At 40.6% G+C, this 288,358-nt stretch overlaps 6 protein-coding genes and 2 non-coding genes across 26 annotated transcripts; 4 read left to right on the top strand and 4 right to left on the bottom strand.

Moving 5' to 3' along the window:
- Positions 1-4,939: 4,939 nt before the first annotated feature.
- Positions 4,940-37,089, top strand: LOC131230251 (U1 small nuclear ribonucleoprotein C). Of its 2 annotated transcripts, none has more exons than XM_058226080.1 (6): positions 4,940-5,126; positions 5,237-5,279; positions 18,444-18,485; positions 18,598-18,883; positions 35,452-35,812; positions 36,649-37,089. In XM_058226080.1, exons 1-5 carry the CDS (start codon positions 5,119-5,121, stop codon positions 35,790-35,792), a joined length of 720 nt encoding a protein of 239 aa, XP_058082063.1. In that variant the 5' UTR covers positions 4,940-5,118; the 3' UTR covers positions 35,793-35,812; positions 36,649-37,089. The 2 variants fall into 2 exon arrangements, with proteins under 2 accessions (XP_058082063.1, XP_058082062.1); XM_058226079.1 differs by having other exon boundaries at positions 4,941-5,126; positions 36,632-37,089.
- Positions 37,090-57,431: 20,342 nt separating this feature from the next.
- Positions 57,432-78,438, bottom strand: LOC131231199 (uncharacterized). Its single transcript, XM_058227314.1, has 2 exons — positions 78,139-78,438; positions 57,432-57,722 (listed from the first exon to the last, which is right to left on the bottom strand). The coding sequence occupies exons 1-2, from the start codon at positions 78,227-78,229 to the stop codon at positions 57,595-57,597; spliced, it is 219 nt and encodes a 72-aa protein (XP_058083297.1). The 5' UTR covers positions 78,230-78,438; the 3' UTR covers positions 57,432-57,594.
- Positions 78,439-117,503: 39,065 nt separating this feature from the next.
- Positions 117,504-196,009, top strand: LOC131231641 (uncharacterized). 10 transcript variants are annotated; one of them, XR_009164482.1, is made up of 11 exons: positions 117,506-117,662; positions 119,221-119,364; positions 136,212-136,403; positions 141,126-141,536; positions 144,497-144,617; positions 149,311-149,629; positions 180,502-180,574; positions 182,083-182,169; positions 182,252-182,331; positions 185,399-185,764; positions 195,659-195,786. XR_009164482.1 is itself a non-coding variant. In XM_058227899.1 (10 exons), coding segments are annotated over exons 1-10 (1,518 nt in total). In that variant the 5' UTR covers positions 117,511-117,572; the 3' UTR covers positions 195,660-195,800. The 10 variants fall into 10 exon arrangements, 7 of the variants coding, with proteins under 7 accessions (XP_058083881.1, XP_058083886.1, XP_058083885.1 ...); XR_009164483.1 differs by having other exon boundaries at positions 117,510-117,662; positions 182,083-182,173; XR_009164484.1 differs by lacking the exon at positions 182,083-182,169 and having other exon boundaries at positions 117,505-117,662.
- On the top strand, positions 161,660-164,420 carry LOC131231642 (uncharacterized). Of its 2 annotated transcripts, XM_058227906.1 has the most exons (3): positions 161,660-163,696; positions 163,796-164,147; positions 164,271-164,420. In XM_058227906.1, the coding sequence occupies exon 1, from the start codon at positions 162,256-162,258 to the stop codon at positions 163,480-163,482; it is 1,227 nt and encodes a 408-aa protein (XP_058083889.1). In that variant the 5' UTR covers positions 161,660-162,255; the 3' UTR covers positions 163,483-163,696; positions 163,796-164,147; positions 164,271-164,420. The 2 variants fall into 2 exon arrangements, with proteins under 2 accessions (XP_058083889.1, XP_058083888.1); XM_058227905.1 differs by having other exon boundaries at positions 161,660-164,147; positions 164,271-164,410.
- Positions 196,010-199,570: 3,561 nt separating the features above from the next.
- LOC131230327 (uncharacterized) lies at positions 199,571-224,455 on the bottom strand. Of its 7 annotated transcripts, none has more exons than XM_058226188.1 (9): positions 224,163-224,455; positions 215,411-215,869; positions 208,797-208,853; positions 205,261-207,650; positions 204,192-204,464; positions 203,947-204,027; positions 203,178-203,289; positions 200,016-200,082; positions 199,571-199,927 (listed from the first exon to the last, which is right to left on the bottom strand). In XM_058226188.1, exons 1-9 carry the CDS (start codon positions 224,263-224,265, stop codon positions 199,828-199,830), a joined length of 3,642 nt encoding a protein of 1,213 aa, XP_058082171.1. In that variant the 5' UTR covers positions 224,266-224,455; the 3' UTR covers positions 199,571-199,827. The 7 variants fall into 7 exon arrangements, 5 of the variants coding, with proteins under 5 accessions (XP_058082171.1, XP_058082172.1, XP_058082174.1 ...); XM_058226189.1 differs by having other exon boundaries at positions 204,192-204,461; XM_058226191.1 differs by lacking the exon at positions 215,411-215,869.
- A 743-nt stretch (positions 224,456-225,198) lies between these two features.
- Positions 225,199-225,270, top strand: TRNAP-AGG (transfer RNA proline (anticodon AGG)). The gene has a single exon. It is a non-coding gene; the product is annotated as a tRNA-Pro (tRNA).
- An 827-nt stretch (positions 225,271-226,097) lies between these two features.
- On the bottom strand, positions 226,098-226,169 carry TRNAP-UGG (transfer RNA proline (anticodon UGG)). The gene has a single exon. It is a non-coding gene; the product is annotated as a tRNA-Pro (tRNA).
- Positions 226,170-229,964: 3,795 nt separating this feature from the next.
- Positions 229,965-280,042, bottom strand: LOC131231131 (uncharacterized). 2 transcript variants are annotated; one of them, XM_058227223.1, is made up of 2 exons: positions 279,844-280,042; positions 229,965-233,889 (listed from the first exon to the last, which is right to left on the bottom strand). In XM_058227223.1, exon 2 carries the CDS (start codon positions 233,700-233,702, stop codon positions 230,544-230,546), a length of 3,159 nt encoding a protein of 1,052 aa, XP_058083206.1. In that variant the 5' UTR covers positions 233,703-233,889; positions 279,844-280,042; the 3' UTR covers positions 229,965-230,543. The 2 variants fall into 2 exon arrangements, with proteins under 2 accessions (XP_058083206.1, XP_058083205.1); XM_058227222.1 differs by having other exon boundaries at positions 229,965-233,704.
- Positions 280,043-288,358: the final 8,316 nt, after the last annotated feature.

The following is a 288,358-nucleotide window of genomic DNA, read 5'->3' as shown; positions in this document are numbered from 1 at the left end:
ACCGACTGTGACTGTTGTACTATGGGTTCCATCTCGGCTATTATTATTGTTGCGGTTATCCCCGTTGAGGGGCAAATAGCGTGCCTTCGGTAGAGGCGGCAATATTATCTTCTCCCATTGTATAGAGGTTAAGAACACTTTCGTCACCATTCTTATATCCAATAGGCATTCTTTTCATTATTGGCTGTACTGGGGAGGCTTGATGAGGCCATTAAGGGGAGATTGTTCCAACCTTTATTCTGGCTTCGACTTGTTTCTCGATGTGGATGAGTTGGGTAAAGTTGGCATACTTATATAAGACAATGTATCCAGAGATATACTCGCGTCTGCCGAGTGAACGATCATGAAGATTTGCTCATCATCGTTGATGTGTGTCTTCATTCTGGCAGCCATGGCCCGCCACCATGCAATGTAAGTTAACAATGAACATTCATCATCCCTTTGCCTTAAGCCAGCAAGATCCGCACTTCTAGGTGTTGAGTTGAGATTGTATGCGAAACGGTTAACAAATGCTCGAGAAAGTCATTCTCAAGTCTTGATTTGATGGTAGTCTAGTGATGTATATCAATCTAACGCGTCGCCTTTCAATGACTTATGAAATAGATAGATTAATGCTCCTTCATTGCCTGCCACAACATTAAGTTCTCCACATAACACTCTCATATGATCTTTAGGACACTATATATACCATCATATCTTTTAAATTTTGGTACCTTAAAGCCTGGAGGTACCTTTGCATCTGAAAACTGATAGAGGTCCTTAAACTTGGTGGGTGGAAGATCCACCCCCTGTTGCTTTTGCAGCTCCCTCTTCATCTCTTGCATTTGCTTTTGAATTTGTTCAATTTTAGATGGACCATATGGGAGGGATTTTTCCCATTGACATGTCAAAATTGGCCCCCTCTCTTAATAATTGGCCCTGTCGACGGCCCTATGACTCCTACTTAGAGGAGGTTAGACCCTATAATTACTCCCATTATAGGGAGTTTAATAAACTGCAACTGTGAAGGGAGACTGTGACTAGAAAGAAATTTTGACTGCATGATGATGTTGACATTGATTGAGATTCTTGGGTGTGGGATGTGGCTGGATTTGGCTCCCGCTTGTGAGAGGATACTGGAAGAAATACCTCAAGGTGGATGGTTGTTTTAGCTGAAGGTCTCTGTTAAAAGTGTATCAGAAGTCCTACGTGAATCCCAACGGTTGTGGTTGGACTATACCGGAGGTCGGGAGAAACGCAAGAGCTATCAGTTGTCATAACTGAGCTAGATCACCCTGAATGTTAACTACTGGAACTGGCACACTTTTGCTTTGTATGGATTATAGAAGCTGTTCTTGCATAGTATTCATGTTTTATGCCAACTCCTTGATACAGGTAGCTACCACCGATTCAGTCATATGTGACTGAGGAGTGGCCTTAGGTATTTCAAGGGCGGGGAAGGAAAGAGCCATGATTGTTATGGGTTAGGCTATGTAGGGAAAGTTTGCTTTGGGAGCAATGGTTTGAGATTTTTGTTGTTGTATTATTATTATTATTTTGGATGTGTTGAATGCTAGATGCTGATACGAATGTGAAAGAACCGTTAATCCTACAATAGTGAGATTATGTTTTTCAATCTGGGTAGTGACTGGTGTTACTCGCACATTCCCAGTAGAGTCACCATTATATGGACACTGGGATCCCGGGCCAGAATAGTTGAGGCCTGCTTTCTCCATAGGTTGCCTCTTTTCAAGGGCTTTGCAATGTGATTGATTATGTTTGACCAAAGTTACTGCTATCTAATTTATTCGTCTCTACAGACAGCTATACCCTATAAAAACATTAGGGTAGGGTTTCAAAGATTTTGTGCCCCGAGATGACTCTTTGATTTTGCGATCATAGATTCTAAGTAAGGAACTGAGGTTATAGAAGGGGAAAGTGTTATGCACCCACTCTGCCCATGCAGATGTACGGTTTATACTTCATAAGATCTGACTGTTCTTAAGGGTTATAATTCGGTTTTCGTATATGAATATATGCAATTTTTGTGACAAAATATGAAGTAATTGGTAGGTTTTCTGTTGGGGTAAGGTCCGATTAAATGGACAAGCCTCAGAGCATTCTTTCAAGCCAATTTAGCGCAAAATGTGTTGAATAATGAAATGAGTATTGCATTGTGTAAATGCTATAGCTAGATAAAGCTTGATTGAAAACAATTGGTTGAATGGATAGTAGTGTCGCAAGGGTTGGGATGAGAGGGTTGGATCAAAACTTGGTGGCTCAAGTGGATTTAGACATGCCTGAACTTAATTGGACCTGAGCTGGATTCTTTCCTCTAGCTCTTTCCCTCCTTGGCAGAAGGGGTGGAGTGGCTAAGCTAGGTTTAAGAGGACTTTTTAAGGATTTGTAAATGAGAGGGGATGCTTGAAATGTGAAGGTAAGTGGGATATTTATAGCTCTCCAACCTGATTTTCTACTAATTTATGTCAGTATTGAGGTTAAGAAGGGTTTTGATGGCTGAGATTTTAAGATTGTGAAGTGGCAATATATCATTTGTTGGTTTGAGTGCCATAAGGTATAATTATATCTCAAGAGAGGGGCATTGGAGTAATTGCCAACTTTTTGCACATGCATGAAATAGGCAAGGAGTACAACATCATACGAGTGGGTAATTAGCCAAGGTATGGTCAGTGCCATTTAGCGAGTGGCACACTGGGTGCTGCTCATCTTTTGTTTTTTTTGCTTCAGCTTCGGAAGGAGGTTCCTCCTGTACACGTGGACAATTTTGGTCCTCCGAGGCCGCTTTGATGTCTTTCCTCCCCCTTGAACTGGGCTTTGGAATGGGCTTGGGCTAAAATAGTTTATGGACTTAGTCTGATAGGGTGAGTTAACTAGCTGAGCTACTAGGGTTGACTCGATGGGTTGACTATATAAGCTAGGTTTTTCTTAAGGTTTGGATTTGGTATCAGGTTTAAGGTTCTTTTAAATTACTGCGACTCAGTTAAGTGGGTTATGGGGTTTTTATGGTTTAGATTAGACTTCGAGGTATGGATTAGTGTTTGGCTTAGGGTCAATGGTATGAATTAGAGTTTAGCTTAGGGTTAAGGATATGTATTAGGGTTTCTATTAATTAAGCTTGTTTGCCCAAGGTGGGGTGTCTGGAGACATGAAATACAAAAGAGCAAAACACGAATCCCAATTAATAGACAAAAGGCCAAAGATTAAAGTCCTATGATTTTTCAATATAAGGATGGGGGCATCTCCCTGGCTAGACAGATCAAATCAACGGTGTGGATCATAGAACCATAGACTACATTTGCATAAACCTGTCACTGCTTCCATTTTGCACCCAACTATGAGACGTGTGGTACAAGATGTCACTAGTTTGTATGTGGGTCCCATTCTTTATAGATCCTGATCGAGATCCAATGGGCCTCCTAATGAATCTCAAGCATCCATTCATGGCATGCAAATAGAATCAATAATCCACATTCAATGAATATAAGAGCAAAAGTTGAATGTTTAGAATCTTCGCACATGGAAAAATTAGGACAAACACGACTAGGGTGGACTCATGATGCGGCGGCCTCACCATGAAGTACATGTCTTACATCCACTCTCTCTGTCTTGACTGCTCATTTTAATTGATCATCCCCATAATGATGCAGATCCAAATCTCAAGTGGACCACAACATAGGAAACAATAGTGATAATAACCACGGTTAAAAACTTATAAGGGTGAACAAAATGTTTATTCGCCATCAACCTATTTTTGATGTCACAGACATAGATGAAGAGACCATACAAATACCAGCTCAATCCAAAACTTTTGTAGCTTAGAAGTTTTTAATAGTCAATCACACGCTGATACATAGCTCAAGTGGTAGATTGAGTGAAAGTTGAGGTCTTATCAATCTCTAGTGGGGGTGGCTAACAGTGAAGTGTGAACTGGCAATGGGGTGTACTAATAAGGTTAAAAAAAAAAGAAGTCAGATCATCACTCTTTCTTGTGGTGCTGCTCACAGAAGATTGGATTCTGCTTATTTTTGGGATTATGCTCTAAAATGAGGCAAGGCATATATGCCAAGGTAGCCCTGAGATTCACAAGCGGAAAATTGAAGTAATCCAAAACTAAAAAGTGAGCCGGAAAAAATAGGGAACATGAGGTCATGCATACTGTGATGATTGGGAAACACAAGAATATCAACTAATTCAAAACTTTTGTGGCCCATGAATATTTCAATTGTAATCATTCTCACTTCTCCGTATTTAGTGTCACGTGGCTTACTTGAGTTTTGAAATTGCCTCAACTTTTTTTTAGCTCATGCCATTAACGTGAGGGGGCGAGACGGATGAACGACGTGTGTCTCTCTCAAATATCATTGTGGGCGCCACATAGCTTATGACACCTCAACTTCGTGCGATACGCAAGCAATCAGCGTCGGACAATTGTTGGGCATGGCCATCTACACCACGTGTATGAGAAGGTCTATTCAAATGGTCATGAATCATGATCACCAAACAATGAGAGTACAAGGCCTACGCCTGTGTGCAGGATAGCTCGCGTACATGCCACCACACGTGGCAACATCCCTGAACAGTACAATGTCCAAACCATCCATCATGTGGGTTCGACCGTTTAGATCCCGCCCTAAAAATAAAGCTAGCCACTCATCAAGCGATCCACGATGCTAGAAACAGGCGAACGGTTTAGAAAACTTTGGTCGAGCTTTACATCTAAACCTTGGTCGAGCTTTACAGGCTCAGTCCACCACAAGGGTGATCGACTTCAACTTAGTGGGCCAGGAAATCTATGTAGCAGGAATCCTCTGATGGATAGATCCGATCACGCACATACGTGCCATGTTTGCACACGTGGTGGCGTGTACATGAGCTGCCTTGTACACGCGCGTGAGATACCCTCGGCCAGGAGTATAAGAGGTCCCCTGAGTCAGACTCGTCCGCGTCACAAGATCCTCTCAAAATAAAACGCCATTGCCACTCCTGCTTCCAACCCAGCGTCCCTCCCTCATCCCTCTAGGGTTTATACTCAGCATCAGTGTATCAGCTCTACTCGTTCCGAGGCCTCAGAAAAAGCACTGCTTTTTATATGACACTCACCCCAGAGGGATTTACACCATGCCTCGGTATATAAATCTCTCTCTCTCTCTCTCTCTCTCTCTCTCTATTCCCCCTCCCCCCCCCCCCCCACATATGGGAATATTGACGATTTATTTGTATTTTTTTCTGAATATAGGTACTATTGCGATTATTGCGACACTTATCTGACGCACGATTCTGTGAGTTTTTTTTTTGGGTGTGTTCGTCTAATGGCATTAACAGGAGCAGAGAAAAACAATCTGTAATTTTGGTACTTACAGTCTTAGTAGAATTTCATAAAATCGCGAAGTGGAGCTCTTTTATGATGTATTGGAAAGGCAGTGATTATTCGTATTTGGATGGGTATTTTTTCATGATTCCTTTTTTCGGAAATTCTAATAAGGATGGAAATTCCAAGAACCTTGAATTGTTTTTCTACGTGGCCTTGTTTCTTGTAGTTGCTGTTTTCTTTTTGCAGTATTTGTTTTTTAATATAATGGGATGGATAATATAACATGGTTACATTTCATTTGGAGGTTCATCATCATCGTCTCCACCGTAAAAAAGAAAAGAAAAGAATCATCATCATCTGAGCCTTATCCCAACTATTTGGGGTTGGCTAGACGATTCCTGTTCTTCCATTCCGCTCTGCTGAAAACCATATCCTCAGTTAAATAATAGGTTATCAAGTCTTTTCTTTCTACTTTCCCCATGTTTGGGCTACAAATTGGGTTCAAGTCAACCTGGACTCAATTGACCCAACCTGAGTTTGGGTTGGGCTGTCAAGGTCCTTGCATTTGGGTTGGAAAAAGGCCATCCCGATTTGAATTCAAGTTGGGTTCAGGTTGAGCAAATTCGAGTTGGGTTAGATCAGGTCGGGAATAATCACATGTGTCTGGGTTGGGTTGTATCAAGTATAGAGGACTTCAAGTTGGGCACCTTGGGTTGGAATATGGGTTGGGTTGCGAGTTGGGTCCTCTTGAGGTCGGCTTGGGCTCGAGTTCCCTCAACCTGAGCCAACCCGACCTCGTTTCACTTGATGCAATCGTGCCACATCCTATGCGTGCACGCTCCAGATGTGTGCACAAGAAAATGCGAAAATTTCCTTTTTTAGCTTGTTTTTAACTTCGTTTCTTTCATATTTCTATTTTAGGAAAATATCTCAACACCAGGAAATAAGTATTGGTAGATTTTCATGTCTAAAGATTTTCATGTTTTAATGATCCTGGCTTGCAAGGAATGCTATTTTTAGATTCCTTTAGATTATGCTAGAGATTTTTTCAAGGCTGAAACCTTGTAAACACTCATTATAAATATGGCATAGGCTCTATGGAATAAGTTAGTTGAATGATATTTTCTTTGAGCAAGTTCTCTTGTTTCTTGGGAGTAGAGGAACGCCGAGCTTGCTCATAGTTATTGCATCTTTTCTCGTGTTATTCAAACTTTCAATCTGGTACACTGAACTTCATTGCAATTAGTTTCTTCGTTGATCTAGTCACATTATTTTAGTATTAGAGCAATTTCTGCTCTTGGGATATTCTTTTCTCATCCACATCTTTCTACAAATTTTGTCCCAATATTCTATCCAAACCTACCCTTAATTACCTAAACCAGCATTTTATTTCAGCCCTTCACCACAGTCCATATTCAACCTCCATCTCACCTAAGCCATCATCCTGTTTCTATCTCAAATAGTACCAAATCCTGCCTGTTGTTCAACCAGTAAACAGACCATAATTGTTGAAACATCTCCCATTTGTTTTCCCCATAGAGTCCATAGTCATGCCAACAAAGACTTCCACGCAACCCCCTCTTGCTTCCCATGGATCACGCCATGCCAAGATAAAAACAATGCCTCTGTAGAGCTGGGCAGAACCCACATCATGCCGAAAGATATGAAAAAACTGGACCAAATTTCTTGAGCAACCTTACAATAAATGAATATTTGATTCATAGATTCTGCATCCCTCATGCATGTGAGGCATACATTAGGGATGGTCATTGCTCTTTTTTGAAGATTGTCCATCATATTAAAAAAAACCATTAAATCTATCCCTCCCAAAGCCTTCCAATCCAAAAAAAAATATCAAACCCAAACCATTTCCTTTTGGTTCTTTCGTAAACATAAAAAAGAAAATTAAAAAAGAAAATGACTCTACTCGAAGCAATTCTCACATATTTTTTGCATAGATCTATTGTCATGTGAGCACTAGAAGAGAGACTACTTATAATCATAGGATGATTATTGAACCTCAAGATGGGACTGTATCGACCTTGCAACAAGTGCTCGATTTGATCATGAAATGGTTGGACGATATGGAGTCTCATTTTACGATTAGAGACACTCTGGAAAGATGGGTTATTGTTCTTGAAGATGTAAGAAGGATAATGTACGAAGGAAAGTCCGTCACTCTCAACCCTTTGAGAGATGACGAACCCGAAGAGGCAAAATCGGCGTCCATAGTGTTGAGTATGGATCGATTTGTGGAGAGAAAAAAGTTGAGAACAAGGAGTCATGTATGCTCTGGTAGGATGCCCAATCTAAGACCATTTAAACTAGTGAAGTTTCTGTCCAACCACTTGAGATTCAGGACATTTTGTCCCAATTTCAGGATTTGGTCCTTGGCGAATTACCCAATGAGCTTCCACTCATCCGTGACTTTTAACATGTGATTGATTTGGTACTCGGAGCGCCATTACCAAATCGTCCATCATATCAGATGAACCCAACAGGACATGCAAAGCTTCGTTAATAGGTGGGGGAATTACTAGGCTAGGTTTCATTTGTAATAACCTTAGCCCGTGTGCCGTGTCGACATTGTTACCAAAGAAGGATGGTAATTGGTGGATGTGTGTTGATAGTTGCCCCATCAATAAGATAACGGTAAAGTGTCATTTTCCAATTCTATGCCTAGTGGCATGTTGAACTTGATGGCGAATGCTACAATCTTTTCGAAGATTGATTTGTGAAGCGGGTATCACCATAAAATAACTCGTCTCGGATATGAATGGAATGCTTTTAAAACAAAGAATGGATTGCATGAGTGGCTATTCATGCCTTTTGGCTTGACAAATGCACACAAGATAGTCATGTGGGTGGTGATGCAAATTCTATGGTTATAAATAGTCAAGTTTGCTGTTGGTACTTCAATGACATCCTGATTTATAGCCATTCATGAGAAGATCATTTGATACAACTTTGCCAGGTAATGAGAGTATTACGCCATGAGAAACTGCATTAATTTGAAGAAGTGTACCTTTATGAGTTATAACATGGCCTTCTTGGGGTTTGTCGTTTTAGCAGAAGGCTTGAGGGCTGATCTTGAAACAAAAAAAGGCTATTGTGGGCCAGCCCATTCTCTTGAATATTCATGTGGTTCGTATTTTCATGGACTAGCGGTGTTTTATCAAAGGTTCGTCCAAAACTTTAGTTCTTTTATGGCACCCATTAGGGGTCGTTTGGCAGCTTGTAAATGGAGGTAAATGGGAAATGGAATTGGAGCTAAATGACTTAGCATGTGTTTGGATGGGAGGAAATGAAATGCATTTAAAATCCAAATATTTTGTTTGGATAGGAGTAATGGGAGGATTTGGAATGCACTAGAAATTTTCAATATATGCACAATAGCACGCGATATCCCGAATCAGCTTTAATATCTCAAATTAGTGTGCATGTGTGATATTTAATAGATTGATTGTATTAAGCCCATTGGAATATATAATTTAGCCAACAAAAAAAAAAATCTTGAGCCCCGGGTGGCCACAACCAAGCAACTTGCCAATGCTTTTTAACCGTCCATTTAAATGGCCAACCTTTAGATGGTTTGGATCATTTTATTGGTACTATAGCCAATATTTGAATGGTTTTGTAGCATCACTAGCATGCCATGTGCATGGTGGACATGTGCGTAGTGCCACTTTTGTTTAGTTGCGCGACTCTCCAAGGGAGCTCAAAAAGGCATTTCACCCCATTTACTTCCAAATCCTCTCTTGTAGGGAGGATTTTATTTACAAGCCCATTTACTTCCATTTCATTTCATTTGCATGCATTTACTTCTATCCAAAGTCCAAACACACTTAAAATATCATTTACCTTCGTTTACTCCCAATTCCCTCAATTTACCTTCATTTACTTCTATCTAAACGGCCCTTTACTGAATGTATAAAAGCCGATCCATTTGGGTGGACCAAAGCAACAACAAAGGCATTTTCATCAATCAAGCAAAAGATGACAAAAGCTCTAGTTAGTGAGGTTGATTTTAGAAATCACGCAACATGGGCTTTCAATTTGGAGAAGGTATTCATGGTTGTTTGTGATGCATCCCACATAGGCATAAGAGGCATCCTTAGTCAGGAAGGACATTTGCTAGCCGTCTTTTACAAAAAACTCAATGAGGGGAGAAAAAAAATCTACATACAATGTGGAGTTTTATAATGTTGCATGGGCCTTAAAATATTGGCATCATTTCCTCATTTATTGGGAGGTTGTGTTGTGTTATGATTAGAAGGCATTTTGTTATTTATATTCCCAAAAGAAATTGAGCGCAAGGCACGCTAAGTGGAGTGCTTATATTCAAGAGGTAACATTTAACCTGAAGCATTAGGCCGGTGTAGAAAAATAAGGTAGTAGATGCTCTCAACTTCCATTCGTTGTCTACCTTACCAATCTCCATTGTTGGGTTTGAGAAACTTTAAAGAGACTATGCGGCAACTGATGATTTTGGAAAGTTATTTTGAATACTCTCTATCAGCTTAGGCGCCAAGTACCTATGATAAAACTTGCATTATAATTTTTTTTTTTTTTAATTTAAAAACACTCCTCACAAGAGCTTTTGATATGAGAGCTTTATTCAGGTGACCTTGGCGTTCACTATATAATTGACAAAACAACAACCTTAGTCAAGGACCGTTTCTATTGGCCGGGTTTAATTTAAAGAAAGATGTTGGGTTTATTGTTCGCCAGTGTCAAATGTGTCAGCTAGGCAACGGTAGCAAGCATAATACTAGTTTTTATACTCCAATGCTTGTGCCAAATGCTCCATGGGAAGGCATCATCATGGATTTGGTCTTGGGATTATGAAAGGTTTGTGGCTATGACTCTATTTACGTTGTGGTTAATAGGTTTTTTAAGATGGCCCATGTCATCCCTTATAAGAAGACATCGCATGCTCTACACATCAATGGTATTTTCTTCAAAGAGGTATGTCTACATGGTGTTCCCAAGACAATTGTATCTGACCATCATTCTTTTACATCCCAACCTCTTCTTGAAGTTTTTGACAACTGCCTCATTAAACACTCCTCTGACCATAGGACTACCACTCAAATCCACCTGAAGGCCAAAGACAGTTTTAGAACATCTCGACAAGTCTCTAAGATTATTTACTTGCCTCGAGGATGCCCCACAAAAGATAAGTGTTGTCTTGAAGATGTGTCATCACCTATTTGGATTTGTCTACCTCAAACCCTTTTAATAAGCCCAATGCTTGTTGCTTGGTCCAAACTCAGGCTCTCAACTAAGAGAAAAGGAGTAGAGATAGCGGATCACTTTTTGCCTTGAAGTTGGAAAAGTAGCTTAGAGGGGATCCATTCACCATAATGTAGAAATGCATTTCCTTAATCCACCCATCCACTTCTTTTTTTGAAGAGTGCTATAATTTTATTGAAAGCCACCGAGACAACAGTGAAAGCGGAAAAGAATACAACCCAATTACATAAAAAATATAGGCTAGATCTAACTATCTTTGACATCCTTAACCCTAGAAGCCCACTCTAACACATCTCTACGAGATTTCCAAAAAACCTCCTCTCACGTTCCTTTGCTATTATTGAAACACCTTTTGTTTCTTTCCTTCCAGATGGTCCATAACACTGCTAGCAAGATTATACGCCAAATGATTATATTATCCTTTCCGAGGACCGCATCATGCCATGCCCAAAAAGGAATATTTACTGGTGAAGGCATAACCCAAGAGAGTTTGAACAAAGCCACAAAAGCTGCCCAAACCTGCCTCGCAAATGGGCAAAGAAGGAAACTATGATTGATAGACTCTGCATCATTCATACATGAGACAAATATTGGGCAGAACCATCGATCGTTTCTGAAGATTATCTATGGTTAATAGTCTCTTTCTTCCTACCACTCCATCCACTTCTGACTGAATACCCCTGACAAACCCTTTCACTTTCTCAACCAATCTTCAATTAGGGTTTTCGAGACCCCCCATGTTCCACGACACCACTTCCATTCTCTAAGCAAGGAAATGGGGGAAAAGGGGTGCCTTATGGTGGAGAAGAGGAATAGAGAGTACCTTCTCTCCATGTCTAATCTATTGATTGTTTGGGGTGTCAACGGGCAGGGCCATGCTTTGTCCAAGCCCGGCTTGGGCATGTGACGGGCCAAATAGTCCAGCTCGAGCCTGGTCCGCTTTGTTATTACAAGCTCGGCTCGAGCTCGAGCCCAGGTGGCCTATAGATGGGATTTTCGTATATATTATACATACCCACCATCAACGATGCCATTTTCCATTCCCATCGAGCTTCTTCTTTCTCTTCTCTATCTTCTTCCCAAGAAACCCTAAGTAACAACATAAGGAAAGAAAGATGAGCAAACGTGTTGGAGGGAAAGGGCATGACATCTCATGCCATTGGTTGAGCCTGCACCATGGTTCCAAATGTCGGTATCGGTCGGTGTATTGGCCTGGTGGAAAAATGATACCATACGGCATCTTGTTTGGGTATCGGGCTGTATGCGCTCGTATTGGTCAAAATTTTCTCTAAAGCAAAAAATATGGAAAAATATCAGAAAAACATGAAAGAATGGTATATTGGACCATTCTTTCATAAGAATGTTGTCTTGATGGGTTGATCTACTGTAAGGTGTGGGATTCGTTTTTTTTGGTTATAAATTATTTATATATGTTAGAAATTGATATCATATAATATGATTATCTATGAACTATTGGTTAAATATCAAGAATTAACCATCAACTGTGAAGTATGAACCAAATCATAAAAAGGAAAGTGTAAAACACACATAAGAAGTAGTTAACTAAACACATAAATTTACAAATAAACTACCATTCAATAAAAAACAATGAAAAATACAATGATCATATTCAACTTTAATAAAGTAAAAAAAAAAAAAAGCAAACAATTTTTAATTATTTCTAGAAAATGCCCAAAATTTTTAGCAAAAATAAAAAATTAAAAAATGGAAAGAAAACACCAAATCAAGATGAAACCATTCAAAATTTGATCAATTTAGTGTTATAGCACCAAATGGACCAGATTCTACTAGACAAAAACAAAAAAGACACTTTAATGATTTATAGAAAATCCCCAAAAAATCTAGCAAAAATAGAAAAACCTCCAAATTGAGAGGAAATTGTGCAAATTTTGATCGATTGGGTGTTATAGCACTACATCGGGATTATTAAAAAAATTCTTTAATTATTTTCACAAAATTCCCAAAATTTTTAGCGCAAATAGATATTTTTTTCTTCGAAAAATCACCAAATCGAAATGAAATTGTGCAACATTTTATCGATTTGGTGTTATAGCACTAAATCGATCAGATTCTAACAAAAAAAAAACAAAAAAGTTGTTTTAATTATTTTCAAAAAATTCCAAAAAAATCCAAGATAAATAGGAAAAATAAAAAATCAACAAAACCACCAAATCGAGATGAAATCATGCAACATTTAATCGATTTAGTGTTATGGCACCAAATCGATCAATTCCAACAAAAAAGTTGTTTTAATTATTTTTAGAAAATCCCCAAAATCCAAAGTAAATAGGAAAAATGAAAATAAAAAAACCACCAAATCAAAATGAAATCATGCAACTTTCAGGTATGTAGGTGTTTGTGTATCTGTGTATGGAGACAACATGGTTTTCAGAGTTGTTCGAGCGAGTCGGGTGCAACTCGAACTATTTGACTTAGACTTGATGGGACTGATTCTGTTTAACACCATGAGTCACCCCTAGATTCAACCCCGACTTAGGCGAGTGAGGCCACACGGGCAATGTGAGAGAGAGAGAGAGAGAGAGAGAGAGAGAGAGAGAGAGAGAGAGAGAGAGAGTTAAAATCTTGATTCTTCAAATGAAGTCTTGACTCTTGATGTAATGTCTTCAAACTTGATTCTTGAGAAAGAAAATGACTAGAAACTAAGAATGAATGAAATTAGAAACTAGAAACTAAGAATGTATGAATGATACACTAAATACGCAAACACAAATGCACTATTACACTAATACTATTTACAAATTACAAATTACAATAAAACAAAATAATGTTGAATGTTGGGTGACTCTTTAATGTGTGTTCGTCGCTTGACTCTTGAGTCTCGAGAATGCCAATGAAAGAAATAGATCATACAAGTTAGACTTTAGAGTAGAGATTAGAAATAAATGCTAAGGAAAGATTGAGAGATGAGATGAGAGTTGAGAGAATAAGATTAGAGAATAAGAGAATAGATTAGAGAATTAGAGAATAGAGAAAGAAAGAGAGAGAGAGAGAGTGAATAAGAGAATAAAAGAGAATTAGAAATAGAATGAGAGATTGAAGAATGAAGATTGCTTCTTGTAAGTTGTGATCTTGTCTTCTTGAAGAATGAAGAATGAAAATGAAGATCTCTTAGGGGGGTGGGTTGTGCATGTAAAGGCAGCCTCAGCTGCTTCTTCCAGTTAGTTCTGTGTCTTTGTATTCTTTGCTCGCTTCATGCAAGCCTTTTAAATTTGTTCTCTCTTAAAAAAAGAAAAAAAGAAAAAAAAATGAAGATTGGTTCCTGTCTTCTTGCTTCTTGATCTTGTCTGCAAGTGAAATATGAAAGAGAGAATGAAAGTATGGGATTGAAGGGCTTTAGAATGCTTTAGAATGAGAGCAAGATAGTGTATGAGAGTTTTGGGGAATATATAATGCAAATAGACAAGAGGGGAGTGCCTTTTTATAGGTAAAAGAACCAGATTTTTTTTTTAAAATTTAAAATTACGCTCTAACAGTCAGATTTCTGACCGTTGGAGACTATTTGATCGCATGCATATGCATATGGCATATGCAACCATCATCGCATATGCTTAAGCAATTATGCGATCACATAAGACAATATTGATCCTATCTTAGGACTTATGTTAAGGTATGGTGCATTGCATGTGATTGTAACACATTCGGTATGGATGTATGGTATGCATTGCTAGGATACAGAATTGTGTACTCAGTCCCCATCAAGCTGGTGCATTGTGCATGTATGTCGTACATGTGAAGCTTGCTGATTAGAGTCCATAAGCGGATAGACAATGAAACTTTGGTGAAGACATCCATGTTGTGTACATGCATGCCACACCAATTTGATTGTGTTACACTCAGATTGTGTACTCTAACGAACATATGATTATAGAAGCATAGTCAGCATATTAGACATGGCATGATCAATAACTTATCTCCATAGTAGTGCCCACAGCCCCTTTTGCTAGGGAGTCTGCCCAATCATAGGCAGATTGGCCCATGGTTGGCCGACTCACCAAGTTGACTTGGGACTCGCCCAAGTCAACCCGTTTTTGAATCCCTATTGAGCCAAAACTAGTGTAGATTTAATGGGGGTTAAAATCCACACTCGGGATACTTTGCCCGAGTTTCAGAGTGACTCGGTGTCTCATCCACATGATAAAACTCGGGCAAGTCTTATCGATTCATGTGGGATTCTGTAGAAACAAGATGGGCCTAGTGCACTGTGTCAACGTGCGATTTGTTTAACACATTGATATGGTGGCAAATTGGCGGTCAATGTTGTCAATTTTTGGGTTTTTCAATCAATTTGCCCTCTAAGAGGCATGTTTGCTACTTGTCGATACGCCGTTACTTAAAAATTGCTTACATCGCATTTAGGTCAATCAATTGAAACCATACAATTTATGGTACCAATTTAGATGTACCATGAACAACAACTAATCATCATCATCGTCATGATCCAAGCTTTATACCAATTACAATCAACAAAGACTTGTCGATTGTAATCAACTCGTTGATAGTATTCAACCTATGTGATAGACTATTAGATAGTGCTTGATTGTAATCAACCTATGTAATAGTCATTACATTCCGCTTGTGGGAGTTTTGTGCTCTCATTGCTAGTCCCCAGCCTGGATAAAGGAGGAGGTGTGCGTCAAGTTGGCAGCTGGTGTCACACATATGCCATAACTTTCATTGTGAATCCAAACATTATGAACAAGAAGTTATGGTTATTTTCCTATCAGATTGGTGAGCATTTTTCGGACAGTCAGAAAGAAAAAGGTCAAAATTACGCACGGTCCTATTTCAACAAAAATTATCTATGAATCAGAGGCTAGATCATTCAGAAAATCTGATTTTTTGACTGTGACTCAGCGACAGTGGGTTTCACAGTTTAGTCGGTTTATCTTGAGTTATTGTATGCCACGAATGCCATCATTACCTACCTGCGTGTCAAGCATCATACACTGCCGGAGTATCAATTACTCTTCATTCTAGTTCTCTTAAAAAGGAGTCAAACAACTCTTAAACTTCTTATCCTGTCTCTCTCATTCTCACGTCTCTCTCTCTCTCTCTCTCTCTCTCTCTCTCTCTCTCTCTTTCTCTCTCTCGCTCGCTCTCTCTCTCATGCACATCGTAAGATTGCTTAACATATTATCTATAATTATACTAGTTGTATAAATTATAAAATTATTTAAATAGAAAAAAATGAGTTGACTAAGTTGCTACGTTGACCTGGCCAAGTCAAGTTTTGTGGGTCGGACAAGTCATGTTCGAGTTACAAGTTTACCAGCCTTGGATTGGCCAATGTGATTGAAAACGATGCTTGGTAAATCAGATAAACTGTTAGCTTCTTCTAATATAGGGGATAACCTCCATGGGAATCAACCGCCTCTAAACTAGTTAATGACTTTGCAGTAATCCCCTTCACTAAGATGAAGATTAACTGTGATTTCGATTCCTTGAAGAAGGGCAGCAGCTTCCGCAAAGCTAGAATCATCCGACCCCGATGTGCCTGAAAACTCAACAATACAATACCCATTGCTGTTTATGATGAGGTCACCTATCCCAGTTTGACCGGGACACTCTAGTCTAGAACACATCCGTCATAGTTAATTTGAACTAGTTATTTGGAGGATGCTGCCACCTCATACACAACTGGGACAAGACCACCTGCTGTTTAGGTGTTCCTTCCAATTGGACTGGAGGAGGGCAGGGGGAAATCCGGTCATCAGATTGTGATGCAATTCCCATGCAACTGATGCCTTCATAATCTTTTTAAAAATGGAACCTTCCAACTTGTGTTTTCCTTTGAAATTCTTCCATTTCTTTCAAAACACACCCACCAAAAAGTTGCCTTCTGCGGCATTTGCCATAATAATCTACCAATAGGACCCAACCCACCGAACTCCAACCTCTTCATAACTCCCCCATAGATTTAGGCATCACCCAACTGACTCCAAACTTAGACATGACCGCCACCCATAACTTACCCACACATTGACGATGAATAAGTTTTTCCATGAACCATGACATGGGCAAATATGTTCTTAATTACTGAACCATAGCTCCTACTTGTCAGAACCCAATCCTGAGTATACTCTGCAATGCCTCAGGTTAAATATCCTGAACTTCCTCCGATTGGTTTGCTATTCTCATTTTATACATGATTTTAAATGTTGAAGTTACTATATTTGCACAGAGCGAAATCGGCATTGGCCCAAATGGCAAGTGAGAATGTACGTTTGGAAGTTACTATATTTTCATTGAGTAGAATGGGCATTGGACCAACTGGCAAGTGCGCTTGCTTGTTTCTTCAAATTGAACAACTGAGCTCACTTGCCATTTTGGACTCTCCATTCTGCTCAATGTGGAATGGTGTTTCTTCACTTTCCAAACTACCATTTTCAATTTAAAGTGCGTTCCGTTTGAATACCGGGCGTTGCCCTTCTTGCACCTTTTCCTAACAACGCTTAAATGAAGGGATCCACCATTTACAACTGACCATTTATATAGAACACCTTTTTATGATCTTGTACTATTTATCTTTGTAAGTAGAAGGGTAAATTTATCAAAGCATGTGGGTGGGTTTTGCTAAGGAGTTTTGGGTTAGCTTTTTCACTTTGGTTGGGGGTATTGTGGATGATGCCAGGCTCGATGTGGAATTTCCTTCTGGCTTGGTACGGGGGAGGGGTAGGTAAGTGAGGGAAGTCCATCTGAAGGTTATCCTTGGTGGCCGGGAATTTGGTTCCTATGGAAGGAAAGAATGAAGTGCTGTTTTAGGAACTGCAGTGGGTGGGGTTCGGAGTGTTTCAATAGGGCAAAATTAAATGTAATGGGGTAGGCTCTAGCTTTAAACATTTTCGGAGAAAGTTTTTCTTTTCCTGATTCCTGGTCAGATCTGTAATTCTTTTGGCTTTGGCCTCCTGATTATTAATAAACATCACTGCATTTGGGTGTAAAGATAAACTTTCTTATGTTAGTTCTTGTCTCTCTTACCTTTGCTGTCTTCAATCCTTGCTGAAAATTAAATCTTTCTTAGACCATGGGACCAAACAGCAAGGCTGATGCGAAGTAGAGACAACTCCCCTGAGGAGAACGCTGAGCAGACTTAATACCTGACTACCTGAGGCTTGGGGTGATATACAGTTGAAACCTACAACTGCCTTCAGGGCCTTAGAAGAGACTTTCTCCTGATAGACTTTCTCCTGATATTCCCCTGTTCACCTCATCCGCCATACTAGCCTTAATCTTACCTTCATCCCCCTCCATAATCAGGATCGATCAGCCTATCTGTTCCACTAGGACTTCTGCTTCACCCCCAATCTAGGGTGGTGTTGCTGCATCTGCTACACTGTGATTATTGCTGCCCTGTCTTTGGATACTGGACAGCAGATGCATCGTTCATCGATTGCTCCCATGCATGGCTGAAACCATTGAAATTTTTGTTCGTTCCATGAACTGTAGCTTGACCCCAGGAGGTGTTTGAGCCAACCGATGAAAATTCACTGTGCTTGCGAGTTGAATCATCTCCATCTCTGAATCCTGCAGTACCTGTAGACTTGACTGGTCAACCAAATAATTGCAGTATGAATTCTTCTTTCCACAAGGAGTTTTATCAGCTTTTGAGAGTTCTGCTGTGACATCCCATCACCAATTGCATGATTGAATTGTATTGTTTAATTTGTCCCCAATTTGATTCATGCCACCAATTTGTTGTTGTTTGGGAGATTCATCATGAGCTATCCAATTCAAGTTTACATTGTACGATTTTCATAACGTTGGTTCTCACAGCTACCTATATTTCCTCTTTTCATATTGTATTGCTAACAATTTCCATCATTTGTTTTGTCAGCCTTCTGTTAGAAAGCAACACAATGCTGGCTACAAACACAAGGTATTAAATTAAATAATAAAGCAATTTTTTTGATAGAGCAGTCTTACGTGTTCCTGGTTTTTTTTTTTATATTCTGTTATATGGTTGGCTGATTCTCTGTACATAACTTCAGGCGAATGTGCGTACTTATTATCAGCAGTTCGAAGAGCAACAGACCCAAAGTTTGATCGATCAGAGGATCAAGGAGCATCTTGGGCAGACCGCAGCTTTCCAGCAGCAAGTTGGTGCAACTTTCCACCAGCATCTTGCTTCTTTCCAATCAAACCCCCAGAGACCCCGTCTTCCTGTTCTACCCCCACCCATTATGCCGGGTGGAGGATCTTCTCAGCCACCTGTCAATTCACCATTAATCCCTGGCATGAGGCCCCCAATTTTGCAGCGGCCCGTTGGCCCTCCAGGTTGGCCATAAATTTTGGATTTCTTTATTGCTTTTTGTGCTGATATTCTGCTTTCGTGATGACAATTCTGAGAAACACGTGTGTGCATTCACTGTTTTGTATACAGTCTTGGTTCTTTGAAGTTTAAACAGCACCAGGGTTCACATTCTTGCATGTTTGTAAGTTCTCATTGGTCAAAACCATCACAGCATTTAACTGCAATCTGCTGATGTCCTAAAATGTTTGTTTAATATTGAGTACACAACCTCAGGGTGCGTTTGGATTCTCCATCGAACTAAATTGAATTAATCCAATTCAATGTAGAAGAAATTACGAAAGTGGATGCGCACCATTTTGATTCATAACAATGATCAAAGCCCTAACTGCAATTCCTTGTTTCTAGTTGGACCTGAAACAATTTAATTTTCAACTTTGGGGGCTAGTCCCTATTACAAATAGAGTCGGCTAGCACCAGCTTGGCCATTTCCACTTTATTGATTTATTATTGCAATGCAATTCGAGCCGTAAAGTCTTGCTGGAAATGTAACGGGATACATGTAGTCCTTTATGTTGACAATAATGTTAAGTGCAATTAATTTTTCTTTAGAGGACTGTTGTAAACAGAAAAGCAGTTCTTAGTTCTGGAACCTTCTTCCCAAAGGGGTGCTACTTCTGCTTCCAAGTATCCTAGGATGTTTACCAACTACCAACACTATATTTCCAGTTTCCACTATGACCATCTGACTGAACTAATTTGTGCTAGACATAGTTCGTATTCATTTCTGTACCTATATTCCAAATTTGTAAAAGTAACGATCTCTTTCAAATTAAGTAATAAACCCATGTGTGTGTGTTTTGCTAACGTCCCTACCTTCACAGGGACGTTAGCCAAACCTTTCAAATGGCACATGGGATGACCTATTGTTGATTTGAACTGTCTATTCATTCATACTAGGGACAAGCCATGTTGCAAAAATCACGCCAATCGGATGATCCTTAACATCCAATGAATAGTATTGAAAATGGATGGTCAAGATTGAGTGGGAAAACAAAATAGGTCTAATCAAGATCTTGAAACATCGATTCGATAGATCCCACCTTGTGTTGCTTATGGTTCCAAGGCAGAACTTTCATTTGATGATTCTAACCACGTGATTTATGGCTTATAAACAATGGATGGTTGTAAAAAATTGGCTTCGTTCAAATAGTTAGGATCGTCCAATTGGCTTGATTCTTGCACCACTTCCAATGGTACTATTGAATGAACCACCCTGATTGGTGATTGGGCATCCCATGTAACACTCAAAAAGGTTTGGGGACATTAGCAACTTTAGCAAAACCCTAGGTATGTATTGTGTGTCGTGGTATGCCAAAATGGTTACGTAACAACTGTTACATAACAGTAACAGTGTGTATTGTGAGGAATCCGCTATTTTCTTTTGCTATTCAAACAATACAAAACGTCCAAACAATAGGAACCCTTTCCATTATTGGATGATCATTACACGTTTCTTTTCTTTCTTTCTTTCTTTCTTTTTTTTTTTTTCCCCCACAATCCAAACTTTCCATCAGTACCTCTCCAGCAATTATAAGAATCCTATATCACAGATTGTCGGCAACTGATCTTCTTTACTGCATTGTTTTAAGAAGAGCAATGAATGATTTTATTAGACGACTGCTTGACAGACTATCAAGACAAAAAAATACATCTGTAAGAGAAATTACAGATCCAAAAATAGAAAGAGCTACACTAATATCAACATGAAGAAGCTCAATAGCCCATTCGGATACATCTCTTTTTGCCTTCCACAAAACTTGTTCCTATGATTTTAACTTGTTGTTGAAACAACGTGATTGCATTCGGCCCATATGTTCCAAAGGCAAGCTAGAAGAATCAACCACCATAATATTAACCTATCTTTCACCAACTGGAGTCCATGCCATGCCCAAAGTAATTGTGGAACTGGCTGTGGCATTATCCATTTCACCTCGAATATACGCAGTATGTGATTCCAAAGCTGATTAGCGAAAGGGTAATGGAATAATAAATGGTCGACTGACTCCGCATTGCTCATGCAAAGAAGGCATATTTTCGGGAGAGACATTCCCCTCTTCTGAAGATTATTTATCGTTAGAATCGCTTCCTGCCAACCAACCACGGAGGATACCTTTGAGGGGGCCACATAGAAATGTTTTAAATATCAACGATATCAGCCGATATAACCCACGATATGTTTTGTATCCCTCCCGTGCGATACGAAACGCACAGGCAGTGTTGATATATTCCACAAGTTCGATACGGTGAGCATTTTCAATTTCGATTCATTTTTTATTTTTTATTGTTGAAATCATGTTAAATCAGTGTTTACAAATTCACTGGTTCTTCATGTTTTGCATGAAAAATCATGGAGTTGGAGCTTTGATTTCGATATCCATTGGTTCTTCATGTTCTCCATTTTTTTCTCAAAAGTTTCCATCAACCAGCTGTCAATTGAGACTAATTTTCAAGTATATAGGAGTATTTGATGAAATGATCATCATGTACACTTTAATTTTAAAATTCGAGTGTAAGTGGTCCGATTTTGGGAACATTGGGTAAAATTCGAAAAATTCCTAATTTTTCCCAAATTGCTTGCAATGTTGCACTCCAAACATGAAATCAAGCATGTATGAGGGTTGATATATTGATTTGTTAAGTCCTTGTCAATTTTTGGAAAATAAAAATATTTTTTTAATTAAAATTATTAAAATTTTTTTTTTATCAAAAATTTCCTTCAACCAGCTGTGAATTGAGACTAATTTCGAAGTATTTAGAAGTGCTTGATGAAATTATCATCACATACACTCTAAATGTTATGCATTCAATTTGAATATAGTTGCATTGGTTCAATAAAACAATGCATAGCTTAGGGCCCTATATAAAGGAAACCTATTATGTACACTTATTTTTGATATGTTATGATTTAAAAGTGTATGGTCTTTTTTAACAATCCTTGAAGTTTCATTGAAAAATTCAACTATTTTCGCAATGTTTCTCCATGTTTCCTAAAAAGTGTAGTAAATTACCCGATACAGACGATATATCCCGGACAATAACCGATATGTATTTGTATCCCAACGATGCGATACATAATGCGATACCGATATTTCGAACACTGCATAGAACTAAAAGGCGAATGAGATTAGGCTACCGGGGTCATTCCTTGAGGGATGTATCTCATTGTAAAAAGATTTTACTGAGAAAGAACTTGATGAGGATGCCAACCGTACCTGTTGAGTCGATCGATTCCAAAAAGAGAGAAGAGTGTTGGAGATGCACCAATAAGCTTGTGTACTCCTCTATCTTCAAATCTGAAAGGCCTCTTTTGTATGGGGGCACCATGGTCCCCTCCCACCATTGGAAGAGAAACATCTATCTACGGTGATGTTCTCCGAAGATAGAGATGCAAAGGGAAGTCCTCCACTAAAGGGCTACCTCCGCATCATATGTCGTCCCAAAACTGAATCTAGGAACCATTCCCAAGATCAAATGATGAGGCAGCTATGAAAAACAGGGAAGCCGAGGAGATGGCCTTCTAAATGCCAAATATGCGGTAGTACGATATCTTCTTGATCTCCCACCCCCTTTCTTCTAAACCATACTTTTGTGCTATTATCTCCCTCCAAAGCTTGCCTTCTTCAACTCTGAATCTCCATTGCCACTTACCAAGCAAAGTCACATTCATAGAATCGAGGTCTCGCAGACCCGCACAATCTTCGGTTAAGGGTAAGCATACCTCTTCCCATCTTAAGAATAGCGGAAATATAGAAATGATGGTAGAGGAAGCACTAAAGAGAACTAGTGGAGTTGCATTATTGGGAAAGAGAGTGGATTTTTTATTTAATTTTTTTTTTTTTTTTATATATTTAAAAGGAGGAAAGAGAATGGAAAGACACCACCTAAAGTAGAATCTTTCCTAGATTTTTGGTGGCAGAAATAGAAGACTCTAATTTGTCAAATCATGTTATTAAAATTCATATAAATAGCCTTTCTACAACCGCATGCCTTATTCCTTCCCCCATTACTACTCTCCTTGATAAATTTTAGAGACCATTTAAGCAACAAGCGATAGTGAGGAGGACTCTACCAATTAAAGAGACATGAAGGTCAAGGCCTTAGGGAGTTTGGTTTGTGGAGGGCTCTGACTAGTGGGGAGATCAAGGAATTAATTTAATGCAGGGGCATTTTCACACTGGGCTTGAGTGGGGTCGCCTGTTAGATGCAGGGACACACTCGGGGTGGGTGACCCATGCGATTTGGGGCCCACGGGGGAGGTCTTGTGTTCGAGACTCCTTACCAGGGGTGATTAATGCGCATTTCACACCGGGCTCGAGTGAGGTAGCTCGTGGGATGCGGGGACACACTCGGGGTGGGCGGCCCATGTGATTTGGGGCCCAAGAAGGAGGTTCGGCCGAGGTCCTAGCCCATGAGATGTGGGGCTTGGGCTATGAGCTAAAGGGATTAATTTGCCATACTCTAACAGTTCGAGCTTTTAGAGCAAGTGGTTAATTGTCCTGCATCATAATTCGTCTCATGTGATGCTACAATAGTCATACCCTAAGAGAAAGGGGAGAGGAATGAATGGTGTGGGAACCAGTGTGGTTAAAGGCCACTGTCCCTACCCCAAGTGTAACTGCCCCTAGAATGCCCAAAACACCTAGGTACCTGGGTTCCATGGATCCAAATATCTATAACATATTTTCTGATACGGGTGTATCGTATCCGTATTGGCTCGATACGATACACGATATTGCCTTGTATTGGTATCCGTTGGCTTGTATCGGCCAATACAGCCTGTATTGGGTCCGATATTATGTACCTATATCGGTCAGACTGATACAGGTATAAAAGGGTGAAACCGACCCTTTTCTTTCTACTTTTCGATCTTTCTCTCCCTCATTCGGCCCCTTTTTTTCCGCTTTTCGATCTCTCTCCCTCATTTCTCCTCCAATATTTGAAATACCTTGAATTCATCAATCCCAATTGATTTTCTACACCATTAACAACAACTTGGAGGATCAAAACATCGGATTTCAACTGATTTGAAGCATTGAAACAGTTTGTGACTGGTTTTGAAAAAAATCGGAAAATAGGTAAAAAAACAAATTCATTTTTTGCCGTCGATCCTTCTTCTAATCCATATTTATGTTTATTATACCCATAGATCTACCAAAAACTATGAGTTTTGAAGATCAATTTGAGCTTTTTTATTTTCGGGGCATTTATGCCTGATTTTTGTATATTTTTCAAAAATCGTTTTCTTTTTTTGAATCTGATCTCAGATCTGTACTCTCCAGCCCTTTCCGATCAGATATATTAGATCTGATGGAAAAAGTAGTTGTTTTAGGTTTTTTTTTTGTTGTTTTTTTTATCAGATCTGCTTAGTTTGGTAACCATTTTTCAATTATCATGTTTAGTTTTCTTTCTTTTTTTTTTTGGTTAATTTTTTTTTAATATGTTGAGACTTGAAATATAATGCATGTCTAGGGGGATGCAAATTTCTTGGTTGCTTCAATTTCAATTTCACATACTTAGTTTCTTTGTTGATACATATTGATTTTTAAGTCTTAGCTTTAAAACTAAATTTAACACGATAAAACGAAACTAATTTTAAAGTAGTTGATCACCTCGTTGACCTAGGTTTCTCGTGACCCAACCTGTTGTCATGGCCAACTCTGATGCGAACTCGTCGAACTATTTGGTTTGGTCTAGGTTGTGAAAGATAGGTCTGTACCCTTCTAGTGTAGTGACTAATCACAATACTTGTAGTCTTGTACACTTGAGTCACTACAAATATACAATTAAAGTTATGATTATATTTAATTTATCCATTTCTCACTTTCATATAAAAATACGTGTGATTTATGCATTGATTGATTTACGAACTACTAGGTACCTTAAAAGTCTAAAAATAAAGGGAATTTTACAAATAACTACCTAATTAATATGGAATTTACATTCTCATGCCTTTTTCAAACAGTTTTTAGAAAGCTACCTCATTAATGGATATAATTCTCATTCCACTACCTTCGGTCATGACCATCGTGCCGACAAATTGGTCAATGGCTCAGGTGGGACTTACCGTCATGTTTATGTAAAATTCATCCCAACCACCATGTGTGTCACTCCATATTAGGTCAAGGGCCCAAAAAGCAACTCGATTTGTGATCCAGGTACCATATGATTGGAAAGTATACACATCAATGCTCGCCCTCGAAATTATTTCCATTGGTATGGGCCAAGTGAATCGTAGATGGGTATATTTTTTGGATCACAGGTGTAAATTTGTGTGACATCCAATGGTTGGAGTGGATTTCATATACTTATCATGGTGGGCCATGTAAAATTCAAGGGTGGATGTCTCTCTTCCAATTGTTTCCTTTGGTGTGGCCCACCATAATCATAGGTCAACCTGATTTTTTGTATCTTGGCCTAATATGGGACCAAATATCTAATGGTCGGAGTGGATCTTCCATAAACATCATGGTGGGCCCGTCAAAATCTAGAGTGGTGTCCCATACGATCCCCCCCCCCCTTTAATAATCTCTCTGCACGATTGGAGAGGAACCTTGGGACTTGATTTTTGGCAGGGTCCACTTTGATGTGTATGCGAAATCCACTTCGATCACTAGATGTGTAATCCCATTTTCGGCGCAAATCCAAAAAATCAGACAAACTTGTGATTCCTGTGGGCCACACCAAAGAAAACAGTTGGGAGAGAGACATCCACCCTTGATTTTTACAGGGCTCGTCGTGATGATTATATGAAATTCACTCCAATCATTAGATGCCACAACAAAATTTAGGCCCGGGGCATAAAAAACAGGCCCATCCGTAATTCAGATGGGCTATACCTTGGGAAGGAGGGTGATTGGGGCCCACCCAAGCAACCGACCTAGTTGCTCACACGCCCACCCAAGTGTAGGGCTGAAAGTCGGGCGGGTTCAACCCGTGACCGACCTGATGTTGGGTTGGGCTCTGGCAGGATGTATCGGATTCAGTCTTGGGCTTGGGCTTGGGCTACTTATAAATTATAATTGAGTACGCATTGCCTGTGTTTAAGGCACAGGAAATTCCAATGCCGTTGGGTTTCATTGATCCACGTCATTTCCGATGACTCAAGCTAACAAGATACGCTAGAATTCTCTCTCCCAAGTATATTGTGTGCTACACAACACGACTTTTAAAGGAGTAGTTGTCCTATATTTTAGCTTATTTGTCTAGAAAAAATGAAGTTCTTTATGATAAATAACTATATATATAATTAATAAAATCATAGGTACAAAAAATAAGATGTGTATTGAAAATATAATAGACTAATGTAATAACGAAAATATTAGCATATATCCACCCAACCAACCTAACTGAGCTTGCTTGGGTTGGGCTTCGGTTGAGAATTCCCAACCTGAGGTTGGGTTGGGTTGGGTTGGGTTAGGGTTGAGGTATAGGAATCTTGGGTTGGGCTAGGGTTGAGCACTAACCCAACCCAACCCAACCTGCCCAACTTTCAGCCCTGCCCAAGTGGTTGTTAAAGAAATGTAACAGAAGGTAGTGGAATGATAATTACACTGATTAATGACGTAACTTTTTGAAAAAAGGTACCGCAATGTAAATTCCATATTAATTAAGTAGTTATTTGTAAAATCCCCTAAAGTAAATAAACAAAGTCAAAAACTCAACATTAGAGGTTGGACATACTCGTTATGATAATCCATACCACAAATTGGATGCTCTTTGGCAAATTGGGAGGAGAAATTTCCATTGGTTTCTTTGAGAGGGCTTCTGATAACAACTTCTAATCACTACCCTATCATGTTGGATGATGTGGTGAAGAATTGGGGCCCGAAACCTTTTAGGTTCGAGTTTGCGTGGCTGGAAGTGGAGGGCTTCTCAAATCAAATCAAGAAGTGGTGGAGGGAGGTCCTTTTAAGTGGAGGGCTATGCTGGTTTCAGATTGAGTCAGAAGTTAAAGCTTTTGAATGGCAAGATCCTGGCATGGAAAAGGGTGGTGTTGGGCAGTTAGGTATATGAGCTAGGGGACATTCTAATGAAGATTCAGTCCTTGGACTTCAAAGGCAAAAGATCTGGAGCTTTTGGAGGATGAAAAAAATCCTTATGCTTAGCACTTGCAATAGGTGCATCTGGCACCCCAAGTGCTCTGATTATGCTATAGTTCCCTGGGGGAACTATAACCGCCACTCTTACCGTTGCTTCCACCCCATTGCTGCTCCCACCAATCTCACGTCTCAATCCCTCAAATGTCAGCCTAGTCTCCTCGAGCCATGGCCTTTAGTCCTTGTCCCGAGTTGTTTGTTGAGAGTCATGCATAGCTTACTTATGGTCCATCCTCCCGCTTAGCGACACAATCTTTGGGACATATGCCACGTTCATGTCACCATCATTATCATGGGGTCCTCACCAACAGTGCCTAGATGGAGTCTAGGAATCTGTAACTCGTCCCTAATCTCCTTCTCTCATACATATTGTTGTTGTCTGTGTGCCTTACTGTCGTACAATACATCCTTATCTTGATTTTCACTTCCTTCAAAACACTTGGACAATCCTTCACATTCCTTTGTCCCTAGCCAAGTGCTCCCTCAACCTGGAAATCTCCTCATTCTCGAAGTATGCTCACAATAGTTGCAAATCGACCCATATATCGATTCCCCTCGATTGGTTGTCCATAGTTTCCCTTGATGTCCATTGCTCCTCTTATCGATATTTTATGCTACCTATATAGAAAGAAAACAATAATATTGTTAGGATCCATCAACCACCCAAACATAGATACATGCATATGTGATACCTCAATGGTCCATCCATCCATCCGCACATATACATGATCCATCCATGCATGCATTCATGCATACATACATACATCATCCATCCATACATATATACGTACGTACGTGTATACATCCATCCATCCATACATATATACATGCATGCATCCAACCATCCATCCATCTATACATATATACATCATACATAATATATGATACATTATCGAAACAAATTATTTTTTTTTTCCTAAATAGACCGATTTTTTCTTCCGTGTTTCCTAATTTAAATAATAAAAAAATGTCTTTATTTCAGAAAAATGAAATTTTGTAGCCAATAGATAGATCAGCTAACACTCATGCCTATATAGAATTTCCATATTAATTAATAGCGAAAAGCATGTATTTTTCAATTAAACATATTTTTCTTTTTATTTAAAAATAAATTTTTTCGAGAAAAGCATGAATAAATCAACCCAATGCACGTGGCTGCAGGTGATTACGTGCATCCGCAGGGAATAGTGTCACCTAAAAAATGAGGCAGTGACACCTTGTGTTGTCTATATATATCGAGAAAAGGAATAGTTATGGTCATTTGATTGATCCGTCCTCACTGATGAGCATATCAAATTTACATGCATCCATTATCAGTTTTAGGGGTAGATATGGCAGAAATCAGGATCCCCAATTTCCCCCATTTTCCCACTTAAATGTTGATTTATTCACCATATATCCCTGTTCATGCATAGGCGTGGATTTTCATGCCAATCCATCTGAATGTTTGAAAAAAAAAATACTTCTTTAGGATTTTTCTTCACCTTTTAGTTCCAGCCTGTTGCCATCCAGTTGAGATTCCTCCCCCAAATCCAAGCTTTGATTGTTGAAATCACCTAAGAAACAAATCCAATCTTTGATTTTCAGTTTTTTTTTTTTTTGGGGGGGGCCCCTCTTTTATGTTGGTGATATTGCTAGTATCATCAATACCAGGGAGTATTTATACTATGATGGGCCGAAAGTATCAGCAATACGATATTATCACCAAATATTGCCAATGTTATAAAAAATATTGGCCAATATCTATAATTTTTTGTTTTTACAATGGTTTTGGTACCTACTACTATCGCTGATAATTGGAACACCGGTGGTATGACACCAAAACACACACGCACACACACTCAAATGAGGTACCCTTATGGGTACCTCATGGAAAAATGCCATATTTACTGCAGGTGCATATGGGTGCACCCAGGTGCTAGGCACACATAGGTGCATGCAGATGAGGGGCAACAGGCCTAAAACAGCTAGGCTTGCGCTTGGGTCACCTTTGATGGCACAGTTCATTAGGTGACTCATATGTCGTTTGCACCCTTCTCGTTAAGTTGAGATAGAGTGACATTACTTTCTCTTCCTCTTCTTTTTGAAAGATGATGATCTTATAAAGGAGGGCCATAGCCGAAAGAAATACTAATCATACCAGGAAACAGGGGGAAAAGAAAGAGGGGGGAAAAAGAACAAGAGAAAACCTCGCCTAAGACTGTAGAGACTGGAGGCCCAAACCATCACATGCAATTTAAGCCTAATGTACACCTGCCCGCATTGATTCATAAAACAGTGAGAATTTCTGTCACAGAAACCAGATACCGGCTAACAAAGAAAGTTTCCAAATTTTCTTTCCTATCTTGCCCACTCCTCCCCCATGCCAAGCTAGGAGGAGATTATCAATTGAGCCTGGCATGGCCCATGCCACTCCAAACTAACAAATAAAAAAGCTATCTATAACTCCTTTAACAAAAGGGCAATGGATGAAGAGGTGATTGACTGACTCACTTTTCGTGCACATCAAATATAAAATTGTAATCATCATCATCCGCATGCGAAGATTTTTATTTTAAACTGTAACCACATGCGAAGATTGTTAACCATAAGCACTTTGTTCCTAGCTAAAAGCCAAGCCAAAGTTGCCACCCTATGAAGAGCTCCATAATGCCATACAAAGGCAGTATGATTTTTTTTTTTTTCCAGAAGGGTGACGACTTTATTAAGAAAGACGGCAACACTAGAAAAGAATACAACAAGAAAAGAGGAAAAAATAGCAGAAAACGAAAAGCCTGAGCACAACCCTTAAGGAGATGCAACATTAGCCCACTCAACAAGATATGAGTGAGCAGAGAGGAAAACACTCTTAGGGCTGCTGCACCCATCTCGGAAGCACCTATTATTTCTTTCAGACCAAGTAGTCCACAAAACTGCCAAAAGGAATAATCTCCAGTTCCCCTTATCCTGCGAGACCAGCCCAACTCTGTGCCATTGATCAAAAAGCTCAGCAATCGAATGTGGCATCACCCAGCTCACTTGACAAAGATCTAGGACACTACTCCATACACAACCCCCCCCCCCCCCCCCCCCCAATGCACATATTCAAGGAGGAGGGCCCCGTTTTCGATCTGGATCGACGACGACATTTTTGGAGGGCCTCACAGTTAGGGGTTGTGCTATGGAGAATTGGAGTGGACCCGATCATCATATAGATTCTACCATTGGATCTCATGATCGTGGCCCACTACCTTAGATGATCTAGGATTTTGAGTTTCGACTATTCTCGTTATTAGAAACATCATGAACGGCTTTGATTACGTAGATTGGTTTTTATTTTATTTACTTCAGCTTTAAGTATTAGTGTGCGCAAATGGCGCAAGGGTAAAATTGTCTTTTGGGGTTTAGGATTTTCTTATAAATAAGCAACCCCACGTAGGTATTTTCAATGAAGTTTATGAATAAAAATTCTGCGTTTTTCTTTTTCTCTATCTCTTAGGGTTGAAGAATTGAATTGGGTGCGAAACCCTCCCTCCCTTGAAGGGCTAACTATTGTAGTGCGAAGCCACAACCGTCCCAAATCATCCCCACTTCTTTACACCCCACATCCATCATCTTTTACATCCTTCCCATCTTCAAATTCACCCTTTCTCGTGCCCAAGTTCTCTTCTACAACAGATTTTCAGATTCTGGCCCGTTATAGGGGCTGAAACTTCGGCGGAGCACTTTGCACAAACCGTGCATCGAATCGATACGAAATTTGGCATGGAAGCAGTCCTACCTTGGCCGATCCTAGCCTAGGAGTCGCTTTCTGACTTTGTGGGCCCCACACATGTGTAGACGAGTGGTCACGCATGTGCGCCCAGGGCCAGTTGCTGTCCACGCATGTGGTTCATCTCAGGTTCTATCTTTCCTCTATTTTCCTCCTCCTTAGCCTTAAATCCAGGTCCTTAACCCTAAAGAATCCCGAATCCCAATTATCCCCAATTTTGCAAACCCTAAATTTTCCCCTGAATTGAAACATGGTGAATCTCTTGAATTGGGGAACAATCCTTTGCAAGAATGGATGAATCTTACACTCATTCGGGCTTGTTTGGTTTATAATTTTATTTGATCCAGCCCTAAACTTGTGTAGGCTTGGACCCCCATAGATTCTCCTTTTTGAATATTTGATCGTATGTAGGATGTGGAATTTTGTGATTGTTTAAAATTGGTATAATCTAAAGCTTGAACTATTGCACGTCATATTTAATTTCATGTCCTGCATCACATACCTTGCCAGAAAATGGACAACGAATAAAGAGATTGTCCACTGTTTCTTCATCTCCCTGACAAAATGAACACCCATTTACTATGCAAAGGCAGTTTGATGCACACGATTTCCCGATGAAGACCCAGAAATTGCTACATACAAAGATCTCACCGAGAATTGACAGACTTCAGTCTACACCATAGCATCTCTCTCGCCCAGTGAGGGGCTCACGAGACGAAGCACCTCTAGAAGCCTAACTCTTCATCCGTTAGATTCTTGCGACAAGGGGGGGCCCAAATCACCTCGGATCCTGAATGAGATATCATAATGTTCACCTTTGCGAGATTGAGGCTAATGAAGGGAAAACTTCCTGCAACGGTCTCTCACTTAGCCACAAATCCTCCTAGAACTGAATTCTTTCCCCATCGCCCAAAGAAAACCTCGTCTGCTCAAAAACTTTCGGCCTGACCACTCTCTTCCATAAGTGTGATGCCCTATATAGAGATTCTTGCACCCCACACTTGCTACTACCTCTCTCCACATCAGCCCCCTCTCCACTCCAAATCCCCAAATCCATTTTCCTAAGAGAGCGAAATGACCTCCAACTTCCTTAAACCCGTTCGCCCCTCATCAAATGCCTTACACACCTCCAACTTGTGCTTCTTTTTATGACATGACTTTGTTGTGGCCAAATGAAAGATTTGGCCGGGTTAGAATCATGCTAGGAAATGGCCAAGTTGATACTTGGTCATACATGTACGTAAGGAAGATCTAGTGATGAGATGTGTGTATGCATTTGTTAAGATTGGCCTCTGGGCCTACGAGCGATTAATAAAAAAAATAAATTGAAATGATAATAACGACATTTATTAAAAGAGAAGGCCAAATGCCAAATAATATGAAGAAAAGCAAAAGAAGATGGGGGGGAAAACGTAAAGACTTTACAACTCGAACCGACTGATTGGAAACTGATCAGCAGCTAAAATATTAGCTGCATGTGTCCATTCTATTACATTTTGTCTTGCCCTGTTGAAAACTTCCCCATGACTGCTCCTATGATTTTTTAAAGCATTGGCTGTATCTCTCCAAACAAATGCTCCACAGACCTGCCGATAGACATACATGCCAAACTCATTTCCTGACCTCGCTTTCGCCCCCTCGCCAAGCCAAGAAAAGCTGATCTATCGATCTAGGAAGAACCCATGAGGCTAGAAGAGGATAAGGAAGCCGCTCCAAACTTTGATGCAAAAGGGCAATGGATGAATAAATGATCAACCGACTCCTCATTGTTATAGCATAACAAATGGGCTCTTGGAAAAATGATAATCTGTTTAAATGGATGTTACTTTTTTAAGTGAATAATTCAGAAAGTTTGTGAACTATTTAAAACTTGAGAAGTAGATAAGTCCATTGGTTGGAAAATCTTTGGGCTTTGAGCCAATGTTTGCATAGGATTAGACAACTTGATCCTATGTGGTCAGACAAAGTCTAGAACATGTGTGTGGGGCATGTGATGTTTCATGCATTGTCCTTGTTTGGATTTGGTATGTTTTTTTTTTCTTGGGATGGTGACATGTCCAAATTGTCCCACACCTTGGATCCTTAATTATATGGGGTTAGCTTATATCTTGTGCATAGCTGGAGCATGGAAATTGGTCTATACTTGCATTATGAAAATCGAGGTTTGCTTGAATACATCCCAACATATTGCAATATGATGCATTGGTTTTGTGGCTGAATCTAGGTCATCTTCCAATGATCCAAACTGTTTATATGACGTCTCACTTCGTATGGTGGAAAGTCAACAAGTAAAAGCCCTCAATTGTTGATTATTTCAACCCTTCGATAATTTGGCTCTTTTTCTTTGAACATGGATGGGCACCATAACCTTGGTATAATCAAAAGCATTGAAGTATTCAATCCGAGAGTTTCTTCAAGCATTCTCCATTCAAGGGGAGCCCTATCACATAAACGGTTCGGGTCATTGAAAAAGATCAAAATCCAATGGCTAGAGCCCCAATGTATCATGTTACATTATGTCTGGATTTATTTGAGCAAACCTTTTGAAAATTATGGGACTTGAGGGTGGGTTGGCTATTATAGAACCACAATGGTACTGGTAGGAGATTTACAATTATGTGAGAGATGGGAGAATGTTGCCTTTTATTAAAAGAAGGCAAGAGGAACGGAATCCAAGTGAGAGGAGGAAACTCTTCTTAGGACATCTATGACAAATAGAGTTGCAGTGAGAGCTTTTGCTACAGGGAGGTAAACCTCTCTTTGCAAGCTCCTCTCCATCTCCGTCATCATCCATCCACTTGCTCCCAAGTTATGAATGAGCATCTGTAAGATCTGGAGGTGGAAGTTGTCCTCTTACCAATCCTGTGGTTGGGATTCTGTCACTTTTGTTGTGCTAGCCTCCATCGCCATGGTTGGTCCAACGATCAGATTTATGTTCTATCATGGTTTGTGCAGTCCAAAATTTTGAGAATGGAGAGTTATATCATACTCAGGCAGGGAATGGCGCTTGATATGCGGGCATCTGAATGTTAACATGTCACACATTAAATCAAATTAACTGACTAAATTGTCAAACGCCCTTTGCTAAGTCACAGTGCCAAAATTAGTTTCCTCAAACAATCCTAACCTCTGATTCATGGACACCAGTTTGCATTTATTTTTTTTGGTTGAACGGTGATAAATTTTTATTAAAGAGCAAAAGTGCCCAAGAAGAAGGCGACAAATGGCATCTTCAAGGCCCTTAATATTTGAGGCCCAATCTATTACATTGGATTTAGCCCTGCCAAAAGCATTGATGGCCCTCGTACTTCTATTGTAGAAGCATCTATTGCTCCACTCTCCCCACAAAGCCCAAATTCCGGCCAAGAAGGCTAATCTTCAAAGCTTCTTGGTCCTCCTCCCACTCTCACCCCCACCCCCACCCCCATGCCAAGCAAGAAAGAGACCTTCAATCGACCCCAGCATGGCCCAGCTCATACCGAAAATCGAAAGAAATCTCGATCATATCTCGAGCGTGGAGGGGAAATGAATGAAGAGATGGTCAGCCAACTCATTTTGCATGCACAAGATACAAACATTGACAGTTGCATATTCCTCTTCCGAAGATCGTCAATAGTGAAGACCTTTTTCTGGTCCACCAACCATGCCAGCGCCACAACTTTTGGAGGAGCCCCATAATGCCATGCAAAAGTGGTGTGAATGTTTTCGGACTGGGCGCCAGGGAGAAACCCATAGAACTAACCGGAAATCAGCCTGACTTTTCTATGGTCCAAACCAACATCCTTCTCTCCCGACGAGGGCCTAACTCCCAGAAGACAGTTCAACAAGTCAATGAACCCATACAAAAGAGCTGCGAATGTTTTCTGACTGGGCGCCAGGGAGAAACCCATAGAACTTACTGGAAATCAGCCTGACTTTTCTTATGGTCCAAACCAACATCCTTCTTTCCCAAAGAGGGCCTAACTCCCACACACACACACACACAAACTCAGCACCGGGATGCCATGACATTTGAATCTGGGGAGGCGTGCTAACCTCGGAAAAGTCTTCTCAAAGTGTTCTTCCACCTGCCCATCCATCTTCCCAGAAACGGATCCTGAAACCATCTCCTAGAGAGAAACCGGTGGCTTCCTTGAATTTTGTGCCCGAACTGACAACCACTTTCCAAAGAGCTGATGTCCAGCAACAGGAGGATTCCTTGGACCACCATCCACCCTCCTTCACACTGTAGTTGCGCGTGATCACCTCTAACATGCACGGCCATTTTCTGAGCAAAGCTTGATTCATTATATTTAGCTTCTTAATCCCCGCACCTCCTTCCCTCATCGGCTTCCCAACCTCAACCCGCTTTAGCAAATGGTACTTGTGCTTCTCTTAGGCACCCTGCCATAAGAAGTCTCGCCTTGGTATTTTTCATTTTCCAACCGTCCAATAAATGTCCGCCAATCCTGTTGACAGATTATCAAATAAGCATAATTTTTTGTTCATGATACATCTAAACTGGAAAACATAAATTGGACAGTTTAATTATAATTATATATTTATATGCCACGTATGCAATTTCAGAGTAATTTCCAAGTGCCTGCTTATCATTCATGCTGCCAGAGTATCAAAGTTTCTCTTTTGAAAATACCATGCATGTTTTAGCCTTGCAAAGTATTTACTACCAAAATGGCCTTGGCAGGATATGGGGCCACTCCAACTATGCCATCAATGATGGGGCCTCCTGGTGCCACTTCCATGCCGATGCAGATGAATGGTCTTCCTCGTCCTCCCATGATGAATCCCCTGACTCCAGCAAGTGGGGGCATGACAACCCCTACTTCCAACGGTGCTGGCTCTATGCCTGGGATGTATCAACCAAATCCTGCAACAGCAACGAGTGGGGGCTTTGATGCTTTTAACATTTCTGCGTCTTCGGGCTTACAAAGGGTAATGCCCTCTGCTGGTGCTTCTGCTTCTCCTTCAGCTGCTGCTGCTCAGGAGGGTTTTTCGTATGCTCAGTCTTCCGAGACTAATCACTAGTCCCGTCAAACTAAGCAAAGGTACACTTTCTCCTTCTCTGCCCTCTAAATCTTGGGGATTTGAGCAAACTGCTTTCATGATTATAATCAACATAATGGAGATTTGCTGAGCCCACATGTGCATCTATGTCAGCTGATGCACACACCATGCCAGCATGGCATGCAGGTGCTATATCTAAGCCATCCATCAGAAGGGTATGACTATAGATTTCCTGTCCCTGGAATCAGGTCGGTCCACTAGTCAGTCGGCTCACAATTAACTGAAGAATTGTATGGTTGTAAAAAAAAAAAAAACAGCTTTGTTTCCTAATACGTCCATGTTTTTCTAGCTCATTTATTGAGTGGGCTACCTTTATCTTTCAGCAGATATACATGGTGAGGTCCACACGATGGATGGCTTGGATATTGCACCTGTGTGCATGTTGGGCATTAGCTAACTTGTATGCGTGCATGGGCTTATTATGAATTCATTTTGAGGACTGCAAAGACTACTCATGCAAATGGGATTAAAATCCCACTATAGGCACAAGCGTTTGGGCTGTCGATCAGGTGGGCCCTGCTGTGACAATGCGCTGGCCCAAATTTCTGGCACGGCCGCTTATCCCTTACATTGGATGCAGAATGTCAGTCTAATTGCATTCTTTTCTGTACGTGTATGGTGAGCAGACTGACCCTGGTTTTGGGTCTGGCACGTAAATTGTGGGTGCCCGCTTGGTGAACGGTCTAGTTCTCACATAAGCGTGCCACTCATTCAAATCCTGCTTGGTAAGAAGCTTTTGTAGGCCTCTTTGTTTTCTGGCTGATTGTTTAAGATATGGACTGATGTTGCTGTTGATGCAGCGCTGTCATCTACTTAGGCATGCGTTTTCAAAGGTGGTCGAATTTGCGAATGTGGTGGTTGAAGCGTGTCAAATGATGTCGATGGACTGAAACCTAGAAGAGAATTTTCATGGTAGCCGCGCATATGTATTATCATCAAAGGATCTGTTCACCGTGGTTTTGGATCTCCTTGGAGTCTAAAATGAGGGTATTTTGTATTCCTGATTTCCGAATGGATTGGAGATTATCAGATCGGATTACTTTCAAGAAGCATGCTGGGTGTATGGATTTGACGGTTTGGATGGGTCCCAAAATGTGGATGGTCAACAAAAATGTGAACGGACCATTGTTGGATTACATGGGCCCACAAGGGGTCCAGTGGCTCATTTCCATCTTACGTAGAGAATGCTACAACACCCCAACGTTCGCCAAACATTGCGTCTTTATAATATAAGTAGTTAGAATTTTTAGTTTTGAAATTGCATTGGCGTCGAGTTTGCTTTCTTAATCTTTAGTTTCGGGCCTGCCTAAGTAGGTGTGTAATCAGTGTACAAGATCCAGGCCGTTCATTGGATGATGTTAGGACATCTGTTAGATCATGTTAGGACATATGCCCCAAAAATAGGTAGATCCAAAACTCAAGTGGGCTGCACGACAGGTAACAGTGAGGATTGAACATCCACCGTTGAAGCAATTGTGGGGCCACAGAAGTCTTGGATCGGGCTGATATTTTTTTGTGTTTTCAGTTCATCCCAGTAAGAACGACCTTATGAACGGTATCACCCACAAGTTTCAATTATAGTCTTTTTCCTGCCCACTTTTTACTATTGTGTGTGTGGCCCACTTGAGTTTTCGATCTGCCTTGTTTCGGAGCCCGTGTCCTAACATGATATGGCAAAATGGATGGATGGATGGATTTCTCGCCAAACATCGTGGTGGGCCTCACATTGTTCCTTGCAGGAAGGCTGGGCCTAAAAGTGGGCCAGTACCTGACTTGAGTGCTACAATTGGACAATCCTCCATCTTTGGATTAGTGGTCAGATGCATTATGAAGTAAGAAACATGTTAGATGACTGATGGGAGGGGATTTTAGGTCCCATCTCCAAATGAAATGGGGTCACTAGATGACCATTTGGACCATTGAAAGACAGGCCAACTTGTCCTGAATGATCGTCACATGGACTGATGATATACTAGACGCCTATTGTTGATGAATAGAATTTCCCTATTGTAGTAGGGATTTCTACCAGTGTGGCCCATGGTTTGGCAATCTAGGCCGTTGAGCTTGTGACCTCTATTATGGATGTAATATGTGCCCAACTGGTAAAATTGGACAACTCTAGCTTGCAGATAACGCTTGATACATCCAATCATCAATCCACATTGTCCGTTCATGCACAACATAGGCGGCAAGCCATGGTTAAAGATCATGTTGATTGGATGATCCTTTGAATGGACCCCATTTCGTTAAAACCACCTGATTGGACAAGCCATAGATTAGACGTTTACGGATCGAATCAAAGTAACTCGATTCGGTATTTACTCTTCCAGTACCCTGGTCGGTGCTGGAAGAGTTGTGGGCCCCACCGTGATGTATATGTTTTATCCATGCGGTACATTCATGTTGCTAGCTCATTCTAGGGCAAAAGCCCAAAAATGAGGCAGATCCATATCTCAAGTGGATCACGGCATAGGAAACAATGGTGATCGACCACCCACCATTAAAAATTCTGGGGACCACAAGTTTCGGATCAAGCTGATATTTGTGTTTTCCCTTCATACAGGTCTGTGTGACCTAATCAACAGGTTTGGATGGCAAATAAACATTACAGTGGGCCCTGGGAAGTTTGTAATGTGAGCATTCAATCACCACTTATTCCTGCAGTGTGGTCCACCTGAGATTTGGATCTGCCTCATTTTTGGCCTTATGCCCTAAAATGAGCTGGTAAAAGGGATGTACGGTGTGGATAAAACACATCATGGTGGGCCCACTAGGGCTGAAAGTATGGCAGGTTGGGTGGTCAGGTTGGCGCTCAACCCTGGGCCAACCCGAGGTTCCTATGCCTCAATCCTAACCCAACCCAACCTTGGGTTGGAAATTCTTAACCCAAGTGGGCTCGGCTGGACTGGTCAGGTGGATACATGCTAATAATCATTATTACATTAGTCTATTATATTTCAATATATGTCTTATTTTTGTACATGTGATTTTATTGATTATATATATGTAGTTATTTATCATAAAGAACTTCATTTTTATTTTTATTTTCTAAACAAACAAGCTATATAGACAAACTACTCCTTAAAAGTCATGTTGTGCAGTGTTATTGGTAAAAATGGACTGACTAAAGAGAAGAGGTCGGCTCAGACATCTCAGCGGGACATGAGGTCGGCCAGCGCCGGTCATGACCAATGAGCTCCTCAATGGCCAAGGAAGATATGTCAGCCAAAACTACCTTGGCCTCAGCAGCTCAACTCAGCCTCGACAGGCCAGCTCGGCCTCGGCGGCTCAGCTCGGCCCCGACAGCTCAGCTCGGCCTCGGCAACTCAACTCGGCCTTGATAGGTCTGCCCGCCCTCGGCAGCTCAACTCGGCCTCAATAGGCCATAGCTCGGAGCGATTTAGTCGTGCTTGGGTCGATTCGAGTTGTCCATGAACGAGTAATAGAACTCAGTTATGGTGAGCCCCGTCCAAGTAGTCCTCGGTCGTTTGACAGAGCTCGGCTGAGATGAGCTCGACTGAGATAAGCTCGGCTCTGGACATCTTTGCTCGACCATGAAGCCTCAACTAGATCAGTTAGGTACGAGATTCTCTCCCAGTAACACACGATAGGAGTAATCGCCCACGACGTGATTCTTGCATAACTGTCGGCATCCATCACTCCATAACATCTCGTGTAATATCTGAAATTGTGCCTGGAATTACGGACCACACTAACCTATCTTCACTATAAATAAAAGTCCCATTTACATTGGAAGGTATGTAAAATCTCATCCGAAACCTACTCACACTACTTTGACCTAGATTCCTAGCCCGACTTTGGCATCGGAGAGTCTCCTGCTCTAGCCAGGGTCTCCTTTGTCCTTCTCCTGTGCAGGCTTACAAGGCTCGACGCGAGTGCTTAGAGCTCGACAAGGGTGAACAAGATTTTTGCATCAACATTTTAGTGCCGTCTGTGAGAACCGATATGAAAGTCATTTTTGCTTTACCAAAAAACCACAATGGAGAAAGAGGAGGTCCGCTCGAACATCTCAGCGGGACATGAGGTCGGCTAGCCTCAGTCATGACCAATGAGTTCCTCAATGGTTAAGGAAGAGATGTCGATCAAAACCACCTCGGCCTCGGCACCTCAACTCAGCCTCAACAGGTCAACTCGGCCTCAACAGATCAGCCAGGCCTCAGTACCTCAACTCGGCCTCAACAGGTCAACTCGGCCTCTGCACCTCAGCTCGGCCTCAACCATACCTACGCGATACGATTCAAATCAGCGAGGCCCCATTGTTAAAGTTCAAGGCGGTAAACAAGCACTTATTAAGAGAAGAAAGGGAAGGAATAAATTTGTAGAGCTCGAATCGATGAAGGAGATCCAGAGTGATGAGCTTATACCAAAGGCAAAACTCCTTCAGTACTCTCGCCCTATCGACCTGGGCTCGGAGGAAGGGGGAGAGTTCGAGTAATCCCTTTTAATAAACTGCAGAGCAACATAAAGAAACAGTTCAGCTCGGCCTCAACAGTCAGCTTAGCCTCGACAACTCAGCTCGACCTCAACAGGCCCACTCTGCCTTGGCAGAGCAGCTTGGCCTCGGCAGCTCAGCTCTGTAGCTTAGCTCGGCCTCAGCAGCTCAGCTCAGCCTTGGCACCTCAGCTCAGATAGCAGGTTTCGGCAGGACCAACGCTTTGCTGATGTAGTACACAGGGCACTTCTTTCCTTCATATTCTCGGACTAGAGTCGAGCTCACGGCTGAGGTGGATACCGCTAAGTAGAGCAGTAATGGTTCCCCTTCTATTGGTTTCAACAGCAGCAGGGGCAACCCCAAGTATTGCTCGACCTCAGCAGTCAGTTCATCCTCAACAGGTCAGCTCAGCCTCAACAGGTATGCTCTGGGACTAGCGCTTTGCTGACGTAGTACACAAGGTATTGCTTTCCTTCGGATTCTCGGACTAGAGCCAAGCTGTAGCGCCCTGAAATTCGGGGGTCGAGCATAGACTCAACTCCCAAGTTCCAACGCATCACTTATGCAACATAGAAAATGATGATTTAATGTTGTCCGTATTAGTGCATTAAACATGAGTGAGATTAAGCTAAAATAGCATGTCATACTCCAAAGGCATTTAAATAACGCAAGCGGAAGACTGTGATATGTATATAGATCGTGTAAGTGAGTCTAAGTCTCTAGAGTATGAACGTCACTAAGTTAAGTAATTACAAGTGCATTTCCAAAATAAACAAAATAATGAAGTGTCGTGTCATCTATCCATGCCCCTGTAGCCTCGTCTACGCAAATTCAGGCCTACATAAACCCGCCTGCCAGCTGCATATAGGAGAACGCCTCCTCATTATCCACGAAGTCTGGCTCCGCCTCGTAAGTCGAGTCATCCTCTGAAACTACAATAAAGTCTGGTGGGTGTTTAAAACACCGTCCCAGAACGTGAGAGTGAGTGATCAACTCAGTGGAGCTATAAGGCAAAGGTTAACATGTTATCAATTCAATCAAGCAGTAATGATAAAACAGTATAACATTCAAGTCCTAAATACCCTTGTTAATGCAAGAATGGTATGCGATAATGATGTATGCCCTTACCTACACTCCCTCGGCGTCTTCATCTCACGGCGTGCATGACAACCTCCCGAAAGTGCTCTTCCTCGCCAAAGCACATGCAGTGCGGTGCATGCTCTTGTTAGCCAATACTTATTTAGATTGATTCATACAACAGTATTGGGAAGCCAAGGTATCTCCCTTGTATCATTTGCCCAAGGAATGATCCATTCTAGGGTCATCAGTCCTAGCTAGTCTCATACGATATTACGGTTCCAGGCCGCTACAAAGGGCTCGTCACCTCGATGCAGGCCTAGCTTATACTCTAATTATTACGGAAAGGCTCGTCGCCTTAACGCAGGCTCAGAGTATGCTCGAGGTCACTACGGAAAGGCTCATCGCCTCAACGCAGGCTCAGAGTATGCTTGAGGTCACTACGAGTGACTCGTCACCTAGTCGTAGGCCGATAACTCGAATACAGTGTCCCATACCACCGTATTCGACTCACGAGTGTAGGTTGCTCACTGGTCACTACGAGTGGGCTCGTCACCCCGGCGTAAGCCAACAGCTCGACCATGGTGTCCCATACCACCATATCCGGCTCATGAGTCTTATCGGATCGAGGTACCAGGGTTAATGGGGCTTCTCACTGGTAAGCTTGGTACCTTAGATTTAAGCAGTAGTGTCCATACATGGTGAACATACATTGGGTCAATCGGGTTACTTGACGAGCGCGTACATGAGTTAATCGACATGAAGTGCATAAGCACTCCGTGTGGCCTAACCACTGCCGACAACCAAAGTACGGCTCGGATTCATCGGCCACGTCTCGTGTGGCAAAGCAACCTCAGCCACTAAAACAGGACCGGTTACCGATTGCCTAGACTATATCATAGTCCCAACCACGCTCAATTCCAACAAGTAATCATTTGAGATAGTTAAAGTAGTAATGATCAAGTAATTCAAATCCTACAACCATTTGAGCATTGTATGAAATACAACATAAACATGAATTCACACATATGCATTCCATAAGTAAAACAGACAATATAATATAAATTGCATGGAGGAATCATACACATAGTTAAGATAGTTGAGAATCTTATCTCAACACCCCTATAAAGTACAATTTACCAACTACTTGCTCGTTCGGACATTTGTACAAACACTTAGGCTACATATTCTAACATACATGACGTATGTTGATTTCAACATACAATAAGGCAAATCCTTTCACCGAGGAGTTGTCTAATACACATCAATCATGTTCTTACATTCAATACACATGGTAGGCACAAATTATAAATCCATATTCATACAGTCATTTCAATAAACACTTAGACTACACACTATAACATACATGACGTATGTTGGCCATAACATGTATTAGGACAAGTCTTTTCGCCAAAGGATTGTCGCACGTATAACAACTCTATATCCACGACGGATAATCATGTCAAGCACGAATCCAAATTCTATACGCATGCAATCGTTTCAACTAATACATGGGATACACTATATTCAACATAGTTCATATATATCTGAAAAGCGAAGGAAACATTGCATTTAGCATGTGAAATGGCACCCAAATCAGTTATAAATCATTAACCAATATTAAAAGCCTTGAAAACCATAACCTAAACGTTTATAGTCCGCATCTTTCGCCAGTAAACAAGTATCGAACTTAGTTTGTATACCGAGTCTTTGTCTACGGCACAACAGTAACCTACAGTATGAACTAGGTTAGCTATTTCATCACTTACACTATTTGAAATCCTAAAAAAATTAGGGTTAGGCTTTTCTTACCTAAGAACGGCATCGGAATCGCTGGAATAGTGATACGGAAGTGACAATTAGGTACGTGGAGCGGTGGGATTGAATTCCAAGAACGATCTCCCACTTTCTCTCTCACTTTCTCTCTCTTTCCTTCTCTTTTTTTTCTCTCCTCTTCATAGGGTTTAGAAATTCGTATGGGAGAGAGAGAGGTGGGTTTAAGACCCTTATATAGGCTCAGAAGTGATGGGAATGGCCCCAGGGCCAAGGTATACTTAGGTTACAGCCAAATAGTGTCTGTTCCGATCCAACGGAGCACTTCTAGAGGCCCCTTTGCTGCATGCGGTCGGACTTAAGCTCCCTGACCATGGATCTAGGTCTGGCGAAGTTTTTGGTCCGATCGGGTTTGCAGATCGATCGTGGTGAACTAGTTTCAGTTCAACGGTCACCGGTGCTCGATCAGAGTCACAAGCACACTGACCTGTGTTGAAAATTTTTCCTGATCTGGGGGTGTAATTGGGTCATATTTTGACAGTCAAAATCCTTAGATTTGGCCTGCAAGTGAACCGACTCAATTCACGTAAGTTTCAGTTCATTTCCTAAAAATATTCACGTTTCTCACACCCTTCGCTTCGAGCTCAAGTTGTGCATTTCGGGGTACTATTAAGACTTGATTTTCGAGATGGTTGTCAAGTCCAACAAGGCGGTCATACCCATATAGGTTCGGGGTAATCGGACTTTTGACGTGTGGTCTAGGTCCGATACGGAGTTTCATGACGCTCCCGAGAGCAACTGGGTTTAGAGATTGATCATAGATTTTAGGGTAATGTAGCGTTAATGATTCTACAAGTTTTGGATCTTGCAAATCATATTTAAAGTGATTAGTGCTAATTTTCAGCTAATCTAGTTTTGCACTTAGTTAGCTTTATCTAATTTCTAAAGGATTCGGACCTGAGTGATTTCTGCCTGAGGTGGTACTCGGGTCTTTGTACGGATTTTTTCAAGACGTTACAATCTACCCCCCTTAAAGAAAATTTTCGTCCTCGAAATTAGTACATTTTCATATTCCTCGAGAATCTGAGGGTAGTTCTTAGGGACCTCGGCTTCAGTTTCCCAAGTAGCCTCTTCTTCCGTGTGATGTGTTCACAATACCTTCACAAGTAGGATAACCTTGTTACACAATACCTGCTCCTTCCTGTCCAGGATACGCGTTGGTCGTAGTACATATGTAGCGTCCTCACTCAACTTTACCTGCTCCCATTTGATAATGTGGGAAGGGTCAGGGACCTATTTCTTTAGCATGGATACATGAAATATATTGTGCACGCCCATGAGTGGTGTGGGCAAAGCCAGACAGTACGCTACCACCCCCACTCGATCCAGTATCTGGAATGGGCCAATGAATCAGCTTCCCCTTCTTCCCAAACTGAAGAACTCCCTTCATGGGGGAAACTTTCAGAAACACATGATCCCCAACCTCGAATTCTAGCAGTCGCCATCTCGTATCGGCGTAGCTCTTCTGTCTGCTCTGTGCTGCCAGAAGTCAACGCCTAATAATGTTGATCTTTTCTGAAGTCGCCTAAACTAACTCTAGGCCAATCAGGCTCTTCTCGCCAACCTCTGCAGGGACACCCATACAAGGCCTCATAGGGAGCCATGCCAATGCTCGCCTGGAAACTATTGTTATACGCGAACTCTGCATACGAGAGAGTTATCCCAACTATCCTTGAAATCAAGCACACAAGCTCGCAACATATCTTCCAAAATCTGATTCACCCGTTCCATCTACCCGTCAGTTTGTGGGTGGAACGCGGTACTGAACTTCAGTTTCACACTTAATGCTTCTTGGATGCGAGTCTAGAAGATAGATGTGAATCGCGTGTCTCGGTCCGACACGATCTCCAATGGAACTCCATGCAGACGCACAATCTCTCTGATGTACATTCTGACCAACTCGTCTGCTGAGTTCGAAACTTTAATCGGGAGGAAGTGAGCCGATTTCGTCAACCGATCCACGATCACCCATATGGAATCATAACCCTTCCTCGTCTTCGGTAGTCCCGAGATAAAGTCCATAGAGATGAAATCCCACTTCTATTCAGCTATGGGCATGGGCTGAAGCAGTCCAAGAGATCGGCAATGTTCAGTCTTGACTTGCTGGCACGTAAGACAACAGGACACATAATCTGCTATGTGGGCCTTCATGTTGTTCCACCAGTACGACCTCTTCGTATCTCGATACATCTTCCTACTGCCTGGATACATCGCCATTTTCGAATTATGTGCGGCCTCGAGAACCTCCTGTCTCAAGTCATGAAGATTTGGGATGCATAGGCGGCCATGGTAACGTAAGCCCCCATCTGTACCAATTCTCCAGTCGACGTCCTCATCGTCGCTAGCCTGCTCTCGAAGCTCAAACAATCGTCCATCATCCTTCTGGGCCTCAATGATCCTATCATCAATAAGTGGTCGCACACGAACGTGCGTGATGCTCTCGAACAGTTCCTCCACGGTGAGCTTCTGTTCAAAGTCTCGCATGAACTCTACCATACCCCATTCTGCCACCATCAATGAAGCCACAAACTCTATGGTCTTCTTGCGGCTTAACGCGTCAGCCATAAGGTTAGTCTTGCCCAGATGGTAGGAAACCTCGAACTTGAAGTCCCTTAAGGTTTCCATCCATCGCCGTTGCCTCATATTCAGGTCCCGCTGAGTGAATATATATCTGAGGCTCTTGTGGTCGCAAAAGAGCTCGAACTCCTCTTCGTAGAGGTAATGTCTCCAGAGCTTCAGTGCAAAGATGACAACTGTCAACTCTAGGTCGTGTGTAGGGTAGTTCTCCTCGTGTTTCCTCAACTATCTCGAGGTGTAAACAATCACCCTGTCCTTCTGCATAAGGACACAACCCAAACCAACGCGAGACGCGTCGGTGTATATAGTATATATAACCCCTTACTCTGGAAATACTAGCACAGGGGCGGACGTTAGCTTGTCCTTCAGCTCCTGAAAAGCTGTTTCCGCCTTCTCATTCCAGGCGAACTTCAAATCGTTCCGTGTCAACTGAGATAGCGGTCTGACAATCTTGGAGAAGTTCCTAATAAATCGACGGTAGTACCCTGCCAAACCAAGAAAGCTCCTCACCTCAGTAACCAAACCAGGCTGTTCCCAGTCCTGAACCGCAGTTACCTTAGCGAGGTCAACTGCTATCCCTTCCTTAGACACCACATGTCTCAGGAACTTGACTTCTTCCTTTTAGAAGTCGCACATCTTGTACTGTGCAAACAACTGGTTCTTCCTGAGAGTATCGAAGACTGCTCGCAGGTGCTCCTTATGCTCTTCCCGACTCTTAGAGTATATCAGAATGTCATCTATAAATACGATGGCGAATCGGAATAGAAATGGCCGGAACACCCTGTTCATCAGATCCATGAATACGGCCGGTGCGTTCGAAAGGCCGAACGACATCACGAGAAACTCATAGTGTCCAAAAATGGTCCTGAAGGTCATTTTCTACACGTCCTTTTCCTTGACGTGCAACTAATGATACCCTGACTGCAGATCAATCTTCGAGAAGTATCGTGCCCCTTTCAACTGGTCAAATAGATCGTCTATCCTGGGCAAAGGATACTTGTTCTTCACTGTCACCTAGTTCAACCTGCGATAATCAATACACAATCGCAGTGAACCATCTTTCTTCTTCACGAACAACACAGGCGCTCCTCAAGGGGACACACTCGGTCGTATGAAACCTACCTCTAACAAATCATCAATCTGCCTCCTCAGTTCCTCCATCTCGCATGGAGGTATGCGATACGTCGGTAGCGAAATGGGCATCGCACCGAGCGCCAGGTCGATAGTAAAGTCAATCTCGCGCTGAGGAGGTAATCCAGGTGTCTTTCTGAACACATCCTTAAAATCTCGAACTACAGGCATAACTTCAAGTGTTGGGCCATCCACATTCTTCAATAAGGAAGCATAACAACGCAAGCGACAGGGCATACTGACATGAACTGCAAAAGTAAAGGTCGTGCTCTCGGATCCATAGGCTGTCACCACCCTAGCCTCGCAATCAATCTCTGCTCGCATCTCAGTGGGCCAGTCCATACCAAGAATAACGTCGTAATGCCATAGTGGGGCAACGATTAGGTCGACACGAACTATCCTGCCCCATAAGTCTATCGAGCAATTCTTACACATCTTGGTAATGTCTGAAAAGGTCCCTATGGCAGCAAGAAGTCTCACCCCCTTCGTGGGACTAGTTTCTAACCGCAGTCGCTTGACTGCTGCGGGTGATACTATAGAGGTACTGGACCCAGTGTCCACCAACAAGAAGACCGGTATACCTTGCATATGCGATGTGACTTCGAAAGCCGGCGGTGCCATAACTGCTGTCTCGGATGCCTCAGTTGAAAGTGAGTGCACACGAACCTGCTGCTGACGGTTAGGCTGCAGTACCATAGACTGTTGAGGCGGCCTAAAATGAGGAGTAGGTGGCCTGAAAGATGAATGTACTGGTGCCGACCACAGAGGCGGTGCTGATATATCCTGAGGAAGCTGGCGGTTATTCCTCTGAGGTGGCAAAAATCTGTTGTCCCTCATCTTGCTGAAACAATACCTATCTGTATGACTTGCCTTCCCGCAGTATGTGCATTGCAAGCCTGTCCATCCCAACTGAGCCGGTGACGCTGCAAGCCTGGGAGGAGAGTTTGCCTGTGGCCTCTTGCCGAGAAATGGCTTGGCCAGGAAATCAGGTCGGGCCGTAGGGGCCATAGGTGCTCGCATACGGGACTGCCTGTCCCCATCCTGCTCAGCTCGCATAAACATGCTCACCAGCTCAGCATAGTTGGGTATGCTAGCGCAACACATATTCGAGCGGATCTCTGGTCGTAGTCCCTCAAAAAATCGTTGCATTCGCATCGGCTCATTGGCCAATATCAATGGAACGTACCTACCCAGCTCCATGAATTTGTTTTCATACTCTACCACTGTCATCCCTCCCTGTCGGAGGCGCAGGAACTCACTCTCCTTCTCGTGGCGATATGTGAGGGGATAGTACTTCTTGTGCAAGCGGGTCTCAAAGGCTGACTATGTCCACACATATTCGACCGCAACAGTGCAGAGAATACTGTCTCACCATAAGCTGGCCTCCTTTTCAAACATGAAGGTGACTAGCTCAACCTGCTCCGCCTCAGTACAGTGCAGCGGCTTCAGCATCTTAGAGACGCGGTCAAGCCAATATTCAGCCTCATCTTCTTCCTTCGCCTGCTTCTTCCTTAGCCTGCTCTTCTTCTATCTCATCTCCATCTTCCTCATCACTCTCTTCCTCTTCGCTCTCCGTCTCATCCTCACTCTCGTCAAGTCGAGCTTGACGCTGTCGTGGCCCAATCTCCATATTATTGAGAGTGGTGTCGTTGATGAAATGGATCGGCACAGGAAGTTCTGTGCCAAGTCTGTAGGTGAACTCGCGCGTAAGCTTGCATATGAGTCGGCCGAATGGAAGTGAAATGGCCTTCCTAGTAGAGCGTGCGATCAGAATATCTGTAGTAGTACATACGTAGGCACGCACAACTTCTCTCCCTGCCCAGCTCGGTATAGAAAGTCCACCATCAGGCGGGTGCACTCGCTGCGATTACTCCACCTGGGATACACGTTGTACGATGTGATGGAGCAAGCGGAAGTCGTCAGTCATATTGGTCGCTAGGAGGCTATTATTTGGATTCCAGTGAGCCAGTTGTCTACAAAGGAATCGCATGCAATGATCTCTTTCACGCACGGTCTTAAGGCTCTTGTCACTAGCATGGACCTCGCAAAGCGGCACTCCCATGACTCGGGCTATCAAGCCTCCATTGACTGTGAGATCGCGCCCTCCCACGAGAAATTTAAACTGCAAAGGCTCCAACGTTGGCTCCCTAATGTGCGCGTAGAAGGCTTAGACAGTGCTTACATTGGCCTTTGTCTTACCCTCAAATACGGGACCCCACCCGGCCCCGACCAGGAGGTCCATCAACAGATATTCTCCAAAGAGCTTCTCGTCCATGTGGGCTTCAAAAAGAACCCTATGGCCCTGGAATCTTCCATGAGACAGATCCGCCAGTAGGGCCCTCTCGAGGGGAGCCTGGGGATCGAGATCTCGCTTCGTCCTTATCTCACGATCGAAGCTTGTACTTGCTGTGGCGCTTCTCAGTCTCCTTGAATGAGTAGGGCGACTAGGCCCGGCTTCATCCACGAGAGCTCTCTTCTTCCCCATGAGAAAAAGAAGCGTGGAAATGGAGAAAATGGTCGTCACAAGCTTAAAAAGAGACATGGAAGTGGAATGATATGGGGAAATAGAATGGGTTGTTGGAATTGGAGATATATGAGACACAAATGGAAGGTTTATGCACTCAAATCGAAGGAAATGAGAGATAAGAGGTGGGTTTTGATGAAAACGGTAGAGGGGTGTATGTCTTGAAGGAAAATGAGAAAATGAGAGAATGAAGGGGAGATTTGAGAGAGGAGAAAGGGTTTTTGGATAGAAAGGAAAACTTGGAGGGGTGGGAAACGAAGAGGGGAAGCAAATGGAAGGAAAAAAACCCTTTTTACCTAATTTGGTGGGCCACACAGCACCCCACCAGCGTCGGCCCCATCGACCGTGCGGCCCGACAGGCCCGGTCCAGGGAATCGGCGAGGCCTCGCCGATCCGGCGATGCCATCGACGGTCCCCAGATACTCCGACGAGGGTTCACCCTTTGGGCAATGGCATCCCCTCCCCGGGATGCTAGAGTGATGCGGGGTCCACTTTGGATCCCCCCGGATTGCTCCGTTTGGCCCCCGACTTCATTTCGAGTCGTTTTGGGTTCCAGCTTGCCCATATTCGCGTATTTTCGGTTTGTTGAGTGTGAGACCAGTTAGATTTTCATCTAAACCCGTCGATTGACGGTCTAGAAGGGCGTCGGGATCATTTCACGTGATAGGGAAAGCCTACAGGTTCAATTTCTATGGTCGATTTCGGTCGATTTTGCCAATTGGCGAAACTGGGAAGCCTAAGCCTGTTTCTGCGTTTTGTCACTTCCTCCTAAGTCAGAATACATCAGTGTACGTCGTGTGACCATAACCCAGGTCCAGTTTAATCCAAATCATGCTCTGATACTAACTTGTAACGCCCTGAAATTCGGGGGTTGAGCTAGACTCAACTCTCGAGTTCCAACGCATCACTTATGCAACATAGAAAATGATGATTTAATGTTGTCTGTATTAATGCATTAAACATGAGTGGGATTAAGCTAAAACAACATGTCATACTCCAAAGGCATTTAAATAACGCAAGCGGAAGACTGTGATATGTATATAAATCGTATAAGTGAGTGTAAGTCTACAGAGTATGAACGTCACTAAGTTAAGTAATTACAAGTGTATTTTTAAAATAAACAAAATAATGAAGTGTCGTGTCATCTATCCATGCCCATGTAGCCTCGTCTACGTAAATCCAGGCCTACATAAACCCGCCTGCCAGTTGCATATAGGAGAACGCCTCCTCATCATCCGGGAAGTCTGGCTCCGCCTCGTAAGTCGAGTCATCCTCTGAAACTACAACAGAGTCTAGTGGGTGTTTAAAACACCGTCCCAGAACGTAGGAGTAAGTGATCAACTCAGTGGAGCTATAAGGCAAAGGTTAACATGTTATCAATTCAATCAAGCAGTAATGATAAAGTAGTACAACATTCAAGTCATAAATACTCTTGTTAATGCAAGAATGGTATGCAATAATGATGCATGCCCTCACCTACACTCCCTCAGCGTCTTCATCTCACAGCGCACATAGTAACCTCCCGAAAGTGTTCTTCCTCGCCAAAGCACATGCAGTGCGGTGCATGCTCATGTTAGCCAATACTTATTTAGATTGATTCATACAGCAGTGTTGGGAAGCCAAGGTACCTCCCTTGTATCATTTGCCCAAATAATGATCCATTCTAGGGTCATCAGTCCTAGCTAATCTCATACGATATTACGGTTTCAGGCCATTACAAAGGGCTCGTCACCTCGATGCAGGCCTAGCTTATACTCTAGTTACTACGGAAAGGCTCGTCGCCTCAACGTAGGCTCAGAGTATGCTCGCGGTCACTACGAGTGGCTCGTCAACTAGTCGTAGGCCGATAACTCGAATACAGTGTCCCATACCACCATATTCGGCTCACGAGCTTAGGTTGCTCACTGGTCACTACGGGTGGGCTCGTCACCCCGGCGTAGGCTGACAGCTCAACTACGTGTCTTATACCACCATGTCCAGCTCATGAGTCTTAGCGGATCGAGGTACCAGGGTTAACGGGGCTTCTCACTGGTAAGCTTGGTACCTTAAATTCAAGCAGTAGCGTCCATACATGGTGAACATATATTGGGTCAATTGGGTTACTTAACGAGCTCGAATGGTATGAGTGCACATCGAGTTAATCGACATCAAGTTAATCGACATGAAGTGCATAAGCACTCCGTGTGGCCTAACCACTGCCGACAACCAAAGTACGGCTCGAATTCATCGGTCACGTCTCGTGTGGCGAAGCAACCTTAGCCACCAAAACAGGATCGGTTACCAATTGCTTGGACTGTATCATAGTCCCAACCACGCTCAATTTCAACAAGTAATCATATGAGATAGTCAAAGCAGTAATGATCAAGTAATTTAAATCCTACAACCATTTAGGCATTGTATGAAATACAACATAAATATGAATTCACACATATGCATTCCATAAGTAAAACAGACAATATAATATAAGTTGCATGGAGGGAATCATACACATAGTTAAGGTAGTTGAGAATCTTATCTCAACACCCCTATAAAGTACAATTTACCAACTACTTGCTCGTTCAGACATTTGTACAAACACTTAGGCTACATATTCTAACATACATGACGTATGTTGATTTCAACATACAATAGGGCAAATCCTTTCACCGAGAAGTTGTCTAATACACATCAATCATGTTCTTACATTCAATACACATGGTAGGCACAAATCATAAATCCATATTCATACAGTCATTTCAACAAACACTTAGACTACACACTATAACATACATAACGTATGTTGGCCATAACATGTATTAGGACAAGTCTTTTCACCAAGGGGTTGTCGCACGTATAACAACCCTATATCCACGACGAATAATCATGTCAAGCATGAATCCAAATTCTATACACATGCAATCGTTTCAACTGACACATGGGATACACTATATTCAACATAGTTCATATATATCTGTAAAGCGAAGGTAACATTGCATTTAGCATGTGAAATGGCACCCAAATCAGTTATAAATCATTAACCGATATTGAAAACCTTGAAAACCATAACCTAAACGTTTATAGTCCCCACCTTTCGCCAGTAAACAAGTATCGAACTCAGTTTGTATACCGAGTCTTTGTCTGCGGCACAACGGTAACCTACAGTATGAAATAGGTTAGTTATTTCATCACTTACACTATTTGAAACCCTAAAACAGATTAGGGTTAGGCTTTTCTTATCTAAGAACGGCGTCGGAATCGCTGGAATAGCGATACAGAAGTGGCAGTTAGGTACGTGGAGAGGTAGGATTGAATTCCAAGAACGATCTCCCACTTTCTCTCTCATTTTCTCTCTCTTTCCTTCTCTTTTTTTTCTCTCTCCTCTTCCTAGGGTTTAGAAATTCGTATGGGAGAGAGAGAGGTGGGTTTAAGACCCTTATATAGGCTCAGAAGTGATAGGAATGGCCCCAGGGCCAAGGTATACTTAAGCTCCCTAACCATAGATCTAAGTTAGGCAAAGTTTTCGGTCCAATCGGATTTACAAATCGACCGTGGTGAACCATTTTCAGTTCAACGGTCACCGGTGCTCAATCAGGGTCACAAGCACACTGACCTGTGTTGAAAATTTTCCCTGATCCGAAGGTGTAATTGGGTCAGATTCTGATGGTCAGAATCCTTAGATTTGACCTGCAAGCAAACCGACTCAATTCTTTAGCATGGATACATGAAATACGCTGTCAATTTTTCAGGGTTTTGATTGGATGGTTAAGATCATCTGATCGGTGCACCCGTCAAACGTGTAAGACTTCATATTAGGTAGTGTGCACGGAAACGGATCCACCAGCCAATGGCTGATGGTCGGTGCTCTGTGGGCCCCACCATTATGTATGTGTTTCATCCATGCCGTCCATCTATTTTTCTAGATCATTTTATTATATTACACAAAAAATGAGGTGTATCCCAATCTCAATTGGAACACATTACAGGAAACAGTGTTGAATGAACGTAGACCATTAAAAAAATTTTGGAGGCCATGAAAGTATTGGATCAAGATGATATTTGTTTTTTCCCTTCATCTGGGTCTTTATTACCTAATCAACAGATTGGATGTCAAATAAACAGTACAGTGGGCCTTAGGAGCATTTAAATAATGGATATCCAATCATTATTGTTTTCCTGTGGTGTGATCCACCTAAGATTTATATCCCTCTAATTTTTGGAATAAAGCCCTAAAATGATCTTTAAAAATGGATGAACGGAATGGATGAAATACATACATCATGTTGGGGCCAACAAAGCACCGACCATCTGCCACGAGGCTGGTGTCAGGGGGAGTAGCCAATCCGTTTCCAGTGTGCACTATGACCGTCTCCTGACTGGAAAAGCAAGCACCTTTCCATTGCTTAGGCAAAAATGAAGCGGATTGAGTACTGAGTAAACTCTGTGGGATCCACATGATTTATATATTTTATCCGGTCTGTCCATCTATTTTACAAGATAATTTTAGGTCCTTAGCTCAAAAACGAAGCATAAACAACGCTAAAATGGACCACACCACAGGAAACCGTGTGAATTGAATTTATACAGTTGAAAAATTCTTGGGAGCCACATAAGTTTTGGATCAAGATTATATTTCTTTTTTCCCTTCATCCATGTTTATTTGATCTGATGAACAGTTTGGATGAAAAAAAAAACACATCCCTGTGGGGCCTAGAAAGGTTTCAACGGTGGAAATCATTATTTCCACTGTTTCCTGTTTTATGGTCCACTTGAGATTTGTATATGCTTCAATTTTGGTCTAACGCCAAAAATTAGATGGAAAAACGGATGGAAGGTATGGATAAGCTACATAAGTTCACAGTGGGCCCAACTGAGTTTACTCAGTACGATAAGAGCGTACGCAATCCGATTTCAGGCAAAAATGGACGGTTAGAAAATGCTCCAATGGTCCGGATTCAACATACACGTGGTCGACTTTATGAATTTACTAACCCTGATTTTTTGTTCCGTACAACGCGCATGGTGTCCACTTTAATTCACTCAGTGCGTGATGGTGGATCACTATTAGAAAGGGACGCGGTTTGGACCACACAGTGGGAATAATGATCGTCCACCACCGTTGAAACGTATCCAAAGCTCAAGTGGACCACACAGTCGGAATAACGATCGTCCACCACCGTTGAAACCTTAACTCACAGTGATGTTTCTCTGTCATCCAAACCTATTCATTAGGTCAGACGGACCTGGACGAAGGGAAAACACAAATATCGGCTCCATCCAAAACTTCCGTGGCCCCCAAAAAGTTTTCAACGGTAACCGCTCAATCTCCACTGCTTTCTATGTGGTCCACCGGTGATTTGCATATCTTCGATTTCGGGGTCATACCCTAAAATTAACTGGAAAAAAATGGATGGACGGTGTGGATAAAACACATACATCATGGTGAGGCCCACATAGCTTTCGCACCAGCTGGCTTGCTAGTGTTGGGTCAGCAGCCAAACCGTGTCCGAGGTTGTAATAATCTCCAAATTAGAATGCGGAACAATCAATAAGAAATTCTGATTCATGGCCATTTTGTTTGCCAAATCAAGACCGTTGGCTATTTTTCATCTCAACCGTCCAATTCAATCACCGCCAACTGGTGCATAATAACTCTTGGCAATTCATGAGGTCGGACACTGAGCAATCCTGGCCCGAAAAATAATATTTTGTCCACCAATCGAACTGATGATGAAAGCATGAGAAAAATGGATGGTCGGAAAACAAGTCCAATGGTCTAAATTCCCTTTGAAGAATTTACTACGCTTGAGTTTGAGTTTTGGTATATGGCCTGTTCCCCATGCCAAATAGCTAATGAATGGCCCAGATTAGTCACCCGTGTATCTTGATTCTTGGGCTTTTGGCAATTTTCCTTTCTCTATCTCAAGACACCCAAACGCACCCTCAAGAATGCGATGTGACCGGGTACGGTTACACCCTTTACAAATGGGATTTAAGCTTGGGATTAGCGGTCACATCACTCGGACAATATCATCTGCAATTCTAAGGTCCTGATGTATCTATTTTCTGCGAGCAGGACCATTGATATTGTGGGGTCCACTCGAAACCGTCTTGGACTGGACAATCTCCTTCACCCTATCCATATGGTTGTTGTTCTGAGACAACGTTGTGCTTTCTCCCTGGCTGTTCATTTGTTTGTTGGCTGCCGATTCAACGGTTAGATTTCGGTGGATATGGAACTCTGTACGGCAATACTACCTCGCAATCTAAGATAAACAGCCTGATATCCAAATCAATGCCCCCTGCATAAACAGGCACAGCCGCCTTCACAACGTAGTCCTCGGGTGGATCAATGAGTCGACCTGGACTGGGTCCAGTCCTGGCCTGACCAGTTCAAAATCCAGGCCAAAAACAGCCCGGTCAAAATAGATGGCTGGCGAGGGCTGTCTGCATGTGAAGAGCTAGAGCTTTAAACCCATGGGCAGTATTTGAAATATCATATCGCGTTATGTATCAAATACGCAACGGTTATCACATAGGATATATCATTTGCATCGAGTAATTTATCACACTTCTTAGGAAACACAAGAACATTGGGAAAATGGTTGAATTTTTCAATGAAACTTCATGGATTGTTAAAATAGGCCTTAATATACACTTTTCAATCATAATATTTCAAAAAAGAAGTGCACATAATAGGTTTCCCTTGTATAGGGTCCTAAGCTATGCGCTGTCTAACAACTATATTCAAATTGAATGCATTATATTTAGAGTGTATGTGATGATCATCTCATCAAATAGTCATGAACTAATGCAACTATATTTTAATTGATATTTTAATAATTTTAACTAAAATGATTTTTATTTTTCAAAAATTGACAAGGACTTAACCAACCAGTAGACCAGCCCTCACACATGCTTGATTTCATGTTTGGAGTGCAACATTGCAAACAATTTGGGAGAAATTAGATAAATTTTGAATTTTCCCAAATTTTCTCCAAATCAAACCATATACACTCAAATTTCAAAATTGGAGTGTATGTAATGTTCGTTTCATCAAATACTCTAAGATATTTCAAAATTAGTCTCAATTGATAGATGGTTAAAGGAAAATTTTGAAAAAAAAAAAAATTTACATGGAGAACATGAAGAACCAATGGATATCGAAATCAAAGCTCCAACTCCATGGTTTTTCATGCTTTTGCATGAAAAACCAATGGATTTATAACCATTTGATACTGATTTAGTATAAATTTTTATTTTTATTTTTTTAAAGATCGGAAATTGAAAATGCTCATTGGATCGAACATGTGGGACATATCGGCACTACCTATGTATTTCATATCGCACAGGTGGGATACAAGATGTATCGTGGGATATATCGACCGATATCGTCGATATTTAAAACATTGCCCATGCATGGTCTGTACATTCCGGTCAGAAAATTCATTTGCTCCGACAAATACAAGGATATTCAGAGGTAGAGAATTGAAAGTCCCCTTGCCCTACAGTACGAGCGTGTGGCACACACTTGAGATCCAGGCCATTCATAAGGCAGGTAGTCCCCGCGTGTAAGTTCAATGTCCTTTGGACAATTTTGTTCTAAACATCCATTTTTAAGTGTACAAAAATGTGACCCAATCAACCTGTTTTTCTTCACCAGGCTTTAACATAGTGGGACCTGCCTCAATTCTCTTCACATACCTATTCTCGGCAAGTTCTACTGGAGAATAGAACAGAGAAAATAAAATAAAATACATATAACGAAAATTAAAGACAGGATGCAAATTGCCTATAACTCTAGAATACAGGAATCCCTTGTAACCCTGACGTGATCCAATGAAATCTGCAAAGTGTTCATTTGGGATGTGTGGCTAGTACTGAAACGATAAGATTTCCCCACGTGTAATGACATTTTTACCCTTTTCACTGCAGGCCTCACGCTTGATACTCACACTTGGCGCTATTTCATTGGGTCGTGATTCCCCCTGATTACAGGCAATTCACACCCATGTACACACACAAAGCGGACTGAATCACCAATGTTATTATTTTAATACTCATTTCGAACAAGATTCCTGATACATAATACAATTATATATCAGTTGGGGTGCTATTTCTAAACAACTAAGATATCATTTGACAAGGGAAGAAAAATGACGATGAAAAGCTAACAGGTGGTACCGACGAGGCTAGGAGTTTGTCTCGGTTTCAGCATCATGCTTTTTTCTCCAAGGGTTGAGGGCCTCCTTCATAGCTTGAGCTTCAGGACTATTCTCCCAAGCTCGTTTCTCTGACTCCAGAACAGTTACCTTGTCATCTGCACAATACAAGACGCATGAGACATTGGCTTGTAAGTTGTAACTAAAAAGCCATGCCTAAGAGCTATATGATCCTTGACCTGAGGATATGCACATCATGTTCCAGTTTGAAGTTTGCAGAAGTGGGTGATGCATCGAGGTCACGCATAACACATGCACACATGTAGGTCCAATGGTGCAGTCCAGTTGCATTGAAGAGGGAGGCTAACTGAAGCATCTGATTGGACTCTGGAGCATACAAATCCAATTAGAAGGTCCAAAAAGGAGAACCACCTGGATTGTGGGACCAAAAAGTCCAATCAGAGGTCTTTTGAAGATTTATATGCAACCATATAGTTATTTTCAGGGTTTTGTACAAACCATACATACCTTTGGGCATTTGGTTGTATATACACCAGGTAGTTGAGTACTGCCTTTCCTAATACATCATTAATAAGGCTGTTCAACTTAAAAGAGAAATGTTCGCATCCAACCTTACCATCCACCCAGTGGATAACTTCCAACTTATCATGTGCATGCAACATGCAAACAGCCCAATAGGTTGGCCCCACCATGAGGATCACCTCATGTAAAAATCAGCCCAATCCATTCATCAAGCAGACCACATTTGTATTTGTTATTTATCAGTGGCTATACATTATTTTTTATAGTGCAGCCCACCTGATAAGTTGATGAGGCTGATTTTTGCACAAGCTTATCCTCATCATATGGCCAACCTATTGGACAGGGTGCATGTCACATACGCACATGATAGGTTGGAATTATCCATTGGGTGGACAGTAACTTGTCGCCCAACTGATTGTATGTGGGCATCTCTTCAACTTAAGTTAGGAAAGTTGGACCAAAAGGATTTAAGAAGGGACATAACATTTAGAAGGAATTTTATAGTAAAGAAGGCCTTCGAGGCCATGAGAAGATGATTATTTATTATTGAATTGATGCTCTCTCGCGATTTATTTTTTTTAATATTATTTTAACCTTTTTTTGTTGAGCAATTCATTATCTAGATATTAGTTCTAGAAAGAGTGATTCTTGTTTATTTGCTCCAGTATTGATACTAGAAGGCTATTGGATTAACCCAGAGTCCATTATTTGGGGTTTCTTTATCAATTTGTGGCATCTAAAGATGGGTCTTTTCTCCAAATGGTACATATCACATCCAAATCGAGTTCAATTTCATTAAACAGTCCACAATATGTTCCCAATGGTCAAAACATCTCAGCCCTATTTCAGGCCCTAATCTGCTGTCCCTAATTCCCACCCCTTTTGAACCCAACACAGACCCAAACATATCCCTAATTTCAGCTCCACTCAACCCAACTTCAACCCCAAACAGTCCACACACAACCAATGCCCATGCCCAAATCCTGTCCATAGCATGGTCCCTAAGCCACTACACAAGCCAGTCCCTTATTTCACCCTTGACCGAACCTACAATCTGTCTTAAAATCAACCCACAAACAGTCAATTTCCATCTATTTTCGAAACCCAACCCCCCCCACCCACCCCCCCCCCCCCCCAAAAAAAAATAAAATTCCTAACTCCTAGGGGGGCGTTTGGCGCATGGGATTGGAAGGACATAGGTGGGATTGGGATTTGTTATCCCGGGATTCGAACAGCTAGCTGTTTGGCAACAGGCTCAAGGTTGGGATTATAACACCTGTATCGGATGCCGTGCCGGGTTAAGGGATTTTCACAATCCCGCCTTGGATTGGGGAAGCCGTTCGGTCACTTCCACAGAACTGCAAAGCTCTGGAAGGGGGATGGAAGCAAATCCCACCAAATCTCATGTGCCGACCCTGCAACTCTCTCGTCTCAGGCCTACTCTTGCGCCTTTCTCATTACGTCTCTACGGATAGATGCATGGAAACCCTGGTTGGGATTAATAGCTACGGCGGGTAGGTCCATCATCTCTACTCGAAGAAGAGCGTAGTCGACCATAAAAATGGAATGAGAGGAAGAGGGAGTTCCACCCAAGTCGTCTTCCATATCAGGTCTGCTTTTCCCTTCTTCTTCTCTCTGCTTCCTATTTTCTTACGCTTTCTGTCTTTTGATCCTCTTCAGCCAACCCTGCAACTTTCAAGAGGGAAGAGGATGATCGGTGGCCTAAGTGTAGCCAGCTACAGGAACTGATTCAAGGAAATCATCAAAACTCAGTAAGGTAGAGAGTCCTCATTCCTCGTCTGTTGCATGCAAATGATATGCATTCTGAATATGGGTAAAATAGTGATTTTTACGATTTTTTTTGCCCTGATTGTGGGTATTAGCGATTTGGATTAAGAAGTGCATCAGAGGTACATATATGTAGAACACCTTATTATTTGTTTTCAAGGAAATCATCACCTTACTATAAATTAAGATAATGATTACAGTCAGGTATTGTAAATACTATTCGGCCTGCGAGTTGACATCCATTAGTCATTGTGACAGATTTGGGTGATCTTCTTCAACAGAGTGCCCTTCAAAAAATTCAATCTCGGATGTTGGGTAATTGATTAACACCTAAGATTGTAGTCCATACTCTGTTCTTATTTGATCAGCAAAGCTCCATTGGATTGATTTGTATTATCAAGAGTTACAATGAGGTAATTGACTAATCCATCCCTTTCTTGCCTACAGGTTAGAAGACCTCTTACAGAACGGACTTTAGGCCACAACATCAAGTGGACATTAAATGATCCCAAAAGGTAACTATTGTTTGTAAGCGTACTTTAGATCACTTGCACAGGTTTACATGAACTCTCAACTGGATTATTGATTGGTAATTATTTTGTAATACAACTCAGAATTGTTGATCCTAGCCCTGGTACTATACTGCGAGAAATCATGTGCAAAACATTTTCACAGTGGCCCATGCAATGTGCCATGACATAGGCACTCGGCTGGATTTTTATCTATCTCTTGTAATCTATTTTATGAATTTTTATCCATCTCTTGTAATATATTTTATGGATTAAGTCCATATCGGAAGATCCTCACCTAGGAAGCAGTGGTGATAATGAACCAAGTCCAAATAAGGCTATGTCATGATCCAAAAAATGAACCAGGTCTAGATCCCCAGTGGACCACAATCCAGGAAGCAGTGGTGATAATGACACTCATCGTTGAAACCTCTCTAAGGGCCACTGTGTTGTTTTTTTACCATCCAACCTATTGATAAGCCCATGTAGACCTGCATGAAGTGAAAACAAAAACATCAGCTTGATCCAAAGCTTCTGCAGCTCCCAAGAAGTTTTTAATGGTGGGCATTCAATCCCCACTTGTGGCCCACTTAAGCCTTTTTTATGCCTTGAAATAAAGTCATACTGTATAATGATCTGTATATCGGGATGAACGGCGTGGATCATACGTTTGCGTCACAGTGGCCCACACAGTGCTTTGCTTAGACGAATTACCGTTCGGGCGGGGGTAGGACGTAAGCCACTTCCAAACCGAACATCTTCAGTAGCCCACTACTCAAAAAAAAAAAAAAAAAAAAAAAAAAAAGGACTGAGATTTGTAATGCAGCAAATCTCACCGAGCAAACCCACTTTGTTATCCAAACATGTGTTTGGAGTGGATTATTACATAACCCATGGGGTCGAAGCAGCACCCAAACGTGACACCACCTTCAGTCCCAGGTTGGGTTTTAAGTCAATACCCCATCCAAACATTCCACCATTCAAGCCAACATTCATGGGATTGAAGACAATCTCTGACAGACCGTCATCATGAAAGGTTTTGAATCTCATCCCATCTAATCCCACCCAATCCCATGCGCCAAACGCCCCCTAAGATTCTTGCGCCCAGGTTTAGGGCCACCGCGTCTAGTGTTATTTTTGAAAATCAAGGGGCTTTTGTTGCAGGCAGGCAAATCCTAGACAACGCTTTAGTGGCCCATGAATGTATCGACTCTAGATATAGGAACAACAAAACGGGACTTGTTTGTAAATTGGATATAAAAAAAGGCATATGATAATGCGAATTGGGAATTCTTAGATTACATACTCGATTAGTTAGGTTTTGGTAAGAAGTGGAGGGGGTTGATTAGAGCATTTGTTGAATTTGTGTTTTTCTCTATTTTTGGTCAATGGGTCACCGAAAGAATTCTTTAAAGCTTCTAGAGGGCTGAGGCAGGGAGGTCTACTTTCGCCATACTTATTTGTGGCTGTGAAGGAGGCCCTTAGCGGTATGCTCGTTAAAAGTGTTGCGAATGAATTGTTTAGAGGATTTGATATCCCAGGGGTCAATAGACAGATTTCTCATCTTTAGTATGCGGATGGCACGCTTTTGTTTTGCAAAGCTAAGGAGGACTCAGTGGATAATCTTCGGAAAATTCTAGTTTGTTTTAAAGCTATCTCGGGGTTGAAGATTAATGTGGTCAAATTTGAATTGCTTGGAGTGAATGTGAATGGGGTCAATCTTCGACACTTCGCTAATATCCTCGGCTGTAAGATTGGAGCCTTCCCTTCCTTGTATCTGGGGTTGCCGTTATGCATCAGGAAACCTCCCAAGCATCTTTGGGATAGGGTGATCGAAAAGTTTGAAAGGAAGTTGGCGGCATGGAAGTGTCGTTATTTATCTGTGGGGGGTCAGCTAACCCTTTTTTTTTTTTTTTGAAAGGCAACCCTTTTAAAGACTGCATTCTCTAGTATGCCCATTTATTTCCTATCCTTGTTGCCCCAAGTCAGTGTTGGACAAGTTGGAGAAGATGAGAAGGAATTTCCTATGGGAAGGTGATAGAGCTAAAAGGAATTTTCATTTGCTAAGGTGGGAGGAGGTTTGCAAACCAATTAATGTATAGGTGGGGCTGGCATTAAGCCCCTGGGAGATATGAATGTGGCCGTTCTCGGGAAATGGATATGGCGTTTTGGGGTGGAGGAAGGCAGGCTTTGGAGACAAGTGATAGCGGGTAAACATAGTTTGCAATAGGGTCGATGGTTTGTGTAAGCCACATGATTTTACTCCTAACTTGTCGCATTCCCATTCCCAACGTTTCGATCCAACCTTTGATCTAGGCAACTTTGGTAGGAACTTGCGATGCATGGGTTTCAATTGTCTGAACCCAATAAAGCCTCAAGGACGCAAGGGATTCAGGTCCCTTGTGAATTTCCATATAAGGGGGTTATTTGGATGGGTGATACTCTTCCAGGTCATTGGGAATTGGGGAGGTCCTAAAAAACATACGGTATAACAAAAGGCCATTTCCAAGGTGCCCTAGTGAGCTATATATCTCTGCAAACACCCAATTGCCGAAGGTTATTGCTACATCACAAGAACCCGGTGGAATACTAGAGAGCAAAATCAAATGTATGTCCCATTGAAGATTAAATCCGAGGGGAGTTGGGGCATGAAAAGACTCCATGACAATCTACATTTGGACCAAGCTGTCAATGAAAAGCAACAGGCTCACATGAAGCTCCTCAGGGAGTAGATTGAAGTCTTCCTGTGCACATGCACCAATATGCCGACTTGATCTTAAGGTTTTTTTTTTCCACATGCTTAACTTTAATGGTGATGAGAAGCCTGTGAAGCGGTGACATTGCCTCTTTTTCCCAAAACTTGCTGCACAAACTGAAGAGGTCAAACTCATTGTTGTGACATTTATACATGAGGTTAACTATCCCACTTAGGTCTTCAGTATGTCCTTGTCAAGAAAAAGAGCGGACAAATTCATGTATATGTTGACTTCCGAGACCTCAATGAGGCATGTCCTAAGGCCTAAGGGTGACTTTTCCCTTTCTATCACAAAGTTGCTGGTTGACAACACCATTGGTTACAATACTATGCCCTGTAGGGATAGTATTTTGGATACTATCAAATCCGAATGGCCCTTGAAGATGAAAGAGGCTATGGTCTTCTACACTCTCGACATATTTTGCAACAACAGGATACCTTTCAGCCTCAGAGCGTTGTGTACAAATGAGTCATGCGGAACATCTTCCATGATATGTTGCACAAGAATGTTAAGTGCTACGTGGATAACGTGGTTGTTGCTATGAAGGCCAGGCTAACCCACCTTTAAAGACTAAGAGGGGGGTTTGGCGCATGGGATTGGGTGGGATGGGATTCAAAACCTTTCATGATGACGGTCTGTCAGGGATTGTCTTCAATTCCATGAATGTTGGCTTGAATGGTGGAATGTTCGGATGGGGTATTGGCTTAAAACTCAACCTGGGACTGAAGGTGGTGTCATGTTTGGGTGTTGCTCCGACCCCATGGGTTACGTAATGATCCACTCCAAACACATGTTTGGATAGCAAAGTGGGTCTGCTCGGTGGAATTTGTTGCATTACAAATCCCAGTCCTTTTTTTTAGTAGTGGGCTACTGAAGATATTTGGTTTGGAAGCGGCTTACGTCCTACCCCCGCCCGAACGGTAATCCGTCCAGGCAAAGCATTGTGTGGGCCACCGTGACGCAAACGTATTATCCACGCCGTCCATCCCGATATACAGATCATTATACGGTATGACTCCATTTCGAAGCATAAAAAAAGCTTAAGTGGGCCACAAGTGGGGATTGAATGCCCACCATTAAAAACTTCTTGGGAGCTGCAAAAGTTTCAGATCAAGCTAATGTTTTTGTTTTCACTTCATGCGGGTCTACATGGCCTTATCAATAGGTTGGATGGTAAAAAAAACAACACGATGGCCCTTAGAGAGGTTTCAACGATGGGTGTCATTATCACCACAGCTTCCTGGACTGTGGTCCACTAGGGATCTGGACCTGGTTCATTTTTTGGATCATGACATAGCCTTATCTGGACCTGGTTCATTATCACCACTGCTTCCTGGGTGAGGATCTTCTGATATGGACTTAATCCGTAAAATAGATTACAAGAGATAGCTAAAAATCCGTAAAATAGATTACAAGAGAGATAAAAATCCAGCTGAGTGCCTATGTCATGGCACACTGCATGGGCCACCGTGAAGATGTTTTGCACATGATTTCTCGAGGTATAGTACCAGGAACAGGATCAACAATTCTGAGCTGTATTACAAAATAATTACCAATCAGTAAAACAATTGAGAGTCCATGAAAACCTGTGCAAGTGATCTAAAGTACGCTTACAAACAGCAGTTATCTTTTGGGATCATTTAATGTCCACATGATGTTGTGGCCCAAAATCCATTCTGCAAGAGGTCCTCTAACCTATAGGCAAGAAAGGGATGGATTAGTCAGTTACCTCATTGTAACTCTTGATAATACAAATCAATCCAATGGAGCTTTGCTGATCAAATAAGAACAGAGTATGGACTACAATCTTACGTGTTAATCAATTACCCAATATCCGAGATCGAATTTTTTGAAGGGCACTCTGTTGAAGAAGATAACCCAAATCTGTCACAATGATGAATGGAAGTCAACCCGTGGCCGAATAGTATTTACAATACCTGGGACTGTAATCATTATCTCAATTTATAGTAAGGTGATGATTTACTTGAAAACAAATAATAAGGTGTTCTACATATATGTACCTCTGATGCACTTCTCAACCCAAATCGCTAATACCCACAATCAGGGCTAAAAAAAATCAAAAAAATTACTATTTTGCGCACATACAACCATATTCAGAACGCGCATCATCTGCATGCAACAAACAAGGAATGAGGACTCTCTACCTTATCGAGTTTTGATGATTTCCTTGAATCAGTTCCAGTAACTGGCTACACCTAGGCCACCGATCGTCCTCTTCCCACCTGAAAGCCGCAGGGTCGGCTGCAGAGGGTCAAAAGACAGAAATAGTAAGAAAACAGGAAGCAGAGAGAAGAAGGGAAAAACAGACCTCATATGGAAGACGACTTGGGCGGAACTCCCTCTTCTTCTCATTCCATTTTTAGTCGACTACGCTCTTCTTTGAGTAAAGGCGATGGACCTACCCGCCGTAGCTGTTAATCCCTACCAGGGTTTCCATGCATCTATCCATAGAAACGTAATGAGAAAGACGCAAGAGCAAGCTTGAGATGAGGGAGTTGCAGGGTCGGCGTATGGGATTTGGTGGGATTTGCTTCCATCCCCCTTCCAGAGCTTTGCAGTCCTGTGGAAGTGACCGAACGGCTTCCCAAATCCAAGGCGGGGATTGTGAAAATCCCTTAACCCGGCACGACATCTAATACAGGTATTGTAATCCCAGCCTTGAGCCCGTCGCCAAACAACTAGTTGTTCGAATCTCGGGATTACAAATCCCAGTCCCACCTACACCCTTCCAATCCCATGCGCCAAACGCACCCTTAGCCATGATCTTGTATGGGCTCCCAATTAGACTAATCGGCATGAAGTCTATCTGCCCCTTCCAATTTGAGGATGAGAGCAATAAAAGAGGCTCCTAACTCTAAAGAAAGGCGATTCCTTTCCCAAAATTCTGCAAGAAAGTCTATAACGTCCTTCTTGACATTATTCCATATTTTGTTAAAGAAAAGAATTGGTAATACATCTGGGTTGGCACTTTTTCCCCGCACATCAAGCCAATAATTGTTTTCACCTCTTTTTCCATGAACAGCTTCTCCAACTCAAATGCATCATTTATAGAAATCATGTAAAAGTCTAAGTTGTCCAAGTGTGGCCTAACCCATTGATATTCAGAAAGTAAAGAGTTATATAAGGAGACGATTGCATGACATATCTTTTCCTTTTCCGAAGTAAGAACTCCATCAACCAAACGAGACTATAACCTGTTAACTCAAGCCCGCACGCTAGCGATGCAATGGAAGAAACGAGTATTTTCAACTCTTGCTTTTAGCCAAACCGCCCTCAATCTCTGACGCCACTTAATTTCCTCCTCCTTCGTCCGATTTGCTAATGCAAGCGAGAGGACCTCCCATTTCTCTCTTTGGGAGAAAGTCTGCCACCCTCTTCTAACAAATCTAGCCCGTGAATCTGTTCAACCTCAAAGAAGGACCACCACTCCGCCACAATCTGCTCAAACCCTTCAAATTTCCAACCAAGTAGCCTCAAACCTGAAGGGTTTGGGGCCCCAATTTTCTTCAGCAACTTCAAGGACAATAGGACAATGATCCAACGCAACTCTAGGGAGACCCAGATGATTAACAAGGGGAAATCTGTCAATCCAGTCCGCAGAAACCAATAATCTATCTAGGCGAGACGTCGAGGGATTCTCCCAGCCCTTAAACCACGTGAATTTCCCCCCTTCAATTTGCCCCACGTGAATAACCATCGACCTCAAAGAAGGACCACCACTCTGCCACAATCTGCTCAAACCCTTCAATTTCCAACCGAGCTGCCTCAAACCTGAAGGGTTTGGGGCCCCAATTTTATTTATCAACTTCAAGGACAATAGGACAATGATCCGATGCAACTCTAGGGAGACCCAATGATTAACGAGGGAAAATCTGTCAATCCAGTCCGCGGAAACCAATAATCTATCCAGGCGAGACATCGACCCCACCCCCCCACCCCCTTCTTTTCTTATCGTGCCTTCCAACCCACTAAAAAATCTTGCCACCGTGGTCACCCATGCCCCATTCAACTTTTCGTAGGAGAAACGGATGACGTTGAAGTCCCCGCCAATATACCAGGGAAACAACCACTTTTGTCTGGTGCAATCAAGTTCAGCCCAGAAAAGATCCCTCATACTTTTTCTATAGGGGCCATACATAGCGGAAAAAAACCCACTGGGATCCTGATGAAGGATCATGCAAGAGAACAAATAAAGAAAAAGAACCAGAGAAGACATCTAACTTTTGTCAAACATCAGATTTCCAAGCTATCAGAATACCCCCCCGCTGTCCCCAAGGCATTGAAAGACCCAATCAGCATTCCCGATACCCCAGATAGAGCTTAACATACCTCTGTCCACTGATTGCATTTTGGTTTCTTGCATTGAGATATGGAAATAAAATGAACAACCAGCTAAAGACTCTTAATATGGAAATAAAATAGCACTAAATCGTGAGGGAAATTCCCAGAATTGATGCAGCCATATATATTGGATTCTAGCCATTGTTGACCTGTGTATTCTGTCCAGATTTAGACACCATTACTGTATTGGCAGCATATGGCTATAAATCCCACCAAAAATAACATTCGGCTGAGATTTTCTGCTGTAAGTAGAAAATCTAATCTTGAGAATGGATCACTTGGGAAGAATTTAGTGGCACGTGCGTCCTTGGTTCCCTTCAAAACAGATATGATCGTCTATGATCAGGATACATCATATGGCCAGACATGGTTAGCCTTAGTGCACAACATGGCATACATGAGCCTTCTACGTCACTCGCATAGGGTATCTTGGACATGGCCCCATGATCGGCCTCAACCTGGGGCCAACAGTTTGTTACGCTTGGCATACTTGTCAGTTGGAGTTCCAACTGATTTGGCATCCTACATCTTTATGTCTTAGTAATCTACAGCTATGGGTGCAAAGAGTTGGACCCTGTTACATGACTTGGGCAGAGCTTTTGGTGAGAGAACACGCATGTGTTCTAGGTTGGTGCATGGGTTGCATGCATTGGAAGTCTCGAGCAGTGTATTAAATATCGACGATATCAGCTGATATACCCCACGATATATTTTGTATACCACCTGTGCAATACAAAACGCATATATAGTGCCGATATATCCCACCTATTCAATCCAGTGAGCATTTTCGATTTTCGATCCATTTTTTTTAATTTAAACAAGGTATTCCATAACGGTAATGTGGCCATAACAGCCACCACCATTACCTTTACGATGCGAGGTGTAACAGCCGTTACGGCCTCTCTTCTTCTTCTTCTTTTTTAATTGAAAAAAATTATGAAAAACCTGTATCGGCCCAATAATGGACTGTTACGGGCTGTTATGACCTTTGCGGGTGGCACAATGGGTCGTTACGGGGGTTGTAACGGCCTTTACAGGTCATTTTTTCCGTAATGGCCATTACAACCTTTACGATACCGCAGCGTGTAACAGTTGCCACTGTTACCTTTATGTAACGACCTTTAAGACACCATGGTTGTAAATCGCACTAAACCAGTGTCGAATGGTTACAAATCTATGGTTCTTTATGTTTTCTATGAAAAATCATGGATTTGAAGTTTTGATTTCGAGATTCGGTGGAGATGGGCTAAGTTACGAAAAAAATTGGAAAAATTGAAATTTCTCAATTTCTCTCAAATTAGTTGCAATCTTTGTATCCAAACACAAAATCAAACATGTCTTCTTGTGTTTTGAATGTATTTCTTGTGTTTCCATACATATCTTACGTTTATAAATTATATGAAAGATTTTGAATATATTTGCATTCGGTTAGTTGGACAACACATATATTAGCATTCGGTTAGTTGGACAACGCATATATTAGGACCCCATACAAAGGAAACCCCTATTTATGTGCACTTTTTTTAATGTTTTGATTTCTAAGTATGTATTAATGTCTTTTTCAATAATCTCTGAAGTTTCATTGAAAAAATCGACCAATTTCCCCATGTTCCCAACAACAGCGATACATTACGCGATACAACCGATATATCCCATGCGATAACCGATATGTATCTATATCCCAAGGGTGCGATACATTACGCAATAACGATATTTAAAACATTAGTCTCTAGTAGGTACGTGCTGGGAGAGAGGCATCCCTTATCTGGGAAAGGTTTTGGTTACATGCATGGGAAGTTGGGCATGTTTGCTCGGCAAAGTGGGATATCTCTCTTCGGTACGATCGATGGAGTAAGGATTATACCAATCCAACTAGCATGGATGCATGGGATCTTGGATTCCCTACCATAGCATGCTAGGGTCCCTTTTGCTAATTTGGCAAGGATTACTGGCCTTGTCTGATGAAGAGAACAGAAAAATTGCAAACACAGAGAGTGGCATGTATGCTAGTGGCATTCAGTGCTAGGATGGTAAAAGGAGACAGAGTTCAGTTCTTAGTTGCAAGATTCTTCGAACTAGGTGCCGCTCCCGCTTCGGACTCTTGCTCCTGCTTCCTACTGATTTATACTTGTTTACATTTTGAAAAAGACGCTTCCTCACTCCCTCACCCAAATTTGTTACCGCTTCGCATCACGCTTCATGCAACTGTAGTTCAATTTTTTGGAAGCATGTGTACCTAGGAGACACCCTGTAGAATGTGTTTTCTTTTCTTTTCTTTTCTTTTCTTTTTCCTTCCTTGTTTGCTTTGTCCCTTACAAAATTGAAAAGTTCTTGGAAGAGCCATAGTATGGAATGTAAGCAACGGAGAAATCTTAACGGGTTTTGTGCATATAAGAGCCCAATGGTTAATTTGTACCTGGGGCCAATTGACACCAGATCCGAGGCTAGGAAGGAGTGGAAAAAGACACCAAATGGGAATTTCTCTATCTGATCATCTCTTCTTCGAAGGATGTTGGGTAAGCATGTCCAAAAGTGAGGAAGGTTCATGCCCCATGAGAATGCATGCATTGGCTTAGTTAGCCACGGCTAACAAAATCCACATTACCAAGAATCTCAACAAGCCAAAACATAGCCTTTCCCCATTAGGTGTGCCTTGTGTAAGAGCAACGAGGAGATGGAACATTAATGCAGGGGCATTTTCACACTGGGTTCGAGTGGGGTTTCCTGTGGGATGCAAGTAGGGGTGTACATCGAGTCGAACCAAGTCGAGCTGGCCTCGGCTCGACTCGGCTCAGTCACTAGCTGACCTTAGCTCGAACTCAGCTTAGTTGGCTCGATCAGCAGTTCGGGCCAGCTTGGGCCGAGTTCGAGCCAAGATCGAGCCGAGTTCACCATTGAGGCATTTCCACAAACACCTGAACCGCAACTTCAAAATCCCAAAAGCAAACCTCCCCTGTCTACATAGGAACAACGACCTCTACTATCCAAAGTTGTCAACCGACCATTCATATCAGAAGATAGTAGAAGAAAACCTCCAAAATATCCCAACTTCCCAGCATAGAACATAGGCATATCCAATCCAATCTAAATACACAGGAAGGAGGAAAGAAGCATCTTACATACCTCCAACCAAATCAAACGTCTTCTATTTTCTTCACAAAACAGCCCACACACACCAGATGCAAGCTTCCTCTGTACAGAAGATAGAGATGGGAACCGTAACATCCGACTTCACATCACGGCAAGAAACAAAACGCAACACAGGCGTATCTGACAGTGAAGGAATCTAAATTGGAGACCAAAAGCAGACCTCCGGCGAAGCCTCATTCCCTCAATAACTGATAGCTTGCTACCAGCCGCACTACCAGCCGCATTCTGTTGAGTCATTTTATCAAACAATTGGTGAGCAACATCAATGGCAAAGTAACCGAGTCACCGAACTGGTTCAATCTGAGTTCGGTTCGAGCTGGATTTAATCCGAGTTGAGTCAAGCCGGGGCCTGCTCGAACTCAGCTCAAACTCATTTTCAAGCTCAAAAAATCAGCTCGACTCGGCTTGAACTCAACTTTGAACCGAGTCGAATCGAGCTTTTTCGAGTGGAGTCGAACGAGCTAAACGAGCTAGCTCGGTTCGTGTACAACCCTAGATGCAGGGGCACACTCGGGGTAGGCAGCGTAGGCAGCCCGTGTGAGGCGGGTGGCTTGTGTGAGGTAGGCCCCACCCGTGTGAAGCGGGTGGCTTGTGTGAGGCGGAACCCGTGTGATGTGGGGCCCACAAGGGGGGTTCGGCTGAGGTCCTAACCCATGAGATGTGGCGCATGGGCTATGAGATAAAGGGATTAATTCGCCATGCTCTATCAGTTCGAGCTTTTAGAGCAAGCAGTTAATTATCCTGCATCATACATCATTTGCTTCTTCATAGTGGTATAACCGACAATGTATTCGGTGGAGGGCGTTGTGGAAGATTATTTCTTTTGCAATCTCGAGGGATCTTTCGAAGGAAAGAAATGGAAGAATAGAGGACAAGAAGATGGGCAAAAGGTCACTCCTATACTCATGTGGGAACCATGTGGTGGAAGCCGCAACACTAAGGTACTAGCTTTCCTTGATTCTAGTTGTACAAATATTAGTACATTTGAGAAGAAATGTTAAATGGCACTAACCGCAAGCAGCAACAAGGTTTTATCTACCCATGTGGGGAGACCGTGGCTTCTAGGTGTAACCTAGGTATCAACAAACAGTTACGTAATGGCCATAACGGTAAAGGTGGTCGCCATTACATGTTATGGGGCCATAAGGCCTTTACGAGAAGGAAAAAAAGGGGGGGCGAGAACGGCCATTACAAAGCTGATAATGGTTGTAACAACTGTTATAACGCATATCGTAACGGTAATCACGGTGGTGTGACATTTCACACTTAAACACTTGTAAAAGAAATGGAGAGGTATTGTACAATGTTTTGGGCTGAAGCATTGCATGGAGTAATTCTTAGTTTGTACAGGTCGGACCCATGCTTCAATGATCCAAACTGTTGATATGGTCCCACCATGGATGGCCTGTGCACTAGAAAGTTCCCAGACTGAACAATCATGAATTCATGACTATTATATTTAACCTTTTTATTGGTTTAATATGAACCATTGTTGTATTCTCTCTTGATTCTGTCAGTTGACCGCCAATTAAAGAGTTAGTATCCTTCTAATCTCGGGGACTTTCAATACATGGCACCCCCAATGAGGCCCACAGTATCAACTATTCAAATCACTAAAACATGGGCCCCACTTGCCCCCACCTGTACAAACAGATTTTGGCCTGAGCGCCGTATAGCAATAACCGATCGCTACAGGTGACTTGCACCACAACTTGTCATGCAGGCCTATCTTTGTGTAGGATACCAAGCAAATGGTAGGCCCCACCATAAAGATCACTTGGCAAAAAAAGGAATCAGGCCAGTCCGCTCATCAGGTGAACCATGCCTTGGAATCAATGGACAACTGACAGTCTGACTCGACACATGGGCATGGCCCACTGAATTAGTGGATCAGCCTCAAACGTGGATTAGGTGCAACCCTGGATCTAGCTAGTGTTGTATTTGATGTCTTAAATCTAATCAGATTTTTCGCGCAACTGCGAAAGTACGGGATTTGTTTCCGATTTCGTTAATGATTCTTTCCGATTTTGTTTGGGATTCTTTCTACAACTATATATATGGGTGTAAACAGGATTGGGAGGTATTATTCTAAAGGGTTCTAGGGTTTCCAAAAGGGTGGAGCAAGGGAGAGATTTGAAGATTGCTTAAGTCTGGTAAGTCCTTTCTCTTTGTAATTTCTGCTTTCATAGTGAAGATTTGTTACTTCATGCCGTGTTTTTTTCCAGAAAGGGTTTTCCACGTTAAATCTTTGTGTTCTCGTGTTTGCTTGGTGCTCTTGGATTGCTATCCTAGATCCATCTCTGTGTGATTCCGCAGTCCAAAACCCAACAAGTGGTATCAGAGCTATCATTGGGGCACAAATCTGGATCTGCAGAATTAGCATCAATGGGAAACGCCAAGTTTGATATTGAGAAGTACTCAGGTAAAAATAATTTTTGAGTTATGGAAGATTAAGATAATTAGTCTTTTAACCAAGCAAGGCGAAGCTAAGGCTCTTGAGGAGCGGAAATCAACTATGAAAGACGAAGAATGAGACACTCTTGATAGTAATGCTTTTGCCTCCATCCGTTTATGTCTCACAGATGAAGTTCTCTATAATGTTTTGAGAAAAAAAACTGCAGCTAGTTTGTAGGCGAAGTTAGAGGATATTTATGCGAAAAAATCCTCTGAAAATCGCATACACTTGAAGCTACAATGGTATAACTTCAAGATGGCAAAGGGTGGAAATCTGGAGGCCCACATCAGCAGCTTTAACAAATTGGTTTGCAAACTACTGGATATGGAGGAAGTGATCAAAGATGAGGAACAAGCATGTATGTTGTTGAATTCTCTTCTGGCATCGTATGAGTCATTTAAGGACACAATGTGCACCGCAAATAAAACCCTGAGTGTCGACACCGTTATCTCAGCCCTTCAAGGGAAGGCCATGAGAAAGCTAAACGGCGGCATGGGGACATCTTCCGATGCACTGCTTACGAGGGGAAGAAATACTGAGCGAGGTACAGCATCTTCAAGACCTAGATCCAAATCTAAGGGCAAGGGCAAAGGAAAACTAAAGTGCTGGAACTATGGGATGACTGGACACATGAAAAAGGATTGTACCAATCCTAAAGCGAAGAAAGAAAACTCAGAGGCTTCTTCCAAGGAGGCCAATGTTGTCACATCTGATGAAGAGACAAGTGGTGGTGATGTTCTGTCTGTGTCCATGATTGGTCACTTGCACGACAATCATAAAGATGAATGGATCCTTGACACAGGAGCATCATATCACATGACTCCTCATCGGAGTTGGTTCGCCAGTTACAAGGAATGCGATGGTGGACAGGTCTTTATGGGCAATGACAATGCCTGTAATGTTGTGGCTAATGGTATGGTGAGCATCAAGATGTTTGATGGGATGGAGCGTACCCTGATTGATGTCAGGCACGTTCCTGATATGAAAAAAAGTTTGATTTCTCTCGGTGCACTCGAGGCTATAGGATGCAAGTTCACTGGTATTAATGGTGTCTTAAAGTTTCAAAAGGGGCACTTATGATTATGAGAGCGCAAATGTACGGAAACCTTTACAGGTTGATCGAGAGCACTTCAGCAAGTGGAGCGGCAGTAGCTATTGCAGATTCCACGTCTCTACGTATGTGGCATGCTCGTCTGGGCCACATGAGTAAGCGGGGCATGAAAGTACTATCTGATCGTTATTTGATTCTAGCTTTTAAAATTTCTAATTTAGATATATACGAGCATTGTATATATGGTAAACAATCTAGATTATCTTTTAAAACTGAAAAACATGTAAGGGAGTGCTTGATTATGTGCATTCTGATGTATGGAGGCCATTGCCAGAGGTTTCCGTTAGGGGGTCGTCATGGTTTGTTTCATTCATTGACAACTACTCCAGGAAAGTTTGGGTTCACTTCATGAAACGTAAATCCAAAGTTTTCACCATATTCAAACAATGGAAGGGAATGGTGGAAAAACAGTCGGGACGAAAAATAAAGGTTTTAAAGACTGAAAATGGTGGAGAATTTACTTCCATTAATTTTAATGAATATTGTAGAGACAAAGGGATCATTAGGCATAACACAGTGTGCCACACGCCTGAACAAAACGGTATGACCGAGCAGATGAATCGAACTCCTTTGAGAAGGCCTGATGCGTGTTAAATAATGCTGTGTTGGGTAAGGACATATGAACAAAAGCCGTTAACATGACTTGCTATTTGGTGAACCGATCTCCTTCTCGGCAATTGAATGTAAAATCCGAGAGGAAGTATGGAGTGGTCATAAGTTGGACTACTCAGATTTGTGCATATTTGGTTGTGAGGCTTACTCTCATGTACCGTCAGTTGAGAGAGATAAGCTAGACCATACAGCCAAAAAATATATTTTTGTTAGCTATGGTGTTAGTGTAAAAGGTTACAGGTTATTCGATAAGGTCACACGCAAGGTCATCACTAGCCGTGACGTCAGATTCGATGAAAGCTCCCTATTTCATAAGAATGATCAAGAGGAGCAAGAGGAACTAGAAAGGTTGATCGTAGACATCCATATTGACACAGATAATAATCAAGCAGAGACAGATGCGCAGACAAAGGTACAAGATCAGGCGGAGCAGCCACCTGTGAGAAGAAACTCACCGTGTGATTGCAAGTTACCGGCAAGATACAGGGACCACTCTAATATTGCATATGCCCTCGTTACAGATGAGGGGGACCCATCAACTATTCAGGAGGCTCTCGGTGAGCCTGATGCAGAAAAGTGGAAGGCAGCTATTGACGATGAGATGGACTCGTTGTACAAAAACAACACATGGGAGCTGGTGGAGCTTCCAATGGGCCGAAAAGCAATTGGATGCAAGTGCTTATTCAAAAGGAAAAAGGACAGGCACAAAGCGAGGCTGGTAGCGAAGGGGTATGCTTAAAGAGAATAAATCGACTTCACAGAGATATTCGCGTTGGTAGTTAAGCAAGTATCTATCAGATTCGTGTTAGCGCTGGTTGCCCAATACGATCTCGAGCTGGAACAGATGGATGTCAAGATTGCATTCCTGCACGGGGAGTTGAAAGAGCAAATCTACATGAAGCAACCAAAGAGTTACGAAGTTAAAGGAGCGGAGAAAAAAGTTTGCAGGTTAATAAGGTCGTTGTATGGCCTGAAATAGTCGCTTAGGCAGTGGTATAAAAAATTTGATTCTTTCATGTTGAGTCAGAAATTTACTCGGAGTAAATACGATCACTGTGTCTATTACAAGACACTGAGTGATGGCAAATTCATCATCTTAGTATTGTATGTTGATGCTATGTTGATCACCTGTCATGATATATCTGAAATCAACGTACTGAAGACTCAGTTATCAGGGACATTCGAGATAAAAGATCTGGAGGCTGCAAAAAGGGTTATCGGCATAGATATTCATAGAGACAGGACGAGGAGCAGGCTTTAGTTATTACAGGTAGAATACCTTGAAAATGTGCTAATCAAGTATGGGATGAACCAGGCAAAGCCTGTGAGCGTTCCCCACGCGGCTCATTTCAAGCTTTCCTCAGAACAATGTCCTAAATCAAATGAGGAAAAACAGGCTATGTATCACGTGCTTTATTCAAATGCGGTTAGCAGTTTAATGTATGTCATGGTCTGTACGAGACCAGATATTTCACAGGCAATCGGTGTTATGAGTAGATATATGTCAAACCCCGGCAAGCAACATTGGGAAGCGGTGAAATGGCTACTTCGATACATTCGAGGTACAAAAGACTACGTCTTACCTTTTAAGAAGACAGGAGCAAAGTTGGTAGGGTATATGGATTCAGACTACGCAGGCAGTGTAGATTCCAAAAAGTCGACTTCAGGTTATTCGTTTGTACTAGCCGGTGGAGCAATTAGTTGGATGTCGAAGCTTCAGTTCGTGATGACTCTTTCCATGACCAAAGTAGAATATATGGCAATGACAGAAGCATTTAAGGAAGGTGTCTGGTTAAGAGGCATGAAAAATCAATTGGGGCTTCAAAAGGAGGCCGTGCCGGTTAATTGTGATAGCAAGAGCGCTATTAATTTGGCTAAAAATTCTGCTTATCACTCTTGTACTAAACATATTGATGTTCGTCACTACTTTATCTAACAAGTGCTTGAAGGAGGCATAACTCTAGAGAAGATTCACACCAGCGTGAATCCAGCGGACATGCTCACCAACGTTGTTCCTATAAAGAAGTTCAAGTTCTGTGCAACTTCTCTGGGCTTAGCGATGACATAAAAGAAAAACAGTGTGCATGAGAAGCATTGATGAAGCTATGATGCGAGGCAGAGATAAGAGAAAAGGACAAGGAGCTACACATTTGAAGATTGAAGACATAGTGGAAATTGTAGTATTTGATGTCTTAAATCTACTAAGATTCTGCATAGATTTTTCGCACAACTGCGAAAGTGCGGGATTTATTTCCGATTTCGTTTATGATTCTTTCCGATTTTGTTTGGGATTCTTTTTACAACTATATATATGGGTGTAAACGGGATTAGGAGGTATTATTCTAAAGGGTAATAGGGTTTCTAAAAGGGTGGAGCAAGAGAGATATTTGAGGATTGCTCAAGTTTAGTAAGTCCTTTCTCTTTGTAATTTCTGCTTTCATAGTGAAGATTTGTTGCTTTGTGCTATGGTTTTTTACCCGAAAGGGTTTTCCACGTTAAATCTTTGTGTTCTCTTGTGTTTGCTTGGTGCTCTTGGATTGCTATCTTAGATCCATCTCTGTGTGATTCCGCAGTCCAAAACCCAACAGCTAGGTGGGTACATCCCTGACCGTGGGGCCCACCTCGATGTATGTGTTGTATATCCACGCCGTCCATCTGTTCTGCCAGCTCATTTTAGGGCATGGTCCCAAAAATGTAGCAGATACAAATCTCAGGTTGACCACACACCACTGGAAACAGAGGTCATTGAATGCCCACCATTAAAAACTTCCTAGGGTCCACGGTAATTTTTATTTGCCATTCAACCTGTTGATAAGGTCACACAGACCTGGTTGAAGGGAAAACACATAGCAGCTTGATCCAAAACTTTTGTCAGCCCCAAGAAGTTTTTAATGGTGGTAAATCCATCCAACTGTGTGGTCCACCTGAGATTTGTATCTACTTCATTTTTGGGACCATGCCTTAAAATGAGCTAGTAAAGCTGATGGATGGCGTGGATATACAACACGTACATCGAGGTGGGCCCCATGGTCAGGACCGCACCCTCCTGACTGGATTTAGGGTCGCACCTAATCCGCATCCATCAGCCTCATATTCAAGATGGATGATTTTCATGGTGCCGCCCTACCATTTGTATCAAATGCTAAAAAAGGGAATTAGGATTTACTTCATACACGAAATTTCCATCTGATCTATGGATGTAAGCGAGGAGAGATGCATGAATCGAATGCATAGAAAAGAAAATGAGTGATTGGAGAGGGAAAGGTACGAAAAGGAGGGTTCTCACACAGAATCCAGTCTTGATCATGAAAAGCTCCATTGAAGCTCCGATCACTGCAGAGACAGCTCCGATCTTCAAATACCAGTCCAGAAACTTCATTTCAGTTTTCCCACACCTCTGTAAGAAAAAAAGGAAGAAGGAGAGAAATCGCAGAGACGACGGCTCCGATCGTATTCTTCAAAATATCGGAGAGTGAGGTAGAAATGTCGGGCGCGGATTTCCTGAGAAAGCCTTTGGCAGGAAGTTCCTACCTTGGCGACGCGGATCGCGTCCTAGCCCCACACGTCTCCAGCTGGGAACGGGCCGGAGCTTTGAGTGGCCACCGTGATATAAAGGTCCTATCCACACCGTCCATCATTTTTTTGTATCATTTTAGAGAATAAACTAAAAAATTAGGCATATCCAAGGCTCAGTTGGACCACACCACAGGAAGCATCGGTGATAATAATTCTCACCGTTGAAGCTTGTCTAGGGCCCACCGTGAATTTTATTTGCCATCCAACCTATTCATAAAGTTACATAAACCTTGATGAAGAGAAAACAGGAATATAAGCTCCATCCAAAACTTCCGTGGCCTCGAGAAGTTTTCAACGGCAAGAGTTTAATACTCATTGTGTAGTCCACTTGAGCCTTCAATCTGAATCATCTTTGAACTTATACCCTAAAATAATATGAAAAAATGGACGGACGGTGTGGATAATACTCATACATCACGATGGCCACTCGAAGCTCCTGACCGTTGCCAGCTGGAGACGGGCCGGGTAGGACCAATCCGCGTCCCTGCATGGGAACCTAGGTGGGCCCACCGTGAAGTTTTCGAGTCCGTTTTTCGAGTTGATTTCAGGACATTCCACCATTAACGAGTTGGTTCCAAGACTCGAGTTGGCCACACGATAAGAAGCAGTGGGAATTGAACAACATCGTTGAAACATTCGTCCGGCCACAAAAGTTTTGTATCAGGCTATGGATTGTTTTGTCTTTCCGTTCATGCCAAGCAACAAGGTGGAGGCCAAGACGCATTTCTTTCCCACTGTTTTCTATGGTGGGGCACACTTAAATATTACATCCGGCTAGTTTTTTGTTACATGTCCTACACACTAAGGGCTTGTTTGGCCAACTGCATAAAATGGGATTAAGGTGGATGGAATAATAAAAGTTACAATAAGGGCCTATTTGGATTGGGTGTATTCCATGTATTCTAATACTATGTATGGAATGTATACATTAAAAAATAAATCTTAGGATTTACTTTCAAATTGTATATGGATTGAACATGGATGAAGCAAAAATCCATCATCCTGGGATTAGTAATCTCATCTCACACTTTCCAACACAAGGGTCCTTTTCCAAAGCCTACAAAGTTAATTTTAATCGCGTCTCACACTCCTTCCAAACATGTCATTCCGAATTTCAAAGTGGGATTAGTAATACAATCCAGTTTAATACAACTTAATACCACCGTCCAAACAGGCCTTCAACCCCTTGAGGCCCACAGAGATGTCAATGTAAAATCCACCTCATTTATCAGTTTTACCCTCTCATATTAGAACATGAGACAAAAAACAAAGCTAATATAAGACCCAAGTGAGCCACATCATAGGAAACAATGGGGATTAAAATACCTACCAGTGAGACTTTAGCGGTCAGTATGATGTTTATATGCCATCCCACCTATTCTTGGAGTGACTTCCATTGGAATGAAGGGAAAACATAAATATCAGCCTCAGCCAAAACTTCTGTGCACCCTAATAAGTTTTCAATTGTGGGAGTTCAATCCACATTGTTTCCTGTTGTGTAGCCTACTTTGATCTTTTATGTCTCATTTTTTGAATCTCAAATTAAAATGAGTAGGCAAAACTGATGGACAGAGCAGATTTTATGAAACATTGCAGTTGGTCCCACAAGATTTTGTGTTTCTAGCATTCCTTTGTGAAAGGGAATATGAAACAATCTAGTCGAGAAGGACCGTATTACAGTAGAGATAAATCTGTAAAGTGCAAATATGATGGTCCTTGTCGTGAATGATTGATGATTTTGTAAACCAGGCCAACTATCTTACACCCCATTTGACAGTGGCTGATCCGACGGCTAGTAAGTTGACATGTGGTAGTGCATATACAGAAGATCTGTATCCTTATGGTCCACAGAGGAAATTGTGAAGTGCAAGGTGTCAACATATATCATGAAAATTTGTCACCAGACACATGGCAAGACAAAAAAGGCTATGGGCTTCATAATGACCTAAGGAGGACGTTCACAACCCCTTGTTTTAGTTGGAAATAACTCTTCTCGCAACACATGACAAATATATAAGTGGAGTAGAATGCTTTAAAATGCACAATTACCTAAAGTGGTGATCAATGGTAATATATGGCATAATATGATTGGCCACGAAAGTTCGAAAGCAAGTTGATTAAAAAATATCACAAAGACACCTGTCAAATTAGAAATATAATCAACTACACTTGCCAGATGATTGGCAAATTACATAAAGATCTTATAAGCTCATTTTAAGTTAAAAGTATAACTATTAACGTTTGCTAATTAGTGAATTAACTCGGGAATATCACAAGGATCAACTCCAATACAAGTCTCTAGTAAACCATCTTACACTTTTATAAATTTAACAGAGAATGAAGAGTTTGGGGCTCACGCCATTCCAATACAATATAACATTACTTTTTTTAATGGTATGTTGCTTATCCTTCGTCCACCGTGGACACTTATCATTATTATTATCATTCAATCTAACACTTTCATTGTTAGTTGAAGCCATGCTACAAACCAGCATAAATTGATTGTATTAAATTAACTAGCTCGCCACCTTATGTCCATGATTACATCGTTGGACTAAGGAAGATCTCCACGTCCTAGATAGATGGTCAATGGGGCCATAATGCCACATACCTAAAGATTTCACTTGGCCAACTTGCCACGACATTTAATCAAAGTAACAAATAGGTCATCGTCTAACTACGACTACCTCTTCATGAAGCCCAGGCGAACAACAAATAGGTGGTCTACAACAGCCTTACCCATAGAGTAAGGTTCCAAGCAACAAATGGATAGTTAGTCACATGATTGTTTCGTCACTAAGTGAGGACCCAAAGCGACAAATGGTTTGTCATCCCACCAACCTTTATGCCACAGTACGTGGCTAAGTGATGATCGATTGATCGTTTAACCACGACCACTCGTCACAAAGCTTAACTGTGTAGGACTGGTGAAGATCCACCCACCATCGGTCGTCTTGCCACATAACCTGGACGTGTATAACGAACGAGTAGTCGTTTCCAACTAACGCCTTCCTACGAAGCCTCTATCACCTCTAATGACCGTATCACAACAAAGCATCTAAGAAGGCGATCAAGTTTTTATACCTGATGACCTTATTGCATGTGAAGCCTGGTATTCCTCTCGATGCCGAATAGATTGTCATTACTTATATCTTTTCTTTTCCTTTTGCTTATCTTTTCAGTCGAATTATATGCATTTTCATTATTAATTTTTTTGGCTTCGACCTAGTTTGTTTCTTTTAAATTATAGTTCTTAATATTGAATACAATAAGCTATCATTGTCACTAGAGGTAGGCACCGAGTTGAGTCAGACTGGATTGGGTCCAACTCAATTCGATACAATTTTTCAAGAACCTGACCCAAACTCGATCCGATCCTGGAACGAGTCCAGCAGGGTTGACTCGATTCAATCCGAATCCTTGCTAGGCTGACCTGAATTAACTCTAACTCAGTCTGGGAAACCGAATCGAGTTAGATCGAGTTGAGTCTGTCCAGTTGATTCGGACTGGGCTGAATCAAGATCGGAAGAGAAAGGAGGAGAGAAAGAAGGGAGATGCGGGAAATCAGTAGAGAGAGAAGGAGAGAAATGAGGAGGGAAAAAAAAAGGAGAGGAGGGAAATCGGGAGAGAATGGAGGAGAGATGGGTGGGTGCGGCGCCGCTTGTTCGGGTAGAGAAAGAGAAGGAGGGATTAATGCTTCATTTGGGTGAGGCGGGTAGTAAAAAAGTGAAAATAAAAAAGTAAATATTAATTATATAGTACACGATCGGATCGGATCGGATCGGTCCGGATTGGCCACTGATCCAAACTCGAGTCGATGTGCGTTCGGATCTGAGTAGGCCTACTCGAACTAACCCGATCCTGGCCTTCGGTTCGGATCAGATCGGATCAGATTCTACCCAGCTCTAACTGTCACTCCTTGAAATTTGAAACCCAAGTATGGTGACCCTAATCCTGAGTTTTAGGATGTGAAAAAACTTTTCATACATTCATTCATCACATTAACATTCAAATCATTATTCATCTAAACTAAACCATGTTTTAATCATCCAATCCATGAAATTTATAACTTAAATATTTAAATTAATAAAATTTAAACTTTAAAGTAAACCCTATAAATCTAAAATTATACTAATCACTACTATTAATTCTCATCCAACTCTTCACTATGAGTTCATTATGAGCTTTAATGAAATATAAAGGAAGTAACTATCGCTAAGTTTCCAATAGAAATAGTTGTCCAGATATTCGTCCTCTTATACTCTTTCATCTTGAGTACCTATACTATTATTAATTGGGTGAGCTAGAAGCCCAGTGAGATCATATCCACCATAGGTTGATACATACTCGAGAATGAAAGGAAAAGTACAACTTTGTATATAACAAGTAAAATATCAAGATAAAATATACACAATAGAGGCACGTATCAAGATAAAGATATAAGAATGCCATGAATTCGAAATAAATACAATAACGATGGGTAAAACATATAACAAAATACAATACCATGATACAAGATTTGCAAGACGAGTATGATAACATGATGTATGAATTATTTAATACATGTGATGCAAGTCATCGTGGAGATAATCCTCCAAGGAACCCCCTTTTGATAATCCTCTCAAACAATTATCGTTGCCACGAAAGCCGGGGGAACCTCCTCTCGATAATCCCCCTCGAGCAGTCTTCCTTACCATGAAGGCTAATGGATAATTCTCTCAAGTAATCATCATTTCCATGATGGCCAAGGAAACCCCCCATCGATGATCCCTCTAAATCAAATAATTTAAATTCAATACATTCCATGATGAGGCAAGCAATACAAACACCAAACATTCCTAAAAATACAAGTTTATGCATCCACAATCATAATGCCTGTGGACATAAGAATCAATAATGCAAAGTATGATGCACATGAAAGAAATGCATCAATAATTCAAGATATTACGCGAGGTATAAGTGCGAGGAGAAAATACAACACCGCCGATTAAGATTTAAGGAGATACACCAAAGGGCTATCATCAATGAGCTACAAATATAAAAAGAACATATCAATTCTTTGAATTTGGAGGATGTGCAATAGATGGAAAAGCCTCCGAGTCAAAATGGAAGAAAATGTTTATTCTCGAAGCAAGTTGAATTGAATTCAAAACAAGAGGCTAGCCCTGAGTCGAGAGGGTTATGCTTGAGGTAGAAAAATCAAACCCAAACCAGTAAAAGACTAATTAAATTATACATGAGATCGATTTTCATATGTGGAAATGATCTCATACCGAGGATCAATAACATATGCATCACAAAAAGAAAAGATTGAGATAAATTGAAAGAATTATAGGGATTTAAGAAACAATGAAGTCAAAGTCATGAAAGATTCACTCACATAATAAATGAATACATGAAAGTATTAAGGAAAAGTTGAATAAAAAGAAAATCAAACAAGTAAAAGATCACTCACATAATGAATGAATACACACAAGTATTAGGACAAACTTAAATCGAAGGAAAATAAAACAAGCAGAAAATCACTCACTTGATTTATCGAAATTCTTAACTTGAACCAGGCCTGAATTGAGCTTGACTCGGTTTAACTAAACCAGACTCAGTTGTGATTTTATACGAATTCAATGTAATTCAATGATTTAATAGTACCACACAGGTCTGCCACTAGAGTTTCGTATCTTCACCCAAGGGTCGCAACCGATGCTGGACCTGAGCTTGGCCCGAACTGGATTTAACTTAATGTATAGTGAGTTAACTCACCAAGTCAATCAACTCAGGGGGTTTTTTTTTGCTTTCTCGTTTTCTTTCCTTCTCTTGTTTTCTTCTCTCTTTTTCCTCATTTTTCTTCATTCAAACATACCAGTAAGAGCTAGATGCAAACCAACTGGACTTGACTCGCAAAAGCCTGGCAAGTTGACTCGATATTCACACATGCTCTCTCTCAAATTCTTTTTTATTGTTTTATTTTGAGTTAATGTGCCTCCTTGCGAAGTAAGGCTTGTTTTGTAGCCTTATTAAGCTTCAAAATTCCTATCGTAAGTTAATTCTTGAACACTGTTACACACAAAGATTGATCGAGACGTGTTAATGTGCATTAAATCAATCTAGTTATAGTTCTTCATGTGAGGTCTAATTTGAATTGAGTTTGTGTGATTGAATGGTGGTCAGGTGGCCCACTAAATGGGCATTTTAGATCCATAATTAGGGCCCTTGCATGAATAGTAATTGTCGGCTTTTAACAAGGAAGATGTCGTAAGGTTTAATAACAGATTGTGATCGGGGATGTATTGCTTCACGCGGACACCTCTAGACTCTATTGGGTCTAGTGGAGTTAGGAAAATCAAGAAACGGAAGATTGGGAGATGTTTTTTGGGTGTGTTACGTAAAAGAGCGATGTGATTTCCACGCGTGATTATGAAAGACATGAGAGTTTTGGTACTATTTTTGGTGTTACAACTTTCTTGTGACGTGATTTAAATATGACGATTGTCTATATCTTCTTTGGACGTTTTGGATTGATCCCAATTTTCTTGGAGATATTGCTATTTTTGGAATAAAAAACTCTTTCTTTCATTGTCGCACGGTATCATCTGAATTATTTTTACGAATGATTTTATTGTTTGAATGGACGGTTGTGATCACTTCGATGGACAACTCGGATTAACTTAGAGATGCCTCATCTAGATCGTACCTATATCATTGGGTGGTGTTCGAATGGAAGGTGAAAATAGTTGGGACTTGATGCGATAGATGTTTGTATGCATAGCTTATGGTTTTGGCATGGACGTGCATGTTTTAACATGCGAGATTGAGTGGTTGAGTTTTAAGGATGGTTAAGGATCAATGGTTGTAGTTATTGGTTGTCATGGGCGTTGTTTCAATAGCAAGTGTTACGCAAAATTTAGAGTCGAATGAGAGTTTGGGCAAGTCAACTTCGTAGTACAAACTTGTCATGCTGCTTGTATTGGGATTGTCTATACACATATAAACTGCTAGGTTTAAATGCTAAGCATTGACCACGGATCATAGCCTTTAATGGTTCACTTAATGAATGATTTATATTATAAAAAAATATGATTTTAATTAGTTGTTCTTTGATCAAATGGTTATAACAGGTTATATTAAAAAATCAATAGTTGAATCACCCTTGATTTCATTATTCGAGTAGCCTACTAGATTTTTAAAGGTGTTAAGGTGTGAGTGTACAGATAATCTCCTGGATTAATAATTGGATCTTGTTTTTTTTGAGCGAGCATGTTTTGTATAAAACGTACGTATAATTACCATATCTTTTTTATGTTATGGAAAGCGTAGGATGTCTGAGATTATTCTCGAGGATTTATAGCTTAAAAATAAATCCAGGTGCATCCGGTGTAGATTGTAATGTGTTAGATATGTTGGGAATTTTTAATGGACCATAAAGATGGTTGTTACTTGATTTTCAGGCGAGTCATCCAGCGAATATGATATGAAATTCAATAGACGATGGATCTTATGAGTTAGGCCTCGTAATTGAAGATGTATGGCTCAATTGAACTAACTGGCATTATCTGAAATTTCATCATAACTAAATTCCTAAAAATAAGTTTTTTTAAAAAAAAAAATTAATGTCGTGAATGTGTACACTATAGAAAACTTAAGAAGATTGATGGTAGGTTTATAGCCATTGGTGTAAGACTTTAATGGTGTAAAATATTTCTTAGTATACTAAAATTAAGATAACGGATCCAGAATCAAGAATGATAAAATGTAAATGACTTATATGGACTATTTGTCTATTTAGTGATGATGTTTGCGTCCACATCGAGGTCGAATGGTTAGATAGCTTAATCAAACCATGGAGAGTTATCTCGACTATTAGATTAATTATTGATCGAGTAGGCAAATATATATAAGCTCCATACGTGTAGCAGATGCGTACATGTACATGTACATTGAAGTAGTCCTTGGATTGTGATTCTGACGATAAGTTAAGTGTGCACAAGGATGATAAGTAAGATGAACAGTTCAAATTCTCAATTGAATTCGTATATGAAAATCTCATGGTTAATTTAGTATGATCGGGCAATTCAAAATCAAAATGGACAATCAAATATCTTAAACTAGTGATGTTGAATTGTTTGGACGGTTGGTTCAGTAAACAATCATGTATATGAAGATATATGAGGATCTAAAGTTCTTTATAATGTGTATGTAAGTTTAGAGAAAAAAATACAAGTGCTAAATTATGTATGTGAGAAAACACTCATGTACCTAATCATGCGCAAAAAAATAAAATAAGTTCTTACAATCACTGCTTAATTGAAAGTCATTTCTAACTAAAGGCAAAAGGAACTCATCAGAAGGATGAACCATATCCTTCATTGATTACTTGATTTTGTGCAGTTTGTAGTTGGATGAACAGTCAATCTTCACATATTTAGCCTTAATCGATTTATTTCAGCGCCTAGAGGCACAAGGAGTTTGGTTTGATTCAAGCCGTACCCCGACATGTACACATCACACGAATGATCAATTTGAAGCAAACACTTCTTTTTGCACGCCTAATAGGAATAAAATCTTACCGACTGTTAATACATCGTGGGCATTTTTTATCATGCATATAAATATGTAAAAATGGTACATTAAACTAGGTGGATTGCTCAGCCTCTGCGTGAGCATAGTTAAATGCATTTATAATTATGTTGGTTTTGTTTTACGATTATTATTTTTGTTACAACATACGAGGATTAAAATCCTTAAAAATATTAAGTTGTTACGACAACAAATGATGTATTGACCATGTGGTTTGCTTGAGATGATGTGACATTGACTTAGTCAATCACCTTATCCCTAACATGCCCTCATAAGCGAATAGTCCCATTGACGACGCTTGACTTGTCTCGAAGTGATACAAAATGCGATGAGGACAATACTTTAGTCATGATGTCAGCCAATTGATCGATTATGAAGATGTGATGAACTCGAGGCTTTTTTTGAGTGACTAAATTACGGACAAAGTGAAAGGCAATCTTAATGTGTTTTATGTGATTGTGAAAAGATAAGATTTGCCGTTAGATATGCAACTCTTAGATTATTACACTACAATATTAGACACGTGGATGGAAAATATTGAGTTCACCAGTAAGAGATTGAAGCCAAATGACTTCATCGATTGTATTAGCAAGGGAGCTGTAAGGCCCGTGTCCTAGACCGTACCATTCCGTATGCCTCCGCGGTCCTCCAGTCAAATTCCGCCGACTCGCAATCTATTATCAGCGCTTGTGCGCGATCCTAAGTCATGTCCTGTATATCTAAGTCGGCTCGACCCGAGACTTGTACCCTTGCAACCGCGCCGTCGTTGCTGTTCTAACGCCGCATCTCGCGTGCCGAGGCGATACCCGGGCCGGGAGATGTGGGCCCGCGTTCAGTTTGAGAAAAACGCCGCGCATTACAAATATCGATGGAATCTTTATGACACATCATATTAGTCACATCAATCAAGTATACATCACTCCCATCACTCACACCCATCCCCAAGTACAACCACCCCCTAAAAAGTCAACTTTCTTATCACCTCACCATCCCTCTCTCCTATCACTCCCTTACATCACTCCTCTCTCTCACTTCACTCCATTCCAAGCAACCCATGAGAGCTAACGTCCATGGCTTCCATGGAGAAGCTAGTGTGGCCCACCTTCCTACCATCCAATCCCACCCTCTAAAACCAATCTTGACTGTCGAATCTCAACCATTGGAGCTCTAGAATGCATTGGCGGAAGAAGAAAGTGGAGATCTAACGGTGGGTGTTCATAATACTAGATTTTGATTTTTTATATTTATTTATTTAGGGCCCACATGTATTGGGACCCACTTGATGTATGTTTTGTAAGGGAGGGCTCATAGTGGCGGAGCCCTCCATCGCATGTCGTTCTTTCTCTCTCTCTCTCTCCTTTTGTATGATGGTGTGTGGCCCACTTAATCCAGACCATCCGATTGCGGGACCCACCTTGAGGAATAAATGGTAGCTTAGCCGCCCATCCGTGTGAAAGGTGAATGGGTTGGCTGGGTACCTCACACCAGTTATACAGCTGGTGTATTGATACCACCAAGCTTCGTGGGACCCATTGCTGTGACATCAGCAAGGTCCGTGGGGCCCAATTGATGTATGTACTACATACACACTGTCCATCCTGTTTGGCCAGATCACGGGCCCCCCTGATCTGAGCCTGACCGTCCGAGTATTGGACGTTGCTGCTGGACCCTTAAAGGGGAAAAAACAAATATTAGCTTTGTCCAAAGCAGCAGGCCACACATGTGGCCCATCTTGATGATGTATCGGATCCACACGTCCAAGCAAGGATGGTGGGTCCCAGGCTGCACGCAGAAAGTTCTGTGCGTCCAATCATAAGGTATGTGGTATATCTGAACCGTTCGTCCCTGGACCATTGGCCATCGTGATGGGGTCTTTAATCAACACCGTCCACCTGGATGTATTGTACATCGCAGCCGTCCAACACTCATGGACACTGGATTTATGAGAAATTTAAATAATATTTTATATATGTATATGATATGTATTATATTATAATTTAATATTTTATATTTCATTGATGGGCCACTCACACGTGGGACCCACCTGTGGATGAGGATTGGTTGTGTACGTTTACAGCAGCTATATAGTTGCTGTATTGACGTCAACACCCATGTGGGTCCCGCATGATGTATGTATCTTATGTCCATGCCATCCATCTGTGGATCCCACCGTGATGTAGGCGTTCCATCTCAGCCGTCCATCATTAGGACGCTGATGTGAACCCAGCAGCATGCAGTTGCTGATTGACACCAAGAGCTCTCTGGATCTGATCATGAGGTCAATGTTATATTCAGACCGTTCATCTGATGAGACCCACTGATGTATGTCTTATTCACACCGTCCGTGAACATGGGGCCCGCACTCAATGTATGTATTGTATATTCAGACCGTTCATCTGGTGAGACCCACTGATGTATGTATAATTCACACCGTCCGTGAACGTGGGGACCCACCATGAAGTATGTGTTATATTACCACGCTGTCCAGCATGTGGATTCCACCCTGCTGAACGTGTACCGCCCAGAGGTGGTGTCCACTATGATGTATTTGCTCCATCCACACCGTCCAGACAGTCTGGACAGTGCTGGACTGTCTGGACCATGCTGACATGTCCCACCACGATGTATGTGATTATCCACACCATCAGTCCATTGTGTGGGGCCCTACACATGTGATGCATCTGCACCGTCCAGACCTTGGACGGTGGGACCACCCTACACGTGGGGCCTGGGGTGGATACGGACTGGCTCGTGTACCTCTCACAGCAGCTGTTGAGATTGATGGCAACAATTTCTGTGGGACCCACCCTGCACGTGTGAGGGTGGGACCACCTTGATGATGTGTTAATCCACTGTCCAGCCCATGGACGGTGGGTCCCAACATTGATATATGTATTCTATTCTCACCGTCCATCTGGACTGGATGGTGATGTGTAAGGCTTATCGTGATGTATCTGTCCAGATGGTGGGACGCACCTGATGTATGCGTTGTATCACGATTGTCCAAATTACTGGACCCCACCTCCTGTATGCATTGTATATTCATGCCGTCCATCTGTTTTCTGATACGTGGGGCCACCTTGATGTATTGTTTATTCACATTGTCCATCGGGTTGGGATGGTGGTGGACTCTTTCATAATGTATGTACTCTATACCCTCGCCGTCCGTCCCTTGGACATGAGGCCCACCTTATGACGTGTTGTATATTCACACCATCCATCCACGTGGCCCCCGCATGATGTGGGTGTTTTATCAGTGCCGTCCAACCCATGGACCCCACATGTTGTGTATCTGAGGCCCATGAGAAGGGCCCGCCTGATGTGTATGAGGCCCATTAGTGCAGCCCACTTGATGTGCATGAGGCCCATTAGTGCGGCTCATTGGTGCAGCCCACTTGATGTGTATGAGGCCCATTAGTGCGGCCCGTTGATGCAGCCCACTTGTTGTATTCGAGGCCCCTGGGCAAGGCCCAATGGGATGTATTCGAGGCCCGTGGACGAGGCCCAATGTGATGTATTCAAGGCCCATGAGCGAGGCCCATTGTGATGTATTCGAGGCCCATGCAATGCGGCCCACTTGATGTGTATATGGCCCTTATGTGAGGCCACGAGCTCATTATATGTTTTTGGCTCTATATGTAGGCCACTCCTTAGGAGCGATGTTGGTTAAATGTCTACATTGATAGACAATGATGGTTGAATGTCCACATTGTGACCTTCCATTAGGCCTTGTTAGGCTCATTCTTACCGATTTTGATTATCAAGGAGGATTATCGACTGATTCCGATTGTCGTGACCGATTGTCGATTAGCGATCGAAGCCGATTATTGTGACCGATTGCCGATTCCGATTGACGTGACTGAATTGCCGATTCTGATTTTCGATCGATCCCGATCGTCGTGGCCGATTGCCAATTCCAATTGGTGTGACGGATTTGCCTATTCCGATTATCGATCGATTCCGATTGTAGAGGCCAAGTATCGAGGCAGATTCTTACCGATTCCAATTATCATAGCGGATTATCAACCGATTCCAATTGTCGAGGCCGATTATATAGATCAATTTCAATTGTCGAGGCCAAGTATTGAGACCGATTCTCATTGTCGAGGCCAAGTATCGAGGTCGATTTCGATTGTCGAGGCCAATTTTAATTATCAAGGCTGATTGTCGAGACCTATATGATGTATATGCGACCCGTAGATGGGGGACCATTGTGATGTGTATTCGGCCTGTGTGATGTATATGCGACTGTGTTTGAGGCCCCATGTGATGTATATGCGATCATATTTAAGGCCCATTGTGATGTGTATTCGGCCTAGTGATGTATATGCGACCTGTGTTTGAGGCCCAATGTGATGTATATGCGGCCCGTATTTGAGGCCCATTGTGATATGTATTCAGCCTGTGTGATGTATATGCGACTCGTGTTTGAGGCCCAATGTGATGTATATGTGGCCCGTATTTGAGGCCCATTGTGATGTGTTTTCAGTCCGTGTTTAAGGCCTAATGTGATAAATATAAGGTCTATGTGATGAGGCCCATTGTGATGCATTTGAGGGCCAGGCAATGGAGTCTATTATGATGTATATTAGGCTCATGTGAGAGGCCCATCATGATGTGTATTAAGCTCTTGAGTAAGACCCACGATGTTGTATATTAGGCCCTTGTGCAAGGCCATGGGTCCACTATATGTTAGGCTCTATGTGGGCCATTCCTTGAAGGTAATGTTGGTTAAATGTCCACATTGTCGAAGTCGATTGTCGATTGCCGGTTATTGATGTCGATTATGAGTATGTGACAGCATAGCATCATGATACATGCCCATACGCATCATATGCATGTTTGTTGTGAGATGTGGTTAACCATTGCATATGTCATTGGGCATGTTGTTATGAGACTTCCTGATAGGCAGAGATTGTCTCACATGAGCATGCGGTATGCGCAGGATTAATGCATGACTGGATTGTATGACTCATGCATCTTGTATTGTGTGTTGTGATTACTGTACGCCCTAGCGACATCAGGGCCGTAGCTTCCACAGGCATATCGTGGATGGCCAGATGGGACACCGAAAATCTGTTCTAGCATACAGGCGTCATAGATGTCCCTGGGTGAAAATCTCTAAACTTCCGGGTCAAGAGACGCCCCAACTTCGAGACCGAGTGGATACATGAGTGCCCAAGTGTCTAATACCAGGAGGCCGCGTCTCCCACTGTGTTATGGTCGGTTGAAAAGGGGATGTGGCCTTACCCGCCCGAGGGTAGGGGGCATAGCTAGGCTAAGTTTGACCAGCTCGTAAATGGGTCCGCTATCGACGTGCCAGATAGGTATTGACAGACTATTAGGTAGGCGGATAGTGAGGTTTCTTACACTCACTTAGACTGTGCTGCTGGGAGAGGGGCAGTGCCATTTGGAGTGTACTAAATCCGGTGATGATCCCAGATATATACAGTACTGATTTGTGGAGCAGGAGTTGCATACTCATTCATTTATTCACTATCCACTCGGTTGGTGGTACGCAACTATTTGTTTCGTGTACCTTTGCAATGGTCAAGATTTTGGTTGGGACGCGCGATTAACCTGAAATCAGGAGTTTACCACATTGAGTCTGACTATCCAAATTTAGGTATGAGACTGGTTTGGATAGAAGTCCCTTGTGATGGACCCCATAGCATGCGATACTATGTACTATCATCCCGACTTCACACTCTAGCATGGTCATTCCATTCGCACCGCATATCGCATTACATCAGCAGTATATGACATTTTGGGTTACTATGTTTCTGCATTTATACAGCCTAGATACGACTGACGGTATTCGTGGATTCATCAGGATTTACATATTGCATTGCATCATCGGCATCTGATATTTGGCTTGTTGTCTCCACATTGCATAGCTGATCTACATTGCTACATCAGTATATGATATTATTTTTATCTCATAGCCTGGATAAGGCTAATAATATTTATGGGCCTATCAGTATGTTTTTGCATTATTCTGATATCGTATGATTTATGAACTTGCCAGTATTTCTGATATTGTATGATTTATGAGTTTGTCAGTATTTTCTTTTACTCTGATTTCTCTGATATTGCTTACTTAGCACTTACCTTGTGCACATACTTTCACCACCCACTATGCTTTCTATAAGCTTATGCATGATAGATGTGTGCAGGTGGCGTTAGGTTGCAGCAGCACTGAACATGGAGCATGCAACGGTTTTCTGGAGCTTTGATTTTAACATATGTATTTCCATTTCAGCATTGTATTCAAATGTTTATATTAATGGATATGTGATAATGATGTTGCCTTTGTGATTTGGGCAAACTTATGGTTATGCTTCTTACGAAATAAATGTATATTAGAAAATCCTCTTTATAGGATCTCAGGATCGGAATCTGGTGTATGAGTGCTGGGAGCCAAGAATGGGGTACTACGGAGGCTGTCGGCACTGGATTCTGCGATCGAGACTCCTGTGAGTCTGATCTCCGGGTTTGGGGCGTGAAAGGAGCGATATACGGCTTCAGTATTGAATCAAGCAATTGATCTTTGTTTGCAAAAGCTCTATGAGATTAGATTAGGTCCTAAAAATATTGCAAAGCCAGTGGTAGATTTGTAATCACCCAGACAATTAGCCTAATCGATGGTAGAATAAACACACAGTTGAAGTGATTGGGAGTGCATGAGATGGAGATCATGATTAATCGTCACTTTAATATAGCGGAGAATCGATTTCATTGTTGCCCAGTGTACTTAAGTTGAACGTTGCATAAATTAACACACTTTATTCATAACAAATTGTAAGTTTGGTTGAGTGATAATGACATATTGGAGGGCACCTCCAGTACTTTGAAAGAATGTGCAATCGAACTTGAGATAGGCTTTGTTGCAATGAAGTTAGTCTTTTGAAAAATACCAATGATGAATTGCCGTTGTGAGAGAAGAATATCATGATCGGTTGGAATGACTTTAATGGCAAGGAAGTGACTAAGAGGGCCAATGTATTTAATTGAGACTTATTGCACCAATGTATCAAGTAGAGTTTGCACTACTTTTATGGAGCTTTCTCAATATTGTCGCAACTATTTGTTTCGGAATCCACCAAGGCGTGCTGATTATGAACAAGCTCGAATCATCAACGGGATAATTAGGGCATCTGTCAACAATTGCATCTCCTAATCGAGAATGAGAAATACAACTTTTTTCAACCTATACTTCATTTTATGAGATAATAATTTATTAACTGATATGAAGCACGTAAGTATGGAAGAACAACTTGTGATGTTTCTTCATACTTCACGACATATTGTCCATAATCGAGTTACTAAACATTGCTTCGTAAGGTCTGGTGAAACCATTAGTCGTTATTTTAGCCGAGTTCTGAATGCAATAATATCTCTATACTCGGAGTATGTAACACTACTCATTCCGGAAACCCCAACCGAGATTATTAGTAATCCGAATTGGAATAACTGTTTTCAGGTGAGTACATTATAGTACTCATGATATTATATGATTATATTTTAAGTAACATAATATAAATTTCACTTTGATACATAATATTCAATTTAGGATTGTATTGACGCAATGGATGGAACAGATATACCTGTATTTATTCTAGTGATTGAGAATGACATCTATCGTAATAGAAAATGGGTAATTTCTCATAACGTGATGGTTATATGTGTTTTTGGTATGAAATCCGTCTACGTGCTTGCGGGTTGGGAGGAATCCGCTTCGGACACACGTGTCCTAAAAAGTGATTTGACCAATACACATGATCATTTTACGATACGACAAGGTAACATCGTCTAACGACATATACTCCTTACCTATTAAATTACAAGAAGTCATTACTGGTTGACTACTAGTCCCTATACACTATAGGTAAATATTATATAGTTGATGTTGTATATGCTCATTCTCCTGAATTTATGTCTCCATATCGAGGTGTACGTTACCATCTCATTGAATATTGTATAAGACACAATCCCGCAAATGTGAAAGAGATTTTCAATTATCAGCATGCACAATTCAGAAACGTTATTAAGTGTTGCTTTAGTATACTAAATGTTAGATCTCTCATACTATAGATGACACCACAATACCCTGTATTCACACAGGTGAAGATTATGCTTGCTTGTTGTGTCCTTCACAATTTCATTTATGTGTCAGGAGATGAAGAAATTGTGGACGGCGAAGGCACATCAAGAGATGGTACTAATGGAGTGACTCCTTCACTGGTAGAGATTTTTCTATTGATGAGGATTGCATTGTGCTTAATGACACTCAGACTAAGAGAGATGCATGGTTGTTATTTCGTGACAACATTGCACAAAGAATGTTAAATGATTCGCATTCAGTGAGTCACATGGTTTAGTTTATTTGTCCATTTTGTAATATGTATCTAGTTTAAAAATCATTGCCATTTTTTTTGCCATACACAATGATGCAACTGTAAGGTGGATATGATGAACTTTTTATAGTTCTATTTTACATATTATATAAGTTAGTATGATTAACCCAACTTTAAAGTATTGACCCATTATGCCTTGTCAATTTGGTAAATCGTCATTTTATAGATTGTTGAAGATACGTCCTCGACGGGATCATTGAACATGAGGTCCCAACTGTCAACCCCCACAAAGTGTACTAGAAATAGTCATGCAACAACATAAAAAAGGGCTATAGAGAATAATACCGAAAAATTAATAGATGAAGCATCATCCCCATATGGTATACTTCGTTGGACATATGACATGGACAGTTGCTTTGTCGATAGCCTTATGGAGCAGGTCGCAAATGGTAAGAAGAATGGGCATGGTTTTAAAAAAGAGATGTATAAACCCTTTGTTAACAGTATTAGAGATAAATTAAGGATAGTACTTACTTACAAAAATGTCATAAATCGCTTACACACTGTGAAGAAATTCTACTTTATAATTCGAGATTTGTGCAATGCTAAAGATTTCGGGTGAGATGATGGTTTGAAGGTGGTAGTCACATCTGATGGTTTTTGGATAGATTACATAAGGGTGAGAAGCAATAATCTATTATCCCATTTAACAACTTTTATTCATAATTTATGGTGAGTATATATCAGCCATTTTGACAGTATTTTTGTTGTTTTCTTAGTAGTCACATCCATATGCACAACATATTCGTGGTAAGCTGTGTTCAGGGTTCGATGATCTAAAGTGTATATTTGGAGACGATTGTGTTATTAGTAGAAGATGTGCAACTAAAAATTTTACTTTTCACATGGGTATTGGTGGCTTAAGGGATCCAGATGAACTGATGACGCAAACTGTGGATTTTAATTCCATATCCATGGATCTTAGATTTGATGATTTTGTGACAATGACCCAAATATCCAATGGTCATGAGATAGTCGTGAAAGCTCCAATATACTACATTAGACCCCGCCAATAAAGGAAAATAACTCTAACACCACAAACAACACTGCAAACTCTAGGAAGAGGTCGAGGGGTAGCCGTCCGACAGACGTAATTGGTCACGGTTTGACTTACATGGCTGAGGCTCAGCAATCGATTGCAACAATTATGTCATTTTTTTTTATCACGAGTGGCTGTTATCATTCCAGAACTGGAGCCGTTGGAGGAAGTTAATGGGCAACAAATACTCTGCACAACTAAAATACTTTCCAATGATGAAGAATATGGTGCCACTTTCCTTAACCTTCTAAACCAATTAAGGCTAGAATTTTTTTAGATGTTGATGAAGGACAGTCAGAGAAACACTTGGCTTAGGATAGTAACATATGACTACTTTTTGCTTTCCGCACTGAAGGATACACTTGATGATGACTATTTTTTTATTGGACAACTATATGTTATGTTGTTATGCTTCATCTTTTTGACAAATTTGGTTGGATGATGACTATTTGTTTATGAAAGTGCAGTAGACTCTTTGTGATACATGTTTTTTTGTGGTACTTTGTAACACCCCGCACCTCTGGTACATGATGAGGGTCGAATATTGCATATTAGACCCCGATTAGTACCTGATTTTATATACATGTTAATGCTTAACGTTGTATTTTAATCGTGTTTTTTATGTAGGGTGTAATCAGGAGCTTGGACTGAAAAAGGATATTACAAGCATAGAATTGACGCTCTAAAGTAACCAATGTGATGGACAGGACTCCAGAGGACCAATATTAAAGAATTTACACGCAAGGGATCCGAGGAAATCAAGCCGTTCACGTTAAAGAGGCTCAAAATTGCTCCAGAATGCAAGATCACAGGGTTCCTGCCATCCGATTGGCTCGAAACTTCATACATCGCCTAGGGACCATAAATAAACCACACGTATTAAATTTCAACCATTAGATATCTCGAGAAGTGGGCCAACGGACAGATCAGCCCATTAATCTCCAATTTTAGGCCCACCTAAAATCTGGATATGCATTAAAATTGGCCTCAACGATTTAAATAAGATGAAAAACAGGATGGACGGATTGGATTTCTGAAGAACATCACAATGGGCCCCGCATGTGTGGCGTGTGCATTGAGTACATGTGTAGCCGCGCCGCACCGGACCACTCAAGTCCGTCAAAGTTGGTTCGACTGGCTGTCTTCAGCAAAAACGGCAACTGGTGTTACAACATCGTTCGCACCAAGAGTTGGTGGCTGTTGTGGGCCCCGTCCATTGTCCAAACGGAAAATTCAAACCGTTCATCCATTCCCAAGGATAGCCAGAATCCATGCCTAGCTGAAATAATTTGAAGAAATCAAGTTATTGGTTTTTCAACCGTTTAAAACACAGAACGGACGGTAGGTTTAAAACCCTGTGAGCCACCACGAATTTGATCTAGAATTGAGCATGTCCGACCGGTTTTTCAATTTCAATCCAATGGACGGACTGGATTTTGAAGATAATGTCAATAATGGGCCCACTGAGTGTCCTAACGCAGTAACTTTCCAAGAAACGTACATCCGCAACACCCAACTTTCGTGAGGCATTCTGTGACCTTGATCACAGTCAGATGGATGATCCAGACCGAAAATTGGGTCTAGGGAATGATTTCAATAAGAACCACGCTGTTCTTGTGCAGCCATACACAAGAATGAGATCAGAAGATTGGAGGAAAAGGCATTACGTTGATTAATATTGCAGTCCACCTAAAATTTGGATTCATTCTAGATTTTGGCTCATGGCTTAAATCGGTCCTACAAATACATTAAACGCCTTGGATCTTTGAAAGAATTACTATAAATAGGGTCTATCATCACCAGTGCCGAATACAGAAACGACCCTGTTTCGCACGCTGCGTCAAGGAAGTCGGTGTTGTGACTCCACTGCGCTAGCTGTCTTCACCGCTCTTGACATGTATAAAAGAAGGAGATCTGGAGAGCTGAGGGGGGAATCTGTGGCTGGACGTGGAGCTGAGAACAGAGAGAGAGGAGGGAATTCAAGATTAAGAGCCGAGGAGAGTTTGGAAAAGGGAAGAGGAAGAGAAAGAGAAAAGAACTTAGAAAGAAGAGAGAGAAGGATGTTCTCCTTTTATCAATTTTATTTTTCTTTCTTTTTATTCGAATTCACGGATTGCTAATCTTTTAGCTAGGGCTGAGATGAAGCCCCTAATTTGAATAACTCTTGTTATGTGTTGATTTCATATGATTTGATTGATTTGTTTCTAGTGTGCTTAACCGAAATCTCCGTACTTCTCCATGCTATGAGTTTAACCAAAGTCTAGTTATGGATGTTGTTTGGAATATTATTCTAAGTGCTTGTGTCTGACCAAGAACAGGTTTCCTATAGAAGAAGAAACAGGAATTGTAACGCCCTAAAATTCGGGGGTTGAGCATAACTCAGCTCCCGAGTTCCAAAACATCACTTATGCAACATATTTAATGATGGATGTATGTTGTCTGTATTAGTGCATAAAACATTGAATAGATTAAGCCAAAGCACAGATATAATTCAGGGATAAGTGAAGAAAGCAAGCGGAAGACTTATAGAAATATATGTGTACAAGTGCAAATCCCTGAAGTACATATACATACTAGGTCGTTCTGACAAGTGTTACTATCAAAATTACAAGTATTAGATTACATCATTTAATTTCCTAAAAGAAATCCCAGCATCCCGCGCATCAGAACAAGGCTCACTAGAACCCGTCTGAAAACTGCATAAAAGAGAAAACAGCCTCATCATTATCCATCTCCCGCTCTGCCTCAGAGGTCACCTCAACATTTGCAACATCAGCAGCTAAGACAGAGTCTGGTGGGTGTTTAACACCGCCCCAGAATGTGGGAGTGAGAGATCAACTCAGTGGAACAATAAAGCACAGGTTAACATGTTATCAATTCAATCAAGCAGTAATGATAAAGCAGAACAATTAAACATGTCCTAAGTACTATTGTTAATGCAAGGATGTATGAAGAATGATGCGTGCCCTCACGCGTATACCCTCAGCGTCTTCATCTTACGTTACGCATGACATCGCCTCAAAGTGCGCCACATCTACAAAGCACATGCAAATGCGGTGCATGAACATGATTACCAAGTTGTTATTAGTCCTTTTCATACAGCAGGATTGGGAAGCTAAGATACCTTCCTCATATCACCATCCAAACAGTAATCCATTCTAGGGTCGTTAGTCCTAGACATCTCATGCGATCATATGGTTTTAGGTCGTTGCAAAGGGCTCGTCACCAATCAATGCACGCCTATCACACCTTCGTTACTACACTAAGGCTCGTCACCTCAATGCGGTATCCAGGTATGCTCGAGGTCACTACAAAGGGCTCGTCACCAATCAATGTAGGCCGACAGCACGAATATAGTGTCCCATACCACCATAATCGGCTCACGAGTTTAGTTGCTCACTGGTCACTACGGGGAGGCTCGTCACCCCAGCGTAGGCCGACAGCTCGACCACGGTGTCTCATACCACCATGAGTCTTAGCGGATCAAGGTACCATGGTTAATAGGATTTCATCGGTAAGTTTGGTACCCTAGATTCAAGCAGTAGCGTCCATACATGGTGAACATATATCGGATAATCGGGTTACTTGATGAACTCGACTAGCACGAGCGCACGATGGGTTGAACGACATAGAGTGTGCAAACACTCCGCGTGGCCAAACCACTACCGACAACTCTAATACAACTCGGGTTCGTCTAATATGTCCTACGTGGTGAAAGTAACCTCAGCCACGAACTTAAGGCCAATTACCGATTTCCTGGACTAATGCATAGTCCTACACACATTACACTACAACAGAGATTCGTATTGAATGTATAATAGTAATGGAACAACACTCAAATCATGTGGTACTCAAGCATTTGAAGAATATCAACTTAACATGAATATAAGCATAAGTAATACATGAATTTAAACAATAAGGAATATAACTTACATGAAGGAAAACATACACACTAGTGGGAGAGTTGAGAATCGCTTCTCATTGCCCATACTAGATTGATATATCACACTTTAGATCATTCAGACATTTCTACAAACACTTAGAATACATAATACAACATACATGACGTATGTTGAAATACAAGCATTTGGACAATTCCTTTTACCAAGGAGTTGCCGCACATACAATTAGCATACATACATGATAAATAATCATGGCAAACACAAGTGCATATTTTATACGTATACAGTACTTTATACATATACATAGAATACACAAATCTCAATATAACACATGTATATCAGGAACGCAACATAAACATAACATTTAGCATGTGAAATCTCATCCATAGCAAGAACAAATCATTCACTGGCATTGAAAGCCTTGAAAACCATAACTTACACGATTAAAGTCCGCACCTTAATCCAGAAAAGAACACCGAACTGATTTCAGACGATATGTCTTCGTCAATGGCGACAAAATAACCTAAAGCATGAATAGAAATGAAATACAACAACACCAAGACTATTCTAAGCTCTAACACAGATTAGGGTTAGGTTAACTTACCCAAAGATGAACTCAGAATCGCCGGAATAACGATTCAAAGCGAAGATTTAAGGATGAAGAAGAACGGGAAAGAATCTAAGATGATTCACCAACTTCTCTCTCACTTTCTCTCTCTTTTCCTTTCTCTTTCTAAGGTAGGGTTAGGAAATTCGTATGGAAAAGAGAGCCAGGGTTTTAAGGTCTATAAATAGGCCTAATATTGATGAAAATAACCCCAGGGCCAAGGTATACTTAGGATATAACCAAAATCGGCCTCTCACGATCCAACGAAGCACTTCCGGTGGGCCTATTACCACGAAAGGTCGGACTTAAGCTCACTGACCATGGATCTAGGTCAAGCTGAGTTTTGGTACTGACCGGATCTTCAGATCAGCCGTGGCGGACCACACTTAATTCAATGGTCACTGAATCTCGATCAGGTCCACAAGCACAAGGACATGCCTGGGCCACCTTCCCTGATCAGAGGGTGAAATTGGGTCTGAATCCAACGGTCAGATTGCTTAAAATCGTCGCATAAGCGACACGACTCAGATTTCATAAAATCTCATTAAATTTTCAATCGTTCTCACACTCTTCACTCCAGACTCAATCAAATCGACCCAGAACATCATCTGGACTTGATTTTTGAGGTGATGGCCAAGTCCAACATGGTGACCGCAACAGCCTAAGATCATCGTTATCAAACTTTCGACGCGCGGTCCAGGTCCGATCCAGAACTTCCAAAAATTTCCAAGAACAACTAGATTTAGCGATGGATCCCAGATTTCAGAGTAACATAGCGCTAACCATTCTACAGGTTTTGAGTCATGCCGATACAATTTAAAATGATTGATGCAAATTTCACAAGCAATCAAGTATAACGCTAATTACCCCAAAAGCTACTAAGGAAAGAATAGCACAAAATTTTCAGGGTCATTACAAGAATCTACATCTCTTCATGCCTGACCATGGATGGAAAGATGCGATCCATATGCTTTAAGAGATTATACATTCTGTGTGCCCGACCAAGGATATAGTTTTTGATTTATTTAATTTATATCAATCTGAATAAGGTGAATCAACAGGTAAAACAAGGGTTAGGATAATTAGGGGTGGATTCGAAAGTCCTAGTCTTCTCCTTGATTGAATTTTTCTCATTTTTCTCGATTATTTTCTGTATATTTGTGTTAGTAGTTTGCTCAATTATTTATTGGACTAGTTAAGAAGAATTGTAGATTTAAATTGTGACAACTAGTCCTCGTGGGAACGATCTCGTAATACGTACCATATTTACATCTGATTCGTATACTTGCGAGTTTAAAATCATTTAAATCAGGTTGGTTTAAATAAAACATCAGTACACGAGTGTTACCACTTAAACCTACATCAATGGAATTCAGAATCAACTAACCAAACAACTTGAACTCAACGTATGCAGGATGGGGCTCCCAGGCATTGCTATAACCATCCATCAGAGGCCCTAGGAGCTGAAATGCACCACACATCAGTGAGAAAAGTAACCTTGATTAAACATCTTAAGTTGAAGTAGTTTTTAAATCAGCTGATGATAAAGAAGCGAATCGATGCTCTTGTGATTGACCTTCGAGGGGTAGTTAATGGCCAACTAAGCACTCACTACCTCTCAAATTCATATTTAGCCACTGCAATCAAGTATCAGATTAATCCAGCCATTGGATCGACTGTATTGGCTGTAAAAAGGCCTGGGACGTGTGATACGGCCCACTTGGGCCTCGGTCCCGCCCCAAACTGCGCCATGACCCCTAAGCGGGGATCCCAAGACCATTAGATGGAGCAGATTTTGTCACAAACATCACACCATTGGATGGAGTGGATTTTGTCACAAACATCACAGTGGACCCCACACGAAGTGCGTGTGCACCCCATGCACCCGTGCACGACGTGCACTGGACGAACCAGTTGGGTCAAACTAGCTTTGACCAATCCAAACCACAGAAAGTGGATTTCCTCCCTCCAAAACACTGTTTGAATCTGACAGACTTTAGCTTCCAAAGTGGCCCACCCTGGCCAGTATCTGAATGATTGGAACCGTTCATCAAATTCGTGGGGCTCGTCTGACCAAAACCCTATAGGCTTACAGGCCCATGCATAGAGACGAGATATCTGGGACGGAACCGTTTAGAAGTTTATGTGTGGCTAGGATTTGGGATGAGGGGCCGATCTGTGGCCGCACGGGTGGCCCATGATCAGTCTGATCGTGCCATCCCAGCCGTCCATCTTCCAGCTAAAGCCACGCCCTCCCATTTCCAAAAATAGTTGAATAATGGCCTGCACCAAGAAAAGTAAAAAGAGAAATTTCCCTTTTGCGAAATAGGTGCTAGCGCGTTTCTAGCCATCCCCTGGGCCACGTGGAGCCATCCTGGCCCTTGCCTTAGGACGGTACGAGATAATGGAGAGAAATGCTTCATCTCTTGAGAAATCGGTGAGAATGAGAATATCTCGCGAGATATTCTAAAATTCACATTGAGGGTCCAAAAAATGGGCCCCACAGTGATCAAAAGCCCCATCTAGTCGGCTCAAACAGACCAGATCACGTGGAAGTACCCTGTACGAGTATCTGCAATGGGCGGTCGGGTCTTCTTCCCCGTTAACCCATCAAACCATAATCGCGAGATGGGCCCCGCCAGGGCTTAAAAAACATGCTTTTCTGGTGGGTCAGGATAGCAGCAACCCATCCTCAAGATCAGATGGACCCCATGCATTGCCATTTTTCGAAGATGGCCCGTGAAAGTATAGTTTCTTTCCTAGCCATTGGTGGCCTCTCTCCCATGGCTATAAAAGGGAACTGTTGCCCTCGGGATTCACATCAGAGAGAGAGAGAGAGAGAGAGAGAGAGAGAGAGAGAGGTTCGGCCGACTGGACTCAGTGCGCATTGCACCAACTCAGCCCGCACAGGAAAAAACAGACCAAGTTGGGTCAGTGCAGGTCTGTAGCACCACAACGAAAGGAAGGGGCCTCCAAGGAGAGAAGAGAGAGGAAATAGAGAAAGAGAGAAGTGAGGGAGGATATGTGTGTTGCTTCACTCTGAGTCGAGCTCGACCGAGTTCAGGCCACGCCCGAGTCAAGCCCAGGTAACATCAAACACCCCACCTCCATTATCCTGTTTGGATTTTCGGTTACAGCAGGTCGTTTGGCTCTCTTACAGCCCATGTAATGGCTAAGAAACAGGTCAAGCTCAGGTCATGTAATAGATGGGATGTGGGCCAAGATCAGGCCGCACAATGGTCTGAGGTATGGGCCAAAAATAGGCCTCAGCTAGGACCTGGAACGGTCCCAGACAAGGACTCAAAACGGCCTTCAGTCGGGCCATAAAGCAGTGGTGGAAATAGTACTCCAGATGGGCCATGAACTGTGCAGAGCCCGGGCTCATCTTGGGCCGTCCTCTGACTGGGTTCCAGCCACCAATCGGTCATGGAAAGTGGACCGAAACCAGCTCACAGTCAGGACTGAAATCCATCCAAAGGTAGGGCTGAAACAGGCCTTTCGTTAGCAGTAAATGGAGTGGAAAACAGGGCCTTTAGTGGGCCATAAATAGAGCTGCAATAGGGTTTCAAATGGGCCGCAATCTGGGCTAAAAAACGCCTCTCAAATGGGCTGTGGAAATGCAGAAAACAAGCCCTTATATGGCTCGTAAATGGAGCTGAAGACGGTGGGCTGCACTTGAGTTCCAAACTCAGTGGGCCGCACCATCTAAGGTTACAGCGGCCCCTGCACATTTGCAGGTGGGCCTCACTATAAATCAATGTGGGCCTCACTATACACCACACGGTGGGCCGCACCACATCAAAACTGGTGGGCCTCGCCCTGCATATGCCATGGGCCATACTTAGGGCCTACCTGCTAGGCCAAAACAAGCAATCCTGCCAGCTTGGGCTGCTAGCAACTCGAGCTGGTGCCGAAACTAGAGGTCTGGCTCAGTCTCTAATCTGGGCCATATGTTGTACATGGCAATTGGGCCAAGTCAGGCCTGTTCGGGCCTCAAAGATGGGTAATCTTAGGCCCAACTTAGGCCTTGTATGGATACAAAATCTAGTGAGCCTGTTCAGGCCCAAATTCTTTTGATTATCGAGCCCATACAAACCCCCACACAATGTTGATTATTGGGAATATGTGACTAATATAAACTATACTACTCATGGGAATTCAGATCGAGGTCGGGATCACAACTCTCCAGGTAATGATTTTCTTCCCCTTGGGCTTTCGATCCCCAAGCTAGGCTAAGGGTAGCCTTTATGGTAACTATGAATGATATCCCAAAGACGGTAAATCATTCGGCTAGTAACTTGGACTTATGCCTTATAAGTGAGTTGATGTTTTGGTTAGTTCACTCAAACTCATGATTTAGAACTTATTTGAATACTTGGATAGTCTAACTCATGCCTTAGAATTGATTGTAATATTTAATTAGTTAACTTATCACATGTCTTAGAAATGATTAAACTACTTGATTAGTTTACTTAGCAATTAGTAGTATGTTTGATTAACTTACTTAATCGAATGTCCTAAAATTAATTGGAAACACTTAACTAGTTTAACTTAAAAGCATGCCTTGGATTTATCAGAACACTCGTTTAGTTTACTTGAGATACATGTTTTAGAAATTGGTAAGTTATAAATATGTGACTCTTGAATTATTTGTATAGGTGAATTTTACTTCGAATATTAAAGCATGCCTGAATCTCTATAAGATTGGATCAGTTGTAAGTCACACATTATTTGAAATTTCTCTATGGAAACTCCTGTTTAAAGAGAGTTGTGCTTAGGGTATAATGAGACGGATTACGATGAGAATAGACCCTCAGCATGGAGGTTATGATTAGTAGCAATTACTTTATGGGGCTTACCATTTATGGAGTGATTTCACTTACTTGACTATGGAATGAACCTTGTAAACCTTTATTACTAACCGTGTTTACTCGTATTTGAATCATACATACCGTCTCATTTAGTTGCTGCATTAAATGATTTCAATACTTCATTCCTTGTCAGCATGCAGTGGTAGTTCCCTTGTATTGAGAATTAATTGACTATGTGTTGATGGGTTCTATATACACCCTAAGGCAGTGGACTCATGGGCCGAGGATAGTGGTCATGGGATACTATGCCTCAGCCGTCGGCCTACGCTGGTGACGAGCCCTGCAGTGACCTTGAGTTTATTTAAATTGGCTGATTGTAACTGGACTAATAATGGTTTGACTAATCATGCATACATAGAATAGACCAGCGTCTACCGCTCACGTACTTTATTTAAATTGGCTGATTGTAACTGGACTAATAATGGTTTGACTAATCATGCATACATAGAATAGACTAGCGTCTACCGCTCACGTACGTAATGTACGATAGGCAGTCGTTATGTGGTACATGATGTACGCACGTGATGTGTTTCGCTAACCACCAGCCTTTGCATAGGTGACGAACCCAACTTCCGAATAGATGAGCATCCTTAGGTCGATGATGCATTCACGCATCCATGCATATAATAAGACTGCATTTACTATATTTTGGTTGCCTGGATGTTTTTATGCAATTTCTTATGTAGGGCGACGATGTGTAATCTTGAGGGAAAATCACACTGAGCTGCCCACTCATTCATCAATGTTTAATCGTGCAGATGATACAAGTGCAAAGATGGACGACTATGTAGCGGATCTCGGGATGGCTACCGGCACAACGGAGGAAGAGCCATACGAGGACGAGTCATACCAAAAAGCAACTGCTTATTTTATACTAAATTAGTAGACTAGTTGCTTATGTTTATTTCAGTACATTTTGGAACTTACGTTTTTTTTTTTGTTTTTTTTTTTTTTTCTTTTGTATATGGGCCCCAGCTGAGTGGGCCAGGATATTGTTATTATTTGGGATACATTTATATCACACTTGGTTTCCGTTGATCGCACTTTAATCTTGTTTGATTATCTGCTAACATCTGTGTTTTCAGGAAATAAGTTGTATACTCGAGTCCCAAAAACCGGGGTGTTACATACTTATAAATCCATACTTTTAAACTTGCTATAATAACTTTCCTCTTTATTACCTACTTCCTATGGTGCTATTCATTGATTATTTATATGTTGATAAGTACTTTTATGTGGAAGCTTAATTTTAACTTTCTGTAGCTTGTTAGTGATATTATCATGTATTAGTTTAATGTCATAATCGATTAATATCGTGAACAGATAATGCATATATAATTCCTCGATATACTTATAAGTAATCTCTATACATGACATTCTGACGATTTATAATTATGTTTATTTTTTCTCTGAAGATTATAGTTTCTTACTGAAGATGGATAATGTTTACGTTGTATTTAGGGGAAGACAACTTGGTATTTATTTTACATGGTAGGAATGTAATGCCGATGTAGATGGGTTCTGCAAGGCACTCTTCAAGTCGTACAAGTCGCAAGACACAGCAATTAGCACTTGAGAGGCATTCACCGTGATACCTCAACATTCGAACATGTCAATGGGTTCCAAACGAATATAATAATGATAACCCTTCAGATGTACATCAGGCACTTCATGGCCACGAAGTTCATATTAACCATACTAGCCATCAAATTTTGAAAGGATATGAGGCGTCAACTTCATCACCCCCATGTATGACGGCGGAGGAGATCATTGGAAACGAATGTGATGGTAGTGCAATGCTATTCCTACTAGGCATATTGCTTGTCATTATGGTTGTTCAACTCACTTCCATGAACCATTGAAGTTGTGGTGATGGATGTCTAATATTGGTTAGCTTCTTGGTATTGACATTTGAACCTGTGTTTATTATCATCTAGTTGGGGGCTTATTATCATCTAGTTGGGAGCTTCTTTTCTTGCTTAATATAAAAGTGGGTTAGGATGTCTTGCAGTGGTTTGCTTAATCTACATCGTTTGTAAATACATTTATGGTTAGATGGATGTAGGAAGTTGTGGTCCCATTGTTTAAAGATTGTTGTGGTATATGACATGAATGTTTACTCCTATTTTTATAAAAGCTCATGTGCATATTGGTGTCATAGGTAGGCAGGGATAGGGTAGCACCCCCGCTAGGACCTACACAAAGACTAACGGTCATGTCAGATAAGTTGTGGGGCCCATAATGATTTATTTGTTTTATCCACACCATTCATCTATTTTGACATACTATTTTATGACATTAATCAAATAACAAGGTAGATGGAAGGTTGAAATTGACCACACCACATGAAGATGAGGGGAATTGAAATGTACCGTTTAAAACTTGCTGGGGGCCACAAAAGTTTTATATGAAGCTGATAGAAGTAAACATCACAGTGGGCCATTGGAAGTTTTGAAGGGTAAGAATTCAATCATCATTGCTACACGTGGTGTGGTCCACTTGAGCCTTGAATCTTCCTCCTTATTGGGCCAAGCTATAAAATCTGCTTTTGAAAATAGATGAATGACATGAATTAAACTAACAAATCACAGTGGGCCCCACAAAGCCCCTAACATGACCATCTGTCACTAGCTAGGTCCTGGCAAGGGTAGCACTCAAGCCGCATTTCACATGAGCTCTTGTGTCTGCAGGTGTCCGTTGGCTCCATTGAGGCAGATGGGGCCATTGTCCTCGATAAAATATTTCAATTATGAAACCAAACAAGATCAGGTGAAATAATGATAAATATTTACGATAGTTTAAATGTGCTACCCCACACTCTCATTCCAATACAATTTCAACCGACAAGCATGGTCAGATGCAGAAGTTAAATAATAATGACTCATTTGGTGGTATTTACCATTGGAAAAGAAAATCTAACAACCCGCTAACTAAAAAATCCAACAACCCCTAACCTCATTTACATGCACATTTGTCCTACCATTTGAATGTCCCAAATCCAACGCATGCTTAATCCAATGACAATTTATGTCCCTTTAAAAATTAGGACTGAGAAATTACGAGAGCGGATTTGGTGAGAATCCAGACTCACCCAAGATGGTGCAGCCCTTACCATGGGCCCATCTTAATATATGGATTCCGTATTTCCAACGTCCATCCATTCGCTGGGCATTAGCTAAAAAATGGAGAGATTCAATTATCAGGTGGCCCATACCACAAGAAATAACGTGATTACCATTAATGGGCTACAAAAGCTTTGGACCAATCTAATATTTTCCCCTCTTTATTTCAGTCTATGTGATCTTATCCTTAGATTAAATGGGAAACATTGAGGTGTGCACAAAGAAGTTAGTTTTTAACGGTAGGATGTTCAATCACCCATGTTTACTTAAAGTACGGTTCACCTTATAAATAGATCTGCTTCGTTTTCCGGATAATGCCCTAAAATGATATGTAAAAATAGATAGACGGAATGGATACAGAAATATATGATACGCGGCCTGCGTCATTGTACAGTCTCGACAGGTGGGACCCATGAGCACAATCAGTATGTTGTGGACATGGATGGACTCTGCTGAAAATATCTCTTCAACGGTCCATCTATGCTACCGTAAGAGAAAAGAGCAACGGCCCCCACTCAATTTTAAAAGTCTTCAGACTGGTCACCGGCATCTTCCAAAATTCTGAAGATATTTTAGATATACGCCATCAACGGTTGGACACGACAGACAGACCGTCTGGATTATGAGGACGCAGATTTCCTGCGAAAGCCTTTCGCAGGAACGCAAGGATTCTTGGTGGGTCCCACTACGATGTTTGTGAGAAATCCAACCCGTCCATCCGTTTTTTCGAGATAATTTTAGCAATACGACCAAAAATACGGTGGATACAAAACTCAAATGGGCCACACGAGAGGAAACAGTAGGGATTTAGTGACCACCGTTGAAATATTTATATGGCCACGGAAGTTCTGTATCTGTCTAAGTTTTTCGTTTTTTCACTTCATCCCAGTGAAAATGACCTTATAAAAGGTTTGGATGGCATACAAACATCAAGATGGAGCGTAGGAAGGTTTCAACGGTAGACATTCCTTTCCCTACTATTTCATCTTGTATGGCTCACTTGAGTTGTGGATCTTCCTCATTTTTGGTCGCATGCCTTAAAATGAACTCGAAAAATGGATGGACTGGTTGGATTTCTCATAAACATCACGGTGGACCCCACCTATAATCCTTGCGCAGGAACTTCATGCGAAAGGCTTTCGCAGGAAATCCGCGTCCGGATTATGAAACCAGGGTCTCCACTTGTGAAAATAGGAAACACGTGCATACTTTGCACAAATGGGGAACGGATTGGCTACTCCCCCTGACACCAGCCCCGTGGCTGATGGTCGGTGCTCTTTGGGCCCCACCATTTTGTATGTGTTTCATCCATTCCGTTAATCCATTTTTACAGATCATTGTAGGACTTGATAAAAAAAAATGATAGTATATAAACCTAATGTGGGCCACACCACAGGATAAAAATAATGAATGGATATTCACAATTACAATCCTCCTAAGGCCAACTTTACTGTTTATTTGACATCCAATCTGTTGATTTGGTCATAAATACCCAGATGAAGGGAAAAAATAAATATCAGCTTGATCCAAAACTTTTATGGCGCCCAAAACGATTTTAATGGTCAAAATTCATTCAACACTGTTTCCTGTAATGTGGTCCACTTGAGATTGATATATATTTCATTTTTTTTTATCATATAATAAAATGATATATAACAATAGATGGACGGCATGGATGACACACATACATCATGGTGGGGCCCACAGAGCACCGACCACCAGCCAATGGCTGGTGTCAGGGGGAGTAGCCAATCCGTTCCCGCACAAATGCGGCCACGTATATAAGTCATTAAATGAATCCAGTGTATATAGTCTGTATGGCTGGTCACCACCATTTAACTGATCCAATCGTCATCCTTACGTGGAAATCTTATTTCAAGTAGACTATCCTAACCATCCAAATTGCGGTCAGACTCTTTATACAGCATATCTGGAACGCATCAGCAAGTTCTGATCTTCCAAGTGATGGATATGATTGTACGGTATAAAGTCATCAAGCATCAGCAAGCAAGTATTCTAAATCCCAAGAGAAAAATCATTTGGTCACTTTACGCCATTGGAGATGGATTCATAAATATGGACGGTCTAGATTTTTACAAAACGATAACAACTATACGGATGAAGGGTCATCGCTTAGTTTATTAAAATGGTGATAAACCAGCACATGATTCTTCCGCGTCATTTAATATGCTGGTGAAACCCGCGTGTTCTGGTCTCTTTTACTCCCAAAAGGACCCTGAAATCGTTGTCAGCATGCAGTTGTCGCAATCAGAACATGGGCGCGAGGCTCGGGCGCAGAAATGATCATATGTACCTACTGTACGCAGCAGCATTTTCATACGGCCAACGTGTCACATATCTTGGACACAGGTTCCATGAAATAGGTGGGCCCCACTATAATTACGTTGATTTGAAAAATCAGACGATACAGATGTTGGATGGGAGGCAGTATTTAAATCCACATGTAAACAACCGATGGAAAGACTCAATATAGAGTTGTGGCCCACCCAATATATGGATCGGACTTATGTTCATAAATAATGATCTTAGATGTAAGTCCCACCTTTTCCACGGCTCCGATACCAACCGTATGTGACACGTTGGCAGTTGAGAAAAGGTTGTGTGTTGAATTTCACGTGCAATTGAATGTACCATGGGGGAGAGCTTTCCCTGTCGGTTCCGCTTCAATGCTACCACGAAAAAACTTCGAGTCCGGATCCTCGGTTATCAGGTCAACAGAAAATTACTGATACCTAAATTCTCATTGGCCCACATCACTATTCATTAAAAAAATAAAAATAATAAAAAACAGCTTTGTACGCCGTACCATTAGGATAACAGGAGTTCTCTGTTGACATGGTAACAGAGGATCCCGACTCAAAAACTTGGGATATTTCTAAAGGGTCGGATCCTCTGTTATCATGTTAACAGAGCGTTCCTGTTATCCTAATGGTTTGGCGTCCGAAGCTATTTTTTATTTTATTTATTTATTTTATTAAGTGATGACATGGACCAATGAGAATTAGGATATCAGGAATTCTCTGTGGACCTGATAACAGAGGATCCGGACTCATTTCGAAAAGGTCGCCTGACATTTGGGTTATGTACTGAAAACATACTACTGTGAATTATTTATAAAAAGCAGCTTACCTATTTCATAAATGTCTTGCAGACAGTTAGACTAACGAACGATTAAGGGGTGGAGCTATTAAATATTGAAAAGTCAGTTTTACCCCTACTTCACCGTTGATATTACTGCTTGACTGTTCTCATGGCTTTGCCTTTGCCGAATGATATTATTGCCCTCTCATTTTTACCCCAACCTCGACCATTATCAAATAAATAGGAGGGTCCACGTGTATGTTCATGCATGAACGCTAAGAGCCTGTTTGGCCGAGCAGATCCCATGGTATGGTATTAGTAGTGATGAGATCAATTTTAAGGTAATGATAGTGGTGTCAGTGGATTGTCTTAAGATCCATTGGAATTGCCGAGACAAGTTCACTGGGTCTATTTAGCATGCCGTGCATATCCCGTGATTTTACCTTCCAATCCATCCAACCAAGGAATATGATCAATTTTAAGGTACTAATAGTGATGTCACTGGATCATCTTAAGATCCATGGAATTGCTCATATCTCAGGACAAGTTCACCGGATCTGTTTGGCTCGTCATGCCTATTCCAGGATATTGCTGATCCCATCCCTCCTAATACCGTGGGATCCGCCTGGCCAAACAGGCCTTAAGTGTGGTACACGTAAGCTTTGCTAATTAAATGGACATCTCTTTTGAACTAACCTCCACCATCCACGTGGCATGGATGAATCAAGAATGTCATTGTCGACCTTATGCACTGGTTGGATGGCAAATAGAATACATGTTGGACCGTAAGAAAGCTTCAGTTGTAAGTGCCGTTGCCATTGCTTTCAGTGGGGTCGTCCAGCTAAGTAAGCCGTAGGTCTGCCTAAATTTTGGAATTATGTAGAGCAAGGTGAATTTAACACATGATGGTCTTCGTCAACCTTTTTGGATGGTAGATCGTACGGAATGTAAATAGGGATTATGCATGACAGATCCACCCCGTCCATGGATTTGCCAAACGATTTCCCAAAAATGAGGTTGATGCAGAAAGCTCAAGTGTATCAAAGGGAGTCACTATTGAAACATTCATTGGGATACAAGATATTTGTAACAAAGCCACATTATCTATCTAATTTTCTAGCTCATTTTAGGAAATGGACCAAAAAATGAGGCAGACTCAAGCTCAAGTAAGTCTCAGACAGGAAATAGTGAGATTGAATGCCACTAATGTTGGGGCCATCATGAGGCCTATTTTAAGCTTTGGTATGCGTTATTTTTGGGTCCACGCTCTAAAATGAGCTGAAAAGACAAATTGATGGGGTGATTTCTCACAAACATCTAGTGAGCACCACGTACATTCAAAGTTAGGTTATCCCGTATTAATGTGCAGAGTAGACTTGAATGCACATTCAAGTTTAGGGGACGAGGGGTTGCTCCATGGATTGAAGGTGGGGCCCACCATGATATTCAAGGTAAATTCATTTAATCCATTCGTTTTTTTCATCTCATTCTTAAGTAAGAATTTTTTATTTTTATTTTTTAAAACCATAACAAAAAGCTTAGTGAGCCAAACAAACGTGAAATAGTGGGGATCAAACACCCACCAGCATTCGTGGGGCCTCAATATGCTTGTGACAAATCCACCTAGTCCATTTATTTTTCCACCTCGTTTTATGGCATGGGTCCAAAAATGAGGCTAATATCATGCCTTGTAGGCCAAACGACAGTAAAAAAATGGAGAATAAATGTCCACCATTGAAAAATCCTAAGGCTGCTATGGGGCTCACTTTGAACTTTGGATCTGCCTTATTTTTCGGCCCACATGCTACAATAAGATGGAAAAACAAATGGACAAAGTGGATTTCTCACAAACAATAAGGTGGGCCCCACATATAGTTGGGGTTAATTGTGCACCCATGAATCCAACATTAGGTAGGGGAGATTGTAGAGTGGGGTAGGACGAGGACAGTTCCATAAATTCCAAAATACAAAACGCCGTTCGTATGGGTAGCTCACAGCGAGTGGCTCAATAGCTAAAGGTATGAGCCATAGGCGTGTATTAAGAAATTGTTTAACAGTAGAAGGTTTTCGGTCTATAGCCAAAAGAAGAGGCCGCTATTGAAAAAAATCTTGAAAAAATCTTAAAATCTTTGATACTACAGCTGTGTAATGATGACACGCGGGCACTTAGAAAAAACTAACCTGCTCCAAGTTATTATAAGGGCTGTTTGTGAGCGTGGATTTGGAACCCTTGGATTCAGAACCCTCAGGATTAGAAACCCCTTGGATTTGCAATCATTCCAGTGTGTCAAGCACATTGGAGTGTGAATCAACTTCAATCCAAAAATCCTTGTCCATGATATATTTATAGGGGTTTGAATTTAATTACTAAATCAACTTTAATATCTCTAATTAGTGTGATATGTAAATTTTGACACAATGGTTGTGATAAGCACGCTGAAATATATGTTTTGCTCCAAAAATGATGAAAATCCAAGTCTTGGATGAGCCACAAGCACAAGATCATGTCCAGGTAACTAACCAATGATATTTTAATCGTTGATTTACATGGACAATGTTTGAATGGTGCTAATTTACATGAACAATGTTTGGACGGTACTAATCATCATAACCAGGCCATGTGCCCAATAAAATGATAGTGTATAATGACACACATGTTACACCTGCAACTATTGAAATGATTTTAGGTGTAATTTAAGCTCTTCCAGTGGATTACAAATCCCCTTAAAGAGGGGATTGAAAACCCCTAGATTTGAAACCCCCAATTGCTTTATGCTATCAAATAATTAGGGGATTTGAAACCCCCTCTAATCCCCTCCAATCCCCTCCAATCCATGGTTCCAAACGACCCTTGAACCAAATAGTTCAGGAACCATATTGAATCTTATCCTTATGGGTCCACTGTGATGTATGGGTTTATACAGGTTTATGCACATTGTTAACCTTTTATTATTATTATTTTTATTATTCTTCTAGGGTATGGGCATGTGAGGCAGATCTAATCTCAAGTGGACCACACTAGCCACGGTGATAATGATGATTATCATTAAAACCTTCCTAAGCTCACTATAATATTTATTTGCCATCCAATTTGTTTATAATGTAATATATACCCGTACCTGTGAAAACGAAGAGGTCAGCCTCAGCATGCTAAACCTCGTAGGAAGGCTAGGAAGTTTTTAATGGTAAGTGGTCCACTTGAGATCTGGATCTACCTCATTTTGGACTCGTATCTTAAAATGATCCGGAAAAATGGGTAAAGAGTGTGGATAAGACATATATTACGGTGGGCTGCACAGAGCTCCTACCTGGATCATGTACATTATTTATTGGACCGTTAAGAATGATAAAATCATCAAACGTGAGGATTGTTCAATCATTCTGATTTCCTGGACCCGGTCAAAGGAAAGTAACAAAAAAGCTTCATGTCCATGAAATCTACCCGATCCAACCTATCAATTAGGTACACCGCCATGTGTCCGTAACGGGCCTTTCAGATCAGGCCGATTCAAACCTGTTCGGCCACAACATGGAAAACATCTGACATGAAAAGTCCTGCTAACAAAATCATCCGAGTCATGTGGGTCCGTCATTATTTGTGCATATGCTATCTGATTCACTCATCCGGAAAAATGAATTCATTAAAGTTAGGGACCGTCCAAGATTGATGTAGCTACTTGGCGTGAATTTAAAAATATTAAGAATGATTGATACAGATCTTTGTGGTCTGACCCACTTCAATAAGTCCTGGATTTGACTGATTCTTTTTTCGGGACGGTCCATCTGATACTTTTTTGTCCCCAGCGTATTTCAGTCAGCAAGAGTCGCCTTCAGGAGTAGACATGGATTGCTTGCTGCAACCTGTTCGTTCACTAGGTGGGGCCTACTGTGATGTTTATGAGAAATCTATTCAGTATATCTGTTAGGCTGGATCTTATGACAAGAACCTATAAAATAATTAAATTCAAAACTCATGTGGGCCATGCCAGCCATGCCACAGTATACACTGAGGATACGGGCTACACAAGTTTTAGATCGGTTCACCCCAATAGGAATTACCTTATGAATACTTTGGATGATTTATTACATTACGATGGATTAGGGAGGTTTCAATAGTAGGCATTTCTTTACCCACTTTTATTATTATTATTTATTTTAATGATATGGGCTATTTAAATTTTAAGCCTCACTTAATTTTGGGCCAATGGCTTAACCTGACCTGCAAAAATTAGATGGACATGATGGATTTGTGAGCTATGCTTGCCCATGACAACAGGGAGTCTGTGTTCCTATAGTAACCCCTCGCTAGCTGTATGGTCTCACCATGATATATTTATCCATGATGTTTTGTCATTTTTTCATTTAATTTTAAGCACTTCCGTAAAAAATGTGACAAATTTAAAACTAAAGCAAATCACACCACAAGTAGTGATAATGATCACCACTGTTGAAGCCTTTTTAAGGCCTACCTTAATGTTTGTTTGACATCAACCTATTTATAAAGTTAAATAAACTTTGATGGAAAAAAAATAAATGAGTTTTCAATGGTGAAAATTCAATCTCCAATGTTTTCTATAGTGTGGTCTACTTGGGCTTTGGATTTATTTCATTTTTTGAAATTCTAATATTAAATGATTGGGAATAAAGGGATCCACAGTGTAAATGAAACACATGTATCATGGTGTGGCCTACAGTGCTCTGACAAGTACTGACCGATACCGGAGGGGTCACTACAGAATCCGAGTCCCTTCCTGCGACTCGGTCTCAGGCAATGTGTTGGAGACGGATTAGCTAGTGACCTCACCACCAGCCAATGGCTAATGGTCGGTACCCTGAGGGCTCCATAATGATGTACGTGTTTCATCCCTGTTATAGGGCCATTTATTTCAGATCAATTTATAGTATGAGTTCAACAATGAGGTATATCCAAACGTCGAGTAGGCCATATACTGTCGAGTAAATGCTTATCATTAAAAACTTCCCGCAGGCCACAAAAGTTTTGAATCAAGCTGATGTTTCTATTTCCCTTATAAGACCTGATCAATAGGTTGGACGTCAAATAAACATTACATTTTCAACGGTGGACATTCAATCACTACTGTTTTTGGGAGTTGCGGTCCGCATGAGTAATAGATCTGCCTATTTTTTGTATCAAGCCCTAAAATGATCTTTAAAAATTAATGGACGGCGTGGATAAATTACATATATCATCATGGTGGGCCCACAGAGCACCGACCACTCGCCACCTGGCTAGTGGCAGCGTCACTGGCCAAACCGTGTCCATCCGCGTCCTCCATAAGTCAGGCTAATGCAGTCCGAGTGGGATCCACAATTTAGTCGGTTTGATTGAATGAATTTATGACATGTGTACAATTCTGAGCGCCTGTGCATCAAGCGTCATACGCAGCCAGCGTACCAAATAGCTCCACTCTCTCTCCTTCCCTCCCTCTCTGGTCTCTCCACTATCATTATTTATTAATTACTGGAAAAAAAAAGACAGCTGATAGAGGGAATGGAAGGCGAAGCAGGCTCTAATGGCGTCGTAGAAGAGCCCTCTCATTCTCCCAACATGAATGGGGCTTCCACCAGCGTTCGAGAAAAGGTCATGTCAGTCCTCTTTCTCTTTCAGCGCATTTTGTGGTCTGATTACATCCTTCTCTTTTCTGCAAAGAAGAGAAAGAAACGTTAGAAAAAACAGACACCGTTTGTGAGGAATGATGATGATTTCTAGTGTTCTGATGGAGTTCGTCTGATGAATTGGAGTCGTATCTACAATACCCATTTCGTAATTTTGCCGAATTTTGGGGTTGTTTGTGGTGTTAGCACTGTAGTTTGGATTGTCAAGTATGTGATGTGCGATGTGCTGCAATGCAAATTTTTTTAATGGTTTTGTATCCATAATCACAAATCTCGTTCTCGGCAGGGGAATTTCTCTGCAGATTTTCATATTTTAACGTTTCTTCTCCCGATATTATTATCCGTTAAACTCGCGGAAAATAAATATTTAAAATGTAAATTAATAAATAACTTTAAAATTTTAAAATATGGTTACAAATTAATTAATTGAAACTTTTAAATATTTATCAGGCGACAAAATTGTGAAAAATTAAGAACTGCCGAAATTTTTAAATCTTGCGATCTTCTTGCTTGCAATAATAATCTTTAATGAATTTCCCATGGAAATATTGCGAGTTTTTCAAAATTATGACAGCATGCTTGTATTGTCACTAGTAGTCTTACCTTGAGTGCCCATTTGGTTGTTTTGCAGATTTTTATGGAGTGTGGATTATTAATCTGTGATGCTTGATTTTCTGTAACCTCATTTTAATGGACTTTTATGATCATTAGGAGTCGTTAATCGATACCCTTTTGATAATTTTACAGATTTTTTTGGATTGTTTTTGGTTTTGGCTCTGGAGTATGGATTATTAAGGGTGTGCGATTCATGGTGCTGTGAAATGTCATTTTAATTGACTTTTATGATTTATCTTGGATGCCCATTTAGTAATTTTGCTGAATTTTGTGGGGGGTGAAGGGTGGGTCTCTTGGTTTTAGCTCTGGGATTTGGGTTACTGAGGGCCTCTGATGAATTACTTCCTGCAATGTAATGTTAATGAACATTACGATCAGTGGCCACTAACTATTGAATACCCATTTAGTAAATTTGATTTAATTTTTAATTTTTAAAATTTTATTTTTAGCTCTGGGATTTGGGTTATTAAGGGTCTGTGATGAATATTTCCTGTGCATAAATGATGCCCACTTCACGGAAGACTGCTTATGGTGAATGGAACTGTTGATTCGGTGGGTCATCATGTGGGTCAGCCATGTCCCTGAAAATATGGTATGGATGAACTATGGGGAATTCATTATCCATCCAATCAGTGGCTTATAGATGGATGGTTAGGCATGGATTACCAAAATAAAAAAGAAGAGCTACAGTCCGCATTAATGGGAGGAACTCACAAAGGTCAGGCAATTAGGATTGCCCAATCATTGGGATTATGGGCTCAACCATATGGTCACTCACTAGATCAACAATCCTGAACTGCATACATGTTTTTGGGGGATCTTCTTTCATTGAACTTCCACGGTAAGTGCATGATAACAGATTTTCTCTTGTCATGAAATGTTATTTTGTTGGTTGTGGGCCATAGCAGGGAGTCGGGGACCACTTTGTGCTGTGCCTAGCGTTTGAGCTCCACACCACTTGCAAGACAAGACTCTCTCTCATAAGGAGCCATATGACCTCCATTTATTGGGAGGGTTCAAAGTGCACCCATCGGGAGGGCTGTAATCTTTTGGTGGGTTTCCAAATACTGTTCTTGATCTCTTCATTTGGTTGCCATCTACACTGCCAAATTTGATGAGTGAATATCACCTTTTTTTGGTTGTTGTATTGGGGATTGTGAGATCTCTCCACCATTTCGGCTATGCTTCTTGGTTTGATTATCTACATTTTTGTAATCACATGCATATCAAGGAGGGGGAGATTATGGAATTAGATTTGCTTGAGGAGAGTGGAGATCTTTCGCCCGATGGTAGAGATAGGAGATTAGAGCTATCTTTGAGATATGCTAATTGCTCAAAGGAGGAGGAGATCAAATGGTGTTAGAGATCTAGGGCCGTGTGGCTCAAAGAAGGGGATAAGAACATATGGTTTTTTCATAGTATTGCTAGCGCCCGAGCTTGAGGAAACAAAATCTCTAGTTTGATTGTTAATGAGACTAGAACCTCGGGCAAAGAAAAGGTTTGCAATTCTATTGTCCATCCTTTAGTACTATTCGAATCTTCTTTCCGGGGCCCATTGGAAGCAACCAAGGTTGGAGAAGCTTGATTTTCAGCAAATGGCTAGCGATGATGTCTCTTTGTTGGAAGCCCCCTTTTCTGAAGATAAGGTCAAAGCGGCCTTGGGTTCCATGTGCGGGGAAAAGCCGCCTTGACGGTTTCCCAATGCCGTTCTTATAGAAAATTTGGCACTTCCTCAAAAGTGATATTATGGAGTTCTTAGTGGAATTTTATGATCGCAACTGCCTATCCAAAGAGCTCGGGGCGTCTTTTATTGCCCTTATTCCTAAGGTTGAAGGGGCTGCCCATCTCAAAGATTTTAGGTCGATCAGCCTCATTGGAGCCCCGTATAAACTGTTGACCAAGATTCTTTCTATTAGATTGAAGGGATTTCTCTTGAAGATTATTTCACAATTCTAGGGGGCTTTTGTGGCGGGAAGACAGATCATGGATAGTGCTCTCATAGTGCACAAGTGTGTTGATTCTAGGTATAGAGAAAAGAGGAGCGGAATTGTTTGCAAGCTGGATTTGGAAAAGGTGTACGGTCCTATTAATTGGGATTTCCTAGATTACATGCCTGGTAGATTGGGTTGTGGTCGAAAATGGAGAGAATGGATGAAAGCACGTGTCCAGTCGGCCTCTTTCTCTATTATGGTCAATGCATCCCCGAAAGGTTTTTTTAAGGCATCTAGGGGCTTGAGGTAGGGGGATCTGTCATCTCCGTATTTGTTTGTTGTTTTGGGAGAGGTTCTTAGCTTGATGCTTTGAGAAGGGGAATCAAATGGTTTGTTCTGTGGATTCAAAACTTTTGCGGATGGGTATTACATCAGTCATCTCTAGTACGCCGATGACACGCTATTGTTTTGTGATGTGGAGGAGTTTTCGCTCTTCAGTGGATAACTTGCTGAAATTAATTGTTTGTTTCGAAGCGGTGTTGGGGTTGAAGATTAATGTCGCCAAGTTTGAGATGTTGAGGGTGCATGTGTGTAATGATTAGTTATGTCGTCTTGCAGCCACCTTGGGTTGTCAACCTGGGTCCTTTCCTACGACATATCTTGGACTGCCCTTATGCATTGGGAAGCTTGCGAAGCATCTATGGGATAGGGTGAGAAAGCTTGCGTCTTGGAAGTGCTGGTATCTTTCCCTAGGAAGCCGATTGACCATCCTCAAGATAACCTTCTCTAACATACCGGTACTTCTTGTCTTTGTTTAAATGTCCCAAGGAGGTGCTGAATAGGCTTGATGGGATGAGAAGAGATTTCTTTTGGAAAGGAGACTCTAATTCTAGAAAGTTTCATTTGTTGAAGTGGTCGGAGGTGTGTAAGCTGATTGCAAAGGGGGGAGCAGGGATCAATTGTTTGGAAGAAGTGAATCTAGCTCTTCTTGGGAAATGGATGAGGAGATTTGGCTCAAAAGAAGGGAGGCTATGGAGGGCCATCATAGCTAAGGAGTATGGGGTTTAGGAGGGAGGTTGGTTTGTGAAGAGATCTTCGCTTTATAGAGCTTCCCACATTTGGAAAGTGATTTCGGCTTTGGATCATCTAGTTCGTAGGTCGATTGCTTTCGCCGTGGGCAATGGTTGTCACATTCATTTTTGGGTGGACATTTGATCTAGAGACTGTGCCTTGCAAGATCTATTCCCTAGGGTGGCATGCCTTGCTCCCAACCGCTTTATATTTGTGGTGGATTGCTTATCTGTGATCGGTGACTCGGTGGCGTGGAGACCCCTTGTCAGAGGAATATGTTAAATGAGGAGTTTGGGGAGTTTTTGTAGATCTTTTAGATCTCCTCAAGTGCGTTCTCCTTGCATCGGATAGTGCAGATTCGATGATTTGGAAGGGTCACTCTTCTGGTAAGTTCTCAATTTGCTCCCTTTTGAAGAATATTCACGATCCTCTCTACATATCTTCGCTGCCTTACCCTTTCCACCATTGGTTCCACGGTGCTCCACCACCACTAAGGATTGCTTCATTTGCTTGGTTGGTGGGCCGCAAGCGGATCCTGACTGTGGATAACCTTCAGAGGGGAGCTAATGCAAACCCCGAAAGGGGAAGCAAACAGATCAAAGAAAAGAAGAAAGAGATTGTGGGAAAGAACCCAACAATCCTCTAGTCGAATGCTAGAGACCGCAAATGCAAAACCATGAGCAAGCTCAATAGTCCTCTAGTCTTGAACTAGAGATCCCCCCTTCAACAACTACTATAGAGAAATAGAAAATTACTTAAAGAAAATATCAATCAATTTATCTTATTCCATAGGCCATTGACCTTATTATAAGTCCTTACATTCTGTAATAAAAGCTATGGAATCTAAAAGTAGAATTCCTAGCTAGCCAATATATGAGAAAATGGAAACTACCCAAATATACAAAATGTACAAACCAACTTATTGCATGCATGAATCAATGGATCTATATTATGCACATGCTATTCATGCATCATAAAAAAACATTTGAAAAAAAAGGAAAAAGAAAATTCCTAATTTTTTTGTAAAAATATAATAAAGAAATGAAACAATATGTTCAAATCAAACACAAATCAAGCATAATTAGGTCGATTTTTGTCATATTATGTTGAAGGGACACAAAATTAATAAGAAAACAAACAAAAAAGGGAAGGATTTTTACCTATTTTTTGGATCTACCTCAAAACGACACCAAAGTGATATCCACAATTTTTTTTTTTTTTTGAAAATGAGTAAGAAGTGGTAAAAAGTGGCTTAGAAACCTTCACAATCATAAAAAAGCCGCAAAGAATGTGTCTGAGAGAGAGAGAGAGAGAGAGAGAGAGAGAGAGAGAGAGAGAGAATAATTGATGCAAGACTGATGCATGAACTGAGTAACATGTGAGATCAAATAGCCGAATTAAGATATTTATTAAAAAAATACAAATATCGATATAATCATCACAAATATCATGAAAATCAAAAGAAAACCACGCATAATCCTAGCCTAAGCTACCAACATCATAACTCAAGATCATTGAAATAAAAAAGAAACGAGGATCTAATGGATGTAAGGACATCCATTTAGCATAGGATATAGTCTATTTCAAAATAGGAAACCTAATACAACCTAGGGTGAAAATTAGGGTTTTGGTAATTTGGGAAAGTGGAAAATTTAGGAAATTTAGGCTTAGGGTTAGGGTTTCGGGGATGGAAGAAAGGGTTTTTGATATAATAATGGTGGGAAACCAAAAGGGGCAGGTGGGTTTCATACGTGTAGCCGTATGGTCACACGTGTGGCGTGGGAGGATGGGTTTAGGTTGGTTAGGGTTTGGATTGGGGATGGGTATGGAAAAGTTGGGTTTGGGAGAAGACGGAGATTTGGGTTGAGAGAATTAAGAACCTGAAGAGAATACCTGGATGGGGAAGAGAATGAAGATGGTGTGGGGATAGATGGAGACCTCGCACCTCTGTTGGTGAAGATTAGCCTTGTACCAATCTTCTTTCCAAATCGCATGGAAGTATCTTCAAATCGCATGAAGATGGGAGAAGAAAGCAAGAGCTTCTCTCTTTTTTAATAACGAAATTTGAGGAGGGAGAGGTCACACGCCCTCCTCTTTTTATAGATCCAAGAAGTTTCAAAAATTACAAAAATCTCCGTATTGTGAGCTTTAACGAAAATAACCCTAGTCTAAATAAAATCAACTAAAACACCCATAATGTGTCCAAATAGAAAATAATAAAAAACTAAATCCTAAAGTATGATCAAGTCTAAAACTGATGTGGACGATCAATGATCAATGGCCCGATCATGTGATCGATGCGATCCAATGGCCCGATCGTCGCGTCCCTCCGATCCAACGGTTCGGATCACTCCATAAAACAACCTATGCGCATCTTCCTACTGTGGGGTCTTTCAGTTGCTCGCACATGCACATGGGGTCTTCAACACGATCACGGGTACTCGCCTAGCCACAGGTAAAGTGGTGCGGCCTGCCTCCTCCTCTGATACATACGTGGGGGTGTACGTGACGTGATGTCCTCATCAACTCTCCTCGACTGAGAAGAGTTCGCCTTTGGCGGACTAAAACTCTTGTAACGCTCCAAAATGTCTAGATCTAAAATGCTGTAGTTCGTCCTCTGTAATCCACGTAGTGTCGGAGATCGGCCCGTGCTTGCACTTGATAAGGAATTTCTGAAATCCTCTATGTCGAGTGGAAACTGCTTGTGTATCTAGTATGTCTTCTATCTGTTCACTTCGAGCAGGCAAGGAAGATAAAGGTGGTAATGGCTCAGATGATTGGTCGGGTAAGGGCCATGGATTTGGGACTAGGTCATGGTCTATGGGAGGGTCTGTGGATGGATCAACAGGTGAAGTGGCAAAACCCTTGTATTGTACTAGATTTTCCACATTAAAAGTAGAACTAATTCCCATGGTAGGTGGAAGGTCTACTACATACGCATCAAGACCCAGTTTCTACATTATTTTGTATGGTCCTGCGCTACGTGCTTGTAACTTTTTAACGGCCCCATGTGGGAACCGCTTAAGCCTCTTGCGAACCATGACATAATCTCCTACTTGGAATTCATGAAACCTGTGATGAGAATCAGCAAACGCTTTGTATTTTTCATTACTTACATTAATTTGCTTCCTGCCTCACTATGCAACTCATGTATATGACGTGCAAACTCATGTGCGGACTCAGATGGCCTATGGGACACAGACATAGGTATGAGATCTATAGGTTTCCTAGGTTTATAGCCATGCACAACCTCAAATGGACTCATGCCTATGGACCTATTGATGAAACTATTGTATGCTAACTCGGCTATAGTTGTATCCCAAGTTCGGACGTGATCACTCACAAGACATCTAAGCAGATTTCCAAGACTCCTATTGACAACTTCAGTTTGACCATCTATTTGAGGGTGATAGGCAGATGAAAATTGAAGCCTTGTCTCCATCATGTGCCATAGTGTCTTCCAAAAATAGCTCATAAAGCGTACATTATCATCAGACATTATAGTTTTAGGTAGACCATGTAAACGCATTACCTCCCCAAAGAAAAGCTTAGCCACATTGGAGGCATTTGACGTTTTTGAGCACGGAATGAAATGAGCCATTTTAGAAAAACGGTCCACGACCACAAATAAAGAATTGTGTTTCTTGATAGTTTTCGGTAAGCCTAACATGAAATCCGTATTAATATCCTGCCACAGAGCATGGGGTACTGGCAAAGGCGTATACAATCCTGTATTTTGCTTCCTCTGCTTTGTCAGTTGATAAGTCCTGCACTGCCCAACAATCTGGGCTACATCTCGCTTGAGACTTGGCCAATAAAATCTATCCTCCACAAGGGTAATTGTCTTGTCCCTCCCCAAATGACCAGCTACCCCTCCTGCATGAAGTACCCAAACTAGGAAATTACGGAGTTAGGCACGAGGAATGTAAAGTCTGTCACCTTTAAATAGGAACTCATCGATGATGACAAACCCGCGACTGTCGGTCGACTGACTGTCTTGCAGTGACGCATACAACTCACCAAAGTCTGGGCATGTAGGATACTCCTCTCAGCCGATCAAACCCAGTCACTTCCACTCTCATACTTTGGAGTAGCGCCACATGACGACTAAGGGCATCAACAGGTTTGTTCTCGACCCCAGCCTTATGTTTAAGAACGAAAGAGTATTCCTGAAGAAATTGGACCCATTTAGCATGGTTAGGGTTTAGTTTCTTTTGGGAACTGAGGTAACGTAAGGCTTCATGGTCATAGAATAAGACAAATTTTTGCGGTAATAAATAATGCCGCCAATGGCATAAGGATTGGACGACCGTATAGAACTCTTTGTCATAGGTGGAATATCGTTGCTTTGCCTCATTCAACTCCTCACTAAAATAAGCAATGGGGTGCCCTTCCTGACTGAGCACACCACCTATACCCACCTCAGATGCGTCACATGCGACCTTAAAGACTTTAGAAAAGTCTGGAAGGCGCATGACGGGGGCTTCGCTCATCTTGCCCTTAATCTCCTTAAAAGCTTTAGAGGCAACTTTAGTCCATACAAATTCCCCTTTCTTGATGCAATTCGTGATGGGAGCCATAATGGAGCTAAATCCTTTAATGAACCGCCCATAAAAAGTTGCCAAGCCATGAAAACTTTGCACCTCATGAATATTGTGCGGTTCAAGCCATTCAACTATGGCACGAACTTTCTCGGGGTTCGCTCTCATGCCCTTAGATGATACGATGAACCCTAAGAAGATAACGCTCTTTGACATAAATGTACAATTCTTAAGGTTAGCATATAGCTTTTCAGTTATGAGGACCTCGTCGACTTGCCTCAGATGGTGGAGGTGTTGTTCCTTTGATGTGCTATAGATAAGAATGTCATCAAAATACACCACAAGGAACTTACTCGTAAGGGTCTCAACACCTGGGTCATCACTCTTATAAATGTGCTCGGGGCATTAGTCAAGCCAAAGGGCATGTCTAGCCATTCATATCGAAGGTTGTCTTCCACTCATCTCTTGGGCGTATACGTATTGGTGATACCCGCTCTTGATGTCAATCTTCGAAAAGATTGTGGCACCTGCCATCATGTCTAACATATCATCAAGACTCGGTATGAGAAACTGATACTTGACCATGATTTTATTGATGGCTCGACTGTCCATACACATGCACCACGTGCCATCTTTATTGGGCGTGAGAAGCGCTGGCACGACACACGGCCTCATACTCTCCTGAATGAAACCCTTTTTGAGGAGCTCATCTACTTGCCCCTCCACTTCGCATGCTCCGTAGGGTTCATTTGATAATGAGGAAGGTTTGGTAGAGTCGACCCAGGGACAAGATCAATGGCATGCTGGATGTCCTTCATAGGTGGAAGCTCATTTGGTAAGTCCTCTGGAAATACATCGTGAAACTCATCCATAATTAGCTTCACTTCAGGGGGTCCCTTTACACTAACCTCGGATGTAATTTCTTTTGCCACTAAAGCGTACACCATCGAATCCACCATAGTCTTGCTCTCAAACTCCTTGGCGTTGATCACATGGCGAGACTTAGGTTGGGATTTCCTCGTATCCCTTGGGTTACCCGACGTCCCCTCAGTTTTCTTCTTTGCATTGCTTTTTGGTGGGAGATGAACTAGAGATATCTTTTTGCCTTGATTTATGAATGAGCATACATTTGAGCGGCCGTATATCGTCACATTCTGGTCAAATAGCCAAGGCTGTCCCAAAATGATGTGTCCAATGTCCATAGGTAAGACATCACACCACAACGAATCTGAATATGATCCAAAATTAACGGGCACGAGACATTGCTGGGTAACAGGTATAGAAGATGCATCCACCCATGACACTCTATAAGGCTGAGGGTGCGGTTCAGGTTTCAACCCCAAATGGGACAAAGCGCTAGTGGAGATCACATTGGTACAACTGCCACTATCGATGATCACCTTGCAATTCTTCTCTCCACATTTTGCATAAGCGTAAAATATCGTAGTTCGACGCCAATCATTATTCTCCTTAGTATTGGTCAAGGCGCACCTGACTACTGCAAGTAGTGTGGTCTCTTCTCCTTCTACTTCTTCATCACTAGCACCATTGATGCCGTGCTGATAAAATTCTTCTTCAAGATCGCCCTGTTCATCTCCTTCCTTCTCACCATCATCAATTACCGGGGTTTTGTTCCTCTCTTTTGATGGACATTGATGCGTATAGTGATTAATCCCATGGCAATTGAAGCATTGCGCTTGCTCACCTCCCCTAGAGCTAGCACTCATTATCCCGTTTCCTTTGACATCTCTAGGGTTGGGTTGGTACCCAATTTGGGGCCTAGACTGATTCCCCATGTTACCCTTTAAGAGTAAGTCTTGACACTTGGATCTCGAGAGTCATAACGCTTACCAACTGGTGCCTTGAGGTAGTGTTCAATGTCTTGCACCACTTGGTACATGTGCTCCAATATACTAACATCACGAGAATAAAGTTCTCGTTAGATCTCAAATCGGGGGCCCATCCTGAATCTGGACAATGTAATCATCGGGTCCTCCTCAATGTCACATCGCATCATGTACTCAAACTTAGCGATGTAATCTAGAACGGTCATGGATCCCTGGCGCAAAACCTGCCACTGGTCTAGGAGCCTCTAACGATAAGAAAGAGGGAGATACTTTATCTTGGCCCAATGCACAACTGTGGGCTCTCATTTCCTTTCAATTTTACGCTCCATGTTGGTCCAAAAAAGTTTGGCCTAGCCCACCAACTTCATCTTGGCAAATCTCACTCGACGGGCATCAGACATATCATACCACTCAAAATAGTGGTCCATGTTTGTCAACCAATCAAGGAATGCTTTGGGGTCCAAGCGACCATCAAAACTGGAGGCATCGACTTTTACACCTTTCATGACTCGTGCATCTGGATTATAACGCTCTTCACGTGGTGGTGGCACATGTACCCGACCACGGCCAACGCCTTCGCCACAATTATGCTCCCGCCTATCAACTTGATTTCCGGTCTGAGATTGAACGTCATCCCCAGTGTCAGGGTTTGCCTGTAAGGAGGCCTCAAGTTGATTGACGGGCGCATTGGTCGCGGTTAATTGAATGACAGTGGTTCTATTGTGCACTTCAATGGTCGTCAGACGGTTATTGATAGCATTAAGGGCCTCGGCAATCTGCTCTAGATTCATATTGGGATGGAAACCAAAACCACATCTTGAACGAGTGGGCATACACAAGGATACTCTAAAAGGAAACCCTAGATGTGACTCTAACCTAGATGCAACACAAAAATCCTATATGGCCTAGATTTATATGGGGACTCAACAAAACCTAGAAAAAGGGCTGACTAACTCAACGAAATATGTCCCCTTTGCAGAATCGGTCACGCCGGTTGAGCTGCGCGGTCAGCCCGCCGGGGGGGCGGGGGGTTCGGGGCAGAGCGCCTGAAGCCTAAACGATTTTTAAAATTTAGGTAAAGGGTTTCTGTAGAAATTTTTTACCACAAAGACGGATTGACAATAGACCGACCTATGCTAAAACTGTGCTTTGATACCAAATTTGATGTAGGACCGATGCATGAACTGAGTAACATGTGAGATCAAATAGTCGAATTAAGATATTTAATAAAAAAAATACAAATATCGTTATAATCATCACAAATATCATGAAAATCAAAAGAAAACCATGCATAATCCTAGCCTAAGCTACTAACATCGTAACTCAAGGTCATTGAAATAAAAAAGAAATGAGTATCTAATGGATGTAGGGATATCCAAGTAGCATAGGATATAGTCTATTTCAAAATAGGAAACCTAATACAACCTAGGGTGAAAATTAGGGTTTTGGTAATTTGGAAAAAGTGGGTAATTTAGGTTTAGGGTTAGGGTTTCAGGGATGGAAGAAAGGGGCTTTGATCTAATGATGGTGGGAAATCAAAAGGGGCAGGTGGGTTTCACACGTGTGGCCGTACGGTCACACGTGTGGCATGGGAGGATGAGTTTAGGTCAGTTATGGTTTGGATTGGGGATGGGTGTGGAAAAGTTAAGTTTGGGAGAAGATGAAGATTTGGGATGAGAGAATTAAAAACCTGAAGAAGGAAGATGGTGTGTGGATAGATGGAGACCTCGCACCTCTGTTGATGAAGATTAGCCTCGCACCAATCTTCCTTCCAAATTGCATGAAAGTATCTTCAAATTGCATGAAGATGGGAGAAGAAAGCAAGATCTTTTCTCTTTTTTAATCACGAAATTCAATGAGGGAGAGGTCACACGCCCTCCTCTTTTTATAGATCCAAGAAGTTTCAAAAATTACAAAAATCCCCGTCTTGTGAGCTTTAACGAAAATAGCCATAGTCTAAATAAAATCAACTAAAACACCTATAAAGTGTCCAAATATAAAATAATAAAAAACCAAAACCTAAAATATGATAAAGTCTAAAACTGATGTGGACGATCAATGATCAATAGCCCAATCATGTGATCCATGCGATCCAATGGCCCGATCATCGCATCCCTCCGATCCAACTGTTTGGATCACTCCATAAAGCAGCTCATGTCCATTTTCCTATTGTGGGGTCTTTCAGATGCTCACACATGCACATGGGGTCTTCAGCATGATCACGGGTACTTGCCTAGCCATAGGGAAAGTGGTGCGGCCCGCCTCCTCTGATACGTACGTAAGGGCGTACGTGACATGATGTGCCTTTTATACGTGTAATGGCTAATACCAATACATGACTATTGTATTGACACAGATATGCTCCATATCAACTAATACAAGGTGTAATTTCAATTTCGGACCAATTGGGTCCCATATTGCTATTTAGAAAAAATGTTTAACTTGTGTCACAATTTTAATACGATTTGATTATCATGTCAACAAGAGAATCTTTGTTCCCAAAAATGCCTTGCCAAAAGGCTTTCATTAATTTTGGAAAACAAAGTACATTTTATATTGTAATCTAGCACAAACCCTAGATTACAATCCCTAATGGAAAAACCCTCGATTGAAGGGTGAAAACCAGAGAAAACTAACCTATTACATAGTATAGAGTAGCATGATGCAAATGATGCATGAATTCCTAATTTGTGTCCTCAAACTTTAAAGTGTTCGGATCTTTGATCATGCTGGGACATAAGCGATACTCTTTTTAGATGGCTCATATAGCCAGTCGAACATTGGGATAGTAACAAAGGATGCATACCGTGTATCCTGAGAGGCATCTACTTCAGATACCCGTGTATCTGTATGGCACAACACCTTGTTAAATGATTTCTTACAATGTGTTGTGACTGGGACCTGGGGTTCTAGCATTGCCATGGGCCTTACATGCCAGATATGTCGAAAGAGACAAAGGGTGCCTTCAAATTAGTGTTAGTGCCTGTTATCTAGTGACAGGGCCATTAGCACATGGCGCTTAAGGGTCTGCACCTAACATAGAGAGTCGGGCTCCGCTTGGCACGAAGGATCTAAGCCTGGCACATAATGATTCAAAAAAGAGGAAGAACTTGTTCCTATCTTAGTGCATGTTGCCTATAGGAAACTGGTTGAGGGATAATGCTCTGCACTTGACACAAAGTGCTTTAATAGGTTTGCCCCTCGGCGCAGAGCCCTTTCATTGGGAGGTCTTAGCTTGGCGTAGAGCCCTTTCTTGAGAGGTCTATTGTATTGATGCAGAGCCTTCCTGATGGGAGTGGGAGTATTCAAACCAATAAGGCTCACCTTAGCTTGGAGAAGACCGTCGGTGTCTGAAGTCCTGAGAGAATTTGTCACAATTGAAGAGCTAAGAGAGTCCTTGCAAATGAAGCTTTAGGGGGCGTTTATTAGCTTTCAGTGCTCATAGTCGTGCTAAAAAGTTTGTTAGTGGTTGTGCCAATGTGTCGTTCTCTAATTGGACGGGAGAAGGCTTAATTCTGTGGAGTCTTGAAATCCAGGTAGTTAGTGTAGAGGCCAACGCCTTTTCGTTGCTTGTTAAGCGCCCAATGCTTGGGGTTCTGTGCCTATGTCTGAGTAGATAGGTGCAAAGAACTTTATGATAGACACAAAGGATTTTTAGGCTTTGTAGTTGAACATCACTATAGTAGTTGCACAATGGTCCAACCCGGCTATCGAGTTAATGAGATCTCGACGCTTGAATTGCAAGGATGTGGACAAGAGTACACCTACAAGAATATTTGAGTAGAGAGGGAGAATAACTCTATTGATATCAAAACTCTTCTTATAATGCTTAAGAAAAGCTCACACTTGAAAATTTTGGAATGCCCGCCTCCTGTTTTGCAGACCCTAAATGAATCTTTAATGAAAATCCTCTAACTATTAGATTGATTTCAAGTCAATCTTAAATTCTTAATAGATTTCAAATCAATCTAATTCCCTAAGATGTCAACAAGCCTATTGATAGCAAAAGCATATCCAGGAATCTAATCTACCTAAGATGGCAACAAGCTCAATAATAGTAAAAGCAAATCTAGGAAATAATCCTCAAAAACTTCAATTACATCATTAAATCAACCTCCATATCTTCAGTCACAACCCCCATATCTTCAGTCACATCTTTTAATTAACCCCCATATCTTCCACAAACAGTAAATTGCAGTTCTTGATATTTAGGCCTTAAATCTATAAATAAACAGTCCAAAGCAACACTTCTTGGGCCCACACCATTGTCCCTAGGTTGTAAAGAACTCAACTCCAACAAGTTGGACTGTTCATACTAACAGAGGTTCAAATCCGATATTTTCAATTCTTTGCCCATGATCCATGTGCATTCAAAATCGAACTTGGTTCTTCCATTTTACCAAATATTGCTTGTATTAGCCCTATTGAGTCTCAGTAGTCTTCAGGCACAACACTTGTTCAAAGTCTTCCTTCTTTTTCTTTTGGAGCTGTTTATTCATATTGATAATGACTCCATCTTGCACATCAGACACTTCTCCATGGCACTCGAACAAATCCACCACATTGAAAGTCAGTGAGATATCTAAGTCATCTGGTAACTCAATTAAATAAGCATTGTCACCCCACTTCCTCTTGACTTGGCATAGATCATCAATCTTCATAGACATGAGCTTTTCGTAAGTTCCCTCGAAAACCTTTCTTCATGGAGATAAACAATAAATAAGTCACAATTTTATATATCCTTTTGTTATAGTGTTCATTTACAACTTCTTGGTACTTGACTCTGCTCTCTTTGATTTCCTTCTTTCACTTTTCTTCTTCTTTTGAACTTCATTATGTTGCAACATTCAATCAGCATGAGTTCAATTTGTTTGACTAGACTCATTTGGTAATGCGCAAGATTCGACATTGTTCGAATAGCCCCAAATCAATAGGATGTTGAATGTTCTTCATAGGAGGAAGTCTAACTGGGAGTTCTTCAGGCACCACATATGATATTTGTGAAGGAGCTGTTGCATGAGAGGTGGAACATCCGTCTGTTTTGCTTCTTCTTTAGCAACCAAGATATAGATGATGTCGGTCTCTTTCCTTTTTTCTTTAGACTTTTGTACACGAAGCAATTTCTGACCCTCATCTTTATCAAATTTGGATGTTGCAAGATGTTTCATTAGGTGCAATGTAATATTAAAAACCATTTTTGATAAATGAATAGGTGTTAGCCTGAGTTAATTGCAAAATATCTCTGTCCCACAACCACTTCCTAACAAAATGTGGCATGTATCCATGGGAATCATGTCACATCACACCTCATTGTTGTACTTAGATCCGATAGAGAGGAAAAATAAGCACATGGAGTGAACAAAGACTTTATTCCTTTCTTTGAACCAATGAATTTGGTATGGACGTGTATACTTGTGTTCTTTAAGTTTTAACTTATCCACCATCTCTTATGAGGCAATGTTCTCACTGCTTCCCCGTCTACTAAAATCATGCATTTCTTCACACAATGTAGGTGGTGCGGAAGATATTCTGTCGCAACCATCACTCATCAATCACTCGGTTCACCGATAACAGTCCATTGGAGAATCAACATTTCGCCCTTACCACCATAGACAACTGCTGCATCTTCCCCAACACGCGTTCCATCCTCATATGCATGTTTTTCATATTCTCTGTCATCTTTAGCTTTCATTTGCACGTGGTCGAGACTGAGACGAACGATGTCTCGATTGCCCATACTTAAAGCACGTGAAGGGAGTGTTGTTTTACTCTATCTTGGGTGCACTAGTCCCTTGTCTGTAACCACCTCCCTCGGGGTTAGGGTTTGGCTTCATTGTTAGATGTTGGCCCATTGGCCTTGGACTTATGGGAGGTCCTGCGGTTGCCTTATGTGGGAAGTTAACATGTTGCCCCATTATTGATGATGGTTGGGCACCATATCGTCTCCTAAGTCCCCAATTAGTCATCTTCTCATCTTTTAATGCAAGTGTGTATGCATCAATCATCTTAAATATATCTTTGAAGCTAATTCACTTATTATGTCCGGGTTAAGATTATTAAGATATCTTGAAATCTTTTGGCCTTCATACTTATGAAAACCTACTCGTAATGTCAATGTATGGAGCTCCTTGGTGTATTCATTTACCAATTTTTTCCCTTAACGTAGATTATGACATCTTTGATGGAGGTTACGGGAATAAGTCGTGGGTAAAAACTTCCTTTTTAACTTCTTTTTCATCATTTAAAAAAAAAGTTTCTCCTTAGCTTTATGGACTTGTTCGGCTTTAGAGATCATCCCATCATGTTAACACGTGACCAAAAAACTTCATCGCTACTAACTTAACCTTCTGATTGTCTTGGATTTCCTTTACTCAAACACCTTTTCCATCTTGCTTATCCAATCAATGAAGTCGTTAACATGTAACCAATCACGGAATTTCAGAATTTATACCTTAATTCCGGGTTCTGTCATGTTCCAACAACGAAGGATTTGATTATTGTTGTCTTCACAAGCCGGGGCCACCAATTTTAATTAGAACCTTAGTGGGGACCTTTCCCAACATATCCATGTGCGCTGACTCTGTCTTCGGATTCTCTCCACGTTGGAGCTCTCCCACTTGATTAGTGAGAGTGCCTACCATATGCATGAGTTGATCTACCTGCTTTGTGAGTGTGCGGGTCAATTGAATTACTTGCATAAACTTTATTGATATCAAACTTCTTCTTATAATACTTAAGAAAAACTCACACTTAATTTTTTTTGAAATGCCTACCTCCCATTTTATAGACCCTAAATGAATTTTTTATGAAAATTCCCCAACTATTAGATTGATCCAAATCAATCTTAATCTACCTAAGATGACAACAAGCCTACTAATAACAAAAGAAAATCTAGGAATCTAATTAGATGGCAACAAGCCTAATAATAGTAAAAACAAATCTAGGAATAATCCTCAAAATCTTCAATCACATCTTTAAATCAACCCCCGTATCTTTAGTCACATCTTTAAATCATCTCCCATATCTTCCACAAATAGTAAATTGTAGTTCTTGATATTTAGGCCCTAAATCTATTAATAAATAATCCAAAATCAACACATGCTGGCCCTATGGCAGGTCATGGGCCTGCATCACATGGGTGGATTTTCATGTACAGAACATTTGAGGCATGTTTAAACAGGCACAAATGTTCCACAGATGCATTTGGGCTCATTTTGTCATAGTACAAAACATATATAAAAAATATTGTATTGTCTTGAGCCCGATATGGATACAATACGGCTCGGTGGATAAGATAACAACTATTTCAAACAAAGACCCAATGGGCCCCACTTAGGGATACCCATGCGTAGCAAGTTAGACATTAGAAATTTGGATGGTGTTCTATCCGATCGTCCTAATGTTTGGAGGGAGTGTGAGTACAACTATAATGTAGAACTTGAGATGCCCAAGGTCTCTGAAGAATCCAACAATTTCAAAGAGCAAATCCAAGTCTTATCCCAATTAATTGGGTTGGCTACATGAATCTTGTTCCACCATTCCACTCTTTCAAGGGCCATGCCCTCAGACCACAGGTCAGCAGGTCTTTTCTTATTATTTCTATCCACGTCCTTTTGGGTCTTACCCTTGCCCGTTTAGAGCCTTCAACTTCTACCAACTCACTCCTAATTGGTGCGGTTCTTGGTCTCCTTTGACATGGCCAAACCATCCGAGTCTTCTTTCCTTCAACTTATTACCTATTAGTGCTACTCCTAAGTTCCCTTGAATCCATTCATTTCTAATTTTATCCTTCCTCGTCTTGCCACTCATCCATCTCAACATCCTCATTTCAGCTACACATCCTATGAACATGTTGTTCCTCAACCCCCCAACATTCTATTCCATAAAGCATGGCTGATCTTATACCCATCTGATAAAATTTCCCTTTCAATTTGAGTGGTACACGACGATCATGTAAAACCCAAAAAGGCACATCTACATTTCTTCCACCTAGCTTGAGTTCTATGGGCAACATCCTTCTCAATCTCTCCACTCTCAATCTAAAATGTTCAAGGAGCTCTCAGATCTGCAAATTCTATGGGCGACATCCCTTTCAATCTGAAGATCAACTTTCTGATTTTTTTAACCTATGAGATTGGTCGCAGTTATCTGCACAAATGTTTTGCAAGCAAGGCATGATTGACATTTATACTCCAGCTTGAGGGGAGTCTTTATATGTGCGTGTGCGTGTACGCCTGCGCATGTTAATCCTGTAGTCTTTTTCAATATTTTTCCTTTTCAGAAACTAATTTGAAATGAGTGTTGCCACCGTTGAATGTTAATCTATGTGGAAAACTATTAGCATACAACTTGCCCAAAATGTCTCTCTGAATTTGGCATCCAAATGTGATTATTCATTTTTTAGCATCTAAACGTGATATTCCGTTTAAATATGTATGTTGGTATGCATTTTGTAGAAGTTTTAAGTTTCAATAATGGGATGTAAACCTATATATTTTATAATTTGCAGGCTGATTATCAAAGCTTGGAGGTCACAAACAAAGAAGTTTTACATACAGAACATAGTGGGAAGCGAACAAATCTCTCACTTCAAATACCCCTAAGGCCTGTAGACTTCAACGGTAGTCATAATGGGAAAGGTTCCGCTAAAGGTGGTTCATCTACTAGAGGCATCTTGCGTGGAGTGAGCTTCCAGAACCAGGTATCCATACTGTAGAGATATGTGTGTGTTATTCTTGTAGTCTTGTGAAGTACCATTCTCTTCTTCAATATAATAAAAGTGTGTTAGTCATTTCTGACTAACAAAAATGATTGCCCTAAACTTCTCCTTCCTTCTTCTTCCTCTACCTCCTTCTTCCTCCTCTACCCCCTTCCTTCTTCTACCTCTTTCTCTCTCATTACTTCCTCTCTGTACTTGCGTTTAGAGCCTTCCCTGTGCTCTCGAAGAAAGTTTTGGTGGGGCCCACTGCTGACGATAGCAGTGTACGGTCAGATGGCATCATAAAGGGAAAAGGTAAAGAATCTAGAAGAGGATTTTAGAACAATTTTGATGATTTTTCCATGAATATTTATTGAGTTTTAAGTGGTGTTTTTTTTTTTTCTTGGAAGTTTTTAAGTGGCGTTTTTCCAGATATGGAGTAAAAGGGTTTTGTTTTTCTAAGGGATTTTTCCACATGTATTTGACTCGGTTGACATAGTGCAATCTAGAATCTTGAAATTTAGTGCAATCTAAAATCTTGAATCCTTCGATTATGTTAAGTTTTGATGGAATTGTCATAATTCTTGTGAAGTGTCTGCCGTCCAACCCTGTTTTCGGGTCTTCTTTTGCTGATTTCTTGTTGATTCCTTCATCTGGAAGTGTGTACTGGGCTGTGTGTACACATTTGTGATGGACTGCAAGAGGCTTGGTGTGGTATAAAGGGTTTGGGACAGCCTTATTCACAGTAGGTAGTGTTGTTTGTTAGCATGGAGGGTGCATCTCCAAGTTCAAGTGATCTTTTCAATCCATAAATGGTGTCCAAGGGTGTCAGTGCACCGGGACTGAGTGATAACCCATGTTGGTGGACCACCATCAAGTTTGACAGTTAGAATTATCTGGGTCCAGATCAGGTCATATGTTCCATGGTTGACGGAAGAAATTGGGTTACTTAGATGGGATGATTAAGGAACCTATAGAAAATTATTCCTACTCTTTTGATTAGGAAGCTGACAATATGACTATAATGTCTTGTCTCCTTCACTCCATGGAGTCTTAAATCACCGAAACCTTTATTTTGCGAATTAGTCAAAGAGATTCGGGACTCCGCTGCAGCTTCATACTCACAAAAGAAGAATGTGGCTAGAATATTTCATTTGACATGAGAAATTACAAATCTTCGTCAGGGGTAGAAGTCTTAGGGAGGCAACTGTACAACTCTTAGGGTGATGTGGGTGAAGTTGAGTCATCAAATGCCTGTGGGGTCTTGTTGTGCCGTGGAACGTCGGGTTTGAGATTGAGGAGCAGCAAATCTTCAGTCTTCTTGCAGGGTTCAATCCTGAGTATGTGTTCAATCCTGAATATGTGATGCTTGCACTCAGATTCTTATTAGGGAGCATCTTTCGTCTCCTACGAGGGTCTATGATTATTCTGGAGAGAAGAAAGTCAATGAAAAGTTATGATGGATACTCCATCTGGTACTCCAGAGTGATCTCCCCTGGCAAGCTCATAATCTGGCGGACAAGGTGAATAGGGTAGAGGAGGTGGTGGCCAAGGGGGAGTTGATTGAGGTGACCAATTTAGATCTAATGGATATAGTTTAGGTCTTGTTGACTCCACTCGTGGTCGTGGAGGTATGGGCTGTGGTCAGGTTGATGCTGGCCGTGGCCGTGGAAACTTAATTAGTGATGAGAAGGACAAGTTGTACTGCACTCCTTGTGGGCAAGCCGTGGTCAGGTTGATGCTGGCCGTGGCCGTGGAAACTTAATTAGTGATGAGAAGGACAAATTGTACTGCACTCCTTATGGGCACACTCGTCAAGTTGCCCAAACACTTGATAAGAAAACTTGTGACATTCCTTTGACTGTTATCACTTTGATGTTTGGGGCCCTTCACCTGTTAGTTCCTCATTTTGCTACAAGAATTGTGTATCATTTATTGATGACTGCACTTGAACTACTTTGGTTTATCTTATGAAATCCAAACATGAAGTTTTTTGTATCTTTAGGATTTTTCATGAGATGATTGCCAATCAATTCGATGCAAGAACCAGAATCTTGGGATCTGATAATGATGGGATATACATCTCATCTGCCTTTCAAACCTAGTTGATTGAGAATGGCATCAAAGAACACATCCTTATACTCCAAAACAACTTGGGGTGGCCAAGAGAGAGAATTGGCATCTCCTTGAAGTAGCTTGGGATCTTCTCCTAGAGATGAATGTTTCAAAAAGGCTCTGGGCTGAATTTGGATTGAGTTATGTGTACTTAATTTATAGGATGTCCACTAGGATCGTAGGAGGAAAAGCGCCAGACCAAGCTTTACAACATGACAAACCTCTCTTTGCCATTCATCCTTGCTCTTCTTCCTTGGGTATTTGCATGTTGTGTCTTTTTATTTATTTATTTTTTTTCCATGTAGCATTCACTGTGAGAAATTGGATGCTAAGGCTACCAAATGTATCTCCTTAGGTTACTCAAGTCATAAATAGGTACCAGTGTTTCTTCCCTCGAATTTCAGGCTGAAATTTGTCTCTATGGATTTCACATTCTTTGAGGACATTTCATTCCATTCACTTCAAGGCAGTCTTTACTTTATCTTAAGGGTGTCTTTCATACTTGATTGTTTAATCCATCTGTGGTTAATTCTTTGCCCACTTCTTCATCTGATAGATCAATTCATACTCAGTGGCCTGGAAGCTCGAAGACATATTTGATGAGATAAAATGGATTATTCTCCTTCATCTAACAACATCATCCAATCCTGTCCCAGAACCAAGTATGATTTCAAATTTAGATGACAATGATCTTCCCATTGTATTGTGGAAAGGGTAGAGGTGCAGTTACATCCTAGGGAAGAAAAAAACATTGTTGGGTGTAAGTGGGTCTTCAGAATCAAACATAAGACAAATGGAGAAGTGGAGTGCTTGAAGCCCACCTTATCACAAAAGGATTTACTCGGACCCGAGGAGTTGATTTTCATGAGACATTTGCTTCTATCGTAAGTTGAACTATGTGCGTGTATTACTCTCATTGGCCGCGAAATTCTCTTAGCCACTTAATCAGCTAGACGTAACAAATGCATTTATTCATGGTGATCTTCAAAAAGAGATACATATGGAACCTCCAAGAGAAACCTCCTAGTTTTCTCTTGCTGTTGGAAAAAGGGTCAATTTGTAAGCTTTGCAAAGTTATGTGTTCTGAAGTAATCTCAAGGGACTGGTTTGAGCATTTTGGTAACGGTCTCTTGCATTTTAGGTACTCTTATAGTAGTTAGATCATACCCTCTTTTTCAAGCAAGCCGTGGGTATCTCTATTGTCATTGTCTATGTTGATGACATCTTGTCATAGGGGATGACTTAGACGGTATCCAGTTGTTGAAGATATTTCTTAGTAATGAGTGACATTAAGGACCTTGGACCTCTTCGGTATTTTTTAGGCATTGAAGTTGCTATACCACTGTGAGGTATTGTCATCTCTCAAAGTATACTCTTGATCTTTTGTGGGATAGCGGACACCTTGGTGCCAGGCGGGTTGACTTTCTAATTGAGTAAAATTATCACCTCTAGCTAAACAGGGGTGAATTTTTACCTATGTTAGATTGTATTAATGATTAGTTGCCAAGCTCATTTATTTGACCTTCACACATCTTGACATCGTGTATGCTGTCATTGTGATGAGTCAGTTTATGCATGCCTCACGTATAGGTCATTCTGGACACTGTCTATCATATTTTGAAATTTCTGAAGGCTCCCCAGGTTGAGGCATTCTCTATCCAAGCATTGTCATTGTCACATTGAGGCCTATATTAATGCAGATTGGGCCAGTTCGCTTTCTGACCGTATATCTACTTCAGGTTATTGTACCTTGGTTAGTGGCAACCTCGTTACATGGAAAAGCAAAAAAAAATCTGTTGTAGCCAATTCTGGTGCTGAAGTGGAGCATCGGGCTATGGCTCACGGGGTATGTGAACTTCTTTGGTTGAAGACTTTGTCGACTGAGCTACTCTGTCTCTTCACTAATGACTCTTCATTTTGACAACATGGCTGCAATTCACATTTCTGCCTATTGGGTCTATCATGAGCACACCAAGCACATCAAAGTTGATTGTCAGTTCCTTCGTGAAAAAGTGGCGTTGAAGGAAGTTTGCATATCCTTTCAGGCATCTAAAGATCAACTTACTGATTTTGAACCAAAGGGGCTGGTCGCCGCCATCTGCATATTTTGTTTTGTAAGTTGGGCATGGTTGACATTCATACTCTAGCTTTAGGGGGACTGTGTATTGTGTGCAACTTGCGGATTTTTAACCAAAGAGACTAGTTGCAGTTATCTGCCTAGTATGTGTTGCAAGCTGGACATGATCAACATTTATACTCCAGCTTGAGGGGTGTGTATCTATTTGTATATATGTATGTATACGTGCGCGTGCACGCGTGCATGTGTTATTTCTGTCTTGTGAAGTACCATACTCTTTTTCAATATTTTTTTCTTTTCAGAAACTGATTTTTAATGAGAATGCTGTCACTATTGAATGTTAATCTATGTGGAAAACTATTGGCAACACAACTTGCCCACAAATGTCACTCCACATCTGGCATCCAAATATGAATTTTCATTTTTGGCATCTAAACGTGATATTCCATTTAAATATATACTTTGGTATGCATTTTGTAGAAGTTTGAAGTCTCAATACTAGGAGATAACCCTAGAGATTTTATTATTTGCAGGCTGATTACCAAAGCTTGGAGCCGACAGACAAAGGAATTATACATTCAGAACATGGTGGGAAGCGAACAGATCTCTCAGTTCAAATACCCCCAAGACATGCAGACTTAAGTGGTAGCCGTGGTGGGAAAGGTTCCTCTAGAGGTAGTTCATCTGCAAGAGGCATCTTGCGTGGCCCAAGCTTCAAGAACCAGGTACCCGTACTTGATGAGAGAAGCTCCCTCCTTGATTCAGATCTTGCTGCAAGAGCAGGCCCCACGGTGGTCTCTGAGAAAGCCAGTCTGGCAACTTCTATTGCATCTCTCACATGGAAAAGATGTGTGTCACTTCCTATTAGACAGGAATCAATCTTGTCCCCTTCAACATCTATCTCTGCAAGGGATAAGGCATGCAATGAGCAGCACCCTTCAAAAGTAAGCTTTATAGCATGGTACAAGTTTCTTAAAAATTACTATGGTAAGAGCTTGTTTTCACTACAAAGTTTCATTTTTGTCCAATTTTTCTGATATGATGTGTCCTGGAGCAATGTTCGAAATATCGGTATCACATTATGTGTCTCACCCTTGGGATACAAATACATATCGGTTATCGCATGGGATATATCGGTTGCATCGCGTAATGTATCGCTGTTGTTGGAAACATGGGAAAACATTGGGAAATTGGTCAAATTTTTCAATGAAACTTCAGTAATTGTTAAAAAAGACATCAATATACACTTATAAATCAAAAATTACAAAAAACAAGTACACATAATAGGTTTTCTTTGTATGGGGTCCTAATTTATGCGCAGTCTAACTGAATTGATGCAATTATATTCAAAGTCTATTCTTATAATTTATAAATGTAAGAAGACGCGTGGAAACACAAGCAATACATTCAAAAGAAGAATCACTAGATCATGTTACATATATGTTTGGACACAAAGATTGCAACCGATTTGCGAAAAATTAGAAATTTTTTTTTTTTTTTTCAATTTTCCGCAACTTGGCCTGTCTCCTCTACATCTTAAAATTGAAACTCCCAATCCATGGTTTTTCATGCAAAACATGAAAAAAATCATGGATTGGTAATAATTTGACACTGATTTAACATGATTTACAAAAAAAAAAAGAAGATCGAAAATCGAAAATACTCGGCGAATTGAACATGTGGGATATATCCCACTACTTGTTGGTTTCGTAACGCACAGGTAGGATACAAGATATATCATGGGAAGTATCAGCCGATACTTAAAACATTGTCCTAGAGTATGATTTGGAAAACTATGTGTTATCACAAGTTTGAGTGAAAACAATAGAGAAGATTGCCGTAATTGACTGTTCACTTACAATTGCATGTAAACTTCACAATGGTTGTGCCTGTGCCAATATGTCATTGGATGTACTAGGGTGGTTTGCCTGATGAATGGACTAGCTTAAATTTTCACCAGATGATTTTCATGTTATGGTCCACCTTCTACACAACTTGGATGTCATGCACAGTTGAAATGTTGGCACTTGCGCACCAATTGCTGTGAAGTTTGCACGCAAGGCGTTGTAGGTTAACGATCCTCTTTCTAACATTAAAAAACTTATGAAAACTTTCTTTGAAATTCTTTATATTTTTTTATTTGTTTCGAGCATAAAATGTTCAATACATTAGCCATACCCAACATGGATAGCCTGAAGGTTTTGATTTGTCTTCCCATCTTTATCCTTGTCTTTGATGAGCATGGTTTGCATTTGGAGGGGAACCCAACCACACTTCTGGGATTTGGAATTCACTGATTGACCATCCAAGGATTTCTTGGGATATCCTGTCTTGAGGTTTATGCTCTTAGTACTAATGATGCAAAGAATTATATCTTCGATTAGTTCTATAAGGGAGAAATTCTTTTTGTTCCTTAATTTTCAAAAAAAATAAAATCTTCTTGTTCCTTTCCAATCATAGTTGTCATGGGGTCATGCTGAAAAACTTTTTTTCTTTTTTGAAGTTTTATCCCAAACAATCTTGTTATGAAGTTTACATTCATGAAAATTGAATACATTCTCCTTTTCATCTTCTTCCTTGTATAGGGAGAATTTGGAATTTTTAAAAAATTGTCTCCTTTCGATCTTCATTTTCATTGTTTCTTCTATATAATTGTGCTGTCATTTCAAGTGGAGGAACAAGGCAAATAAAACTCTAAATCCTCAAAACCTTACTTTAGAGAGAGGGAGGGAAGTACGGGGGTCTTTTTTGGCACCTCTCTCTCTCTCTCTCTCTCTCTCTCCCCTCTCTCGGTAGGGAGGGAGGGAGAATCTTTTTTGGTACTTCTCTCTCTCTTTCTGGTACTTTGTCTGGAAGGTGCACTCTCTTTTCAAAGTCTCTTCTTTTTTTGGTGGGAGAGCACTTTCTTTTCAAATGTTATTTATTTATTTATTTATTTTTTAATCTTGATACTTTTGTCTTGAGGGAGGGAGCACTCTCTTTTTGAAGTTTTTTTTTTTTTTTTGGCATCATTCTCTTTACGAAGTTTTTTTTTTTTGGTTCTTGTCTTCTTTTTAATTACTGAATAATTTACTGATATTTTTTTTTTACAAAATGATTAAAAAGTTGAAAGAGAAAATAGGAGATTTTTGTCACCACGGCAAATAAAACTGTAAATCCTCACAACCTTATTTTAGAGAGGGAGGGAGGGAGAGCAGGGGTGCTTCTCAGGGGTGCCTCTCTCTCTCTCTCTTTGAAGGATTATGAATGAATTTTATTGAAAAGAACCTGGCAAAACCAGGACAGAATACAAAAGACCTGCTGGTTACACTTCCAACAGGGAACAGACTATATTCAGATCTAGCTGTAAACGCACGGAAGCCCATTCGATTACATCCCTTAAAACCTTCCCCAAAAACTGATCTTGAGATGAGCTCTAGTTATCAAAACACCTCGCGTTACATTCAGCCCAAGGATCTCTCTCTCTCTCTCTCTGTGGTACTTTTGTCTTGAGGGTGCATGCTCTTTTTAAAGTCTCTTCTTTTGAGGGTGGGAGCACTCCCTTTTCAAAGGTTTGTTTTGCACTACCCTCTTTTCAAAGTTTTATTTATTTCTTTATTTTATTTTTATTTTTTATTTTTTTAACTTTTTTTTTTAATTACTGAATAATTTACAGATTTTTCGTGAAATGATTAAAAAGTCGAAAGAGAAATCGAAGAATTTTGTTACCATGCTTTTTAACTGCAAGATGCTGGTGTTCTTTTTTTGTTTGTTGGGCATCGCTGATTCTCTCGTTTGGAAATTTGAAAATCTGCCGGGTCTCAAGTCTTGAGACTATGCTGGTTGTTTCTCCCCTTGAGTAATCTTTCAATAATATTAAAGTGCATGGATGAAGGTAAGTTGACCATTCAGTGTATCCCTGCAGAAACAGGCAATACCAGCAAATGTCCAAAGGTCCTTATCTATGCCTCTTCGAAATGTTGTTATTTTGAGATCTAGATCCTCACCTACCTCAAAAGCGCTCGGACAGACAGATGCTAGTGAAGGTAAAGATTGTACACTTCTATACTGCCGGTTATCATCGGTGCCTATAAATGTGGTATCCCAGTCCTATTGCTATTTCATGAGTTAGATTAGACTCGGGGCCTGTTTGGATCACTTCATCAAGGGGGGTTTTCTGGAAAAGGGGGTTTCAAGCCTGCTTTTTTGGTCGACTCTGCCAAAAACCAACCATAGTGCCTATTTTGTCAAGCGGGAGATAAGATGGGGGCTTGCAAAGTGCATCAAAATGCACATAATCAATTACCTTTTGGATCAAAGCGTTGTTTACGCCTCAAACTCTCCTTTGAAAGGTGTGTCCCAACTGGCCCTAAGATTCAGAAGAAAACAGAATGAAAATATAAATGGAGGCGGCCTAATTCAGCAAACGCCTTGCACCATTTACTAATTGGTACCACCCCAAAATTTAGAAAATTGGAAAATATGTCAATCAATCGGCAGCGATCTATTAATTGGCCACTTCAGACATCCCCATGCTCAAGATTGATCTTTGTTTTTAATGTCCAAAATGGATGGCAGATTGGATACTTGTGAACCTCCATATGGCATGATTTTCGGGCTAGGGCTCATCCAAGAGGTAACTCGTTGATTGTAATCAACCTATATAATAGACTATTAGATGGCGCTTGATTGTAATTAACATATGTAATAGCATATTGCATCGCACTTGTGGGAGTTGTGTTCTCATTGTCACTCCCCAGCCCAGATGAAGGATGGTTGCACAGGTTGGTGGCCGACATCAAACTTCTGCCATAACTTTCATCACGAATTCTAACAATATGAGTCACCTTCCAAACTCATGTTAGGGTGTTCCCTATAAGTGAAGTGTTGGATCAGAACGTAGATGTGAAATGGGCAAGGTTTGGCTAAGCCATTCTTTAGAAGCGATGCGCTGCAACAATGCCCAGTTTCTGTGAGAAGTGGTCAATGATTCTTGCGCCATTCTAGATGCACGGAGGAAAGAAGCTAGTCTAGGAGATTAGGATTCATCTTGCCACATGGAATATAGAAACATTGATTGGTAAGAGTATGGAGTTAGTAGATACGATGAAACGAAGGAGAGTTAACATAATTTGCATGGAAAGGGGTCAAAACTAGGGAAATTTATGGGTATAAACTTTGGCATATATAAAAGGATAATAATAAAAATGGGTTAGGATAGCGGTAAATAAAGATTTAAAGGATAAAGTTGTAGATGTTAGGAGAGTAAGTGATAGAATTTTATTAATAAAACTTAAGTTAGGAGAAGAGATAATCAATGTTGTTAGTGCATATACACTGCAGGAAGGGTTAGAGGTTAGAGGATAAAATCAAGAGACAATTATAAGAGAATATGAATGGACTAACGCAAGGAATTCTGAAGGGAGAGAGGATATTTGTAGGAGGATACTTAAATGATCATGTAGGAAAAGAAAGTAGAGGCCACGAGAGCGTACATGAAGGATATGGTTCTGGGAGAAGAAATGAGATGTGGGATGCTATTCTTGATCTTGCCATGGCATACAATCTAGCTCTAGCAACCACAATACTTTAAAAAGAGAGATGAACATTTAATAACTTCAAAAGTGGATAATGTACAAGCTAAATGGATTTCTTTCTACTTGCGAAAACAAAATGATCAACATGTAATGATTGCAAGGTTGCACTAGGAGAGAGTTTGATCGTGCAACATAGTTTAATGGTTATGGTTGTTTACATTAAGAAATAGAAGAAAGGGAGTGAAATTAATAGGAGTAAAAAACTACGTGGTGGAATTTACAAGGAGAGAATATTGTTGTTAGGATAGATCTGCTAAATCTGATTTCTATGGAAGGATATGTATATACAAGTGTATATATTTCTTAGGATATGCCATGATAACTTGAGAGACTACATGGTGGAAGATTGTGTCTATCATTCAATAACAATAACCAACATTTATATAATGAGATGCATATCCTAAGAGATATATACACGGCTGTATATGCATATCCTTCCATACAAATCAAATACTAGCGTACTATCCAAACAAATGTTATTCATAAATAAATCGATGGAAGAAGGGAAGTGGAATGTTGAGGAAGAAGTAAATCTTATGTGCAATGAGGTGGTCGAGTGCGTTAGGAAAGCGACAAAAGATGTTTTAGAAGTATCTAGAGGGGAAAGCCAATCATGTGAGGAAACTTGGTGATCGAATGACAACATATGAAAAGCTATTCACAAGAATAATTCTTGTTTCAAAGTGTGGCAAGGGACTAGAAACAATGAAAATTTTGAACACTATAGAAATGCTAAAAAGATTGCTAATAAAGTAGTAAGGCTAAACTTAATGCTTATGATGGTCTTTACAATAGATTGGAACAAGAGAAGGTGAGAAAGAGAGGGAAGGGACCTCATGTTAGATGCATTACGAGTGATAACCAAAGGGATAGAAGGACTATAAATGAAAGGTGGAGAAGCTGTTTTCAGAATTTGTTAAATGACAACCACTATAAGAGCTCAGGGATAAAAGGACTATAAATTCAAATGACGTCAAAGGCCATAAATACTTTTGTAGGATTACGATATTGAAAGTGAAAGAAGCTTTGAGAAGATGAAAATAGGAAAGTTCTACGGACCAAATGGTATACCAACAGAGGTATGGAAGTATATGGGAGATACTGGGTTATTTTAGTTGGCAAAGTTGTTTAACAAGATTGTAAGGGCGAAGAAAATGCTAGATGAATGGAGGAAAAGTATCATGGTACCTATTTATAAGAATAAGGAGACGTACAAAGTTGTAGTAACTATTATAGAATAAACTTATGAGCCATACTATGAAACTTTGGGAGAGAGTGATTGAGCAAAGACTAAGGCATGAGGCGAATGTATTAGAAAATTAGTTTGGTTTCATGCCTGGGAGGTCTACCATTGAAGCTATTTTCCTACTTAAACAATTGATGGAGAAATCTATGGAGAGGAAGGATCTCCATATGGTCTTTCTTGACTTAGAGAAAGTATATAGATAGGGTCCCTAGAGGGTTAATTTGGTGTGTGTTGGGAAAGAAAAGAGTTTCTAGGGGATATATTGACATGGTTAAGGATATGCATGGGGGAGTAATAACAAATGTGAGTACAACTATTAGAGATACAAGTGAGTTCCCAATTACTTTAGGCTTGCACCAGGGGTTGACATTGAGCCTATACCTTCTCGCATTGGTCATGGATGAGTTAATGAGGCATTCACAGAAAGAGATCCCATGATGTATGTTGCTTGTAGATGCATAGTTTTGATTGACAAGACGGGGGACGGCATAAACACAAAGCTAGAGTTGTGGAAGGGTGCTTCAGAATCTAAAGGATTTAAAATTAGTTAGTCTAAAAGCAGAGTATATAAAGTGCAATTTCAGTAATAGTTGGAGTGAAAATGAGGAATTAGTTAAAGATTGCTAAGCAAGAAGTTTCCCAAAATGACCATTTTGATTCCTTGGGTCAATAATTCGTGATAGTGAAGAAATTGAGAAGAATGTTGCCCCTAGAATTCAAGCTGGGTCGAAGAAATGGAGATATGCCTTTGGGGTTTTATGTGATTGCCGTGTACCACTCAAACCAAAAGGGAAATTTTATAGGATAGCTATAAGACCAACCTTGCTTTATGGGACAAAATGTTGTGCAATTAAGGAAAAACATATTCATAGGATGAATGTAGGTGAAATGTGGATGTTTAGATGGATGAGTGGCAAGACAAGGAATGATAGGAATTAGAAATGAATGTATTCGAGGGAACTTAGCAGTAACACCAATAGGCAATAAGATGAGGGAAAGTAGACTTACATGGTTTGGTCATGTACAAGACCAAGAACCGTGCCAGTTAGAAAGAGTGAGTTGGTACAAGTTCAAGGCTCTAAAAGACCCAAAAGGATGTGGATGGATGTAGTAAAGAAAGAATTTATGACTTATGGTCTAACAGTAAGGATGGCCCTTGATAGAGTGGAATGACAGAACAATATTCATGTAGCCAAACCCAATTAATTGTAGGGCTTAGATGATGATGGCTCATCCAAGAGGTGTTTCCTTGATTGCATGGTCTGGATCAATCTCCATGTTCAGAAATTAACAGCTTGACATTTGACACTGGGTACAATTTTCTAAATAGTACCAGGCACGAACCAACTTGTGAGTCCAAGATTGCAGCTGAATCATTATCCAATTTATTGGTGTCATCACCCTTTTTCGAAGCCTAAATGATTGCTTTTCTCTTTCTATTTGCACATTTAGCTTTGTTAAGAGCACATGCATGTGCAATAAAGCTCCTCTACGTGCCACACATACCAGCATGGTGCATAGGTGCGAGATCTAATCCATCCATCAGGTTGGTCTGGCCTTGTACATGTTTTCCCAAAAATAAATCTGGTCCAATCAGCATTAGTGCCCCAGTATTGGAAGCCAGGGGATGGGTTAGAAAACTTCAGCCAAGTTTTTCGGAGGTGTACATTTGTTTTGCAAACTGCGGCCCACATGACCAGTTGATCAACTTGACTCTTGGGCTAGGGCGTCAATATGGTGGTACTATTCTGATGATGATGGATTGGATCTCGGACCTATTGTACCATGCTGGCAAATATGCGGCGTGTACATGAGATTTATTGTACACACATGTGGGCCCAGCAAAGCTCTTGCACATTTATCTTCTGTAATGTATTTAGTTGCTTGTTGAATTAGATCTAATAAGTCCGGCTCATTTGGGAGATGGTGATGAAGAGATTCCCGAAGAGGATGCAGTTTGCAGGGTTTGTCTTGACGATCTGAGCGAGGGGGGAAGTTCACTCCAATTGGAGTGCAGATGCAAAGGTGCCCTCAGGCTTATACACGAAGAATGTGCAATGAAATGGTTTGGCATTAAAGGCAACAGGATGTGTGATGTTTGTGGGGCCGAGATTCTCAATTTACCAGTGACTTTGATTCGGATGCCAAGTTCTTCTCGAGCTGATGGTAGACAACAACATCGCGTAAGACGGCACCCAAATTCAGCTGTGACCAGGTAACTGAACACAGACATTGCTGGCATCAGTATTGAAGAATGCTAGGCATGTGTGCATCATGGAGCTCAGTGAAGTTCTCACAATAACATCTCTACCACGCACAGCACTGCTGTATGGTGATCAGGCTCTCGATTTGGTGGACTACCACATGGATGGGCCGTAGATAAAAAATCAACTTGACAAGACTGGTTTCCATTCGACTGGTGGCCTGAAAGGGGACAGTTCTCTCAATAAATGAGCAGCAGTCTACATTCAGTGGGAAAAGACTCAAGAACCGAATTGTCATGGTTGTCCAATCACCATATTTTCTGACCTATGGCCTGTCCATTCAGTACCAGATCAAATGTCCTAATCAACATATGCATTTGCAATATGTATAACAGCACTTCATAGAACTTGTTGAATGTTGCATAGTCATGGTATTTTTATCTCATGTTTGTCTAATTGTTATGATAAGTGTGAATTTGTGAGATTAATAGAAAGAAAAGAAAAGAGAAGAGAAAATGATAGAAAAGGAGAGGACAGAGGGACGGTTGCTCTAGTTGAGCCCATACATATCCCACCTCTCCATTTTATTAGGATTACTTGTTTAAGCAATAAAATAAATACCCACCTTGCTTAAGTAATACATAAAGCAAACCACCCATGGGCCTAAATACTACCCAAAACATAAATTAAGCCCAAGCAATCCACAAAATCCACACATAGATCCATCTAACATTTAATACTCCCTCTCAAGTTGGAGCATAGATATCGTGCATGTCCAACTTGGATGTAAGCTTTTCTAACTAACTTCTCGAGTGCTTTGGTAAACAAATATACAATCTGATCATGGGAAGAAATATATGGAGTGAAAATTTATTTATGAGATATCTTATCCCGAATTAAGTGGCAGTTTTGACCTCAATGTGCTTTGTTCTCTTAGAAAACAATGGATTGTTGGCGATATGAATAGCAACTTAATTGTTGCAGTATAAAACATTGGAACTCGAATCACAAATCCCAACTCTTCCAGAAGTTTTCAACCAGACAAGTTCACAAGTTGTATGTGTTGTCGCTCTATATCATGCTTCAACACTAGACCTGGCAACAACATTCTGCCTTGTGCTTTTCTAGGTGATCACATTTCCACCAAGAAAGGTGCAGTTAGTTGACTGCTTGTCACATCTCAACGTTGCATAATCTGCATATGAATATCCAGCTACCTCAAGATGGCTATGAGACCTATAGAAGATACCTTTCCTAGGTGCACACTTCAAATATTTAAGAATCCTGATAACTGCAACTAAATGTATGACTTTGAGATTTTGCATAAACTGGCTAACCATACTTACAGAAAAGGCAATGCCAGATCTATCAATGATTAAATAGATAAGTTTGCCAATGAGTCTTCTATAGATATCAGGATATATGCCATCTGGATACCATGGACTGCATACATGCCATATTTGCATATGTAGTTTCTGTACCATTAGGCATTATGCGGTCACACAAAGAAGTATGTGACTGCTTAAGCCGCAATTATGCAATTATGTCATCGTATATTAATGATGCAGGACAATTAACCACTTGCTCTAAAAGCTCGAATTGTTAGAGTATGGCGAATTAATCCGTTTATCTCATAGCTCAGGCCTCACATCTCATGGGTTAAGACCTCGGCCGAACCCCCCTCGTGGGCTTGTGGGCCCCAAATCACATGGGCTGCCCACCCCGAGTGTGTCCCCACATCCCACAGGCTACCCCACTCGAGCCCGGTGTGAAATGCCCCTGCATTAATCACCCCCGGTGAGGAGTCTCAAACACGAGACCTCATCCGTGGGCCCCAAATCACATGGGTCACCCACCCCGAGTGTGTCCCCGCATCCCACGGACTACCTCACTCGAGCCCGGTGTGAAATGCCCCTGCATTAATCACCCCCGGTGAGGAGTCTCGAACATGCGACCTCCCGCTCTGATACCAATTTGATGTAGGACAATTAACCACTTGCTCTAAAAGCTCGAACTGTTAGAGTATGACGAATTAATCCCTTTATCTCATAGCCCAGGCCTCACATCTCATGGGTTAGGACCTTGGCCGAACCCCCTCGTGGGCTCGTAGGCCCCAAATCACATGGGCCACCCACCCCGAGAGTGTCCTCGCATCCCACGGGCTACCCCACTTGAGCCTGGTGTGAAATGCCCCTGCATTAACTAATCAAATTTCTGACCGTTGGGACTTTTTTTTGCTTTCTTTTCTCTATTTTTTGGCCTATAAATAGGCACTCCCCTCCCCCCCATATTCTTTTCTCTATTACTCTCTTGCTCTCTCTCTCTCTCTCTCTCACACACACACACACACACACACACACACACACACACACACACAAACTAATACTCATTCTCTTTGTTAACTCTCTTACTCTCTCTCATTCTCTCTTAAATCTTTTACTCTTTCATTCTAATACTCTCATTCTCACTTAACTCTCATACTCTCTCTCTATAATACTCTCATCAATAAAATTTCTATGTTGTTTTTTCACATTTTTTACTATATGTATTCATTTGAGTACTTGTTAGTTGACTTATTATAGTTTAATACATGTAATAAATATAATAGATTTTTAATAAAATTAGTAGTAAAATTATAAAAAACAATTCTTTGTACTTGTAGCATTTTTACGTATTTTTTAATAATTTTAACCATTCTCTGTTTTTCATATATATATATTATATAAATTTTCTAAAAAGAAGTTTTGGAGGTTGTGCGATCACATATGTGCACAACCCCTTGGGTCACATGCGATTGCTTATGCCATTTAACAACATTCTTGTTAATAACTCTCCTTCCATATCGAGTTTGAGATGTGAATCCATTAGTACATATGTGGATTTGGCACCAAGCATGCATGTCTCTTTCAACAAATCACAAATATTTTTTCTAGCATAAATTTATCCCAACTTTAGATCTCACCACTTCAATATCGAGAAAATACCAAGGCAAACCACTGTCTTTACTTTAGAACTGAGAGTGAAGATATGACTTCAGTTTATCAATACCCTCCAAGTCATCACTTGTGAGTTTTGACTACAATGTCATCCATATATACAACAAGTACAATATGACCAGATGTTGTATGTCGGGAGTTAAATGATTTACTTTACTTTTCTTCAACCCATAAAATATTACCACATTGCTGAATTTCTCAAACTGGGCTCTTGGTGACTATTTCATCCTATAAATAGACTTGTTTAATGTGCACATTTTGGAAGACTCCCCTTAAGCAACATATCCATGAGGTTGCTCCATATACCTCTTCTTGCAAGTCCCCATGCAGAAACACATTCCTTACGTCTAGCTGAAAGAGAGGCCAATCACGATTGACAGCCATAGAAATAACGACTTGAACCATATTGTGTTTAGCTGCCGGTGAAAAAGTATCCAGATAATCTACTCAATAAACCTAGGCGTATCCCTTGGCTACCAACCTAGCTTTATAACAGTCAGTAGATCCATCAGACAAACTTAACAGTGTAAACCCACTTACATTTAACTGGTGTCGTACTGGATGGAAGATTAATTAACTTTTATGTACCATTGGAATACATGGCGTTCATCTCCTCATCCATAGCCCTTTTCTAATTTTTGTCCAATAATGCATCTTGAACTGACATAGGGATAGAAACAACAGATAAGGCAAGGGCAAACTTTTGATAATTGGTGGATTAGTGGTTAAAGGTAACAAAGTTGGAAATAGAATGTGGAACACATGAACACTTACCTTTATGAACAACAATATATAGATCATTGATATCTTCTATAAACACAGAAGAAGCTGGAACCTCAATAGGTGCAGTACACGTCGGCATAGAGTGAGAGGGAACGATATGTAATACTTGGTTTTTTATCCTTTTCCTGTAATATGTTTGCGTGAAATCCCTCTGAGGTGGCGACTCAATTACAAAATTGGTTAGAAACACGTAGGTAAATGAACTTCTAGATGAGTGACTTATACAACATGTTCAATATTAATATAGAATGGGACATTCTAAAAAAAGGTTATGTTAGCTGTCACAAAATACTTTTTAAGTGAAGGACAATAGCATTGATAGCCTTTTTTAGTGCGGGAGTACCCCAGAAAAATGCATTTAACAAAACTCGATTTAAAAAAATAAAAATAAAAAATCTTGGATAGGCCTAAATAGGTGAACAAAGCAAATACAGCCAAAGATTTTGGGAGGAACAGAAAAGCTTAGCCGATCAGGGAACAATGAAGAGAATGTAATTTTTCTATCCAATTTGAAGAAGGCATTCAGTTTATTAAATAACATGCGATAAGAACTACACCCTAGAAAGACCGTGGACAGTCATTTCCAATAACAAAGCACCAGTGACATTAGATGTCTTGCATTCAGCTACCCTATTTTGCTAATGTATGTAAGCATAAGAAGTTTGATGAATAATACCCTGACATTGTAAGTAGGGTTGAAAATCCTTAGACATAAATTCCAAAGCATTATCAGATCTAAGTATCCATAAGTTTGTACTCAACTGAGTTTTTATTTCACTATGAAAGTTTTGAGATACAGAAGACACTTCTGACCTATGTTTCATAAGATATAACCAAGTCATTGTGGGATAATCAACAATAAATAGAGCAAAGCACTTAAAACCTAACAAACTAGCAACTTGAGTTGGTCGTCACACACATAATGAACTAACTTAAATGGGGCATCACTTCTTTCATCAAATCTAGAAGGAAAATATACTCTATAATGTTTACTCAACTGACATGTTTCACACTCCAAACTTGATAACTTAGAAGGAATGGAACAAGAGTCTGTAGTTTTGTGAGAGATGGATGACCTAACAATGATGCCACTAGATTGTAGGATCCTCGGGAAGCAATGTAGCACTAGCACCTACTGATTCTCTCCGAATAGTATAGACTCATGACCTCCACCAATCATCCAGTCCGTCTTGAGGTCTTGAAAAACACAATAGGAAGGAAAAAAGGTGAAAGAGCAATTTAGACAATTTACTTAACAGTAAAAGATTGAAGGAAAATTGAGGGGCATATAAGACAGGATAATGACACAGACGCATTAGGCTGAATGGTACCAAGTTTGACAATGTTGGAGGAGGCACCATAAGGTAATGTAACCAGTGTTCGAAATATCGGCATCGTGTTACGTATCGCATTCTTGGGATACGGATACATATCGGTTATCGCATGGGATATATCAGTTGTATCGTGTAGTGTATCGTTGTTGTTGGAAACATTAGGAAATTGGTTGAATTTTTCAATGAAACTTCAGTGATTGTAAAAAATGACATCAATACACACTTACAAATCAAAACATTACAAAAAACAAGTACACATAATAGGTTTTCTTTGTATGGGGTCCTAAATTTATGCGTTGTCTAATTGAATTGATGCAAGTATATTCAATGTCTATTCATATAATTTATAAATGTAAGAAGACGTGTAGAAACACAAGCAATACATTTAAAAGCAAAATAAGAATCACAAGATTAGGTTACATACATGTTTGATTTTATGTTTGGACACAAGATTGCAAATGATTTGCGAGAAATTGGGAAATTTTGATTTTTTTCAATTTTCTGCAACTCGGCCCCATCTCCTCTAAATCTCGAAATCGAAGCTCTACATGAAAAATCATGGATTTGTAACAATTTGACACTAATTTAACATGATTTACAGAAAATAAAAGGATCGAAATTCGAAAATGCTCACCAGATCGAACATGTGGGATATATCACACTACCCGTGTGTTTCGTATCGCACGGGTGGGATACAAGATATATTGTGGGATATATTGACCGATATCGTCGATATTTAAAACATTGAATGTAACAGACATGTTAGATGAAATAAGATTAAAAGAAGAAAAGAAACTATGATCATATTGTCATGTGCGATCGTATGATCGATTATGCAATCACACAATGCCATAACTGGGCTGGGATCACATATGCAACCATGACATAAGCCATAAGAAGCATATGCAATCGCATATGGCTTTATGCCATTTTCTTAAGCCTTTCTCTCCATTTCTCTTTCTCTTTCACCCTGAAGCTTTTTAAGCCTAAACTAGCTTCCGCTCTCATAATCTCTCTCTCTCTCTCTCTCTCTCTCTCACACACACACACACACACACACACACACACTTGATTTTCTTGAAAAAGAAGAAGGCAAAGACCTAAGGAATTTAAATGAAGAATTAAGGATTCAAGATCAAGGATTGTGTTTGTGGCTTGTGCATTCAAGCCTGTCATTCTCTCTAATCTCTAATCTCTAATTCTCTAGCTCTCTACCATTCTCATAATCTCTCATTAGTCATTAATAATTTACTTGTTACTAGTTAGTAGTTACTATCATTCTCTCATTCTCTCTCTCTCATTCCCTCTTTCTATTCTCTCTCTCATTCTCTCTTTTGCTTTCTCACTCTTTGATTCATTCTCTCTTACTCAAATCTCAAATCTCAATATATTGGCTTGCTAATTTTCTATTTGATTTGCTGATCCTTTTTAAGCTTGATTGTGGTATATTGTATGTGTATCTGTATATTGTCGTTTGTTTGTTTATTCTCTTTTTCAAGTTTAATTTTTTACAAGAGTTCAAGACAAGATGACTACAAGAGTATTCAAGATTCTAGACAAGACAAGAGTTGATATCAAGTTTCTTTCTTTCTTTCACTCTTTTTTCTAAGATTTTAAGGAATCAAGATTCAAGACTCAAGACAAGATGAAGGATTCAAGAATCAAGTTTCAAGCAAGACTTCTATTTTTTTTTTCTCTAGTCTCCCAACTCTCTCTCTGTCTCTCCAGACACCCCCCCCACACACACACACACACAAGCATAGTATAACTATATTATTCTCCCTCTCTCCTCTTACAAGGTAGTGTAACTCACACACAAGCATAGTATAACTATATTATTCTCCCTCTCTCCTCTTACAAGGTAGTGTAACTATAGTACTCTCTCTCTTTTACAACTTTTGTAACACCAGTATAGTGAGACTCTCTCTCTCTACTTTGAAGTTTCTTATTTCTATTACATTTAGCAATTAGTAGTACTAGTAGTTTAGTACTTAGTTACTAAATATTGTTTATCATAACTATAATATTTAATAGTTACTACTTAGAAGCAATGTTTTCATATTCTTATTGCATAATGTATCACACCCTTGGGATACAGATACATGTCGGTCATCGCGTGGGATATATCAGTTGTATTGCGTAATTTATCATTGTTGTTGGAAAACAATTGGAAACACTGGGAAATTGGTTGAATTTTTCAATGAAACTTCAGGGATTGTTAAAAAAGACACCAATGCACACTAAAAAATAAAAAAAGTCACAAAAATAAGTGCACATAATAGGTTCCTTTGTTTAGGGTCTTAATCTATGTGCTATTTGGCTGAACTTATACAATTATATTCAAGTCAATTCATAAAACTTATAAATGTAAGAAGACATGTATGGAAACACAAGCATTACATTCAAAAGCAAAAGAACAAGTAGAAAACTAGAAATATACCTGTGGATTTTGATTATTATTATTATTATTATTATTTAAATTCCCAAAATTGCCAAGAATGTGTAGATTAGGTTATATGCATGTTTTATTTCGTGTTTAGACACTAAGATTACAACCAATTTGGGAAAAAAATATTGATTTTTTCTCCAATTTTCCGCAACTCGGTCCATCCCCCTCAAATTTCAAAATCGAAGCTCCAAATCTATAATTTAACATGAAAAATTATGGATTTCTTACCATTTGACACTATTTACAATATATAAAAATGAATCAAAACTAAAAAAACACACCTTTTAGAATCCGACCCCAAGAAGCTTCCAATCACAATTTCAGAGAAATTTCGAAGATTTTCTTCCAACAAACTAGAGCAGACCGGTCAAAATCACCTACTAATGTATTAGGAAGTTAAAAAATAAAAAATAAAAAATTATGTGATTTTTTAGACAAAATAGCATCGATTTCCTTTTATTCCTTTCGATATCGCACCCCATATCGATATATCGCATGATAAATTACACATTTATGAAGGGGGAGTTGTATCGCAATAAATTGTGGATATCGCAATATCATGTGATACGTTGCACGTTTACCATGAAAAATGGATATTAAAGTTGGGTTTTGTGTCACCCATTTGGGATAACAGATATATTGTGGGACATCGGTGATATCACAAGATACTAAAAACACTGGTTAGCAGCAGAACTATGGTTACTAACTAGTTACTACTTAATATTGTTTCTCATAACTATAACACTTACTACAAGAAGTAGAAATATAGTACTTACTAATTACTAATTTATCAGAAGTCCTGTAGTAATTACTATTTAGCTCTTCGATTGCTAATTAATATTTAATGTCTATTTAGTCGACTCAACATTAACTCTCATTCATCATCGCTTCTTCCTAATCTTCTTCTTTAAGACCCAAGTCAAATGATTCAGGTTAGAAGTATGGGAGCTATCGTAGTACTATTGAAAAGTCTTTGATAGTATGTGATCTATGAGGGTTTGTAATTCTGATGACATTGACCGGCATAAGCAACACCTTGCACATGCCCTGGGATCAAATGCAGGAGGATGTCCCAATGTTACTCCAGAGATCCGAAAATAAATTATGGAGTCCATGGACAAGCATGCTAAAAAAAGGTATGATGCTGTAGTTATCCAAGAAGAGTTTATGTAAAAAGAAGCATATGAAGACATTGATGTTGTTGATTTGGATGCTTGTAGACCACCTTCGTCCGTAGGGCGATCTAGACCATTGACAACTAAAATAGCCTATGGGTATGGGCCAATGGATAGGTGGTGTAGACCATACACTGAGGATGTGACTGACCAAAGGGGTAATGGCAAAAGATCCGCACGAATTACTTTGGAAAACCACTGTAAACAAAAAGATAGGAAAATCATAAGTTAGTATATCTCTAAGTGGTTGTACCAAGCCGGTATTGCTTTTAACGCCGTAAAGTTGAAGAACTTCAAGGTTATGTGATGTAAAATCGATGCATGAACCAAATATCATGTGAGATCAAGTAGCAAAATTAAGATAATTAACAAAAAACAAAACTTGCCATAATCATCACAGATACCATGAAAACCAAAAGAACATCGTGCATAATCCTAGCTTAGGTTACTAACATCATCACACAAGATCATCAAATAAAAGGAAACTATGATCTAATGAATGTAGGGACATTCGATTAGCATTGGGAAAGCTTATCTCAAAGTAGAAAACCTAATACATCCTAGGGTGAAATTAGGGTTTTACGAAATTGGAGAAATCTAGGAATTACAGTTCATAGGATCAAATTGATTAAAGGGGTTAAAGGTTTGAGGTATGAAGATGTGGGAATTAAGGCTTTGGTTATAAAGATTGTAAGGATTTTGGATGAATTGAAGAATGGGAGAAACTAGGGTTTGGTAATTTGGGAAAGTAGGGAAGTTAGGGATTTATTGGTTTAGGGTTAGGGTTTTGGGAAAGCAAGAAGGGGTTTTGATTTTGAGGGTGATGGGAAACCAAAAGGGGCAAGGCGTGGTCATACGGCCAACCCGAGGGGTTCACATGTGTGGCCGTATGGCACACGTGTGGCTAGGTTGGATGGGTTTAGGTCTTTTAGGGTTTGGATTGTTAATAGATATGGGAAAGGTAGGTTTAGAAGAAGATGGAGATTTGGGATGGGAGAATCGAAGTACTTTGAAGAAAATACCTGGATGGAGAATGAAGAGATGGTGATGTGAGGATAGATGGAGACCTCGCACCTCCATTGATGAAGATTAGCCTTACACTAGTCTCCCTTCCAAATTACATGGAAGTATCTTCAAATCTCATGAAGATGGAAGAAGAAGAAAAGAGAGCAAAGCTTCTTCTTCTTCTTCTTCTTCCTTTTTTTTTTTTTTTTTTTACAAAATCCAATGGGGGAGAGAGTCACACGCACCCCCCCCCCTTTATAGCTCTAAGAAGTTTCAATAATTACAATAATCACCCTGTCTTGTGAATATTAACGAAAATAGCCCTATTATAAATAAAATCAACTAAAAACACTCATAATGTGTCCAAACATAAAATAATCAAAAACTAAATCCTAAAAGATGATAAAGTCTAAAAACTGATATGGATGATCTACGATCAATGGCCTGATCATGTGATCCAACGACCCGATCGTCATGGCTCTCTAATCCAACGGTCTAGATCTCTCCATAAAGCAACCAATGTGCATCTTCCCAGTGTGAAGTCTTTCAGATGCTCGCATATGCACATGGGATCTTCAGCACGATCACGGGTACTCACCTAGCCACTGGGAAATTGGTGCGGCCTGCCTTCTCCTATGATACGTATGTAAAGGTGTACGTGAAGTGATGTCCTCATTAACTCTCCTCGGGTGAGAAGAGTTCGCCTCTGGTGGACTAAAACTCCTATAGCGCTCCAAAATGTTTGGATCTAAATGATGTGGCTCGTTCTCTGCAATCCACGTACTATCTGAAATCGGCCTGTGCTTCCACTTGACAAGGAATTTCTAAAATCCCCCATGTCGAGTGGAAATTGCTTGTGCATCTAGTATGTCTTCTATCTGTTCGCTTCGAGTAGTCAGGGAGGCTAAAGGTGGTAATGGCTAGGAAGATTAGTGAGGTAGGGGCCATGGGTTTGCGACTAGGTCATGGTCTGTGGGAGGGTCTGTGGATGGATCAACATGCGAAGTAGCAAGACCCTTGTATTGTACTAGATCTTCCACATTAAAAGTAGAACTAATTCCCATGGTAGGTGGAAGGTCTACCATATATGCATTAGGCCCCAATTTCTACATTATTTTGTATGGTCCTGCGCTATGCGCTTGTAACTTTTTAATGGCCCCATGTGGGAACCGTTCAAGTCTCATACGAACCATGACATAATCTCCTACTTGGAATTCACGAAACTTGCGATGAGAATCAACAAATGCTTTGTATTTTTCACAGTGTATCAAATAGCGTTCGTAGCGGTAGCGTAGCGTAGCGATTTCACTACGTAGTGCTGGAAATAGCGTTTTTCCCCTGTAGCGTGCGCTATAGGGGTCGTAGCGTACGCTTCGGATATGTAGCGTGTAGTGCAGGTAGCGTACGCTACCTGTTTGGTTTTTTTTTTTTTTGCTTTTTCAGTGCAGGAAACAGTGGTGAACTCACACCACAAGCTAAACTTAAGTTAAAAAAAAAAACAAAAAACCTAATTCTAAAGGGTTTCTGATCCCAAACCGCAGTAGCCGACGCAGCTGCTCTCCCTTCCGATCCATTTGGAGACCCAAAATCGTCTCAGAGAGGCCATCTGACGCTACTACTCTCCCTTCCGATCCATTTGGAGACCCAAAATCGTCTCAGAGAGGCCATCCGACGCTGCTGCTCTCCCTTCCGATCCATTTGGAGACCCAAAATCGTCTCAGAGAGGCCATCCGACGCTGCTGCTCTCCCTTCCGATCCATTTGGAGACCCAAAATCGTCTCAAAGAGGCCATCCGACGCTGCTGCTCTCCCTTTCGATCCATTTGGAGACCCAAAATCGTCTCAGAGAGGCCATCCGACGCTGCTGACGCTGCTTCTCTCCCCACCCTTCAATGTTATGGTCAAAAGTCAGCTGCCAGGAGCAAATCGACCTCATCTCGAGACAAAAACAGGTACGCTCCTTTTTTTTGAATTTTTTCGATGTACAATGAAAATAGCTTGGTATTTTCAATTTTTTCCTCTTTTTTTCCCTTTTAAAATACTAGTTACCATCGGTTTGTTGTTCTTTATACCTTTTTTTTTTTTTCCCTGTGGTATGGCCCATGTGGGCCCCACTGAGGTGCGTGAAGGGGTGAGATGTGCATTATTTTCTATGGTGTGGCACACGTGGGGCCCACTGAGGTGCGTGAAGGGGTGGGATGTGCATTATTTTCTACGGTGTGTCCCACGTGGGGCCCACTGAGTTGCGTGAAGGGGGTGGATTTGCATTATTTTCTATGGTGGGCCCACTGTGGTGTGCGTATGTTTATTTTTGTGATTTACTGATTTATCTGTGGTGTTTTTTTTTTTTTTTTTTGGTCAAGTAGTGAACTAAAGAGAGAAGAATGTTTGAAGAAAAAGAGAGATTTTGCATGGAAATATGTGGCTGATAATCAACTTGGATAATCTCATAGAAATTATGTGCTATGCAAATTTTGTGGTCAAAGATGTACGGGAGGCGTGACTCGCCTAAAGCATCATTTGGTCGGAACCCACAATGGGATAAAGCCGTGCCCAAAAGTGATGGAAGAAGCCAAGGAGGAGTGTAGAAAGGCTTTAAAGGAATATCATGATGGAAAAAATAAAAGAAATGAGGTGTTTCGAGATATTGGGAGAGGGGGATCGACATATCTTTCTGGTTCTGGCTCTGCAAGTGATAGCACTAGTGTGGGTAATGATGTTTTCATTGGCAGCCAACTTGGTAGTGGATCTTCTGGTAATCAACCAATGGCAAGAGCAAGGGGTCCTATGGATCAATTTGTTAGCAGTGAGCAACGTCAATCCACATTGAATTCAAGGTGGAAGAAGGAAAAAAGAAAAGAAGTATGCAGGGTGATTGGAAGATTTTTTTTTGGGAATGCTTTGTCATTCAACCTGTGTAATAGCCCATACTTTTCAACATTGTTTGAGGCTTGGCAAGTTTGGACCGGGATTGAAGCCATCATCCATGCATGAGATGAGAACATGGATACTAAAAGAGGAGGTTGCTAATACTGATAGTTTAATGAAAGCATACAAAGCTTCCTGGAAAACTTATGGATGTTCAATTATGTCTGATGGTTGGACGGATGGAAAGAATAGAAGCATTATTAATTTTTTGATTAATTCTCCGATCGGAACAATGTTTTACAAGTCTATTGATGCTTCAGATTCAATAAAAGATGGGAATTTGTTATTCAAATATCTTGATGAAATTGTGGAAGAAATTGGGGAAGAAAATGTGGTCCAGGTTATCACGGATAACCATTCAAGCTATGTGAGTGCTGGGAAGAAGTTGATGGATAAGAGGAAAAGGATATATTGGACTCCGTGTGCTGCACATTGCATAGATCTGATGTTGGAGGATATTGGAAAAATGAAAATATATTTTGAAACGCTTGAAAAGGTAAGGACAGTGACGAAGTTTATTTATGGGCATGGAATTGTATTGAGCATGATGAGAAGCTTCACGAATAACCATGAGCTTCTACGGCCGGTAGTAACACGCTTTGCAACATCATACCTCACCGTTCGAAGTGTTTACAAGCAAAAGAATGGTCTTATAGCCATGTCTGCATCGGAACAATGGTGCTCATGTTCTTGGGCAAAAAAACCTAAAGGAATAAAGGTACGGGCTATTATAGTGTTTGATCCGAAGTTTTGGCCTCATGTTGCCTTATGTGTTAAGAGCACCATGCCATTGGTAAGCATTTTAAGAGAAGTAGATTCGGAAGAGAGGCCAGCAATGGGGTTCATTTATGAATTGATGGACTTAGCGAAGGAGAAAATTGCATTTAATTGCAATGATGTAAAAAAGAGATATGTTCCAATTTGGAACAAAATAGATGAAAGATGGACTCCTCAGCTTCATCGTCCTCTACATGCAGCCGGGTACTATCTGAATCCTCAAATACGGTACTCAGATAAGTTCTCTACACACCTTGAGATAAAAAGGGGGTTGTTTGAATGCATGGATAGGATGATCCCCCGTGAAGAGCATGCTGATGCTGATATTCAGTTGGATGAATATGACAAGAGAAGAGGAGATTTTGGCTCTCTCCTTGCACTCGAAACCATGAGAAAGCGTTCCCCAGGTAATTTATAATTTTATATTTTGATATTTTCATTGTTATGTAAATTATATTTTTATAATTGGTGAAAGTATTTAATTAATTTATAAATTATAACTAATTTATGTAGCTGATTGGTGGGAACGCTTTGGAGATAGAACTCCACAACTTACGAAGTTTGTAGTACGAGTTTTAAGCCTCACATGCAGTGCTTCTGGCTGTGAGAGAAATTGGAGTACTTTTGAGCAGGTGACTTTTGTACCATTCAATATTCTAAATTGGCTAATTTTTATTTAGTAGATTAGCAAGTCTTTGATAATTGACTGACATAGATCATCACATGATCAGATCCACACAAAGAAGAGAAATCGGCTAGAGCAACAAAAACTCAACTCTCTAGTATATGTGATGTATAATATGAAATTGAGAGAAAGAAGCATGAAGAGAAGGGCGGCAATGGATTCAATATTGGTGGACCACATTGAATCAGATGATGAATGGATTGCTGAGAAAGAAGGCCCTGTTCTCCCAACTGATCCATCGTGGCTCGAAGATCAAAATATGGCCTTTGATATTAGTGTCATTACAACTATTCCGGAGTCTGATGATCCAGTTGACAACAATGCACCATCAACATCTAATATTTCTGAAGGAGATTGCCCCCCACCTTCCTCAAGGAAAAGGAAGGCAACTACTTTAAGTAAGTGTTTATAGTTATAGACTAAGTTACATGAACATTTTTAACAAAGAAAGTAAAAGACCCATGAATCTCTCTCTCTCTCTCTCTTTTTTTTTCTTTTTTTTTTTTTTTTAAAATGTGTAGGTGGTCCCATGGGAAGATTTCTTACTCCTATAAGAGAGGAAGGAGATATAGGAACGAGTGTTCATGGTGTGGATGATGTACATGCAGATATAGATGCTGATGCTAATGATGAAAGGCCTAGACATGGTGACGAAGTGAATGAGGATGACGACAATGACGATGACCTATAGAGTTTAGACACTAGAGTCTAGAGACTAATTGTTGAGAATTTGAGATGTTGATTTTGAGGAATATGACATTTGTATTGTACTTAATGCTCTTAACTTTGGGATTTTTATTTTGAAGAATGTGACATTTATATATTTTGCTTTTTTCTTACTATTTAATATTTATCATATATATATATATTTTAAATTAAAAAATAGAAGTATTATGTAGCTTACGCTACATGCTACACTATTTCGCTACACGCTACGGAGGGTTGAACGCTACGCAACACGCTACCGCTATTTAAAACACTGATTTTTCATTACTTGCATCAATTCGCTTCCTGATCTCACTATGCAACTTATGTATGTGACGTGCAAACTCATGTGTGGACTCAAATTGCCTATGTGATATAGATATGGGTATGAGATCTACAGGTTTCCTAGGTTTGTAGCCATGCACAACCTCAAATGGACTCATGCCTATGGACCTATTAATGGAACTATTATATGCTAACTCGTCTATAGGCAAAACAATATCCCAAGTTCAGACGTGATCACCCACAAGGCATCTAAGCAGATTTCCAAGACTCTTATTGACAACCTCAGTTTGATCGTCTGTTTGAGGGTGATAGGCAGATGAGAATTGAAGCCTAGTACCCATCATGTGCCATAGTGTCTTCCAAAAATAGCTCATAAAGCTTACATCACGATCAGACACTATGATCTTAGGTAGACCATGTAAACTCAATACCTCTCAAAAGAAAAGCTTAGCCACCTTAGAGGCATCTGATGTTTTCGAGCACGGAATGAAATGGGGCCATTTTGGAAAAACGGTCCACAATCACAAATACGGAATCATGTTTCTTGATAGTTTTCGGTAAGCCCAACACGAAATCCATACTAATGTCCTGCTATGGAGCATGGGGTGCTGGCAACGGTGTATACAATCCCGTATTTTGCTTCCTCTACTTTGCCAGTTGGCAAGTCCTGCATTGCCCTACAATCTTGGCTACATCTCGCTTGAGACTTAGCTAATAAAATCTATCCTCAATAAGGGCAATGGTCTTGTCCCTCCCCAAATGACCGGTTACCCCTCCTTCATGAAGTTCCCGAACTAGTAAATCACGGAGGGAGGTACGAGGAACGTAGAGTCTGTTACTTTTAAATAGAAACTCATCAATGATGACAAACCCGCGACTGTTGGTCAACTGACCATCTCGCAGTGACGCGTACAAATCTCCAAAGTCTGGGCAAGTAGGATTCTCCTCTCTCAGCTGATCAAAACCCAATCACTTCCACTCTCATACTCTAGAGTAGTGCCACTCGACGACTAAGGGCATCAATAGGTTTGTCCTCGACCCCAGCCTTATGTTTCAAAACGAAAGAATATTCCTGAAGAAATTGAACCCATTTGGCATGCCTAGGGTTTAGTTTCTTCTAGGAACTGAGATAACGTAAGGCCTCATTGTCAGAGAACAAGACAAATTCTTGTGGTAATAAGTAATATCGCCAATAGTGCAAGGATTGGACAACCGCATAGAATTCTTTGTCATAGGTGGAATACCGTTGCTTTGCCTTATTCAACTTCTCACTAAAATAAGCAACGGGGTGCCCTTCCTGACCAAGCACGCCACCTATACCTACCTCAAGGACTTTAGAAATGTCTGGAAGGCGCAGGACGGGGGCTTCACTCATCTTGCCCTTAATCTCCTTAAATGCTTTAGATGCAGCTTTAGTCCATACAAACTCCCCTTTCTCGATGCAATCTGTGATGGGAGCCATGAAGGAACTAAATCCTCTGATGACCCGCCTATAAAAAGTTAAGTCATGAAAACTTCGCACCTCGTGAATATTGCGCGGTTCAAGCCATTCAACTATGTCCCGAAATTTCTGGGGGTTCACTCTCATGCCCTTAAATGATACGATGAACCCTAAGAAGATAACACTTTTTGACATAAACATGCACTTCTTGAGGTTGACGTAAAGCTTTTCCGTTCTGAGGATCCTGCAAATTTGCCTCAGATGGTGGAGATGCTGTTCCTTTGATGTGCTATAGATAAGAATATCATCAAAATACACCACAAGGAACTTATCCATAAAAGGTCTCAACACCTGGGTCATCATTCTCATGAATGTGCTCGGGGTGTTAGTCAAGCCAAAGGGTATGACTAGACACTCGTATAGCCCATCCTTCGTCTTGAAGGCTGTCTTTCACTCATCTCTTGGGCGTATACGTATTTGGTGATACCCGCTCTTGAGTTCAATCTTTGAAAAGATTGTGGCATCCGCCATCATGTCTAACATATCATATGGGAAACTGGTACTAGACTGTGATTTTGTTGATGGCTCTACTATCTACACACATGCGCCACGTGCCATCTTTCTTAGGCGTGAGATGCGCTGGCACGACACACAGACTCAAACGCTCCTGAATGAAACCCTTCCTAAGGAACTCTACTTGCCTCTTCGACTCTGCATGTTTCGTAAGGTTCATTTGATAATGAGAAAGGTTTGGTAGAGTCGACCTAGAGACAAGATCAATGGCATGTTGGATGTCCCTCATGGGTGAAAGCTCATCTGGTAAGTCCTTTGGAAATACATCGTGAAACTCATCCATAATCGGCTTTGCCTGAGGGGGTCCCTCTGCACTAACCTCGAGTGTAACTTCTCTCGCCACTAAGGCGTACACCATCGAATCCACCGTAGTCTCTCTCTCAAATTCCTTTGCATTGATAATATGAAGAAACTTAGGTTGGGATTTCTTCGTATCCCTTGGGTTACTCGACTTCCCCTCAGTTTTCTTCTCCGCATTGATTTTTGGTGGCAGAGGAACTTGAGTGATCTTCTTGCCTTGATGCATGAATGAACACACATTTGAGTAGCCATATATTGTCACATCGTGGTCAAATAGCCATGGCCGTCCCAAAATGATGCGCTTAACATCCATAGGCAAGACATAGCACCACAACGAATTTGAATAGGATCCAAAATTAACGGGTAAGAGACATCACTGGGTAACAAGCATGGAAGACGCATCCACCCATGACACTCTATAGGACTAAGGGTGTGGGTCAGGTTTCAAACCCAAACAGGACAGTGTTAATCGACAATCACCTTGCAATTCTTCTCTCTACATTTTGCATGGGTGTAAAATATCGTAATCCGACGCCAATCATCATTCTCCTTAGTATTGGTCAAGGCGCACCTGACTACTGCAAGTGATGTGGTCTCTTCCTCTACTTACTCATCACTAGCACCGGTGATATTGGGCTTATAGACTTCTTCTTCACAATCGCCATGTTCATCTCCTTCTACCTCACCATCATTAATCACCAAGGCTTTGTTCCTTTCTTTCGAGGGACATTGATGCGCAATGTGGCCAACCTCATGACAATTGAAGCATCGCGTTTGCTCAGTTCCCTTAGAGCTAGCACTTGCTATTCCTTTTCCTTTGACATCTCTAGGGTCGGACTGGGAACCAATTTGGGGTATGGACCGACTCCCCATGTTAGGCTTAGCCCCTTGATGGTAAGGCTTGACACTTAGATCTCAAGAGTCATAACGCCTATGTCTTACACCACTTGGTACATGTGCTCCAATGTGTCACGTCACGAGAATAAAGTTCTCATTGGATCTCAAATCAGAGGTCTGTCCTAAATCTAGACAATGTAATCATCGAGTCGTTAATGTCACATCGCATCATGTACTCCTCGAACCTAGCGATGTAATCTGGCATAGTCATGTATCCCTGGCGCAAGGCCTGCTACCGGTATAGGAGCCTCTAATGATAAGAAAAAGGGAGATACTTTTCTTTAAGGACCTCTTTCATCTCGGCCCAGTACACAATTGGGGTTTTCCTCTTCTTTCAATTTTACTCTCCATGTTGGTCCAAAAAAGTTTGGCCTGGCCCACCAACTTTATCTTGACAAATCTCACTCAATGGGCATCAGATATATCATACCACTCAAAATAGTAGTCCATGTCTGCACCCAATCAAGGAATGCTTTGGGGTCCAAGCAACTATCAAAATAGGGAGCCTCAACTTTGACACCCTTCATGACTTGTGCATCTGGATTATGACGGTCATAACGTTCCTCACGTGGTGGTGACACTTGTGCTCAACCACAACCAACGCCTTGGCCACGACCACGTTCCCACCTATCAACATGATCTCCAGCCTAAGATTGGAACATCTTCCCCAATGTCGGGGTTTGCCTGTAAGGCGGCTTTAAGTTGATTGACGGGTGCATTGGTCGCGGTTAATTGAGTGGTAGTGGTTCTATTGTGCGCTTCAATGGTTGTCAGACGGTTATTGATATCATTAAGGGACTCGGCAATCTGCTCTAGATTCATTATGGGTTGTAGACCAAAACCATGTTCCGAACGAGTGGGCATACATAAGGAAACTTCAAAAAGGAAACTCTAGGTCCTAGAATAGCGTTAGGACAATGATAAAACTAACCTAGATATCACATTGGACACACTAACAAGAAAATTTAGCAAGTCGCAATTCTCAAATATTATGTTGAAAATCTAGCAGGTTGGTAATCCGAGGGTGCTAAATTGAAAATTCAGCAAGAGTATAATATGAAAATTACAAGTTGAAGATTCAGCAATGTGACAACCTAAAATTACTATGCTGAAATTTCAACAATGGTATAAGTGGAAATGCGAACTGAAAATTCAGTAATAGGATACTCCAAAAAAAAAAAAAAAAAAATCAATAATATGATCCTATTTTCAATGAATGCTCAATTAACCCCAGGTGTTAGTCTAACCTAGATGCAACACAAAATTCCTATGCTAAACCTATGTTCTCTGATACCAAATTTGATGTAGGACCAATGCATGAATCAAATATCATGTGAGATCAAGTAAAAAAAATTAAGATAATTAACAAAAAAACACAAACCTTGCCATAATCATCATAAATACCATGAAAATCAAAAGAACATCATGCAGAATCTTAGCCTAGGTTACCAACATCGTCATACAAGATCATTAAATAAAAGGAAAACTAGGATCCAATGGATGTAGTGATATCCAATTAGCATAGGGAAAGCCCATCCCAAAGTAGAAAACCTAATACATAGGAATTAGAGTTCATAGGATCAAATTGATTAAAGGGGTTAAAGGTTTGAGGTATGAAGATGTGGGAATTAAGGTTTTGGATAGAAGGGTTGCAAGGATTTTGGGTGAATTGAAGAATGGGAGAAGCTAGGGTTTAGGGTTTATGGGCAGACGAGCAAACGAGAAAGACAAACAAGACTACGGACATAGAAAGAAAGACTAGCTGACGGGTTCAAAAGCCAAAATCTTCATACAAGACTAGTGCGCGTGTGAAGATTGCAAACAAAAAAGGTTATGTTGTTGTAAACAACTAGGTGATAACCTATTCAAATTCAGGGGGTCAGGCCGGTTTCAGTAAACATCCGGAAGTGAGTAGGGTCATTTATAGGTTTAGGGTTAGGATTTTGGGAAATAGAGAAGGGGTTTTGATTTTAAGGGTGATGGGAAACCAAAAGGGACAAGGTGTTGCCGTACGACCAACCCGAGGGGTCCACACGTGTGGCTGTACGACACATGTGTGGCTAGGTTGGATGGGTTTAGGTCTTTTAGGGTTTGAATTGTTAATATGATGGGGATATCACGCACGCCCCCATACGCACGTACGCAAGGAGGACCTCACCATCGATCTGGATCGATGACGACGTCCAGTGAGGACCTCCTAGCTAGAGGACTACGTTTTGGTCCCTTGGAGTGGACCTGATCGTCATGTGAATCCCACCATGGGTTCTCATGATTGTGGTCCACTATTCTAAACGATCTAGTACTTTGAGTTTTGATTATTTTTGTTATTAGGAACATCATGGACGGTTTAGATTGCTTTGATTAGTTGTTATTTGTGGTTACTTTATCTCTAAGTAATAGGTTGCGCACGTGGCATGAGTTTTGGAGTATAGGGTTTTATTATAAATAGACACCCCTTGTAGGTTTTTTTTTTCCATTGAATATTATGAATAAAATTCTGCGTTTTCCTGCTTCTCTAATTCTCTGAGTTGTGGAAATCCAATTGGGTGCGAAACCTTCCCTTCTTCGAAGGGCTAACTACCGTGGTGCGAAACTACACCCATCCCGATTTGCCCCCATCTCCTACCATCAATATCCATTATCTCCTATGACCAACCAATCATTAAATCCTTTATTCTTTCGCAGCAATTCTCCCTTTGCAGCAGAATTTCGGAATCTAGCCCTGCAGGAGGGCTGAAACTTCGGCGGAGCACCGTGATCAAACTGATTATCCGTTTGGCCTGAAACTTGAGGGGAAGGTTGCCCACCCCTGGCCGACTAGGGCCAAGCTGACCTTTTTCTAATTTGTGGGCCCCACACACGTGCGAGCCACCACCAGCGCACGCGTGTCAGGCGGGTTAGCTGTCCACACGTGCGGAATCAGTTCTAGGTTCTCTCTTTCCTCTCTTTCGCTCCTCTCTCACCTGATTTCCCTAACCCTAACCCTAGATTGTCTAAATCCCAATTTCCATGCCCTTAGGGTTCCCCGAATTGAAATCCGTGAATCCCTTGGATTGGGGAAATATTTCTATGCATGTGTGGATGAATTTACTCTCCTTTGAGTATTGTTTGGTCTATAATTTTTATTGATCCAACCCTAACATGTGTAGGCCTGGACCTGCATAGATTCCCCTTGATTGAGTGCTTGACTTTATGTGGGACGTGGAATTTTGTGTGATTGTTTCTAATTTAGTATGATCTTAAGCCTGAATTTTTTTTTTTTTTCATATCATGTTTAATTTCCATGTCCTGCATCAAATTGGTATCAGAGCGGGAGGTCTCGTGTTTGAGACTCTTCACCGGGGGTGATTAATGCAGGGGCATTTTCACACCGGGCTCGAGTGGGGTCGCCTGTGGGATGTAGGGGCACACTCTAGGTGGGCGGGGCCCACGGGGAGGTCTCGTGTTCGAGACTCCTCACCAGGGATGATTAATGCGCATTTCACACCGGTCTCGAGTGGGTTAGCCTGTGGGATGAGGGGACACACTCGGGGTGGGCGACCCGTGTGAGGCAGTACCTATGCGATTTGGGGCCCATGAGGGGGGTTCGGCCGAAGTCCTAACTCATGAGATGTTGGGCTTGGGCTATGAGATAAAGGGATTATTTCGCCATGCTCTAACAGTTCGAGCTTTTAGAGCAAGTGGTTAATTGTGCATCATCATAATAGGTATGGGAAAGGTAGGTTTAGAAGAAGATGAAGATTTGTGATGGGAGAATCGAAAAACTTTAAAGAAAATACCTGGATGGAGAATGAAGGGATGGTGATGTGGGGATAGATGGAGATCTCGTACCTCTGTTGATGAAAATTAAACTCACTCCAATCTCCATTCCAAATCAAATGAAAGTATCTTCAAATCTCATGTAGATGGAAGAAGAAGAAAAGAGAGCAAAGCTTTTGTTTTTGTTTTGTTTTTTTTTTTTTTTTCACAAAATCCTATGGGAGAGAGAGTCACACGCCCTCCCTCTTTTTATAGCTCCAAGAAGTCTCAACAATTACAATAATCACCGTCTTGTGAATATTAACGAAAATAGTCCTAGTATAAATAAAATCAACTAAAAATACTCATAATGTGTCCAAACATAAAATAATCAAAAACTAAATCCTAAAAGATGATAAAGTCTAAAAACTGATGTGGACGATCCCCGATCAATGGCCTGATCATGTGATCCAACGGCTCGATTGTCACGACCCTCCAATCCAACGGTCTGGATCACTCCATAAAGTAGCCCGTGTGCATCTTCGCAGTGTGGGGTCTTCCAGATGCTCACATATGCAAATGAGATCTTCAGCATGATCACGGGTACTCGCCTAGCCGCAGGGAAATTGGTGCGGCCCGCCTCCTCCTCTGATACGTATGCAAAGGTGTACGTGAAGTGATGTCCTCATCATTATGGTGGAAGCGATGGGTTAATTTGGATATGGATTAAAACCCCCTTCATATTGTAAAGTGAAGGAAAATTGTCTAAAAAATGAGGTTTAGATTACTAGAAACTTTTCTCCGAATACAGAGGCGTGGAAAATCTATGGTTGTACACTAATGGTTGATGGATGGACCAATGGATCTGGTTGGATATTGATAAACTTTCTTATCAATTATCTAATTAGGACCATGTTTTTGAAGTTCGTGGATGCATTGGCTCATTTTAACACGATTGACTATTTGTTTAGATTGTTAGATAGTATAGTCGAGAAAATAGGAGAAGATTATGTCGTCCAAGTTGTCACGGACAATGCAACCTCCTATATAGCCACTAGTTGCCTTCTTATGAAGAAGAGCGATGTTTATTTTGGACCTCATGTGTGGCACATCGTATAGATCTTTTTTTTTTTTTAAAATAAAAATAAAATCTAATGTTAGAAGATATAGGTAGGTTGTATATTAAAGTAATTATTAAGGCTAGACAAATCACGATCTTTAAGTATAAACATGCACTTCTTCTCCATACAAGAGAAGGCACATTGGGTGTAATTTGCTTCATCTAGCCGTCACCTAATTCACAATAGCCTTCATAACATTACAAAGGTTGCATTCAAAGAAATCTAAGCTTCGAACTGTTGTAGTGTCGACCAATTGGAATAATGGGCCTTGGCCAAGGAAGGTCGACGGGAAATTAGTCCAACAAACCATCCTCTCTCAATTGTTTTAGACACAAGTGATAAAGGCACTAAAATCGTTGGAACCGTTGCGATTGGTGGACGGTGATGAGCAGTCACTCATGGATTACATCTACGATGCGATAGTGGGTTAAAAACAAAACCATGGACCACTTCAACTATAAAGAGCATGATTACAAGCCCATATTAGATATTATAGATAAAAAATGGGGCAACTAAATGTCATCCCCATTGTGTTCGGTTGCTTACATTTTTAATCTGGCCATATTCTTTGTTTACACCAATTGATCTGTGGCATTAGCAACGCATATGGTTGGTTTTCTTGATGTTTTGGAGAGAATAGTTATAAATAAAGAAGAGCATGATAAATTTTTTCAAGAGTTGGACTTCTACATGAAGAGTGCAAGGATTTTTTCAAGAGTCATAGTCATTAGGCATAGGAGTATAAAATTGCCAAGTATGAACGTTAGCGAGTTAGTCTAACTTAGGAATAATTTATTACAATGTAAAAGGTTTAACTTAAACTGTTATTTGCATAGCTGACTAGTAGTCAATGTACAGAGGATCCGAATAGGAATGATTCGACATTATAAAAGTTGGCCATGAAAATTCTTGGCCTTGTATGTTCTGCTAGTGGTTGTGAGTGCAACTGGAGTTTGTTCGAGTTGTTAAGTTTTGTAATTCATTAATCGTAAAAGTAAATGACTATCATCGTTAATTCACTTTCAATAGAAATTTGGAATGTTATGTAGATTCACCAAAAAAAAAAAGAAGGAACCATCTTAAAAAAAAGACGCTTAATGACTTGGCCTTCGTCTAGTACAACTAAAAGCTTTGAGAATGATTTCAAGCTAGGTGAGAAAAGCCTAGTTTATATGATCCTATCTATGTAGATGATTTGGAAGTGAATAGTGAGTCGCTTGTAGAGAAAAAATGATCCAATCATTGCAGGCGAGGACCTAACATGGGCCTAAGTCAAAGATGCCGCTTTTGGATCAACAATTGGAGAAGATTCTTTAATTCGAAGGAGGAGAAGAGGGGCGGGCAATTGCATGAGGCCTAGTAGCGGTCAAGGCCAAGAAGATGAGAATGAAATTGAAGAGATACAAGAAGAAGATGATCGACCGTTGGATGTGTATGAGTAACTTGTGTGAAGCGATGATGAAGAAGCAAAAGAAGATGAAGTATATGTTGAAGAATGAGATGACTCCAATGAAGATGATGTTGGTGATGTGCCACAATTGGAGATGGATCAATGTATATAGTAGTATAAGTTAGTTTTGTAAATTGTGATTGTGAGTTTGTAAGTTGTAATTTGGAGTTTTTTTTTTTTTCACTTTGTTGTTTGTACTTTGTACCATTTATTATATCTATAATGAAGTAACTCATCAAGTTATCATTTATCAATATTTATTTTATTTTATGTTTTTAATAAGTTGTTATTGGTTACTTGTTAGTAAATTAGAACTTAGAAGATGACTTGGTGTAAGTATGTAATTTGTTAATTATTATACTTATGTAACTTAGGTACTAAATACACAAATTATGATGAAACAGATAAAAGAAAACAAATTTGGTTACTTTTAGTAATTACATAAAGTTTTTCTTAATTTTGTAGATATTTTTACAAAATTTTCCTATTTTGATCGCATATGCCATTTGACAACATTGATTACGATTAAAAAAAATATATATGATCAGACTCCTCCAAAATCTATTATCTAGGGAGAAGAATGAGATGATCAAAGACACTTTTGACTTGACTGAGCTAAAGTGACCGTAGAGGTGGAAGGTACACTATTAGATTTAGGAAAGGAACCACAAATATTCTTCTCGTGATAATGTGACATCAATCTGATCACCAATGACATTGGATGAAGTGGAAGTAGTGGGTCTAGCATAAGAAGGAACATCATCAACAACAAGTGTTTGATTGGTCCTCAAAGGCTTCCCATGAAGTTCCCAACAAAAATCCATAGAATGATTAATTAGACCACAATGAGTGTAGACTCAATCTTCTCTACCACCATGACCACTTCTACCTCCCCTTGACACCTTACCACTAGAGTGGTACACGAGCCGAACCGAGTCGAGCTTGCCTTAGCTCGGCTTGGCTTGGCTAGCAAACTACCCCAGCTCGAACTCGGCTCAGCTTGGTCCTCGAGCCTGGTTGGCCAACTTAGCTCAACTCGGTCAAAAGCTCGGGCCAGGGCCAAGTTCGAGCCGAGTTCGAGTTCGAGCTCGAGGCTACAAGCTGACTTCGAGTTTAGGTTTTAGGATTTTTAATATAATATAATACACACACACACAAAATATTTATATTAAGTGAACCCGATCTGAGTCGAATCGATTCGAACCGAGTCAAGTTCCAAGCCAAGTTGGGTTGAGCTCGGTCTAGCTCAAGACTCGGCTCGAAATTTTTTCAAGCTCAAAAAATTAGCTTGACTCTGCTCGAACCTAATTTCGAGTTGAGTGAGTTAACTGAGCTAACTCAATTTGTGTACAGCTCTACCTACCACTTCTGCCACCATGACTAGTCTACCCTCCACGACCTCTGCGCATACCAGTGTAACCTGAGGAAGAAGCTAAGGCAGACTTATCAAAACTGTTAAAATGAGTATTGTCAGAATTATTTCCAGTGGAAACTCTTTGAAGTTTGCATAAACTTCTGCAACTGAAGGGATTGAGAAGCCACCCAAAATCTGATCTTTAGTTGACCGATATTCCTTTGGCAGATTGAACAAGAGTTTCACAACTTTCATGTCTTCTATTTGCTTCTTCATAATACGCACATGTGAAATAATATGATGATAGATTGAAAGTTCTTCTGACATACCAGTAAGTTTGGCAAAATACTTACCAAGAGATTCATCTCCCTTTTAGAAAGAGAATCTCCTCTTATAACCAGTGTTCGAGTTGTCAGTATCGCTACAAGTTTCGCTGGCCTAAGATAAAGACAAAATATCGTTATCGCCGTTAATATCGCTAACAACCGGAAATGCGGGGAAACTTAGGAAAAATGGTGGATTTTTTTAGTGAAATTTTAGGAGATGTTTAAATACACATTTATATATTTAAGAATAAAAAAATTACAAAAAAAAAAAAAAACATAATAAGTTTTCATTTAATGGGGCCTAAGCATGTGTTGTTATAATAAATCCAACATTCTAATCCATCCTTCCGTCTATCCAATCATTCATCCATCCCATCTATACATCTAACCATCCAACCATCCATCCAACCCATCCAACCATACCATCCATCCATCCAACTATCCAATCCATCCACCCATCCAACCATATACCCATCCAATCATCCCATCCAACCCACCTATCCATTCATCCATCCATCTATCCAATCCAATCCATCTATCCAACTATCTAATCCAACCATCCCATCCATCCATCCATCAACTCATCCAAATTCTAATCCATCCATCCCATCTATACATCTAACTATCCACCCAAACATCCATCCCATCTATACATCCAACCTTCCATCCATCCCATCTACCCATCAATCCAACCATTCATTACATAATCCATACAAATAGGTTTTTTTAATATTTTTTCATTAAATACATTATTAATTTATATTTTAAAATATTTTAAAATAAATCCAAAATTTAAAAATAAATAATGTAATACTTTATTTTCCTTTAAATAGCCCTAATGGATCCTAATGGGTCCCATTAGGCTAGCCCATCCTCATCATGTAATAAATCAAGCCACAATGGGCCCCATTTAAAGAAAGAAAGAAATAATTTATTTTATCTTAAAAATATATTTATTTTATTAAAAAATATAAAAATGGATTTTATATACAGGCACTTAGAAATTGAGCACGTTGCACACAAGTGTCAAATTAAAGTGTTCAAATTATGGTATCCTGCTTAAGCTATATCATGAATCCAAATTAAGCTTTTTTTAATCATCTAAATACCCATTTGGTGGACATTTATTGGACAGTTAAAATAGAAAAAAATCTAATGGTCTTCATTTTTAGCTCATGACCCAACATGATCGGGCAAAATGAATGGACGGGTTGGATTTCTGACAAATATCATGGTGAGCCCCATGGCCCCACCTAACTTCCAATGCATTCCTGTGAAAGGCCTTGCTACGCTGCAGAATTGGGAAGCAGATTGCGTAGTGTGCCGCGCACCACCAACATCTATATTGATGTCAAGTTTTGTGAGCGCCAATATGATCATTGTTATATCCAAACCGTTAGTCCATTTGCTGAAATATTTTTAGGACTTGAACCAAAAAACAAGACATATCCAAAGCTCATGCGGACCACACCACAGAAAGCAGTGGGAGATTGAAGGCCTACCATTGAAAATTTCTTGGGGGTCACAGAAGTTTTGGATAAATCTTGTGTTTGTTTTTTCCCCTTCATTCAAGTCTACGTGACCTTGTGAATAGGTTGGATGGCAAATGAACATCATGGTGGCCACTAGAAGGTTTCAATGGTGGGAATCAATGTCCCCATTGCTTTATGTGGTGTGGTCCACTTAAGATTTGGATCCGTCTCATTTATGGGCTCAAGCTCTAAAACGATCTTGCCAAATGGAAGGATGGTTTGGATATAGCAAAAAAATCATGGTGGGGCTCATAGAAATTGGTGGCGTCAACACACCAGGGAGGTTAGTGCGTGTGGCACACCATGTAATTCGCTTCTGCTTAACCACTGGCATGGGTGGGATAGAATTTGGCTGTGGATCCCACCTCAATGTATGTATTGTATATCTATGCCGTCCATCTGTTCTGCTAGCTCATTTTAGGACATGAGCTGAAAAATGAAACAAATCCAAATCTCAGGTGGACCACTGACCACACTACAAGAAACAATGGTCATTCACCATTTAAAAAAATTTGTGGGCCACAAAAGTTTTGTATCATGCTGATATTTGTGTTTTCGCTTCATCCAGTTCTGTGTGACCTTATGAACAGCTTGGATGCGAAATAAACATTACGGTGGACCCGTTAAAGTTTTTAATGGTGGGTGTTTAATGACAACTATTTCTTGTGGTGTAGTCCACCTGAGATCCGGTTATGCTTCGTTTTTGGGCATATGCCCTAAAATGACATGGAAAAATGGATGGACGGTGTAGATATACAATTCATACATTGAGGTTGGCCCTAGAGAGTCATCATGCATCCTTATTAAAAAAAGAAACCCGACTCTAAAAATCCTCCGGAAACAAAGGGAAGCATAAACCGAAAATCCTCTGTAAGCGAAGGGAACCGAAACCTTTTTCCTTTTTTAACCCTAAAATCTAGTTTGAAACATCTTCAACGTCGATTCTCACCGGGAAAATGGATTATATATATATATATATATATATATATATATATATATATATATATATATATATATATATATATATATATATATATATATATATACGGAAATCAAGCAAGATTAGATAAAACTCGCCGAAATTCTTAAAATTTATTACTGTTAGAAGACTTGTGGGTTTATTTCATACTTTTGAAGACTAGAGTTGTCAATCCACAATCCAACCACCGAAGATCTTCCAAAACTCCTCAAAAGGTAGTTTCTATTTTATTTTTTTATAAATATTTTCCAGCATTTAAGCTGGACATATGCTCAATTTTATCGCAGACAATCACCGAAAATGTCGAAATTTCACCATTTTATTGGAAAATCAAAAAATTCAGTGAAATCTCGCCAATATCCAGTAGAGATTCGAAATTTGGGGTTTTCGGTATCGACGAGCCACTGATACCGAAAATATCGGCGATGATTTGATATTATCACCGATGATTTAAACACTGCTTATAACTGATACACCTGATAGATATTTCGTTCTGCGTACAGCTTTTTACAGTATCTCACACATCCTTTGCAGTATTAAAAAACATCAAGTTGGAACTAACTTCAGATTCCATATTACTCGGCAACCAAGATCTAATTTTGGCGTCATCACGCATCCATTGTCTATATTTAGGATCGCATTCCTCCAATTTGGATTCCATGACGAAATGATCATTCTCTTGGGCTAAAAGAAACACTTCAACAAATGCAGCCCAGAATAAGTAATTCTTCTCATTCAGTTTCACAGATGTTATTGACTAATTAAATGAAAAACCGAGATTCTTTCCTAGTGATGAGGGACCCATAACCCCAACTTTTGGATCCATAACCCATTTGTAACCAATTTAATTCGACTTATGTGGAAAAACCCTGATTTATGATTATATTCAAACACAACTACGTCCTCCGACAATAACAAATAGCATTTCATCGTCTAGGATTCACTTCAAACATCAACTACGCATCTCAATACTATGTAAAGGATAGCAAGCATCTGAGGAGGAGGAGGAGGAGGAGGATAGGGGGATGGCTGCTCTAGTTGAGCCCGAATCACGCATGACTGTGCTTTAATACCATGTGAATTTGTGAGATTAATAGAAAGGGGGAAAAAAAGAGAGGAAAGAAAAATAGAGGAGAGAAAAGGAGAGGATAGGGGGATGGCTGCTCTAGTTGAGCCCAAACACGTCCCCACCTCCATTTTATCAGGGCTTACTTGGTTAAGAGATAAAATTAACCTTCCTTAAGTAACACATAAAGCAATCCATCCATGGGCCTAAATGCTACCCGAAACATACATTTAAGCCCAAACAAACCAAAGAGCCTACATGTGGATCCTTTTAACCTTTAACAATAAGCAACAACATGCTATGGCATTCTGTTAAGTAACTATATAAGAAGGGGTGCGCTCAAGTGGTACCCATACGACTGTAAGCTTACTGTGGTACCGGGAAGGTGTGGGCCCGCCTAAATGTATGAGGGCCATCCAACCCATTCATCAGATGCATCACCTCATATTACTCCCAAGAGCCAAAAAATCAGCTTGATCCCACACTCAAGTAGGCCATAAGGCCCATAACACAGGGAACAATGTGAAATGGGATGCCTACCCTTGATTTACATAGGGGAACACTTGAATTTTGAAACTGCCTAATTTTTGGCCTGACCATTCCATCCAGACCAGATGAAGGGTATGGATGGCTGGATTTCATACATACAACATGGTGAGCCCTCCACATAAATTAAGGTTGGATGTTCCCTCCCAATTTGTTCCCTATGGCATGGCCCACCTGGTTCATGAATCAACCTGATTTTAGGGCCCTGGGGATAACATGTGCTGAAATATATGATGGACAGGTTGCATTTTATGCATTCATCACATGGCTACCACATCTGCCCAGTTACTGGCACCACTGGAGCACACCCCATATAAGAAAGCTTAGAATGTGACATGATGGCATCCTATTTGTCACAAGCAAAACTGCCTATGTTTCTTATTCTAATGGGATTTTCCTGCCATCCTTAACACATCTGCTTATTATATTGTGTCTATAGGGCCTGGCAGGATGTGATGGTGCTCATGTTGATTAGCACGATGTGTTACTTCTTTTTCATTGAGCAGCTGCTGGTATGTAACTTTACTCCTGTAGCCATGATTCAAGCTAACAGTTTTGATGACCAAGTTGGTTTCACCGATACTACTCGGACAAGTCAAACCGAGTCGGTCCTGAGACTTATAAAAAATTAATTAATTAATTAATTATTTGTATTTATTATTATTTTTTAATGAAGAAAATTAGAAAGAAAAAGAATTGAAAATGTTGGTGGCTTTTGAAAACAAAGTGGAAGCATGAATAACTCACAAAAATCAATTCCCAAACCAGAGATAGGCGATGATAATATAATCATGAATCTAAACTTGGATTGAAAATTAGAACATTCTAGAACTTGAATCTTCAATTTGAAGGAGGAAGATGTGCTTGCAACTTGAACCTAATTCTCGACACGTATTTGAGAATTCTTGAGAATCTGTAGACTTCTCTCCCACCATACTCCAGTGATCACCCTCTCTCTCTCTCTCTCTCTCTCTCTCTCTCTCTCTCTATCATGGTCTAAAGAAGAGGAAGTATCTAGTGCTGGGTTTTTGTGAGAAAAGGAGAGCAATCACTGGGGTTGCACATGTGATCCTCTAGGAATATACAAGTCAAGGCTGCAAAGACCAAAATACCCCCAAGTCTAAAGGAATGCCTCATAAAACCCTTCAGACTATTTGGTAATTTCACACCAAAAATACCCCTATTGCCTACCTGCTCACATGATAGAAGGGAGGTGGATCAGACTGACAGTAAATGTATTCCAAAAGTTAAACAAATAATACATGATCATAAAAATTAATTTTTATGATTGTTTGTAGGATGACTATGTTTAGGAGTGTCACGCACATGGACACAAATACATCAAACATGGAACGATTCCAGAAGAGTGTAGGCCCTTGTTACATAACCTATAACCCTTACAATCCATTTGTAAGAAAGCAGATGATCCACATTATTAGTGCCTTAGTATGTTTTTTTTTTTTTTTTTATTTGTTCAAATTTGGTGGGCAACTTGTGAGATTGATGGTTTTCTTTGTGCTTCATGTTTTTACACATCTTGTTTGAGATGGGGGTCATTCATCCAATGGGACCCACTGTGAGCATGCTCTGGTGAAAAATAATCAAGCATTCTTCCACTCGTTAGGAGGGCTATACCTGCATGAGAAAAATAGACACTTTGAAAAATAAGGCAAAGGGTCCAAATTTAACATAAACCCGTGGGTTGGCCTGATTTTTCAGCTAGGGCATGTTCTTGCATACATGCAATGTGAAGAAAATCCTCAATCTCATGCATGTCCTGTTTGCATTCCTTGAAAAATATAGATTCTACAATCATTCTATTTATTGTATTCAACAACAAATTTGTGATTGTTTCTCTAAAAAAAAGTGATTATTGATTCTGATACCATTTTTTTGCCTGTTATGCACATCCAACCATTTTAAATAGTGTTTAGAGTCTCTTGCCAACCCCTAATAGCTGGAAAAAGGCTACAGCGCTTATGATGTTGATGTGTTTAGAATCTATTGTCTCCTTTCGTAGGTTGGTGACATGAAAAATCAAGCGGTCACGGTTGCAGCACCATTTTCTTTTGTCCTGGGCATTTTGTCATCAGTCTTTGCTGTTGTCGTAGGTACCATCCAGCCTCAAAGAAAACAATCTGAACCGTATTTGATAATGTTACTCAAAGGTTCTGCTTATTTTCATGCAGCATTCAGGGAGTATATTTGGGCATATTCAGCTTTTCAGTTTGCTCTTGTGGTCTTGTTCCTCCATGTCTTCTATTCTATGGTGAGCATTTTTTTTTACAGAATGGCTTGAATATATTTTAAGAGGTTTTTAGTTCATTCATGTGGTTTGATATCCAAGGTGTGATATATTTTATTTTTCTTTTACCCCTACAATGTAGTTCCATCATCATCCTCATCATCATCAATCTAAGCCTTATCCCAATCAATTGGGCCGGCTACATGAATCTTGATCTGTTATTTCACACTATCAAGGGCCATACCTTCAGTTAGACCATACATCATCAAGTCTTTTCTTACTAACTCCATCCATGTCCTTTTGGCCCTACCCCTTGCCCTTTTAGAACCTGCAACTTGTACCTACTCATTCCTATCTACCATAGTTCTCCATTGCACATAGTCAAACCATCTACCATAGCCCTTGTCTTCTCGCTAGATGCCCTTGTCTTCTCGCTCGCGTGAAGAAACTCATGTGTGTGAGGAAAAGTGTGTCGCATCAGCCATAGATGAGTGACACTTGGTGATGATCCATGCACATGATCTTATTCAAATCTCCCCTCACCCGATTTTCTCCGCGAGTTTGGACGATTTCTCGTGCCCTCTTGTCTCTTCACGAGTTATCGGGCTCTAATTTTGGGAGCAATTTGCTGGCGGGAAGCCCCGAGCAAGATATTGCTAGATCTCTTATGCTTGCCTTGAGCAGGGTGCAAGACAATCGAAAGCAAGATGGTGATACGTGCCTACTTCCAAGTTCCAACGGTTCTCCCTTGCTGGACAGGTGTCATAATCGTAATGATGCTATGGACTTGGAGTATGTTCAAGTTGTCTCTACGCGTCCTTTTGACAGGAGGATAGCGCAAGACCGTCCATCCTCCACAATAGCCCAACAGGATGCCACATTGCAATCTCTAAATCATCTCCTACCCACTCACACCACGTCAACAGAAGGGGTGGTTGAGAAGGAGAAGGATAGAGAATGAGACCCGATCCCTATCCCTCAAGACCTGGCTTCCCCCCAAAATCCTCTCTCAGAGGATCAAAGTCAACAGAGGAGCCCTTTTATTGAGGATCGTGACCAAGGGATGCCATCCGGAGAGACTCTAGTTCGAGTGTGTGAAGACCTTTTGCTTATTGGGGACGTGTCCTCTATAGCGAATTCTTTAGATACAAAATCAGATTACATGGACATTGCCTCGCATGAACCCTCTTCTTCGAAGTCCCGATCGCCTCTTCTTCATTCTGACGATACCGAGATCCACCATGCTGGCTTCCAATCTGCGATCCCCAATCAAGTTCCAGATCCTCATGACACTCCGCGCTTTTCCCCTTCAATCCCCCTCCCATTTCCTCCTCTTCCCTCTCCCTCCTTTTCTCTAGAAGTGGCAAGCCCCTTGGCCCAAATTTCGGCTACTCAGGTAAGCCCTACTCATAACAACGATCCCTTTGTCCTGTCTAGGGAGGTGTTGGAAGAAGGCCCTGGATACCCCCCCGCTCAGAGCGTCTTTCTCTGGTAATCTTCATCCATCTGTCAGAAGATGCCCTCCCTCCCTTCCTCCTATCTCGGGGGAAGTCTTGGGGAGTCTGGCCGAGGCGATAAAAAAGAAAAGATGGGTCCGGGATAGGGTAAGCCATGTTGGAAGGTTACTGGGAGTAGTCTTTGGTGACTCCGATGAAGACTACATGGCGCTTTTTAAACTAGTGGCTGAAAGGGGACTGCAAGTGATAGTTGAAGGTATTCTTGTTATTGGACTGGTGCCTTTTGCTAGACCCAATAGGGAATTGCTTAATCTGGGGGCGGCCGGGTCCAGTGTTCGGGAAGCCATTCCCCGAAAGGCTAGAAAGAGGAGAGGGGTTGCTATGGTGCACCAATGAAGATCCTATCTTGGAATGTCAAAGTGTTGGGTTGTCCCCAGAAAAGATCCTAGGTAAGAGACATGTGTTCATTCTAAGGCTAATGTTATAGTTTTGCAGGAAACTAAGCTACAACTGATCAGTAGAGGTATTGTGAATTTGCCATGGCGTCGAAAAGGTAAGGATTGGATTGCACTTGACTTGGTGGGGTCGTTTGGAGGTATCCTATTTGTGAGGGATACGTCTAAGTGTATTGTTGAAGACAACTGGTTGGGTTTATACTGCAATGTTATGTTTAGAGAAATCCCCTCAGGCTTTCGTTGGATTTTTTCTGGAGTTTATGGCCCAACTAGATTTCAGTCTCATCCCTCTTTATGGCTTGAATTGTCTTCTGTTTTTTTATATAGGTGGAATTTTCCCTGAGTGGTTGGCGGTGATTTCAATGTTATTCAGTTCTCCTATGAGCGTTCTAATGGCTCTAGGATTACCTCTTCGATGAGAGATTTCTCGGATTGGGCTTCCAATCACAGGCTGATTGAAATGCCTATGGGGGAGTCATATTTACTTGGTCAAACAGTAGAAACCCTCCAACGATGTCTCTACTGGAAAGATTCCTTTTGTCCCATGATTGGATATCCCATTTCTCTTTTGCTTGTCAAAGAGGATTGCCCAAACCCATCTTTGATTATTTCCCCGTCCTTTTAGAAACTGAATAATTAAACTGGGGGCCAAAACCTTTAAGATTTGAATTGGCTTGGCTTCAATTTGAAGGGTTCAATAAATTGGTAGCTGATTGGTGGAGATCTTTTGATATTGAAGGTTGCCTAGGTTTCATTCTTTTTAAAAAACTTCAAATGCTGAAATCCAATCTCAAATCTTGGCATAAACAGATCTTCGGGCTAAAGAGAGTCTGAAATGTCCTCCATCCTCTTAGCCATCCAAGAGTTAGATGTCAAAGAAGAGGCAAGTCTTCTTTCTGATGAAGAAAGATCCCTTAGATTCCAGCTGTCTGCTGATTACTGTGCCAGGCTGAAAGAGGAAGAGATTAAATGGAGACAACGTTCCAGGTCTCTGTGGCTTAAAGAGGGGGATCGCAATACAAAATTCTTCTATAATTTTGCTAGTGCCCGATCCCGTGTTAACTCTAAATCCTCTCTTGAAATCGATGATGTTATTGTTACTGATAAAGATGTTATCTGTAACTCTATTGTCCACTTCTATTCTCATTTACTGACTCCTGACAATGTGTCTCAAACCAGGATCGAGGATCTTCCCTTTCCATCTCGTTCAGAAGAAGAAGCTTTGTACCTGGAAAGACCAGTGGACCTAGAAGAGATTAAAGCTGCAGTCTGGGACTTAGGGAGTGACAAAGCTCCTAGGCCTGATGGCTTCCCATAGCATTCTTTAAATCCTTTTGGGATTTGTTTAAGGAAGACCTTCATTTTGTGATGGAGTTGTTCGAGCAAAAGGAATTGTCTTCTAAATTGGGGTGCACTTTCCTGGCCTTGATTCCCAAAGTGGAAGGAGCTCAGAACATTAAAGACTTCCATCCCATTAGTCTGATAGGCAGCCTGTAAATTCTATCCAAGGTTCTAGCCCAGAGAATCAGACAGGTGATAGCTAAGGTTGTATCTCCCTTTCAATTTTCTTTTGTAGAGGGTAGACAGATTCTTGATTCGGTCCTCATTGCTAATGAATGGTTGGATTCCTATGCTAGGGAAAAAAGATCAGGCAATCTTTGTAAACTTGATCTCCCAATAGCTTATGATCACGTCAATTGGTCCCCTTTAGACTACATGCTCCAAAGATTGGGCTTTGGTTTTTTCTTGGAGAGCTTGGGTTAAGATCTATGTATCCTCTCCTAAATACTCTATCCTTATCAATTGAGCTCCATTTGGTTATTTTAGAGCTATGAGAGGGCTTCGTCAGGGACCCTCTGTATCCTTTTTCTTTTTGTCCTTGTTATTGAAACTCTCAGTGGCATGCTTTCTAGGGGCTAGGAGATGGGGCTGTATAGAGGATTCTCCATTCCTAATCTTCCTATCTGCATTAATCATCTACAATTTGTTGACGACACCTTATTGTTTTGTGAAGCAGATGAGAGCATGGTCACCTTTCTCAGCATGACTATTTGTTGGCTCCAAGTAGTCTCTGGGCTGAAGGTAAACATGTCGAAATCGGAACTCTTTGGTATTAACCTTGATTCAGAGGTATGTAATTCCTTTGGAGATTCCTTTGGGTGTAAGGTAGGTTCACTCCCTCTTCTCTACCTTAGCCTTCCGCTTTGCATAGGTAAGCCCCCTCTCTTTTTGTGGGATAACATCTTAGAAAGAATGGAGAGGAAAACGTCGTCCTGGAAGTGTAGTGCCTTGTCTTTGGGGGGCAGGATAAACTTGTTTAAGGCTTCCCTCTCCATTATGCCAATTTTCTTCCTGTCCTTATTTCTCTGTCCTAAATATGTTATATCTAAAATCACCAAGATGCAGAGGAAATTTTTGTGGTAAGGGAACGTTGAATCCTTCAAGTTCCCCTTGCTCCAATTGAAGGAAGTTTGTAATCCATTTAGTGAAGGAGGTGTGGGTATAACAAATATGGAACTAATGAATAAAGCCCTCTTAGCTAAGTGGAACTGGAGGTTTGGGATCGAAATTAACAGCCTTTGGAGACGAGTTGTATAGAATGCTATGTATTGTGTATGTGGTTTGGTGGTTAGTGTAAGTGCATGTGCACACTTCCCTTTTTCTCCTGCGGTGTACTATATGCTTTATTATAATAAAATATTATGTGTTAGGGCAAGCAAACCTAACACAACATCTCTCCTAAACTCTCCTTCTTCTCTCTCAATATTTTCCTCTCTTCTTCACATTATCATCATCAAATCTTTCTCTACTTGGTATCAGAGCAGAAGGTCATATGTTCGAATCTCGAGAGCAGCAAATATGCCTCGCTAATATAATATTCTCCCACGGGGGGTCAGGAAAATTAGGTCCGGCCCAGGGATCGGGAAATTAAGCCCGGCCTATTTATGGTGTGAGTGTCCCTCCACCTTCGTTAATATGTTCCTGTGCGGAGTTCCCACCTCGCACGTGCGGGGGGGTGTTGAAGTGATAAAGTCTCTTGATATACATTGATACACCACACTCTGACAGCTTAAGCTTTTGGAGTGAATGGTTGTTTGACATATTTCTTGCAAGTCAGGGGGAGTATAACTCTTATCCTCTTTCTACTAGTGATCATGGGAAAATTCCTCTCCCCTCTATTCAGTATCCTGTTGGTGGTATGGGTGAGCCTAAGCCTCTGCAGGTGTATCATCGTTGAGATAAATCTTCACACACTCAGCCATCTACCCTTCCGCTCACTTTGGATGTTGGCTCAAGTGACTCTCCTACCTCGAGTTTAGATCTTCTCATTGCCTTATGCAAAGGGTTACGATCTTGTACTCAACACCCTATTAGTAATTTCGTTTCATATGATTATCTTTCACCGCCTTTTCAGTCGTTTGTAGCTTCCCTTTCATCACAGACTATTCCTAGATTTCTCTTACATGCTCTTTAGAGTCCTGATTGGACGAAGGCGATGATATAAGAAATGTTTGCTCTTGAGAAGAATCATACTTGGGACCTTGTGCCACTTCCTTTAGGCCATAAACCTATTGGCTGTCGATGGGTTTATACGATCAAGTTTCTTCCAGACGACTCAATTGATCACTATAAAGCCCGTCTTGTTGCTAAGGGTTACACACAGACTCATGGCGTGGATTACTTTGAGACATTCTCTCCGGTGGCTAAGCTTAATTCGATTTACGTTGTGCTCTCCTTAGCCGTTAATTTATCATGGCCCTTGTTTCAGCTTGATGTTAAGAATGCATTTCTCCATGGGGATCTTGCAGAGGAAGTTTACATGCATCAACCTCCTGGCTTTGTTGCTTCTCACAACCCTGCACTTGTCTGCCGGTTGAAGAAGGCTCTTTATGGACTCCAAAAATTCCCATGTGCATGGTTCGAAAAATTTAGTCAGGCTCTCTTGGAGTTTGGCTTTGTTCGTAGTCATGCCAATCATTTTCTCTTTATATGTTGATGATCGACGGGCATCATGGTTCTCATTGTCTATGTGGATGATATTGTTCTGTCCGGTAGTGATTCTGCTGGAATGAGGGAGGTCAAAGATTTTTTGGAGACCAAGTTTGAGATTAAGAATCTTGGTCCTCTTCGCTACTTCCTCGGAATTGAAGTTGCTCGCTCATCATCCAGATTGGTCTTGTCACAACGAAAATATGCGCTCGATCTTCTCATGGAGACCGGCATGTTAGGGTGCAAGCCTGCTACCACTCACATGGATTCTTCACAGAAGCTTCGACCTGATGATGGTGCTCTCCTTATTGATCCTGAGATGTATCGATGACTTGTAGGCCGGCTTATTTACTTGACTATTACTCGCCCAGACCTCTCATTTGCGGTAGGGGTTGTTAGCCAATTCATGCAAGCTCCCCGTACTTCCCATCTCACGGCTGTCTACCGCATACTTCGGTATTTAAAATCAGCCCTGGGTCTTGGCCTCCACTTTCAGTTCCATGGTCATCTTCATCTCTCTGGATATTCCGATGCTGATTGTGCAGGTAGTACTTTTGATCGTCGCTCTACATCCGGCTTCTGTACCTTCGTAGGTGGCAATCTTACAACCTGGAAGAGCAAAAAGCAGCCAGTTGTTGTCCGGTCCTCGGCTAAAGCAGAATATTGTGCTATGGCTCATGCGACGTGTGAACTCGTGTGGCTTCGTAACCTTCTTGAAGAACTTGGTTATCCTCCTTCGGATCCTATTCCTCTTCACTGTGACATCCAAGCGGCCATCCATATCACTCGTAACCCAGTTTTTCACGAGCGAACCAAACATATTGAGGTCGACTGTCACTTTATTCGGGAGAAAGTTGCTTCTAAGGAAATCGCCACTCCTTTTGTTCAATTTAGGGATCAACTTGTTGATGTTCTTACAAAGTCCTCGAGTCGAGATGCTCTTCATCGTGTTCGTGACAAGTTGGGCATGATCAACATCTATGCTCCAACTTGAGGGGGAGTATAGAATGCTATGTATTGTGTATGTGGTTTGGTGGTTAGTGTAAGTGCATGTGCACACTTCCCTTTTTCTCCTGCGGTGTATTATATGCTTTATTATAATAAAATATTATGTGTTAGGGCAAGCAAGCCTAACACAACCTCTCTTCCAAACTCTCCTTCTTCTTCTCTCTCAATATTTTCCTCTCTTTTTCACATTATCATCATCAAATCTTTCTCTACTAGTTGCTGCTACCAAATATGGTACCTTTGCTTTTGGATGGTGGATGAAGGATTCCTCCATGTACAAAACCTCCTTGCTATGGAGAAATATTACTAAGCTGACCCCCTGCATTCAAGAGAATGTTTCTTTTTCTCTAGGTGATGAGAACAGAATTAGAGTTTGGCTGGATCAATGGTGTGACTCAACTACGTTGGCTGACGGTTTTCCTTCTCTGTTTTCTGTTTGCTCCAACTCTTTCATTCCTGTCAAAGGCTATTTCCATCATAATGGTCAAGGAGGAATCTAGAACCCTCCTTTTAGGGGAAATTTCTCTGATGAAGAGTTTCATGAGTTTACCGTGCTTCTCTCCCTTTTGCAGGAGGTCCATCCTAATCCCGGCTCAAAGGCCTCCATAGCTTGGAAGCTGTCCAAATCAGGAGCATTCTTAGTCAAGTCCATCTACAACTCTTTATCTTCCAAGATGAATTCCTCCTCCACATTGTTGCAGTTTGGGCCTATAGTCTTCCTCCTAAGGTGCAAGCATTTGGTTGGCTAGCAAGCAAGAACAGAATTCTAACAATCGATGATCTCAAAAAGCGAGGGATGATTATGCCAAATGTGTCCCATGTGTCTCAAAGATGAAGAATCTGTGGACCATTTGCATGTTCACTATTCCTTCACCTCTGATATTTGGTGGAGCATTCTCCGTCTTGCAGATATTTTGTGGGTTATTGCCTCCTCTCTTGACCACTTATTGTATGTGTGACATTCAGATCAGGGTGGGATGCTTGGAAAGAGAGTGGCACTCTATTCTTTTGGCTGTCCTCTGGCTGGTGTGGGAGGAGAGAAATAATCGAGTGTTTAGAAATCTTAGTGTTTCTTCGGCTATTGTCTTCTCTAAAGTCCTGATCGTTTTTTCGAGATTGGGCACCGTAAAGTTGTTGGGTGGGCTGGGGTCTCTTTTTTTCTCTGTCTGTATAGTTTGTTGGAAACCACCCTCTTTTAATAAAATTCTTATCTTTTAAAAAGAAAAAGAAAAAAAAAGAAAAAAAACCATTTGAGACAAAAAAAAAGGAGAAAAATGATGATCACGGGAAATGTTATGAAGAAAGACAGAACAAAACACCTTTGCTACGAACTGTCGGGGTTTTTGAGGTGTAGTTGCCCTATTTTGTCATGCTTGGCAAGAAGCTAGAATTAGACTCATTTTTGCAGATCTCTTATAAGCTTTTGAAATGGAAAATCCCGCTAAGGGAATTATAGGAGATTGATTCTGTAGATATGGAAAATGACAGGACAACCATGATGAACTATGCCCCCTTTCCCCCAATACTCTAAAAAGGAAAAAAAGTAAAAAAGAAAAAACAAAGAAGAAGAAACCCCAAAGATCATGCGTCCATTTAAATCTATCTAGGCGGTTGAGCAGACCTCAAAAATGGAAACACCACTTGACTTTGGTTATTGGAAGACCTTCCCAAGGAATCAACAATGACTGCATATGGCCAGAATAATAAGTGGAAACCTTGAAAATCTTTTTAACAAGCATGATATTGCCATGCATTAATCACCCCCTGTGAGGAGTCTCGAACATGAGACCTCTCGCTCTGATACCAATTTGATGCAGGACAATTAACCACTTGCTCTAAAAGCTCGAACTGATAAAGCATGACGAATCAATCTCTTTATCTCATAGCCCAGGCCCCACATCCCATGGGTTAGGATCTCTACTGAACCCCCTCTCGTGGACCCCACCTCACATGGGTTCCGCTTCACAGGGGTGTGGCCCGCCTCACACGGGCCGCCCACCCCATGTGCCCCTGCGTCCCACAGGCCACCCCACTCGATCCCAGTGTGAAAATGCCCCTACATTATCATTGCTCTGCGTTCCAAAGATCTTAGCATAATCATGTTTGAATTTGGCTTGATCATATGAGCATGGGTCCAAGCAATGTGCCCATTACTTTTAAATGACACGTGGAACAGGCAATTGCCGTCTGAACTGTCCGTTCATTCCGTTCCACTATTGGCAATCTATGATGCAGAAATCACACTGGTCAGATGGCCCTAACTGTCCAACTAATAGCACGAGAAATGGGCAATCGAGATTGACCAGAGAATAAAGTGGCTCTAATCGTCATCTTGAAACGTCTACTCAGATGGATTGCCGAGGATTCCAAATAAGCAGTTTGATTGGTCAGATGATGTAGTCCATCTGATACATAGCTCATTAAAAAATAGATGGTTATGAGAAAATGACCAACACTCAAAAAGGTTAGTCCCTAACATGGAGGAGAGCATGGGGGATCAGTGGTATAGAATAACTTTGCCAGCTTGGGCCATACGATGGAACAGGTGGGGTTTACTTTTTAAGGTGTGAGGTTTAGGGTGGGGGGAGAGGGTGACAAAATCAGGTTTTGGGAGAAATTTGGCTTGGGAATGACCTCTACGTTTTGTTTCCCTTGCATCTATAGGGTGGTGAGTTGGAAGGACATGCGAGTAAGGCACAACTGGAAATCAGCCTTGCAAAGAGGGGTGAGGAGTGAGATAAATCTTTATTGGCAAACAGATTTTTTGTATTTTCTTGTATTCTGAGGGAGGCCAATTAAACAGCTGATTCCTTGCTAGAAGGGGGAGCGACTAGAGGGTCACTCTCTAGTCTCTATAGGCTCATCTTAGCCTCTTGACGAGAGGGAGGGAGGGATTCTACTAGAACCCCTTATGCATGGGCCATGCCCAAAATGTCCCTACATGAAGATTCTAGCCACCGATCTTGGGCCTCATTTTGTCTCTCTATTCCCTTTAACCCTTAATTGCAGGCCATTGAGTGGGCAACAATGTTTTAAATGGCGGTGGTGTGTTGCGTAGCATTCAACCCTCCATAGTGTGTAGCGTAAGCTACAAGATACTTCTATTTTTTAATTTAAAAAATAGGAAAATATAATAAATAGTGTGTGTGTGTGTATATATATATATATATATATTCGTACTATTTATTAATACCAGATTGGACTGATTAATAATGAAATTTAACAAAATTTCATGATATTAGGTGCAATAAAATGCAACCTAGAGTAATAAGAAAGGGAAATGATTAAGTATATAGGTAAAGAAAGAGCAATGAAACTGATTTAATATTGTTATTTAGATTATTTTACTGAAAGCATTAAAAAGGTTAACTAATTTTTATTGGAAATGGAAAAATGTAACAAATCATTGAAAACATCATGTGAGCTACATAGCGTGTAGTGTATGCAAATTAAGCTATTTTCATGAGCTACATAACGTTAAGGCTATGCTACGCTACGTAGCGTAAGCTACACGCTACATAACGTAGCTATTTAAAACACTGATATATATATATATATAGCCAAATGCTCAGCTGCGCACCAGTTTACACGAAACTTGTGCAAACATTTTGAGAACTTATCATACGTGATGTGAGTCCAAAATCTAAACGGTCCACGTGATGCAGCACCCCATGAAACCCCTAGGGCCCAACTTTTACTTTGATCCAAAACTTTGGTGGGCCGTGGAAAAAGAAAACAGTTTCCTCCCTTGATTTGCATCTCTTTTTGCTATGGCCCACCAGAGTTTTAGATCAGGATGAAAATTGGTCCCTTGGGGTTTCATGGGATGCCGCATCACATGGACCATTCGGATTAGACGCCCATGACACGTATGCAAAGGTGTGCACGTGCACATACCTATATATGTGGGAAATGTTACTATGAGGTTGACCTCATGGGAACTTCCCATGAGGTTGAGCTTGTGGGCCCCACCGTGATGTGTGTCAAACATCAACACCATCAGTCAGATGCACCATTCCATGGTGGGCCACGAGCTTAAAAATCAAGTTAATCCATGACTTGGCTGGGCCACACCACATATAACAGTGGAGTTATTCTCCCATTAAAACATTCATAATCATTTATTGGGCCCACCAAGATGTGGTTCCTAAATCCATACCATCCATTGTGTGTGTCCCACTTAGATGAGGGGTCAGACAGTTTCAACCGCATCCAAAACTCAGGTGGGCCCCACCAAGTACTTTTATAAGTTTTAGGCATGTCTTCGCATGGTTTTAGATGGTATGGCCCACCTGAGTTCTGTTTACAGCTGATTTTTGGGATATCACATAATGCACGGTGTTGATGTTCGACATACATCACGGTGGGGCTCACATAGCTTGACCTCATGGGAAGTTCCCATGAGGTCGACCTCATAGTACCATTTCCGGAGATATATATATATATATATATATATATATATATATATATAGATACACCTAAAAGTTTATTCATTTTTTCAAGTATAAGCATGTTCAAACAAGTTATTAATAAACATTTATCTATAGCCAATCCACATGTATTAACCAAATCAAATCATTATCACATCAACAACTTGCCAAGCAAACCACTTTAATTAATAATATTTAATTGAAACTACAAGTCACAAGTATGAAAAATAAAAAAAAAATAAAATCCCAAAGGTTTAGTATTAAGTAAAAAAAAAAATACAAAATACAATCATCTTTTATTAAAAGAAAAATGTAGTGTTTGCTACATATGCTACTTGTATGCTACAATGCTACATATGCTACAGGGAATTTACGCTATTTGCTAACACTATGTAGCGTCATAGTTACGTACGCTACCGCTATGCTACAGGCGCTATTCAAAACACTAGTGGGTAATAGGGTAAAAAAATGTTCACATTCATGATGCTTGCTTCTTATTTGGGTTGTAATCCCTCTCTGTTTTCTCTGCTCAGATGTATTCTTTGTTGTATTGTAACTTGTCAAGCAGTGTTTAATAAAATTAGTTTATTACCCTTCAAGAAAGAAAAGACCGTTAATTATTGGGATTGTTAAAAAAAGACCTTAATACACACTTTTAAATCATAACATCTCAAAAAAGAAGTGCACATAATAGGTTTCCTTTGTATAGGGTCCTAAGTTATGCGTTGTCTGCCTAAACTAGTGCAACTATATTCAAATTGAATGCATAACAATCAGAATGTATGTGAAATGTATGTGATGATCATTTTATCAAACACTCCTAAATGCTTCGAAATTAGTCTCAATTGACAGTTGGTTAAAGGGAAATTTCAAAAAATAATAATTTTTTTATATTAATTTTTAATTAAAAAATTATTTTTATTTTATGAAAATTGACAAGGACTTGACAAATCAGTAGATCGGCTCTCATACATGCTTGATTTCACATTTGGAGTTCAACATTGCAAGCAATTTGGGAGAAATTAGGGAAATTTCCAATTTTTCCCAAATCGGACCACCGACACTCAAATTTCGAAATTAGCGTTTTTAATGATCATTTCATCAAGTACTCCTACATACTTCGAAATTAGTCTCAATTAACAGTTGGTTGAAGGAAATTTTTTAAAAAAAAAACATGGAGAACATGTAGAACCAATGGATTTCAAAATCAATGCTCCAACTCCATGATTTTTCATGCAAAATATAAAAAACCAATGGATTTATAACCATTTGACACTGATTTAACATAATTTCCAAAAAAAAAAAAGAGGATAAAAAATTGAAAATGCTCAGTGGATCGAACATGTGGAATATTTCAGCACTACCTGTGCGTTTCGTATTGTGCAAACGGGATACAAAATATATTGTGGGATATATCAGCCGATATCGTCAATATTGAAAACATTGGTTAGGGTTGTCTACTCTTGGGTCATGGTCCACCCACAGCAGTTCGAATTTGACCAAAGGTTTGGAAACCCAAAAGCTCGAGGATCCTTTGTATATTCTCAGGCTAGGAGTAATACAATTAGCAGGCTGTGTATGACGCTTTATCTGCAGGCAATAAGAAATTGTACATGGCATATATTAACTCGAATAACCGACTAGATTGTGCAGCTCACTGTCGCCAAGTCACAACCCAAAATCAAATTGGTTGGTAACCCTAATGTTTGATTCATGGACACTTGTTTGGGGAAATAGGAACATTGGATATTTCTCATTTTTAACCGTCCAATAAATCTCCACAAATCAGAGAGTCAGTTAATGAAATAAACTTAATTTTTGGTTCATGATACATCTACACTGGGTACCATAAGTTAGACAGTTTAATTTGACTATTTGTATGCCATGTGTTCTAGTTCTAAGTGACTGTGTGTCATGCACCAACTCTGCCAGAGTATCAAAGTTTTTCTATTCTGGGACTCTTGACTCGAGTAAGTGTTTTTCTTTTTCTGTTTTCTTTTTCTCCTTGTAGATTCAAATCAGAGCAATCTATGCCATACTGTTTTCGTCATTTGCTGGCCTCGGAGCTGCATTGGCCATCAATGCATTGTTTCTTCTTGTTCTTGCTAGAAGAGCTCAGCTTATTCGGACACAACGGATGGACTCTAGTTCGGTATGATTGAAGCAGAATGAGCTTATATTCTCTACATCTTATGATAATGTTGTGTGTATATATTGATGATTGTTGTAGACCCATTTTGAGTAAAATGAGATAAGGACACTGAAAGATTTTCAACACCCAACCGCCTTCCGAATACTGTTTCCAGGATTTCCTAGTAACTATGATAGTTCCACCACTTTTAAGATGGTGGTGATTCATTCATTGTACGCATGGAATGCATGTGTGGCAATGTGGATCACTCAATAGGTCTCCAATGTCAATGGAGTGTGGCCCGAATATGCATACGATACGAACCATTTGAAATCTCCCGTTGAATTTGGACTGCTGACCGTATTTTTTTTCCTGAACTTCTGTCTGTGTGCTCCATCTACTGTGGACCCAATGATTTGGATGGTCCAGGTTTGCTGTTCATGTATGCAACGCGTCACATGAATGAGTCACCACTATTTTAGAAGGTTAACCGTTGCTGTTATATTATACTGTAACAGGTTTACAACCTGATGATGGCTGAATTTTTCTGCTGCTTTGCAACAGTAACAACCCTCATGAGAGAGAAAAAAGTGGAATATATATATATATATATATATAGAGAGAGAGAGAGAGAGAGAGAGAGAGAGAGAGAGAGAGAGAGAGAGAGAGAGAGAGAGAACAGCTAAACCCCAAAAAAAAAGAAGTGGACTTTACTACGAACCTGATGCCATTCAATGTTCCATTGAATTTAAACTGTAGTAACTGCAATTATCCAATTATGTAACTGCCATGGCATTTTTATTTTAACCTTGGATTGAAGATTAACGTAGTAGGCGCCTTTCTTTATACGGTTGCGACTAAGGTGGGCTGTCCAGCCATCTTTGAGCCAGGTATGGTCTGAGCGGGGCTTGCATCTACCAAAAGGTCCAAGATGTAGGTCGGATGCACACTCCTTCAACAGCGGTGGGCAATTGCCGATCGGCTGATCTGGGTGCAATTGCAGCTCTGATTTCCCTTAATTTTTAGACTATCTCAACATGTGGGCCCCAGTGGGTGGTGAAATACCTCCCAATAGCTTTGAATTGTAGACCATCTCCTCATGTGGGTCCCAGAGAATATGGATCCATTAAAGAGATTATCAATCCTTTAAATTGCCCAACCATCTCATCATGTGGGCTTAGTGGGTGGTGAAATACATGGGTGGAGGCAGTAAGAAAAGACTTAAAAGGACCCATGGTTTAATAAGGAAATGGTTTGTGACAGAGTAGAATGTTGAAACAGGATCCCATGTATCTGCTTCCAATTACTTGCAATAAGGCTTTCTTGATGATGATGATTCTGTTTGTTAATTTTCCATGTGAAACTCATGTGGGCCATACCACAAAAACAGTGGGGATTGGACAGCTGGGCATGACATAAGTTTTGTATGAGGATGATATTTGTGCCTACAGAGTTTATCCGAGTGGTAATAATCCTATGAAATGTTTGGATGACATAAACATCATGGTCAGCTCCAGGAAGGTTTCAACGCTGAACATTTCCGTTCCTACAGTTTCGTTTGTGTGGCCCACCTGAGTTTTGGATCTATCTGATTTTTAGACCCCTATCCTAATTTGGTCATTCAAAACGGATGGAGGGAGTGGATTTGTCACGGACATCTCTGTGGACCCCTCACAGCCCCTGGCACAGGTATATTTCTGTGCCCTGGGGGTCACAGGCAATCCCTTCCGTTTCAAATCATTCAAGCTGTACATAAAGTGGACCCCATCGTGTAGATGATCAAAGCCCAAACTGTCAATTCCACACGAGCCACGTGTACATTGAACATGGATGGTTGGCGAATTTATAAAGTAGAAGTGATCTAGTGGGTTAAATGTTTGGAAGGCTTTCCATGCATGTAGTTGCATCTGGAATTGATGGCATCCACATCACCCATCTGGACTGACCATTCAACTAGTATGCAAAAATGGGACGATCAGATGGTCCTAAACATCTGTCCTCTTTGGCATGCTATTCACTCAGGAGTTTGGATCATCTGATTAGCGTGAATTTTTCAAGGGAACCCATGAAGAGTAGACTCAACTTAAATGGGTGGTCCAATTAGGGGTGGACCAGCTCTCATGGGCTAGGGCTCGACCCACTAAACTTCACCCAAGGGCTGGGCTAGGGCTTGAAATTAGGTACAGTGTTCATCAGGCCACACTGGCACAGGGCTTATGAATAGCTCGGCCTGGCCCCCATAGTATATACTGTATAGTATGTAGGTATTGGCAACGTAGTCTATAGATTTTGTATACCAGTGTATATAGTAATATGAAGAACTATTTACTACTCTAATAGTGTGATGGGTGATACACGGGCCCTTATAAACTACCAAATTGTGAACCCCACTTTAGATGATAACAAATATACACCAATTGGACATGTAACTTATCTTTAACTTCGGGACTGAGCAAAGCCCTAGCCAAGCCTTCTTGGGTGAGGGCTAGGGCTGGGGCCTCATTAGCCCATTAGGGCTTGGACCAGGGCTAACCTCAGCCCAGCTCTAGCCTGGTGGCCTGCCCACCCTAGGTCCAATCAGTTGTGGATACATAAGATCCACATGTAACTATGTGTTGCATGCAGCCTGCTACGGATGAACATAATAGGCGATCCATTTAGTAAAAATGAGCCAAGAATTCTGCCTCAATCCGACTCATGACCCATTACCATGTGGCCCGATCCAACTCACTTAAAATCTCCAAAGCTAAGTCCAACCCATGACCCACTACAACCCGACCTATTTAAAAGTCAGCAAACCCATGCCCGACCTAACCCAACCTATTTAATTGTAATCAGGTGAGTTTTGGAATATGCGATTAAAGGTATGGCAGCTCAATCCCAAGGCTGTCTACAGGCTAATAAGACGGGGGTTGGCTTCAGCTGCTATTCACAGCCCTACAGAATCCAATTAGTGGATACATACATCATGTTGATGCACCTACTTATTTTTTCTATTTATTTATTTAGGGTTTCGTGTTGAGTCAGGCCAGGTCATCTGTACCAGCCCATTAATAACTATATCGGCAGGGTCAGGTCGGGTAGGGAGCAATCAAAGCCCAACTTGTTTACTTAAACGGGCCACATTTTCTAACCTGAATCCAACCCACCCCCCATTTATTTTAAGCCCAAGCCTGCCTCAGAAACCCATATTAACAGCCACGTCTTATTGTCTTTTGTCAACACCATCCTACTGAAAACAATTCAGATGTTAATACCATCAAGAACAAATGATTCAAAATAGAAGAAATAAAGGATAATTCATCTAATAAAACCCAATGTGAATAGATGGGGTTCCCAAAAATCTCGTAAGTTGGAAGATCGTACCACTCCCACATTCAGTATTCTTTATTTAGCTGTGGCTATGTAGACCATTGCTCCATTTTTTTATCTTGGCAGGATATATAGATCAACAGATTACGATTGTTTCATCTTGGGGAGTTTATGAGGAATCTCACACTCACATGGGAACCATCAGATGAACAATCTGGATCACCGACAAACAGGCCCCACAGTTAATCAACGAGTAAAAAACACGGCATATGAATATCATTTCCCCTTTGTCAATTATATACTGATGATTCTACATTTTCGAGTCATCCGCATTCGCTTATAACGTCCAGGTATTTTGCCGAAATCGTGTTCATAAAGAAAAAAAAGATTTATTTATTTTCATGAATTATATAAAGATATGAAAACTACGTGCTTTTATCGGAAGTCAGATAATATAAAAGAAAACTGAGCACAAAAAAAAAGAAGAAGATGCACAAAACATTACATGATTTTCCATTGAAATACAAACAAGTGTACTGTACAATATTCATTTGTACCTTAATTCCCAACCCACTTATCTAACACATTCACAATAAATACATTTAAAAAAAAAAAAAAAACCTCCCTAGGAGAGAAGAGAAGATGAGAAGCAATGATGGGAAGCAGGGGCAAAAAAAAAAAAAAAAGAAGAAGAAGAAGAAGAAAAAGAAAAAGAAAAGAAAAAGAAAAAGAAAAACCTATGTATGTCTGCTTACAGGATGAAACTGATTGCCGTCTTCATTTCTTAACCATATCGTCGTTCGGGTTCTCTTAACATGATCCGTGAAAAGTCGATGCCTGGGTCCATTAGAAAAGGAATGATCATTACAAAAGTTCAGAAGCTAATGGAAAGATACTGACTGCTCTGTTCATTTGTACTACTGACCTCTCATACTCCAATTTCTGAATGACGATTCCATTCAGTAGAAGTTCTGAACTATAAACCTCTGCACCTGCAAGTAAAATCAAACCCATGAGGCATGTTGACCAAACCTGATTGCTTGCTTAAGTGGTTGTTAACAATATTTTATGTATGTTATCTCCACATGTATCACACCCATGGTATATGGAAACATATTGATGTTGTCAATAATATCACAAATACTGGGAAACGTATCGTACTCAGAGGGGAACATTAGGAAAATAGTGGAATTTCCGGTGAAACTTTGGGAGATGTTAAAAGACATGTGATTACACGATTGGGACTTAGAAGATTAAGGGGGGACAAAAACAGAAAAGAAAGAAAAAGAAACTAAGCATGATAGTATTCCATTGTCAAGGGGACAAAACTGTGGGCTGCCAGCCAAAAAAGAAGAAGAAAAAAAGGGTGTGGCCAGTCTGTAGACCAGACAACAATAATCAACATAAACTTTTTCCACAGTTGCATTACAATTTTTAAGGGTAAAAACAGAGAAAGTTCGAATTTCCCTAATTTTCTCCATTTGCACTTTAAATATCTGTTTGTTCCTCTCAAATCTATGTTAATACATGAAAATCATGCATAGAAATGGACTTTCTTAATAGAATCCATATCCATGCTAATATGAAAACAAATAAATAAATAAATAGGTTTTTCTCAGCTTTGAGTTCCGGCCCAATTCCACTCTTCAATAATGATTTCCCCACCAAAACCGTGTTTTGATGTCAAAAACAAGTGTTGTTGTAAAACCCCCTAGGATAAGATTCCATCAAAAACAGAAAGAAAAAAAATCCAAAAAATTGAGGATTTTGTATATTTTTTATTTTTTCAATTTCTGATTTTCATACTAGCTAGTTTGCAACCGTCAATACATGGGATAGTATCATGCATCGATTATACAATGTATTTATACTAAAGGAGGAAAGCTGATATCTCGGGCTATTTTCGATATCTCAAGATATTGGTAGGGGTGTCAATGGGCAGGGTTGGCCCATTGGACTTCCAGGCCTGGCCTGCCTCAGGCTGGGCTTGGGCAGAGTAACGGGCCCAAGGGCTGGGCTCAGGCTTAAAAATCAAGCCCGTTTCAAAATGGGTCAGGCTTGGACATAGATGTCCGAAAGCCCGTAAGCTTGGTTTGTAATTAGTGCCCCCGAACAAAATTGGAGAACACCGCTGTAATTAGGATTTGCTTCAGTTTCCTGCTCTGAGGTACGAGAAATCGGAGGTAAAAACAAGCAAACCGACCTCCTTTTGGATTGAGGGACTTGGAGTTGGTGGTGATTGTTCCTGCTGGGCTTGAAGAAAGGAGGAGGAGAAGGGTTTTCATGAATCCTCCAGTTCTTGTTGCATGATGCTTTTTGGATAAGCAGAGGAGATGCTGCTCGTCATCAATGTCCTTCTGGAGGAGCTGATGGGGTGGAAGGAAAGAGAAGGGATCTTCTTCTGTAGTTGAAGCAGTGGAGGGATTAGGGATGCCACACCCTCTAATCACTGCCTCCAGATCCCACCCTTCCATGGAAACTCTCTCTCTGTTTCGGGCTCGGGCACAGCAAAAACATGCGGGCTGAACTGTTTTGGCCCATCACAGGCCAGGTCTACGTTGGACAATGCAGGCTGGGCTTGGACAGAGCTCAGCCAGGCCCTAACCTGGCACCGTTGACACCCCTAGATATCGGTGTGTATTGGCCTATATTATTGATAATATCATGATATCAGCGCGTATTGGTCTATTTTATTGATAATATCGTGATATCAGCATGTATTGGCCTATATTATTGATAATATCAGCATTTTTTAAAACCTTATGATACCTTGAATATTTCATATCATTGACCACCAACAACAATAATACCAGCCTATAATTGTTGTTTGTATCAGTTGTATATAAACCACCAGTTGTTTATGCATTTTTCCTAGCTGCGGTGCTAACCATATATATAGTTGCTTAGCTTCAATCTCTACTGGAACAAATCAGCATGAAGACCCCTCAAATCTTGTAAGAAGAAGAACTCCATCAAAGTAGAAAAAGAAAAGAAAACCACGAGTAAATAAAGTTAACAAATAACATGGGAAGTTATAAGAGATGTTTGGCTTTAAAGTTCAAACCCATTCCTTGGTGGTACTGCACCATCTTCCCTGCCAACATGCCATTTGTTTTAGGACGTCAGAACCATGAAAGCGGCAGGCCCTACCATGAAAATCACCCTTTCTCACAAATTGGCTGATCCACACACTAGGCGGGCTACCCTTGTATGTTAAATTAGACTGTCAATTGTCCATTGATTCAAATGGTGTGGCCTACCTAATGAGTGGATTGGCCTGATTGTTGTGCCGGGTGATCTTCATGGTACTGATGTTCTACACTCCTATACAAGTGACATGTTGGTGGAGAGATGGTGTGGTACCACAAGTTTTCATACGTTGCTTATGGGTGATAAACCCACTTCTCTTACATCAAAACCTCCTTCCATTCCTACCTATAAACCCTAACCCTAACCCTAAATTCTCTAATCTCCCAATTTCCCCAATTTCCCAAACCCTAAAACCCTAAATCCCTAATTTCCTTAACTGACCTAAATTCCCTAACTTCCTATCAGCCATCATAAAAAACCCTGATTCCCCACGAATAATACCTAAAGCCATCAATCCCCTTAATCAATTCACCCAATTAAACCCTAATTTTGTCTTTTCCCCTACTTTCCTAAACCCTAGGTTTACCGACATCCTAATCAAGCAGGCCCTAGTTAATATTTGGTTTTCCCTTTTGAATTAGACTTGTTCCTATGTTATTTGGATGTTCCCACATCCATTGGATCATAGTTTCAAGTATTTAATGATCTTGCAGGGTGTTGTTTTTTAATTTAGTTTTTCTTCTTAGAATCTTGAGATGTGTGATGATGTTAGCATGTTTTGTGGTTTTGATTAATTAAATTAATTTGTTGAATGATCTCCACTCATTATCTAGCTTCATGCATTGGTCCTGCATCAAAAGTTCATCAAAACTGAGTTGTATGTCAAAAAAAAAAAACTGAGTTGTATATCAAGAACGAACTTGGTTGAATTTTGAGTTGACCTGATGAGGGTTTAAACTAGGGTTCAAAAGTCCAGAAGATAGATGAGATTCTTTACCTTTTTCAAGGAGAGGCACACAGATTGTATAATCTTCTTCGCATGAAAGGATCAAAAGATTGTCCGGAATTTTATCATCCTTCATTGCAGATCTCCCTATTCTCTCCATTGCCTGAGAAGAACTTCAATTGAAATTCAATAAACATTGAAGTAAAAGATAAATGGGATCTCAATGCATCTTTGAAGTTCAACAAAACAAGAAGATAACAGATTTGAGTATTTGGTGCATATGGTATAAAACAAGAAAGTCTTTTTTAAAGGAACAAAAATAAAGAAAGTAATACATGGAAGATAAAAGAAAGGGCAAAAGCATGGGTTTCATAATAAAAATATGAGAAAAATAATACTGGCAGAGTGAGTGATCCAACCCATGGCTCAGTGGTAGATACTAGATAGAGTGCGTTTCAGCACCGAGGCCATGGGTTTGAGTAACCATGTGGGGTGTGTCTATGAGTGTATTTGTGTGTTAAAAAAAAGAAAGAAAGATAAGTGATGTTCCACATAAAAATTGTACACATGGCAGATACTGACTGAGCTTTTTTTTTTATTATCAACAAACGAATGTCAATTACTCACGGGCCATGATCATCTAATCAATTGATTTTGGGGTTGTGACTCATGGCCCTCATCTACGGTGGTCCTATTTGGGCTGTTTAATTTAACATACAGGCATGCCATGTGGATAATTTTTCTGTGCATGTGCATGGAGCACCACTCAGCCAGAGTATCAAATAATTCCCCTCACGAAATTTGCACCAAAAATTTATACCTGGCCGTGAACTGCCTTGACTAAGCTTGTGACAACTTCTCTACCAGGTTTAACATTAGGGGTGATAAACACCCTTTTATCCTGAAGAGGTTATGAAGAAAAGACATAAGATAAAATAAGACATTGAACTGTTAATTACAGGGGAAAAAAACCTTCAACAAACTCAATCAGCATGGAATTCTTTAAGTTATTGCAAAGTGAACAATGATTTCATCCATTTGAGTCTACGGGAGATTCCCAACAACCTGTAAGAGCGGACTGTGGCATGCACGAGCCAAAGAAGCAGGCATGCTGAAGCCAATCTCCTTCTCCTTCTTGGTATCCCTCAGTATGTAATTTCTCTCATCGATAAAACAGCTTGCTTGCCCGCAGCTCTCGAGCCACAAATGTGTCACCACAGGTTTACCGAGAGCCACCGCTTCCAACATGTTCCTCGTACGCACAAACTTATCTGCTATGAAGTGTGTTGCATCCCAAGAAGAGGATGCAGTGGAGACTCCAAGCCGGGCCAAAATCTTCTACCAAGAAAAGAACACACATAATCACCAGTTGATGTGTACCTGTTTGTAGGGATAACACTGGGAGAAGTTGAAACTAGTAACCCACAACTCACTAAGCTACTGCAAACCCATGCATGCTACAGAGGGCATACATGCACACCAATCCAGGTCAATCAAATTATGGGCTCCATTTTGGATGGAGCATGGCCCAAAAATCACACTTATCTCAGATGATCCCAGCCGTTCAATTGGTGAAAGGGCTGCAACAAGGGTTTGGTTCAAATTGAATGTGATTGAACCAACCCAAGTATGGGTCGGTTTGTCAAGGTCCTCAGGTTAGGTTTGGGTTAGAAAGCGCCAAACCGATTTGAAATCGGGATGGGTTTGGGTTGAGCAAATTTCAGTCAAGTTAGGTCAGGTTGTGAATAATCACATGTATTTCGCTTGGGTTGGGTCGGCTATAGAGGAAATCAAGTTGGGCACCTCGGGTTGAAATTTGGGTTGAGTTGGGTTGCAGGTTTGGTCTTCTTGAGGTCATGTTGGGCTCAGGTTGACCCTCAACCCAACCCAACCCACCTGAGTAGCACCCTAATTAAATTTAATTGCCGAAATCAACAGCAAAGATCATCTAAGCAGTGTGATTTTGGGGCTATGCTCCAACAGTGTGGCCCACAAATTTGGACAGTCCAAATTGGCATGCAATTATGCCACATTTATGGTTGATGAGTTGAAGCATGCTAATGTTATCAGGCATCAAAGGATAGCACCCACTCTAAAAATACAAGTGATGATTCAATCTGAATTAAGGAACTACCTTTCTCTGCTGCTTAATTATATCTTCACCCAAGTGATGACTAAACAAAACACTCACACTAGCCATATCTCTTCGTCTTCGCATATCCTTCAAATGAGCTTGCACTGCTTCGGAGGCATCTAACCTAATAAGCTCCCTTGCAAGAGATGATCTTGATAACCCTTTCTTGCTAGATTGCTTTTGGCGGTCATCACCCGCACAAATAGGTGATACTGCATGCACATCTTTTGAAGGTGTAGTAAAGGCTGACTGAGATGGTTGGACTTTTCCCTTTGGGGATCCTTCTAAACCGGCATTTCCTCTTGCATCTTCAACAAGCGTTCTAGCAGACTCAACACCATATTTCTGACCGGCACATGTCAGTACACCAGAGGTGGGTGATGTCAGATTTTCAGGGGGTATTTCCTCATTCATGACAGTGATGGAACCCATCTGATCAGTTTCAGAAGGCATGCATGGCCCAAGCAAGGATGGTGGCATGGGCGTATTGGATGATCTTGCTTTCCTCTTCACTGTATCTAGGCTCACAAAATAATTTCCCATATCGGTTTTTGACTGTTTCTGTTGTGCAGATGATTTTGCATTGACTTCTGCCATAGCATCAGTTGCAATGGGTAGGCCAGTCAAGTTGGCAGCATTGTTTAAATCATCTGACATATTACGGCGTGTTCTCTTCCCTTTGGGATAACTCACGAAATTGCTCCCCTTTCTTTTGCTCCCAAGGATACTATCCTCCACTGGAAGCTGATTATATGAAATCCTGTTCTTTTTCAATTGATTCATTGTTTTCGATTGTCTCGTCCGGCTTGCAATAGGTGTAACAGTCCCATGCCCCTGTACAAGTCCTTTCTCGATCGAGGCATGCCCATTTGATGCTGATGAGTCCACCTTTTTTATGTGAGTCACATCCACATTTCCTCGTGTCTTCCCTCTCTCGACGGATTTAGAAGACTTTCCACTCAAGCATTCATTACCGTTGGGAGATTCCCGGTTGGTGAAGTGTTCTTCTTCATGCTTCCGCTTTTCCCCGTTTGAGTTTGCTTTTACTGCCGATTCTTTCCCTGAACTCTTAGTGCTTGAGTCCTTTGAGTGTTTCCTAAAAGGATTAAGACCTTTCCTAAATTTTGTGCTCTTTGTTTGCTTGGGTTTTCTTGTAGTTTCCTCTGAATCAGATGTAGAACAAGACCTCTTCCTAACAGAAACATGCTTTGAACGGGCTTTGTTCTTTGTTGCACTCCTGGAGGAACGTTCAGTTGAGTTTCTTGCCACAGGATGCACATCCATGAGATCATGATCAGCAGATGGCCCGCAAACTAAGGCCTCCATTGCTTCAGCAGCCAATTGAGTATCAATACCAACATCATATAAACTAGGTGAACCTCCTTCGATGGCAGTTTTCTCCAATGGCTGCCCTGAAACCGCTGCATTAGACTGTTCATCCAGCTCCTTCAAGAGATTCTTCTTTGTTTTTGCCTTAGAAAACTGTACTCCATCACCTCCGTGCAAAATTAGCCTTGAATCTGAATGAGTTAAACCTATTATTTTCCGACCGATTTGAGAGATTGTGCCTTCTTCTTTCTCTCCGAATTTATCAACTGCATCTCTAGTTATTTTGAATTCAGCATGCTTGGGTTTCCGAGGTTGGGTATGTGATTTCCGCATGCGGCGTTTGCTTTCAAGCAAAGCATCCTTTCTTTTGCTGAAGAATTCTCCCCCACCCTCATCCTCATGACTGTCAATCCAGTCAAAGATCCCTTCCTTGACCACCGGACTTCTAAGATCAGATCTTTTAGCCAAACTTTGAGCCCCTTTTGCACTCGAGATGTGGGGCGATTTCCCACCAAGGTCTTTGCCAGGCCTCACTTCTCCAGATACCTCTACATCGTTGATGGATAGAAATTTATCTACAATGTCCAACGCATTGGCTTGTGACTGTTCACCTGGCTCCTGTGACCCGACATAGCTTAACCCAGCAGTACCATTTGAGCTGACAAGCAATTTAAATGAGTCAGATTTTTCAGTTGGGTCATCAACCTTGTTTATGATTTCCACGTTTCCCGCCGGTATACTTTCACTAAAAAGTTTTCTTGCCCTTGCATTCTTGGTCCTATGACAGTTCTCAGCCGCATGATCCTGATGTCGTTCAGACATTTCAATGCCAATAAAAGGAGTCCGGTGACTTAAGCTGTTGAGAACATCATCCTTTTTTATGCCATCAGTACCAGGATTTGAAACTTTAGCATTGTCTTGCTTTTGCTCTGATCCACTATTACTCAAAGTGGGATTTGGTTCAACGTCAGTTCCCTTGGGAGTCATACTGAGAGCCGCAGCAAGACCAGAAGACCGCAAGGACTCCGCACGAACTGATGTGAAGCTTTTTCGTGCAGATCCTGAGTCAGCAGATACAACATACAAGAGAATATGTAGGTTAATATAGTGACTTCATCGCCTATATGCATGGGGCTACACCACTGTGTTTTCCACCATTCTTAACTAATGACTCATCAACCATAGATTTGCAATGCATGTAGATCAATCCAAACTCCCCACATCATAGTCCGCAAGTGTGGAATAGAACTTAGACAGAAGACCACATTGGCAAGGTGATCTTACCATCTGATAGTGGTCATTGAGTTTGGACCACTCACTAATTTTCTTTTAACCATCTATGTTATGAAACCAGTTGGATAGGTGCCCACATTTAAGGATCCGTGAATTAGTGTACATTTATACCTGTGCAAGGTTGATGAGTGGTCACCATCCAAGAGACGGTGGAAAACAAAGTAGTTCAACCTATTTACTCATACCAAGTCCTCATAAGAAACAACAGGACGTATCACAATCAGTGTTTTAAATAGTGAATTGCGTGTAGCTTAGCGTTCACCTCTCTGAAGCGTGAGGCGTAAGCTACATAGGGTGTATCGGAAGCTACATGCTGCTACTATATTTTTAATGAGGTTGTGCTTGGTTGCACCAATTTCATGATATTTTGCACCAAAATTAGGCTGATTAATAATGAAATTTACAAAATTTCATGATATGTGGTTCAATCAAAGGTAAAGAAAGAGCAAAAAAAATAAAAATGATTTAATATTGTTACTTGTATTATTTTACCAAAAGCATTGAAAATATTAACTAATTTTTATTGAAAATAAAAATGTAACAAATCATTGAAGACATTAAATTATTTTAATGTTGTATTAAAAAATAACTTGTAATGTGTGTTACGTAGCGTGTAACATACTCTATGTAGTGTGTAGCATATGCAAATTATCATGCAGTGTAGACAAATTATTATGTAGCATAGGCTACAAGCAACTTAAGCTATTTTTGTGAGCTATAAAGTGTTAAGGCTAAGCTCCGCAACGTAGTGCAAGCTACACGCTACATAGTGAAGCTCTTTAAAACACTGATCACAATTACTTTCCAATTGGAGGAAAAACATGCCTACTCTAACTTTGCCCAAATAGATTAATTAACTTGCCAATTCTTGAGGTTGAGAGAGAGAGAGGAAAAAGGAAAAAGAATTGACATACCAGGATTTGATCCAGTTGCACTCACGTGTGGTGATGCAGAAGAAACATGATGTCTCGCTGAATGGAAGAAAAAGGAGGAAGGTAATTAGCAGTGAATGGTGAAAGTATTATGATTGTTGAAGTAGTCAAAAAAGGAAATAGATGCTTTATCAGGGTCAAACAAAATTTATTGGCAAAATTTTACAACAAACCAGTAATTTGACCATTACGCGATACGGGTGAAACATGACAACTGGTTTTTTAGGACTGTAACGTCCATTATGGGGCATAACGACCATTATCCCTATAACTGTCAAAAAACGACCACTTTTTTTTTTTTTTTTTTTCTATTTAAACCTATTTTCTCCTTATTTTTAAACTTTTCTTATTCCAAAAAACTTTTGTAGATTATTTTGCAACAAATTTCGACCACTCTTACTATAGTTTTTAGGATTAAAATAGTAGATTGAAGCGATTTGGGCAAATAGAAACTCCGAGGGCCATTTTTCCAAAAATTATTTACTCACTCTTTTTCAGATTTCTAGTTCTAATGCTTGATTATGATATGTAAATATTAGAGACACATAACCATGTTCATAAATTCACTAGATACAACACTCTCAACCAAGAGTGGACTGTTATGCTACCGTAAACATGTTTAAAAATAAAAAATAAAAATGAATGCATACTCGGAATACTTACATTATTTTGAATTATATATATATTTTTCCAGAATTTTTCGGGCCAAAAAAAAAAAAAAAAAAATCGTTACACCCCCGTATCGGCCGATACCCGTATCGATAATGGTGGTGACCACTACGACCACCATTACTGATATAGAATACCTTGATTATAGGTCCTACATGCATAATTATATTATATGCATGGTATTGCATAAATCAAAGTATAAATTTCTACGTTCTAAACATAAATTTATATTATAACTTACAACTACAAATTTAGATTTGTGAAAGCAGTGACTAGGATCACAAATGAACCACAATCTGTATTGAACAATTTGGAATGGAAAATATTAGTGGTTTGAATACCATGATGTCAGTACTGGGGCCTAGATGGTTCAGTTTGCGCAGAAAATAAAATGAGTTGCAGAAAACCTTTTAGGGAGTTCTAGTGTTTTTACTTTATTGAGTGATAACAAAATTTTTGTTGGGAAAAAAGTTGTGGAGGTTCTACTTCTTTTATCTAATTTTTAGGAGTTCGAATGGATTTAGGACATCCCAAGGACTTTTCTTTGGAGTTCATTCTCTATAATCCATTGGCAAAGAAGAAGGTTTTAGGACTCTATTAGGGGCTGGCAGTTTCATTGAGTAGAATTTGAAAAGTTATGGAACTGTTATAGATGGAGGTAATGTCCAAAATTAGTTTCTAACTGAGAGCTGAATAGTTATTCAAAAAAATCTATTTGTTTAAAGAGTTTCTGTCAACATTTAGAGTTTATATAAACATGTAAAGGGGGGATTTTGTAGGAGATCTGTTGACAGATTTAGCAAGAAAACCAAACTGTTTTGGGGGCTTTTGGTTATGAGGGTACTTTCCACTCGTGTTTCCTCCTCTATTCTTACTCTAGCTGAATGAATTTGCAAGTTGCTCAAGTTATTTAGTGAATTAGAGGTCTGATAAACAAAATCATCCCTGGATCACGCCAATTTGGTACGGAGACAGTTTTTCATATACTAGTTTACCAATTTCATATATGAGACAATTGAGGCTCCACTACCAACCCAAGTTTGATACTAGAGACATTGGAGAAGCTGCTTACATAATTAGGGTGGACTCAAGAGGATGAATGGAAACTTGTACTCATTGGTTTGTTGCCTGAGCCTCCAGTTAATAGCACTCTCTCAATGGAATTATGCATTTTCTCAATGGAATTATGTATGTATGTACATATATGTGACAATCTATGCTTCAGCCTCCACTTAATAGCATTCTCTCAATGTAATACATATGCGCATACATGTGTACATCTGTGCATGCATATGTATCCATGAATGTATGTATCTATTTTTTTGGGTGTGTCATACTGCATGGATCAGTCCACAGAACCTAGGTTTTTGCCTGTTTGGATTTGCCAAAATGTAAATCACCATTTCAGTGGAAACAATGATTCCGTTGTTTACTGTCGCAAATTTCCTGGAAAAATTTTTTCACTTCCCTTCCATTTGCTGGAAAATGTTGCTTCTTTATTTCCTTGTCCATAATTAAGAAATGTAATTTCCAAGAATTTGAGAAAGGAGAGGAAACAACACATCTCTACCAAACGCCCCATGTGTTAGCCATATGTCCCACTTACCATCTTTGAGTGCCTTGTAGTGCCACAATTGATCTTCAATCACCAACATGTGCCAATGTGCCACTTGCACAGCATGTTCCTCTGTCCATCTTAAAGTACCATGCATAGTAATGTGCTACATGGGCGACATGTTCCACACCCATCTTCAAATGCCTCACATGTCAATGTGCAACATGTGACACTGTCATCTTAAGTGCCCCACATGTACCATTAGACTAGTGTCCAACATATGGCATTGTTCAACTTCAAGCGCTTTATACATACCACCAATGTTTTTCATATCATTGTTGGGTAATGTATCGCACCCTTGGAATACAGATACATATTGGTTGTATCACATAATTTATTGCTGTTATTAGGAAACACTGGGAAATTGGTCGAATTTTTCAATGGAACTTTAGGGATATTATTTAAAAAGACACCAATACACACTTAGAAATAAATAAATAAATAAATAATCACAAAAAACAAGTTCACATAATAGGTTTCTTGTGTATAGGGTCCAGATTTATGCGTTATCTAATTGAACTAATGCAACTATATTCAAAGACAATTCAAAAAATTATAAATGTAAGAAGACATGCATCAAAACACAAGCATTACATTTAAAAGCAAATTTTTTTATACCTATGGATTGTGAAAGGAAAAAAATTATTTTTTAATGAAAAATTTATTTCTTTCTGAAAAATCTCCATATTGCCAAGAATGTGTAAATCAAGTTATATACATGTTTGATTTCGTGTTTGGACATTAAAATTGCAACCGATTTGGAAATTTTTGGAGAAATTTCGATTTTTTCCCAATTTTCTGCAACTCAGCTCATCTCCTCCAAATTTCGAAATCGAAGTTCCAAATTCATTACTTTTTATGCAAATTATGAAAAATCATGGATTTCTTACCGATTGATACTATTTATAACATATAAAAATGAAAAAGAAAAGGAAAAGAAAAGAAAAGAAAATGAATCAAAAGTAAAAATATGCACCTTTTAGAATCCGGTCTCAAGAAGCTTACAACCGTGATTTCAGAAAATTTTTGAAGATTTTCTTCAAACAAACTAGAGTGGACTAGTCGAAATTACCTTACAACGTACTAGGAACTTTTTTTAAATTATTGCAAAAATAAAATAAAATTTGATTTTCATGAATTTTTTAGGATTTTCTAGACAAAACAATGTCCATTTCCTTTTTCTTTTTTTTTCTTTTTTTTTTTTTTTTTAATCCCTTTTAATATCACACTTGATATCGATATATTGCACGATATTGTGATATCCATGATATATCGTGATATTGTGCGATATATTACATGATATCATGAAAATGGATAGTAAAGTTAGGTTTCGTATCGCCCAATAGGGATACCAGATATATCGTAGGATATATCAATAATATCGCAAGTTACTGAAAACACTAGTTACTTACCACTGACAATATTAAGTGCCCTATATGTGCCGATGTGCCACATGTCATCGTTCATCTTCAAGCATCTCACAAATGCCACATGCACCATTGTCAATCTTCAAGCGCCCGATATATGCCCAATGTGCCACATGTGACAATGTGAAAGATGCTACAATCCATCTTCAACACCACATATGTGCCACCTTTCATCTTCAAAGTAAATTTTCCATGAAATATTCCATGCTGACAAACAATATATTTGGAAATGCAGGAAAAAAATTTCCAAAAAATCTTGATGAAAAACAATTAGAGGAACCAACAGTTTCTTGAAAACACTGTTTCCTAGGACATCTTTTCCTCCACTTTTGTTTCCACGAATCCAAACAAGCCTTATTTCGTATTCTGAATTGGATAAGTCGATCAAAAATTTTCAATTGGTTTAATGGATTGGTTCACTAGAATTCTCATGATAACTTACAACACACAACTAGAGCCAATCATTCTTTCTTTCTTTTTTTTCCTTTTCCTTTTCTTCTTCTTTGTTTTTTTTTTTTTTTTTGAAGATTGTCCTCGGGCCATTGTTATTGATAAAATTCATTACTACCCAATTGTTGGAAAAGTAGTGTACATTAGTATGTGTGTGCATGGATATAAATATCGGTATCATATCGGCCGTATTGTATCCGTATCAACACAAGACAATACGCGATACGGGATCATATTGGCCCTATACAAAAAAAACTAACCCATATCGGTCTATATCAGCCAATATGGGCCGTATCAGCACCGATACAGGGCTGATACAAGCTGATGCACCCATAAAAGCTCAATTTTGATTTCGATTTTTTTTTTTGTCAAAATTTCACTCGTCTCTTTTCGTTTTTTCATTTAAACCATGGAAGAAGCTTAAAAACTCATTTTAGGCTAGATCTATACCTATTTTGGAATCAAAATAATTTATTTGAATGAGAATCGACAAATCGAAGCGAAGTGGACGATTATGGAAAAAAAATCGGAAAGAATGGTAAACCTTCACTTTCTTTTTTATATTTTCACGCTCTTTTTATTGTATTTCAATGTAATGGGCCATTGTTCACCAAATCATGCTTGGTTTATGTTTAATTAAGGCCCATTTAGTTGACCTTCAACAAGTCAAATCAATAGACAACATTCTCATCAAAGACTGGTCTGATACACCATTGAATACATGGTTAAAATACAAAAAAAAAAAAAAAAAAAAGAAAAAAGAAAAGAAAAAGAGGATAGATTCTTGGATATCTCATTTTCTAATATTTTTCCGTATTTTTTTGCTTTAAAAAAAACTGACTGATAAGGGCCAATATGGCCCAATACCAATACGCAATGCCGAATCGTATCATTTTTCCTCTGGATCAATACGCCGGCTGATACCGACATTCAAAATCGCGCGCGCGTGTGTGTGTGTTGGGGGGGAGGCTTGTATGGGTATTTTTTGTAATATTCTTTGGTCTGCGTGTATTTTAATTTTGGTGCACCCCATGTACATCATTCTCTTTATGTTGATTAGGGTTTATAATAAAGATTAAGGTATGTGAGATAGGCATTCTCTAACACAACCCTTTCCCTCAAAGCTTCTCTTTCTCCTTTACCATGTGATTTATATGATCATCCTTTGTGGGGATCATATCCTGATGGCAAGTTGCAAGACAAGGCATCAAATTTACGAAACATTTTCCAAATTTGCTATATCTAAAAGGACCCTCCAGAATCTCTTTCAAACCAATTTGCAACAACAAAAATAGTGAAGGCACACATGTAGCAGTTATTGATAACCTGTATTGGTTATTGATAACCTGTATTCTTTTCCATCCACAAGGTGAAAGGAATGCATGGAGAAACATGTAAGGAGTCAAGACTCACTTGTTAGTGGATATTTAAACCAGAGGAAGATTACCAATACTAAGTTCTACCTTTGCGTTGACCCCCTCCCTTGTCTCATCAATAAAACTGTGTCATTTGCAAACAACATTCACCAAAAAACTTTTCATGCAAATGCCTAGTTAACTCATCCATAACCAAAGCAAAAGGATATGGACTCAATGTGGCCCATGATGTAGACCCACCTTAATTGGAAACTCATTTGTCTCTTTTAGTGGTCCTCACATTAGTTAACTGCTCCTAAGTACATGTTGCTGACATGCCAATGTAACCTCTTCAGATTCCTTTAGTCCTTTCTCAACATCCACCAGATCATCTCTCTTAGTGACCCTGTCATATGCTTTCTCTAAGTCAATAAAGACCATGCACATATCATTTTTACCCCCTTGGAGCAAAAGTTATTGTGCTCCTAGTTGCATTTGGACACTTGGATAACTTTATTGATCAATCTGGACTGTTCATCAGTCCTGGAAACATTTCATGGGCTACCATGCATACTTCACAATGATTGAATGATTCTAACCATTTGATCATCAGTACAGGAGGTTGGTACTTGATGGTGTGACAAGAAAATGAAGTTGTTGACGGTGGATTAATGAAGATTTAGATTTTTTTTTAAAAAGGTACAATAGACTTTTTAAAATGCTTAAGTGCACTAAAAGAACAGTTATGCTGCTACTATCACACAGTATAATGTTATGATGTATGAATACAAGGTCCTTAGTTCTTCTTTTAGCCCCTCAATGTACCATTTATAGCTTGGAAATTCTATTTCGAGCACTAAGCCTACTCAAAAGAATAAGTGAAATTCCATTAACAGAATTCATTAAGTCAACCCCAAATAGTTGGGACAGTACTGCAACTACAAAGACAATGATGAAGGCAGTGGTTGCACAAAGAAGACAATGATAGCAATATGATCCAGATGAAAGAACACAGGAAAACCATCTCTAAGAAACCATGCAAATTATTGTTATTCTTCTACTACAGAATTTAAGACTGACCTGGACTACAGTCTTCATCAGTTGAGGCATCCGAATCCACCACAAAATCCTTCCCACCTTTGTCAAATGCGCACGGAGGAGGAACATACGGCTCCTTCTCAGATTGTGTCACCCTGTCTCCCATCTCTCTGTCACCATTAAAGCCATTGACTTTAAGGGAAGTAGTCCCATCATCAGAGACCCCATCAGCATCACTTAACAACACCTCAGTTCTCTCTGTTCCTTCGGCATCACTGTCGACGGCAACCTCTTTCTCACATTCATCTGTCATGCAATCCGTATCTTCTAATAATTGGGTTTCACCGTGAAAATCATGCACAATGCAATCCAGATCTTCCAAAACTTGGGTTTCACCATCTAGATCAGCACCTTCTTCCACCAATTCGGTTTCAAATAAAGAGTTGCTATCAAGAGGAAGGGTATCATCGAATTGCACACCCCCATCTTTGAGTTTCTCACCTATTTTGGGAAAACAATGCAACAAAAATACGTGAAATTTTACTGAATCAGGTCCTCATACAATCAGTCCAAGACGAGGAAAACTGCAACATTTGTTTGTTGTCTTGAATCAAGTGGCTTTTTTTCTTGAGGAAATCATCCAATGCCAAAGGTTTCAGATCATATTACAAAGCACAGATCAGATAGCCCATTGTGCTCAACAGCAGGGCCCACCTTTTGGTTTGGTTTGGTAGGGGAACAGCAACAGGCTCAAAAGTAACCCTGGTTGGACAATCAAGCCACCCAACCAAGATGACTTGGGGGGGTCCAGAATAAAGAATGTTGTGGCACAGTATGCAGTGCAAAAGACTATGCTGCTAAAATGCAGCATGAAGCTTTATTACTGGATTATTTCCTATTTTTCAATTTTCTTAGTTCCCAAGTGGCCAGGAAGTGCCACCACCAAATCATGGTTGAGCTTCGAATTCCTATCTTGATTGTACATTGAGGCAGATTAAGAAGAAGGAAAATAGAAGCCTCCTTAATGTAATTTCTATTTTCTACTGCCCCAAACACCAAATATGTTTAGTGTGCTTAAATCTGAATACCGACAGGTCAGCATGAGGATCTCAGAGCTAATTAGAGATCAGGATATATTACTTACCCGGTTCGAGTATCTGTCAGTAATCCAATATATGATTTTTCTTTTTTGTTTTATCCTTTGATTACACTAAACAATTTTACAACCTTACAAAACACATGTTTCTAGCATGGACTGAATATGGATCCCAACCCAATTCCAGATCCAATTCATGCTCAAAACTAGACATGAGAGGACCCTGACAGGATACCTGAATCTGATCGGATCCCGAACCAATGACTCGAATTTGGAAAACATGCCAATTCCCATACTCGGATCAGAATATGGGTAACCAATACCCAGGCCAAACCTGACCAGACATACCCAAATGCAGCCAAAAGATTGAAGGGAAAGTCATTATGACGAAACACTCATAACATAGAATTCATAGGTTTAATTCCAGTTAGCAAATTAAAATGAAATAACAAAATACAATAACATGCCCATTTTGAGAATAAATACAATTTAAATTTTCAACAATGAGCATATTCTGGATGAGTTAGCATGTGTTCAATGATGAATGCTAAATCCATTCACACAAATGGAGGTTAAAAAAGGCATCAGCTGCGCATGTGCCAACTACGGGGCAACTCAGGCAGGTTGGGTGAGTCAACTGAAGCTCGACCTCAAAAGGACCCAACCCAAATTCCAGTGCAAGTGGCCCATCCCGAGAAAGTCCTCTATACCTGACTCAACCCAACCCAACCTCGACCTGACCCAAATACATGTGATTATTCCCACCTAAACTACCCTGATGCGAATTTGCTCAACCTAAACCCAAACCAAATTCAAATTGGGTTGGCATTTTCCAACCCGAACCCACCCAAGGACCTTGACAACCGAACCCAAACTTAGGTTGGGCAATTGGGTTCGGGTCATGTCACGTAAAAGGGAGTTGATATGTGGATGATTCCCCTCTAAGTTGATGCCGCCTATTATTTAGAGTAAACTGCATTGATAGATTGGAGAAATCCTATATTATGGGCCCTAAGGTCCGTAACTAGTGGGCCCCTAGGACTAGAGCTGGGCATCGGTCCGGATTGGATCGGATTGGGTCCAACTCAACCCGATCCGAAGTCTCAATGGCCTGACCCGAACTCGATCCGATCCGGGACCAAGTCCGGGTCACCTGACTCGGACCGATCCGATGGATGGTTGACCTGACCCAGACCGAGTCCGACTCGATCAGTGAAACTGAGTCGGATCGGGTTTGGATCGTATGAATTTAATCCAACTGTTTCATGTGGTGTGGTCTACTTCAACCTTTAATATACCTCCTTTTTGTGCCCAAAGCCTAAAATGATATGTCAAAATGGATGAACGGCTTAGATAAAACATATACATCAAGGCGAGCCCCACATGGCTCTAAAAGAACTCTCTGTTACCATATATATACTTTTACCGGACATATGCTATGTGCACTGCACGAAAGTCCAGTGAATACTTTTCACGCAAGTTACTTGCCGTAAGCCTGTAATGACGTTAGCAAGTTATGTGGGTCTGATCATGGGGTATGTGTTATATCCAAATCGTCCATCCTTTTGGCGAGCTCGTCATAACGCTTGAGACGAAAAATAAGATAGATCTAACTATCAAGTGGACTACACGAAATGTTTAATGGTGAAAATTATTCTCTGCTGCTATTTGTGGTGTGGTCCAGATGATCTTTGGATATTATTCATTTTTTGGATAATGCTCTCCAATGATCTCTAAAAATAAATGAACGGTGTAGATATAATAAATACATCACTGTGGGGCCCATACAACTTTGATCTCCTTTGAACCATTCGTACAACTCGGAGCTCGAGGAGTGTCAGTGTCGTCTTTGCACACCACGTACCTAGCCAGCTACAGCTAGCCTAGGCTAGGGCGGTAGCTGGTGTCAGTGGTGTGGTATGATGCCTCTGACGGAAAGCAGTAGTGGTGTCGATGATCTGTGGGCCCCACCATGATGTATGTATTTCATCGATGCCATTTATCCATTTTTACAGATCATTTAAAGGCTTGATACAAAATATTAGAGGGATAAAAATCTCAGGTGGACCACACCATAGGAAAACAATAATGAATGGATATCCTCCATTAAAATCCTCCTAAGGCTTCAGATCGGATCCATTCGGATCGGGTTTCGGACCGGATCGGTCTGGATTGACGACGACCTGATCCCAATCCGAAAATCATTCGGATCTGAAATATCTAACTCAAGCCGCACCGATATAGACCGTCAGTTCGGTTAGGATTGGGTCGGATCCACCGAATCGGTCCGGATTGATGACGACCCGATCCCGATCCGAAAATCATTCGGATCTGAAATATCTAACTCAAGCCACACCGATCCAGACCGTCAGTTCAGTTAGGATCGAGTCGGATCCACTGGATCGGATCTGTTTTGCCCAGCTCTACCTAGGATAACATCACGCCCACCAAGTGATAAGATGTAGAAATCTATTTGGACAGGATTCCCTTGTAAAGATTAAATAACCCCTTTGCAACATCGCCTTTCACCCTTTGCCACCATTACTTCAAATTGACCTCTTGAGCAAATTGATAGATTAGCTCTACGGGCAATTGAGGGATCTAGGAAACTATGAGTGCTCCAAGAATCCCCTAACATTACCACTAGTTGGTTCTTAAAGTACCGTTGTAGCCACATAGTTTGTGGTGTCGAAGTTCCAACTATTGTGCGAAGCAAGATTTCGGGGGTCTAATCAACAGATACCCCCATGATCAGTGTCTTCCAATGTAGTGACTTCATCGGGGTTATCCTTAGCTTCTTTGACCCGTTCTGCACCGTCGAATATGTGCAACTTTAGCACCTTGCACCTGTAGCCTAGTCTCCACTTGTCATCGCAGTTAAACCTGACGGTGTGAGCCGTTGGACTAGTAAGGTGAGTTTCCTTGCAACGCATGGATTGTAAGGGAGGATGGAACGACTCCCACTTTTGGTTTTGCCTGCATCTAGTAGTCACCTTTTCTTCTTATATTCGAGCTAACCCAAATACCGTAAACAAGGTTGTTGGCTTGAACATTTTAACACTAAGTTGGATGTCATCCTTGAGACCACCCAAAAAGCAACTAATCACAAAGGATTCAGTCAATCCTTTTGTGCAGTTAGCAAGGATCTCAAGTTTGGTACTCCGTTGAAGTCACTCAACGAAGCTTGGTGAGAGTCTCAACCCGGGTCCTCATATGCGGTCGGGCAAATCGTGTCTTGAAGGCCTTGGTAAAGGTGTCCCAGCTTGTTAGCACTCTGAAGTTCTCCATCCACTAATATCAAGCAAGTGCCTTATCCTCCATGTGAAATGAGGCGAGCAACAACCTTTGTTGGGGAGGGATTTGATGATAAGTGAAGAATCGATGAGCTCGATAGAGCCACGCTGTCAGATCACTCCCAGTGAACTTGGGAAAGTCCAAACAGAGTGCCCTTGTATGGATTCCTCCCAAGGTGTTGGGCTAAGAGTTGTTGGCATGGCAATTCACCGAATTTCCTAGCAAGTTCTCACGTTCCTGTACTTGTGTTTGGTCGAAATGCCATAACTTGAAGCAAGGACACCCAACTATTGCGCTAGCTCATAAAAACACATTGTTGGGACTCTTGAGTTTCCTTAAGCTAACCTACGGGTTCAAATAACTAGGGCAAATGGGTACCCTCGGCCAACGGAGCATCGAAAGGCTCTTATACCAATTTGTAATGGACTAATAATTATCTTTAAAAATATGAGAGTAAATAGGCTTCTTCGAGGGAGTCAATCCTCTAAGATAATATAATAAAAAAATTCTTCTCTTTGTAACTTTTATTCTCTTGCAACTCTTTAAATACAACTCAATTAACTAACAACTTAATTAATCAACTGATACAGGACAATTAACCACTTGCTCTAAAAGCTCGAACTGTTAGAGTATGACGAATTAATCCCTTTATCTCATAGCCCAGGCCCCACATCTCATGGGTTAAGACCTCGGCCGAACCCCCCTCGTGGGCCCCAAATCACATGGGCATCCCACCTCGAGTGTGTTCCCACATCCCACGGGCTATCCCACTCGAGCCCAGTGTGAAATGCGTATTAATCACCCCTGATGAGGAGTCTCAAACACGAGACCTCCCCCATGGGCCCCAAATCACATGGGTCACCCACCCCGAGTGTGTCCCCGCATCCCATGGGCTACCCCACTTGAACACGGTGTGAAAATGCCCCCGCATTAATCACCCCCGGTGAGGAGTCTCGAACACGAGACCTCTCGTTCTAATACCAATTTGATGCAGGACAATTAACCACTTGCTCTAAAAGCTCAAACTGTTAAAGTATGGCGAATTAATCCCTTTATCTCATAGCCCAGGCCTCACATCTCATGAGTTAGACCTCGGCTGAACTCCCCTCGTGGGCCCCAAATCACATGGGCCGTCCACCCTGAGTGTGTCCCCGCATCCCATGGGCTACCCCACTCAAGCCCCGTGTGCAATGTGCATTAATCACCCCCGGTGAGGAGTTTCGAACACGAGACCTCCCCCGTGGGCCCCAAATCACATGGGTGACCCACCTCGAGTGTGTCCCCGCATCCCACGGGCTACCCCACTCGAGCTTGGTGTGAAAATGCCCCTGCATTAATCACCCCCAGTGAGGAGTCTCGAACATGAGACCTCCACCGTGGGCCCTAAATCACATGAGTCACCCACCCCGAGTGTGTCCCCGCATCCCACGGGCTACCCCACTCGAGCCCGGTGTGAAAATGCCCATGCATTATCAACTCTTATAAAAACTCCTCTACGAGAGACTAGTTTCTATTTGTTGAATTTTATTTTTTTTTGAAGACACAAGGTGTCCCCACCTCTTTTTTTGAAGTGAGACTAATCCTTCCGGATACACACAATCACCCACAACCACATGTATCGGGTAAAGCCAAGGAGGGGAATCGAACCCTCACCTATAGGGATTCTATTTGTTGACTATGACCCCATAAAATACTCAACAACCTAACACCTAATTAACTTATTCAAACAACTCAAATGCTAACCAATTTATTATTATTGTTTGATCCATACAAACATATCAACTCCCCTGCATGTGGCATTTTCAATGGACGGAAGTCACAAGGGAAATCTTAGAGAAGCTCAAGATTGTCATGGTTGAACCACCCATCTCGGCCTTACTTGATTTTGCAAAGCAATTCACAACAGAATGTGACACATCTAGTGATAGAATTGGGGCGGTCTTGATGCAAGAGGTACGTCCATTGAAGTTCCTAAGCCAAGCACTCAAAGGTAAGTCTCTTTACCTCTCCACCTATGAAAAAGAATTATTAGCTCTTGCATTTGTAGTGAAGTGGAGACCATAGTTGTGGAGTCAACAATTCAAGATTAAAACCTACTAAGAGAGTCTCAAATTTTTACTTGAGCAGTGCATTCTGATGCAACAAAAATGGATCGCAAAATTATTGGGGTACAATTTTGCGGTTGAGTATAAGAGTGGCCATGAAAACAAAGTCAAAAATGCCTTTTCGCGCCAAGGAGATGAATTGGAAGGCAGGTTATTTCCTATCTCGGGCTCGCTTACCACGTGGATCGATGAAATTAAGGCCGGTTATAGCAACGACTAGAATCTACAGACTACAGGCACTGATGGAGCGATTTTCTGAGAGTGAACTAGAACCTAACAAATACACTTATCATAATAGGCTTCTTTTCTACAAGGGTCAAATCTGCATGGGTTCACAAATGACTATCAAGCTTCAAGTCCTGCAACAGCTCCACAGCAGCCCCACTGCAGGCCACTCAGCCTACCACAAGACATAACAACGTATTAAGGCAAACTTCTATTGGACTGGTATGCGATGTGATTTCAAGAGATTCATCAAAGAATGCAATGAGTACTAATGCAACAAATCCAAAAACATCGCACCAACCAGCCTGAAATCAACATGGATTTTATAGATGGGCCTTCCACTCTCACAAGGCAAGAACGTGATAATGGTGGTTGTAGATCGACTATTAAAGTACGCCCATTTTATCCCTCTCTCACACCCTTATAATGCCGCCACCATGGCTCGTTTATTCATAGATCATATTTTTAAATAACATCGGATGCTAGTATTGATGGGCGACCGTGATCCCACTTTTACTAGTATATTTTGGAATAAACTTTTCATCTTGCAAGGAACTCGACTCGTTCTTAGTTCAGCCTACTATCCCCAAACGGATGGACAATCTGAGATTGTAAATAGGTGTCTTGAAAATTATCTTCGTTGTTTCATGGGAACAAAGTCTAGAGAATGGTTGAAATGGTTGACACTAGCTGAGTGGTGGTACAACACCAACACTCGTTCTTCTACCAAGCTAACTCCCTATGAGGCTATCTATAGAGTTTCACCTCCATGCCTCATATCATACATACCTAGCACCACATGACCACATGAGTTCAAGCTGTTGAAGACAAACCGAAGAGTCGAGATCAAATCCTCAAAATCACATGAAGAAGTTTGTCGATATTTATTGAACTAAACGTGAATTCAAAGTCGGTGATTGAGTATACTTGCATCTACAACTTTATCGACAATATTCCGTTTCTGTAAGAAGAGTTCTCAAGCTCTCCTAGGTTCTATGGTCCATACCAAGTTATCCAACATGTGGGACCAATCGCCTATAAGCTCGATCTTCCACCCGAGGCCCGTATACACACTGTGTTTCATGTTTATTGCCTCAAAAAGAAGCAGGGAGTGAATATGACGGCACAACCGACACTTCAATCAGTTACCAAAGAAGGTGTCCTTCACCCAGAACCTGAAGTTATACTCCAACAACGAATGGTTAAAAAGAGGAACTGGGCAGTCACAGAGGTCTTAGTAAAGTGGCAGGGCACTAAGATAGAGGATGCAACTTAAGAGAACTACAACAAACTGAGAGAGCAATTTCCTAACCTTGAGGACAAGGTTAATTGAAGGGAGGGTGGGGGGAATGTCACGTACATGAGAGATGATCTGTTTGTACGGGTCAAACAATAACACTAAATTGGTTTGGGTCAGAGTTGTTTGGATAAGTCAATTGGGTGTTACGTTGTTGATTACTTTGTGAGGTTATAGTCAACAAATAAGAACTAGTATCTTGTAAAGGAATTGTTATAGAAATTGATTAATTGAGCTACTGGTTAATTGAGTTGAAAGAGAACAAAATTTACACAGAGAAGAATTTTCTATCATACGATCTTGAAGGATCGACTCCTTCAAAGAAGCCTGTCTACTCTCTTCTTTTATGAGATCATTATTAGTCTGTTACAGGTGGACCCGAACCCAAGCCCTAGTGCAGACTAAGTACACTTGTCTGAGACCCAGGCTGCTCATTGGTGGCATACACGTAAAGATACCCCAACCCAAAGTTGAGACCGACCCATGCGCTACACATAACGATCCATATCAAATATACAACCCGGCCCACCCAGTGAACGGACCGCCCTGATTTTTGAGCCATGGGCATCTTCACAATGCGACCCACCTGAATAATGGTCCAGAAACTCACAAAAGTGCGCCAAATCGACATGTCCGCTACTCCTGAATCTCACGGCATTCCTCCTAATTAATAATACATCCTTTCATCCAAATTCATTTTTCATCCGATCATCTTCTTTTTCCTTTCGAAATTCAAGAATCAGCGGCAGAAATCAATACAGAGAAATGAAAACTTACCGGAAGGCGGCGGAGAATCATCATCACTGTCGAGAGCCAGAATCTGGGTTTCGCCATCTTCCAGCGATTTCTTCCCTTCCTCATCTCCTCCAACAAAACCCATTTCAGATCAAACTCCCTTCAACTGAAAAAAAAAACCCAACAACAAAAAATAGGATAGCGGACGGTTGGGATGACGGGTGTTTTTGGAGGGAAAGATTGGGAACGGTAGCCTTCTCATCTCAACCCTTCTTTTCGGAGCTTTTCTGTAGCAACTCGTTCTACGTCTGTCGCGACTAAGGAAGCCAGCGTGTCTCGCCGCATGGACCTGAATCGTCTACACGCACCTGTTTAATGCGGAATGGAAACCACTCAAACTTTGTGGGACCCATCACATATTATATATAAAATCTACTCCGTCCATCAGGTGAGAATAATTATTATAACCGTACATAAAAAATTTAATCTTTATATAGAACTCAAGTAGGCCACATAGATGAGAATTATGTAAAATTTATATTAGAACTGCTAATTTCAAGTGATGGGACCCGCATGATTTTTGGATCAGGATTATTTTTGTATATTTATCTTTATCCTAGTGATTTAAACCTGATTAAAGAGTTTGATGAAAGAAACCCACCATGGGCACCCCACGCTTAAACCTATGGTTGGTATTACATCTCCACTCTCTCCTGTTTTGTGGCCCAAATGTATTGTGTATCGATCTAATTTTTGTCCCCATACTATATACTTGATGATGGTACATGATGGATGGAGTGGATTTTACTCTAATAACATGGTGGGGCCCGCAGAGTTGGGTGAGATGGTCTACCGTACTGTTTATTGAACCCAGCATAAGAAACTTTCGCTTAAAGGATCCGAAAAAAAAAATTTAACGGTTGGCATTCAATTCCATAAACCGAAGCTCGGGGTCATACTTGAGTCCTAGTTATTGGATGACAGCTCAATGATGGATGGTTCGGATTATAGGATAAAGTAGGGTGGGCCTTTATCATATAATAAGAAAAATATATTTATTTCCTTAAAAAGCATCACCGGGCATTTGGTCTAGTGGCATGATTCTCGCTTAGGGTGCGAGAGGTCCCGAGATCAATTCTCGGAATGCCCCGTTTATTTGTTTTTTTCTTTTTCTGTTTTCAATGAAATAAATCCCCATCCTTGTCGAAGCCCTACCAAGTCAACGGTCTGGATCACCCATCCAGGTAATGATGGCAAGGGGCAGTGGTGGCCGACTCCAACGAAACCAATCTGGCCTATTAGCTTGGTCCATGGACCACGGTTGGATCTTGGGTCATGTATGGCCAGATCAATCTACAGGCTGGGACCATGCATCTAGAATGTAGACCGTTGATTTCAATACTCTATGTGTTTATTCCTTTTTGCTAAGGAGCATTCAATTCAAGTGGGAAATAGTGATTTTATCAATTCATGCTGGGGTGGGGTGGGCCCAGGCCTAGCTATTTTTGGGGTAAGGTTTAGGCTACTGTGCTAGGCCATTACTGGGCTTGGGCTCGCAGGCCTTGTAACTTAAGTAATGGGTTTGGGTCTCAACTAGCCCGAATCAAACCCAACCCATTGCCACCACATATTTTAAATTCTAACAAGTGGGGCCCATTGTTCGTTGATTCAAATCATTGGTTTGTTTCTTGTCACCGTACATGTACCACGCCAGAAAAGAAGTACAAGATCGGTAGATCCCAGCCACCAAATATGGGACTTCTGCCGTTTGAGTGTGGACCCTGTATTTCTCTTTTTGACCGTCCATCTGTAGGCCCCAAATAAAAAGGGTTAAGATTGTTCCTTTGAGGAATTTTGGTTGCACAATCCATCCACACTGAGGCACAACAAACCAATGGTCTAGATTACAACACCATGGGCCCCATTTGTAACATACATATATATATATATATATATAAGGAAATAAAATAAAGTAAGGGGGCATTCCGAGAATCGAACTCGGGACCTCTCGCACCCAAAGCGAGAATCATACCACTAGACCAAATGCCCACTTGTGTATAAATAAGATTTCTAAATATATTAGATATATATCTCAATACAAGCTTTTAACCGTTAATTTTCGGTTGAAGATCTACGCTTTTTGGCTTTCCACCGTATGGTAGATCATACAATACAATACGGATTAGGTGCTACCCAAGTAACATATTAGTGGGTGTTACCCTGAGCGTGTGAGGCTCACCTTGATGATTTTGTTGTATATCCATGCCGTCCATCCATTTTAGCTCATTTTAGCACATGATCCCAAAACTTGAACAGATGTGAATATCAGGTGGGCCACACACCACTGTAAACAGTGGTTAATGACCATTAAAAACTTTTTGTGGGCCACAAGTTTTGGATCAATCTGATCTTTGTATTGTACCTTCATCCAAGCATTATCAACGGGTTGGATGGTAAATCAACATTATGGTGGACCCTAGGAAGGTTTTAGGAAGTTTTTAACGGTGACCGTTCAATCACCACAGGTTCACGAGTAGATAGATTTTTTACCCTTGGCGATGGACCCAGATTGGATACTACCCCCAGCAGTACCCAGGTAGAGCCTAGAGACGGATGGTCCTGTCAGGGGTTATGTGGGGCCCACATGGCTACATAAATGATGCTAGCACGTCCTTGTTCAAACAGCTACATTCCACCTCCTTTTTTTTCCTTTAAATTCTTCCGGATCCATATCTATTTGTATTACAAGACAATTAACACTTGCTGAAAACAGTACTATTTTACCAACTACGCAAGCACAATGTTGGCATGCCAAACATTGCTTATGCCATTAGTGTTATGATTGAACGGTCAAGATCATCCAACTGAAGTGATTTTTTTGGGAGGGAGGAAGAATTAAAGGTGGGACCCACTTAATAAAAGAACCAGCTCCATAATCAGAATGTTTCTTAATTAATATTGACAATCCATTTCTCTAGCTAATAAGCAAATCTTATCGTCCAATCAAAGTGATTTTTTAGGACGGGCAACCATAAGTGGTGGCCCGTAATGGATGACAAAGATCCATGATTGGTCATTTTGTCGTATAATCGCTTGGGCCAACCGCTTATGTAGCCAACGAATTCAGTTAGGATCATCAAATAAAAGTGATTTTTACATAACAATTTGATAAGATGGCCATCGTTGGTGAGACTACACCAATGAATGGTCATGAACTCATGATCTATGGCTAAAGTCTCATCACATCACCATGTGCCCACCTGATGGAAACCTCAGTTTTCTCAGCGTCTGTCTTCATGGTTCCAGGATTACTATGAATTCTGATACCAAATAGGGCCTTAATCTTAGAGTTTTGTCTCTATACTATGCATAACACGGGCACCTTCTCGACATTTTTTATCCTATAATGATTTTTGTGGAAGACATTTTAAATGAAGTCGGGATATTTTTGAAAGTCGAAAGGAATATTTTCGAAAGTAAAAATATATAATTGTTTTTGACAAAGATCCATGATTGGTCATTAGCTCACCCTAATGCAACAACTATCCATTTTCATTTCCATCAACTAAATGTTGATCAGATAGATGTGAAACAGCCCGACCTCACCGAAATTCGATTGCTTTTCTAATGACTGATTGCACCAGCAGTTGGGTGCAACTGATTACATCAGATCATTCCTCAGAAAAAGAAATCCTAACAGCCTGTTTGGGTGTCACTTAAAAACGATTTCATTTTATTTTAGTTAAATCATAGTTATGTATTAGATATCACTTTAATTGAATCCTAACCATTCTTTTTGGTAAGGATTGGGAGTAATCTGCATCACCAACAATCATGGTCTCTGATTCCTAATAACGACTGAACAAAGTGAGCTAAAACTCATTTTAAGTGGGGCACCAAACAGGCCCGAAACAATTCAACCGTTTCTAGCACACTGATGGTCGGGTAAGTAACAATCAAGGCAACAAAAAAGGTATGAAATGCCAAAAACAGATCTCCATGAGATCATCACAACCCAATTGTATCAACAGTTTCATCTGGACAACTGAATTCAGTTGTGAATATTCAGCTCAAACAATTGAGGAAATGACCAAATCGTAATTGCCACGCCCTCCATATGGAGGAAGAAAACCTCAAATTCCATTAATTCTTCTGTTTGAAAAGAATGGAAAAAAAAATAATAAAATAAAATAAAATAAATCAAATGGCAATTATGCTACCAGAGCTAACCTACCAAACATGCAAGAGGGCTGATGTTCTCAACTCCTGCAGCTAGAGCTGGGCACGGGACGGCTCGACTCGCCTAAGTCGACTCGTCCGACTCGTTTTGACCTAACTTGACTCGAACATAATGGGTGAGTCAGTTTGAACTGAGTAGGCTTTGCCTAATCCGAACTCAAACCGATTCAAGTTCGAGTTACTGATACTCAACTCGGATTCAGGTATATATATATAATAATAATAAATAAATAAATAAAAACCCTAGTTTTTAAGTATCTCTAACATTATACGCCCCACCCTACCCCACCCCAACACGATCTCTATCTTCCTCTCTCATCCTCCATCTCTTCCAAGCCTGACAACCACCCACCACCATCAACACCCTCCTCTCTCTCCTCTCCACTCCCTCCCACCCTCCTCTTCCAAGCCTGAAGCCACCCATCACCATCACCACCCTCCTCTCTCCACTTCTTCTCTCGATCCAAATCGGTGCCAACTCGAACCAACTCAGTACTTTTTACCAGGTCGGACTTAGTCCGGATTGGTCCAGGCCAAACCCAAATTCGGATCGGTTCAGGCATGCTGGATTCAGTACCGAGTCGAGTTGAGTTCAGGTAAGGCTTATTTCAAAACCAGATCGAGTTGGGTCAGCCCTAACTCAGTTTGACTCAACTCGATGCCCAGCTCTACTTGCAGCACTTAATAGGTCTGGTTGCCCAAGACCGCCAGAGCTAACCTGCCAAGAACGGAACGAAAACACCACACGAAAAAGCTCACATTCTTCTCCTTTTTTAGAGGCAACCAACGGTTCCGAACCCTTACGAAAAAACCCTAACCCCACCCTTAGACATCGCTGTTCTGGATGGCTTCTAGCACATTCTAGGCCGTATGGCAGGAAGGAGTTATTGGATCCTACACATCAACAATAACACGCCGTTTGCCAATCCAAGAGGATTACTCACACATATATGGCCATTGTTTGGTAATCCAAACCATCGATCAAATAGGTCCCACTGTGGATGGATGATGCCCCCAAACAATAAAAAAAAAAAATCTCACAGATTAGAATATCGCACCCTTTTCTGTTAAATGTAAACCACCGTCTGTTCTTCATAGCCATCAATTTGCAAACTACTAATTGAAGTACCAGGATCTTGAAACTGGAAAGATTATCAAGGCCTGGGCGTACCGTCTACAACAGTGCCCACCAAATCAACAGTACTGATGATCCCCACCGGTATCCAATCCTGCAAGTGAGCAAATTGTACATTTGTTGATGCAGACAACTCCTTTGTCATTTGCCTTGTTAAGGCACCGATTGGTGTATTAGCAGTCTGTATGAAAACCAACACCCAAGCCCCTTCAAGGAAGGGCATGAAACAAGCCCGTATCCGATAGTTCAATCAGCCATAAGAAACAAAGATGAATCCCAAGTCAGAAAGCATCTCAAATCATCTTGCTGTAGCATGCACCAAGCACAAGCGGGGTTTTGATCATCTAATGCTTCAATGCACAATCAGGCATACCGCCAACTGTGGCAGGCCACACGAAAAAATCCACAACACTATAAGCTGAGGTTTCCTAAAATGAGAACTCAGTTACCATTGACATAGCATTTAAATATGCACACAACGAGGAACTATTTCAGTAAAGATTCAAGTAGGAAAGATTAGCAAAGTTCACCTTGTCAAGTCGGCAAATGCCAGCCTGTCCACTGTTTGTTGCCTAAAAATTCCAAACTGCACATACACATCAGACACCTAAAATAAGGATAAAAACAGCAAGAGAAAATACATATCGGAAAATTGATATGCCTGTCTAATGATTAAAGATCTACAAATATTCCATCTCTCAACCAATGAGCAACCCATTCGAAATGGATCGGAATCCAATGAACAGCCAACCGTCATGCCACTGCCTCGTCTACTTGAAACCTCCAAACTCGAAAGTAATGACAGTGGACAAACCCCCGTTTCAGAAATAGCTCACTGGAATTCACAGAAAGATGATTTGATGGAATATGCATGGATTTGAGGATGTCAGAGATTGGGATGCAAAAGACAAGCAAGTAATCCATTTCAAAATTCTACGCATATTTTCCATTTTCCCATGTGCAGGGTCACCGGCTCCCACAAACTTCAGGCTACAAAGGGGTTTCACAGACGTGGTTGGCAAGTTAGACAATACTAACCACACACCATGTCAGCTTGAAGTCGAACAAAATAGGGAAGTAGGCATTGCTGCAGGGTCGAGTTCCCAATAGCCTCGCAGCTTGCCGCCGCCTTCATCTTTAAGCATGATGGCAGGAACCCGATGGGAAAACCTCAGCAGTTCATTCCGCTGTATGACCATCGTGGTGCCAGCTCCTTTGAATACAGTTTTAAAACCATCCACCATTTCCAAAACCAAAACTTTAAATACAGAGCCAGCATCTTCAACAACTTCGACCATGTCATATTTGTTCTTCAGAGTTGTACGAGTCCATTGAGCACTCCAATGCTTGTATACTGCCCAAACCTCGCCTTTCCTTGGGTAGATATCATATCTCCTCCACTTAGACACGTACTCTGCTTCTACCCGGTGAGAGAATGCTTGCGTTGAATCAAAGACTTCGGTTCCCCCAGGCCTGTATCTTCCACAGGTAATGGGCAGGTCCTTCTTGGACCACCGGGTTTCCTCCAACGTCGAGGGACAGGCTTCAAGCCATGTTGCATGCACTTGGAAATCATCTGATTCTACTTCCTTTATCTTAGCATAGTACTTAGGCATGCCATCATCTTCTTTACTATAGAGAGCCCAGACATCACCCACTTCAAACTTATCTTCGGATTTATCTGTTTCAAATACATGGAATTCTGCATCGGGGTATTCAAAGTCCACTGGAGACGTTGGAGGACTGCAACTGTGGTTTTCAGCAGAATCAACAGAAGTGGTTTGCCCAGCATCTAAATGCTTCCCTTTCTCATCAGCCACGGATTTAGTAGAATTTTCTTCACGACATCTGTCATCAGGAAAGCCATCCTGATTCCCCATCTCAACATCTGAATGCTTCCCTGACTCAGCTGCATGGTGACTTGTAGTTGCTTGGTTGGCCTTCTTTTCACGAAGCCCATTCCTTTCCCTAGGAGAACGACGTATAATGTCCGGATTCTCCTTTTCCTGGGCATTCTTCTCATTCACCTTCGTGCTCTCAGGTGTCTTGCACTTCACATGCCTGGCTACTGGTGTACAGTTGGCTCTGGTATCCAAGCCATCGCTGTCCGCTGCCATATAGTTGGAGACCTTGGAAGGTTTGGGAAGTGCAACCTCTTCAATGTCCCTAGGCACTGAAGCTGGATCGAGTTCAAATGACCCTTTAGGGACATCTTCTCTTTCATCTCCCATCATTCCATGATGGGGAATCCTGTGAGAAAACCTGAGTATTTCATGTGGAGGTATTTGAAAGGAGTTGATCTCCTTATTTGATGCTTTCTGGAAAAGGCTTATGAATCCTTTCAACTTAACCAAGTATGCAACTTCAACGCCAGCCTGCTCAGAATAATCACAAAGGACTTCTACAATTTCATATTCATATTGTCTGTGCGAATTAGGATCAGAACTCCATCCAATATCCCAGCCCTTGAAGAGAGCCCAAATATCACCCTTTCTGGGATATATCTTGTAATTACCCCTACCTGCAAGTTTCTCACAAGAAGCCAAATGGGAGAACATAGCAAGTTCTGCGTCTTCGGTTCCCCCAGTTTTGAAATAGCCACAGGCATAGGGCAATTCCTCTTCAACCCAATCACAACTAACTTGGTCTCTGGGATTGGCTTCAAGCCATGTGATTTGCACCTTCAACTTTGTTGTGTAGATCCTCCTAATCCAAGCATAGAATCTTGGCATGCCTTCTGAGTCATCATAACTTGCCCATATCTGATTGACTTCAAAACGGCCTAGCTCTCTCTCTTTGTCGAAATCATAGAATTCTGGTTCGGGGTAGTCAATGACCTCTGGTTCTAATTTGGCCTTGGGGCTCGAAGCCTTTTGTTCTTTTCCATTTGGTAAGCTTTCTTCAAGAGGCACGTTTTCCTGTTCTTCCTCATTTTCAGAAGCTACAGTCTCTGTGGTCTTATTAGCACCTCCTTTTGAAAATGCTTCATCACTCTGATCATTTGTACTGCCAGACTCTCCTCTTCCCCTCGACCTTTTTGAGTTCGGAGGCTTCCCAAAACCGTCATCGTCACTTCCATTTTCTTCATAAATAACATTTTGCTTTTCCCTCCCAGACCTCCGTGGATAACGGCTACTGGTAATATCGGCATCTTCTTCCATGTCTTCAACTTCAACGCCATTTCTATCACTATCACAGCTCTTGCTGGATTCCATTACCGTCTTTCTTTCCCTCTTCCGGTTCACATTTCCAGAAGGTTTCACCCTCTCCGCTCTCTTATTCACTTCCTCAGGCTTCTGTGCACCAGACCTGCCCCTTCTTCTTGCATTCCCATCTTTTGCTACATTGCCTTGAGACCGTCCACCAACCTGGGCACCAGTTCCTGTTTCTGCAAAGGGTTTTGATGCTGCGGAGCCTCCACTGACATTTCCCTGAAATCCTGTGCCACATTGCTGTCTTGCTGTCTGACCGGCCTGAGGAACTGCAGAGCAATTCGCTGCACCTCCTGTGTTAGCTCCTGATGAACCTTGGGATTCCGTGTCATATGCAATAAATGGCTTCAAACAATTCTGACACCGTAGAGCTCGATTCATGATAGTTCTGTAATATTGGTACTTTATACTACAAAACGGGCAGGCTGTCCAGAAAGTGGGAGGAGCTTGTGGTTGCTGCTGATGCACTTGATTTGAGCCTGGAAACTGTGAAGAGGCATGATTCATAAAATTGTTTTGATTGACAGGGGGTTTCTTAGCACAAGAATTCCTATTCTGCTGTTGAGGAGCCTGCCTGGGTACACTGGTTCTGGTGTTGGCTCTTCTCTTTATGTCATATAGATACCGTTTTGCTTGGTCAGTAAGCATCCTATGTGCTTCACCAATCAGCTTAAATGCAGACTCCGCACCAGCAAACTTATTCTTATCAGGATGAAGTACAAGAGCAAGCTTTCGGTACTGCTTCTTGATGGACACTTCATCTGCCGACTGTTCTACTTGAAGAATCCCATACCAATCCATCTCAGACCCACACACATTGAGCTCGGCGGAGATATGCACTTCACAGACGGTTAGCATCTGAGATATATTCTCAAGAGCCGGATAAAGCCGTTGGGCCTTGAGGGCAATCTTTTGAGCACCTGCAAAATCCTTGTTTTGCATCTTCTTTTCAGCAATGTCCTTGGCTCTGATAGCCTCTTCCTTGTTACACTCCATCTCTGTTCCAAAATCAAAGAAATATCTGACTCTGATTTTCTCATATGAAGAGCATACACCCAAAAAGGCTGTCCCCCTTACACTCCATGATTGTGTCGCCCATAAACCAGATGTCAAAGACAAATAAATGACCTGTCTTTATCTTCCCAAAAAAATGGTATTCTCCTCTGACAGAGGATAGAAACAGCTGAAAATCAAAGACCCAGAATTTTAACTCAGTATCCATAAAAGCCCAATATTGCAAATTACATTCCATTAGATCAAACACACCTTTGAACACGTACACAAAAACATGCGCAAAAACATACACATATTTGAATTATACTGCTGATGAGTTATCTGGGAAATAAAAGAATCAAAGAAACTACAGAAAAAAGGAAGTCAAATCAATGTTCGAAATATCGGTATCGTGTTACGTATCGCACCCTTGGGATACAGATACGTATCGGTTATCACGTGGGATATATCGGTTGTATCGTGTAATGTATTGTTGTTGTTGGAAACATGGGGAAACATTGGGAAATTGGTCGAATTTTTAAATGAAACTTCAGTGATTGTTAAAAAAGACATCAATACACAGTTATAAATCAAAACATTGCAAAAAACAAGTGCATATAATAGGTTTTCTTTGTATGGAGTCATAATCCATTCACTGCCTAACTGAATTGATGCAAGTATATTCAAAGTCTATTAATATAATTTATAAATGTATGAAGACGTGTGGAAACACAAGCGATACATTCAAAAGAAAAAGATGAATCACTAGATCAGGATACATACATGTTTGATTTTATGTTTGGACATAGATTGCAACCAATTTGCAAGACATTGAGAAATTTTGATTTTTTTTTGTTTGTTTTTTTTTCAATTTTCCGCAACTTAGCCCATCTCCTCCAAATCTCAAAATTAAAGCTCCCAATCCATGATTTTTCATGATTTGTAACAATTTGACACTTATTTAACATGATTTGCATTAAATTTTTATAATAATAATAAAAAAAAGAAGAAGATCACAATCGAAAATGCTCTCCGGATCGAACATGTGGGATATATCTCACTACTTGTATGTTTCGTATCGCACGGGTGGGATACAAGATATATAGTGGGATATATCGGTCGAACTTGTCGATACTTAAAACACAGGTCCTAATTACTATGATTTCGCATGTTAGTGGATACAAAAGAAAAAATATAGTTAAAGCAATTGAATTTTCCGAACATAAATCAACAAGCGATAATTTATGAGGTGCTGTTTGGATCGACGCCTAATTCGTGAATTTGGCAATCTTTTTAATTGCCAAATTTATGAAATGTGCTGCTGAGGTTCTTGGACAACCCATTTTACCGGATTCATGAATTAGGTAATTAGCAAAATGAGCTTAATTCATTAAGTGTGCAATTAGGCGAGGAAAGGATACAATTACGGGGTTGGGATGTTGACAAAAGTGAAGAAGGTGGATCCAAAAGTACATTAGATCGGCTAGATTCTCTGTTCTGGTTAACGGGCCCCCCAAAAGCTTTTTCAAGGTGTTGAGAGGTCATCGGCAGGGATCTCATCTTTCCCCATTTTTGTTTGGTGGTTGCAAACTTGCAAAAGCCTTTACCAAGATGTTGGATGGAGGCATGTCAACTGGGCTTATCCATGGGTTTATAGTGGCAAATGTGGGCATTCAGATCTCTCACCTCTAGTTTACCGATGATATCATATTGTTTTGCGATGCTGACAAAGTCATGGGGACAACTTGAGGAAGATAGTGAAATTTTTCGAGGTGGTATTGGGGCTAAAAGTTAACATCCTTAAGAACGAAATGTTGGTTTTTGGATTATCCAAGGAAGAAGTGGGAAGTCTGGTGGAGGTGTGGGATCATTTCCTTTATCGTATCTTGGCCTTCCCCTTTGTATCGACAAATAAGCAAAACATCTTTGGGACAATGTGATCGAAAGAGTTGAGAGGAAGCTATCGAGATGGAAGAGCTGACATCTATCCTTGAGCAAGAGACTGACATTATTTTAAAAAAAAATAATAATAAATAAAAAAATAAAAAAAATAAATTGTAGCAAGGTTCCAACACAAGTCACAAGTTCCACCTACTAAAATGGGAAGAATGTACAAGCCATTTGGAGACGCGATGAATCATGCGTTACGAGGCAAATGGTTGTGGAGATTCGACACGAACGAAGGGAATTTGTGGCGAAAGGTTATTGCATCTAACTACAAGGTAAAAGAAGGGGGTTGGTTAAGGCATCCTCAGTGTTTTAAATAGCGGTAGCGTGATGCGTAGCGCTCAGCCCTCTATAGCGTGTAGCGTAAGCTACACAATACTTCTATTTTTTAATTTAAAAATAGGACAAATGTAATAAAGAGTGAAAAAAGGGAAAAAATATAAAAATGCCTAAAAGATGATTCATTTTATCAACTATAAGCATGTTCAAAAAAGTCATTAGTTATCATTTATCAAAAGCCAATCCACATATATAAGCCATATCAAATAATTATCACATTAACAACTTTCTAAGCAAACCACTTTAATAAATAATGTCTAATTGAAACCACAAGTCACAATTATGAAAAGAAATAAAAATCTCATAGGTTAAAAGTATCAAGTATAATACTAGTGTCACATTCCTCAACATCAGAAACAAAGAAAACGTGAAAAAATAAAATAAAATAAAATAGTAAAAAAATGCATTGTAGCTTACACTACGGACGTTACGCGCTACGTAGTTGTAGCGTACGCTACAGGGGATTCACGCCATTTGGGACGCTACGTAGCTACGACCATGCTACGCTACGGGTGCTATTTGAAACACTGGGCATCCTTGATATATAAGGTCTCGAGATTGTGCAAACCAGTTGCCCAGGTGACTGATAAGCATAAAGATGGGGTATATAGTGTTCACCCATCCAAAGCCTGAGGCTTAAGCCATATACAAAATGTCCTGTTGCGGTAACAATGGGCGTAACAGTGAAAATGTTGTATCAGGTTGTCTGATGAATTTGATGAATTTGATAACCTAGGATTGGCTGCAAATCTTTTAATATAATTATCTAACTATATAATATCAATATGAATTTATTAGAATGAATGTAATACCAAAATATCTGATATTTGTCGGTATTGGTGGATTACATACCTTAGTACTCGCGTACATTGTATTTCAACATACAAAGTCTAGGGACTTTTGTCTCCTATTATGTAATCCATGTATCTAACAATTTAATATCATTTTCACAAATAAATCTTAAGAAAAAAATGAAAATTATATTCAGGTAAATAGTGTTGCCAATTGGTAGCTGATATGGCAAACCGTTTGATGCCCCAAATGCAATCTATTAGCACCTATCCCACCAATGGACTGGTGGACATTTATTGAAAGTGAAGAATGAAAACTATCAAATGGTCCTATTTCAAAAAATAAGTGTTTGAATGTAGCATAAGTAGTAGATTTTTATTTAGGGTTGTACTTGGTTACACCAAATATCATAAAATTTTATGATATTTTGCACCAAATTAGTCAAATGTATAATGAAATTTGGTGTGACAAATTCGTTTATTTATTATTATTTTTTTGGTGCAACCAAACACAACTTAAAATAATAGGAAAATAGGTAAAGATTAAATATAAAGGTAAAGAAAGAGCAATCTAACTGATTTAATTCTATTACTTACATTATTTTACTAAAATTCAAAAGATTAACTATTTCTTATTTTTTTTAAAACAAAAAAATGTAACAAATAATTGAAACCATTAATTGATTTTTAATGTTCTGGTGAAAAATAACTTGTAGTGTAAGCTATGTAGCGCATACCATAAGCTATATAGCATGCAGCATATGTAAATTTAGCATGTAATGCAGGTTACACATGATTTGAGCTATTTTCATAAGCTTTGAGGCATTAAGGCTAAACTACACCATGTAGCGAAAGCAACAAGCTATATAGAGAAGCTAATTTAAAACACTAATTGCGATATTTTGTGCGATACAAGAGAATTAATAACTCGTGTGTATCGTATTGGCCACATGCAATATTGATGGTATCGGCCTATCGATATTTAAATCACTGGCTACCATGATGATCTTGACCATTTGTTTTTTACTTTTTTAAAAATTTAAATCTCCATTTTGATTATCATAGATCATATAGTTGGCTTATCTGATCAAAGTGATCTCAAGATGGATGGTCCAAATTTGAAGTTGGACCATTTTCACTAGAAATGGTCTGAACCATCCATTTTTATTATCCAACCAGATGTTTGAATCAACCAATTAAAGTAATTGTTGCGAGATAACGACAGTCTAAGGTGGGTACAATTGATGATTTGTCTTGATTAATCACTAGCCCATTTTGTTATGATTGATCCAGCCTTATATTTTACAGAAATTAACCGGTTGCTAAAAATTTCCTTATCAAAATGACTCCCGAGAGAATAGAAATCCAATGTGGGGCGCATGTGACAAAGGAAGCATACCAGATGACTCAATTATAAACAACATGATCTGTTTGTTTCATTGTTCCTCATTCAGATGATTATGATTGTTCAATCAAAATGATTCTTCAAGGGCATGACAATACATTGTGGGACCCAATATTTTCAATATCAACAATATCGTCCAATACATCCTGTGATATATCATGTATCCCACCTACAATATGAAACACATAAGTAGTGCCGATATATCCCACAAGTTCAATCTGGTGATTTTTTTTTATTTTTGATCCTTTTTTCTATAAATCATATTAATTAGCATCACTTCGTTACAATTCCATGATTCTTCATATTTTGCATGAAAAATCATACATTTGGAGCTTCAATTTTGAGATTTAAGGGAGATGGGCCGAATTGCGAAAAATTAGAAACAATCAAAATCTCCCAATTTCTCACAAATCGGTTGCAATCTATGTACAAACCAGTGTTTCAAATAGCGCCCGTAGCGTAGCGGTAGCGTACGCTACGTAGCGTAGTGTGGCCGTAGCGCTACATAGCGTCCCAAATAGCGTAAATCCCCTGTAGCGCACGCTACAAGGGTCGTAGCGTACGCTACAGCTACGTAGCGCGTAGCGTCCGTAGCGTAAGCTACAATCTATTTTTTTACTATTTTAGTTTTTTTATTATTTTTTCACGTTTTCTTTGTTTCTAATGTTGAGCAATGTGACACTTGTATTGTACTTGATACTTTTAACCCATGGGATTTTTATTTCTTTTCATAATTGTGACTTGTGGTTTCAATTAGACATTATTAATTAAAGTGGTTTACTTAGGAAGTTGTTGATGTGATAATTATTTGATTTAGCTTATATATGTGGATTGGCTTTTGATAAATGATAACTAATAACTTTTTTGAACATGCTTATAATTGATAAAATGAATCATCTTTTAGGCATTTTTATATTTTTTTTCCCTTTTTTTCCACTATTTATTATATTTATCCTATTTTTAAATTAAAAAATAGAAATATCGTGTAGCTTACGCTACACGCTACGTATTTACGCTACACGCTATAGAGGGCTGAGCGCTACGCATCACGCTACCGCTATTTAAAACACTGCTACAAACACAGAAACAAACATGCATGTAACCTGATCCAGTGATTCTCAGTAATTTGGGGATTTTTTGGAAAACAAAATTATTTTCTAATTAAAAATGTTTAAAATATATTATTATTTTTTCGAAATCCCATTTCGATCAGCGGTCAATTTGTCTCACTTCGAAGTATTCGGGAGTGTTTGATGAAATCATCATCTCACATACGCTCTAATTTTAGGATTTGGGGAAGATGGGTTGATTTGCAGAAAATTGAAGAAAATAATTTTTTTCCAAAATTTTCCCAAATGTTAGAGGGCGTCTTCACTAGTATCATTCTACTATAACCTATGCATAGTAATGTCAAGTTATGGAGCAACGATACTATGCCCAGCCCCATCAAGATGGAGATGATGATTTTGGGCCATCGCATAACTCTATGCGGGTCTGAGCCATGGACACATTCTTCACAGGTATATTTCTAATTTTCTACTGCTTTTGCTTTTGAATGTATTGCTTGTGTTTCCACTTTCCATACATGTCTTCTTACCTTTATAAATTACATGAATAGAGTTTGAATATAATTGCATCAGTTCAATCATACATCAAATAGATTAGGACCCCATACAAATGAAAAATCTTATGTGCACTTGTTTTTTTTTTTTGTTTTTTTTTGTGATGTTTTGATTTCTAAGTGTAGTAGTGCCTTTTTTAGCAATCCCTAAAGTTTCATTGAAAAATTCGACCAATTTTCCAATGTTTCCCAACAACAGCGATGCATTACGCAATACAACCAATATATCCCATGTGATAACTGTTATACATCCATATCCCAAAGGTGCGATACATTATGTGATAACAACATAGAAAACATTGGGGGGACCAACATGATGAATATTTCACATTGGGTATTTGCCTTATGTCGTTATATTCAATAGGATGATACCATTTGATGGTCAATGATGTGATTATGATCACCAAATCAAAGTGATAATACAGAACCACGTTCAATCAAAGTTGGGTCCCGCATAATGGCTCAAATCCATTATTAAACAATGTGTATGGTGATTGATATAGGCAATCAGTTTTTTTTTTTTATAACCATCGACTAGATGGACTGGATCATCCAATCAAAGTGACTCTTCAAGGACATGAGAAATTGATGTGGAGCTCTCTTAAAATGTAAATTTGCTATTAAATCATGATTTGACAAGAAGACCAGAGAAAAAAAAATATTATTATTATTAATTATAAAATTCCAATTTTCATAAAGATAACAAATTATCAATCAATGAATTGCCTAATTCACGAAGTAACAAATTTTATGCATGGAAACACTTGTAAGCATTTACAGTGTCCAAAAGTCACTATAGACAAGCATTCTACATAGAAATTACCAAGCCATAATTCACTATTTGATGCAATTACCTAAACATTTACATAAAGTGTATAGAAGTGACCACAGACAAGCAATCTAAATAGAAATTATCAAGCCATAATTCACTAGTTGATGCAATCCAATATCAAATTAGTAAGATTCGATGCCAGAATTGCAAAAAATGGACAGAGAATACACCCACGAGAATATTGGAGTAGAAGATAATAAACAACTTTATCAAAATTGAAGCTTCTTTCTTACAAATACCTGACCTCGGAAAGCACCCAAAAAAATGTGGTGCCTCTACCCATCTAGAACAACCCCTTTTATAGAACCTAAAAGACACCCTCAAACTCCTATGGATCTTTAATTAAGATATTTCAAAAATTACATTGATTTCAAATCTATCCAAGATAGCAACAACTCTACCTACAAAGATTTGGACAATTAGTAATGGCCTAGAAATAGCAAAAGTAAATCCAGAGAGATATTCTGAGAATCATCAGAGAATCTGCAATCAACAACCATATCTTCAAAATCCCAAAAAGATGCCCCTAAAACTAGTGGCGAACAGCCCAAGATTCAGAACATGTTGGTCCACATGGTGAGGATTGGACCTCCATCACTAGTCACTTACAGTGTACAAGATGCTGAATGTTAGAACCAACAAATCCATAACACGTTCTCTCAAACAACAGAAAATGACCTAGTTTCAAGACCATCAGTACCATTCTCTCAAACAACAGAAAATGACCTAGTTTTGTCTAACATGTTCTTCTTTACCTACCAACAGAAGTAAAACCCTAGGTTCACAACATAAACACACACACACAGAGCAAAAAGAAGAAGAAGAAGAAGGAACACACCAAACACCCCCAAAAAAAAAACAAAGAAATGAACAAAGTAAAATGGTGGTAAACAAACCTTATTCTAAAATATTTAACATTTCAGTGAGATATATATATATATAGATAGATAGATAGATAGATAGAGAGAGAGAGAGAGAGAGAGAGAGAATGTGGGAGAAAGGAATGTTCCCAAACCAGTGAATGCATTCAGTTTTACATGATAATTTCAACAGAAAATTTGTTCATTTTAACAAGAACTCCAAATTCCAGAAACCATAGTTTCCTGGAATCTAATTCTCACTAACTCCCAACAGAACTAGAATCCTAGATTCTCAACATGCATTAAAAATAAAAATAAAAATAAAAAACGAAATAAGAAAAAAGAAAGAAAGAACCTGGAAGTCTCACCAACTCCCAACAGAATTCAAATCCTAGATTCTCAGCATGCATTACAAAAAAGTTGAAATAAGGAAAAAAAGAATGAAAGAAAGAATCCAACCAAAAAAAAAAAAAACAACCATTCTCAAAAACTCAAGATCTATTTGAGAGAAGTTAACAAATCGGTATCAATAAAAAATTCAAGTGTACAGGACAATTGCAATAAGAAACATCTATGCATTAATAAAACAAAATACAACAAGAAAAGAAAACAAAAGACAAACCCCCCATTTTTTCTAGAATAATTTTCTCTGACTACCAACAGAACTAACACTGTACACTCTCAGCATGACATAAACAAAATGCAAAATAAGAACAATAAACTCATCACTAAAACAAACAAAAAAGTTAAAAGAAATCTGAAAAATTCATAATCCAAACAAGAGAGGTCTTTTTTAATCATGGACATCATCATCCAAGCCTTATCCCAACTAATTCGAGTTGGCTAAACAAATCCTATTCTGCCATTCCACTGTATCAAGGGACCCTATTCGCTAACAATAAATTATTAAAAATGCCAAAAGGAGCAAGGATCCATCAGCCTCTTAGCAAAAGAGAGCAAAATTCTTGACTTCTCATATTACATGGCAATGATCAATGTATCAACGGCATCAACCAAAATACTGGCTGATATTATTGTGATCGCACATGGGCGATATGAAATCTAGAGAATTCGCAAAATTCCCATGTACGCGGATATATCACAATATTTGTGATATTTCGCAAATATTGTGCAATAATTGCATTATTTTGCCAATATATCATCATTATTTGGGCAATATTTGATACTTCAAGCAAAACCAGTGAACATCAGAAATTTTTTTGAAACATCTCTTGCTCAATTTTTTTGGGATTCTCTTTGTAGCTGTGTTTTAACAACTGCACTCGAGTTGTTTCACATCAAAACACGCATTTGGTGGAGACATCGGAAGTGGAGATGGATTTCGGAGCATGGTTTTGTCAAGAACCGCATTGTTTGTCCCCTAAACAATGAAAGACTATGGTGCATAGTTTTCTTTGTAACATTTTGATTCTAAGGTGTGTAATCATGTGTCTTTTAACATCTCTTGAAGTTTCACTAAAAAATTCCACCATTTTCCTTATAGTTTCCCCAATGTTTCCGTCAAACTGCAAAACGCATTACACAATACATGTGGTATTTCCTTACTTTTATCATGATGTTTCCGTATACCAAGGGTGAAATACATAATATGATACCAATGCATAAAACATTACTCCAAGGAATGTCTGAGCAAACATTATACAAGTGGAAATAAACACAAGCTCCTAGGTTCCCTGACGCCCAATCAATCACCATCAAAGATCCACCAACCAATTAACTAAATCCACTCTAGTTTCGATGGCCGGCAACCCTCCCTATTCAAGGATCTGGGATCTGGATCCTGCCAGACAAAACTAAAGCCCTACATCCTCCACATGACATAAACAACAAGCAACGTTAAAAATAAAATGAAATAAAAGCTGACCAAAGGGACAGCAAAAGTGTGTGTGTGCGCGCGGGGGTTTCTTAGTTCCCAATTGACAATATGACAGAGTATAAGATCAAGTGTCTCAATGTGATGTAAATGGACAGCAAGTGGGTAAGCTAAAGTATTCTATGATTATTTCAAGACAATGATGAGCCTAAATATATTACCCCATTAAAGATTAATGGGAGAACATAGTTTGCAAAAGCTCTTGGGTGCAAAGTCGGCTCCCTCCCTACTACTAATCTTGGGTTGCTGCTATATGTCAGGAAACCAAATACAGGTCAGTGGCAGCAATGATTGGAAGGGTCCGACAAGGTTATCAACTTGTAAAGAAGATACCTCTCCTTGGGAGGATACATGACTCTCATTGAAGCTGCTATATCAGCCATGACAGACGTATATGTTGATGTTTCAATGCCCCTCAAAAGTCAATGGTAAACTGCGATAAGCTTTTATTTGGCAATGGTTAGAAGATAGCAAAAATAACACCCAGTAGATTGCAAAGAGCTGGGCAAACCCACCATAGAGGGAGGGGGATCAAATCGCTAAAGATGATGAATAATGCATTGCTTGGGAAATGATTGCAATGGATGCAAGAAGAAGAAGACCTTTTGTGAAAGAAAGTGGTGTCACTCAAATATGATCAGTGGGGAGATGGGTGGTGCATTGCTAACTTTTTTTCTTTCTTTCTTTTTTTGAGAGAGAGAGGTGGCAGCATTTATTAAGAAGCCTGCAAAAAGGGGAAAAGAATACAACATCCAAGAATCACTGAGAAGAAACAAAAAGATAACCAGCCCAGCCCAATACAAGACCTTTCATTTTACAAATAACCTCATCTACCCCCATTCTTTCGTTCCGAAAGCAACAGCCATTCCTAGTCCCCCCAAATAACCCAAAAGATACCCATAAGAGTCAACCTCCATCAAACCTTATCAGCTTCCCTAATACCTCCCCCATGCCAAGTCCACAAAAGATCACCATCTTCGACATCACCCAAACAACACGAAGCAACTTAAAAAAATGGATCCAGACTTTATAAGTAAAAGGACAATGGACAAAAAGATGATCAATCGATTTTGCATCCTCCATACACATCAAGCACACATTGGGTAGCACAAATGGTCTCCTTTGAAGGTTATAGATGGTAAGCACCCTCTTATGCGCCACGAACCAAACAAACAACGCAAATGAGGAGCTCCGTACAAAAAAATGCTTAAACGGATGCAACAAAGAGAGAGTAAACTTCTTAAATTATGGAGTAAAGAGACTGAACCGAAAACTTTCCCGATCTATTACCCTGCCAAATCATCAGATCCACTCCAAAAGGGGAAGGAAGAGCACCCTTGAGAATATCCAACATACTAGCAAACTCAACAATCTCCTCATCCAATAAATTCCTACAGCAAGAGGGGCACAAAACCACCATTACACAGCAGACGAAAAAGCAAGCCACCACAGATACAAACTAGATAGAAGCAAGCCGAGCCAAGGAAGGGAAAAGATCTTGCAGCGCATGATCGTCACACAAAATGTTCACCCAAAACAAATAAGATGCCCACTACCCAAAGCGAAAGCAATCCCCACTGAACCCAATGCTCAAACACAACAATCACCCTCCATAAATGAGAAGCTCTATAAAGAGCAAAACCTTTCACAAATCACCCACCCTCATGCACTCCGCATTTACCAGCTATCACTTCCTTTCACAGTCTTCGCTCTTCATATCCGAACCTCCAAATCCACTTCCCAAGAAGGGCAATATTCATATCACCCAGCCTTGCCCTCTTAAATAGGCCTACACACCTCATCCCACTTAAGGAGATGGAATTTTCTACACTCAGAGGCACAATTCCAAAAGAAATCTCTTCTCAACTTCTCAAGCCTAACCAAAACCTCCTTGGGACATTTAAACAGAGACATAAAATACACGGGCATATTAGAGAAAGCCACCTTAATTAGTGTTAGCCAACCTCCCAAAGATAGATAGCGACCCTTCCAAGCAGCCAAGTTCCTTTCAATCCTTTTAATAATCCAATCCCACAAGTGTTTGACCAACTTCCCAATGCAAAGATGCAACCCTAAATATGTTAAAGGAAAAATACTGGCTTTACACCCGAAAAAACCTGCAATGCAATTGAGGTCATCACTACAAACATGCACTCCCGACATTTTAGGATTGGCCACATTACCCTTCAATATGGAGACCTTTTCAAAACAAATGATGATTTTCCAAAGATTATCCACCAAGGTTGCTTTCACATCGTAAAACAAAAGCGTATCATCCACATTCTGAAGATGAGAAACTCATTATCCACCATCTGATGCGTTGAAACCGCTAAGTAACCAGTTGTAGTCCTCCTTTTGAAGCACCATACTAAGAGCCTCCCCTATCACCACAAACAAAAAGGAGATACCAGAACCCCCTGCCTAAGACCCCATGTCACCTTAAAATACCCTTTCGGAGACCCATTAACCAAGATGGAGAGAAGTTGATTTGACGCAAGCTTGAATCCATCCCCTTGCACATTCCAAGATAGGATTATCATTGGGCAATTGCTCCACCCATTCTTCCCCTATTGCCCCCATTGGCTTTAGTCGTAGACTCGTAATTAATAGAACACTCTAAGCTTAGGAACTCCCTTATACCTTTAGGAGATTTCTTAGGCTTCAATGACTAAATATCATACTACCACTGAGACCCCCTGGTGAAATATTCATCTCGCACCTCGAAGGCTATCCCCACTAGTCCTCCCACTCTTTCCAAAATGTCTTTGAACCATCTGAATTGCTACTCTTCAATCAAAGCACCCACACCCTAAGTGTCATGAGGGATTTTCACCATTCCCGCATCAACCATGCATAATATTTATGCGTTTCCCACCATGTTCTCAGCTCGAAGAGGAGTGACCACCATAAACCTCCAGAGAGTCAATCTCCCCTCCCTCCTCTATAATGCTCAAGCAATCCCCTGATGCAAACCGCATTGGATTCCCATCTATCACCATCCCGTGCACTCCCAAGGAAAGAGCACCCTCCACCTCTGATACATCGTGAGGAAGTGTACACCTTTCTAATAGAACCCCCTTTATCAAGCGACATTCGCTAACTTCGCTTCCAGAAGAATGGTTATCGATCCTTTCGAGAGGCTCTATTGCTTTCGCATTGCAAGAAGATCGAAGAAAATGGACATTACAGGCAATAAAAGAGAGTCTAAATTCCCACGTGAGGACTTAAATCACAAGTGGAACCCATTAACTTAGCCCCACACTCTTAAGAGACAACCGCATGTGACGAGGAACTAAAAATGTCTACACATGTTGGGTACACTACAAGGGCCATGGCATTCAGACTCGCCTAGAGTTGTCCACGAACCGAGCTAGCTCACTCGATTTGACTCGAATCGAATCTGAATTTGAGCCAAGTCGAGCTAATTTTTTGAGCTCGAAAATTTTTCAAGCTGAGTTCGAGCTGGCCCGAGCTCGACTCGACTCAGTTCGATATATAACTCGAACTCATCTCAACTCAATCAAGGAGTATAAAAAGTTTTTTTTTTAATTTTTTTTTTTTAAAAAAAAAACCCTAGTCCCCTCTTCATTTCTCAACCCAGTCCAGCCGCCCGAGCGCACCTCTCTCTCTCTCTCTCTCTCTCTCTCTCTCTCTAAGCCACCCAGTTCGATCACCGGCGCTCGCCCATTGACGCTACCTAGCTCGGTTGACCGTGGTCACTTGTCTGGTCCCTGCATTGCCCGGTCGTCTACCCGTCTCTGCCTCTCTGGTGGTACCAGCACTTACCGACCAGTGCTCACCTAGTCACCAGCCTACCCTATTGTCTGAGCACCGCCCTGCCCCTTCTTGCCTGCTTGCTCGCCTGCTCACCGGCCTACCCTGTTGTCCGATGGTCCCTACCTTGCCCGGTCACCCCGCCCCTACCGGCCGCCGCAACTCACCAGTCCATCCGGCCACCGGTAAGCACATTGAAACCTAATTTTAATTATATTGAATCATTGATATTTTTAGCATTAAATAAATTATAAAAGTATAAATATATATTATATATTATATGATTGGTTGGATGTTTAGATGGATGGGAGGGATGGATGGATGGATGATTGGTTGAATCATGGATGAGTGGTGGATGAATGTTGCAAAATTAATAAATATAATATAAATTTTATATATTGTATAATAAATATATTATAATATATCAATATTATTATTATTATTATTATTATATTATAATTGGATCAGGTGAATGTTGCGCCACTTTGTAAAAGCAGTTCCACTGTGCAGACATACGAATCGTATCATGTGAATGTTAGTTCTATTTTTTGTCATTGTTAATTGTTCATTTATTACTGTTAATATTAGGTTGTTAATATTAATGTTAAATTAAATTAATTTAACATTAATATTAATGTTATTGTTAATTTCATATTGTTTAATCAATCGAATTATTTTTTAAAATGTTTTATTGTTATAGTATAAGATAATCAGTTGTCCATTTGAGGATTTCTATGTTGGCAGACATAGATTCAATGTATTTTTTTATGTATAGAAATTCTCAAATTGTCCTTTTTTGGACAGTTCAATGTTGGATGGATAAGAATGTCTTCATTTGTTCTAATTTAAATGCACATATATGTTTTGGTTCATCTCTCCTATTCTTTGTAGATATATTTCTTGCATTTTTTTCATCATTAAATATCCACATTTTGCATTGATAGTTAACGTACGAATCAAATACAAGACTAATATATTCTGGAGAGATAAGGGGAGATGTTGCCGAAATTTTGGCATGGCATTTAAATTGAATAATGAAAGCATTACAATCTATTCAACATTAAATGGGTGACTGATTTAGACACTTGGGAAATTGTTGAAAATTTAGACATTTATATACACACCATTTGTGTTAATAAGTGCCTAAAAGTTAATTTTCTATCTTTATATTTATAGATGGCTAGTGAGGAGGAAGTCCCAACTACCCTGGTGTCAGTGCATCGGCCATTTCTCCTCTTATTGTTGAGGGAGGGGTCTTCGACTACAACTACAATTAAAGGAAAGAAAAGGTCAGCTGTATGGAATGATTTTGAAGAAATTCTAGTTAATGATGTGCTTAAGATCAGATGTATGCACTGCAAAGTATTTTACAGCAAAAATCCCGAGAGGTCAACTAGTCATTTAAACAGACATAGGCAAAGTTATTCAAGAAGACTAAGAATTCCACTTCCAAGCCAACAGCTGCTATCATTTAGCAAATCTGAAGGAGATGCATCTTAAGGTAAACTTTCCACTCATAAGTTTGAAAAAGAGAAGTTGAAGGAGTGGTATGCAAGACTTGTGATCGTTGATAAACAACCATTTAAAATGATAAAGAGTAAAGTCTTTATGGGATATAGTAAATTCCTTAATCCTCATGTTAAGAAGGTCTCCCGCGTTATTGTGAAGAGGGAGTGCATGAAGATGTACACAAGTGAAAAAATGAAACTGAAAGCAGTTTTGGGATTAGTCTCAAGGGTAAGTTTGACTTCTGATTTGTGGACGGCGTCTAATCAAAGAAAGGAATACATTTCATTGATCGCACACTATGTTGATGAAGATTAGAAACTTTGCAAGAGAATATTGAACTTCCGCTACCTTCTACCTCCTCATACCGATTTGGTTATTTCAGATTGCATTTATGATTGTCTACGAGATTGGGGCATTAAAAATAAAGTCTCTTTAATAACTTTAGATAATGCTTCAACAAATGATAGTATAATATCATTCTTATGTAACCAGTTCAAGACAACCAACAATTTATTTTTCAAGAGAAAAATATTTCAAGTTCGGTGTTGTGCCCACATACTAAACCTAATTGTACAAGAAGGGTTGAAAACAATCGACCAAACTATAGAAAATGTGAGGGAGAGTATAGAGTACATAAGGGGCTCACCTTCAAGATTTGAGCATATGGAATGACATATTCCAACGTTTGAATGTGAAGTCCCAAAAAACGTTGAAGTTATATGTATACACACGTTGGAATTCGACTTTTGAAATGTTAAATTTGGCCTTGGAATTGGAACTTGTATTTCCAGAATATGCAACGCATGATAGAACGTATGCTTGGTTGCCTACTGAAGAAGATTGGAGCAAAGCAAAAGAAGTTCACAAGTTTCTCAAAGTTTTTTATGACTGCACGATGATATTTTCTAAAAATAAGTATCCCACAGTAAATATGTTTCTTCCATCTATTTCAAGGATCAATGAAGCCCTAAGAAAAAGTGTTTGTAAAGGTCCAGATTTTCTACAACTTATAACACTTAGTATACAAATGAAGTTCGATAAGTACTGGGATGAATGTCATTTATTAATGGCCTTAGCGGTTGTTCTTGATCATTGGTGCAAGATGAGCCACGTTAAGTTTATCTTTATGAAGATTTATTCTGATCAAAGGGCAGTAAAAGAAACCTAGAAGGTTCGTGTTGCAATCGAAGAACTATACAATACGTACACAATCACAAGATCCACACCAAGTGATAAAGAAGTTCGAACTCGTGCTGCTACAAGCTCTTACACTATGCTCGACGATGAATACATGTCTTTCTTAATAAAAGAAAATACAGACAATGAAACGAAAGAATCAGAGTTAGACTTGTATCTCAAAGAGTCAATCGTAATACGGCAAGATTCAGACTTCGATGTTTTGGAGGAGTGAAAAATGAGAGTTAGTGAAGGAAAATACCTTACATTATCGGCGATGGCACAAGACAATTCCTAGTTCAAAGATGGCATTAGAATCTATTTTTAACACAGGTAATAAGGTCATAAGCAAGAATCAAAGCTCCCTTGTACCAGATACAGCTGAAGCATTAATCTGTACACAAGATTGGTTACATCCGAGTTGGGGAAGTAATAGTATTGATACTGATGAGAAATATGAGGAGAATGAGTCTCAAGACGCAACACATGCAACAACAGCAACATGAATGCAGTTAGCTTAACATTTATTGTTAATTTCTTGAAACATGAAAATGATGTAATGCGTACTTGTTATTTTATATTATGTTGATAAATGTTATGAGTACAATGCATCAATGACTTTTATTTTATTTTCATATAATGTTTTTTGTTTATATTATAATTACTATTTCATTATTACTTTTACATATCATATTTTATTGTTGCTTTTATATCACATATTTCATTTTTTCCATTTGTTTTCATACTTCATTATAGCTAAAATACTAATTTTTCCAACACAAACTGTAGATATGTCTTCAAGTGAACCATCAACCAACGTTTGGGACTATGGTTCCTTAGTCCACTCTTCAAAGTCTGGAAAATTGAAGATTTTAAGTCATTTGTGTGGGGCCAAGTCTGTTAAAAAAAACTAATCGGCTCAGGTTACACTTATCATGTTGGGGTGGAGATGCAAAACCGTGTCTTAAAGCCCTAAAGGAAATCTGTTAAAAAAAAACTAATCGGCTCAGGTTACACTTATCATGTTGGGGTGGAGATGCAAAACCGTGTCTTAAAGCCCCAAAGAAAATCTAACTTCTTTTTCAGGTACTTATTGATTCGAATAAAAAATCTTCCACTCTCCAATCTAAACTTTCTAAGGTAGAGGAAGAAGCTAGATTATTAGCATTGGAAGAAGACCAATTCTAACTTGCCTTAAAACATAGTATGGAAGAGGCTTCTACAAATCAACAATGTCCTCCAAGACAACATGATGTCGAAGCAGGTTCAAACTGCACGAATGAGAAGAAGAAGAATAACAAACCATCCAAGTTTCTCTCCAGTCTTGATGCAATTTACAGGGCGTTGGGAACTACATATAAATACACTCACAGCGAAAGTTTGAAAATTTTAATTCAAACGATACAAGAGGACAATAAAAAGCTCTCTCCACTTCTGATTCGGGAGAGGTGAACGAGTACGTATATGAGGAATTGGATAACAGCTCAAGCTCGGCAAACGAATCTCCTCTCCAGTAGTAATTAGTATATAATGACAGTATTATTAAAAAAATAAAAACCTTGTCTAATGTTGTTGACGTGTTGTAATAAGAATATTTTTAGTTTTTAGTTTGTATTTTATTTTTTATTTTCTGCTTTATTATGTTATTATTAAATCTCATGTACAATTACAATTTGATCTCATCTCGAGAACTCAACTTGAATTTGATCTCATCTCGAAAACTCGAACTTAAACTTGGCTCGAAAGCTCGAGCTCAAACTGGTTCGATCTGCTGACCGAGCCGAGTTGAGCTGAGGCCAGCTCGACTCAGTTCGACTAGGTGTACACCACTAGACTCGTCTTCCACACGTGTATCAAGATTAGACTGATCATCCCCTATCTACGGCTCATCACTTTGCCACATGCAGTCATCAAAGCCATCCTCCTAGTCATCACCACCCTTCAAAAGAGTTTCCTGCCTTGGGATGAACGTAAAAATAGATGTCACCATAGGCTCCCTCCGTGTGTCCATAGTCAAGTTCCAAGCCTCCGCGTCAGTGGCGGCTTCAGGAGTAAAAGTCTAGTTTGAAGCCAACTTGGGTCCAAAGCCTACTTCAAAAATGAGCTGGCTTCAAAGAGGGCGTTTCTCCCCTCTGAACTCCCGCAGAGTAGCATTCTCCATGTGTCGCCCCATGGCTTCGAGGCTCCCACCTACCTCCTCTCCTCCAATGGTTATCTTACATGACCCTCCAACTTCTGAAGCTCTGCAGTAGCCACCAAGAGCTCCTTCAAGTGCCTTCAATCGACCACCATGGCTTTAAACCGCCTCATCAACCTCCCTAAGCTTCCAAACTTCACCCCATCAGAGAAAGCATCCATCAGACACTCCCGCTGCACCTTAAATATTAGTCGCCTTTCCCCAACGATGACAGGAAGGTCGGATCTATAGGAGATTTCTCTCTTCACCCCCACCCTCACCCTCGCAACACCCAACTCCACCCCATTCTCCATCGCAGGGTTGATTTTGACCACCTCCCCCAAACAAGTTACCACTGTAACAACCCAAAAAAACAATAATAATAATAATAATAATAATAATAATAACAACAACAATAATCTAAAACCAAAATTCCAACAGAATTCCCCAAATTAAGAACCACACACCCTCCTTCCCAAAAACAGAGACCTCATCCCACCTTCTAATGCGATACATCAAACCATCTCTGTAAACAACACCAACAATTAGTAAACTATCCACATCTCCTTCCGGGAGCAAGCAGATACACACCTCATTAGAATTAATAGGCATCAATGAATACCCCTCAAAAGCTGGACCACGGGACTCTAAGCAACCACCCTTCGATGTGCGATATGGTGGCACCCTCCATCGAAGCCACCACCAAGTGTTGCAACAACTCCCAAGATTCACTAATGGCATCCAGATTTATTCGAACCACCAACACATCCTTGGAACCCTCCATGCAAGCCCATTTCCTTCCTCCATATTGGGCACCATCAAGCCCTTTCTTCATTGATTTTTCTTTCGTCCCCTCCCCTGTTTTTTAGCACCTTTCTCCCTAGCTACAATGTTCCTATAGAACGAGGCGTATTCTCAAACTATCCTTTGTGCATTGCTACTTCAACAAACAAAAGCTCTATAACCTAGAAAGCTATATTGGCTAGGGAGCATTTAATTAGGGCAACAACTTCAAGGTCGGTGCAAAGAAACACATTAGGTTTTAAGAAGATAGGTGGTGTCGTTATGGTACCTTATGCAGTAAATACATTTATCTTTATAGATTGGTTGTTGAGAATACAGTCAAGATAATTAACACTTATAACAGGGTTAGTGATCAAATTGTCTAGTCGTCTACTTTGAAAGGAGCTTAAGAGAGACCTAGGAGGATCTAGTCAGGCCATTGGCTTATCTAAAGGGTAAAGTTCAATACAAAGGAGCGGGAGGGTGCAGAAATGGGCAAACAATAGAAGTTTCTCAATCAAATCGTTTTAGAAGAAAGGGAGGTGAGGGATAGGTAACAAGTGAAAGTGACACAAATAGGAGATTGTGGACCATCTATTCATCTTGTTAAAGGGCGATGCCTTCATCATTTTGGCATAGTGCGGACAATCAACTTCAACAGCTTTGCTTCTAGAGGGATGGAAGGGTGGTCCTATTAAGGGCAATGGGCAAAAGCTCCATGACCTTTGGTTTCTAGCCATTTTATGGTCAATTTCATTGGAAAGAAACAATGTAATTTTTAATAATAGATTGGATCTTACTGCTAATGTAATCGGTAAAGCCAAGTCCTATGTATCCTTCTCGGCAATGTTGATCAAGGAGCTAGAGGGGTGTTGCTTCGCTGATATATGGAGTTGGTAATAGTAATCTTGTAAGGCAAGTGGTAACAACCACAAGAAGCACACAAATATGTGGGTCCCAAAAACCCAATTTGCAGCTCCCATAACCCATTTTGTGGGCCCCATACATGGGGGTGTTTAGAGCTTTTCTAAGGAGATATACCACGCATTTGTGGTTTGATACTTTAGAATCTTTGTTTAGTAAAGTTTTGGGGAAATCTTTAATAGAATATTATGTGCCATGATGTCATTGGTATTTCTCTATTTTGGGAGACTTGTGTTTTGGGGAATCTTTAATAAAGATTTTGTGTGTCATTAAGTCAAGATAGCTTCCTATTTAGAGATTATTTTTTAAGATTTTGAATCTTTTTATATGTTGTTAATTTCCCTTTTGAATTTAACATTTCAATGTTACATGCCCCGTGATTGTTGATTTTTGCTACAAACTTTTCACCGAGTAGCAATATCAACCGAAGCAAGTTTTATCAAATCAATAAAATGAAAATGCCCTTGAACTCCCATCGAACAAAAGGAAGTGTTGGCCACAGTGGAACAACTTAGTCGAATAAGGTGCACTAGGGCCAACTGAAGTTCTCGTTGCTTTTCTTTTGTTCATTTGGGGCGGGTTTAAGGGGGATATAATGAATTCATCAAAGAATTCTACATCAACGGCAGATTAGCTAGGGAATCAGGAGCCTCCTTTATCATCCTTTTTTTAAGATATCCTTTACCACCTTTATTCCCAAGGAGATGGGAGTTGGGTAGCTTCCATCCAATTAGCATCGTCAGCCTACTATATAAGATCCTAGCTAAGATACCAACAGCGCTTCTTAAAAAGGCATTGGAATGATTATATCCTTCTCCTAGGGTGATGTTGTGAAGGGCAAACAAATTTTGGATGGAGCCCTTTGACGCACATGAATGCAAAAAACAAAGAGAGAGATAACAAGCCCAAGTTTTTTGGATAATCGACTTGGGGAAAGCTTATGATAGTGTAGATTGTGATTTCTTTAACCATACGTCACGAAGAATGGGATTCAGCATTAGATGGTGAAGCTAGATGCAAACTTCTATCCCATTGGCTAGATACCCAGTGATGGTCGATGGATCCCCCAACTGCTATTTTCAAGGATATTAGAGGATTGGGCAAGGGTTCCTTTTTGTCATCATTACATAATCCCTTAGCAAGATCTTGGCCAAAGCCATGAGGGGTTGATTGATGATCTGAACATAGGTCAGAATTGGCTAAATGTGTCCCATTTGCAATTTGCTAATGGCACCTTAATCTTCTACAATTCCAAGAGAGCGTATACGATGAACTTGCAATGTATTTTGAGATGCTTGGAGGCAACATCGGGAAAGGAGGAAAATGTTTGGCATCAAGCTAGACACTTGTGAGGTGAGGGACCCTGTGGCAATTCTCGATAGTGGACCAGGCTCTCTGCAATCTACCTTCATTTACCGAGTCCCCCTCTAAAAGCCTCTGGGACCTAATAATTACCAACGAATGGAAGAAGATTAGCTACATGGAAAGGAAGGTACGTATTGATGGGGAGCAGGATTGCTCACAATAAAGTAGCTATGGTTGCCATGTCTTGTAATTTATGCCTTTGTTCCACTGACTGACAAGCATGAGATCTAGAACTGAAAAAAATCGAATGGCAATTCTTATGGCAAGGGTGGATCCAAAGCACAAAAGTTTTATCTTTTGGATTGGAACAAGGTGTGTTAAATGAGTTGTCAGAATGGTGCAGGTCTTAAACCCTTGAAAATGATGAATGATTTGAGCAAATGAATTGGCATTTTGCAAATGAAGACTACATTCTAAAGACACATGATTGTGGGAAAGTACAGCATTCAAGGTATTCTAGCATCAGTCAAATATAGTCTATGATTATTGGAGGGGGACCTAGTCAATGGAATCAATTATGCTAGAAGGGGTCGCATTCGACATTGGTAATGGGCAATCAACCAGATCTTGGTAGGGTTGGTGGTGTGGGGAATCACCACTACAGTAAAGTTTTACTCTTTAGCTTATGTCAAGGTTGTTAACGTTGCGAGTACATTGGGCAGTAGGAACTGGTCTGTTTGGTCTCCGATTTTATAAGGAATCTATCTAATGCAAAGGAGATCGAATTCCACCAAGTGTTTCCAATCTGTGATCATTAGTAGTTATCAAGCTTTGCCTTTCAAGAAAAAAAACATAGTGATCAAGCCATCAAGGGAGGACTATGTTGTGAATTGTGATAATAATATCCTTCTGAGTCTTTTTGGTTAAATCATTGGCGCTTCATTTATCCAAAAATGATGGCCTAAGTCAACCAATGGACTAGATTTGGAAATTAATAGCCCCACCCAGAACAGTTGCATTTGCTTGGCTCGCAAGCCACGACTGTATTTTGAGAGTCGTCAACAAAGAAACAAGATTTTTGTGAATGGGTGATCATGTGCTTGTGAGAGGCTAAATTTGTTAATCATCTTCTTTTCCATTGTTTTGAGATCATATGTATGAATAAGGGCCTGCTTGTTAACGCTGAATTTTTGCACTTAACGCGGAACTAGGAAATTATTCCGTGTTTAGTGGTGTTTGTTAATGCGTCGTTAACGCGGGAGAAGGAAAGCGCTGAGTGGTTTTTCACTGAATTCTTTCCGTGACAGGAGTCTAGCTTAATGGTGAACACGGAATGCGCTCAGTGAATTTTTCATTAAACAAAAATTTTGGCTTCCAAAATTACCCCTCTTCAAGTTACTACGGCTTGTTTGCGCAATACAAAATCAACTTTTAACTGTGAAACTTCTTTATGCCCCCACCATGATGTATCCATTTTTAAAGATCATTTTAGGGCTTGATACCAAAAATGAGAGGAATATAAATCTCAGGTGGACCATACCACAGGAAAACAATAGTGATTGGATATCCACCATTAAAATTCTCCTAAGGCCCAATGTACTGGTTATTTGACATCCAACCTATTAATTAGGTCATATAGACCTAGATGAATGGAAAAAACAAAGATCAGCTTGATCCAAAACTTTTATGGCCCCCAAAAAGTTGTTAATGGTTGACGTTCATTCAACACTGTTTTCCTGTAATGTGACTTGAGATTGGGATTTACCTCATTTTTGATATCATACCATAAAATGATCTAGAAACATAGATGGACGGCATGGATGAAACACATACATCATGGTGGGGCCCGCATAGCACTGACCATCAGCCGGAGGCAGGAGAGTTGCCAATCTGTTTCCGCGGACGCGGATTGGATAGTGACAGGTTGAGTTGCGAGACTACGTCACCAAGTTATGTGGGCCCCATCATGATGTATGTTTTGTATCCACGCTGTCCATCCATTTGGAAATATAATTTTGGGTAAAGATCCAAAGAATGAGTCAAATCCAAAGCTCCAATGGACCTCACCACAGAAAACAGTGGGGAGAGTGACGCCCACCATTAAAAACTTAAATAGGCCACAAAAGTTTTTGATCAAGTTGATATTTGTTTTTTCCCTTCTTTCATGTCTGTGTTAACTTGTGAACAGGTTGGATTTCAAATAAAAATCACGGAGCCTTTGGAAGGTTTCAACGGCAGGCATCAATCTCGCCATTGTTTTTTGTGGTGGGGTTAACTACATATTTGGATCTTCCTCATTCTTTAACTCATGCTCTAAAATTAAATCTCCAAATAGATGGACGGTGTAGATAAAGCACATACATCATAGCGGCCCATGGAACTTGATGACGTCACTTCGGTAGCGAATCTCACTATTCAACCTGTCAGTAGCTAATCCGCATCCAAGTAAGTTGGTGTACCTCACACCAGCTATATAGCTGTTGTATTGACATAAGCAAATTCCGTGGGTCCAATCATGAGGTATGTGTTATATCCAAACCATCCGTTCATTTAGCGAGCTAGTGTTAAAGCTTGAGATGAAAAATAAGCTCAAAAGGCAGCGAGGGATTGAACGTCTACCATTGAAACCCTTTTTGGGGTCACGGAAGTTTTAGATCAATATAATTTTTTCCCCCTCTTCATACAGGTATCTGTGACCTCATAAACATATTGGATGGAAAATAAACTTGAATAGGCCACGGAAGTTTTGGATCAATATGTTTTCACTTCATCCAATTGGGAATGACCTTATAAAGGTTTTGGATAGCATACAAATATAAGGTGGGTCTTATTTGAAGGTTTTGTTGCTACTGGGGTTCAATCCGATACAACACATAGTGACAATCTTCCTGCTAAGAGGAATTGAGGGCCTTATGATGATATTTTAGTTTTTTATTACGTATTTTAGTTTATTTGAATTAAATATAATGATTTTATTTTCATTTAATAAAAAATAATTTCTTAAAACATTTTCAAACAAGAGATAGGGGCAAATGTGTCAAATTAACATATTTCAGACACTTAAGATGTTTGTTAACAAACAGTTTGTTTCGGATTCAGTGCTTAATTTTTTGACTTCAACCATAGTTATCAAACAAGTTCTTTTACTTCAGATTTCAGATCAGGCTTTAGATTTCAGATTCAGGTTTCATATTTCAGATTCGGTCTTTAGACTTCAGATTTAACAGACGGGGCCTAAGTCAATGGAGATTGGAATTTAAAAAGGAAGTATGAATTCAGGGAGACAATATTCTCTTGCAGAGGGAGAAAACCCAAAAAAGTCGACATTGTTTAATTGTGTGGTTGTACAAAGTCCATTCTCTTCTTTCTCATCCATCCCATGTTAAATCAGTTTTATGGCAAAGTTCATCCAGTGGGCTTGAATGAGATCAATGGCTAGTAATAAGATATCTTGGAGAAATTAGTGAGAAGATAAGATCATGGACGGAATACCCCATGAGATTTTAAGTCAAATGGATAATTTGACTTGGACACAAAATCAAGGAGTGTCAACTCATGCTTGAGAAGGTGGCAATGCCGTATAATCGGATGGTAGTTGTTCCAACAGTGTTCTGATTGACCATCCTTATGGTAGAAGAGTTAACTAATTGGAGGATCATGACTACGATTATGATGTTAAACTTAAGATGCCTGAATTTTATGGGAAAAAAAATTCAAAGAACAAATGCAAGATTCATTGAAAGAAGTGTTTGAAGATCCAACAGATGGAGTGCCTCACAAAAGCATCACTATGCAAGAAGATACACGTCGAGAATCCATCATTGGATCAACTGAGGAATCCCTCAACGAATTGATATATGGATTAGTTGATGAACAAACAACATATCGACAATTAGATTGACAAAAAGGGGAGGAGATTCTTAAGTTCAGATAGACACATCAGTTCTATCCTAAGAGTAATCAGGATATGCAGAACAGAAGCTTGTGATGAGTGGAGCGATGAAGCAAAACCATGAAACTGATCAAGTGCAAGGGTGGAAAGAATAATCGCCATTCCAAATAGAGGCAAGCAAGTGTACTGTAATGGTTTAAAAAACAGTTACAGTTGTATTGGCCATATCACAATCATATCGTCCACCCCCATCACATTATATACGGCTGAACCAGACCGTTTCAGCAACAACAACAACAACAACCAAAAAAAAAAAAAAAAAAGAAAGAAAAAAAAAAAAAAAGGCCTTATCGGCCAATACAATACAAGTCATATAGGTGCTGATAGGTGGCACTTACAACCACGTACATCACGTTTCAATAGTCCAACTTTCCCTAGTTTTTCTTTTCACTTGTTTCTTCTTTTAACATGGGAGGAAGCTTAAAAACTCATTTTATACTAGATCTAGGCCTACTTTCGAGATCAAAATGGAAGATTCGAGTGAGATTGCCTTGGGAAAAATAAAAAGCGATCAATTTTTGCACACGTGCAGCATGTCACATGTCAGATTATGGTAATATATATATATATATATATAAAGAGAAATCTGCTATGACTTTCACACCAAAATATATGCCCAAGTCAGCATCAGCTTGTGTATTTTTCAACCGGAGTATTCAGCACCAATTTCCTATTTTTTAAATTTTTTTTTTTTTAAGGAAAAGGAGAAAGTAGTTTTTTTGCTGATCCTCCAAAGAAAAGTTGTTGTCTTGGCCAGTAGGTATGTTTGTTGTCACTCAGAAGCTGATAGCATCTCTCCCCTCCTTCGTTGTGAGTTTGCTTGGGATTTCTAGACTGCTATATTCTGAAATTTTGGTATTGTCTGGGTTCTTTCAAAGTCAGCAGGTGACTTGTGCATTGGGTGGAGAGTCGATGTCAGGGACACATCAGGGGAAGTGTGTGGTTAAAGCAGGTTAGAAACAAATAGAAGATTGTCTCAAAGCAAATGGTCTACAGCCAGGTTGTTTTTCAGGAACACCACAGGAGTACTTGTGGAGTGGAACTGACGGGACAAATCAACCAACAGCATCCCCCTCTCCAGCTATCAGACCGATTGGAAGGAGGAGCTGGCCTGCACGATGCATGCAGTCAAAGTGTCCATGAGATGAAGCTCCTCTTCCATAGGCTGGTTCAAAGTTAAATTCAACAGGAGTTCTCTACAGAACCCCAAACCGGTTGGGATTGGAGGTGTGCTTTTGAATCATAATGGGGAAACCTTGCTGGAATTTTCTGGCGTGGCAGCATTTGAGACTCCAATAGCACTGAAGCTGCTGCCCTCCAAGGAGTGAAAATTGCCACCATCCACAGTTTTGATCCTATTATTATCCAAGGGCCTGTTTATTTTTGAAAACCATGGAAAGGAAATAGTGTTTCTCAAGAAACATTATTTCCAAGAAACAGTAGGAAAGGAAACACAGTTTTCCTTGCATGTTTTTTTAACAACATTTTACTAAAAAAATTGGACCTATTTTCAAATTTGTTATTTGGTGAAATAAAAAATATCTTGTAAAAGGAATTCCTAATAGTTATTGGCATGTAGCAGATGAGCACATTTAGTCCATGTGGGATGCTAGAAAATGGACAGCTGCACATGGTATACACAGCATATTTGGGGCGCTTGAAGCTAAATTGTGGCACATGTGAGGTGCTTGAAGCTATATGGTGACACGTGTGGCACATGTGCGTACTTAAAGCTAGAGGGTAGCACTTGCGGACATTGGCAAATATGGCACATATGGAGCAAATGAAGATGGACGAAGGCATGTCATATTGGTATGTGTGGGATGCAAGAGAAGATAGATGGGTACATGGCAACATTAGTACATGTCGGACGCAAGAAAAGATGGATAGATGTACATGTGACACATTAGCACATGTAGGACACTTTGCACATGCGAGGCACAAGAGAAGGTAGATGGTAACTCATGTGGCACATGAGAACATGTGAGATGCTTTGCACATGTGGTTGCACATGAGAAGATGGATGGTGGTACATGTGGCACCTTGGCACATTGGCAAGTGGCATAGAGGCACATACAGAGCATAACCAAAGATAGACAATGACACGTGGTACACTGACATGTAGCACATGCAACGCAATTGCAGATGGGCAGGGGCATATTTGGGTTTAACTCTTGAAATTTTCATTTTTCTTCCATGGAGGGAAAATACCTTTCTTAGGAGTGGAGGTAGGAAAATAAATTTATTCATTTTCCAACAAAACGAGTAAATGGGAATCTATGTTTCCCACAAATTCGATAAGGAAAGGCTTCGCAAACAATGGAAAGTTAGTTTCATGGGAAATGGTGTTTCCTTTCCTTTCCAAGAATCCAAACATGCCCTGATGATATTCCAACCATGTTATCCAATAGATGAAAATTTGCCTTTTTTCCTTGGAGCTTAAGAGGTCCAAAGAAGTAGCAACTATTTGCCCATTGCTCTTGTGTGCACATAATGGCAAGGGCCAAAACGTTAGCAAAGGGCTGGATTATTGAGGGAAGAGCTTAATTCAACGTATTCAATAACGATAACAATGGCCATAACAACCAACCTTATGGTCGTTATGATACAAGCCGTAGTGCCCATTATATCACCCATAACAGCCGATATAGCCCTCTAACAAATAAAAAAATTGAAGGAAGAAAATGCATTGGCCCAATGTCTAAACATCACAGAACCGTTTCGGAACCACCATTACCATTACATAACAGCCGCTATGACCATTATGAATCCATTTTCTAATGCCATGCTTCTAATTAAACAAACGAAAAACTAGGAAACAGCCCCCCCCCCCCGGAAAAAAAAAATAAAAAATCATGGGGGAGAGAGAGTTCCCAAATTGACAATGACCAAAAATACAACAACAAACACCTATAAAATAAAAAAAATTAAAAAAAAAAAAAAAAGGGCAAGGAGGTAGTAAGATAGGTTTGAAATTGGTGAAGGACTCTAGCAAAATGAAGGTGGTCAAGTCTAAAGCCAAGCCCATTCACGATCTGGCGTCGTCGTTTAGGCGTTCCATGTTGCTCCGATCTCCCCTATGCCTAGGAAGTTGTCTAGGCCAAGAGCCATAGTTAGTTGTTGTTTCCATTTTGTTGTTTTTTTCTCGTTGATACCGGCAAGACCTAGCCGGATGATGTTTGTTGGTTGGTAGTGAGAGGACTCTTTAGTACCCACATACCCAAAAGGGGCGGCTGGTGTTTACCAATGGAAAGCTTGGGAGAAACTACTTATATGTCCTTCCTCATCCACTCGCCTACGGCTTGCTAACTGCCTTCTTTATTCCTAGCTTCTCAACTTACGGTTGAAAAGTGCCTTTCCGAGAGAGGCGGCGTCAAATAGGTCTTCGAACGAAAGAAGGTGTCCAGTGAGGACAATGCCCTACACTCTTCCTTGCTAGTCGATCATATTCATCGAGTCATCTCTCACCCCCAGAAGGGACTTATGCAGTTGACGTATATAAAGAACTTCTCTCTGTTCTGCGCCATTCATTCTTCCGAGTGGTCACTTTGAAATCAGGTGGCAAATGAAAGTCAATTAGGTTTGCGATTGGTAAGGGAGAAGTTTCGACAGCCCTAGCTGAATCCGTACGACCGATTGTATCCACCAAGCACAGTCCCTTCTTACATCTCCAAAGAAGGGAGGCCACGAACCATCTCTTTCCATATCATCACCTTTAGTCGTTCATAGTTGACATGGGCCAACCGTGCATGCCAGAGATCCGCCATCTCGTGCCAACGAGCTCCTCTTAGGGTTTCAAGTTGGAACCTCTAGTCTAGGTCTCGTCTCACAGCAAGTTGTGCGGTCTAATCCTAGCCATAGGTCCTTTGTCCCTCTGTTGATATTCTGTTAGCAGTTCACAAAGTGAACGAGTTCAAGAGGGCTCCTTCATAGAGTTAGTGAGGCGACTAAACAAATAGAAAGTGAAGAGGCGATTACAATACTTAAGACCCTAAAACATGTATACCGACTAAACAAAGGGTTCAAGAAGTATCTCCCACTGCCCCTCCCTTTTGAGACCTTGAAAAATGGACAAATTCCTTTTCTTAGAAACAAATACAAGATTCGTCACTACAAAAAGGATAATGGTAACCCCACCATTAACTACATTTATTAATTTAATAATAATAGAAATACATGTCCTACTGAGACAATTTGTAACTTGCTATCCTTTTCCCTAACAAGCAAAGATTTACCTCTGTGGAAAGATTGATTCATTTGAAGCTCTCGTCTATGATATTACTTAAGCCTTTGCCTATGCAGCCAGGTACAGAACCGATTCCTACACTTGCTCGAGTGGCGCGCTCGCAACGAACGGATAAAAATATATCGACGCATGACAGTTTGCTTGCCCGTTTCTTGAGTCATTAGCTTACCCAAGGGGGGAGGCGCTTGGTTAGCAAGACCAGGGCTCTTCTCCAACTTTGGTAGAGAAGATCAACCTTAACACAATCATACATCTCTACCGACCATCTCACGTCTGCAACACACATTCCTGAAACCAACCAGAGCATCAAGAATGTGTGGGGGATGATATCCCCCGGGTACCACGAGTGATGACCACCAGCAAATGGTGCCTTACCTAACTACTTTGTTTGGCTTTCTGCCATCCCACAAATTGGATTCAAAACAATCAAGCAAAATAAAATTAAATAAATAAATAAACATAGATGATAATAAAAAACCTCTACATGTGAACAAAAGAACTCAAATAATACAAATAAATAATTAATTAATCTTTTTAATCTACTCTCAATAACCACCAACATAGATAAAGCCCCAAATATCTTTTCTTTCTTTCCTTTTAAGGCGATGATTAATTTATTAAAAGCAAAAGCTAATAGGAAGGCCGAGGTGGACAAACCCAAAAAAAAAAAAAAAAACCAAATGATGAGTTGTCATTTGGAAATACAAAGTCAAGGCAATAAAACCCTTGATTTCCAACGTGGCATTAAAAAAACAGCAATGAAGAAAATAGAAAACCCAACCAAATATAGAGTGAAAAACAACCCAAATTCTCAAAAACTCAATCTTCAATTAAGAGTTCAGTTCCCAAATTAACAATAACCAAAATTTCAGTTGTAAACAATCACTTCAATAAAAGACGTTTGCACATTAATGAGAGATGCTCCACCAAGAAAAAATAAACCGAAAGCATAGTTTCTATAATCTAATTTCATCTCTAATTACCAATAGAACTAAAACTATAAATTCGTAGCGAGACAAAATAAATAAATAAGATGAAAAGGCCATAAACAATTCTCCAAATAAACAATAAAGTGAGAAACAACCCCCATTCTCGAAATTCGAAATCAGATTTGAGAGAGAGAGAGAGAGAGTTCCCAAATCAACATTGACCAAAAAATTAAATTGTACATGAACATCACAACGGGAAACTTATACTCTTTACAAAACTCAGTCCTTGTTTTCACTAATATAATATTCTCTAACAACGTACAGGACAGGCAATAGATTCTCAACATGACATAAACAAAATAAGGAAAAAAAAAAAAAAATTTACCCCCAAACAAAGAAAGAAATAAAGTGGGAAAAAAAAATGACGAAAGTTCTTTCTGAAAGAGAATTCAACATTATGAATATTATCTTAATTAGTTATCAAACATTTGGTGCTTGTACACCCCATACATGTGTAGAATATCTGAACCATTGGGCCCTGCCATCAATGAAGCATACCCCAAAAAATCGCAACAATCAGGCATAGCCATCATTGGACGACTCTTGAGTACTTACAAATGGGCCAGCTAGAAAATATTTAATAATTTCAACATTCAACGGATATTTAAAATAAATAAATAAATAAAAACTCAATGGCTGGGAATGGAATCATCTTCTAACTAATATAAAATTTGGCACATGGCCTATCCATGATGAGAAGAGGATAATATGGATGAACAATTCAAAATTTATAAATGTGAGCCGCATTTACAGAACGAGTGCATAATAACTAAAATAGATATTAGCACTCAGCACAGGACATTTTCTCCTCAGGAAAATTAAAAATAAAATTTAGAGAGAAGATCCCAAATCAACATCAACCAAAAAATCAACCGTCCATTATTAATTTCAACAAGAAACTTATATGCATTCACAAAAGAACATCAGAAAGAACATGTAAAAACAGATATCATTGTTTCCTCTAATCTAATTTTCTCTCTGACTACAAACAAAAGTGACACCATATTGTCGGCAAGAGATAGAAAACTAAAAGCACCAAACAAGCAAACAAAAAGAGAAGTGAAATACAACCCAAACTGGAGTCGAGCCTTTAGCTCAATGGTAGAAAGCCTACATTTCAAAACTAAGGTCTCAGGTTTGAGCCCTGCCACCTTTAGCTCAATGGTAGAAAGCCTAAATTTCAAAACTAAGGTCTTGGGTTTGAGCCCTGCCTACCTTCTTTTTTAGAGACAACTGAAATTTATTATAAAACACACCAAAAACACAAAAGAATACAACCCAACTCTACAACTCAAAAAAGATGAGAGATTAGCAGATTTAACTACTTTTACATCAAGAAACCCAACCCATTACATTAGACTTAATTTCCCTAATGACCTCTTGAGGCGAAGAGCTTCTATTGCAAAAACATTGTCTATTGTGTTCCCCCTCAAATGATCCAAAATTTTGCCGTAATGATCAAACTCCATATGACTTTACCCACTTTCCCAACCCACCTCCATGCCAAACCCATAACAAATCCACAACGGACTTTGGCATCACCCAATCAGTATGAAAAACTTCAAGGTCATGGTACCACACCTGCCTGGCAAACATGCATGAATGAAGAGGTGATCCACCAAATCTACATCTCTCATACACATCAAACATGTGTTAGCGAGGGCTAGGGATCTTCTTTGTAGATTATCAATAGTTAGCACTCTCTTTGTTCCCACTAACCAAACGAAGGCTGACACCCTTGGAGGAGCTCCATATGACCACAACTTATACAAAAAAAAGTAAGGTGCAGCACTCCATGGATCAACTTGAAGAAGGATCGAATGGAAAAATGAATTGAATATAGGCATGCCAAACTATCGAATTCTCATCATGACGACAGAACCACAATCTTCGATCTGTCCAATAGTTCAACAAAATCCATAATCTCCTCGCCTATTATGTCCCTATGATGAGGGGACCAGACCACACATCCGCCACATAATGATTAATGAGAAGCAACTCTACACAAAAATAAACCTATCTAAGGTGATGCAGAACAATTTGGGGAAATCTTCGTGAAGTGCCCGCTCTCCACACCAAACATCCACCCAAAAGTGAATACGGTTTCCAAACTCCAAAGAAAAGGAAATCTCTTCACTAAACACATGCCCAACCTAAGTAATTGCTTTCCTAATACCAGAAGCACGATATAGAGATGATTTCTTCACTTCCCATCTCCACTCTCGAACACCATATTTGCATTCATAAATTCGAAACCCTTCACATCAGCCCCACCTTCTGCAAATGGCTTGCACACCTCATCCCACCTAAAAAGATGGACCTTTTCCTCTCCTTACTCCCTGCCAAAGGAAATCTCTTCTCAATGTTTCCAACCTATCCAACATGGACTTGGGGCATTTAAATAAAGATATGAATTACACCAGCATATTAGAGAAAAATCGCTTTAATGAGGGTTAAATGGCCCCCTAAGGATAGAGAGCGACTCTTCCGACACGAAAACTTCCTCTCAATCCTTTCAATAAATAACCTTGTCCCACGAATGTTTAGTCGACTAGTCTATGCAGAGGGGCAATCCCAGATAAGTCGAAGGAAAGGATCCTTTTTATATCCACAAATAGCAACAAACCGCTCCAAATCCTCGTTATTCACGTGGACTCCCAACATTTCGCTCTTAGAAGCATTAACAATTAACCCAGAAACTGCTTCGAAACAAACTATAATTTTCCAAAGATTATCCACTGTGACCACATCTACATCACAAAATAAGAGTGTCATCTGCATATTGGAGATGACTAATGTGAGCCCCACTATTTGCCATTTTAAAACCTTCAATCAAACATTATTCTATGAAGCATAATACTAAATGCTTCCCCAACCACTACAAACAAATAAGGAGATAAGAGGATCACCTTGTCCAATACCCCTGGACGCCTTGAAGAAACCTTTTCGCAGCCCACTAAACAAAATAAAAAAAGCAACCAATTGCACACACGCCTACATCTAATATCTCCATTTCTAACCACAACCCAATCTGCCAAGTGATGCAGGACTAATGCATGAACTAACATGTGAGATCAAATAACTGAATTAAGATATTTAACAAAAAAACACAAACATCACAACATTCATCACAAATATCATGAAAATCAAAAGAAAATCATGCATAATCCTAACCTATGCTACCAACATCGTAACACAAGATCATTAAATAAAAAGAAACTAGGATATAATGGATGTAGAGATATCCAATTAGCATAGGGTATAGTCTATTTCAAAATAGAAAATCTAATACAACCTAGGGTGAAAATTAGAGTTTGGGTAATTTGGGAAAGTAAGAAAATTAGGAAATTTAGGTTTAGGGTTAGGGCTTTAGAAATGGAAGAAAGGGGTTTTGATAATAATGGTGGGAAACCAAAAGAGGCAGGTAGGATTCGCACGTGTGGTTGTACGGTCACGCGTGTGGCATGAGAGGATAGGTTTAGGTCGGTTAGGGTTTGGATTATGGATGGGTATAAGAAAGTTGGGTTTGAGAGAAGACGAAGATTTGGGATGAGAAAATTAAAATTTTCAAAAAAATACCTGAATGGGGAAGAAAAGAGAAGATGGTGTGGGGATAAATGGAGACCTCGCACCTTCCAAATCGCATGAAGATGGGAAAAGAAAGCAAAGGCTTTTCTCTTCTTTTTTAATCACGAAATTCAATGAGGGTTGGATCTCCACCCCCCTTGTGCTCTTATTATTAAAAATTCGGAATTAAAAATTCAGCATAATTACAACTATGTCACTCACTTAAGTGAAGTGGTCCATCGTCCAAAATAAGAAAACTAAATATTTATTATCAATCTCAACCATCAAATAAATCTTAAAAATAACAAAAAAAAAAAAAAACAATATCAGAGTCTAACGGGCCCAGATCTAAAAGATTTGGTGGCTCGATGGCCTAGAGTCAATACATTCATGAGTAATTAAGTCACTATCAGTCATTTGCTGCTACTAGGATTAGCATCAACTCTTCCAGATACTCCCACAAGAGGGTTTCCTCCATGAGAGACTCCCACGGGAGGGTTTCCTCTTCGTTTGATGGGGATTCCTCTTGGAATCAAGTGTGGCCGAAGAAACCCCTATACCCTTTTCATTGCAAACCTCACATTCGATACCAATGCCGACGATCTCTGGAGGATTTTCGGGAGATTCGAAAGAATCGAAGACATCTACATACCCTGGGATTCCAAGCTTTGAAGATCTAGGTGCTATGCCTTCATCCATTTCCTCTACCCGAACGATGCAAACGTTGCCCTCGAAACCCTAAACGGTAAGAGGGTCGATGGCAAGATCCTCTCAATCGCTGAGGCGAAACCCCGTTCTTCATCCCTCTCCGCCCATATTTTTGCAATGGTTAAGGTACCCCTCCCACCCCATGCTAAGCATCATCCAATGAGAGATCTCTCCTTTCCAAAAATTGTTTCAGGCAACAGCCAAGTCGAATCGAGGGCTAAGCTAGTTCTGAATCAAGGTATTCCTTCAATCAAAGCAGATAACAAGGAAGTTTCTATGAAGCTTAAGGAGCTGAAGTTGGGCCTACTAGGTCATGTTATTGACGAGGAGGTGCCCCTAATCCGCCTGATACAAGGGATTAGGGATTCCGACTACGTCGCCTCTGCCATTGATGTCTCCCGCCTCTCCCGAAATCGATTCTTGTTGCTATTTGTGGATAGAGTCAAAGCAAGATGGGCTTGGATAGAGTCAAAGCTTGGTCTCCGGCCGATGACGCTGCGAAGGAGGGGATATGGATCTACCTACATGGCATTCCACCTCACGCCTGGTTGGAATCGATTTTCGTCTCCCTGGGTAAATCATTCGGGCGCGTTCTGGAGGTAGACAGGTGTTCGACGATAGGCCTAGTCCAAATAGCTACAAGGGTTAAAGTCGTTGTTGATCCTGGTATGATATTCATGGGGTTAGGATCTTGGAGGTGGCAGGCAGACAATACCAAGTATGGTCGTCCATTGAGCTGCCTCATTCTCATGAGGAGTTGTGGTCCTCCTCTCCTAAACAACCCTTCTACCACCGAACAGTGGGTCGAACAGGCATTTTTCAACCCCGCCCACCCATCCATTCCCTACAACCCCAACAGCCTACCAAAGCCTTCCTAACCTTTCCCATCCTCCCCTGTTCGATCCAGTCTTCCAATCTCACCCGCTCTCCTCCTGTCCAGGATGCCCATCAGGTGCTCGAGATATTTCGTCTACAACCCCCAACCCCACCCCAACTGACTCGGTCTATCCCCCAGCACCCTCCCTGATCATGCCCATCTTACCATACCCCTCCCAGCCCCCCTACCTTTGCTAGATATCCCAACTTCATCCAGCCAGCCCTCCCCATCATCTCTCTCCCTCCAACAAATCTCTTCCAAGTTTCAACACCCTGCCCTCCCTACTCATCTCCTCCCTCTACCTGATCCCTTCGAATGTGACCCCCCCTCCCCTCTTAAGGGAATTACTAGAGCTCTCCCGATCCCCAATTAAGGCCTTTCCCAAAGCTCTATCTGAAGGCCATAGTCCCCCGCGAGAAGGAGATCAGTTCGAGGTAGTATCTGACGACCTCAAGATAAAGACCTGGAACTCCTTCCCGCTGCCTTCACCCCATCAGAGAAGCTCCATTGGTGGAAGGCATCTGGCAGTGGATTTATCTCCTTACTTCCAATCTAACTCCCCCACTAGACCCCTAGCTATCCTTGCCCGAACGGCAAAGTTCCGCACCTACAGTAGAAGGAAAACAACCAAGACCCAATTCCCCAATCACACACAGGAGCTCCTAAGCAGAAAAGAGTCGTTGAAGGAATCAGGGATTGATTAGTATGGCAGATTAAGAAGACTAAAGAGATGGGCCGAGAACACAAATCAGCAGCTTGATGGATAATATCAGTATGGAACGCGCGATGTGGGCAACATCCCAACTATTCGCTCGCTTAAAAGGTTAGTCAAACAGTTTCGTCCTATGTTCATTGCCATCCTCAAACCACTACTGAGATACGAGAAGAGGGTTCGAATTGGTCTCAAATTGGGATTCCATTCCTCTTGTTTGAATGCAGCTCAAGGAGGAAAAGTGTGGCTCTTCTAGGAGTCCTTCCACTCCACAGAAGTGCTTGCCGCCTCCAACCAAATGATTTCTATCTCGATCGGCCACCAAGACAATTCTAACAAAATCTTGTTGCCCATTGTGTACGCTAAATGCTCCAGAATATTGAGAAGAGTTATGGGAGGACTTGGCCCTACTTAGTGTCCATAATACCTCTCCCTAGGCAATATGTGGCGACTTCAATGCAATGTTATCTCAGTCAGAAAGAGCATGGGCTTCCTCTACTAACACTCGCAGCTCTATTGAATTTGTCGAAGCCCTCCAGAATGCTGGCCTTCTCGATGCCTCGTTTTCGGGTAACAGCTTTACTGGGTGCAATAACTAGGCCAGTCAGGCCAGACTCGACAGAGTTTGCTGCAACACTCGATGGCTGCAAGCTTTCCCATCCTTTGGAGTTAAGCACTTGCCTAGGCTCAATTCGGACCACACTCCGCTTCTTCTTACATTCCCCCCGCCTCAGCCCACCTCACCTAAACCCTTCAGATTTCAGCAAATGTGGACCTTGCATGAGGGGTTCCATGACCTAGTCTCCAGGGCCTGGGCCCCCGAGTCTGTTGGAGATCCAATTCAACTCCTCTTCAAATTAAAGAATGTCAAGAAAGCCCTTAAGTGCTGGAACAAATATGCTTTCGGTAATATTTTTGAGAACCTCAAGATAGCCGAAGCAAACCTACGAGCCGCTGAAACCGCAGCTCTTGGTTCAATTAAACCCTCCTTGCAGCAAAATCTGAAAATGGCAAGCGACTAACTGGTCCATCTGGAGCTCTGTGAAGAGACTTTATGGAGGCATAAATCCAAAATTCATTAGCTTTAGGAAGGGGACAAGAATACTAGATTTTTCCATGCCTCTGCAGCCGGTCGAGCTAAAAGATCTATAATTCAGGAAATCAAGTTGGAAGGGGGCCAAACTCTGACAGATATCTCTGCCATTAAAATTGCAGCCTCTCATTTCTATCAAATTCTCCTCCAAGCTAATGTGTCTTCTCCTTTGGGGGATCTTCTGGACTGCATTCCTCCTTCGGTCTCGGCGGTTGACAATCAAGCCCTCTTACTCGCCCCGTCCCTTGAAGAGGTTCACACGGCTGTGAAAGCCCACCCTCCCGATGGTGCGCCTGGCCTTGACGGCTTCCTTGGGGCCTTTTTCCTATCTTGTTAGGATACGTTGGGCCAGGATTTGCCTCTGGCTGCTTGCCATTTCTTCAACGGAGGGTGTCTCCCCCGGGCCCTAACTTCTTCCCTCATCGTTCTTGTCCCCAAGAAGACCTCCCCTGCTTATTTTTTGGATTTTAGACTCATAAGTCTTGGCAATTGCCTGTATAAAATTCTCTAAGATTATTGCTGACAGGTTGGGAAAAATTCTTCCTCAAATCATTTCTATTGAACAGAGAGCTTTTATGTAGGGTAGATCCATTTCCAAAAGCAACGCTCTTGCCCAAGAGGTCTTCCGCGACATCAACAGAAAAGTTGGGGGCAACATCCTTCTGAAGCTGGACATGCAAAAAGCCTATGACAGGCTAAGATCGGATTTCTTGATTGAAGTCCTCTCTAAGTTCGGCTTTGACAGAAAAATGGATTGAGCTAGTGGCAAAATGTTGGTTGAATTCCTAATTTTTGGTCCTCATTAATGGAGAAGCTTCGAGCTACTTCAAATCGTCGAGAGGCCTTCGCCAAGGAGATCCTATATCTCCAGGGCTCTTCATCCTTGCAGCAGACGTCCTCAATAGAGGCTTCTCCCAACTGATGGTCCGTGGCTTCTGCAAGCCCTTAAGACCAGCTCCAACTGCCCAATAATCTTGCACCTCCTATTCGCAGATGACACAATCCTCTTTGCAAACGGCACGGGGGAGTCCCTCAAGAAGATTGTGAAATTCCTCAGAAGCTATGAACAAATTTCCGGCCAAAAAGTTAATAACTCCAAGAGTTTTTTCATTCTCCCGACTTCACAATCTGCAGCTCGGGTGAGAGCAGTTAAGAACATCATGGGCTTTAAGAAGGGTGCCCTTCCCTTCTCCTACCTTAGCATCCTAATCTTCCATGGGAGACCGAAGAAGGCATATTTTCAGGCCTTAATAGACAATCTGCCAGAGAATTTCAGGTTGGAAGGGCAGAGTTCTTTCTCAAGGGGGCAGACTGATGCTGATCAACCATGTCCTCTCTAGCATGCCCATCCACATCTTAGCATCTACAGTCGTCCCAGCTAGTTTAATCTCTGATCTGGAAAAGACATTCTGCAATTTCTTCTAGGGCTGGGACGGAGATAAATGCCATTTTCATTGGCTCAGCTAGAAAAAGATCGCCCTCGTTAAAGCTGAGGGTGGTTGAGTAAAGAATCTCAAATCAGTCATGCAGGCTTTTCGCTTAAAGTTTGCTTAGATTGTCCGCTTCAGAGGGGAGTTTAGTTGCTAGAGCAACTTCATGAGGTCTAATTATGCTTTTGATATGCAAGCTACTCAGGGTGTGAGTGGTGCTTCCTTTACATCCACTCTCCGGAAATGTTTATGCAAGCTAAGTCCTCAGGCTGCCGGTAGAACTAACGGGATTGTTGGCAGTGGCAACATCAATTTCTAACAAGTAGATTGGACAGGGTTGGGCCCTTTAACTGACTAGACATTGCAAGATATGCTCAATCCAAATGGTTGGACCTCGCTGTCCCAGGTGCGCAATCTCCTTCCTCAGACGGTGATTGACCACGTATCTAGTGAAGGATTTTACACCTCCCCTTCTGATGACAGGTGCGTCTGGATTGATTCTCCCTCTAGCAACTTTGTTGTTAGCCTGGCTTGGCAGAAAATTAGACCTCGTGCTGATAGGAAGTCATGGGTCAGATGGATTTGGCACACGATTCTCCCCCAAAAACTCTCTTTTCGACTGGAAAATTCTGCACATGGCTGTCCCAGTTGATGAGAGAGTCCAAAGCAAAGGCGTCCACATTGCATCCAAGTGCGTTTGTTGCTTGCCTCCGAGTCCCCCTCAAACTGAATCCATTGATCACCTTTTCTCCTAGGGCTGTGTGGCTTCTCAAGTCTAGGTTTACTTGGGGGATATTTTCAACGTGCAAAGCAGGCCTAACCACTCAGCATTCCATAGGGCCAGTCGCTGGTGGGCTTCCTCCTTACGGGCTCGTTGTCTCTCCTCAAGGGCCTGATTCCCGTCCTCATCTTCTAGGAATTGTGGAAAGCCAGAACCTAGCTCAATTCGAAGATACGGAGATTCACGCAGGAAAGATAGTTGCAAACATCCATCATTGGGTCAATCTCTTGGCCCCCCTCTTACCGCGTCCCAACTCCCTCAATCTTGGCACGCACCTAACTCTAGACCAACTTGGTATCTCTTGCCCAACTCCCACATCTCCTAGGCCCATTCTGCTAAAATGGGCCCGCCCTCAACACGGGGATCAAATTGAACGTGGATGGATCTGCCTTGGGTAACCCAAGCCCTTCTGGGGGAGGGGGTGTTGGTAGAAATTTTGCTGGTGATTTCATCTTTGGCTTCTCCTTTGGCTGTGGCTTCAAGTCTAATACGCGAGCGGAGGCGAAGGCTATCTTGGACAAGCTCTCTCTCTTTGCGCCTCTTTGGGCTTCAACAAGATGGAAATAGAATCGGACTCCAAGACCATGGTTCAACTCTTCTCCAATTCTCCCCATAGGGCTTGGTCCCTGTGGTATTGGAGGGCCCACTATGATCTCCTTAAAAATGGCAAAAAAATCCGTCTCATCCACTCTCCTAGGGACACTAATTCGGCGGCAGATGGGTTGGCCAGATCGGGGAGCTCTAACCAATCTGACCACACTTTCAATATACTTCAGGATCTTCCTCACCCTATTCGCGATTCGTTGTTCTTAAATAAGGTAGGCTTAGGTTGCCTTCGAGCGTCCTGATTCCTATCCACATGATAGATGGGTCAACAGCTTTTTGTGTTCGCCCTGCCCAAAATCCCCCTTGTACAGCTCAAATGTGCTTTACATCCTATGAATACAAGTCTCATTTGAAAAATAAATAAATTTAAGTCACTATCAAGAATCTGTCTCTCCATCACGAAGGCCCCCCATTACTCAAATATAACATGTGCAAGCACTCCCCAAACAGAAGAGCCAGAACTTCAACAATAATTTTATACAAGCCCACAATCAAACTTGCAGGCCTAAAATCCTTATTAATTCTACCCCTTCAACTTTGGGAATGAGAGTTATGAAGGACACCCCTAAGTCTTTTAAAAGACAGCCACAACCATGGAATAGGACAACCCTAAATCATTTGAGAGACAGCCATGACCATGGAATTCACACATACTCCATCACATCCCTTTTAATCACTTCCCAAATTTTTTGGAAAAACATCATTGGATAACCAACCGGACTAGGGGCCTTCTATTCGCACATACTCCATCACATCCCTCAACAATTGAAAGAAATCCAAGTTGTCCAATCTCAGCATCATGCATTGATCGCGAGATAACAGGTTCTTGTAAACAAACAACAAAATCATAAATTTGCCCCTTAGCCGAAGACCTAATACTGTCAACTACAAAACTACTTATTTTGTTACCACAAGCCTTACTCTAGCTATGAGATGAAAGAAGTGAATATTCACACCCCCTTCTTTTAGCCAAGATTTCATCTTCTTTAATATGACTTGCATAACTTAAGGCTAAACTAGATCTCTTTTCACATTCTCCTGAAGATAGTTGACCAGACTCATCTTTGGAGTCCAAATCGTGCATCTCCTTTCAAAGCGATTCAAACTCCACCTCCCTAGCACCAAGAACTTCTTTCTTTCAACATTTTTAACTTCCAAGGAAGCCAAAAGCCAACAAAACCTTCAACCAAAAAAGACTCACTAATCCTTAATCATCTCTTCAAAACCATCTCTCAATCCAACCATCTCAAATCTGAAAGGCTTTGCGCCCCAATCTTTTTCCAAAACTTCCAACACAACAAGCCGATTATCAGACACAAGTTTTGACAACCCCCTTTGACATGCAAGCGGGAGTTTTCAATCCAATATGTCAAACGAAAATCTAATCATTATTGGATAGGATCCCCCTGCCCATTTGACCAAGTGAACTTGGCACCTCCAAGCAGGAGATCCACTAGCTCGTTACGCTCTACCAATTTTGTGAAAGCTTTCATGCTGCTAGTTATACTGCTTGCCATTCGACTTTTCATATAAAAAATCTCACCACATTGAAATCACCTCTGATGCACCACAGAAGACCCCATCACTATCTCACACTACTCAATTTACCCCAAAGTTGATCACACCAACCCGAAACGCACGGCCCATGGATTGTAGAAAAAACACATTGCCAATAAAAATTTGTGTCCATAATACCACATAAAGAAAAATATATGAAAAGTTGCCCTCTTTCTTCCATACTACCCATTGTCGCACAAATAGCATTCACCGCAATCCACTCTTTATACCTTATTCCCTACATAGAGTCCATAATGCCCCTGTTCGTGGATCGAATCTTGGTTTTGTGCATGCAGCAACAACTTTTGCCTGTCTACACGTCTTTCTCACATGAGCTCTTTTAAAGCTGCAATCCAATCCCCTGACAGTCGAAGAAAAAATTATCATTGGCTAATAATCTTGGCACCCTTGACCCTCTTACTCCCACTAATCTCACCTACATAATTGTAATTAATCGTGCACTCAAGGCTGAGAAGCTCTCTCCACCCTCTTTAGGGATTTTTGAGCCTTCAAAGCTTGAAGATCTTGTTGTCTCAAAGCTCCCTACCTTAAACAAATTGGAAGAAAGCATAAGAATCCTCATCTCACGCCATGAGAGATAGGCCTGGTAAATTCCCAATCATCTCGAGCACATCCTTAGACTATAAAAATTGTTCCTCCAATAGTTTACAAACCTTTTTTGTTGTAGCTTGAACCTCTGTTACCATTCCAACATTGGCATGGAAGATAGCACCATCTACACCTCTTAATGTATCCTTAAGAGGTGTAATTATCAACATATCCTCCATAATGTAATAAGCCAGCATCAAATTGTCCAACTCTAGACGAGGCCCTTCCATTAACCCCAACTCTCCAACACGAACCAAGTCCCTTACCCTTCCACCATCTTCTTGCAAATGTTGATGTCCTTTAGAATCTTCCTCATCGTTGATCTCCACCAGCGGGCCATCGATAAATGAAGGAGAGAAAAGTCTCACATGCCAAATCTCTACAATAGCCATCCCTCGAAGAGGATCCCCACTCTCGATCGCCTGTATAGGTCTGGAGTTGTCGCATATTCGCAATACAACAGGGTGTGATATGTCCCATGTGCAAGCTTTAAACAAACATGCATAGAAATCAGATATCGCCACACATACAGGAGAATGAGTACGAGAGGTAAGCGGTCCTCATCAGCACCAGGTGTAGCCATCCCTTCCTCTCCTCGAGACACATCCTGCCAAGTGTTAGTCTCTACAGAAACGGCATTGCCCTCATTATGAGGCACCCTCAATATTATCAATTCAAAGACAGTACTAGCCTTGTTATTGTCCTACAACCACTCATTCCCAACAAAGACCCGACCCTCCAACGCAGACAATGTTGGGCGAATGTATACCCTTCAGAGTAGGCTCAAGCTCTAAACCACATCTCCGAGAGAGATCATCCGTCTTTCACACTCTCACATCCCACTGAAACCCATGTGCCTCCTCATTGTCCCTTTCCTCACCAACCCCATCACAACCAATAGCAAGCTTTCACACCTCGGCTTCTTGAAATGAATGGACCCTCGAAGTACTGAATTTGAGCACCATCATCATCTCCTTGTCTACGATAGCTTCTTTGTGGACTCCACACATCCCCCTAGCACTCTCTCTCTCTCTCTCTCTCTCTCTCTCTCTCTCTCTCTCTCTCTCTCTCTCTCTCTCTCTCTCTCTCTCTCTCTCTCTCTCATTTGCCCCTACCATCACCTTAACTTCCATGGGATACTTTATTGATCTCTTCTTCTTCACACAAACTCATGCCACCCCCCCCCCCCCCCAAAAAAAATATGAGAAATCATACCTCCCTCCTCCCCAAAAAAAGAGTTGTCGACCCATCTCCTTATCTGTCTCATCGATCCATCTTTAAATATCACTCCTACAATCATCAATCGATCTAGCTCTATACCTAGTTTAACCAAGATCCACAACTCATTCGCCTCTATCAACTAGACAATGAAGCTCTCCTCTACCAGATCGTAGAACTCTTCAAGCCAAGCCTGAATCTGCGGAAGGGTAGCTTCTTCTGTTGTTTTTGCAGCCAACAAGCCTTATTCGAACCACCTACTCACTATGGATAGTCTCCCTCCATATCCATTGTTGCCCTTCTTTTCTTTGCCCCCTAACCCCCCCCCCCCCCCCCCAAAAAAAAAAAAAAAAAAAAGCTTCTGTGAAGGGCTTTCATGATCATCTCCTCTTCTTGACGTTCTTGTTACACAATCTTCCCTGATACTACATCCCTAAAAGACTACAAGTTGATTTCCCTACTTGAGCCCTTTTCCCCATCTCCTAATCTCTCGATTCCTGCCTAACACCCATTTTCGCTCCTCTGTCATTGTTATCCTTACCACTCATCAAGACCAAACTGAGCCTTCTTACATGAAGCTTCTCCCCACTTAAACTCTCCCCATAAAGTAGCTTAACAACCTTCACCACCTCCTCCTCCAAGCTCATACTAACAAAGGATGGCCCCACCGCTAGCCGGATGATCGAATCAAAGATCCCGCCAGAACGAGTCTTCATAATGGATAGATGTCCGATCGATTGCAGCGAATCAACAGGGAATCAATCTTCCATTCTCGTGGGATTATCATCATCACTTGACCATCTCACCCATAGACCTAAGAGAATTTCACTAATAGCCACCCTTCCGAATACCCAACTACAAAAGAGTCGGGAGTTCTGGTAATATCCTCACAGCTCCTACCTTCATTAACTCCAACTTAAACCTACCTTCATTAGCTCCAACTTAAACCTGACCTCCATCCATTCTCCCTCTTGAACCACCCCTACTCTAGGATCAAATTCCCCTTCCTGATCTTTCTCCCCCTTTCCACTCTTCCTCTCGCAACCCAAATCTGTTATCACAGCCCCCCTTACCTCCTCGCACACTGATTTGGCTCAATCTCCCCTCCCCACTACTAAAGTTTCCTTGGGGATGCAACTCTCAAATTTTCAAATCCATTGCAAGAGAGTTCCCAATTGAAATAAACCAAAAATACGATAATACACAATAATTTGAACCAAAAACTTCTACTTGCTAAAAGAAACTCTGACAAGAAGAAAACAATAAAAACCCCAGTTTTCTCTATTATGACTGCTCTCTCTAACCACCAAAATGATTATGTAACTAAAACCCTAGATAGTCAACATGCAATAATAAAAATTCAAAATCAGAGAAATAGGGAAAAAAGGTCAAATGTTCTCCCAAAAAAAAAAAAATTTGATTGGGAGAGATAACATCCCAAACAAACATAAACTGAAAGTCAACTTTATAACAATAATTTTATTAAAATTAAAAAAAAAAATTGTACATGCTGACATAAGAAACTCCAAAGAGCTAACAGAAGTCCTAGACTTTTGTCACCAAATTCTATCAAACTACAAACAGAACTAAAGTCCTGAGACCAAATCAAACATACCTAGATAGACACCACCAAAAGAAGAAAGAAGAGTGTAACAAAATGAAAAAGAGAAAAAGGCTCTACTCTCCCCAAACACTACCCAAAATTAATAAACCCAACTACAGGAGAGAGAGAGAGAGAGAGAGAGGGGGAGAGGGAGGGAGGGTGAGGGGTACCAAAAATTGAGATGGGGAGAAAGTTCAAGCATGTACATTGATTTCAATAAAGAAAAGACAAACCCTAGTTTCTTACAACCCAGTTCTCTCTAACAACCAACAGAACTAGAAACTTACATTTTAAAACCCACATGACCAAACTCCAACAAAAAGAATTAAAACAAAACCCAGATAAATCACACCAAACAAACAGAAGAAAAATGGAACAAGAAAATGACCAAACTGGGCAATTCTCTTCCAATGCTACTCAAAATGCAAATCCTCCTGACAGAGAGAAAAGTTCCAAACTAACATCAACAGAAAATCCAACCACGTACGATAATTTCAACTAAAAGATCCTTCAATGGTTCAAAAACAACAGAAACCCTAGTTTTCAGTAACCAAATTCTCTCCTATTACATGCAGAATGAAACCCTAAATTCTTGCAAACGTCACATAACCGGAGCTCAAAAGGGAAAAAGAAAAAGAAAAATCCAAATAAAAGCTCACAAAACAAACAAACATGCAGAAAACCATCCACGAAAGCCGAACACTCAAATCCCTTGAGGAGAAGGAAAAAAACAGCTAAATGCGAAATGCAAGTGAATGAGAAGCGATTTCTGCGTAATGAGAAGTCCAAACGGAAAACCTAGAAAAACACAAATTCATAATACCTACAGAGAGAGAGAGAGAGAGAGAGAGAGAGCGTACTCATTCATTGGATTTTGGGAAGGAATGGCGAAAGCGGGAACGAGAGAGAGAGAGAGAGAGAGAGAGAGAGAGAGGAAAAGCAAAATGGAGGGAGGAAGTGAAAAAACTCGCACCCGCCCCGCGGGAACTAAAAAGAAAATGGAATTGGGAAGGGAGGGAGAATGGAAGGTCCCCCAAAGTCCAGAAACGAAATGAGGAACGATTCTGTGTACCCGTATGTATCCTTCTATGTATAGGAACCCACGCCTGCACGTACCAATCTTGCACATGTGTGAGTAATATAAACCGTTCATCTGATAGTATCTACCATCTCGATGCCCTCCACAAAAATACGGATGCTAACGGTTCAGATCGGGCTTACAGTCCAGCGTGACAATCGGTCCAATATACTAGCCATCCCCCAGGTGGATCTCGCCTTGTAAATGTTCTTGTCCGAGAACAAAGTGGGCCCCTTACAGGTAGGCCACGGTACTAGAAGCAAGCTTTACACAGCCGTTGATTTGTTATGAACGTGGCCATGTGGGGGGGGCGCATGTGTGGCGCGTACATGAGCTGCCTTGTATACCGTTGGCTTAAAAAGGTATAGTAATTAGTCCTTGTACGGTCGGTTTACTGTCCACAGTCCATCGAGCGGGGTCCAGCCAAACTAGTTCGAGCCATCGCATCACGATGCAACGTACGTGTATATGTCAGCTCCAGGTATATGCTTAATAGAGATGAGAAATTGCTGCAGCGGGCTCCGTTCAAGCTTGGGTTCAGAGAAATTGAACCGTTGCTGGTCTAAGTTGAGCCGCATCCGCGGTCATGTACCTCTTTGAGTGGAGCGGGGGTCAATGCCATGGTTTGCATTGCCCGATCACGTAGGTCTCGTTGTGGGTAGACAGTCACTCAAAATCAGTCGTTAATTTAGGCAAAACCACAAACACCTTGCGTGCACAACTAAAAATTAATTCGGGCAAAAACACAAACACCTTGTGTGCAAAACAAATAATCAAATTCAAGTAAATTTACAAATGCCTTGTGTGCCAAAATGAACAATTTATTTAAGCAAAACCACAAACACCTTGCATGCACAACAAATGCCAAAATGAACAATTAATTTAAGCAAAACCACAAACACCTTGCATGCACAACAAATGCCAAAATCAACAATTAATTTAAGCAAAACCACAAATACCTTGCATGCACAACAAACAATGCCACTATATATATATATATATATATATATATATATATATATATATATATATATATATATATAGATATGCAAACAAGTGAAGGAAAATAAAATTGAGAAAATAATCACTAACATGCATATCCATTCACAATGTCAAATTTTACATGGTTCACTACAACGATTACACCGACAAGTAAATGATTTCGTTATCTTTAAAATAAAATCACATATTGAAGTAGAGAAATAAATGCTCACCAATCCAATGAAATATATGATGAATTAACTTCTTTGTTGTCTTGGAATGCAACCACGAAGCTCTTTTCACGCGATCATTGCTATTATCGAAAAGTGTTGTCTGCAATCGAGAAACACATATGTGGCTTTTATGATTTTAAGATAAGATAATAAAAACCCCTGAACTTATTAAATCTCACTCGGAAGATAAAGAGAGAAAATCTTTTATTTTCACCCATTTTTCTCATTTTTATCTCTATCTTCTTTCTTAGGGCTTATTTAGATTCGTAGAAAGGAAATGAAAGGAAACATTGTTTTTCATGATACTTACCTTTTGTTGTATGTCAAGCCTTTCTTCTCGAGAATTTGTGAGAAATATTATTTCTCACTTTCATCTTTTTTGGAAAATAAACAAATTTATTTTCTCAGCTCCACCACTAAGAAATGCATCTTTATAAAGCCTAAATGTGCCACCATTTATATTTAATTGCCTCACACGTGCCACGTGTGCCATTGTGCCAAATAAGTCATTGTTCATCTTCGGTTATGCCTCACACGTACTACTTGCCACATGTGTCACCATTCATCTTCTCTTACTCCATACGTATAAAGTGTCCCATATGTACTAATGTGCCTCGTATGACACACTCATCTTTTCATGCGCTACAGATTTGTTAATGTGCCACATGTACCACTGCTCATCTTCTCTCGCACTCCCATGTTTGTAGCATACTCCACATGCACCAATGCACCACATGTGTTGCCGTCCATCTTCAATTGCTTTAAATATACTACATGTGTCGTTGGTGCCATTGTGCACAAGTATTGTTATCCAACTTTAAGTTCCCATGTGCCAAGTGTGCCAATGCGTATATGGTGCCATGCATGCCACCATATGGCTTCGAGCACCTCACACATACCATGTGTGCCACAATTCAACTTCAAGCCCTTGCACACGCCACATATGCCACTGTGAATGCTCGCCCCTATGCGTGGGATTGATTGCCCGCTCGGATGCTTTCCACTTTCTTTGGTAGGCATACATGAGAATGATATGTTTGACCTAGAGTCGCCATTGACTAATAAAACTCAAAACTACAGGCGGTTAAACACTAATTTGGTCTTAGCTTTGAAAGTCATACCTATGAAGGGTCCTTTAGGTATATCTCTCTGAATGCATCGCTTGTTCGGATTCATGTTTCCCACTTAGTGTCATGGGACTGCCTTGTTGCTATAGATTAGTGTCGTCCTTCCTCGAAGAACCAGAGGAGATTGTGATGGCGAGGATGTGTGCCGGGCAAAAATTGGCGGCTTATAATATGGTTGTGGCATTGGGCTTGCCCCGAGCAAGAGGTTGTGTGTGAGTGATCGGATTGGATTGGATTTATGGGAGCTGACTCGTGTGGTTTGTTGGATAGGGAGAAGTATCCTCCTTACAATGCTGGTACGATAGTGGATCCGGCACTCTTCCCATGAATACCACTGGTTGTTGGTCCTACGACGTACCCTAGTTGTAACCTGGATTGAAAAATGGGTTGGTGGATCCGATGCTCTTCCCATGAGCACCACTGGTTGCTAGTCCCATTATGGACCCTGATTGCAGTCTAGATTGAAAGAGACGGGTGGATCTGGTGCTCTTCCCATGAGCACCACTGGTTGTTGGTTCCAAGATAGACCCTGATTGTGACCAAGATTGATTGGAGTGGAACACCCTTGCAAGACAAAGGGGTTGGTCCCATTGTTGCTAAATGGACATGGACTGGTGGATGGGTGGATCATCTCCTGAGTCGAGAATGCCCATTGCAAGACAAGATGGGTGAATTCTTGGTTGTAATTATGGAATTGCTTGGCTTATGGGGAATAATCCCCTTAAACGACATTGATTGTTGGAGCTCCTGATGTATTTGTACTGGTCGAATAACGTGGCATAGGATTTTGGAATATGTTGTTGTTGTCAGCAGCTGCCTAGCTAAGGAGCTTGATTGTTATTTTCTTTTGATCGATCAAGTTTTGGATTGCATGTTTCAAAGAGAAACAACGTTCCGTAGTGTGCCCCTTGCCTTGGTGAAATGTACAATATTCATTCTCACTGTAGCCCAAAGCAATGGGTTTGGTGGAGGCCTAGGCTGCATGGAGGTCAAAAGTTGCCCCTAAACCAACGTAGCCAAGGCATCGGTGTAAGATTGGGCCAAATGAGTGAATTGCCTCTGAGGTTGCACCATAAGTGACTACCTATTTTGATTGAAATATTGAGGATTCCACCTAGGCTGTTACAATTATTGTTGATGTTGTTGTTTTGTATTTGTTCCGGTCGAGGAGGCGTCAGCCTCCCTTGCGCTAAAGCAACGAAATGGTTTATTTCTGTTGGATGAGGAGTGGAAGTATCCCTATTTCTAGGGGTATATCTAATCGGCCTTTCTTCAGTCTTAGCTTTCTACACATGGGTAGATTGGTGGGGCCATGGTGAGGTTGTGCTGGCTCGAATCCCAGCTTCCATGTGTTCCCCCCGCATGAATAAACTGATAGAAGTTGATGTATGGATACAAGATCAGATATCTAGATATGTTTGGATTAGTCGAACGGACGATCATGGAAATTTGTTCTTCCCTATCAATGGGTTTTTTCATTTGTTTGGCTATGGCTCTCCATCATCCAACGTAAGTTGACAGAGTCTCATCATTTTTTGCTTAAGGGCGACCAAATCTACCCTTCGTGGTTTAGCGTTTAAATTGTACATAAAGCAATTAATGAAGGCTTGAGAAAGGTCCTCTCAAGTCTTGATTTTGTGATGATCCAGTGATGTGTATAGCTAAGCACGTCACCTCTAGAGGACTTTTTGAACAATTGTATGAGGATTTCGTCATCCCCCTCCACATCATTGAGTTCACTGCAAAAGGCTTTCAATTGAGTGGTGGGGTATCTCATTCCTTCATACCTCTGGAACTTGGGGATTTTGAAGTTGGGAGGTAACCTTGCATCAAGGAAGGGGCAAAAGTCCCTGAATCAAGTAGATGACAGTTACATTCCATATTGCTTTTGAATGTCATTTCTCATAACTTTTAGTTAATCCTCGAAATGCCTTCAAAGTTCGTTGATGGTTGTGATTGTTGAACAGGGGCCCATACCTCTCCTGTGTTTTGGTTGTCCCTAACAAGTGAATTTTGCTAGTGAGGTACAGATAGGAGAGGAGTTTGAAACATAATTCCTACCACAGGGTGAGCCTATCTTTCATGATAAGTAGGTGCAAAGGGCGAAGCTTAAGCTGAGATCGAAGGCTGTGTCGGACTAGATTGTGCATGTGATTTTCCAAATTGGAATTGGGCAATGATCCCGCTGGGGGAGGTGGCTGGAACTGGTTGGATTGAGATTAGCCTGAGTGTGCTTGGCAGAGCACTGGTTGGTCAGCATTTGGATGTAGATGGCTGGGATTTTGAGTTGTTGCAAGATGTTAGAAATGGACCTGGTTTCCCTCAGAATGGATGGGTCGGAACTGGTTAATGGTAGGATCCGAAAGATCTACATAAGTAGGAGCTTGTTGCGCAATATGGATGGATTGCTAGGCTAATGTTTGGAAAAATCAAGTCATTGGATTCTCTATCCCATTTAGTGGACAATGACGGAAGGTTTTTCCCTCGGGTGGCCCACTAGGTGTCCAAGTCAGACCGTTTGATTGGTTGCACCAGTTGGACACTGGACACACACACACAAAAAAAAAAAATATAAAACTAGAGTTTACTCAGATTTCATATGTGAAAGGATCCGGTGCCCGACAAGCCACAAAGCATACATCTTTCATAAACATAAAATATATCGTTTGCTCAGTTGATACGGGCGATAGCATATGAAGGCCCATATCTGAAGTCTATTTGGATCCAGTGAAACTCATAACTAAGACCTCCATACATGAACCTCGTAGAGGGGTTGAGAAGAGAGGTTATGATTTCTTAGGTGCTTAGTTGATATCGGCAATATCATATGAAGGCCCAGATCTGAAGTCTATCCAGATCCAGCGAAACTCATAGCTAAGACTTTCATACTTAAACCTCGTAAAGGGGTCGAGAAGGGAATATTAATAATTACATGTATATCATTCGTAAACCCCATGTAACAGACTTGTGTTCATGTATTGATCAGAGTTGCCACTAGCCAAGATGAACGCTCCAGAATCCACGGTTGGCTAGAATTTGTAGAATCTCCTAGAGATCAGGAAGACTAAAGAATTTCTGACTCGAGTGACTCTTGGATAGATCTATGTCATGGATTCTAGGCAAGGGCCTTGGTTATGGAAAAGGAAGAAGCTAGGCACCCTTTTACTGCCCGTATCAAACATGGTCTCTACTTTGCCAGGTTGTACACTTTCAAAAGGGATTCAAATAACTTATAGTATAATACTAAGCTTTAAATGTCTATAATACAAAAGGTAGACAAAAAATAGAATGAAAATGGTAAAAAGGTTTTTCCGATGAAGATATGGAAAAGAAAAGGAAAAAAAAAAAAGGAACACAAAGTTTTTAGTTACTCCTTTGAGTCATGTTTTCTGTTGTAGAAGATCATCAAAAGAGACACCTATAGAGCAAACTTTCGTGATGTCGGAGCAAAGCCCACTCCCTTAGGTGCTCAAAGTAGGGGGGTTCTAAAGGTTGGAATATGCAAACTGGAAAATGATAGACTAAAAATATGTATTTAGTTTATAAATAGTAAATAAAGATTTGAGCTTGAAATAATAAATGAAAAGATCAGAGAAGGTTTTAAAGATCAAAGCTTCTAGACTTTGGACTCTTAATGGTTCTCTGGACTTTGCCCTCTCATTCTTCCTTTTTCACTTTTTCCTCCTCTTTGGTTCTAAAGGCGAGAAACCCTTCTATAGGCATTTTGGGGGGTCAAGTTCGGATTCTACGAACCACAGGCTCGGCTTCAAAGTTAGGTTCGTGTGAAACAAACCATTACATGGGTCATGGATGGGTGTAGATCGTCATCTGTACGAGGCTCGTGCGAGCCGTGCCATCGCATAAGTGACAATTGGTCTAGGTCACTAGCTGTTCGCGTGTAAATGTAGGGTTGGTGCGAGGTTGCAGTGGCAAGAAACCATAGATGGTTAATGGGCCATCATTTTTGTGCCAAGTCGGTGTTGTGTCCATTGCATTGGCTCCAAGACGGTGGAGCTACCACCACATTCACTAAAAAAACTCGCAGTTGAATGTGGGGAGCATGTCTACAAACACCTAAAAGGAAACTCAATAAGAACAAAAACCAAAAACTAATCGAAAAATTTAAAAAGAATTATATCAAAAAGTCCAAGCAAACAAAAAGAGGATTAAAATCTTTGGGTAAGTAACACTACACCATGATGGTATTTCCAACATGCATTTGTAAATCTTATTATACAAACTGCTTATGTGATATATGTCATTATCTGAAATGTGAAGTTGAGATTGGACACCAGACAACTCAAGGATAAATCTCCCTTAAATTCTTGGGAAAAGTTGCCAACTGGAACCCAAATTGGTACTAATAGGGCCTCCTCCCATGGCTGCGCCCCCAGGGTTGATGAATGAGTTTAATCAGCTCCGGAATGGACTACTCATAACTATCTACACTACAAGCGAGAGAAATCAGTCTAGTAGGGACGGTATTCTTCTCCATGTGTAAAACTTGTAAGAATCTCGGTTGAATGGATGTTGGCAGGCCGGAAGCTGTGTACAACTATGGCCCTAGTGAATCCTGAATATGGATTTGTAGGTAGCATATTTTGTTGATATTCTGATATAAAAATGACATGTATTGAATCATAAGATCTATTATAACTTGTTAGGCTTTTAGCTCATGATGTTGTATATGGAAAATTATATAGGAAAAAGGTATAGTGGGGGCATATCCATGAAGATGACTTCGACGAACAACTGGCTGGAGGACTACTCATAACTATACTCCATGTTATATATGCACTACGGGCGAGAGAAATCAGTTCAGTAGGGATGGTATTCTTCTCCATGCTTGTGACAATCTAGGCTGAATGGGTGTTGGCAGGCCGGAAGCTGTGCATAGCCATGCCCTTGGTGAATCCTAAATATGGAATTGTAGCTGGCATATTTTGTTGATATTATGATATGAACTGACATGTATTGAATCATGCGATATAGTATTACTTGTTAGGCTTTTAACTCGTGGTCTTGTATATGTAAAACCATGCATGAAAAAAGGAATAATTGAGGCATCTCCATGAAGATGACTTCGACGGACAACTGGCTGGAGGGTCACAAGAGAATGAGGTAACTTAGTCTTTATTTTATATATCGAGATATGGGATTGAACTTAGGCCTTAGGGCCCTTTGATGTTTAGAGATGATTAATATTCAAGTATATATTATGATGCTAATGAATAATTTTTTTTTACTATTTCAGTGGATGAATGTATTTTGGTTTGGCTATGGCATAATACAATAGTTAATACCTTGAACCCAATACCCGAATTGATGAAATTTGGATATCTAAGGTTAGGGTATTACAACTTGCCTATTTCACTCTTGGTGAATGCACTCGCCTCAAGTGTACTAGATTTCACTATCTTAGGAGTTTTCAATAAGTTCACCCCTACCCTTGATAGCCTACACGGGGACCTACAATGGTTTTACACAAGCTACTCAATAACCCCATACCTAATCCAAGGATCTACGTTTTGCTCTCGCCAAAGGCTCTCAGAAGACTAACATGTATGTACCCATGTCCGGTGAATTCGGTCCTTTATAAGAACCTATTCAAGTTTGGATCTCAAACTCTATATGCAATCCTACACAGGGAATGACTTCACATGTACTCTAACAAATGACCCTTACTTGGTAGTTGGATTGAGCCCCGTTGTTGCACATTATAGAGATGCTTCTTCGATGCTCTCCCGTGTTTTAATCAACTTCTCATTTACTCTTATGATCGTTGATATGGATAGTTCAACTCTACGAGTAAACACATTGCATGCGATTTACCTATGAGATGACCATGGTAATGATAGTTGTGTTAAATCTCTTACAACTAATGGTTTTAGTTAGTTCCTAGTAAGGGTTCACCTAGATGGGCGTTCTATAAAATTTAGACAAGGATTTGCCTATG

The sequence above is a fragment of the Magnolia sinica genome, chromosome 17, assembly GCF_029962835.1.
Source record: "Magnolia sinica isolate HGM2019 chromosome 17, MsV1, whole genome shotgun sequence".
Lineage (NCBI taxonomy): Eukaryota > Viridiplantae > Streptophyta > Magnoliopsida > Magnoliales > Magnoliaceae > Magnolia > Magnolia sinica.
Note: the sequence above shows the minus strand (reverse complement) of the source record. Positions and strands in the feature narration are given on the sequence as shown.

Bases quoted from the DNA above. Each gene is read 5' to 3' on its own strand.
- LOC131231641 (XM_058227897.1), top strand. From the start codon at position 117,573: ATGGAAGGCGAAGCAGGCTCTAATGGCGTCGTAGAAGAGCCCTCTCAT. The intron at 149,630-180,501 runs GTAACTGAACAC...TTGTGTCTATAG, and splicing joins CCAAATTCAGCTGTGACCAG to GGCCTGGCAGGATGTGATGG. The intron at 180,575-182,082 runs GTATGTAACTTT...CTCCTTTCGTAG, and splicing joins TTTTCATTGAGCAGCTGCTG to GTTGGTGACATGAAAAATCA.
- LOC131231642 (XM_058227906.1), top strand. From the start codon at position 162,256: ATGCTTTGTCATTCAACCTGTGTAATAGCCCATACTTTTCAACATTGT.
- LOC131231199 (XM_058227314.1), bottom strand. From the start codon at position 78,229: ATGAAGTTTCTGGACTGGTATTTGAAGATCGGAGCTGTCTCTGCAGTG. The intron at 57,723-78,138 runs GTGTGAGAACCC...TGTATTGTGCAG, and splicing joins CATGATCAAGACTGGATTCT to ATGACAAGGTAACTGTTCTG.
- LOC131230327 (XM_058226188.1), bottom strand. From the start codon at position 224,265: ATGGGTTTTGTTGGAGGAGATGAGGAAGGGAAGAAATCGCTGGAAGAT. The intron at 208,854-215,410 runs GTCAGTCTTAAA...TCTTCCATTCAG, and splicing joins TGATGAAGACTGTAGTCCAG to CGAGACATCATGTTTCTTCT. The intron at 199,928-200,015 runs GTCAGTAGTACA...TAATGGACCCAG, and splicing joins CAGAAATTGGAGTATGAGAG to GCATCGACTTTTCACGGATC.
- LOC131230251 (XM_058226080.1), top strand. The intron at 5,280-18,443 runs GTGAGTTTTTTT...TTGTTTTGTCAG, and splicing joins CTTATCTGACGCACGATTCT to CCTTCTGTTAGAAAGCAACA. The intron at 18,486-18,597 runs GTATTAAATTAA...ACATAACTTCAG, and splicing joins ATGCTGGCTACAAACACAAG to GCGAATGTGCGTACTTATTA.